The 282125-nt window shown below is 44.9% G+C and overlaps 3 protein-coding genes across 5 annotated transcripts; 1 reads left to right on the top strand and 2 right to left on the bottom strand.

Annotated features, from left to right (window-relative positions):
• Positions 1 to 17478: 17478 nt before the first annotated feature.
• Fyb2 (FYN binding protein 2) lies at positions 17479 to 126249 on the bottom strand. 2 transcript variants are annotated; one of them, XM_075945988.1, is made up of 20 exons: positions 126135 to 126249; positions 89023 to 89770; positions 84352 to 84507; positions 82638 to 82671; positions 55183 to 55283; positions 49763 to 49797; positions 47960 to 47988; positions 47062 to 47161; positions 45830 to 45989; positions 35475 to 35586; positions 35347 to 35387; positions 33381 to 33444; positions 32255 to 32353; positions 30720 to 30751; positions 28975 to 29035; positions 22661 to 22747; positions 21160 to 21253; positions 18666 to 18822; positions 18548 to 18581; positions 17479 to 18189 (listed from the first exon to the last, which is right to left on the bottom strand). In XM_075945988.1, the coding sequence occupies exons 1-20, from the start codon at positions 126141 to 126143 to the stop codon at positions 18177 to 18179; spliced, it is 2166 nt and encodes a 721-aa protein (XP_075802103.1). In that variant the 5' UTR covers positions 126144 to 126249; the 3' UTR covers positions 17479 to 18176. The 2 variants fall into 2 exon arrangements, with proteins under 2 accessions (XP_075802103.1, XP_075802104.1); XM_075945989.1 differs by lacking the exon at positions 33381 to 33444 and having other exon boundaries at positions 32255 to 32348.
• Positions 126250 to 141036: 14787 nt separating this feature from the next.
• Positions 141037 to 215685, top strand: C8a (complement C8 alpha chain). Of its 2 annotated transcripts, XM_075945086.1 has the most exons (12): positions 141037 to 141123; positions 159839 to 159934; positions 171317 to 171410; positions 175040 to 175184; positions 176739 to 176886; positions 182477 to 182666; positions 184019 to 184219; positions 184892 to 185132; positions 203518 to 203643; positions 204780 to 204937; positions 209908 to 210130; positions 214372 to 215685. In XM_075945086.1, exons 2-12 carry the CDS (start codon positions 159858 to 159860, stop codon positions 214521 to 214523), a joined length of 1755 nt encoding a protein of 584 aa, XP_075801201.1. In that variant the 5' UTR covers positions 141037 to 141123; positions 159839 to 159857; the 3' UTR covers positions 214524 to 215685. The 2 variants fall into 2 exon arrangements, with proteins under 2 accessions (XP_075801201.1, XP_075801200.1); XM_075945085.1 differs by lacking the exon at positions 141037 to 141123 and having other exon boundaries at positions 159780 to 159934.
• Positions 215686 to 225503: 9818 nt separating this feature from the next.
• C8b (complement C8 beta chain) lies at positions 225504 to 265072 on the bottom strand. The gene is made up of 12 exons (XM_075945277.1): positions 264897 to 265072; positions 258335 to 258491; positions 252014 to 252155; positions 249835 to 249976; positions 248315 to 248447; positions 245916 to 246113; positions 242031 to 242271; positions 239370 to 239495; positions 237744 to 237907; positions 230152 to 230305; positions 228737 to 228805; positions 225504 to 225856 (listed from the first exon to the last, which is right to left on the bottom strand). Exons 1-12 carry the CDS (start codon positions 264983 to 264985, stop codon positions 225705 to 225707), a joined length of 1767 nt encoding a protein of 588 aa, XP_075801392.1. The 5' UTR covers positions 264986 to 265072; the 3' UTR covers positions 225504 to 225704.
• Between the last annotated feature and the right edge of the window lie 17053 nt (positions 265073 to 282125).

Here is a 282125-nt window from a genome sequence, read left to right as displayed (position 1 = left end):
AACTGAAGGTCATTTTATTTCTTTTCTTTTAACATTTCAAAACAATTATTTTATGAGTCTAGGTGATAGGATAAATTGGTTTGCAGAGAGAATTTGGTGACTCATCTAGCATACAAGAAGCTAGAACTTTGTCTAGCATAGGTTTTTTGTTTGTTTGTTTGTTTTGTTTTGAGGCTGAGTTTCTCTGTGTAATAGAGCTGTGTCCTGGAACTAGCTCTTGTAGACCAGGCTGGCTTCGAATTCACAGAGATCCGCCTGCCTCTGCCTCCTGAGTGCTGGGATTAAAGGCGTGCGCCACCACCACCCGGCTCATAGCACAGTTTTTTTTCTTTGCTCTTGGGAATAGAGAAGGAAAGAATGCTTTGCAAATTTAAAGTTTTCACACTTTAATCAACACTGGACATGGCAAGTACTGAGTTAACATCAGGCTAACCTAGGGATAATTACTGTTAGGTTATAGGTGTGGGCCTTATTTATGTCCTGGAAACGGACTCCATCTTGTTCTAAAATAGTATTTCCTAAAACAAAGAAATATCATGGACTCATTTTGAAAAACATTGAGTTCGTTCAGAAAAAGCAGGCCACATAATTGTGTGTGGCCCTACTTTGCCCGAACTAGTTTACTGTTTTAAAACATCAGCTGAGGATGTTGCTTACCAGTAATCCCACTGGGGAGCATGAGGCAGGAAGATACTTTGAGGCCAAACTAGACTAGATAGATATCAAGACCCTGCTTCAAAATGTAAACAATAAAGAAGCCTGAACATCCCATAAGGAAGTATGGAAAACAGCTGTCCCCGAGTGCCACAGCAGGCGTGGTCATGACACTTCAGACAGCACTCCTTCCCTTTCACTTGCTGTGGACAGCCTGATTGAGGTAGAGCCACAGCCTTTACCATGCGGAAAAGCTTATCCAGAGCCCGCAGCTTGTGTCACGGCTTGGGTTTCTTAATAAGACTGATGTTTTAAGGTAGAACTTCTGTTCTTTTCTTCACTCAGTGGATGACTGGAAAGTCTTAGACAAGGTTACTTATGAAAAACCAGAAGAATAAGAGACCGGTAACTTGCTGGTATGGCTCCATGGAGAGCCAGTTTGAATTCATTCTTCCATGGCCACCGAACATTTTCTAAGTATTTTGATTTGGGAAACTAAAATCGAAGCTGTCTCAAATTAAGTCTATAGGGAGAGAGAAAAGCATACCATTCACAAATTAGAGTTTTGTGTGGATGAAGAAACCATTTTAGAGCCCCTTGCAACCTCTGGTCATGTGCAGAGAGAAGCCAGGGGCCCAAGCTAGGCGGAAATATATGTCCTCATGTGCCAGGGAAGTGGCTTATTTAGCACAGTGAAGTCTCTCTGTCATGCAAGTAAGTCTTCAAAGATACTTATATAGTTCTGGGTGTCCTTTTTTCTTAGCTAGTTTGTACTCAGGGAATACAAATTTAATACTTGAGATAAAAGGAAATATAATTGGAAAATAATCATAAACAACCAAATCAGATTTTTATACTGCTTTATCTGTAGTATCTACTAACATGTAAGCACGCTCAGTTAATGTGGGCCCCGCATTGATTTATACAATTTAATATCCTAAAACATACCTACCACAGACCCTGTGGCTCTGTCTGCTCACTGGTTAGTAAGTTAAACTAGTGTTAAGTCTCCTATCTAAATGTGGAATCTGCTCATAACCCTTTGTGATTTGTGTTGGGTTTAAAGAGCTGAAACTCTTCAGTCTGGCATATCTCTACCTGTTACCTTTCCTTCAGTTAGCCTGATCTACAGAGCTAGTTCCAGGACAGGCTCCAAAGCCACAGAGAAACCCTGTCTCGAAAAACCAAAAATAAAATAAAATAAAAAAGTAGGAATCAGGACTTCAGCAGTTCTCAGCAACTCCGTTGAAAAGTTTGGGTGAAAGCTCTGTGCATCTCTGAGGAAGTTCCGTCTTGGACTTGGCCTCAATTGTGAGATCCTAAAATGCAAGGGATAGAGAGAATAGCTGGTGCCCCCTTTGAGCTCTAAAGTTCTGCCTTGTTTACTTCAGAGAATTCGTGTTAGTGTCCTCTTTTTATGCATCTGTATAAAATCTGTATGCATTTTTATATTAGTATGAAGGTTCTGTCCTAGTTCCAGGCATTTCAAAGGTGTATTCTAAACACAGCTTCGTGGACTGCCGGAGTGCAGACAGCAGAAAAAGTCAGCAAATCAAGAGCCGCACGTGAATTTAGCATTAATCAGAAAATGGCTGCTAATCTTGTGGTGGCAGTGCTAACAATTTGCAGTTCTGTTCATGTCCCCTTTCAGTGACCAGTCCAGTGAGCAGGGACAGCAGTCTCTCCGTAAGTCATGAGTGCCAGACGTGGATTCAGTGGTACCAGTCACTTGACCTTTCTTCTGGGCTGAACAGTTCGAGTTTGTGAGACTTCCGATAGGCAAGTACTAAACTAAACACTGGTGTATTGCTGGTGAATCCTGGAGTGACATACAGTAGTTGTAACTGAATTTATCTAGTTAATTATAAAAGCTAGTTGATTGTACTAGTTCGATGTAACTATGTGAAATAGTTATGATTATATTATATGATTTTTATAAGTATTTATAAGTTATTGAGGGTGCTTGAAATCTAGAAAAATTTATAGAACATAATTTTTTCTTCAATTTTATTTATGTGATTTTGGGTTGTAGGGAGCTTTTTTACTGGGAATTGAACCCAGGGCTTCACACGCGTGAAGCAAGTGCTTGACCACTGACCTAAATTCCCTGCCCTTATTTATGTGATTCTTAAAGTACAATCTGTAAAGGAAAACTAGGCCCAGTCCCTAAGTTGTGACTGTTAGCGAAAATAGGCTTATCTAAATTTCATATTGGTGACTTTTTATTTTGTGCAGAAATGATGTGACCCTATTTTCATAGAGCACTCTCTATGAACAACCTGGTCACTACTGGCTCGACAGAGATTCTGTCAAGCCTTTTAAAACTTGGAAATGCAACTTAAGTTAGTGAGCTTTAAATCATTCATATAGGTATATGTACATAAACATACACACTATTTCAACAAGAAAGTGACTAGCCTTTCCTTGAATATTTGTGATGCAGTTGATAGCACTGGTTATAGCATGAGGAACAGGACCCACAGTCTAGACTGGATTAAGTTTTGATTAAACTTCTTCAGCCATAACCTGATAAGAATCAGGTCCCATCCAGAAGTTCTCAGACTGCAGGCCTGTATTTTGTGAGCCAACATTAATGTTTACTGCCAGCCTTGTACAGCAATGCCGTTTGTAACTGCATGTGACTTTTGGTAACTAGAGTTTGTGTCTATTAGCAGTTCAGATTTTACAGAAGTAATTCGCGGTTATTTGGACAAGCAGGGTGGGTCAATTCAATTATATTTAAAGTGCAATTAAGGAAATTATAGGATATAATATTCTTTCCAGTTTTAAAAAAATAGTTAAGGATTAGAAGAATGTCCTAGAATAAAGAAAAATTTAAAAATAGACTTTTTTTTTAAAAAAAAAATAAGGTTTATACAGTCATTTTTTTTTTAATTCAAGACTTGCTACTTTGTGTTAAAGTTTTAAGGAAAACAGAAGCCTCCTAGGAAAGAAGAATTGCATTTTTATTTTTCTCTTATTAATCTGAGTATGCATTTTCACAGCTAAAAGTCTCTTGTAAATAATATTTGTTACCAAATGAAGCCCATTTTTCTAGATGGAGAACATTTTCCAAAAATGGAAGAGACATAGATCCACAGTCTACACAAAGAAAGAAACAGTTCCTGGTGCCTTCTCAAATAACTGCAGAGAAAAAGCATATTAAAGCAAACACACAATCAAACTCCATTTTCTTTTGAGTGTTCTGTTTCCCTGTGAGCTGCCCCACAAAGGGTCACGTGGTTTGCTTCTGCTTCTTCAGTTCCACTTGACCAAACCTCACACCATCACCACTAGAAGTTCTTCACTGAATAGAGTTTCTGTTTTATTTATAACACTTTTAAAAGCCACCTGGGCAAACATTTGGCTACTTTCTTGTGCTTTTAAAAATGAATGCAATTACTAGCAATCTTTATGTTTTAAAGTATATAAAAGAAAGAAACGCAGAGTTGAAGACCGAGTCTAATTGAAATCGAATTCCCTGTTTGCTCCTATCGCAGCACAGCTATGTGACCCTGTGTAGTTCTCTCTTGTACAAAATGTGGATAATAACCTACCTCACAGATGTGTGTGAGAAGCTGTTTGAAAACCTGGAAGTGGGGTTTATAGTCACACATTCAGCCTCAGTCTTGGCTTTTTTACTAGACAACCTTGATACCGACAGGATGAGTATCTCGTTTTTAGGTGTCATATGTAATAAGAACATAGTGCTAAGAATGTTTAAGACACAGTTCCATAAATCATAGTGTTCTTATTGTAAGATGCTTAAAATTTCCTGGAAACCTCAAATATCTAAATATCAAAACTGTCTTTTGTTTTAGTAAATATTGTTATTCAGAATGTTGACTGAAGCTGCCTTAATGTACCAAAATACAGCTTTCTGTCAAGACTGTTCACAAATACCATGGTTGTACTGTTTTGAGTGTTGATTGTGAAGTTGTTATGAACTATGACCTTGAAGGATAGTATTTTGATATTATTTTGGGGGCAATGGTTGTGTTTTTATCACGTTTCACTTCTATACAGTGTTTTTTGAATGTAAACAATAAAATTACGTTGACAGACACTAGATGATGTGTATGGTTATAACATATTACTGGATAGTAATTACTTGATTTGTTTTTCAGGAACCTGTAAAATAGTCCCACGGTGTGTTAATCCTTAGTGCAGGGCTAGAGTATGTCTCTATTTGAAAACACTGTTAAATCATTGAAATGGGACTACTTTTTACAGTTGGTTTCAGAACAGAAGACAACAGACTCGCAGTGATTTTGCTTAAATAACTATAGATTCTAATTTCAGTTTTATTTATTAATGCATTTTTGTGAGTTAAATGATCGGTGGGAAAGATTTTTCTTCAGTAACCATGTTGAAAAGATTAGTGAATTTGAAAGCATTTCATATTCGCAGGTTCTGTCTAATTATGTCCGCACTGTATGGAACTCATTGGCAATACACACAAGAGAAAGTGGCCTGATTGCGTGTCCACATTTTCCACAAAATCAAATTAAAATCTGGTTAATTTGAAAGCTCGTTTTGTTTCTGTCCAGTCTCTAAGCTAATATTCTGTGCTTCAGCTAATCATTCCTGAGAAAGCTTTCTCAGAAAGAACTTGCTTCTGACTCACTGGAGATTTGAGGCCATTGCTGTACATTTTTGTCTTTGTCACTGTACACTGTATTTTCAACCTGAGCCATATCTAAGTGCTCTGCTTGATAACAAATCGCCCCAGTTGTAAGGGGTACAGATTTGTTGTTTTACTCCTTGGAAGAGCCATGGGTATACTTGGGTTTCCTCAGGTGACTGAACACACGTCTTCCAGCACTGCTACACCGCTGCTATAAATGTACCATTAGTGATTATTACAGGTACTACTGGGAACATTGCTTCCTCCTCCTTTCCCATTTCTGTTCTTTCTCCTTCCCTCTTGAGTTTTTGGACACAAGGTCTCATGTAACCCACTTTTACCTTAAACACCTGAACCTCCTGTGTTTACTTCCCAAGTGTTGGGATTAGAGGCATGTACCATTATTCCCAGTTTATGCCATGGTGGATAGTAAGCCCGAGTCCCATGCATGCAAGACAAGCAGTCTACCACCTAAGTGATGACCTCAGACCCTCTTTTTACTTTTAAAATACAAATACTTTGCTGACATTTATTCATTGTGATTGATTTTGTAGATTTTTTTCATGTAAGTATAACATCTGCTTTGATCACATGTAAATAGGGCAGAATTACACACAATAGTTATGGGGGTGTGGGAGAAAGTCGCTGAATTACGAGTGAGGGCCCAGTTCCTCCTTTTCCCTCCCCCTCCTTCTGGGAAAGAATGTCAACAATCTAAAAGCCCAATCTTGAGGTGAGCAGCCATGGCTGTTCTGATGAAAGTGATGGCCACTGTGCCGTAGGGAGTACAACACAGCTCAAGCAATGGAGGGCGTGAGTGAGAAAGACATCCCAGCCACAGAGGACAGCGTGTCCCATGGGACATGCAGGAAAGAGGGTGCTTCGAGGAGCCCCAGGCTGTGTGTATGATTGTACAGTGTGGGGTGGTGCAGACAAACGGGGCACTTGTTGAGGGCTGTGACCCACCGGAAGTCTGAGTAAGACTCTAGAGTTACAAACATTTGTGAGCTGCCATGTGGGGGCTGGGAATTGAACCTGGGTTCTCTGAAAGAGCAGCCAGTGCTCTTAACCACTGAACAATCTCTAGCCCCAAAGGTGTTATATATTTTTATAAAGATTTTATTTATCATGTATACTTGCCTGTGTGCCTACACGCCAGAAGAGGGCAGCAGATCTCATTACAGATGGTTGTGAGCCACCATGTGGCTGCTGGGAATTGAACTCAGGAAGAGCAGCCTGTGCTCTTAACCTCTGAGCTGTCTCTCCAGTCCCCTGTGCCTATAGTTTCAATCTCTCTCTCTCTTTTAGAGTGAGACAGATGGATTAATTACCATTCTTTTCCTTGTCGCTATCCAGCTTTATCGTAGTGCCATTTGTTGAAGGAGTGGCATTTCTACCAATCACTGTATCTGGCATCCTTTTTAAAATCAGATAGGTGGTAACTGTGAATTCTGGCAATTCCTGAGCGTGGAAGTATTTCCATCTTCTAGTGTCATTTCCAGTGTTTTCCTTAGGTGTTTAAAATTTCATTGAAAAATTCTTTTATTTCCTTTGTTAGGTTTTTGCCAATATGTTTTGCTTTTTATAAAAGACTTTATGAGCATTGGTGTTTTGCCTGCATGTATGTCTGTGTGAGGGTGTTGGTGCCACTGGAACTGGAGTTATAGACAATTGTGAGCTACCATATGGGTGTTGGGAATTGAACCTGGAGCCATCTCTCTAGCCCATATTTTGCTTTTTTTTTTGCATTTCTAGTAAATAAGATTATTTCCTTGATTTTTTTTCTCAGCATGCTTGTTATTGTTATAGAGGAAGTTTACTGGTCCTTTACATGTTGATTTTGTATTCTAATATTTTGATGAGGGTGATTTTCAGTTCTAAGAGGTTTTGATGGACTGTTTAAGTCTTTTTCATATTTTACACTTCTTTCTTTAATATGTGTGGGAGTTGCATACTTGCCATAGTGTTCATGAGTCAGAAGACAACTAGCTGGTGTGGGTTCTCGCCTCCCACCCTGTGGCTTCTGGAGATCGATGTCAGCCTTGGCAACAAGTGTCCTTACCCTCTGAGCCCCCTCACTGTTGAAAGTCTTTTAAGCACAAGGTCATGTTATCTACAAACTGGGGCACTTTAACTCTTCCTTTCCCATTTGTAGGACTTTAATTTCTTTCTCTTGCCTTATTGCTCGCTAAGATTTGAGGACTATATTGAACAAGAGTCATGAAAGTGGTCCCCTTGTCGTGGTCCTGGTTTTAGAGGAAATGCTGTTTTTCTCATCTAGTATAATATTGGCTATAGGTTTGATGTATATGCCCTTTATTGCTGGTATATGCTTCACCTATTCTTAGTTCTTTCAGGGTGTTGTATGTAGGGAATGTTGATCTTTGTCAAATTCTGCATTGATTAATATGTTTATATGGTTTCTGTCCTTGACTCTAATTTATGTAATGATGTATTACACTTACTGATTTGCATACTTAATGAACTGTGGAATTAAATAAATTTCATCATAGTGACTTGTCTTTTTTATGTGTATTGAATTTGGTTTGCTAGTGTCTGGTTTTGTATCAGAGTAGTATTGGCTTCATAAAGTGAATTTGGTAGCATTTTTCTCTTTCTCCTTTCTGGTATGGTTTGAAGAGCACAGGTATTATTTAAAAACCTAGGAGAATTCAGTAAGGAATCCTTTGGAGCCTGTGGTGTGTGGATTCGAGAGACTTTATCACTTTGGCCTCATTGCTTGTCTGTCACGTATCTGTTTAAGTTGTTTTTCTTCTTCTTGGTTTCATGGTGGTAGGCTATGGTTGTATAGGAGTGTATCACTCCTTTAGATTTTCCAGATTGCTGTCAAAGTATGTTCTAATAATCTGAATTTCTTTGGTATCTGTTGTAATGATTTTTCTTATTAGTTGCCATACAAATCTTAGTTATCATCGCAACATTTTCAAACAAAATTTTAGTTGATTCTCCTCCTGCTCCTTTCATCTCCCCTACCCTGTCCTCCCGACCCAGCTCCTGTCAGCTTTCCTTTGTCTACACTCAGCATTTCATTTTACCCTCTCTTAGTTCCTTCCCTGTTTTTGTTTGTTTGTCAGTTCATTTGTTTGTTTTTGTTTAGTTTGGCTTTTTTAAGGCTTCACTCATAGACATTACGAGCTAAGATCTTCGTATGATAGAGAACATGAAGTTTTGTCTTTTTTAGTTTGGGTCACTCCTCTTAATATAGTACTTTTCAGCCCATCTATTTTTTTTCTGTAAATTTCATTTTTATTTCTAGATGACTAAAATTCCCTTGTGTGTATGCACATTTCATTATTCATCAATTGATGAGCAGCTAAGCTGGTTCCTTTTCCTTGCTACTGTGGATTGCGCTGCAATATACATGGATGTACTCCTATCTCTGTGGGTAGGACATGGAGGCCTTTGGGTATATACCCAGGAGTGGGACATCTGGGACCTGCATTTAATTTTTTTTGAGAGACTTCCACACCGATTTCCATAATGACTGTACTAGTTTGCACACCCACCAGCAATGAGTAAGGGTTTCTCTTTTCCACATTTTCAGCAGTGTTTGGTGGTGTCCTGTGGGGGCTTTTTATTTGTTTATTTGTTTTGTTTTGTTTGTATCATAGCCATTCTGACTGATATGAGATGGTATGCCAAAGTTGTTTTCATTTGTATTACCTTGATGGCTAGGGATGTTGAACATTTAAAAAAAAAACCTTATTGGTAAATTTCCAGTGGTTATTCCTGTAATAAATTGAGTGGATGATCTAGGAGTTTTCTTAGAATTAGTTTACTTAGCCATAAAGTGGACCTAGCAAAATATATATTTAAAAGGTACTTACATTTTTCACTTAAGTAACAAATGACACATAAAAATTCTGTCAGGTCTGTGGCCTGTGCATTTATAAACATCATTTCCTTTAAGAAATAAAAATAACACTGGCTATTTGTGTTTCTTTTGAGAACTAACTGTCCGTTAGCTTATGAATTAGTTGGTTTTGATTTTTCAGTCTTTAATTTTTACAGTTCTTTTTCACTTCTGGATATTAGCTCCTTATGTGACGCACAAGTGACAAAAATTGTATTCTGTGGACTGTTTACCCTGTATGATAGCTTGTTTTACTATGCAGAAAAAAATTTAACTTCACACAGTTCCATGTGTTAATTCGGGAGGGTGTGTTCCTTGTGGTCATCGAGCTCTGTTTTGAAAGTTTTCCTATAACCTATATTTCGAAGTGTTTTCCTCTAGCATATTCAGTATTTTAGGTTTTATATTAAAACCTTGATCACTTAAATTGCTTTTTGTACAGGGTGCAATGATGTGGATCTAACTTCATCTGCAGTGAGACAACTGGTTTTCCCCTCACCATTTTTTGAATAGGCTGGTCTTTTTCTCCCATCTCCGTGTTTTTAAAGCCTTTGTCAAAAATTAGGTGGTCACAGTGATTGGGTTTATTTCTGGGGCCACTATTCTGCCCTACCAGCCTATGTCTGTTTTCTGTGGTTAGCAGGCTGCGTGTGCCCTAACAGCTCTGTAGTGTGTTTGGAAACCAAGCAGTGTGATGTCTGTCGCTGTGTTCTCTCTTCAGACTTAGATGGCTATTTGTAATCCATATGAATTCTTGTATTGTTTTTTTTTCTAGCTCTGTGAAGAATGCCATCAGAATTTTGATGGGAATTGCATTGACGCTATAGATTACTTATAGTAATACAAGCACTTGTGCGGTATTCTTCCACCGGAAGGTCTAATATCTAGCATTTTCTATCAGTGTCTTAAAGACCTCTTGTAGAAGTCGTCCACGTCCTTGCTTAGGTTTATTGCTGGGTACAACTCCCTCCCCCCCCACCCCCAGAGCTACTGTAAATAGGGAATTTTTTTCCTAATTCCTTTTCAGCAATCTCATCGCTGCTATGTAAGACAGTGACTGCTTTTGTATGTGGATTTGTATGCTGCAACTTACTGAAAATTCTTACTAACTGAGTTTTTTGATACATTCTAAAAGGGCTTTTAATAGTTAATATTATAGAATGTCAGTTTGAAACAGTTAATTTGATTTCTTCCTTCCTTATTTTTATTCCTGGTATATCTTTCTTTTGTCTAACTGATCTGGCCAAGATTTCAGAAGCTGTTTTGAATATGAGTAGAAAATGTGGATATCTTTTTATTCCACACTTTATAAGAAATGGTCTCAAGTTTCTCTTGTTTAGTATACTATTATTAATAGGTTTGTCATATATAATATTTATTAGTTTGCAGAATGTTCTATCTGTTCCTAAATACGTCAAGACTTTTATTATGAAAACACATTAAATTTCGTCAAATCTTTTCTGCATCTGTTGAAATGATCATGTGATTTCTGTCCTCACGATGATTTATCTTGGTGAACTTCTTCACTGTTTGATGGCCATTTGGAAGCCAAGGAGCTTCAGTTAGTTTTAAACTTTTATAATAAATTACAGTTTCATTCACTTATGATAGTGGCTTGAATGAGACGGTTCTCCATAGGTTCAGATATGTGAACCCTCGTTCCTCAGTTGGTGACACTGTTTGGAGAGGATTAAGAGTGGACTCACTGGGGAAGTATGTCACGGGGTTCCAGGCTCTGATCACTGAGGAAGTATGTCACGGGGTTCCAGGCTCTGATCACTGGGGAAGTATGTCACGGGGTTCCAGGCTTTGATCGCTGAGGAAGTATGTCACGGGGTTCCAGGCTCTGATCACTGAGGAAGTATGTCACGGGGTTCCAGGCTCTGATCACTGAGGAAGTATGTCACGGGGTTCCAGGCTCTGATCACTGAGGAAGTATGTCACGGGGTTCCAGGCTCTGATCACTGGGGAAGTATGTCACGGGGTTCCAGGCTCTGATCACTGAGGAAGTATGTCACGGGGTTCCAGGCTCTGATCACTGAGGAAGTATGTCACGGGGTTCCAGGCTTTGATCGCTGAGGAAGTATGTCACAGGGTTCCAGGCTCTGATCACTGAGGAAGTATGTCACGGGGTTCCAGGCTCTGATCACTGAGGAAGTATGTCACGGGGTTCCAGGCTCTGATCACTGAGGAAGTATGTCACGGGGTTCAAGGCTCTGATCACTGAGGAAGTATGTCACGGGGTTCCAGGCTCTGATCACTGAGGAAGTATGTCACGGGGTTCAAGGCTCTGATCACTGAGGAAGTATGTCACGGGGTTCCAGGCTCTGATCACTGAGGAAGTGTGTCACGGGGTTCCAGGCTCTGATCACTGAGGAAGTATGTCACGGGGTTCAAGGCTCTGATCACTGAGGAAGTATGTCACGGGGTTCCAGGCTTTGATCGCTGAGGAAGTATGTCACGGGGTTCAAGGCTCTGATCACTGAGGAAGTATGTCACGGGGTTCCAGGCTCTGATCACTGAGGAAGTATGTCACGGGGTTCCAGGCTTTGATCGCTGAGGAAGTATGTCACGGGGTTCAAGGCTCTGATCACTGAGGAAGTATGTCACGGGGTTCCAGGCTCTGATCACTGAGGAAGTATGTCACGGGGTTCCAGGCTCTGATCACTGAGGAAGTATGTCACGGGGTTCCAGGCTCTGATCACTGAGGAAGTATGTCGCAGGGTTCCAGGCTCTGATCACTGAGGAAGTATGTCGCGAGATTCCAGGCTCTGGTCGCTGAGGAAGTATGTCACGGGGTTCCAGGCTCTGATCATTGAGGAAGTATGTCACGGGGTTCCAGGCTTTGATCGCTGAGGAAGTATGTCACAGGGTTCCAGGCTCTGATCATTGAGGAAGTATGTCACGGGGTTCCAGGCTCTGATCACTGAGGAAGTATGTCACGGGGTTCCAGGCTCTGATCACTGAGGAAGTATGTCACGGGGTTCCAGGTTTAGGTCGCTGAGGAAGTATGTCACGGGGTTCCAGGCTTTGATCGCTGAGGAAGTATGTCACGGGGTTCCAGGCTCTGATCACTGAGGAAGTATGTCGCAGGGTTCCAGGCTCTGATCACTGAGGAAGTATGTCGCGAGATTCCAGGCTCTGATCACTGAGGAAGTATGTCACGGGGTTCCAGGCTCTGATCACTGAGGAAGTATGTCACGGGGTTCCAGGCTCTGATCATTGAGGAAGTATGTCACGGGGTTCCAGGCTCTGATCACTGAGGAAGTATGTCGCGAGATTCCAGGCTCTGGTCGCTGAGGAAGTATGTCACAGGGTTCCAGGCTCTGATCACTGAGGAAGTATGTCACGGGGTTCCAGGCTCTGATCACTGAGGAAGTATGTCACGGGGTTCCAGGCTTTGATCGCTGAGGAAGTATGTCACAGGGTTCCAGGCTCTGATCACTGAGGAAGTATGTCACGGGGTTCCAGGCTCTGATCACTGAGGAAGTATGTCACGGGGTTCCAGGCTCTGATCACTGAGGAAGTATGTCACGGGGTTCCAGGCTCTGATCACTGAGGAAGTATGTCACGGGGTTCCAGGCTCTGATCACTGAGGAAGTATGTCATGGGGTTCCAGGCTCTGATCACTGAGGAAGTATGTCACGGGGTTCCAGGTTTAGGTCGCTGAGGAAGTATGTCACGGGGTTCCAGGCTCTGATCACTGAGGAAGTATGTCACGGGGTTCCAGGCTCTGATCACTGAGGAAGTGTGTCACGGGGTTCCAGGCTCTGATCACTGAGGAAGTATGTCACGGGGTTCCAGGCTCTGATCACTGAGGAAGTATGTCACGGGGTTCCAGGCTTTGATTGCTGAGGAAGTGTGTCACGGGGTTCCAGGCTCTGATCACTGAGGAAGTGTATGTCACGGAGTTCCAGGCTTTGATTGCTGAGGAAGTATGTCACGGGGTTCCAGGCTTTGATTGCTGAGGAAGTGTGTCACGGGGTTCCAGGCTCTGATCACTGAGGAAGTGTATGTCACGGAGTTCCAGGCTTTGATTGCTGAGGAAGTGTGTCACGGGGTTCCAGGCTTTGATATGTAGTTTGGCCCATCTCAAAGTTTATATTCTCCACTTCATGCTTGCAGTTCAAGGTACAAACTCAGCTTTCTCCTTGTGCAGCCATGCCTACTGCTAGCTGCTATGCCTCTTCATCATGATGGAATGGTCATCTTGTTTTATCAACAACAGAGAAGTAACTGGTACAGAAGTTGGTACCAGGAGCGAGACATTGTTTTAAATGGTCATGTTGGGTTATTTGAAGGTTGACTATAAATTACCTTGGACATGTTTTTGTTTTGTTTTCCTAGCAACAGAAAAGGAACTAATACACTTATCCATGTGTACCCTGGGACTAGAGATACAGATGGTTGTGAGCTTCCATGTGGGTGATGAGAATCAAAGTCGGGGCTTCTGGAAGAACAGCCAGTGTGTGTAACTGCTGAGTCCCGTTCTGGTGACAGAGGTTAAAACACAGTGAGTTAATAATATACAAGATTATGAGTAGGTATATGAAAAAGTAAACTACTAAAATATTAACAAAACCAAAGATGCAGAGAACATGCACTATCCAATAAAGCAGAACAAACAAAAGAGAAATAACTTTTTTTTCTTTTTTTTTATTGAGAAAAGGAGAAAAAAAAAAACAAGTTTCCACCTCCTCCCAGCCTCCCATTTCCCTCCCCTCCTCCACCCTTCTCCCTCTCCTCCCATCCTTCTCCCCCTCCCCCCACTCCTTTCCCCCTCCCTCTCCAGTCCAAAGAGCAGTCAGGGTTTTCTGCCCTGTGGTAAGTCCGAGGTCCTCCCCCCTCCGTCCATATCTAGGAAGGTGAACATCCAAACTGGCTAGGCTCCCACAAAGCCAGCACATTACGTAGGATCAAAACCCCGTGCCATTGTCCTTGGCGTCTCATCAGTCCTCATTGTTCGCCATGTTCAGAGAGTCCAGTTTTATCCCATGCTTTTTCAGTCACAGTCCAGCTGGCCTTGGTGAGCTCCCAACAGATCAGCCCCACTGTCTCAGTGGGTGGGTGCACCCCTCGTGGTCCTGACTTCCTTGCTCATGTTCTCCCTCCTTCTGCTCCTCATTGGGACCTTGGGAGCTCAGTCCAGTGCTCCAGTGTGGGTCTCTGTCTCTATCTCCATCCATCACCAGATGAAGGTTCTATGATGATATGCAAGATATTCGTCAGTATTGCTCTAGGATAGGGTCATTTCAGGTTCCCTATCCTCAGCTGCCCAAGGAACTAACTGGGGACCTCGGCTTGGGCACCTGGGAGCCCCTCTAGGGTCAGGTCTCTTGCCAAACCTAAAGTGGCTCCCTTAACTAAGAATTGTGGTTCCGTGCTCCCCTGTCCAACCTTCCTTTATCCCAATCCTCCTGTTTTCCAAAGGCCCCACCTCCTTCCCTTCTAACTTTTCTCTCCCCATCTCCCCTTACCCCCATCCCACCCCACCCCCAAGATCCTAATTTTCTCCCCGGAAATTTTGTCTACTTCCCTTAGCCAAGAGGATAGTGTTTCGGTTTCTCAGGAAATTCGGGATCAACCTACCCCTGGACCCAGCAATACCACTCTTGGGAATATACCCAAGAGATGCCCTATCATATGACAAAAGCATTTGTTCAACTATGTTCATAGCAGTATTATTTGTAATAGCCAGAACCTGGAAACAACCTAGATGCCCTTCCATGGAAGAATGGATGAAGAAAGTATGGAATTTATACACACTAGAGTACTACGCTGCGGTAAAAAACAATGACTTCTCTAATTTTGCATGCAAATGGATGGAAATAGAAAACACTATCCTGAGTGAGGTATCCCAGACCCAAAAAGATGAACATGGGATGTACTCACTCATAATTGGTTTCTAGCCATAAATAAGGGTCACGGAGTCTACAATAGGTGAATCTAAAGAAGCTAAGTAAGAAGGGGAACCCAAGGAGAAATAACTTTTAACCCATGTTTCTAGTCTACGTTTGGTTCCCAGCAGCGGAGGTGTGTCCTTCATGTCCAATGCTGCACCGACATGAAATCCACCGATGGGACTAGAAATGACAGGCCGAGTGGCTGCAGCGATCTGGCTTTGCTTAGGACTATGGACACAGCTTAAGCCTTGGTAGAGCAATGACTCTGGGTGATGGGAAGTGGAAGGGAAAGCCTTGGCCGCACACGTTGACCTCCAGGGTGCTGGCAAGGGAAAGGCTTGGAATGTGCACCGACTTCTGGAGGGACGATATGGCCCAAACTTTTGGCGCACTCCTGCCGACTCTGAGGTGAGTGGTGGGACTGAGGGCTCAGGCTAAATTTTCAGTTTTAGAACCATACTGTTCCCACTGTAGAAAGATTTCAGAAACTAGCACAGGTGCTCGCATTTGGGTGTAAACATCCTGAAATTTCCCTCTTTTCTTCAATGTCCCACTCTTGCTCAATAGTTGTTGTATTTTCATGAGGTATGCTCTCATTTCTAGTTTTAGTCACTGTGTTCCTGTAGAATCCTAGGAATTCCTTCATACATTTTTAAAACTTATTAGGACTTGCTTTGTGTTAAAAAATGCGGTCCATTTTTAGGCTGCTGAGAATAATGTATACTCTGGACTCTGCAGATGAAACACTATGCAGATGTCTGTTATTTGAAGTTTGCTTGCTGCTATGTCCGGATGACTGCTGGTGAGAGCAGGGTGCTGCAGTCACCATAGGCCTTTCTATCCGGCTGGATCTGTTTGATGAAACTTGGTGCACTGTTTGCTGAGTGCATGCTTAGAATTGCTCCTGTGGTCAAAGTGAAGTGACCTTGGTGACCTCTTGTGACTGACTTCAGTTTTGAGTCTAATGTGTCAGGCACCGGTGGATGTACCTGCTTGTTTCTGGTTCTGTTTCCTTGTGATGACATGCTGAGGCCACATTTGTCTTTGCCTGTGGAGGCTCATTTCCAAAGGCAACAAACATGAGCCATGTATTTTCTTAAGTTTTTTTTTTTTTGAGAATTCTGAATGTGAGTAGTGTAATTGTATCATTTCTGCTACCCCTACCCCAGTTCATGAGCTCTTCTATAATAACTGCTGTTTCTCTCTCTCTCTCTCTCTCTCTCTCTCTCTCTCTCTCTCTCTCTCTCTCTCTCTCTCTCTCTCTCTCACACACACACACACACACACACACACACAATGTGCTGAGCCCAGTTAGTGTTCTTCCTATGTACATGTGTTTAGAGCTGACTCCTTGGGCTCACATACCCTGTCACGGAGCCTGTTCCTGTAGAAGATGGAGTCTGTCTCTCAGAAGCCATTGATTGCCTGTAGCTCATCTAGGCGAGGGGCCTTGTGAACTCCCCCCTGATGAATATTGCAAAGAAGTCTTTTTTTCTCATAATCTATAGCCCTATTAACCATAAATTCCCCTCCACAAACACTGGCATTCCCTCCTAACCTAATCCTTGAATGGGTCCCCAGTCTATAACGGAAGCCGTTTCTGCCATTTCCCACCAGACCTACTGCATACCATTTGCCTGAATTTATTCACAGTCCCCAGGAAGAATATAGATTTTCCTAGTTTGTGTTGTTATTTCAAGATCAAGTTTTACTTGTAGACGGAATTTTCTGTCCTACCAGCCAGCTCCCAAATAACTACATAGAGACTTATTAATTATAAATACTCATAATTTAGGCTTGTTAACTGACTAGCTCTTCCAACTTAAATTTACCCATATTTCCTATCAATGTTTGGCTGATACCTTTCTTCAGCACAGCAAGTTCACTTTGCTTCTCCCCAATCTCCTGGTGACTCCACCTTCTTTATCCTAGAGCTCTCTTCCTTCCTACTGTTGGCCATTTAAGCTCTTCATTACGCCAGCAAGAGCAGCACATTTAGTGCCACCTTCGCAGTAACACCTTCCTCAATCCGTCAGCCACTCATTCTGCGTGTAGTGCTTACTACCTGTTTTATTCTCTAAGCGTTGACCTCTATAAATACCTCTGATTCATGTGTTTTAGAGTGAACGTGGCTTTTATTGGTGAGCGCCATCTGGACCATGGAGGGGAAGATGGAAGAACATAGACACTTAAAAATTAGCTTTGAAGTAGAACGGATGAGGCTGTCTGAAAGAAACTTCTTTCGTCGTGCCTGCTGCTTAAGGAGATGGGAAGACTCTCCATACATGTTTGCAGGAACATGAAGCACATGAGTGCAGGTGCTCTGGAGGCCAGAGGAGGGTGTTTCATTTGGAGTAACAGGTACTGTAAGCTACTGCATGTGGGTGCTGGGAACTGAACTTGGGTCCTCTAGAAAATTAGGAAATGAACTTACAGTTTAACAGTTAAAAGCACACGTAGAATTTATTAACATACAGTGCATGGTAGAATCAGAATGTTATTTACAACTCTGCAGTTTCTATGTACTGTCATGTAAATGAAATACATTTGGACAAGCAGTAGGAAGTTTTAACATGATACAGCATGTATATACATCTTCCCATTTTTGTTAAATATGCTCAAATTCTTCTAAAAAATACTTCTGGTTGAATTTAGAAAAGAATATATTTTTTTTCAGCAAACTGATCCCTTCAGTAGTACTTATCTTCCATTCTTTTACTTTGGTTTAAAAACAAACAAACAAATAATTATGGCTCAGGTGAGTTTTTGTTTGTTTGTTTAAAGTAACATGGTTGCATTGTTTTATTCCTTAGAATTGATATGAAATGTAGATGTACTAACGCTCGCCGGCACCATACGGCAGGATGTCTAACTTGGGCTATGGCTCACTAGGCAAGTGCTCGCGCACTAACGTTCTGTTTCGCATTCTCTCGAACCAGCAGTAAAATTAACATTGAAAGACAAACTTTTTCAAAGTAAAACCAACATTGACATGTTGAGGGTTTTCTTCTGAGTTTCTGACAGAAGTCTCCACACCTCATCTTGTTTTGACACAGGAACTGGAAGTGTGCTGTGGGACTTGGGCACGTCCTGCCTTATGCAGATCTTCCTAATGGGGTCAGCCCTGATGCCTGGGACAGAAAAGAGAACATGCAAGCGTATGAACTAGATGGCCAATGGAACCGTTAGGAGATTAAAAACTGTTTACAAATGGGCTCTGCATAACCGTTTGCCGAGTGCATTGAGGAAGCCAGTGATGCAGCTTCGTCTGATGCGGCTCCCGATAGTGCTGCATGGCTCAGTTTACTGGGGACAGGGTTTCTCTGTGTAGTCCTCAGACTTAGAGATCCGCCTGATTCCCGAGTGCTGGGTTTTAAAGACCTGTGCCACCATGCCCAACTGCATAGCTGGATTTCAAATAAACTCAGAAGTCCCCTTAAGACTAGTATACCTGGAACTCATGACTGAATATAAAATTAAACAACTTACTTGAAGTGTAGGTGTTCAATGAGCACATATCCATCTGTGGAAACAAAGCTCACATTACTAACCTGAGATTTCTAGAGAAAATTCTTTAATATTAGAAAACAGTTCAACATGAACTCACATTTGCCTTTGGAATTGCGACATATCACTAGGTTTTGTTCAGTGGTGTCGATGACTTCCAGCTGTTCTCCAGGAGTTATTGGCAGATCAAATATTCCATTTCGTGAATTACTGGAGCATGCTACTGCTCTGTTAATGACCACAATCTCTTTACCATACTAAAATGAGAAAGTATTATAGTAAGGGCATGCTTGCATGGTTATTATACCAGAATTAATGGAAGATACAATAGAGTAACCTTAAAATTCAGGATGCTAGATACTAACAAAACAAATGGTGGGGTATTATAGTGAAAGTTCTTTAAAATAGTAAAATCCAGACCAAAACATTTGTCTAATGTGATTACATTTTAAAGCTGTTTTCACATCCACCGATACATAATTGAACAAGTCCTGGTGGTCATGAACATACCCTAACTCCATGCTGTATGCTGAAACAGTAACAAAGCTACCTCCAAACTCTGGAGAGGACACATTTAAACAAAGCTGTAGAGTTAGCTTCCTGTTTCAGGATGACACCCCATCCAAACCTTTTCAGAGAACATGTACTTTAAAATGGTGGTAGTCGGGTATGTGGGGAAATGCGTGTGTATGCTGAAGGACAGGCATTTGTGAAGGAGCAGTCCCTGGTGGGAAATAGTTTTGAATCCACAGGATTGCTTCCTGATGAGCTGGCCTATGGATACTTCACCTTCTCCTGCACTGATCAGGAAAACAAAAACCAGGACAGGTAGCTTTGGTCACTGGTGTGATTAGGATAATGTGTAAGGTCTCTTCCGACTACGAGCGCCACTTGTTACCCTCGCAAACCTCTAACTCCTCTTCCTCTCTCCAAGAATCCTCAGTGCTTTCATAAACAAATCTTAAGTAGGTCACCTTCTTAGTTACACAGTTCTGAAGTCTGTTGCCTTCAGGATGAGGTCCACATCTTTTTGGCTTGATATTCAGGGTCCTTTGCCTACTGCCATTCCTTGTCCCTTAGTCTGTGTCCTTACTGAAACCCCAGGAAGCTCCAGGGTGCTTTGTAAACACACCATGCTCCCATCTCTTCAGGCCAGGCCTTTGCTCCTGTGAGTGCTCTTTTTTGTTTTCTACTTGAAATACTCAGCTGCCAACAACCTCTGATATCTTTGTGATGGGCAAGAACAGCTTACTGCTGACTCTATCATTTCCTATTGGAGAATCCAGTAAACACACTGCCTTTTAAAAAGAAACTTAAAACGAGTGTTCCTCACCTTTGCACCCTCAAGTCCTGTCAACACAGTATTTTTAATTTGAGCTGGATTGAATTGGCATTATTTTTCTAAAGCTAATTGGAAGACCACCTCAGATAATTAGGAATAGACTCATAGACATATAGAGGAGACTGGATTTCTGTCAAATTCAGGGCAGTCAAGGCCAAAGGAGAAAGCCTTGGTAGATTATAGGGGTCTTTTCAACCAGAGATTGCTATACTGTTGTTTTTGATCTAATCAGCTTTGGCCAAGCAGGTTGTATCTGCAGTTAATGTATTTATGTATGGTCAGTCTTATTTTTAGTTCACTTTCCAAACAGTTTGGGATGTTCATGAAGTGTGAGGTAGTGGTTGTCAGCTGTGCACATGGATGCGAGCATGAGATGGTTTCTGTCCCCTAGAGGCTCCCAGTTTAGTATGCTCAACTGTACCGGAAGTTGGTATTTAGATTAGCAGAAGAGCAATTTCTTTAAGCAGAAGTTTGAGCAGGTCTTTCTGGAATGAGAAGATGCCTCAACTGGGTCTTGATAAGTAAACACACCAGATGGAGAAAGGAGCAGAGGGATGTCAGATGTGGAGTGGACCAAGTCGGTGCCTGGAGGAAGGAGATGCAAGGTGAGGTAGAGGTGCAAGCTCTTTTAGAAACAGAATCGTGAGCAGTTTGTTGCCAAAACAAAAAGAGCAGAGACAGAATCTGAGGAGAGGAAACAAAGATTACCTGGGGCCATGACTTGAAGAAACTATCTAGAAACATTTCTAGTAGAGCCCTGACTGACAGAATTTGTTCTCTCTCTTAATCCACATCTAGCATTGGGATGGTGTTTGAAATGTTTACTGAGTTCAAAGTTCTCACTTTGGCAGCACATAGGATCAGGAAGGACTGGGCCAACTTGGGAGCACTGAAGGAAGGATGTGAGTTTGACATGCTGATTCACTTGTTCACTCACTAGACTGTCGCTCAAATGCAGCACATCCAGTTGTACACTGGGAGCTGAAGTACGAAAGGGTCTCTTCTCATCTGCATTGCATAAATGTGCTGGGGAGTGAGATCTGACTAGAGCTGTGAACCACATCTCTGAGGCTTTACCGGGTGAAATAGCAGGGTCCAAAGGCATGCCAATATAGGAACGTATCAATCAAAGATCATCTTTATCTTTGCATAGCTGAGACACAGCAAACTAATGGAACCTTTAAGAGTAGAACTTTCTAATTGTCAAGCGTGTTAGTTTTCTGTTAATTTTCACTCTCAGAAGAGAACATACCTGAAATCTTTCTCTGAAAAGTTTTTCTTCTTTTTCCATTCTATTCTTTTCTAAGTTGTGCTTCTTAGTTCTGAAGAAATTTCTGGGCGAAAAACTGGCAAGAAATGACATGGGTAAGGTAAAGTATAGCATACCAAAAGTTCTAAATTTGTGAGTCTCTGAAGTCATTCCTGTCTCAGGATAAACTCAGTATTTTGTGTATGTATAATTTTACATAATATACACGCCCCTCTACTGGAGCAGATTTTCATAACTACTGAAAATGGTAATACAATTATTTTTCCATTTTATACAAACATATGTGTTTGTTCCCCAGTGCTGAAGATCTATACTGAAGGAACATTCTACCACTGAGCTATATCTTTAACAATATTCTTGATAGCAAGCAAACATGAAATGAGATCAGTTTGCTATAGAGAGACTGTTGTGGCAAGGGGAGCAGTGGGAAAAGAGAAATAACGTGTCTCGTGGAGGAGTAGGTGATGTATTAACTAATACAGAAAACACTTAGTACTTATTGGAAGAATAAGCTGTTCTAGAAACCATTATAAAAGAACCCAAGTATTGATCCATTGCCCTTCATAGACAATGATAGCCTCATAATTGCATTTTCAAATTGAGAATAAGTTTATTAAGTCAGATTAAGAAAAAAATACTGGAAAATTGTTTCCCAAAAAGATGGAATTTATGACAGATGAAACTGTTGGAAAAGGGGTCAGAAACTTTCCTTCCTGACATTGCACTTCCTGATTTTTCTTTTGCAATGCTATGTAAACAGTTACGATATTTAATGTCAAAAAGAAAAAAATCAACTTTTCCAGTCTGAATACCTCTTTCCAAACTGGGAAAAAATAAACTTAAGGGAAGGGCTGCCTTTGCCACTCCGAGCTGTTTCCATTCGCTGTGGACAAATATCTGGCTTCTTCTGAGATACCCTAGGAAAACCATTGGTTTCCTGATAAAGATTCCCCCAAGAAGTCTGTCAAAGTCCCCCATCCTACCTCATGCACAGCAAATGGGAAGAGGAAAATATAGCTAAGTAAGCGCAGATGACGTAGTGCACAGACCCTCCCGAAGCTGCCAGTGTAGTCCAGATCACACGAATGGAGGTTAGGTCCCAAGCTGAAAGATTCCGATTCCATTCTAACCCTAACTGTGGTCACAACTAACCCATGTCAGTCAGTCCTAATTGGTGCTCTAGTCAATGTCTGTCCTTCTGGAGGAATGCTGCTGTGGCCACAAAGACAGGAAGACTGGAAGGCCATCTTTGTTTGCTAAGGGCTACCTCTCATGCTCTCTTCTTTCTCATCAGTGGGGAGTAGGAAGGAGGTTGAGATGAATGGAAGGAACCGTGTTTTTATACCTTTGTCTCTCTTAATCCTCTCAGTTTACTGTGAAGCAAGTGTTGCTAGTTCTCGCTGCAGACAAGGAACCAGAAAATCAGACAGCTGGTAAGAGGTGGAAACTGAGCGGTGAAGTTGGGAGTTCACTGTGTCCTTACCTTTTGGATCCATTGCTGCCCTTTTCCCCTTTATTCCCCTTCGATGTCAAAAACTTAGGCTTCCAAGTTTTTAGCTTATCTTCATCTCTGAAGAGAAAAATGTTTTGATCAAGTAAATTAAGATTGAACTAGTAAACATTTACAGAATCACCGCTGCTTTCTAGGTCAGTGACCAAAGTGGTTTAAACATCATCCAGAATCTGTTTCCATACTCACAGCAAGGCTATATAGTGAGCATCTTACGCCTTACAGGCTACCTTCTCTATAGCAACTATCAGCTTCACTGCTGTGACTTCATTTACAAAAACAAATAGCAGGCCACCCTGGCCCACAGGCCTGAATCTGCTGGTCTCTCATTTTAGAGGCCCAAATTTGAAACCAGAAACTAAATTAGCTAGCTTGTAATCATATCTATCTCCTTTCTGAGCCTCAGATTTTGGGGGAGGGAGGGTCCTCTAAAGTGTAAATCCTACCAGTAAAATTGCAATTCACCAATGGCTAAGGATGCACTTTACCCCGGTAGGAATGGCTAACATCACCAAAAATTAATGCTCGTGGGAGTACAAAATAGCATAACTATTATGGAAATAAGAATGGGGTTTTCTAAAAAGTATCACATAACCCAGGTATAGGGGATATACCCAAGGACTTCCTGTCTACCACAGTGATCTCTACACACTCTCTTCACTGTAGCGTTCACAATAAGAAGGAATTGGAACCAGCCTAGGTATCTACCGACAGACGACTGAATAAAGAAAACGTGGCACAGGGGCTGGAGGGACTGGGAAGTGGTTAAAAGCATGTGCTGGTCTTCCACAGAACCCAAGCGCAGTCCCCAGCTCTCAGCTGCCTAGAACTCTGGGTCCAGGGGATGCAGCACCTCTTTAGTTCTGAGGGCACTACCCTCACATGCACACAATTAAAAACAGTTGTTTTTTCTAAAATGGGGTACATATATACAATATAATTTTAGCTGTAAATAAAAATGAAATTTGTGGGGAAATGGATAGGTCTGGAAAGTGTAATATTAAATAAGGTGACAAGACCTTGTTTTCTACCTTGTGGATCCCAGTTTGTGATGTGATATGTGTTTATATATAAATAAATAAACATGCACTGAAAAGCAGATATTATAGAATGGTTGGAAATATTTGAGCATCTATTAAGTCTCCTGCTGCTCATTTTATATAAGATAACTCACTCCATTTTCATATGACTACTTGCTAATCCCCTGGCCACTCTAAGTTCTCCAAAGAAGGGAAAGGGGTGACCAGAGAGCTGGACAACTTGCCGTGGTGGCAGAAGAGGTGGTGCTCCCCAACGTGGGTGCACATTTATGACTCCAGAGTCCATAGTCTTTTACCATGCTACTACTCCCAAATGCCTCTTCTCTAAGTTACTGGGGTGTCCATCATTGATACGAGAAAGAAAGAAAAAAGGAAAAACAAGAGAATCTCCTTCTACCAGCCATCCAGATGTCTATAGTGCTGACATTCCTAAATACTTCAATAGCTGCCCTGGGAAGACTATAAACACAAAGGTACATGTCTGAGAAGCTTCACATTTTCATGGACGTTCTATTATGATTCCCTTCAGAGTATGCAGTCTCGGGAACTGGACTCAGTTCTTGAATGTACAAAGTAAGCACTTTGTGACTTAAGTATATCCCAAACCTCAAACTATGTGGCCTAGGTAGGCCTTGAACTTGCTACTCCCCTGCCTTAGCCTCTGCTACCAAGACCACCTTTCCTTCAGATTCTGGTCATGGGGGCTCATCAGGAGAGGAAGGATTTAGCCCCATTCAGGCAATGAAGCTGCGACTGAGAAGGTGCAAGGCCATCAGGACTTGGTGGAGACCCCCCCTCCTCGGTTTCACCACCTTTGGAGCCTGGAAGAAGGCTCTCGCCATCACTTCTTTTCTAACTGCTGCACGTGTGCTCAGTTGTCTGCCTCTGCTCTAGCCCACAGGCACAGAACAGGGTTTAGTATGCGCTGTGTGTGAAACCATTTAAAAGGAGCTGCAGCGTGAGTACAAAAGGGAACAAGCAGGGCAAGCACCCGTATCCAAGCTTATTCTCTCTACTAAGACAATATATCCCAGTCTTTAAATGTTTTAGAGCAGCAGAAAGGAAGAAGAACTAGAAAATGCAGCTCTGTTCACACTGCAGCTAGGACAGAAGCAACCATGGAAGAGAACAGAGAGCCTGGAAACAGACCTTCAGGTTCTGAGAACCTTGGTGTGACAAAATGACATTGATGGGGAAAACAAGAGACCATTCAATAAATCATGCAAAGGACATTTATCCATATAGAAGAAAACAACTGGTTACCCCTTCATTGTAAACACAAAATTCAAAAGATACTTGATGCTCCCTGGTGGCCTAGTGGTTAGGATTCAGCAGTCTCACTACCAAGGCCTGGGTTCAATTCAGGGTCAGGGAAGCCTCTCTTCTGCAGGGCAGTGGTGGCACATGCCTTTAAAACCAGTACTTGACAGGCAGAAGCAGAGGCAGGGGGATTCAAGTTCAAGGTCTATGAGTTCAAGGCCAGTCTGGTCTATAGAGCTAACTAGTGTCAAGACAGCCAGGGATCCACAAAGAAACCCTGTCTCAAAAGCCAAGAAGAAACAAAATCAGTTTAGGTGCATCTAAGGCCAAAGTTTAAAAGGCAAAGCTATAACTTTTAAAAGAGAGTATAGGAAAATGGAAAATGTCAAATGGGCTAGGAGAAAGTTCTTTAGAAGATATAAAAAGCAATAGTCAAAAAATGATAGTTTAAAATATATTAGGAATTTGAAATCCTATTTGGAAGATTAGAAATGAACTTGAAAAGGCTAATCAACAGTTGGAGAAGATACTGTGGGAACTGACAGGAATGTAGGAAAATAGCTGCGTCCAAAACCAAATTGTTTTAAAACCTAAGATGAAGAAAACTACCAGCAACACAAGAGAAAAGCAATCAAAAGCTACAACAGACTCCATAGGGGGACGTGAGTGTGAGGCCCGACGCTGAAGCTTGTTAGGCATGCCAGTTACTAGAACGGTGTGATACAATTACAGACGCCCACTTGGTAAAAATGTCTTCTCTCTGTTCCATGTGCCAACATGGGAGTCAATGCGAACCCTTATGTGCTAGGCTGGCACTTGTGAGTTTATACTCCACATGTGGGCTGTATCCCCCTTCCAAGTGCAGACAGGATGCATCAGTCTATGTCTGTGGAAGTGCTGATCACAAACATAAAGTCACTCAGGAGCTAAGTACCGACCGACAAGAGAATGGATGAGTTCATGTGACACACACATGTGCACAGTCTTAATCAAAGAGCAGGAAAAATGAATTATGGTAGCAAAACAGTGGATCTGAGAAAAATCAGGCTCAGAATTCTCTATAAAGGATGAAATCATTTTTACAATGAAACAGAATTTTTGTCATCTATAGATTATAATTCGATTAATCTGTTTTTGTCTTGAACAGGAAAAGAACAAAAGCAGGGAAGGCACTCACCTTGGGTGAGGCCAGTGAGCAGGCGAGGGGTATGCACATGGTGACAAGGACAGGGTTGGCCATATTCTGCTGCTTGGCTAATACGGGGACAGGGTTGGCTTTACTGTACTTTATAACTTAATTTTACAAACTATTTTTCAAGGAAATAGTTTCATTCTTTTAACTTGGTATGACAGGGCTATTATCTAAAAATTCCCTGCCTTCTAATCTCACGTCATGCTACATTGGCTTCTTTTCTGATTGTATGCTTTTTGCTCCAACAAACTTTCTTTTGATTTTCAGACAGAGTCTTACTATGTAGTGCTGACTGGCCTGGGACTCACTGTATAGATCAGACTGGCCTCAGACTCATAGAAACCCTCCTGCCTCTGCCTCTAGAGTGCTGGGATTAAAAGCACGCACCAACACACTTATTCCAGAAACTTTGCAAACACAGTGTGTTCCATGCATGTGGTCGTCCACCAACCTGCAGCCTCTGTATCTCACCTCTCCTCTTGCCCCCAGCCTCCGCTTGTCAAACGTTACTATGATGTTTCACTGCTTCAGAAAAGATGCCAACACTCCAGCAGACACTAAAGCTACCATCTTGAGAGTCCAGATTATTCTGAGCAGTTCTATAACAAGCCCAACTTAACACACTACATTTTTGAGTCAGGCCACATGACTGAAAGATCTGAGAGCCACAGCTGTAGGACCAGAGTTCTGAGACGAAGAGAAAACAGTTAAGAAAATGGATTCTCGCAACTCTAAGGATAATGGTCTAATAAAAAGGGGGTACCTACCACAATTAGATAAAACCTGATCTACTGTAAGCTAATATCAAACATGTCTCCACGCTTACTATGACTCAGAAAAAAATCTGACCTTAAAATATAAATTTTGATGTTATGTCTATCATGACTATAATCGAAGTCTTGGGTATGGATAAGGGAACACTTCAAAAAAAAAAAAAGATGTCATCATGCCTGGGGTATCACACCTGTAACCTGAGCAGCTTGGGAGGTGAAGGCAGAAGTCCAAGGCAACCTTGAGCGATTAGTCAAAAGCCCAAGTAAAATAAGGGTTGAGTAGAGTGCTTTCTACATACCTATGTCTCCTTTCAAATATTCTGGCCCGGCACAACCAACTGCAAACACAGAACTATAGGCTTGCTTGTTCATTATTTACTGAACAAAAATCACCACACACACACACACACACACACACACACACACACACACACACACACACACCCCAAAACCTAGATTCTATCTTCTCTGTGAATTGTTCTACGCCCAACCTCTGGCATAGAGTACATAATCAGTAAGTATTTGTTGAATGAATTAATGATGTTTGAAATGTTCAGCGGTTTTGGAGTTCAAGAGCCTCCCAGTGGTGTAGAATGGAGAGAGCACGGGGGAGGCCGAGGGACCGCCTCGGGCAGTGAGAACTTCATTTTGAGAATGATGCATAGCCGCTGAGGGTTCAAAGCTCGTGACTATTATTTGTAGCTTTGAGACTTCAGAAAAACAAAGCTGAAACGGAAGAGAAATGGCGACTTGGGGACTTTTGCAGGAATCCTCGAAGCAAAAGTGGGAATTGTGGCTGTGTGGTGGGGGAAGAAGCGAGAACACTCGAAAAACATTAAAACAAGGACTTGGAAGGGAGGGCAGGAGATTGGAGGAGCTCGGGGATATGGCATAAGAATGACTCTGTTTCTAACAGAGATTAGCAGAAAAGTTTGGACAAAAAAAATGGTATTCTGCATTATTACAGACCTCCTGAGCTTAGATAGTGTTGCCTTGCAGGATTACTGGAACTCAGAAAAATATCTGACCTTAAAATATAAATTTTGATGTTTTGGTTATAACTGAATCTTGGATATAAGCGAGAGAACAGTAAAAGACATACAGAGGTGAAGACTGGGAAATCACACCTGTAATTCAAGCTACTTGGGAATTTAAGGCAGCAAGATCCCAGGTCCTAGGCCAGCTCAGACAACTTAGCAAAACCCTGAAGATGAAATAACAAAGGACGAGGCTGTGCAGGATGCTCGCTTAGCGTACACAAAACCTGGCATCAATCCTTGTCCTGCGAAAAGGAAAAGCAAGAAGTGTACGAAGGGAGAATAAAGCTGTTACAGGACATCCGAAGAACAGACAACACGCTGGGTATGGATGGTTGACCCAGAACTCCCATAAAGCTTAAGGAGCCAAGAGGAGGAACATGAAATCGTTACCTGGAAACACAGGGAGAGCAGGACCCTTTTCCCCTTTAAGGATGGCATAGCCAAAATGTTAAAGCACTGTAGGAAAATCCAAGTATGGAATGTCTCTTGGTTTTAACAAAGAATTATTAGTGAGTTTACCAAGACTGCAGCACAAGTCCAAATAGAGTGAGCAGGGACAGGTAGATGAAAATGAAAGACCGCCATCACCGGCTGCTTGGTGGAGATGGGAAAGAAGAAGCCGCAAGGGGCACTGAGGTAAGAATGGCTTCCTTTCTACAGGTGACAGTGACTTAGACCTTGGAAACGGTTCTGTCAAACAGCCCGGGCTACCCTGTATTTTACAGTGTACACAAAAGATTAGTAGTTAAATGTGTTGACAATTCCAAGTCTCCAGACTCAAGATTAGAAACAAAAACACCCTGAAGCTCCTATACCTTTGGCTCCCTACCACTGTTGGGATGCCTGGGGGGGAGGGGTGTTTATTGTTTTCCCTTAGGAAATGTCTGTCCAGTCTCCCAGGATCTGGCTCTCTGATGTTTTTAACAAACACCAGGCAGTGGCTGGTGCAAGCAGAGATGACCAGTGAAGTGAACTGTCTTACTTTGATTCTTTCTCGCTTGTGTCCACATCGTCGTAGATGATGACGTCCTGAGACCCAATACCTAGGGCACAGACAGGACCAAAAAAATACACATATATTAGGTATGATTTATACACTCCAGCTTTCCACATTATACACAATGACCTGATTATCCAGATGCACCCTCAAGCCTGTTATCTGATTACAGAGACAGGCGGGAATAAACAGAGGGAATAAAAAGCAGGGCACTCTCTGATCGCCCGACCTGCATGTGCATGACATCAGCTTGATTTCGTTAAAATGGTAAGCTGTCCCCATTTTCTGGAACTGAAAAATAATTTACATTGCTAACATATTGAGAGGGCTTTTCTTAATATCCAGTGGGGGCGGGGATGGTAATGTCTTTGCTGATGCCTTCCTAACACATACAAAATTGTATTGGTTGGAAGTGATTGTCCCTTTGCAATATTACTGTATTACACTGAGTCTGAGTTAATACAGAATCATAATGAGACATTTCCAGCTCGTAATGTTCACACTGCCATGCGGTATAGAATTCCATGATTTTCAGATGGTTCGCCATCTGAACAAGTCTGGGACAGTCTGATATACCCACGATCCTTGTTCAAACATCCACAGTCACTCTTAGTTCTACGAATTTATCTCAATACCTTTAAGCTTTGGGGGGTATAGTTCAATATCACTTATTTTGGTACTTTAGGAAAGAAAATTTAAGACATCAAATCTGTTTGGATTTTAGAGTGTTTGCATATATACAATGAGATATGTAGAGACAGTATCTTGGATATAGCAGCCGAATATAATCTTGAAATTAGTATAATGTTCCATATACACTTCATACACATATCCCAATGGTAATTTCATACAGTAGTTTACTGTGCCTGCCATGAGGCATACCTGTCACATGAAGTCAGGTATAGAATTTTTCAATTATGGTAGTAATAAAAAAGTTTCAGACTTTGGAACAATTTGGCTTGTGGATTTGAGGATTAGGGGTAATCTATCTGTAAGATGCATTCATACTTCAATTTGCCTCTAACACTTTTTTATGACACTATCTGGGAGAGCTGCAGTTTTATCATGTCTGTAGTAACCTTTGTTATTTGCTGTGGCAGCTTATATTTCTGAACTAGATGCTTGAATCACTAAGTCACAGTTACAAACAGAAGTAACTTTCCTGCTAGTGCCCGTGAACCTAAAAAATGAACAAAAGGCACACAGCCCTCTGTTGTTGACAGATCCCGTGGACTGGACATGTATCGAGTGCCGTGTCAATACATGACATCTTTTATGTCAGCCATTGTTTTAACATTGTTTAAAACAGCGTTGTTTTAACAGCATAGTAAACAGTGTTCCAGTAACCCTTTCCTTTTCAGTTAGTGTGCAGCCTGCAGCATGTCCATACTCAGTTTACCATGTTTTAATCTGGCTATCAAATCCACCAGAGGTATGCGGACCAATGCAGAATGTCTAAGATTCATAGAGTGTTGGGGACAAATCCCAATCACAACACACAGATGTGGGTCCTAGAGCCTCCTATAAAGACAGCAACATCTGCTTATGGAAGTGCCAGAAAAATGTTTCTCATCTCTCCAAAGCAGGAAGTGCCATTGTTTTAAGATATTCTGACGGCTCCAGTTGTCACTTGGGAAGCAGGAAAGATTACCAATGCTCTTCTGCTGCCCCCTAGCACACCAGTCCTAAAGACAACTATCAGTGGGCAACATCAAATAAACGCTACTTACCTAAGTCAGGCAGTGACATAGAAAATCCATTGCTAATGGAGAAAAGACAAAAAAGGTCAAGGAACAAAGTTATGCACAATTATCAGATATATCCAAAATGCCATCCTGATGGCAGGTGCCCTAGTCCAGATGGTACTGAAGTGAGACCCTTGCAGCTCTGTTCTGATTGGCTCTACTCCATTCCAAATGAGTGCATTCATTCCTGTGGACTGCCCGTAACCCACTTGCTAACGAGAACACTCAGGCTGCCTTGGAATCTTCTGCGATATAGTCAGATCTACTGAACAAGTGTGAGGATTGAAGAGAAAGAACAGTGTACAGGTGAACTAATTCATGGGGACTCCACAGACTGCAGCTCATCTGTATTTTATAAGCAAAAGGAAGCTGGCCCCAGAGAAACCCAGGTCCGGTGGAAACATAAGATGGCAAATTTCTCAGTGGGAGAGGACATGTAGCCCAGCTAGATTTATTTCTCCTCTTCTCTCATTGCTTAAGAGGTCATGTGAAAAGAGATGTGTGATAAGAAAAGGGAAAGGAAAAATATAGAAAAAAAAGAAAAAAACCTATTTATTTGATGTCTTTAATTTAAACTCAGAACTACAGGTATTTTTTTAGGATCCGTGAGCCAGGCCATTATGCTGGGTGAGTAAGATGATTGGATGGAGTTTCTGTCCTGAAGGGAGACAGAAAATCAAATCATCGTCTCTTCTGCTGTCCAGACTGACAAAGATACAGTGCCCACACTCCTGCCCATCGGATCTCTCAGGAGATCTAGTTCTAGCAGTCGACTGGACTTAAAATCACAAGATTCCAAGGCTGTGTGATTGGGAAGAACCTTAGAGGAGAATAGTTTCAGTCCACCTCAGTGCAGGTGATGATCTTGGCAAATTATTTTCTAGTATTCTCTAGTACACCTCTAGACCTGTCTGTGTTGATATCGTGCAGAGAGGCCTGGCCCCAGAGATCATATGGTCCCCTTCCGTTGCACCCATGAGGGAAGTACGGTCCGTGAGCATGAATGGAAGAAAATCCTGTCTCTGTCACTGCTGGTTAATTTGAGCCTAAGACTAATAGTGGAGGTTACATGGGGACCGGATCTCTCTAAGTCCGAGATTTTAAGATGCACCGGCCATTCAGCAGACCAGGTTCCCCCCTCTCACGTGATACCCGGATTGCTGCTTTCAAAAGAGACAAAGTAAACATGGATGTGTACACATGTAAGATCACTGGAGATTGTGGAGCCAAGAGGACATGAAGACCGCTGGAGAGCGTGTGGCCAAGAGGACACGAAAGGATACAGCTACTAACATAATGATTCGTGATTACGACATGAGGGGCTGAGGATGGCTACAGACTTTTTATTCTGGATCTTGCTTGCCTATACAGTAACTTTTTTCTCATGAGTTTTTTAGGGTGTCATGTGCTGGGGACTTTATCGTTGTGGACTCTGATGCACTTGTCACCGGTGCTGAGACTCAGATAGGAAACAGCAACCATCTGTCTGCAAAGTCAGTGTTGCTAAAGGGACTGCTTACCTGACGTTTTCTCTCGACTTGGCTTTCTTCATCCTGAATACACCCTTCTCTTTCCTAAAGAGCTGCTGCAATCTTCTCAGCGCTGTCCTTCCATCTACACTGAGAGGAATGAGGAGATAAAAGAGCATGGCATTTGAGGATTGGGACAGAGTGCTGTAGATTTTCAAGGACCAGAACGCCAGTCTCACGTCCAAAGGAGACTCCCTTGAGGAAGGACAAGGGAAGGCCTCAGCAATAAGGAGTGAGGTCTGCTGAGATCCCGATATGAGGCATATCTGAGGCAACCATGGAGAGAGTAATTATAGTGCGTGCAAACATTCATCTGCCACAAATAGTGTTCATTTTTGTAGAGATTATGAAGTAAAATCTTCCTTTCTGAGGAGAAAATAACTTGGGGAAACACTCCAATTGGGGCTAGAGACACCTCAGAGAAGTGCTGGCTCCCGGAATTGCCATCTCTGGTCCTTAACTGTCTCCAGTAACCGAGTGTACAGCTGCGGTAATGTACCGATGGGCCAGCTGATGCCGAAATTCTCAACATCCTTTTGGCTTAGGAGGATGGAGTCAAAAGGGAGTTCACCCACATAACCAGCCCAGTATCACTGTGCCCTCAATCCCCAGACTCCTCACTGGGACTAAGCTCTTTGCTTTCCCTTGCTCTTTTTAGGTAAGACTGGCCAATGTTGACCATTTGAACAAACATCATTTGCAATACCAGTGAGTAAGTTCCAAATCCTGGAGTCGGTCTGACTAACTCACAAAGACCAAAGCTAAGTTATATTTATTGCTTTGATCCTGGAAAAGCAATTATAAAGTCAAGACAAATTCTATTGTTATTTGCTTCCCCTGTCTCAAATACTTCTTAACAAGCAAAAGCTCTTTACTCTTGAAAATGAACATTTTTCTCAAAGGAGAAAGCAATAAATCTTCAATCTTATGATGTATGAGTGCACACACTGATGAATATGCTGCCAATGACAATGTAGTATTTCAATAGCTTATCACCACTCCACATAATCTTCCCTCAAGGATGGTCGTGGGAGATGGGGCTACGCCTCAAACCCGGCTTACTGGGTAAACAGGAAACACAATTAGCCTACAACTTAAACCTACGAAAGAAACTCACTCTGGCTTTTGGTCATTATTCTTTGTTTTGTAGATGTCTTCATACATTTCTTCACTATTTTCTTCTGAAACCAAAGAGCACACAAACAACAAAGCACTGTGAACTGCCAAGTACTTTCAACTCTCGCTAGTTAAGTCATTTTTGTTGAAAAATATGCCTGTTTTCATAAGCATCTCTAGAGCTCTGTAGACTCGAGAACAGGGCACGTCTTCTGCGTGTGATTCCATGTGGGCTCTGGTTCAACCAAAGGCAGCTGGTTTCTCGACAGACACATTCCTTTCCCTCTCTTCCTTCCCACAGTTAGCGCACAACAGCTGTCATCTTCTGTGTGTGAGACAGCGTGCTACACACTGGGGAAACAAAGGAAAGCCCACGGATACTGAAGAATGTCTCCCTTTGCACCAGCCTAACACGTAAGATTAATAGACACAGGTTGTAAGCTTAACATATGCAGGTTGTAGCCTGAAAATGGAGTCCAGAGGAAACGGTATCGGGTTCAATGTATAACTATTAAAGTTTCAAACTTGACCGGAACACAATGAGTATGCGGAGTTCTGGAACTTCTCTCTATGCTTCTGCACCTCTGTTTTCTCATTAAAAAGTGAGCATTGTACATACAATGTGTATGTAGATATATCTGTTTTTTGAAAGCATAACAAGTCAATAAAAGTTGAAGGTTATTGTCTTAGTGTGTTCATGAAGCTATCAATAAAGTTGAAGGTTAAAAAAAGTATTGAATGTAATGTTCTCTAAAATTATTCCTATGTGTCAAATTGCTGGATTTTAAGGAGCCATCCCAGAATAGTATTTGATTAGTCTCTCTCTCTCTCTCTCTCTCTCTCTCTCTCTGTGTGTGTGTGTGTGTGTGTGTATGATATTACAAAGAGAGAGACTGTCTCACTTTTCAGCCCAGGCTATCCTGGAACTCACTCTGTAGGTCTAAGCAGGAAATGGGAAAGAAGATAGAAGAAAAGGGAAAAAGAAGGAAGGGTAAACAAAATTATGGATATCTTAAAAAAAGAAGATATGAAAACCTGCTATTTTATAAGTTATTAGAAAATACTACCTAAAAACTAAGTATCCTCTGTAGTGGTTTGAGAATAGCCCCAGAGGTCTGTATATCTGAATGCTTAATCACCAGGCACTACTTTAAATAGGGATGGGGACCTGCAAACACCTTTCGGATGGCAACTGCAGAGGCAGAGTTGGCAGGGGAACCTCTTAAGGAGAAAACTGAACAGTGTGAGATGGAGCTACACAGACATAGGAGAGAGGGGAGGCCAGCCAAAGCCTTCAGGCCAGTGGTCCTTAACCTGTGGGTCATTCCTGTTCACCAGTCACTTATCAAATATCCTGCGTATCAGATATTTACATTATAATTCATAATAATAGCAAAATTACTATTATGGAAATAATTTTATGGTTGGGGGTCACCAGAACATGAGGACCTGTAGTAAAGGGTCACAACATTAGGAAGGTTGAGAATCACTATTTTGGGCTATATTGATATTGATATTAAAAGCACTAGGAAGTTGGGGCTACATACTCTGCAGAGGACCCAAGTTCAGTTCCCACACCCACATCAAGTGGATAAAAAAAAGCCTGAAACTCCAGCTCCAAGGAATCTAACACAGCTGGCCCCCACGGACACCTGTGCATTCATGCACACACTCCCTTACCCCCTTTCACGTAATTAAAAATGAATAACTACTAGGAAGCCCGGATAGTACTTTAAATAAAATCATACACCCTTTATCAGTCTTGTGCAGTGAATTCGCCCCAAAGAGAGCGATTTCATGTGGAGAAGCTTCTGCCACAAGAGCGCCATTCCCTCCTCTAAACACGCCTCAGCACCACTGCCCTTCATCTCAACGTTCAGTTCTTAATCTCTGAAAATGTGTGCAAATAAAAGCCCATGGCCGCCTCTCAGCCTCAGAAGCACTCTGCCATGCCGGCCAGCACTTACCGCTGTCGGAGGTGAATGAGCTGGAAAAGTCCCACTTTGGTCTGTGAAGAAAGACACACAGACTGTTAACCAGCGCACCTCCAGAGTCTCACCACATCCCCGCTCCTGGGAGGCCAGGGCCCACTTACAGATCTTCTCTGGAGCACCCCACGTCATCGTACATCTCTGAAGAGGAATTTGATCTAATGGTGCTTGGACTTGGGGTTTCTTTGGTCACCTCCAAAGCCTCCACATACCCACCTGTAAGGAAAACAGGAAAGCTGAGGCAATGCCATGAGCTGTTAGAAATACATCTGTCGTCATCAGCTGTTAGAAATACATCTGTCGTCATCAGCTGTTAGAAATACATCTGTCGTCATCAGCTGTTAGAAATACATCTGTCGTCATCAGCTGTTAGAAATACATCTGTCGTCATCAGCTGTTAGAAATACATCTGTCGTCATCAGCTGTTAGAAACACATCTGTCGTCATCAGCTGTTAGAAATACATCTGTCGTCATCAGCTGTTAGAAATACATCTGTCGTCATCAGCTGTTAGAAATACGTCGGCTCCCATCCCTGGAGGAGCAACAGCGGGAAAAGGCAGACTGAGGGTGATGAAGCGGGACTGCAGTTGGGGTATGCGTTCCCCTGGGCTCATGTGTCCACTGTCCTGTTTTCAAGTTACATTCTGGAAACTTCAGGAGGTGGAGCCTGCTTATAGGAAATAGGTCAGTCAGCAGGGGTAACCCTTTTGTTTTTATTGAGAAAAGGAAAAAAAAAAGTATCCGCTTCCTCCCAGCCTCCCATTTCCCTCCCCCTCCTCCCACCCTTCTCCCCCTCCCTCTCCAGTCCATAGAGCAGTCAGGTTTCCCTGCCCTGTGGAAAGTCCAAGGTCCGCCCCGCTCCGTCCATGTCTAGGAAGGTGAACAACCAAACTGGCTAGGCTCCCACAAAGCCAGAACATGAAGTAGGGTCAAAACCCCGTGCCAATGTCCTTGGCTTCTCATCAGCCCTCATTGTTCGCCATGGGCTATCCCTTACCCCTTCTTTGGTCTCGGCTTCCTGTCCGCCAGGGCCTACCTCTTCCCCACATACTTCACCACCATGATACTCTGCCCCACGGCAGCCCTAAAAGCAGCAGAGCCAAGGACTGTGGAGTCAAACTCCTGGTGCAAAGCAAACTTTCCTCTGCCCTGTCACTTCGTCACTGTGCCAACAAAACCAGCCACATGGTCTGCGTGACCTCGGAGAAGCCGCTTCATCTTGCAGAGTCTGTTACAACTCCCCGAAGTTGGGGGTAACTTGTGGAATATTATTTAAAGATGTGTTACATTTGTTGATGCTGTGGAACATTTGTTTTCATGATGCAAAGGTGTGCTGCATTCTTTTACGTTGCGTTTGTTTAAGTCTGTGAAGCTGTGTTACATGCGTGTTTAAAACACCCGAATGGTCTAAAAAAAAAAAAGCTGAACAGCCAATAGTGAGGCAGGAGAAAAGATAGGTGGGGCTGTCAGACAGAGAAAATACATAGAGGAAGGGGCAAGAAAGACCAAGGAGCAAGAAAGCGAGAGAGATGAAGGAGTGAGAAAAGAAGGGACCTGTCACCCAGCTACACAGCCAGACATGGAATCAGAAGGAAAGGTATAAAGAAATAAAGGTAAAAGCCTAGGGGCAAAAGATAGATGGGATAATTCAAGAAAAGCTCTCTAGAAGCAGGCCAAGCTAAGGTCTGGCATTTATAAGTAAGAAAAGGCCTCTGTGTGTTTATTTGGGAGATGGCAGGCGAGCCCCCTAAAAGAGTAATAAAAGAGTCAAAAGAGTAAAAGCAACCAGCAGCAGTAACTAACAGCCTCTTCTATGTGGCCTAACTATGAAGCTACACCAGCTGATGACGAGGTGGCATTTTATGCTCATGACAAGTTTACAGCTGAGAACTCCCTGCATCTATCAGGCTGGCTACCTGTGCCAACAATCCCTATGGACTGTTCAGATAAGCATGTTATCGCCTAGTAAATTTTATGCTTAATAATACATGTCGACATGTGTTCGATTAGCTTCAGAAAATTTAAGAAAGAAAAAAAAAACTACCAAAGGGGGCTTGAGAGATGGCTCCGTGGTTAAGAGCATTGCCTGCTCTACCATAGGTCCTGAGTTCAATTCCCAGCAACCACATGGTGGCTCACAACCATCTGTAATGAGGTCCGGTGCCCTCTTCTGGCCTGCAAGCATACACACAGAAAGAATATTGTATAAAATAATAAAAAAAATATATAAAAAAATAAAATAAAATAAAAAATAAATAAAAATATGCAACGAGCAAAGTGACTGGTATCTATTAATTAAATGAGCCAAATGAGAAGATTTTGTCCTGTTGCAAGAAGTATGTGACCCTCAAACTATTTCAAAGAGGGGCAGTTCCCAGAGGAAGTTGGCTTACTTTTTCTAGGGAAGTTAGAAGAATAGTTTCAGGAAAAAAAAAAGATGCTAAGCACATAGCTGGGCACTTTCACTTTCTCTTTAAAAATGTATTTATTATACTTCATAGGTTTTGAGCATTTTGCCTACACATACGTGTATATCTCGCATGTGGACCTGGTGCCTGTGGAGGCCAGAAGAGGGTGTTGGGTCCCCTGGTACTGGAGCTGTGGATAACTGTGACATACCGTGTGGGTGCTGGGAACCAAGCCCACATTCTCTGAGAGACCAAGTGCTCTTAACCACTAAGCTGTCTTTCCAGGAGCTTCCTTTTCTTAATCTTTCTTTTTTTATTTTTTTAATTTATTTATTTATTAAAGATTTCTGTCTCTTCCCCGCCACCGCCTCCCATTTCCCTCCCCCTCCCCCAATTACCCCCCCCCCCAGCCCGAAAAGCAATCAGGGTTCCCTGTCCTGTGGGAAGTCCAAGGAACCCCCACCTCCATCCAGGTCTAGTAAGTTGAGCATCCAAACTGCCTAGGCTCCCACAAAGCCAGTGCCTGCAGTAGGATCAGAAACCCATTGCCATTGTTCTTGAGTTCTCAGTAGTCCTCATTGTCCGCTATGTTCAGAGAGTCCGGTTTTATCCCAGGCTTTTCCAGACCCAGGCCAGCTGGCCTTGGTGAGTTCCCAGTAGAACATCCCCATTGTCTCAGTGTGTGGGTGCACCCCTTGTGGTCCTGAGTTCCTTGCTTGTGCTCTCTCTCCTTCTGCTCCTGATTTGGACCTTGAGATTTCTGTCCGGTGCTCCAATGTGGGTCTCTGTCTCTGTCTCCTTTCATCACCTGCTGAAGGTTAGTATTCAGGAGGATGCCTATATGTTTTTCTTTGGGTTCTCCTTATTTAGTTTCTCTAGGATCACTAATTAAAGGCTCAATGTCCTTGGTTTATGGCTAGAAACCAAATATGAGTGAGTACATCCCATGTTCCTCTTTTTGGGTCTGGGTTACCTCACTCAGGATAGTGTTTTCTATTTCCATCCATTTGCATGCAAAATTCAAGAAGCCCTTGTTTTTTACTGCTGAGTAGTACTCTAATATGTATATATTCCATACTTTCTTCATCCATTCTTCCATTGAAGGGCACCTAGGTTGTTTCCAGGTTCTGGCTATTACAAACAATGCTGCTATGAACATCGTAGAGCATATACTTTTGTTGTATGATAAGGCCTCTCTTGGGTATATTCCCAAGAGTGGTATTGCTGGGTCCAGGGGTAAGTTGATCCCGAATTTCCTGAGAAACCGCCATGCTGATTTCCAAAGTGGTTGCACAAGTTTGCATTCCCACCAGCAATGGATGAGTGTACCCCTTTCTCCATAACCTCTCCAACAAAGGCTATCATTGGTGTTTTTTATTTTAGCCATTCTGACAGGTATAAGATGGTATCTTAAAGTTGTCTTGATTTGCATTTCCCTGATCGCTAAGGAAGTTGAGCATGACCTTAAGTGTCTTTTGGCCATTTGAAGTTCTTCTGTTGAGAATTCTCTGTTCAGCTCAATGCCCCATTTTATAATTGGGTTGATTAGCCTTTTACGGTCTAGTTTCTTGAGATCTTTATATATTTTGGAGATCAGACCTTTGTCAGTTGCGGGGTTGGTGAAGATCTTCTCCCAGTCAGTGGGTTGCCTTTGTGTCTTAGCGACAGTGTCCTTTGCTTTACAGAAGCTTCTCAGTCTCAGGAGGTCCCATTTATTCAATGAGGTCCTTAATGTCTGTGCTGCTGGGGTTATACGTAGGAAGTTGTCTCCTGTGCCCATGTGTTGTAGAGTACTTCCCACTTTCTCTTCTATCAGGTTCAGTGTGTTCGGACTGATATTGAGGTCTTTAATCCATTTGGACTTGAGTTTTGTGCATGGTGATAGATATGGATCTATTTTCATTCTTCTACGGGTTGACATCCAGTTTTGCCAGCACAATTTGTTGAAGATGCTCTCTTTTTTCCATTGTTTACTTTTAGCTCCTTTATCGAAAATCAGGTGTTCATAGGTTTGTGGGTTAATGTCAGGGTCTTCTATTCGATTCCATTGGTCGACTTCTCTGTTTTTATGCCAATACCAAGCTGTTTTCAATACTGTAGCTCTGTAGTAGAGTTTGAAGTCAGGGATGGTAATGCCTCCAGACGACTTAATCTTTCTTACTGGCTCATGAGAAGCATTATGGAATCGTCTTAGAAACATAATCCACAAATGTGTATCTTCAACAGACAATTCCAGTTCCACCATAATCCTTCATGCCATTTCCAATTGATTATTCCAGGCATATTGGATTTCAAACCAATCCCATGATTTCTTTTTTTTTTAATTTTTAGTCTTAAAATCTACACTTTCTCTAAAAAGGTCAATAATACCTTTCCTATTGTTCAGGTGCCTCAGGCCCCAGGTTTTGGAGACATCCTTGATTCTTTCCTTCTGTATCTCACATCTAGCCAACACTTGCCTGTCATCTAATAAGGTTTTACGGTCAGTCCAGGTTACCTCCACAGTCCAGACACAGAGCCCTCCACCACTTCTCCCCTAAATCACTACAATAACAACCGATCTCCTGACTCAGCTTATACCCTGTCTGTTCTCAGCCATGCTACTCTTTACAACACAACTCTGGTCATGACTGTTTTATGTGTTGCAAGTTCTCAATGGTTAAAAAAGCAATTGTACTGAGAGCAAAGGTCAAAGCTCTGGCAGGGATTCCTAAAAGCCTGTGCTGGCCCTTCCTCCCTCACCATTCTCTCCTCTGCAGTGTCTCTGTTCTGGTCACAGGGACCTTGCTGTTCCTCCAGGGCCTATGATCAGCTCTGACTCAGAAGTACTAGCTCCCCTGTCCTTTCTCCTCAGAGTCTTCTTATATCAGATACACCTGTGCCTCTGCTATTTTTATTGCTATGACAAAGCACCTGACCAAAGTGGTTTACAGAAGGATGAGCTCATTTGGCTCGCAGTCCACCATGGTAGGGAGGTCATGGCAGCAGGGGCCTGGGGTGGCTGGTCATGCCGCCTGCAGTCAGCTAGCAAAGGGAGCTGACTGCTGTGACTTTGCTTGCTTTCTCTTTCTTCCTGTTTTGTATTCAGTCTAGAACCCTAGAATGGGGGATCGTGAGACCCACAGGCAGGTGGCTCCAGCCTTCCGAGCTCCACCCCTTAGGAAATTCCCTCACAGACACGTCAAGAGGTGTGTCTTCTGTGTGACTTTAAATGCCATGGACGGGTAATCCTTTCTGGATTGACTTGAGGCCTTGGAGGTCATCCACAGACACATCCAATATCCTCTCCTTCCTTTCCTTATATCATTTGCCTCCATTTCATATAAGAATATTTTATTATTTTGTTATTTTTGTCTGCCTCATTGGATCAGAAAGCAACCCCAATGGGGAGTGGGGTTCTTTATTACTATACATTAGTTGTTCAGGGGAATGTACTGCATTGCAGCCTTCTGTACAGGCCATGTGTGCACGTTGATCTTATTGGCATCTGTCATCTTGTCTATCTACCTGCTCCCTCACATGGACCCTTTCATCTTCCTGTGTCTTTTCACATGAGAGAGAAAACATGATTAATTCCTTGAGTCTATCTTTCTCAGTTCCTCTTCCAATTCCATCCATTTTCCTGCAAATAGTAATTCCATTCTTCATGTGCATGTATGTGTACAGGGAAGTCAGCACTCAAACTTGGGGGTTGTTCCTCAGGCTCTATCTGCCTTGTTTTTAAGAGACAGACTTTCTCACTGGGCTGGCCAGTGAGTCCCGGAGATCTTGCTGATCCCTGTCACATGCTGGAGTTATAAAGCATAACGCCATGCCTGTTTTTGTTGTTTCTATTTGTGTAAACACGGGTTATGGCGATCAAATTCGACTTCTCATGCATACCAAGGCATGATACTTACTAATGGAGTCCTTTCCCTATCCTCTGCTTCTTCTTAATAGCATAAAGTTCATGCATGTGCGCGCGCGCGTGCGCGTGCGCGCGTGTGTGTGTGTGTGTGTGTGTGTGTGTGTTTGTGCACGGGCATGCCCATGAGCGTGTGTCCCATTTTCTTTAGCTATTCTCCTGCTGAAGGTGACTCTATAACTTGGCTATTTTGAGTGGTGCTCTGATAGACTCAGGTGGGCTGACTTAGCTCCCCAGCTTCATACACCCACTCTGGGCATAGCTGTGTCATGTGGCTGCTCCATTTTTAGTGTTTTTGAAAGACGGTCACATAGATTTTCATAGCAGCTGCCCTAATTCCCATTCCTACCAGCAGTTTAAGGGTCCCCTCCACATTCTCTCTGGCTCTTGTTTTCTTCTCTTGTGATGGCCACTCTGGTTGGGTGAGATGGACTCTCAGGATAGTGTTGATTTCCATTCTTTGATGGCTGAGGAAGGCAAATGTTTTTCTGTGGAATTGCTTGTACTTCTTTTGAGCAGTGTCTGCTGTATTCATGTGCTCACTCATTGACTTATTCGGTATTTCAGTGTTGAGTTTTGAACTTTATATAGTCTCGATATGAATGGTCAGTAACAGCTGGCAAAGTTCTCCCCTCCTTCCGTAGGCTGTCTGTGTTCTTCTGTTCCCTTTGGGGTCAGAAGCCTCTGCATTCATGGTCTCGTTTGTCAGTGTCTGACACTGTTTTGTGGAAGTTGTTGCTTATACCTACATTTTTTCAGGTTTCCCCCATGTTTTCTTCTCATGACTTCAGGGTTTTAGTCATTACATTCAGGCTTTTGATCCATTTGAGATGACTTTTATGTAGGACGAAGATAGGGTCTTCAGTCCTACGTGCATGAAAAGGAGGATGAACTTTGCTGTTTCTTTCATTGCTAAATCCCCATACCTCAAGGAATACAGGGCAAGCAAAAAGTACTCAAATACTTTGAATTTTGAAAACTTTGAATGCACCCCCTAGCTAGTAAGTTTAACATGCACAGAATTTACTGATATTGAAATGTTTGTATCTATTTCTTTATAACATATTTTAAAATTTCCTCTGCTTTTTAAATATCTTTCCTGATTAAGGTTTCTGCTCTTCATAATTTTAAAATGGTCTCATTTTAGAGGCATATGTGTTATGTTTGAGTTGAACAGTTACCTGCTCCTTTAAAACCTTTTTATATTTTTTACTTTCATGATTACTTTTACTTCTTTGCTTTTTTATTGTTTTTTTTTCTTCTGCAGTGCAGTGAATCAAAAACCTGGAGTCTTGTTCATGCGAGGAGATCACTCACAACTGAATTGCATCCTTAGCTCTGTTTTAAGATTTAATGACAACATAGTACACAGGAGAATACATCACCAAACTACAGGCCAGGGGTTGTCTCACACTGAACATCTTCATACACACAGGTCAGAGCAAGCAGCTCCGCTGTTAAAGAGCGAGCGCCTCTTTGGGGGCTCCCTGCTTTGTTCCCTACCATAGCTAACTGCTCTTCTGACTCCCAAGTTCTTGGTGCATTCCATCTACCTTTGACCTTTGTATAATGCAGCCATGCAGTTTGTACTCCTTAGCGCTGCACACTTATATTCAGCATTATGTTGAGTGGTTCTTTCAGGTTTTTGCAGCTAGTTACTTGCAACTTGTGCTTTACTCTGACTAACTTTTCTCTTCTGTTTTGTGGACAGGATATTATATATTTATCCACCCTATCTTTTTATGGTTGCATCATTTTCCTCCATCAGACAAAGTCCTCACTAGGAAGTCAAGGATGCCTTAAATCCTTCTTCTTTCTACCTCTGTTGGTATGAGAATGTCCCATGTAAGCATATATATTTGAATACATGGTCCCTGGTTGGTGGAACTATTTGGGAAGATTAGGAGGTGTGGCCTTGATGGAGGAGGTGTGTCAGTGGGGTGAGCTTAGAAGTTTTAAAAGCTCATATCATGCTTGACACAGATTGGGAGAGAATAAGGGGGGAGGGACCAGACTGGGAAGTAACGGAGGCCATGATGCCCTTTGGGACTCCCAGAATGAAGTGAGGTGAGCCTCCTGTGGTGTCACAGCCATACATTTCGAGACTAAAACAGACCATTAGGAAAATGAGAATACCACACCAATTCTATCCCATGCCTGGGGGCTCTACTTGGAATGAAATGGAACATGATGTGTGTCCTGACTGATAACAATCTTAAAGCTTTAGAGAGAGTGGCTAGGAGCACAGCTCAGCAGTAAAACACACGCCCAGGACATTCAGGTCCCTGAGGATAATTCCCAGCTTCACCTTAATTCTGAGATAAAATCTCTTGCGCCCATTGCTATGTTTGACTCTTCTTTTGCTTGAGCCTTGGCAGATAGAGTTGACTAAAACACTTCCATTCCAAAACTTCTTAAACAACTGAAACAATGAACTTTTACCAGATTCAAAATATAATTATTCTGTATCTAAATTTAGTGCCAATTAGCATATTAATGTGTATATGTACACTTCATGTTTTCATGCTAGGGCATAATCTGAATCCCCCCCCCAACCAAATTTGTCCTTTCTATGCACATCAACCGCTCCTCTTAGCAAAAGCTTGATGGGTTCTTCTGAGTCCCAGTTTGCTGCATACCTAAGAGTTGTTCTAGAACGATGGTGAGATGATCAGATGATTTAAACAGTGAATTGAATGTATTTTACCAATTCAATGTCTTGCTGGTGTGTGTAGAACTGACAATTTACTAAGGAGACAAGTATCTTGAGAGCACAGTGTTCAGCTCTGTTTCCCAGGCTAAAAAGAGAAAACTAGCAGAAAGCTTCCTGACGTACTGGTTGTGTGTGTGTATGTGTGTGTAGTGTCTGTGTCTTTGTGTGTTTTTTAAATTAGTACATTGAATCCTTTTGATGGTAATCCATGGTTTAGTTAATATAAATATGACCTAGTTCCTACTTGACCTATAACTACTTCTATCGTGTATATTAGTATGAATTCTGAGACTTTGAGGCTCAATAAAATAATCAAATGACCCCAAAATTTAAAAAAAGCTCATGTCTTTCTCAATTAACTCATCCTCACATGCTCCATGCTTATGGATAAGACATGAGCTCTCAGCTGCTCCGGGACCATGCCCACCTGACTGTTGTCATGTTTCCTGCCATGACGGTCATGAATTCTAACCCTTTGGAACTGCAAGCCCTCTATAACTCTTTCTTCTCTAAGTTGTCTTGGTCATGGTATTTTTTACAGCAGCAGCAAAGTAGCTAAGACAAGCAGTGAGTTGTTTGGTAGAAATGACTCTACCCACTTCTAGCTCAGTGGGAATATGACATAGCCAGATCCAATTAGATCGTCATTGGTTTTAATTGGTGATGGCATGTGGCTCAATCAAAGACAATGTAAGACTCATGTCTTTTATCTTTGGAAAGATTTAAATTACTGGTTTTCTTTTGGGGCTTATCAGAGAATAGTTTGTAACCCAATCATTGCTTGCTGCCAGCTTGACTTTACAGGAATCGACTCTGCCTGGAAAAACAGAGGTGCCTCAGAGAGAACTCAGGATATGTTGTCCTTGTGATATTATCTGTGTCCCCAGATCCAGGCATGCCTTGAGTTCCTGCCAAGTGAGCCTGCTTTAAGTAGTGATTTAACCAGGTATGATTTAATCCTTGTTTGTAATCAGGGTTCCTGATTAAGGTGAAGGAAGGAAATGCAGCTGCAACAGTCACTTCGCGATGCTGCGTGACATCCATCTGCTAATGGCGGGAGCAGGGTCAGTAGGTAGACAAGAGAAGAACAAGACTGTCACATGATATGTGTCACATGACATGCTGTCGGAACTGGTCCTCCTGACTCCTGTGAGGCCCATGCTCAGATTCCTTTCTTAATGGAGAAATTGCACTACTGGAAAGCAAACTGACCACCCAATGGTTAAGTTCACAGTTGAGCAGACTTGAACGTGAGCCATTTGACTCTAAATCTATAGCTCTTCCCATTGCTCTGGGGAAGACAGCCCTTAGAGTCCTGTTACTAGGTACATAATGAATGTCTATTATATATCTGTAAATCAATTATGATCTCGGCCATGCTCCCCTTTAAAACAATTTGGTAACGAAGAGATTTCAGGGGAAATGCAACTCACCCTTGTCTTGGGAGTGCCTTATTGGCATCACATCCTCAGGAAAGAGCCTGTTCCGAGGGATGTCAGTCATGGCTTCGTGGTTTCCGGCTGGAACGTTCCTTCTGTCCTCATGGACTCCAGTCATCTGAGCCTTTCCTGGTGTCCCTTCACATGCACCTACCTAAACACATGCAACGAGGAGAGCACTGCTGGGGATGGTTGCCAAGTCACTTCCTGGCTCATGCATTCTGGTCTTCAGAATGTGGTCCTCGGTGAGAACAACTCTTAATTATTACGGGTTGTCAAGCACCATCTTATCAGACCCTACATCTCATCGGAGTATATACCATACCCTTCATTTATTTCTGAAGAGCCAATGAATGCCGGGCACAGAGAGTGCCAACTCCCAGTCAGGCTCTTTCTTCCATCTCAACCATCATGACATTATGTGAGAAGAAATATCACTGGTACCCTTAATAAAGAATCTAGGCAGCTCAAAGAACTGATGATGGGTCTTATTAGTAGTATTCCACTGAGAAAGAGCTTAGCCCTATATCCCTGTTCTCATCATCTCTAAGGGGACTTCTGGGTATCCCTCCTTCCCTCCAGTTTCCCTGACATTTGTCTTTCTATCCACTACCTTGTGGTCCTTCTCAAGTCCGTATTTCCTCATCTATGAGACCAATACTGAATGTAAGACAGTGTGAAAAGCTCTGGAAGCAGGCCAGGCAATAACCAGGTCATGGTGAACAAGGAATTAGGGTGTAATATGACATTACTTATAGAAGTGTTCACAGCCATGGAAACAGAGGATGGAGAGATTTCTCCTTTCCATTGGGAGTTTGAGTGTGGGAAAATTTCCAAAAGCAGAACCCCTCAAGCTCTATCTTAAAAAAATGTAGGTAGGAGACTGATGGAGGGAGACAGGAATATCTGACAGACTAACCGGAATGAGCAAATGAAGGGCTGTTTGGAGACGTGCTAGTGACCTAAGAGTACAGAAGGAGTCGTGTGGAAGATGGGACAAGAGCTGAGCTAAACAAAGACATAGAAGAGGGAAGAGGGAAGAGGGAAGACAAGACACAAAAGACAAATGGGTGGGGCTGGTTCATGAATGGTCTTGTAGACATGGCAAGGAGTTTGGGTTTTATTCCTTAGCTTTGTAAAGAGAAGTAGTGGAACACACTCATCACGTTTGTATTTAAGAAAGATCACATATCTGAACTCCACCATGTGCCCTCTGACACTGATACCTTAGAAGGATGGTTAGGATGCGAATCCTCTGGCTTTGAAGGTTTGAATTCAGATGGCTCCTTTTCCTTCATGCTGTTTTCTTTGTCTTGAGGCCTAGGGCTAAAACAGGATGATACCAGGGAAAAGTAAGGTCTTACCTGTAGATGGTAGATTGGCCCAATCCTATGAGATGACCGAGAAAAGTGAATCTTTCTTTAAGATGAGGATCTGGGACTACATCAACCAAACAGACAGCTTATATGCATGTCTGCTCGTTCCAACCAGAGTAAGTATTAATTCATGATTAAATTCATTTAGTTCTCTAACACATGTAGGATGCAGTCTAAGTCCTTGTGTGATCCGCCATGCTTCTTCCTTTCCAATTCCATCTCTCTTTGTTCCTTCCCTCAATCTGTTTGGGTGTAGAGTCTCACAATCTCCCCCAGCCCACCAGCTTGTTTGATTGCTTCCTTCTTTTTATTACCTGCTAATTTTTCCAAACCTGCCATTTGCATCTTACATTGCTAACAAATCTAAGATCTCTTTTGTCTAAGTCACAGTACTCAAGAGTCCTCCACTGATGAGGCCCTGGGGTAGCCATGTTATCTCCTGATCCCCAACACTTTGCCCATCTGTTTTGGATTGCCACAAGTTGTCTATAGGATGGCTCTTCAGTTACTCCTCTTTGCTTTGTCAACTAGAGTTTGCTGCATGAAGACAGTATGGGCTAAGATGACAAGAGCAAGGAAGGCCAGACAGGGTCACTGAGAACCTGCTTTGCACTGGGTCCCTTACAAGTTGCCGGGCAAACAGAACCAGTTCATGCACTGGGAACATGGCCAGTCCGTAGCAAGAAAATGAGTTTAATCGTGAGTCATAGGTGGCTAGACTATGCTTTCGCTTAGAGAGAAAACTTACTTCGGTTCTGGATGGAGAAAACTCCAAGGCTGAAAACGAAGAGGAAAACAGTCATTTTTGTGAGTTCACCCAACACTGGCTCTGTCGTTGGGTGTAAATCATCAGGGGACTTGATCAGTGGGAGGTGCGTTCTCAGGACACGGCACAAGCAGACAGCGGCCACAGAGAGTTCCATGAACTCTTTCGTGCGGGGCTGAAGCTCAGGCAGAAAAGAAACCAACACTTCTGAGGGGGCAGTGCATGTAAGTTACCACACATGAGAAGGCTTGGGCAGCTTTCTCTGCATCTTGTTCTAGGCATGCCCCGAAGAAGAACTTCGGGATGTACAGCATGGGGTATACGGGCAGTGGCAGTTGCCAAAGGACAGTATGCGAGTCTTGCTTGGATTGCGCCCTAACTACACGCTCTCTGATCAAAATTCTACTCTTACATGGCAGAGATTTAATTCTGTTAAAGATTACACCCCAGTGATCACAACATAGCACGACCCACTTTTCCCTTAGTCACCGGCCCCACATCTGAGGTCATTAATTGTTTGGAATCTAGCCAAGAACCCTGAAGAAAACAGAAAACAAGAATCCGCAAGGCTGCCTTAGGCCAAGCACAGACTGCCAGCCTTTAGAGGAGAGCCTGCAGGTCTTCGTTCAGAACTCTAGCAGATCGGCACCAGTCAACAAGTCAGATGGATCCTTTTCAATATCTTTGAATGTCAATTACTGGCTATTAAATAGCTCAGAGCCCCCGAGCCACCATTTATAGTTGGAAGCAGGGGTACTGACTCACAGGGTATTCTTGGGGAATGAATGTTATGTAATTCCTGATCAAATTAAGGGCTCCATGCTAGACACCAATGCGCCAGCAGGGGGCAGACAAGGTAATTGTCAGAAAGGACAGCAACCACAGAAAACAGCCCTGAGCCAGTCTGATGTGAGGTAACCAGGCCTTCTGCATGGATCCAGCAGTATCTTGTAAGAGCATGAACTGTGTTCACACAGCCCTGTAGCCAAGTCATCAAAAGAGATGAAATCGAACTCTGCTCGCCGAGTGTGGAGTAGATCCTTAATTGACCCCACAAAAGTGCTCAGGAAGCGCCTACTATGTGCCACACACTGCACCAAAAGCTCACACACTAAGTTGTTCTATGTAATTTGAAGAAGTACTGGTCCAGCCCTCTCCCCCATTTACTGAACATCTGCTGGAGCAGAAACAACGATAAACTTTCTGTCCCCATGGGGAGTACTCCATTTACACCGCTTCATCATCGCTTGCTGTATGCTTGCCCTCACAAGGGCTCCAGACGTGGGTTTCTATTCTCCCCATTGAACGAGTGTCCTGCAATGTCCTTGTTGACCAACATTCAAAGACATAGCCAGAAGCCTCCACTGAGGCCAGCAGCAATTCTCCTTGGGACTCCAGCTGAGTTGCTAATTACCTCCAAGGAGGCACCTAATCCCACACACACCCAGGACCAGGCTAGGACTGTGTTCCTGAAAGAATAAGATGTACAAATTCCGATTGTTCTGAAGGACATTTCCCTCTGAAACAGAAGGTTACTACAGGCCATTTGGCACAGACCACATGAGATGAGGGCCCAGGAATCAACTGAGACCATTTCTGCCCACCTCAGTACACGCTTTCTGACTCTGTACTAAAGGCTTGGGATTCAGAATGCTGACCACTGGAGCTTAGAAAAACCCTGCCGCACATAATGAGCGCTCGTCATGCTGGAAAGTACCCTAGATTCATGTCTGCGGGACTGTGCTACACTTAGTCACACACCAGTAAGGACAGGAGAAGTCATACCTTTTGGAGTTCTTCAATTTCAACTTCGTAAGTGGCTAAAATAAACAAAAGATATTTCAAGTCAGTTGGTCCACCCATTTCCCGCAATATTCAGGTTTAACACAGTTCACATGATCGCAGAGTCCAGTTTTCTCATGCTTCAGAGTATCGATCTATGACCTACTGGGCATGGGTAGGAAAGTTCTAAGGTCAAGGGTTGAGTTCTGTGGGGGATTTTCAGGGTGGAATTTATGACCTATTTTGAAAGCATAAGAAACCATATCTTAAGTTTACTGGTTTAGAAAATAGATGTCTACATCCTGCTTAAAAGAAACCATTGAAAATAGTGGCAGGAGACAGCTATGGAAGGTGGGGGAGGGGGGCTGGCAGGATGGACTAACAGGAACCCCAGTCTAACTCATGAGATAAATGCCATCTCCTGCCCCAAGGGCTTTGTTTCTTAAACACAGTCTGAAAGAGGAGCCTTAGAGGACATACAAATCTCCTCACTTTCCTGATCGTTCTGTGAGTGTTACTGAATGAAACCATGACTTCCTCAATTATTAACAAATATAAGTAGTGGCAAGAATTGGCCTCAAATTTGAGTCCTCCCACTGAAGAGTCTGAGAATAAGAATATAGAAATGCAGATTTCAGAAATAAGAACGTAGAAATAAAGACATAAAGCTGTGAGCCTAGGAGAACGAGAACAGACTGCCAGAGCTTTCTCAGCAGTTTGAAGATGAACTGTTGACAGAGGGTTACTCTGCTTTACAACCCAGAGCTCTGTCTGCAAGGCTGAAGTGGCCCTCTGCAAACTGAGAGTCCCTCTGCAAACTGTGGGTCCCTCTGCAAACTGGGAGTCCCTCTGTAAACTGAGAGTCCCTCTGCAAACTGTGGGTCCCTCTGCAAACTGGGAGTCCCTCTGCAAACTGTGGGTCCCTCTGCAAACTGGGAGTCGTCCTTCTGCAAACTGGGAGTCATCCCTCTGCAAACTGGGAGTCGTCCCTCTGCAAACTGGGAGGCCCTCTGCAAACTGGGAGGTCCCTCTGCAAACTGGGAGGCCCTCTGCAAACTGGGAGTCAGCTTTTAGATACCCCCTTGGCCACTCATGACCAGCAATTGATGGGAGCCAAGTTGACTTTTAAATGATGGGATGTACCTGACTTTTTGTGCATTGTCTCATACCCTTCTCTGCTACACAAAACTGGCAGTATCAGGGGAGTGTAGAGCTTTGGCAAACACCATCAGAAAGTGCCAGAAGAAAACAATGACCTAAAATACAAATACTAGTTTAACTAAAAAAACAAAAACAAAACAAAAAATAAAAATAAAAAGCCCTGTTCATGGAAATTGTAAAAAAAAAAAGCAATTTGTATCAGACTTTTACCTCAAGATTGTAAAAATTCTTTTGTTCATGTCTAATGCTTGCTTCTTGCTATAAAAAGGGGAGTTTGGAAACAGCCCATTGCCATAACCTTACAAGTCCATCTCCAGCTGTGGTCTCAGCTAGCAGATAAGCTTTTTCTGCCCCTTGGAGATTTATTTTTTTAATTTTTAATTTTTTTTTCGTGGAATAAAGTTTGCTTCTGCTGTAATAGACTTTGATGGCTGTCCCCATCTCTGCACCACTCCCGTGGACCCAACACCACTTTCTCCTGGATTCAGGTGAATTCCCACGAGCCTTGGGCTGCTCATCTGTGAAGCTAGCCCAGCAGTACCTCCCAGATAGCAACTAAACATGCTGTCTACAGGATACCGGACATTGTATGAAAAGGGTCAAATTTTCCAGAAATTGCTTCTCACATGCTTTTTGCTTAGCAAACATCTATGAAAGTTTTAAACTGTTGGTGGAAGTGTGGAGCAGGCAGGGCTTCTGCTGTATTTCTTCTGTTGTCCTGAAACTGTCCAAAAAATGCCTCCTTGCTCAGCTCTTAATGTAAACATATAATTTACTTATAAAATAAATGTAATCCTAATTCTTCCTTAAAATTAGGGTTTCTTAGATCTAAAAGTCTACATGCATAGTTAATAATGTAGCTCCGTTTAGGTAAATGTAGATGGTCATCTTTAGGGACTTTTGCCCCTTATTTTATTTTTTGTTTAATATAACCCCTCCCTTTTTTTTAAAAAAAAAAGAATCTGTTTATTGGGCTTGAGAGATGATTTAGCAGTTTAGAGCACTTGTTGCTCTTGCAGAGGACCTAGGTTCAAGTCCTAGCACCCACATGATGGCTCGAAACACCAGCAACTCCAGTTCCAAAAAATCTTCTGACCTCCTTGGGCACTAAGCACACACATGGTACATAGACATACATGTAGGCAAAACACAAAGTAAAACAAATAAAAAAAATTTAAATCTGCTTATGATTCAATTTTCCGCTATACCAATTCTGAGTACTGCCTCCTTCCCACTCTTAAAAAAAGACAGTCTTCTCTTTCATGTATCTGTCTGTGCTCTTCATAGAATTAACAGATTATATCCCACTTGCTCCCCCTCAACCAACATGGAGAACATCAGGGCATGTGATACCTGAGAAACTGCAAAACCAGGGCTTGCAGATTCCCTGAGGATGCTTGGCCTGGCAAGTAGGCAAAGATCGCACACATTCACCTAAAGATGCCCTTGCCGTGTCCAGGTTGAGGGTCTCCATTAGGAAGCTTCAGGAACTGAACTTACACCAAGGTAAGAACACAGGCTTATGTTTTGTTGATAGCCATGGGAGACCTGCCCTTTCCTAACAGAAACCGAGGGGGAGTAAGAACAGAGGAAGGGTGGAGGAGGAAGGGCTGGGAGGGGAGAAGAAAGGGGAAACTGCAGCTGGGATGTAAAATAAATAAATACTTTTACTTTTTTAAAGATAATACAAGGTTTGAAAAAGACCAAGAAGGGGCAGATGAGAGGGTTCAGAGGGAGGAAAGGAGAGGGAGAAATAATGTGATTATAATCTCAAAAGAAAGGGAGAATGGGCTGTACTCCAAAAGAATCAGCAGGGACTAGGAACTGGAACAAGATTTGACCCACAGCTTTGGAGTCCTTGTTCACTTTCTACTCAGGAGTCTGTAACTTTCCTCCTCTGACACGGCTTTACCAGGGTGGCAGAAAAAGAGAAAACTCCCACAGAGTTTCCTCAGCCACTTTCCAACTGCAGAGGTTTATGGCCTGGAGACTTCTACGTCTCCGTGTACGACATCCCATGGGATCTTAGACAAGTCTGTCTTTTACATCAGGAGGATAGATGACTGTCACTGATACTAAATAATTAATAATATAAAGCAGTAAACATCTTTAAAGTGTAGGCAATATACTTCCTTTACTTTTATTAATTTACCTTTCCTTTACCAACATTCAAACTGTACCAATGTGGAAACTCGTACTCTGAAGAAGCTTGCCCAAGGCCACTCAAGAGAAACACCTTCCTAGCTTAAAACTTCATGTTCTGAGGGTATCCCCAAGACTCTCCAAAGACTCCTCTAGAATTCCCTGGCACCAGAAAGAGGCACAGTCACAAGAGCCCTGTTCTTGATGACCTCTGTGGACAATTCTGTAATTTCCAGAACAGCCTGAATCCTGCGACGAGACTGAGCCCTGTAATGGCGGACACTGTCTGAGCCAAGCACCCCAGCTGCTGGGTTTGTTTCAAGGGACAGAATTGCCAATGGGACAACAGGTGATCTTTATCAGGGCACAAGGACAAGGACAACTATCTGACTTCTTAGACTTTAGAATTCCACTGTAGCAGGGTAGGCAATGAATATGAAACAAAACAAAAAGCAAATGACAACAGCAAAATTCTATACCTATGGCAGACATTAATAATCAGTAGCAGAACTTCTATCCCATGCTTAAATCAGCCATCACTGATAATAGACTTTGCCCAATGGAACTTTCTAGCAGTTATTCAACTTTCCCCTCCTGGAAAGCAGAGCAAAATGTGTTGTGGATTATTATTTTAACTGTGTAAAGGTGTGTTGCTTTTGTTTGTGATGCATTTGTTTAATTTTATAAAGATGGGTTACATTTGCTTCTCCTTGTCTGCCTAAGGCACATGATTGGTCTAATAAAGAGCTGAACAGCCAGTAGCTAGGCAATGAAAGGATATGTGGGGCCGGCAGGCAGAGAGAATAAAGAGGAGGAGAAATCTAGGCCTGGGGGAAGAATGAGAGAAGAGAGGTGAGAATGAGGGAGACACCCAGGGTCAGCAGGGCAGCCACCAGCCAGGAGACATGAGAGGTTGTGAAAGCAAGATACACAGAAAGTAAAAAGCCCTAAGATAAAAGATATACAAAGAGAAATTAATTTAAAAGAGTCAGAAATGAGCGTAAGCTAGGCTGAGCATTCCTAACTAATAAGTCTTTGTGTTGTGACTTGGGAGCTGGTTGGTGGATCAAAAGAAAAATCCTGCTACAGAAATGTCAATATGTCTTCATGTTTTATATCACAAACTTTCTAAGTATATATTCCAGAATAGTGACTTGTTTCCTAGAACCTAAGTCCTCTTGCATATACAGCGATTATTGAGCCAGAAGACCGTCTGGAGCCTCCTTACAATGGAGATAAGCTCCCCCGAGTGAGATGCAGCCTAGGTTTATGGGAATGGGCATGGAGTATCCAGACAGGCTGAGCCTGTTCTGTGCTACTGTTCTGCCACACAGTACTTGGGTCACCATGTATGGCTCCACCTCTCTAATCTTCAGTCTCCTGTTGCTTGCTGTGGGGGTGGAAGCTTTCAGTTCACAGGTATCAGCACAGAGGATTGGGCAGAGAGATACAATCTATAGTGCTGGCTCTGTTAGCCTGGTAGTTACTGTAGCACTAATGTTTATGGCTTCTGCAGAGAACTGGATGACGCAGAACAAAGACACAACCTTGCAGTAATGCTGCGTCTCTGCTTCTTGTTCCTTTCCGCTGAGAGTCTCCTTTGCACAAAGCATGCTGAGCATCGTCAGAGACTGGAGAATTTAGCTCTGGACTGAGGCGTTACTTTACCAAGCCCCCTTTCTTAATTAGATAGAACACAAAGTCTAATTCTCGTGCCGTGTCATTTCTTTCTCCATACACTAACTTCACAGATGCTATGATTAGCGAGGTGAGACTTCCTTAAGAGAAGTGAGAAAAATTGGATCACAGTGTCTTGGCTTTTCCTTCTTCACACCTACAAAGGGCAAAGCAGTTAAGATGACCCGAGATGAAAAGAAATGGCAGAAAGAAAGAGGTCCAGAGTAGGAGTCATTTATCGGGAGTCTGAACCAGTGCTCATGCCCAGCTGGACTGAAATAGATTGCTAAGAGATGAGATATGGGAGAGAGAAAGAGGAAGTACGGTGGCAGAGCAGAACGGATGTGAACATCTTAACATATCATTAGCTACAGGGAAAAGGCCATCTCGACACATTTTCACTCCTCACAGGGTTATACTATTAATTGGCTTAGCAGACTTACCATCACTAGTTTCTCCTGCCGCACACAGGTTAATGGAGTTGCTAGATTGACTCAGATATGAAATTGTTGTGTCATAATTATGTGGTTCTTCCAACTCGGTCCTGAAAAGGATGGAGGAGGAAAAGGTTACTTGAACTAACACATTTCTTGACTGCGGCCAGGGAAGCAGGCAGGCTAATGGCAGGTCTTCACCTCCTCTCCTCCACTGCTCCAAATCTTGTCCCAAGCTCTGAAGCAGCCACCTGCTGTAGTCTCTCTTCCCCCTCTGCTCCCATTCCCAGGGGACTAAGCAGATTGTGATGGACCATCCTCCTACCCTCTTTCCTGTGGATCACCTCAGCACCCCTTCTTAGTGTCCTCCTCATTCCTAAGAGTCAGCTCCCAATACCTGAGCACATTTTACCTAGAACTCCCCCACCAGAGGGCATATCTACCAGGATGCCAGAAGAATTTCCTACCAGGAACCACAGCCACGATACCCTCCTAAGAACCAGAGATGGTAAAAGAGACCAAGGAACAAAATACTCACCCAACAAACACAAGACCAGATATCAGCACCTAGAATTACAATCTTCCCAAACTCAGATGCCTAGAAGCCAGCATAAAAAAAACAATAACAACCAGGCCAATATATCTCCACTAGAGGCCAGCAACCCCACCACAGCAGTTCCCAAGTATTGTAACAAGACTGAAGGACAAGACAAAGACATTAAAATAGCCTTTATGAATGTGATAGAGGTCCTTAAAGAAGAAAGGCTAAATCTCTTAAGGAAATCTGTGAAAAAGCAAATGGTAGAAAGAAAAGAATAAAATAAAAACAGTTCAAGACCTGCAAATGAAAGTAGAATCAACAAAGAAAACCCAGGGAAATCTGGAGATGAAAAATTTTAAATTTAGAACCTCAAATAGGAACCTCAGAGGCAAACCTCACTGACAGAATACAAGAGATGGAAGAGAAAAGTTTCAGGCATTGAAGACACAATAAAAGAAATGAATACCTCTGTCAAAGAAAATGTTAAATCTAAAAAATTTCTGTCACAAAACATCCAGGGAATCTGGGACTCTGTGAAGAGACCAAACCTAAGAATAATAGGAAGGAGAAGAAGCACAGGTCAAAATCCCAGAAAATATTTTCAATCAAATCATAGAAGAAAATTTCCCTAACCCAAAGAAAGCGATGTCTATGAAGGTACAAGAAGCTTACAGAGCATCCAATAGATTGGACCAAAAAAGAAAATCTCCATGGTACATAATAATCAAAACACTAAATGTACAGAACAAAGAAAGACTATTAAAATATGCAGAGAAAAAAGAGGAAGTAATATATAAATTAAATTTACATATAGCATATACATATTACATATAATATATATACATATTATACCTGACTTCTCAGTGTAGACTCTAAAAGCCAAAAAGGCCTGGACAGATGTCTTGCAGATTCTAAAAGGCCACAGATGCCAGCCCAGACTTCTATATCCCACAAAACTTTAAACACATTTCAAACACATTGATGAAAAAACAAGACATTCCATGATGAAAGTTAAATTTAAGCAATATCTATCTATAAATCCAGTCCTATGGAAGGTGCTAGAAGGAAAACTCCAACCTAAAGAGGTTAGCCACAGCTGAGAACACACAAAGAATAGTCTCAGACCAACAAATCAAAAGAAAGGAAACACACACACACACACACACACACACACACACACACACTGCTCATTGATATCGCTCAATGTCAATGGCCTCAATTCCCCAATAAAAAGATGCAAACTCACAGTATGGTCAGGAAAACAGGATCCATCCTTCTGCTCTATCCGAAAGAAAAAAAAAAAGCAACCACAAAAACCTTAACATCAAGAATAGATATCACCTTAGGGTAAATAAATGGAAAGATATTCTAAGCCTAAAAAGCAAGCTGTTATAGCCTTTTTAATATCTGATAAAATAAACTTCAAACCAAAACTAAACAGAAGAGATAGGGAAGGACACTATATACTCATCAATGGAAAAATCCAAGCGCACATTGCAGTTCTTAACATTGATGCATCAAACACAAGGGCACTCAAGTTCATAAAGAAACACTACTACTTAAATCACAAATTGGCTCTCACACACTGATAGTGGGAGACTTTAATACCCCACTCTCACCAATAGACAGGCCATCTAGACAAACACCACACAGAGAAATGCTAGAGCTAGCTGGCATTATAAACCAAATGGACCGAACAACTATTTACAGAAGATTTCGTCCAACACAAAAGAATACACCTTCTCTGCACCTCATGGAACTTGTTCCAAAACAGACCACATGGCTCGGTCTCAATAGATACAAGACATTGAAATGAAACCCTGCATCCTGTCTGACCACCGTGGACTAAAGCTGGATATCAACGATGAAAATAACAGAAAGCTTGCACACTCATGGAAACTGCACAGCTCACTACTGGATTTAAAAAAATGGGTCAACATCCAAACTGCCTAGGCTCCCACAAAGCCAGTACGTGCAGTAGGATCAAAAAACCCACTGCGATTGTTCTTGAGATCTCAGTATTCCTCATTGTCCACTATGTTCAGCTAGTCCAGGTTTATCCCATGCTTTTTCAGACCTAGGCCAGCTGGCCTTGGTGAGTTCCCGATAGAATATCCCCATTGTCTCAGTGTGTGGGTGCACCCCTCATGGTCCTGAGTTCCTTGCTTGTGCTCCGTCTCATTCTGCTCCTGATTTGGACCTTGAGATTTCTGTCCGGTGCTAGGCAGTTTGGATGCTCACCTTACGAGACCTGGATAGAGGTGGGCAGTCCTTGGGCTTCCCACAGGTCAGGGAACCCTGATTGCTCTTCAAGCAGATGAGGGAGGGGGACTTGATCGGGGGAGGGGGAGGGAAATGGGAAGCGGTTACAGGGAGGAGGCAGAAATCCTTAATAAATAAATTTTAAAAAAATGGGTCAAGATAGAAATTAAGAAAGAAATTAGAGACTTTCTAGAATTGAATGAAATGAATACATAGCATACCCAAATTCATGGGACACAATGAAGGTGCTTCTAAGACGCAAGCTCATAGCACTAAGTAACTACATATAAAAAGAAATGGAGAGATCTCATAATTTCCCCGATCTCTAAGCCAGAAGTTATCTATACACATAGGGGATATATATATATATATATATATATATATATATATATCACTCTTTTTACACTATAGATCCTCTGTGTATAAGTGTATAATTCTCGTGCCCTTTCTTTGACTTTTTTTCTTTGTCCTATTCCGATGGGTTGGTTTATGTTTTATCTTATCATACTATTATCCCTTAGAAGAATGTTTGTTTTCCAATGAGAGACAGAAAGGAGGTGGATCTGGATGGGAACACAGGGGAGAAGAAATGGGAGGAGTAGAGGGAAGAGAAACTATAATCAGGATATGTCACGTGAGAAAAAAGAAATCTGTTTTCCATAAAAGGAAAAAATAAAAATTAACACATCTTCAAACACATTTAAAAGCTCTTTGTATGTTTTTCATCATTAGAGAAATTGCACAGGGCCTGTCTAGTGCCTTATGAACACGTGGAAGGTACGTGCCTGCCCCTAAGTACAGGGATTCACAATGAAATACAGTCACACAAAGTATTACAGAGAGAGCACGGCATTTACACAGTGAGGAAACTCACAATGAGAAACCTGGGTGAGAGCTGTTGAGGCTCCCGGGGAGACTCCTGAGGTCAGATAAAGAGAGTTCTCCTGCCAAGCAGCAGGCTAATGTCAAAGTCTGAAGGTCAAGCTGAGGTACTTCTCACTGGGAAGCCACAAGTGCGCTGCCAGCAGGAGGTCTACAGTGACAGCTACTGCCTGACCTATGATGGGGTCTAGAAAATGTCTGCACACCCTCCCAAGGGAATGAACAACAAAGCGTTCTCTCTGTGGCCGCAAAGCTGGACTACTTGGCCAGAAGAAACCAGAAGCTCAAAACCCAGCACTGAGGACAGGTATGGGATCATTCAACCTCTGTGCAGCAGTGATTTGACCCTGACCCTGGAACTTGAAATGGATCCTGCTTATATGAACCAGAGGTCTCCTACTGTGTCTGTCTCGGAGGACTGCATGTGGATTAGATGGTTAGTGCTGTGGTAGTGGGGAGCTGGGATGGTGCAGCTTGAAATCCAAAGTTCTTGGGTGTCTCTTAATTTTTCCCCTAGTCTGGATTTCTTTGCATAGCCCTGGCTGTCCTGGAACTTGCTCTGTAGAACAGGCTGGCCTCGAAATCAGGAGATCTGCCTGCCTCTGCCTTTGCGGTACTGGAATTAAAGGTGTGAGCCACTACTGCCCAGCTAAATTTCTTTTTAAGTTTAAAAATTATATTTATTTTTGTCTGTGTGTGAGAGAGAACACACAGGTCACACCATACGGGTGGCCATCAAATGACAACTTACAGGAACTAGTTCTCTCCTTCCACCATGAGGGACTCAGGGCTCAAACTCTTGGGGTCAGGCTTCTAGGCAAGGACCTGTTCTGTGGAGTCCCCTTACCAGCCCCATAGCTCTCCCCTAAGTCATGTATAAGCCTCTTCTATATGTGATCTAATGTCACGTCTACTGCCCCCAAACCTAACACTGCCAACATGTAACATCTGATCCCTACGGCAGAGACTTCCTTGCTTTGCTTTAACCCACGGTGACCCCCCTAAACATACATGGCAAATGTATTGATCGTGACTTTTCTTTGTTCTAGGTCTATAAAAGTTTCATGTAACTGATTCCTCGAGGAGAAATACCATTTGGGGCAACTCACACCCACAGCCCTAAGGCCGCACTCATTCATATGTAGCTCATAGTAAACTCTCTCTTGCTCACTTAGGAGGGAGAGGTGAGTTTGCACTGCACTGTTAAGCAAATCTGGTGTACCTGGAGAGAGCTTCCAAAGGAAACAATCCACACTTAGAAGAAGCTTACTGGCAAAACACACAAACTACAGAAGAATATGAGCCATCATAGAACAGTCAGAAGAGGTGGGCAATAGGGCAAGTAAATTTATGAAAGTACGCTTGGAGTATTTGAAGAAATGAAGTGAATAATAGTAACTATTAGGTAAAAACAAGAGATCCCCAAAATGAGGACTCTACATACTTATGGACGAGAGAAAGGAGTTATAGAAATCAGAAAGAAAATTCTTCTGTATGTGCGCATGTGTGTTCATGTGAATGTGGGTACTTGCATGTGCCTGAATATGGAAGCCAGTGGTCAGCCTCAGGCATCACTCCTCAGATGCCATCTATGCTGCTGATTGAGAGACAGAGACTCTCACATGGCCCTGAACGCAATGGCTAGGCTAGGCTGGCAGACAAGAGGTTACTCTGTCTTGAAATTACAAGTGTGTACCATCATGTCTGGGTGTTTTACATGGTTCTGGAGGGTTGAATTGGTCTCCATGCTTACAAGGCAAGCACTTTGCTGACTGAGCCATTTCCCCAGCCCATAAATATAATTCCTGAGATTAATAAAGAAAATTTAATGTGGGGGTACAAGGGTGAGCAAGAAGCTGCCTTTACGTGACTTGGTTAAGGCTAAGAGTGAGCACAAGAAAGAACAGACTCTATTTCAAACAGAGGAAGAGTGTTGGAAATTCCCAAAGACAACGATAAACCAGCTGAAAAGCAGAACTCAAAAGACTAGCTGCTGGCCAAAAAGAAGCCAAGTAGAACATGGCTTCCTGGAGTGGGGGGGGGGGCAGCAGGAACACCATCCAAAGGAAGCCACGTGGTATTTGTGTACAGAGAATGACAGTGTTACCTGCAGGACAAGCCCACAATTGTCAGCTGCCTCAAACCCAGGTGTAGACTTTGGATAGGCAGAAGTTCCTCTGGCAGCTGGGTCAGCAGCAGAGAATTGCACTGTCACCCTGTGTGACTAGGAGGGCAGTGGCTGGGCACCATCATAGAAAAAGACTATTGTTCAAAGCCGAGCTACCCAGCTGGCAAGATACCAGGGGTTAGCAGCACCGTCTCTCCTTCCGAGGACCTGGGTTTGATTCCCAGCACTCACATGCTGACTTACTTTCATGTGTTAACTTCAGTTCTAGGAGATCTGATGCCCTCTTCTGGCTTCCGTGGGCACCAGGCACATATGTAGTACACAGACACACATGCAAGTAAAACACCCATGTATATAAAATTAAATTAAAATAATAAATAAAACTGAGATATCCTGGGTGCCCAAAAACAGGGAGCAGCCACCAGTGAGAGAGCCTGTGTTTAATCTGGTGGAGTTAGACACACACATAGACACGCACACGCACTCGCGCACACACACATACGAGTGTGCACACACACACACAGGGATGGACAAGTATTTTAATGGATGGAGATCGTAGCACTGAGTTCGTCTCCCATATCCCCAGTGTGCTGTGACATACTTTTACAGAGAACACCAGCCACCCCAAAGGACTCAATCTAGGGAGATCCAAAAGGGTAGAAGAACCTGTCCAGTTCACAACCCTGAAGCCAAGTGTGGTCAGCAGGGGGCCCTGTGCACAAAGGAGGGGAGATCCTAAGTGGAGTCAGCTCCAGCAGACATTGGACACATGGCCAGAGCTGGCTCGACATAACAGAGCAAACTCCGTGTCTGTGCGGCAGGTGCATTAACCACTCAGCCCCTATTAACTTGGTTAAGAGAAAATTTAAGAAAATAGAAACAAGGCTAAATTACTACTTTTAAGAGACTAGTATAATTTTCACATAAAACAATATAATCAAATAATCAAAGAAAATTGGAAGAGTTCAAATCTCACTTAAAAAGATTCAACCCAGCCCTGCTTATGAACTCCTAGAAAAGTGAATTAATAAGTATTAAAAGCATCTCAAGAACAAATGAATTTATTTCAAGATCACAAGAATGTCTCAGCCTTAGAGACTGTACCACTCCCATTAATCACAATTTTAATGGAAGAAAATCAGGTTTTAATGAATGCAAAAGAGCATTTCCCGAAGTTAAACTTAACCAGATCAATCTCCAAACAAATACTATATTTAATGACAAAGTACAACAAAGAGTTAACATCTGCATAAAATCTATCAGGAACTTCAGCAATAGGGAAAAAAAAGAGAGCCCATGGAAAACTGGACAAAATCATTACAGTCACCAGAGAAAAGTCAGTTTGAAGAGCACACAGAACTAAAGCCTTAAACCCACAGAAAACAGGGAAACTTAGTTCACACACGCAGATCAGCAGGACCACGCTTGAGAACGCCACTGCATTTGGTGGGCAAATTGAAAACTGAGAAATCATATCTTATATTGTTTGGGAAAGACTTGGCACAACCATTACGGAAGACAATACATCAAAATGTGCCTCAAGTTGTTTAGTTGCTATTATTTAGCTATTCGGTTCCTTGGTAAACAAATGGCTTTGGAGAGCTCGCTTGGATCCATCTTGATGCTGCTCTGTTTCATATGTGAAGTTTGAAGCCAGATACGCCATTCCCCAGGGAACAATCCATGACCAATGCGAGATGTTCCTTGGATGGAATACGACAGCAATCACAAGTCACAGGCCTAGGATGCTGGCACCTACTTAGAAGACTGCTTTTGCTACACAAGCCCTGGAAGGCAGAGCAACCTACTGTTTATACAAAAATTCCAAATTCTATTTGAATGAATATGTGAATTTGTAGTTTCAATATAAGAAAATTCTCTATGGACCCACTCCTAAATTCGTGAGAGGCGTTGGCTCTATAGGAGAGAAGTGCAGCCATGGAGTGAGCCAAAGGGGCCTCAGTCACATCAAGTGCGAAGAGACGAGAGGAGAAACAACCACGCGATCCTTCTACCTCCACACAACGGAGGCCGTCACAGTTCGGTATTCTGGCTTATTTTTCCCATCCATGTATGGATTCACAGAGCCATAGGAAATGAAAGGGGGCATTTCTTTCCCGCTGTTTCCTCTATGTAATATCATAAGCACATTCCATCCACAGATTTTTCCCTCATTCGACAATTTTATTATTTTGTATTATGTTTTTAGAAATTTAACTTATTTTTACTTTTATTTGTGTGTATGTAAATGCACCTGCATACGGCTGCCCGTGGAGGCCCAGAGATGATGTTGGATCCCCTGGAGCTGAAGTTACAGGTAGTTGTTAGCTGGCTGACTAGTGTGCCGGGAACAGAACTAGAGGCCTCTGGAAGAGTAGCAAGTGCTCTTAACCCCTGAGCCATCTTTTTTTTCCCCTTCTGGTCTTTATTTACATATTCTCTATAATGTTTTTAAAGATACAGGACCAGTTCCATCTTGCTGAAAAAGAAAAATGAAAAATTCTGATGCTTTGGTGACTTTTCTTTCAGATTCTTATTTATCCCTCCTGCTGGAGATAATTGAGAAAAACTCTGCTAAATTAGAGGTTCTGGTAGGTATCTCACACTCTAATGCCTTAATGATCTCCTCAGATAAATTGGGAATTAACCTTATTAATAAGAAACAGTTTGTGGAGGAATTGAAAGAGGATATCTAATCAATTCCAGGCACCGATTTTTTTTTTTGTCAGAAATGAGTAAGTATCTAGCTTTAGATGGTGATAAAGGATTTTAACCTCTTCTAAGAAGATCGGGGGAGGAGAAAGGAAGAAGAGGAGGAAGAAGAAAAGGACTAGGAGGAGGAGCAGCAGCAGCGGCGGCGGCAACATCCTTCAGATCAGTGTTTACAATCTTTACAGGTCAAAATCAGGAAAGAGATCCTGTGGGCAACACTTAAATTCCCTCCCTCGTTAAGAATGTCTTTGCTGACTTTTTCTAGGACATTGGAGCTAGGTCTAAGATCCACATCAATTTTATACAGTGTGGATCAATAATCAAGAACTTGAACAAGTAATAACTCACTATGATTTGATTTATTTATCTCCACATTTATGGAAAATGCTCCCAGAATGGTAGGAGCATGGAGAGGCTGCACAGCAGTCCGGTCAGGGGTGTGGCTGCAGACGGAGAGAAACTGAGACTTAGCTCTTCATGAAAGGCAGTTCGAAAGCCCTGGTCAAACAGCTTAAACTTCTATTGTCCACGCTGCAAAATACTAATAATAGTATATACTTTACAGCTATAGTGTGATCATTGAATGAAATGTTTCCCCTGTGCAGAAGGCTGCCACAAAGGTATTTAGTGACATTGCATTGGTAACGTTGTATTTTAAGTGCTGTTCTGGGGTGTCTTATAAAGTTCCTTTATTACAGGTATGATGTTAAATTTCACACCTTCTTATGGTGAAGCTCTCATAATTTAAATTCAGCATCATAAAGTTTTAGTATTTCTTTTGTTATTTTCTGTGCATTGGTGTTTTGCCATGGGTGCCAGGTCTGCTGGAACTGGAGTTACAGACAATTGTGAGCTGCCTTGTGGGTACAGGGAATTGAACCCATGTCCTCTGGAAGAACAGCCAGTGCTCTAAACTGCTGTGCCATCTCTCCAGCCCAGCTTTAATGTGTCTTAATGATGCCTTCATTATGGTTATCTTTTCTCCAAGAAGCAGCAATAGCCTTTTCCCTGCAATGTGAATGTTAAGGATGGCCGAAGAAAACTAGAATTTTCTGGATTTTGTTTAGACCCCTGGAATCTTATCTTCAAAATGGGCTATGAATCTGAACAGGGATCTCAAAAGACAAAATAGACCTGATAAAGAACTATCTTGGCCGACCACTCTGGCCAGCGAAGCAGGCAGGCTACCTCCAGAGCATCGCCTGTTCCCTCTCTCCTCCAATCTAATCCTGAATCACAGTCAGCTCTGTAGCAGAGCATCTGCTGTGCCCTTCCCTCCCTCACTTCCCTGCCCCAAGTCTCCAGTGGATCACACAGATCTTTTTCTCCAACCTTCCTGTCCACTGCTCTTGTTATCCCAGCCCCCAACTCCAGGTGGTGTTCCTCAGGAATCCACCCGCCAAGCCTGATAAAGAAGCAAGCAGGTCAGTGGAGCAGGTAGGTGAGCTTCAGATCTTCTCTCTGCCTCTACTCCTCCAAAGCCCATCCCCAAGCGTCATCCCAAATTCTGCAGCAGACTACCTATGTGGCCTCTCCTCATTCTCTGCTCCGTTTACCAGGGACTAGGCAGATCCGTCCTATGGACCATAGCAGCCGACCCCTTCTTAATCCCTCCCCATTCCTAAGTGTCCGCTCCTAATACCTAGAAACACATTTTGCCTGGAACCCTTAATGGCCACACCTAGACCAATCTCAAAAGAATTCCCTACCAAGCAACACACAGCCACCATTCTCTCCTAACAGGAAGAGGAAAACAACACAGGTCAAGGGGGAAAAAACCCAACCAACCAACAAAGACAAGATCAAAGATTAGCACCTAAAACTACAATCATCTAGATAGATGTCTAGATGCCAGCATAAAATGAAACAAACAAACAAAAAACCAGTAATAACCAGGACAACATGTTTCCACTAGAGCTTAGCAGCCCTACCATGACAGGCCCTGAGAATTTCAACATTGCTGAAGCACAAGAGAAAGACAGCCTTTATGCATATGACAAAGGGGCTTAAAGAGGAAGCTGATCCCTTAAAGAAATCTATGAAAACACAGTGGAAGGAAGTGAAGAACACAGTTCAAGACCTGAAAGTGGGAACAGAATCAACAAAGAAAACCGAGGGAAATCTGGAAAAGAAAAATTTAGGAACTTGAATAGGAACCTGAGAGGCAAACCTCACCAAACAGAATATAAGGCATGGAAGAGAAAAAGTTCAGGCACTGAAGGCATAATAGAAGAAATAGATTATTCCATCAAAGAAAATGTTAAATGCAAAAAAAAAATCCTGGCACAAAACTTCCAAAAAATCTGAGACACTATGAAGAGACCAAACCTAAAATCATAGAAGAAAAATTTCCTAATCCAAAGAAAAAAGATGCCTATCAAAGTACAAAAGCATTCAGAACACCAAATAGATTGGATCAGAAAAGAAAGTCCTCTTGCCACATAATAATCAAAACATTAAACATATAGAACAAAGACAGAATATTAAAATCTGCAAGGGGAACATAACATATAAAGTAACATATAAAGGCAGACCTAATTATAGACCTAGTAAAGGCCTATTCGACTCCTCAGTGTAGACTTTAAAAGCCTGAAGGGCCTGGACAGATGTTCTACAAACTTTAAGACACCACAGATGCCAGCCCAGACTTCTATACCTAGGAAAACTCAGTCAGAACAGATGGAGAAAATGAGACATTCCATAATAAAAACCAAATTTAAGCAACATCTATCTATAAATCCAGGGCTATTGTAGGAAAACTCCAACCTAAAGAGATTAACCACAGTCAATAGCATAACAAGGAATAAATAATCCCAGATCAGCAAATCAAGAGAGGAAACACACACACACACACACACACACACACACACACATCACCACCACCACCACCACCAAATAACAACAACAAAAAACAAACAAACCAAAAATAACATTGCTCATTGCTATGTCTCAACATCAGTGGTCTCAATTTCCCAATAAAAAGAACACAGACTAACAGTATGGATTGGAAAACAGGATCCATCCTTCTGTTGCATCCAAGAAATACACCTTAACATCAAGAATAAACATCACCTAGGAATAAAAGGATGGAAAAAGATATTCCAAGCAAATGGACCTAAGAAGCAAGTTGTTGTAGCCATTTTAATATTTGAGAAACTATTATTTCTCATTTTAATATATGAGAAACTATTGAGGAGAGAAAGGGAAGGACACTACATGCTCGTCAAAGGAAAATACCCCAAGAGGACATTGCAATTCTCAACATCTGTGCACCAAACACAGGATATTCAAGCTTATAAAGAAACACTATGACATCTTAGATCACAAATTGACTCTCAGGCACTGATGATGGGAAATTTGAAAACCCCATTCTCATCAACAGACAGGCCATCCAAACGAAAACTGCTCAGAGAATTCCTGGAGCTGATGCTACAACCAACAGACATCTACAGTGCATTTCCCCCAGACACAAGAGTACACCTCGGCACCTCACTTTCTCCTAAATTGGCCACATACAGGGACACAATGTCTTAACTGATAGTCAATAAAATGAAAAAAAAAATCAATTAAGAATCAATGAAACAAAGAGTTGGTTCTTTGAGAAAAATCAATACAATTGACGAATCCTTGGCAAATTAACTAAAAGGCTGAGAGAGAAGATCCAAATGAACAAAATTACAAATGAAAAGGGGGCAGAACAAAAGACACCGAGGAATTCCAGAGAATCAGAAGGACATACTTTAAGAACCTATCCTCCAAAAAATTAGAAATCTAAAAGAAATGGACAATTTTCTACATATAAACCACTTACAAAAGTTAAATCGAGACCAGACAGACAATTTAAACAGACTTATAATCCCTAGTGAAATAGAAGCAGTCATTAAAAGTCTCCTAACCAAAAACAAAAATAGGCCAGATGGTTTTAGTGCAGAATTCTACCAGACTTTCAAAGAAGAGTTGATACCAATACTCCTCAAATCATTCCATAAAATAAACACAGAACGAACATTGCCCAATTCATTATATGAGGTCAGTTACCCTGACACCCAAACCTTATAAAGACAACAAAGAGAAAGAATTACAGGGCAATTTCCCTTATAAACATAGTTGCAAAAATTCTCAATAAAATACTGGCAAACAGAATCCAAGAACTCATCAGAAAGATCATCCACCATGATCAAGTTGGCTTCATCCCAGAGATGCTTCAACATATGTAAAATGATGAATATAATCCATCATACAAACCAACTGAAAGACAAAAACACCACATGACCACCTGATTTAGATGCAGAAAATGCCTTTGGCAACATCTAATATCCCTTCCTGATAAAGGGATACAAGGGACATACCTAAACATAATTAAAACAGTTTTCCATAAGCCAATAGGCAACATCAACTTAAATGGTGGGAAATTCAAAGAAATTCCACTAAAATCAGAAACAAGACAAGGTTTCCCACTTTCTTCATACCTACTCGGTATAGTACTTGAAGCTTTAGCTAGAGCAATAAGACAAGTAAAAGAGACCAAGGGGATACAAATCAGAAAGGAAGAAGTCAAAGTACTTTTATTTTTATTTGAATTTTTATATTTATTTGTATGATGGTATACAAAAGTGACCCTAAAATTATATCAGTGAACTCCTACAGCTGATAAATACTTTCAGCAAAGTAGCTGAATACAAAATTAATAGCCCTCCAAATACAAATGACAGACTAAGAAAGAAATCAGGAAAACAATGCCTTTCACAATAGCCCTAAATCTTATAAAATGTCTTGGGGTAACTCAAATCAAGCAAGGGAAAGTCTTGTATGGTAAACACAGTAAAAATGGCCATCCTACCAAAAGCAATCTACAGATTTAATGCAATCCCCATCAAAATTCCAACACAATTCTTCATAGTTCTTGAAAGGACAATTATCAGCTTCATGCAGACACAGAAAATCCAGGATGGCTAAAACAATCCTGAATAATGAAAGGCCTGCTGGAGGTATCACCATCCCTGACCTCAAAATGTACTCAACACTATAGTAATAAAAACAGCATGGTACAAGAACAAAAACAGACAAGTTGATGAATGGAATCTAATTGAAGACCCAGATACAAATCCACACGCCTATGGATATAATTTTTAAAAAGAAGTCAGAAATATACACTGGAAAAAAACCAGCATCTTCAATAAATAGTGCTGGTCAAACTGTATGACTACATGTAGAAGAAAGCAAACTGATCCACACTTATCATCCTATATACAACAACTCCAAATGGATCAAAGACCTCAATATAAATCCAGATACACTGAACCAAAGAAGAGAAAGTGGGGAATATTCTTGAACTCACTGGTACAGGCAAAGAACAGAACACCGTTAGCACAGGCACTAAGATCAACAATTAACAAATACAACCTCATGAAACCAAAAAGCTTCTGCACAGAGAAGGACACCATCCTTCACACGAAGTGACATCTTAAAAATGGAAAAAGACTTTTATCAACTATACATTTTATGGAGGGCTATTATCCAAAATATATAAGGATCTCAAAAAACTAGATATAAAACAAACAACCTAACTTTGAGATTCCTTTTACGCTAGTCAGAATTGAAAAAAAAAATCAACAAAACAACCAACAGGGAATGTGGGGGAAGCAGAAACCTCATTTAGTGTTGCTGGGATTGAAAACCAGTATAGTCGCTCTGGAATTATGTGTGGAGCATTCTTTAAAAGCTATAAATAAATCTACCAAATGACCCCCCTCTGCCACTCCTTGGCATATGTCCCAAGGGCTTGACATCCTCCTCCACAGATACTTGCTCAGTCACGTTCAATGGTTGCTGTGCTCTATTCACCATAGCTGGGAAGTGGAAACAACCTAAGCGTCTGTCAACTGACAAATGGATGACATTACAGCACATATACACAATGGAGTACTATTCGGCTGTCCATATAAATGAAGTCATGAAGCACGTAGGTTATTAGGCAGAAGGAGAAAAGATCACACTGAGTAAGGTAACCCAGACCCAGACAAAGAAACACTGTGTGTTCTCTCTCATCTGGGCTTGCTAGCTCGAAATTACCAGGTGTAGATATAACACTCGCCCCTCATCAAAGGAGCTTTTCTTCGCAATGGAGGTCATTACAGAAAATCAAAAACATGACTTGTCAAAACATAGAGAATACCGATGGGGTGCTCAGCCCCAGGAGCTGCATCTACAACACAGATCCGGCACCTCTCAGGCTCAGGGAACTTCATGGAAGGCGGAGCAGGAAGATTTTATGAGCCAGAGGCCCAGTGTATCTGCTGTGAGATTGTATCCCCCAGAAATTACAGTGAAGTTATACCCCTGATACCTGGAGAACATGGCTGCCTAGCCCAGACCTGAGCAGGACAATGCCTATAGACTTGCTAACCTGGGATGGGGATACCTTACAGAGCCTGTCTCTAGACTAAAGGCTGCTGAGAGAGGGAGTACTAGTCTCTCCCAGGGATGAGCTCCCAAAGATTATCCAATAGGAATGGTCAGCCCTGAAATCTCAAACATACAAACAAAACTAAATGGACTCAGAGGTTCTATTTCTATATTCATACATATGCAACAATAACACTGAAAGAAAAAAAGACACCAAGAATTTGGGAAGGAGTACAGGAGGAGGACTTGGAGTGGTTGGAGGGTTATAATTAAGAGGGGGGAAAAGGATGCTATTAAGATCTAAAGCAAAGAGGACCCCCAGGGACTGACCAGACAGTTATCTAAGCTGTAAGGAGAGAATGGTTTATCTGCTGCAGATACAAAAGCTGGGGACCCCTGCAGTTCTCATCCAGTCAAGTCATACAAATTATTCACAAATTCTCAGACTCAAATGATCTGCCTGCTTCAGTGTGCAGAGTAGCTGAGATCACAGCACCTGGCTCTTTCTTTTGGCATAAACTGTATTCGTGTAAGTTTTGTGCTGTTGCCTAATTTAACTCTCCCAGGAGCACCATGGGGCATTTTGCAGATAAGGATACCTAGGCCTAGACTGCTGTGACATAGGGACCTGAGTCTCAAAGCCAGACTGCCTGATTGGCTCATCTGATTTTCCTCTTTACTACAAGTCTTTCTAGAAGCAAGGAGAATGAAAACAAAGCAGCACTGGCTGATGACGACAAGCTTTCGGAGGGAACTTAGCTTATGAGGGGCTTTTGAACAATAGTTTTCAAAAAGTTTGAGGCCAAGCCAATTGCCAGGCAAGCTGAGTCTTCGGTAAGCCATTTGCATGGGAGATTCATGACAGGCAAGCCATCCTCATGTTTGACGTTAACACCCAGGAAACACGGCTGGACCGGTCATTACAGAGGCGCAGTACATTCAGTGATGGTCTGTAAGTGACCTTCCGAATGCGCTCCTTTTGTCCTTGTGCGGTGCCCAAGCAGACCCTCAGTCAAGCAACGGCAGCTTCAGCAGAGTGAACAGAACACAGGGCTGCGCGTCCTAGCCGATCAATCAGCAGAGTAAACAGAACACGGCTGCAAGACCTAGGCGATCAATCACTCAGACAAACTGTATCTGCGGTCCATATTTCAGGGTGTCTGCCCTGTGCGGCGCCATATATCTAACCCCACATGTCTTAGAGAAATCGAGGCCACCCTCTGAGTGAGCTGCAGGCTGTAATCAGGAGTCAGATTCTGGACCTCCCATTGCCTGCAATATGGGGCCTTAGTGGCGACAACCCTGCTGTGTCAAGCTAGTCACAGACTGCTCTCTGTTTATATACACTGTACCTCCACTGGTCAGAAAGATAGCCTTTTATCCCACTGTTACAACAACCCTACAAGGTAGGATGAGATTTCACTAAACCCTGTGTGAGGAATAAAATGGAAGTTTCAGGGATAGGAAAATTTTCTGACATTCCATAGCTAGTACATGGAGTTCAAGAATTCTAAAACCCATGCTTTTATTCCCTTTACGGTCTCTTGTTGGGCACTGTGCCTCCCAGACGACCTAGCCCACAAGCTTCTGGGGGTTCTCCCATCTCCATGTCCCACCTTGCTGAAGGAACGGCAGGACAGTGGACACACACTATTGCAGCTGGCTTTTGTGTGGGTTCTGGAAAGCCATACTCAAGTGGCAAGTGCTGTATTGATAAAGTCACATCTCCAGCCTAGGGAAGAACTTTTTAACCTAGATATGGAGGTCCAGGCCAGCAATCTCAGCACTCAGGAAGTGGATGGGAGGGTCTTAAGTGCAAACCAGTTGATATTACAATGACTCTTTTTCCTTATTTATAGTGATCTTATAAGGTGAGGCAAACACAGGAAAAAGAAAAAAAAACAACCCAGAGAATGGTAAATATAGTCTGGGTGCAATCGGATCTCAGCTGAAGAAAATGCGAGTTTACTATCAAGCCAACCTTCATTGCACAGCTATTCCATTCAACAGCCCAGCCCATGCACACCCTACTGCTGCCCATTGTAATCATTGCCAGGCACCTACCATTCCCGCAGCCTACTGACTGCCTCGGTACTCTTTAAACACGGGGCTGCTCTGCCTGCAGTATCACCAACGCCTCTTCTCAAACACCATTCTCTGTTGAACCCTACTAATGCCATAATCTTTTACCCTCCCATAATCCCCTCTCCACATAGCACCTAGAATAATGTAGAAATATAATCTAGGTGCATTCCTATGATTCTTTAAAGGCCTCCTAGTTTCTATAAAAGAAAATAAAACAATGATGAAAGAATCCTAGTGGACTAGGAGAGTGGTTCATCTCGTAAAGTGCTTGGAGCACAAAAAGGAGGACCCGAGTTCACAACACCAGCACTCATAAACAAGCCAGGCGTGGCAGAAAATGCTTGCAATCCCAGCACTATGGAAGCAGACACAGGATCCCTGGGGCTTGTGGGCCAGCCAAGCTAGCGGAATAGTAAGCTGCAGCTTCAGTGAGATACCCTTGTAGTGATATTTTGTTTGTGATCTAGCTTGAAGATCAGAGTACAGAGCTAGGTCACTAGATAGCCATAAAAGCCAGGCAGTGGTAGCACACACCTTTAATCCCAGCACTCGGGAGACAGAGGCAGATGGATCTCTGTGAGTTCAAGGCCACCCTGGGCTACACTAGATTGAATCTGTCTAAAAGAGAAACAGAGCTCACACAAAAGTGATCCCAACATTTGGGATCCCACACCCTTAATCCCAGCACTAGGGAGGAGAGAGGAATATAAGGTGGAAGGAGACAGGAGCTCAATGCAGTCAGTCTTAGCATTCTCTCTGTGCATTCAGTCTGCCGACTTGTAGAGACAGGATACCCCATCCAGTCTGAGGATTTGTAGAGACAGGATACCCCATTCAGTCTGAGGATTTCGTAGAGGTGAGAACTAGTGACCAGCTGCTCTGCTTCTCTGAACTCTCAGCTTTCACCCCAAAATATCTGACTCTGGATTTTTATTGTTAAGACCAATTAGAACTCATGCAACACACCCTGGCTCAAAAAGTAAGGTGGAGAGCAACTGAGGAACACATGTGTCATTGACATCTGGTCCCCACACACGTGTGCATACACACATGTACACATACAATGTTAAACTCCCCATCTCATCTCATCCTTGGGCACATCTCCAGGAAGCTGTCCTCCCCTTGGTTGCCAAGCTTTAACCATGTGGATCTCCTTTTTACTTTGCAAGGACAGCATCTTTGCTGCTAGCTTCAAGATTCTGAAGGGCAGCGCCTGAGCCTCGGATGGCTTCTGTATGGCCAGCTCCTCTCTACACCAGATCCCACCAGTGTGCTGCTTTAACACCCTTTTCCTAGCAGCCCTCCTCCCCACCTATGCCTACATACCATTAAATGTCACTTTCTGCCTATAAATCATGGACATAATCTAGAAATTCTGTTCTGACCTTTAAACCTAGTTTAATTAGATCTCTGCTGCTATGGGATCGCGTGGCACCTTGTGTCATACTGGGTTCCCAGTACCTCATATAGTATTTGGCACGCTGATGACAGCCAGTTGACAAGTGTGTCACCTTCTGGTCTCCACAGCAACAAGGACTCAGTACAGCCTATCAGAAATCATGGGGACAGAACTATTTTGATTTTCAGTGGTTCTCAGATGTCTTGAATATTTGTATACATTGACAGTTGGGTATCCTTAATCTGATCATTCAAAATCCGAAATGCTCTAAAACCTGAAAGCTCGGGGGCACCGTGTCAATGCTCAGTAGCACATTGCATCGTTTCAGACATCCCCAGGTAAGGGAAGATAATGTTGCATCATCGCATTTTCCCACTTAGCACCTCCTGTTCCGGAACACGAAGGTGAGTATTGCAAGGTGCCTATACTCGGGAACCTCACCATCTGAACAGTAAAGGAGTTAAATACACAGCGATAATAACTTGTTAGGGACAGAAGCCTCCTTTCTCTACATCTATGAGCTTAGTATCTTGGGTGAGGAACCTGAGCTAGAGGCAAGAAAGCTGATGTTGATACATTTGACACTGCTTTGTAGTATGACATTATGGGCTCATTTGTCTTTCCCCAACTGAAAAAATTATTCTGCATGAGGGCAGAGGCTAAATAATGGCTGGCACATACTTGGTTCTGATAATTACTGAATTACCTAATTAATAAAATGGATCGTGTCTGATAAGCAGGAGCCAGGAGGACATGATGTGAAGGAGGAGGAGGCTAGGATTTCTGCAGAACTGCGGCAAGCCTGCTTGGGTAGTTGCCCACGGGTTACTCCACAGATTGAAAGGAATCAGTCACGGGAGACAAGAACTAGAAGAAAAGCCTGTAGAATCAATGGCCAGAACATACGAAGAAGAACCTCCTGGACTCCGGCAAAAGTTTGCTGTTTTAGGCTTCTATTATAAATTCAGAATGGATAGCAAATGCTTGATGACTAATTTCATGGTGCGGTCAGTCATAGAGCAATGAGTCCACAAAAACAGAGACAGGAGAAGAACATGTCTTCAGGGAAAGCTAAAGTAATCAGGACAATGTTTTGGCAGCCTACTTGGAGCTGGGCTCTAGACAGAGAGGAGAATAAAAGGCTCCATGTGAATCCCATTTTCACACAGCTCCCAAGCAAAAACAAAGAGCTCAACTCAGCCATTCACTAAGCTCAAACAATAAAAGGGCTATAACACTGGACATGGAAATCAGTGCAAGACACAAAAATGAAGCCTACCATCATTTGCCTAAAAGTTAGCGGAAAGTGTATCATATAATCCGTTCAACCATCTTTCTTTCATTGAGTTATCTGATGTTCCCCGGTCCATCGCTTAGCCATTCATTATTATTCTTCATAAATCTCTGCATGATAGGAACTGAGAAATAGAGATGAAAACCACAGACGACCTTTTCCTACAAAGTTTGTAGTATAATAGATTCCTACAAAACCCTTCCTGTTGGAAAGTCTGAGAGAATACAGTGTAGTTGAAAATCCTTAATAAAGTCCTGAGTTCATATCCTAAGGAACCTCCACATATATCACACTTTGAATCAAGATAAGAACTATCACCATCCCTGATTTCTCATCTGTGAAACAAGATTTTTAATAATACTTTCCTTGCATGAGTCTAACAGCTATAACAAGTCTAAGCAATGCCAGGCATGGGGCCATATTTAAAGATTAGCATCCAGTCAACCTTACTAAATAGACCTATATACAAAGCAGGCTGCACACAATAGAGCCATCCTTAGTGGTGGAGGTGTGGATGAGCCAGCCCGACGTTGTGAGCATGGCAGAGCTGTCCCAATTTCTCATCTGTCATGTGGTGGCAGGGGTGGGGAAGAGATGCCTCCCCATCAATGCTTGAGGTTTGTGAAAAAGCTGCCCCAGTCCCCCACTAGTTGCAATACTTAGGAGAGCAGGCCCTGCATCTTGCATGAGCAGCAAAATAGAGCCAACCCCTTCAGTAGATATACAGTTGAGCCAGCCCCCAAGTTGTGAGCATAGGAGAGCTGTTCCCATCACTCATCTGCCATGTGCCTTACCTCCCCTTCTGCCCATCAACACCTGAGGTGGGGGAGAGAGCTGGCCCTGGCCCTCATCAGCTGTAGCATTCAGGAGAGTGGCTCCTACGCCATGTCTGGGCAACACAGGAGAGCTGGCCCTGAAGGTGTAGGTGTGGGAGAAGGGACCTTGAGGGCGTGAAAGCAGAACTGGCCATGTCTGGGCAACACAGGAGAACTGGCCCTGAAGGTGTAGGTGTGGGAGAAGGGACCTTGAGGGCGGGAAAGCAGAACTGGCCCCGTCTCTTGCTCATTGCTATGAGGCATGAACTAGCCAGGGCAATGCTGGAGAGCACACCCTGGTGGTGAGGACAAGGGAGAGCTGGCGGGCCGACCAACGCTGCAAATACCCAGGCCCAGACGAGGGTTATGAGTTGGCCCAGTCCAACATCCACTGTAATATGGAGTGTGGGGGGCCTGTTACCTAGGTTTGGCCTAGGAGCCACTAGAAGTCATTTCTCTGCAGTGTGACTGTGGCTGGGAGCTTTGGAATGAGGGAGGGACACAGTGTGAGGTATAGGGCTTTGTGACCGGCGAGTGTTTCAAAGGCAGGATTCTGAAAACGTGAAATAAGAGAGGTATTCTAGTGCATTCGTTTCTCCTGACACGACTGCCCTTGTGAAAAGGAGGACACGCGGTGGCTGTCGTATGGCCCCTGAAGTCTAATTTAAAAGGACAGGAAGACGTTTTGAAGTGATTTAAACTGAAGTCATCAGATTGTTTTAGATCTAAAATTCTATAGGATATAGATTTCAAAAATTTCCTTCTCCACAGTTGCTCCTCCCTCCCACCAAGCACTCCAACCAAGTGGACTGGAGTTTCCGGGGGTCCCCGCACCCCCAGATATCAGGGCAGAACCAGAGGAGCTTCCTTTGCTGCTGGTCACTCAGATGGGGTGCCTCATCTTGATTTCCTGCCCTGCAAAACTTCTCAGGGAAGAAACAAAGTAGTTTAAAAACTGGCCTTGAGAGGTCTGCCACAAAGACAAAGACACATTGACATGCTCTGTATCGTTCTTGCTACAAAGTAGGAACAGTCCGAGCAGCTTCCAGAAAACTCATTCTTGTCTTGTGTTAAGCATGAGTGATGTGCCGCCCCTCATCTTTGTTAACAACAATCAAGAAGGAAACAGAATAACTAGAAGTCATCATAGAATCCCATCAGCCCTCACCCCACCCCCAACACTCGAGCCAACAGTTGCTGGGTTTCTCCAGATTAGATTTCTTTAATCTCATTTCTATCCCCTCGTCCAGGACTGGTTACTTAACCTCTCTGTGACTCGATTTTCTCCCCTATGAAAAGGGGTATGGTCTCCCAATAGAGGAATCGACACGGAAGTGAAGACTTGAAGCAGACTCTATGAATGTTGCTACTTTTGTTGTTTTAATGACTTTCCAAGCTGCGTTCATATTTCCTCTCAAATTTATTATTTATATAACACTAATAGTGATCTTTATCACTAATAATCTGTCACCTTACTCCATACTTCTAAATTCTCCCTGGACTTGTTAGGACGTTTAGGAAAAATGCCAAAATTTATCCCCTGACCCATGACATTCTCCTGCACCGTTCCCTTGCTCATTGGGCTCACTGGGCTATAGCCACGATCACCTCCTGTCTGGTGGGTCTCCTTTGAGACTCTGAGTCCTCTCCGAGAGTGTTTCTGTGAGTGGACAGGGTTCTTACTCAGGGGTTAAGCCAAATGTCATCACCTACAAGAGGCCTTTGTTGGTCCTTCTAAACTTCCTTTGGTCCCCTCAATTCCCAGTTTTATGCTAGTACTCTCTAACAGCTTTCTCTATGACTGTTTCTGATAAGGGCTGGGAAAGCATTTGACTGTTCTCAGTGCTACTATCACGGTTTTGATCTCCTCACCCCAAGTGAGGTACCTGTTTTCACTTCCATAGGAAGTGCCCCTCCCTGCCCTGTCTGAGTGCAGAGTGCCCTGGACACTGTCAAATGGCTTCCAGCCCTCGAAAGCTTTGTGTTTTATTCTGCATGGGCTAGGCATAGGCCAGAGCCTTGATACTGAAGCCTGTTCCAAAATACTAGGTATGGAAGAGACCAGTCAAGTGACTGGAAATAAATTGATACCAGTATTTTAAACTTTGGTGAGACAGAGCATAAAAAAGCTCCCTTCATATACCGCCCTTCCAGAAGACCAAGTCTGGTTCCCAGCACCTGGCTCCAACTCCAGGGTGATCTGACCCCCCTAGCTTCAGATGGTACCTGCACACAGTGGCTCATACCCACATACCAAAGCACACATATGCATAATTAGAAATAATCAAAATAAATCTTAAAATCATTTTTAAAAAGTTCTCTTGTGTGGTAGAGGTAGAGTGGCCTCTACATTCAAGCATTCAAGGCTAGCTTGCACTGGATAGTGGGACTCTTGTCTCAAACACAAACACACACACACGGTACTAAAGATTTAAGTGAGACAGTGGTAGACTCCTATGAATACACTTACAGGCTCTTCAGAGGCCCCATATGTGGGCATTTTCTCTACTCCTCATCAGGATTACCTTCTGCTACTTTTTAATGGGAGAAAGCCATATTTATAGCTCATGAATAAAACCTTGGCCAGCCCTGCTAAGTACTGACAGTGACCTAAAGCTAACCGTTGCCCAGGGACCAACCTGCCTTGTTCACACAGACTCTGACTGCTGATTCAAGAGGGATGCCAGCCAGCATGGTTTGCATGAAAGAACGATGAGAAGGAACATTCGCTAAAGAGCTCGATCCCTGTGGCGAGCTAACGAGACATTAATAGTTCACCTACAAACAAGGATGGTGACCTTGTGATGAAGAAGCAGCTAAGACTCCCTGGGTGCTATCCATGCACGGTTTGGTCCCCACAGCACAGCCAAGGAAATAGCACCGTATGTCCATTTGCAGATGTGAACATCAAAGCGGACATGTTGCTCCTCCTCCTCTCCAGTGTGGAAGAGGGGCTTGGTCTTCTTAGTGTTCTGACTCCGGAAGTGTACGTGTTCTGTTGCACAGCATAGCTTCTCATATTTTTACACAGGGTAGGAAGAGGCACAGAAATGAGCGATGGCCACTTTTGATGACACTGAGCTCTTATCAAGATAATTATGTGGCTGAGAGATGGCTCAGAGGTTAAGAGCACTGCCTGCTCTTCCAAAGGTCCTGAGTTCAATTCCCAGCAACCACATGGTGGCTCACAACCATCTGTAATGAGGTCTGGTGCCCTCTTCTGGCCTACAGGAATACACGCAGACAAATATTGTATACTTAATAAATAAATAAATATCAAAAAAAGATAATTATGTGTGACACTCCCCCATCAATACAGCAAAAATATCAACACTTCATCTTCAAAGATCAAGGGCAAGTGTTCTGATTTAGAGAGAGGTGATATTCTATGGTTAAAGTCCTGTTCTAAGAAAGGTTAAAAATCCTGTCTGTTGTACATAAGCATCATGTTCAGCTGAGACAAATGGCTGAAACTTTGGGATACGGAGGTCAATTTTTCTCCCAATTTATTTTGAAAGACTGATCAGTATATAGAATGGACTGGAGAAATACTTGTTAAATGAATTAAAATCCGATCCAACAAAGAAAGAAAGGTACTGAGTATTCCAGCCACTGAGTTCCGCACCAGTAGAGGTTCGGGAAGCAGGGGCCTCACATTATTCTATCCTTTGGGATGCTGTCTGATAGCTCAGTGAGCTGCTCTCCGGATGCCAGATTCTGTAATGAACACTTGGCGGTCCTTGTCTTATTTCGCTGTCGCACAAGACCAGAAACAGGATTGCAGCGGTTAAGGCAGGCTCACTATTATAAATGTTTAGTGGTAGAGCTGGAATTCAAAACCCACGCTTTTATTATCTTCATCATGCTCATGGCCTGGCTATATTAGAAAACTGCCAGGATCTTTCCCAGTTATGATAAATCTGTGCCGAAATTTAATATCTGTATTGAAGGTCAGTACATGAACAAGGAAGATTTTCTTTCCCAGCAAGCGCCAGTTTCCATGGAAATTGTATCTAAGGCTGCTGGGCATGATGACAATTATATGTTCAAGCTAACACCTGTCCTGTCGTTGACAAGGCAAAGTCCAAACTCCTTAGCAAGATTTTAATATACAGTCGCCTGCCCCTCAGTCTCTCTGGGAATTACTTCAGAATCCCTTGCAAACACCACTGCTACAAATGCCCATAACACTTTATAAAATGATTAGTATGTATGTAGAACCTACACACCTACTCCCACACACTTACCTCACCTCTAGCTTATTAACATGCCAGGGTGGTACCTACCCATGTAAATAGCTGTGACACCATGTGCTAAGAGAATAAGGACAAGAAAGTGGTTTTTTTTTACATGCTTAGCACATAGAATTTATTCCAAATTTTTATCTAAGGTTTATTTGGATCTATAGATCGGAGCCCACAGGTACAATGGATATAGTTTATAATCTGAATGTATCGATTATTTTTCCACAACAGGATACTTTGTTCTATTTATCCCTCTTTATTACCATCTATATTAAACATATTTTCCCCGTCTTGGTTTTATTTATTTTTAGTTTTTGTTCCTTTACGTTTTGAGACAGGATCTCACTATGAGCCTAGACTGTCCCCGAACTTGTGTCAATTCTCCTGCCTCAGCCCTCTTAGTGTTTGGATTACAGCCATGTGCTATTGTACCTAATTTTATTTCTATCTCAACTGTTCATCATGTCATCCGTCCGTCCGCCCGTCCGTCCGTCCGTCCATCCATCCATCCATCCATCCATCCATCCATCCATCCATCCATCTGTCCATCCATCCATCCGTCCATCATCCATCCATCCATCATCCAGCCACCTGTCAGAGGTGTGGGTTACTTACAACGGCACGAAAGAGGCTAAGTGGACCTACCTACCCCTATTGTGTAGGACAGAGCTCAAATTACTTCGTCTTCCATGAATGCACTTGAGTACTGTGGTTCTTCTTTATCTCCTTTGCCTTTCATTCTTATGTGCCTATATCATAATTCATATAGAACAAAAAGTTCAGATGGGAGTTGTGTTCTGAAGCCAGTGTGATGGGGAAGAATCGTCACAATTGCCTTCATAAATCCTGTAGGAAGATAGGGCCGCACAGGAAACTGTCTCCCGAAGGCCCCTTACAGCTCTTGGGGTAAAATGACTTGCTGTTGCTGTGGTTAAAATGCCAGAGAAATCTTCATTTAGTGCCAGTATGCCCAGCATAGTCACACTCATTCTGAGATATTTCCAGAACGACGGCCGTGAGACCAGGCTGGCTCCGAGCACTACAGAGGGCACCGCCACTTCAGCTGCCCCTCTGGGCCTATGATCACTGAGTGGCCAGTGTGAACCACTGCGAGAACCTTCCACATTATCATCTCTTTCACAGAACTGCAGCTTCACTGACCCACCTTGCCCTCAGCGCTCTCAAATGGACTTCTACTAGGAGTTTCTAGAGTGCATGAATTATGTCTAGCACAGCACAACCAGACTCTGGCAGCACAGGGCCCTGCAACAATCCCTGGGTGTACAAGGTACATCACAAGGCTCCTGTCTGCTCTTCAGCCCATGTCTATACTGTCCACATTCTGATTCCACTCAGCTTTCTTGGTCCACAAAGACAGGTTATGTCACACACCTCCTGTCCCCTCCTATAGCATCTCTTCACTAGAAGTACACCGAGCAAACATTCCTCCTCTACGCTGGACTCAAGTGTTCCCTCTTCACTGATGGGTTGAGTGGATTAACAGCCCTACTTACCGCCCTACCTTCAATCCTTATCCTTTTGCACACAAGTCCTCAGTGTCTCTCAGTCTGACTCTGGACTCGGCCAGTGTGGTACTTTGAGCACTGGATGGTGAGTGAGAGTCACCCAGGGAAGGCTGGGAATGTGCGAGTGTTAATGCTACTGTCTGGCTTGTCTGCTGTCCCTGAGAGGAGAACGTTTCTGTCTCGTGATGACGGTCAGTGCCAAGTCTACATATCCAGTCCTAGGGCTATTCCCAGTCAGTCAGCTTCCAGCTGAGCTGCAGACATGTGAGCAACTCCTGCCAGCACTACTACCAGTCCGATAACACATGCGCTGTCCCCAAGGACTCGTGGTATTAGGGATCTGCATAGAGAAATGCTTCCCTAAAGCCTTCCCGGTCCCTCCTGAGGAAATATGGCCACACTCTCACTGGGGCCACTCTGAATCATGTGGTTCCTCTATTATAGATACCATGCTTGACGACTATGAACATCTGAAGGCAGAGTTGGAACAGGCTGGTGTGTCAGCTCGCTTCTCCTCCTGATACTGCCCTTGCCAAGAACATCCCCATGAGGGGGTGGCTTAGTCAAAACAGTCTGGGCACCAGGGAATTGATCGTGCCTCAGCAAGTGGGGCATTTCTGAAGCTAGGCAACTAGGGCCATAAAGTGAGGGCTGCAGCAGCAACTTTGCAGCCCCCAAGAGGCATGCAAAAGAGCAAGCCTACAAAAACCAGGCGGCTCAAAGGCGGGCACTTCAAAGGCTCAAGAGATATTATTTGGCTAAGTGAATTAATGACTCTATTCTTTCATAATAACATTCTCAGGAGGGGGCATGAGAAAATTAGCATCTTTTACCCGTTTCCAACTCCCAACACCATAGCTGCCCAGAGCATTCCTTACCCTCTTATTTGATTTATAACCAAGAAGGGCCAATGTTATAATATACTAAACCCACCTGGACAATTAAGAAATCTCAAGCACCTCAGAGGATGATACTTGCAACTTAGCATCGGTGCCGCCGTTAGATGCATCTTATTTAATCTTTTATTTAAAACCAAGATTTGCGGTTTGCTTTCTAAGTCTGTTCTTCCTGCAGCTTTTCTGGGGGATACACATGCTGGCTTTGGGCTTTTTGCCTGTGCTTGAGAAGGCTCATGAGTGTCCTCCAGTGGAGGAGAGGAACAGGTACTCACCTATCTGGAAGCAGGGGGCCCTCCTTCGCAGTCACTGCAAGAGCAAGAGGAAAAGGGGGTGTTGGTGGCAGGCTGGTTAAAGGAAATGATGCTCCCACGCTGGTACCCAGAGGACTGTCTGTCTCTGCACAGCCACACATACCTACACTCTGTGGTGCCCTTTAAGGACATGTTGGCTTCCTTAAGGACAGGACCCCCTGTGTAGGCTTAACCTCTGCATTGCTTGTTCTGACTACGTGGCCTGGGAGAGAGACTACCCCACATGTGATCTAAATGACACTGAGATTTACTGGGCATGTGCTGTGTGCCAGGCATGAGCAAAATACTTTCTTGTAACAATCCCCCAAGATTAGAGGCACCACAGTCCCCCACTTCACATGACAGACAAAGGAGGCTCAGTGAGTACCGGGCTCAAACTGAAATGGCTATCGGTAAGGAGCTGAGGTCCACAAAGCCTGTTTTTATTATCATAGATTTAAGTGTTTTGTTCTAGACAGCTATCTTCTCTTTTGAGGCAATAGTTCTTTAATGTTTATAAAAGACACTGTGGGAGGCAGAAGCAGGCAGGTCTCTGGGTTTGAGGCCAGCCTGGTCCGCGTGTTGAGTTCCAGGATAGCCAGGGCTACACAGAAAAACCATGTCTCAAAAAATAAACAAAATAATGTTGTTTTTTTTTTTAAATCACACTTAAGTCTTCCTTGATGTGGAGCTGGCCACATTACCATCACACACCTAGGAAAGCTCTGTTCCTGAGTGGGGACTTTCCTTTAAAGGGTAAGGCTGCAGGTGACCTGTAGTGAATGTGTGGTTCTCCATGTATGGGTCCCCAGACCAGCATGCCACTACACACTTAAAAGGCAAATGCCCAGGCTCCCACCAGATGAGAAACTCTGGGGATGAGGTTTTTAAAGTCTCTGGGGTGATTCTGATGCTGGCTTCAGAGCCAGTGAGTTAGGGAGATTCAACTGTGAAGTTGCTCAGAGCAGACAAATGAACAACCAACGTTGTATTAGCTCTGCTACCCCACCAGTGATCTGCTGTACTGATGGCCACAGCAAAAACAAACATCACCCAGCGGCACCCACTGCACAGCGCCTGAAGCGTGCATTCCCCTCGTGTTCAGTGGGGGAGCAAGAAAAGGTGTTTCAGACATTAGGAGGAGGATGTCGAGGGAGGAACAGAAAGGACCAGAGGTATTCCCCTAAATGGCAGAGGGAGAGACAAAAAGAACACAGGAACATGGCTTCTGAGGATGTGTCACATTCTATAGAGGATGCGGGGCACAGGGCACAAGGAGACCTTAGTAAATATGTGGGGTCAGACTTAAACTGACTTTAACCCATCCTTTCTTCTTCTTCCTCCTTCACTGACTGTTTGTTTACAGCGCAGGTTGTGCAGCACATATAAAGGTTCATTACTTCCTTACTTGGGAACTTTTCATTTTCTTCCTCTTGGGCAGGTTCCCAGTGATGCAATGCAGTACTCCCAGGGGGAAGTGGGCTGGCTCGGGAGTGATAAGGGACCAATTCCTACCCCCATGTGTCATTTCACGGGCAAACTGCCACAGCTGCACACACAGACAGCAGTAAAAATGTTCAGCCCCTTGGAAGACCAGCTTGCTATACGGAAGTGGGGTGGAGAGGGAAGAGGCATGTGGTCCAGGCGCTGGGCTAAGACTCTGGCTGGTGTGGGTAGGAACTGTGTATCTTCTTACCTTCTTTCAGGGTCTTGGAGACAGCAGTCGTCCTGTGGAAGGCCTGCAGGTTCACAAATGGGGGTTTTGCAGGCTTCAGGGGAGGCGGGCCGAGGGTCTCAATGGAAGGCAGTGGCTTTGTTTTGGGAAGCTGGTGAAGCCTGCTCTCTGTCTTTTCTGAGTATGGACAGGAAAACACGCAGGGTGTTATTTACATTGTTAGGTAAAACTGACCTGTTTGCTGGCCCCCTGACTGGTCTCCGTCCGGCAGTGAGAACACGCAGACCCGGACATGCCCCTGCTCACATTGCTGCCTTGCTGACCCTGAGGGCGGCCCACTTAATGCCCCTCTGCTATTCCAGCACACCCGGGATTCCTAGTTCCAGATTCTCTTCCCAGCACACGGCCCGGTCCTACTTCCCAATCTTCCACTCACACCACTGGCTTCTCGGGACCCCAGCCCTGGCTTTAAAAGCCGTCAGCGACTCACTCATATCCGAGACTTTATGTCTGCCCCTCCTGACTTTGAGACGCTGACTCCTTTCTTACCAACGTCTGCTCATTCTTTTAAGGCTGAACTCCAGCGATGGATTCCTAAAAATGTCCTCTTGAGTTTCCCGAACTAACGTTCTCTAATCTCCACGCTCTGGTGTATTGCTAATGGTACTGCATCTGTGCCATGGCCGGGAGCCTCTGCGGGGACTCTTTCCTAGCTTATGGGAGGGACCGTGACTGTTCACTGAAAAGACTCGTCAAGCACAGGCTGAGCAAATAGCACGGGACTGGAAAGCAGACTAGGAATTGATCCCTGAGTTTCCAGGGCCCTGGCTTCAAGGTTCTTAGGATCTATGAACTCAGTGTCTTCGGATTTTCAACACTGCCCCCATAGTGTATATCTCTGCTTTCTGTATTCATAAATACGACACCAACAGGAATCCCATGATTATACATGAAAAATCATAGGTCACGTTTCTCTTGACAGAAAGGACACGACGTTTTTAATAATCAGGGGATCTTCATTCTTGGTTCACACAACGCGGTAGTTGTCTACACAGGCCCAAGCTAAACAAGCAGACTGTGTTCCACATGTGCCTCTGGGAAGTCCGTGTCCTCCACAAGCTAAGATGAGGGGGGGCAAGTTTCCTTCTTGCCCTTCCTTTAGAGGCCACGTCTCCAGAAGCTCAGGGCCAAATTACTCCCTTCTTAGGCTATAACGGTAAGTTTGTTGAAATGTTGGAAATTTTAGTTTTAATAAAATCAAGAAGACATATCAATTATTAGCTGGATATGCACCCCCCCAAGCATTGGGCTAAGCTGACCTGCATGGCTATCATTAACCGCTCCCGACTAGCTGCGTCTGAGAGACGACCCTCCCCTCCTTTGCTTTTCCCTATACAGCTTTCTTTCCAGCCACCTAGCTTCCCATCGTCATCAGCACCTATTTATTTACTGTGTTCCAGGCGTTATTGTAGGAGCTGGAGAGAGAACTGAGGGCAGAAACAAACAGAGTCCTGGCTTCAGGGATGCTCATCATAATAACAGAGGTTAATGATACAGAAGGAATGAACAAAGAAAGGAGTCCTGGAGGGCTACCTGGGGTGGAGACCGTAGGCTGATGAGCTAGGGGAAGAGAAGTCAGAGATACAAAAACTAACATGCCAGGTCATTAAGGGTATAGTACTTTAGTTTCTATCCTAAGGACAAGGGGAAGCCTTAGGATGTGTGGGGGTGATCCGCTCATACATCAAGCCATCTGTCAGTTCATCCGTCCATCCAATCAATCAATCAATCAATCAATCAATCAATCACAAAATAAATATGTTTTGAAGACTTAACTTGATCTTGTTCTTGGGTGACAAGGCGGTGGGTGAGATAAATTTTATGCTCTGAAAACACCACCTTACAGAGGCAAACAAGTGTGTGACACCTTACTGGGGAGAGGCAAGGGCCATGAGAAAACCACAGAACTGCAAGAAACCCAAGGGCAACAGGAACCACGAAGATGATTTAAAGAGTCCACTCGGAGCAGGGGTCACTGCAACAGAGACTACGAAAGAGGATGGGGTCATGGGCAGGGACCATGCAGAAGAAATTTCAGGGCAGATCTGTGCCAAGTCCTGGGACAGAACAGGCGTCTTATGTCTAAAGACTGCATGGTAAATGAATCAGGAGACAAGGAGGATGGAGGAGCAGGCCAGCACCAAGCTGTGTGAGGCACTGTTAGAAGGTCGGGCAGATTTTGAGCAGCAGGGTGATGTGACCTCATGCTAACTTAGAGGCTCACCATGTCTGTGGTGGTTGAGGTGGCGGTGGGGGTGGGTGGACACGGCTCACCATGTCTGTGGTGGTTGAGGTGGCGGTGGGGGTGGGGTGGACACGGCTCACCATGTCTGTGGTGGTTGAGGTGGCGGTGGGGGTGGGGTGGACACGGCTCACCATGTCTGTGGTGGTTGAGGTGGCGGTGGGGGTGGGGTGGACACGGCTCACCATGTCTGTGGTGGTTGAGGTGGCGGTGGTTGGGGGGTGGACACGGCTCACCATGTCTGTGGTGGTTGAGGTGGCGGTGGGGGGGGGGGTGGACACGGCTCACCATGTCTGTGGTGGTTGAGGTGGCGGTGGGGGTGGGGTGGACACGGCTCACCATGTCTGTGGTGGTTGAGGTGGCGGTGGGGGTGGGGTGGACACGGCTCACCATGTCTGTGGTGGTTGAGGTGGCGGTGGGGGTGGGGTGGACACGGCTCACCATGTCTGTGGTGGTTGAGGTGGCGGTGGGGGTGGGGTGGACACGGCTAACCATGTCTGTGGTGGTTGAGGTGGCGGTGGGGGTGGGGTGGACACGGCTCACCATGTCTGTGGTGGTTGAGGTGGCGGTGGGGGTGGGGTGGACACGGCTCACCATGTCTGTGGTGGTTGAGGTGGCGGTGGTTGGGGGGTGGACACGGCTCACCATGTCTGTGGTGGTTGAGGTGGCGGTGGGGGGGGGTGGACACGGCTCACCATGTCTGTGGTGGTTGAGGTGGCGGTGGGGGTGGGGTGGACACGGCTCACCATGTCTGTGGTGGTTGAGGTGGCGGTGGGGGTGGGGTGGACACGGCTCACCATGTCTGTGGTGGTTGAGGTGGCGGTGGGGGTGGGGTGGACACGGCTCACCATGTCTGTGGTGGTTGAGGTGGCGGTGGGGGTGGGGTGGACACGGCTCACCATGTCTGTTTTGGTTGAGGTGGCGGTGGTTGGGGGGTGGACACGGCTCACCATGTCTGTGGTGGTTGAGGTGGCGGTGGGGGGGTGTGGACACGGCTCACCATGTCTGTGGTGGTTGAGGTGGCGGTGGGGGTGGGGTGGACACGGCTCACCATGTCTGTGGTGGTTGAGGTGGCGGTGGGGGTGGGGTGGACACGGCTCACCATGTCTGTGGTGGTTGAGGTGGCGGTGGGGGTGGGGTGGACACGGCTCACCATGTCTGTGGTGGTTGAGGTGGCGGTGGGGGGGGGTGGACACGGCTCACCATGTCTGTGGTGGTTGAGGTGGTGGTGGGGGTGGGGTGGACACGGCTCACCATGTCTGTGGTGGTTGAGGTGGCGGTGGGGGGGGTGGACACGGCTCACCATGTCTGTGGTGGTTGAGGTGGTGGTGGGGGTGGGGTGGACACGGCTCACCATGTCTGTGGTGGTTGAGGTGGCGGTGGGGGGGGTGGACACGGCTCACCATGTCTGTGGTGGTTGAGGTGGTGGTGGGGGTGGGGTGGACACGGCTCACCATGTCTGTGGTGGTTGAGGTGGCGGTGGGGGGGGTGGACACGGCTCACCATGTCTGTGGTGGTTGAGGTGGCGGGGGGGGGGGGCGGACACAGGAACACAGGAGACAGGGAACAGGTGACTGGCCTGGAACAGAACACTAGGGGGCAGGAGTGGGAGAGCAGGGAAAGCAGCAGATAGTGGTCCAGTGAGAGAAAAGCATGGCAGAGACTAGACCCTGGGCAGAGATGGAAGTTGAGGGATGCTGAACATACTTTTAGGGTAGAGCCAGAGGTAGTTGATGAATTCAAAGCAAAGAATGGAAAGATCAGGAGATAGGAGTTTCCCCCTTAGGTTTTAACCCTGAAATGATGAGTTTTGTGCCGTTTTCTACACAGAGAAGGCTGGTGATGAATTTGACTCATGCTAGAACATACGAAGCTTTAAGAAGTTTATAAACCACCCTTGTTGGGCTGGAGAGATGGCTCAGCAGTTAAGAGCATTGCCCGCTCTTCCAAAGGTCCTGAGTTCAATTCCCAGCAACCACGTGGTGGCTCACAACCATCTGTAATGAGGTCTGGTGCCCTCTTCTGGCCTGCAGGGATACAGGCAGGCAGAGTACTATGTACATAATAAAGAAAGAAAGAAAATAAAAAAAAAATAAACCACCTGTGTTCACACAGCTTGTAGTAGGTAGAGCTGGGTTTCAAGCCCAAATTCAAGTCAAACTGTGCCACCATGCAATTATGGATTAAACACCTGTTCAAAGCCTGAGACTACAATTTAACAGGTATGCCAACTAAAAAACCCAAGACTACAGTTTAACCGATATGCCTAACATAGCCATGCTCTATTTCCATTGCAAAGGCTGTATCTACCTCAAGTCTGCAGGCTCGGGGTGGGAAAGGCACAATGGTCTTGTCTTGGGTCCCACGGGGACTTGGACTTGATTTCTTACCTGGAACCGGGCTGGTAAGCTCGCATTCATAAACAGGCTGGCACGGGGTGCTCCTGGGGCTCCCCTCAGCTCCAGAGCTTTCTGTGCTTTTCCTGTTGTGCTGAGGAAGTGGCAAAGGGGAGGGTTCAGAGGCCCCGGGTGATTTTCTCTGGACCATCATACGGCTCTGGGGAGGAAGGGTCTGGACTCCTGTTGCCTCTGGGCCCTTTTCGGGTTTTCTATGAGCAAGTGCCGTGGTTTTCTGTCCTTCAAGATGTAAGTTCTTATTCCCACAGTTGGTAAGGGGAGGAGCTTGGGACAACTCACTCTTCTGAGATGAAAATTGCTCCCAGTTCCAAAGCTTATATCTGAAGCTGCTGATGCCCATTCCTTTGCCCTCGCTGGATGTCTCTGCTCTTGATTTACTCACATCCAATGGCACGGCAGCGTTCTGGGAATTTCTTGCAGGACACACAGCAGATTTTTCTGGAGGTCCCGAGGAACTTGAATTCTTCTGAATATCACCTCTCTGGGTCGACTTTGTTTTCTGGCTTTTAAGAGGCCAGGACACTTCGGCAGAAGAATAAGATAGGGGCTGATGATGGGGGGATGAGAGACGCTTCCTGCTAGCCAGACTCTGAGTTGGCTGTGTGTGTCCCCTGTCCTCCTTTCGAGAAACACCAGCTGGTAACTTAATAGGTCCTGGAAGAGTTGGGGCATCAAACTTTTGAAATTTGGCTCGAAGTTCCTTGAAGTTGCTTAGTCCTTCCTAAAGAACAAAGAGGAACAGAAGTGTCTGGTTACCCTGGGGAAATGCGCAGCACGATCAGCTGACTTCATTGTACTTGTTAAAGGTCTCCCATGGCCAACGTGACAGAACTGTTCCCCAGGTGAGCGATACTAGCCAGTGCTGCTGCTGTCAATGTGGATAGGTGGAACCATTTTCTCCCTCTTAAATCTGGCCATGTTGGATGTTCTCATGGCATAGAAGGACCAATCAGAGACAGCACTAGCAATTGATACATAAACCTTTTTGGTGTTTTAGTAAGACAGGGTCTCACTATATGCAACCCTGCCTGACCTGCACAGAAATCCGCCTGCCTCTGCCTCCTGAGTGCTGGGATTAAAGGCGTGTGCCACCACATCTGGCTGATAAGCCTTTTGATGGCTTCTCTCTTGAGAAAAATAGTTAAAATCTGCTTTGGCCTAGAACCTTATATTGTCTCTGTTTGCTCAGAAGATAATGGAATTTTATCTCTGCACGGAACAATTGAAACATGACTAGTCTTCTACAAAGAGGTGGTTTTACAGTTGATCTGGAGTCTTGCCCCACCTTCTACCCTGACCTACTTGAGTCACAAAGTGCACTCCCATCCATTTGTCAAATATTTCTTTGCACTTCCCTGTTGATTTTCAGCTCACTCTCCGTCAAGACTGCCTCTAGGAGGCCCAGGAGAGCCAGCAGCTTCCCTGCTCCCTTGATGCTTTTGCATCTCCTTGTGACTTGGCTGTTGTAAGAGCAAACTTCAGAAGGCTCGCGTCTAAATCTGACTCTGTCCTTTCTCATCCAGGCAAATTCTACGCACAGTCCTGTCTTAACTTCTCTTGCAGTTGTATAAGATTAGACAATATTATATGCTAGAAGGATTGCGTTGCTACACAGAAAGTGTCCAATGGAGGGGATACATAGTAGGACCGTGATTAAACCAAAGTTCACAATATTTTTTTTGTTTGTGGTTCCCTTTGGAGCACAACTCAAATCCAGCACATGAAAAGGGGTTTTGGTAATGGCAGCCCAGGCTTAGGGCAGAAGGTAGGTGTGGGGGACAATGCGGGAGTGTCCAGGACTATATAGGGAACTGGCTGTTAGTCCAGCCTGATAGGCTTGGTACTTTTCCTACTGTTCCACCTTCTCCTATTAGTGCTCATTTATTTTGGTAAATGCATTCTGGCATCTTTTGTCTGCATGGGAGGCAAGAGGGCATTTAACGGAGCCACTCCAAACACCAAGAGCCATTATTCTCTCCTGATCACGTTTCAAGTTTTTTTTTTCTTTCCTCCTTTCTTACTTCACGTACACAGGCCATTGTCATGGCAGTGACTTTAGATTTTGCCAGCGGAGGGAACGCTGGGTGACCTTTCTTCGCCATGTTTACAGTTGACTCACACCTGCTCCTGGGAAGGGAGGGAAGCTGACAGGCATTGGAAGGCAGGTGGCTGCAGGCTGGTTGGTGAGCTCTCCTCATCCTACTCCCATACATACCTGCATCCCAGCGCATGCTTTAGTTCTCTCTGCAAATTGCCAGTGACTTAATACTTGAGTCAACAGATCAGCTAAAGCATCTCCATGTCCTCTTTCCTGATGTGGCAGAAGCCTGTACTGGGAGTAGCATCAGGGAGCCTCAGGGTGAAGTCCTGGCTTAGTCCTTCTCCAGTCAGGTGCCTTATGAAAACCTTTTGATGATTCTAAATCTATTTTCTTTACTATAAACGAGGACTTATTCAAGCGGCTGAAATATGAAGGTTAGGAGTTCAAGGCTAGCCTAGTAAACTCGAGGAGCCCTGTTCTTATAAATAGTACAGGCTGGCTGAGGCCGAAAAAGACATGTACTTTCTCACAACAGTTCAGGATCAAATAAGGTAACAGACATACATACTTCTGAGTGAGTAGTTATAACATACAGTACATGGTCTTACCTATTGAAAAGATTTCAGTTTAGTACCACGAAAAAGATTTGTTGTACACACAGTCTCCAGGACCCTGCAGCTTACAAAATGGAGACTCTCCATCCCGTAAACAAGAGCTCCACAGTCCCCTCTCACTTCACTTCCTGATGCGTTGAGTTCGACTCTTGCGGGTAAATAAACAAATGAAAAAATATAGCATTTGTCTCATTGTGTCTGGTGACTTAACTTAGTGCAATACCTTCAAGGTTCAGCTGTGTTATAGTGTTAGAATTTCCCCTAGCCAGGCAAGCTAGCGCACACATGAAGTCCCACTATTTGGTGGGTGGAAGCAGGAAGCTCTTCTGTCAAGGCCAGCCTGGGTTATCCACTTAGGTTCTTTGCCTATTTTAGTTGCTGGGAATTAGACCGCTCTAAAACACTGTTTTGATGTCCTGCTTTCAGGGTCTCTTGGGTCTGTCCCCAGATGTTGAGTTGCTGGATCATCTGGCAATTCTATTTTTAAGTTGTTTCGCTAAAACCTCCCTGCATACTGCTTTCCATGGCAACCACATCATTTTACGTTCCCACACAATGGCACACGGGCGTCTTATTTATCAGCATACTCACCAACTTTTCTTTTTCTGGATCCCAGCAGGCGTGAACTGGCCCGTGGTTAAAGTAACGCCACCATGATTTTTTTCTTTATTATCTGAAGCCATGTGAACTAGAAAGCTATTACTTGGTAAGATTTAATCTTTGTTGGAGTGATTGTGCAAAGTAGAAAATAGAATGGTGCATTTGGTAACCTTCAAACCAAGGACCTCTGCAAAGAGCACTGGTTCAGGATGGGGGCAAACCTGGCTATGCTTGGGTCATTTCCCCTTTCTATAGATGTTCATTAAGTACCTACTATGTAGACAAGACTCTGTTTTCAGCATCAAAAGCCTCTGCTCTCAGATGTCACAGTATACTATCAGGGAGATTGTAAGTAAACACACAAGCAAACCTTAGAGGCAGGAGCCAGGTGGGGAATTAGGAAGGTGTGGCAATGGTCTTCACTGTTTTGCTCCATCACATGCCAGAGTGGGTGTTGGTCTCAGTTCGGTGATCATCACACCTCTTCAGCACGACACTGTTTCCTTCTCCTTGGTGGGCATGGGGAACAGATGTAATTTGGACTTTTCTGTTTAACACTCTCTGAGATTTCAAAGTTGAGATCATGAGGTAGGTGGCATGGGGGTGGGGGCTGGGAGCTAACAGTGGGTTAAAGATTTCTGGCTAAAACCATAGCTCCCTTTTAAGGCCCCCACATCTTTGTGAGCTTCCCCTGTCTTCTTGCTACTGCCACTTTGAAATGGCTTCTTGATGGTCTTTTTGCTTCGACTCTGAGCTCTTCTAATCCTTCATTTACCCAGCTGTTAGACAAATCTGTTTAACAACACGAATTTGATCACGTAAGCGCTTACATGCTGAAAATCCTTCAAACGGACTTACTCGAGCTCTCAAGTCAGCTCCAATACATTTCCTGAGTGCTGAGACCCATCCTAATTCCTCTCCCGAACTTTCTGATACCCCTGGGGCCCCTCCCCAGCAGATGGCCCGTTTCTTGCCTCATTGTGTCATGTACATTGCCCTCTCTCATCTCCGTACCTTCAAATATATTATTTCTTCTGCCTGGAATATCCATTTTTTTCCCTAATCCTTCGGGTTAGCCAATCTGATTCATATCAGTTCACAATATGTACTGCTTGCCTTCTAGGAGTGAGATACTTAAGTTATGATACCTAGACTCATGAAACAGACAGACACCTTAGATCACTGCAGTATACTGTAGGAAATCATTGCATACACAGCCCAATAGAGGCTTGGAGATGCAAAGAAACCTTCCTGGAGATGACAAGGGACAACAGTGGGCCAACAGTGGGAGGGTGTCCAGAAAACAAGAGCCACAGGCCTGAGGGTGTGGAGCACCTTGCTGGAGATGGAAGAGTTAGAGGCGAGGCTGCAAAGTCAGTCTTAAAGCATTTGAGGCAATCGTTAGAACAGGGGGCATGACTGATGATTCTACTGAAGAAGGCGACCTACAGCAGATACACCTTCTATGTCTCCATCTCCCTCAGTCAGGGTAGAGATTCCCCAGGGGCAGGCCCCTGGCTGCAGTTCAGTTTTTGGTCACTGCTGTAACATCAGAACCGAGAAGAATAGAAGTCTTACAACAGCTGCTCAATAAAATCTTGATGAACGGATGAAGATGTACAAGTCTTTCAGAATCTAGATTGACACACACACACACACACACACACACACACACACACACACACACACAATACCTTGCTTTCCTCTAGTCCTGAGGCTCACAGAGTCAAAAAAAAAAAAAAAACAGAACCAGTGAAAGCATGCTGGGGAAAGTCAGCAAGTCCGTGGGAGACAGGAACAGTAACTGCAGCGTTTTTAACTTTCCTGGCACATCGTTGTGAGGCCAGCTTTGAGTTTCCACAGAAACACACAATCCCCTCAAATGTCAGAAGATAGCGCTGAAAATAGCTTTGGAAAACATCCTGGGCACTTCGGATCTGGATGGACCAGGTGAGCAGCAAATGGTCCACTTTGGAAGCACGTGGCAGAGCCCTGCCCGAGATATTGTGGGAACAATCAAAGATAAAAGGCACAGTGTCCTCTAAACAGAAGAGGCTTATCTCTGATATGGAAAGGAGGGGGCATCCAGCCACCATAAACAAAGAAAGTACTACTTCAGAAGGAAGCAGCCAGGATCAAACGCTTCTGAGTCCAGTTCCCTGGGACTTGATGTTAGGACATCTCAATTTAGCCAAACGTGGAGAACGACACTCAGGTGTCTCCCGTACCTGCACATGCCGCATGCTGACGTGAGTGGTTCACACACATTCACCTGCCCACACCTGTTGGGTTCCCAGGTGCAGACAGACACCAAGCACAGAAAGCCTACGTGACTCCCTCAAGGTCACAGAAGGTCAAGACTGAGATTGGACTCCTGCAGCCTGGTTTTGGAGCTCATGGTCACCCCTGACTCTATGAGCTCATGTGCTCCCGGTGCCCCTTTGTGTGTTTCAGACACATTTGATAGCTGTCTTCTGTCCTCTTCAGCTTCCCTCATGCATAGAGTCTCTAGTAATCTCTTCAACAGTCCTGCAATGCAAGCATGCGTATGCCCCATTTTATAGATAAGGGAATGTGTAAAGCAAGGTTAGACAGCTCCTCAAGCTTATATAGAACCATAAAGTCATTTTATTGCTACTTCGCAACTGTACTTTTGCTACTGTTATGAATCGTAATGTAAATATCTATGTTTTATTAAGGGCTGAGGAAGCCCCTGTGAAAGGGTCATGATCGTGTGACCAAAGGAGCCTTGACCCACTGGTCTAGAACCACTGACAGAGAAAAGAACATCACATAGGAATTTCAACCCAACTCCATGTAACCCCAGGACTGCTTTCAGCCATCCTGAGAGTGTCTTTATAAATTCAGAACCAGCTTATAATCCTTTGCTGCCTCACAGAAGTTCTAGAACTAAGTGTGTATATGTCACAAGTCCATTAGAAACTGTACAGTAACCACAGCCAACCAGGTGGTTCAGTGAGTAAAAAGGCTTCCTGAGTAAACCTGAAGACCTGGGTTTGGTTCCCAGACACAATGCAGAAGGGGAAACCATTGCCTGACCACATGTACACTGTAGCACACATGGGCCTGCACTCACACACATCATACAACGACAATGAATAAAACAAACTAAAACAGAAATTACCTACTGATTATTTTATAAAAGCAAATTAAAATTCCAGAAAAGCCTATCTCTTAAAAAAGTCTTTTAAAATTTATATTTTAAGTGTTTGAATGTTTTGCCTGCATAACCGTACGTGCACTGTGTGCATGCCTGGGCCCGGATCCTCTGGAACTGGAGCTTGGGTTATGAGCTGCCTTATGGCTGCTGGGAACTGAACTCATGTCCTTTGCAAACACGGCCAGTGCTCTTAACCACTGAGCCATGTCTCCAGTCCCCAGGAACCCTCACCTTCATTTGCTTTTTGTTGTTTATATTGACAGGGACACAACATTTTCCTAATAAAATTGAAATTAAAAAATTATAGTAAATGACATAGCAAATATGCTCATGTAGTCTTGGATTCTGAGGGTGAGGGTGGTTCTGATGTGATGTAATCTAAAAAAATACATAAATATGCAAAACTAAGTAACAAAATGTAGTTTGCTGATGTCATTTTTATAAAGTAAATTTGCAGATGAGAAAAAGTATGGTGTTAAATCACATGTCCCTTTCTGATGTTTATAAAACATGAGATGGAAGCTACTTGGCCACATTTCTTTGCTGGGCAGAGTATCATGGTTCTCTAGTTGTCCTTCCATGGTGCCTATATCACAACACACCACAGTCCCCTCAAGAGCAAGAACAACAGGTTTCCAGTGAATTAGCCGTGACCCCATGTGTGAAAACTGATCGACTCCCCCCCATGCCAGCTGTACCCCTCAAATGCCACTAATTTCTGAGTTTCCGTAGACTGCTGAGTAGGGCTCTCCACCACGGGAAAACACAAGGGCAACGTGGATGGGAAAATCTTACAAGTCTGAAACCGTCCCTGCTGGACAGCAAATGCAAGGACCCTGAGGGATAGGCAAGCTAAAAATCCAAGGCACAGGGAAGCCGCAGACACCAAGAAATCATGCTCTAGCCAAAGAGGGAGCCATAGCGGCCAGGTATTAGCTAACACAGAAAGAGGGAAAAGTCTTACAAATAGTGTGGGGTCACTTTTCAGGAATACAAGCCTCGCCACTCTGAGAGCTGGATAGTGGGGAGACTGCCTGTGTTCCTGGTACCAGGGATTAATACCTACAACCCCCAGGAAAGGGTAAAAATGGCACAGAACAGCCTGAAGTCTTCTCACCTGCCCTGGGAACAATTCAGAGTAAAACCTGAAGCCCCCATGATATCAGGATAAGGATTGATAATTGCTCCCTGTCCTCCTCAGTTAGGTATCAGGGCCCTTAAAGAGGGCTCTCCATGTGATCCAAGGAAGGAAGCTAGAACTGGGGCCTACAGGTCAACTTCTTCCTTTGTCATGTCTTCACCCATGCAGACAAGAAGCCAGTTCCCAGTGTGGTCACGCGTCTCTGGGCACTCCTTTGGGTCCGCTCTGCTTGCTTATCACCTTCTAACTTATCTCGGCTGCCCCGTGGCCTCTCCCAGCCCTCCACTCTTTACAATGCAGCAGCTCTATTCATCTCTGTTATCTTCAGCTGATAGCTGGGCCAGCTAAGCGGAGCAACCCCAAACATTCAATGCCCGCTCAGTGAAGGCAGTTATGGAAAACAGCCGCCTAACCACAGGACCGAATGTTTTGTCAATAAATACACCGAGGCATCATGAATCAGTTTGGGGCCCTCGAGATGGCTCGGTGGGTAAAAATACTTGGCTCTTAAGTCTGATGGCCTGGGTTCAAGCTGCTGACCTCATAATCATCACAAAGATGTGGTGGCTTGAATCTGTAATGACAACGCTCCCACAGAGACAGGAGACACCTCCCCAAACCTCCCAGACTAGCTAGCCTAGAGTTTGCTGAGTGGCAGAAATCACGGAGTAGGGAGAACCGATTTCTGTGAGTTATCTTCTGATACAGACATGCATGCGCCGTGTGTGCGTGCACACACACAATAAATAAGTCTGGTGAAGCCTGCCTGAAGTGAGATGAACGGTTTTCACTGGAGGGGAGGCTCTGAAGCCATTCTGGGCTGAAGAGTCAGCATAAACAAGAGAATGAAGGCCTGCAGATCCTCTGCATTTCAAGGGGCAGCCCGAACATGGCAGAGGTGATGGGAGAAGAAAGATGCACTGACGGAGGCTCTTCAGAGCCTTTACTCAAGGAAGAAATAATCTTGGTTGCTCTACAAAAGAGCAACAAGAAAGAGAAGGTATTTTGGTGCTGCAAGCCTTTCAGAGAACATAGACAAGGTTTAGTCTTTACTGGCAGATACCTTTTCTTTAAGAAGGCCTTTCTGTTCATCAGCAGCCAGAGAAACTCTGGAACTGGAACTCAAGGTCCCAACAGTACTTGGTAGCAATATAAATAATCCATTACATCTCCAGTGTTGGAAATGAATACTTATGCGCCAACTTTCCCCCGTCAAACCCTGCACCCAGGTCTTTCACAGAACCCAGGCTTCATTGCTCTCTCTGTCTTTGGGAAGTTGCTTGGAATCTTGTCTTGTTAGGGTTTCTATGGCTGAGATGAAACACCATGGCTGAATCAACTTGGAGAGGAAAGGGTTTATTTTTCCATATCACTATTCATTATCAAAGGTCAGACAGGAACTCAAACAGGGCAGGAATCTGAAGGCAGGAGATGATGTAGAGACCATGGAGGGATGTTGCTTACTGGCTTGCTCCTCATGGTTTGCCTAGCCTGCTTTCTTATAGAACTCAGGACCATCTGCTCAGGGATAGCACCATCCACAATGGGCTGGACCCTCCCCATCAATCACTAAGGGAATGCCCTGCAGGCCTGCCTACAACCTGATCTGATGGAGGTATTTTCTTAGTTAAGATTCCTCCTCTCGAATGACTTTAGCTTGTGACAAGGTGACATAAAACTATCTAATAGGACAATTACCGAGATTCAGATTTTGGTATATGGATGTGTGTTGTATGAGTGTGCCTGTGGATGTAGATGCCAATGCACACATGTGGAGGTCAGAGGTCAATCCTGGGTATCAGGCCTTGTTTTCCATGGTTTGAGAGCTGGTTTCTTTGTGGCTTGCAGCTTTATACACCAGGCTAGCAGACCCACTAGCTTTCCGGCTGTGGTTTCCACCTCGAATCTCACATGGGAGTGCTTAGATTACAGATGTGTGCTACCACATCTGGCTTTACGTGGGTTCCAGGGAATCAAACTCACGTTCTCATGCTTACACGGCAAGCCCTCGGAGAACGTCTCCCTAGCCTAAGGTTTAGATTTTATCTCAGTTTAAAAAAATGTCTATAATCTTTATGCAAAAAAGATTATAGTCCAGATTATGGTCCAGATATACTTTGGGATGCGGAAGTTCTCCAATTTTCGAAAGGCGGCATAGTACAGACTCTGCATACGTAAGCCCTGGCATGGTTTGCAGCAACATGCTATGCTCAGACCGACTACTGTTTCCACAGGAAAACCTGAGTGTTCATCTAAGGACCAGCAAGTACTGACCTGAAACTGTCTTGGGTTGATTCAGGTAGGGTTCTGATACCAAGACAGTTACAACAAATCAGTCATCTTCGAGGCATGCTGCACTTGGGAAATGTGGGTGGGGCATTATGGACTCTTACAGGATTTCCCAGGAAATCCTACAAGACTGGAAGAGGAAGAATAAGACCATCATCAGTCTGTACCAGGAACAACAAGTGAATCTGTGGCTGCAGGACGCCCCTAGCAGAGAGTCCAGCAGGCCATCTGCTTCTGCTTATATTTTCACAGTTTTTCCTCCCTGGCCATCAGCTGCAGGAAACAACTCTTCAAAGACTCAGTGGCTCTAAAATACAATTCAATTTGAATTTTTCACTCTTTTTGAAAACCAGTGCTATCCATAACTCTTTAGTAAGTAATATGCCATCTTAGCCAGGGTTTCTAGCACTGTGATGAAACACCATGACCAAAAGCAATCTGGAGAGGAAAGGGCTTATTTCATGTCTACTTTACCATCCATTATTAAAGGAAGTCAGGCGGGGGCTTAAACTGGGCAGGGACTTGGAGGCAGGAACTGAGGCAGAACCCAGGGAGGTTCTGCAAGCTTACTGGCTTGCTTCTCATGGCTTGATCCATCTGCTTTCTTATAGCACCCAGACTCACCAGCTCAGGGGTGGCACCACCCACAATAGGCTGGGCCCTTCATATCAATTACTAACTAAGAAAGGCCCTATGGGTTTGCCTACAGCCAGATCTGATAGAGACACTTTGTTCAATATGGGCTTCCTCCTCACAGATGATTCTAGCTTGTGTCAAGTTGACATAAAGCAGGCTAGCACAAACACTAACCAACTCCTTCAGCTCCTTGATCTGGTCTCAAGCCACTGTGGCATGTCCTTCCTCTTTCCACACTCTCTCTTGTGCTGTGGAAGCCGGGACTTTACATAATGCTAGGCAAGTGCTCTACCATGGAGTCCCTGCCATTCATTCACCTTTACTCCGTGATCACACGGACCTGCTATGCTTCCTGGATGAGGACCACATTTTCCTGCATCCTCAAGGCCTGTGCGTCACCTGTTCGGGGTGTCTTTGCCAGATACCCATCCTTCAAATCATACTCGTTTCTTTTACAACTTGCTCAGAAACTCCCATGAGGCTGTTACCATTGCCCCTCAAAACCTCTCCTCAGACCTCTTCTGGCAACCGCTCTTAGTCTTGAATGTGTCCTGGAATGCCCTGGGGACCCCTGAGCATGTCCCCACTGACCAGAATCTAGGTGTGTCCACAGTGCTTTTGGTATGGCCATTTCAGCCTCTCATGCAACAACACACCTGGACGCAGTTGCCATTCTCTTCCCGTCTTTATCACTTTATCACATCGCTCAAGTGGATACTTTGCTCATTTATAGTGGGCAGAGGAGGCCACTCATCCCGGAGCCCACAGGTTCTATGATGAGTGACTCCAAGTGTTCAATAAATATTTACCAGAGCAACTCTGAATGTAATGAATGAGCAGATTTCAGATAGTGGCCCGGAGGGGAATCTCATTTCAAAGAGGGCTTTCTCAGAGAACTGCCAATTAATTTCTTGCCAACAATGCACCTAAATTGCTCTTCTAATCATGGTACTCCCCTTATTAAAAATCCTTCAGTAGTCCCCCATGGCCTGATGCTAACTTACACATGTCTTAGCTACACACACAAGGCCCTGTCTGCTGATTTTTGCCATCATCCCCATCTTCTTTCCTGGTACTTCCTACTCCATTAGACTCAGCCCTGCCCCCCTCGGGAAAACCGAGTAGCCTCTGTGCGTTTGTTCACACCACTCCCTCCACCTGAAGTGCCCGCTCCTATTGATACCCTGTGCTCATATCCATCGTCTGAGACAAAGGACAAGGTGTCAGTCCCCAGAAGCAGAGTCAGCTCTGATCCCCTCAGCCTCTGCTTGCCCCTATGTTTTCAGGTTCCTGATTGTATCTGTCACCTATACATACCTGTGTCTGCTCTAACCGCCCCCCCCCAGCTGACCTGATTGTATCTCTGTCACCTATACATATCTGTGTCTGCTCTAACTACCCCCCCCCAGCTGAGGTCTGTAGAGGCGAGGATCTCACTGTGTCTCCATCTCACGCTCTTGCCACGGTGCTTAGGCAGACAGAGAATACACAGACAATGCAGGTCCTTTTAACTATGTGTTTCTCTGAATGTGGGGGCTCAGAACAATCAGGCTTCACTCTAGACAGAAGCCAAGGGTGCTCGGGACTCCTGTTATGTGACATCTGTTTATGTGACCACCTTTCCAGGCGTGCATGACAACAGGCCTCTGCTGCTTGTTTGTGGAGCTCCACCAACAGACTGCTGAGCTTACCTCTGAAGAGGATCAGCGCTTTCTGAAGTTCCTTCAGGTCACCAATGAACCCTGGTCTGAACTCAGCAACGACCTGAAGCCTGTGGTGTTTGGAAAGAACCCTGCTGTGCCCACCTCCTTTTTTCTCAATGACATGGTAGCCCATTTTCCCTGAGCATACAACACTCATGAAACTGAGCCGCCTCCCCACCCCCATTTTCTTGTGGGAGAGGCCACATAGTGGGACAACTGCAGCACCCCAAGGACACTGCTAGGACAGAGTAGTGGGGGGTCAGGCAGGACGGGACAAACCTTACTGGGTTTGAGTAACAAGCGACTTCCCAGAGAAAAGGAAGCATGAAGAACAAATAGGAGGGTGACTGCCCTTAGGAGAAGGAAAGTATGAGCCTGTTTAGTGCAGAGCAAGGAGATACAGCTTTAAAAGGCCTGAGGCCTAGAGAGACTAGCAGGCAGCGATTCTTGGTCTGGAAGAATTACTGTACTTGAGGAGAGAAAAGGGGCTGGGCATATCCCCAGCCATAAAACAAACCTGTGGCACATTTTCATTTTCATAGTTCAAAACGCCTTCAGAGAGGATACTGGGAAATGTAACAGAGTGATATTATCTCTGTGTGTAGGCCCCAAGTCCACAATGATTGTCTTCCTCAATCACTCTACTTTATTACTCAGGGTCTCTTCGGACCCAGAGCTTACCCCAGGCTTGTCTTTAATGCTGGTTTTGCAACAGGCAGGCGCCAAGCCTGCCTGCTTTTCTGTGGGTTCTGGGTAATCTAAATTCCAGACTTTACAGCCACGTGGCAAGCATTTTACCCACAGAGCTATCTCCCAAGACCGAGAAACTGGTATTTTAGAGCCAATAGATTCCCCCTCTCAAGGCTCAGGCCTGTAGAGCGAGCAAAGCAAACCACTACTCACCGGAGGTACAAGATTTACAGAGCCCTTTAGGAAACAGCTGAGCAGTGCTGATTGGCAGTGCTTCCAGGTATCAAAATGTTGCTGAGCAGGGGCTCTGTGTTGGTGCTGAGGGTCTCTAAGGAAAAAGATGCACCATATGCCTCTGAGGTCAGTTTCAAATTGAAGCCTCAAGCAAAGCAACCTAGGTTTTAATTATGTCAGCAGACGCGAGGATCAGGGCCTCAAGGCAGAATCTGCAATCCGCGTACATGTGCCGACCTGTCCCACTACCGCCCATTCTCCATTACCTGTCTGCCCCACACTTGTTGGGTACTGGAGCTTGGGGCAAGAATGGAGCTTCTGGGCCGACAGGATGCCTTGGGTAAAAGTTCTTGCTAGATCCTCAACATCTACAGTGGGAGGAATCAAATCCCTCCTGAGAGTTGCCCTCTGCCATGTGGGTACCTCCTTACCCAGACACACGATGTAGGAGGAGGGAGAGGAGGAGCAAGAGGGGGACGGGGAGGAGATTGAGGTTTCAGCAGAAGTGGTTGGCTGAGAAGCTGGGAAGTGGACTACAGTCTTTTTATTTAAGAGGGCTCCCTGGGTCCCCAGCTGTCCTCCCCTACTCTTCTCCACACAGAACAGCCAGTCACTGTCCATCTGGGTTGTGACAGTTTTATGTGACGTGTAATTCACCAACCACCTAAAGGAGAAGGATGAAACGGCTTCCCAGAGTCACCTTACTGCTTTAACCCTCTACTATGTGATGCAAATGCCTCAGCTGGTGGGGCCCTTTAAATTTCTTAGATTTGTTTTGTATATCGGAATCCCAGCCAAATTAAGAAACTTGGAAAGAAGTCAAATCCCATTCACTTAGGGATGTTAGGTATGTTTTAGGGAAGGAACAAATCAGGTCCTCCCAGGTTTTCTGTCTCTATTACATCTCCATTCTGCAATAATTTCAGAAAATTTGCTTTTAAGATATGAAATACCAATTGCTTGTGTCCTTCTGATCATCATATCTCTCCTTCTTCCTCCTCTCCCCCTTTCTCCCCATCCCCCTCTTCCCTCCCCCATCCTCCTCTTCCACCTCCACTGTTGATATTGGTGTGTAAACTGCTGTTTTTTGGACACCACCTTTGAACCCCTTAGAAAGCTGGCAAGGTGTGTGTCATTATCTTATTTTATAGCTTTAGGAGCTGGTTTAGAGAGAAAACAATTCAGTCGCGGGTTAAAAATCTTTGCTGTGGACTCAGGAGGTAGAAGGGCTGTGTTTGGCAGCTTTCAGTTGACTCTTTGTCACCCCAGTTCCCACCAGTAAAGTGCTATCAGTAATAGAGTTCGATAGCCAATTAACTGAGATAATCCATGGTCACTGTTCATCATGGTGCCTGGCACTGACTGTGACGCCGGGGAAGACTAACTGACCCTCACTGGTCTTGTCAGTGTGTACTGCTTTTAAGGGAAGTTTCTATTTCACAATAAAGTCTTCTAGAGTTTGCATGTGTGCCCCCACACTTCATGTGTCAAAAACTTAATTACTAAATTTATATAGTAATGAAATTTGAAAGTGGTCCTTGAGGAAGTCACCTCAAGATAGATTGGGTTGGATGAAGTCATGAGGGTGTGGCCTCCTGGACCATATCAGCAGCTTTGTAAAATGAGGATGAGAGACCCAAGCACTCATGCTCTAACTTGCTGTCATGATACAATAAAAAGGCCTTCATCCATGCTGGCATGAGACCAGTGCCGTGTTCTTAAATTCCCTGCTTCCAGAACTTGAGGAATCATTTTCTCTTCTTAATAAATTACTCAGTTTCAGGTAGCTTGCTATGGCCATATCACAGTGGTCAACAGAGATCTGAGTCCAAAATGCCAGATTTTTTCCTACCTCACGGGCCCTTTCTCAGCATTATTGTTTACTCTGAATCCAAGTTGTCATGGAGAAGCAATCAACTCCATTTTACAAAAGGGGAAACTAGAGCAGGAACTCATGACACTTTGCCCAAGACGGAAGAGCTAATTAACGGTAGACCTCCTCAACACCATCTCCCAGTTTCTCACTCCTCACTAGAACAGCCTCAGATTTGGCTGTCAATAGACAAGAAATGCAACCGTTAGATATTTGAAAGCCCTTCATCTGGAGCAAGATTTTTCAGCCAACAGGAACTAGTGCTTGACAGTCCGTGCTGTGTCCATGGACATTCTTCCTAGTCACCCAGTCGGCCTCAGGACCTTCTTCACTTGACAAGCAGCCGAGTCAGAGTCGCATGAGAGAGGCTCACAACAGCATCAGTGTGGTGGTTTGAATGGGAATGGCCGCCTTAGGCTCACAGATTTGAATGCTTGGTCATCAGGGGGAGGCACTATTAAGAGGTGTGGCCTTGTTAGAAGTGTGTCACTAAGGGTGGGCTTTGACACAGCCAGGCCTAGTGCCACTCTCTCTTCCTGCTGCCTGCTGATCCAGAACTCTTGGCTCCTCTTCCAGCATCACGTCTGCCTATGCATCAGCATGCTTCCTGCCATGACAATCATGGACTAAACCTCTGAACCTATCATCCGCCCCCAATTAACTGTTTTCCCTTATTCCAGCTGCTGTGGTCACAGCGTCTCTTCACAGCTATAGAAACCCTAACTGAAAGAATCAGTGACATACCAGACCCCGGTGAACACTCCTAGCACCAACTCACAAGGTCCCTCACCTTTGGAGGTAGACAACTATGTGGGACCAACACCATCTTTCATCTAGATGTTTCCCAGGAAAGACACATCCCTGGCCCTTTGGAGGCCAGTGTGCAGTGATGGATTTAAAGAGAAACCCTACACGGTGGCAGCGCACCGGCCTCCACCAAATGTGTGGGTTCCAATAGTTACTATACACCTCACTTACCTGGCAAGCCCCACAAAGCGAGAGGTGGTGAATGCCCTGTGCTCTTGAGAGCCCACACCTCCTTCAGCCTATGTGTTTACTGTCCAGTTTTCTCTTTCCTGCCTAAACTGAGTGTCACGTTTGATAACAAGACTAAGGAGCATGGGTTTGAGGGTTGAAATGCCTTAGGTTGGCATATTGACCTGTGTCACCTGAACATAGCTGTTTCAGTTCTTTTTTTTTCCTTCTGTTTCCTGACTCATGGAATGGGGAACCAACCACTCCCATCAAGGGCAATAATGTTGGCCTGGTGCCTGGCACAAAGGAGGCCCCTAGGCAATGTTGTTGTGGCAAAGGAGGGCTGCTGGTGGTGATGGTGACAATGATGATGTTGATAACCCATGATTATGATGGCAATGCTGGCAGGGTGACCATCTGTGGCCAATAGCACATGCCAAAGTCAATCACCCTGGTACGTTAAAGTGGGAAGATCATTTATCCAATAGGTGGCATTTTACTTCCCAGTTACAATGATGCTTCAGTCTTGGCCCCTCCTGTACCACACCCACCATGGCCACTCCTCCTCCTCAGTTTTAAATGTTCTAGTTATTGACTTATTGTATTCACATTGAACAATATAAAATAAACTTTACTTTGTCTCTAAAGCAACTGTTACCCGAGGAAGAACTCGTAGGACCACTGAAGTAACAAGAGAGAAAATGAGGACAACTTGTTAAGACAAGTCAACAATCATTGTAGAACAAAACATAAATGCCCACATGTTTCCTCTCAGTCTCCCTGGCGTGAGGCACTCATGTTCAACTGGGTTCTTAACACTTTGCTAACAAAATGCTGTACAGTATTAACATACCATGATATAGGAATCAAGAAACAATTTTGAAGTCAAATTTCAGTACAACAGTCCTCAAGGCACTGCAACAATCCATACAATCTAGATTTTTAAAGGTAATAACACTTAGCTTCTTATGAGATGTGCTTAAAAATTAATGTACTAACAATTAAAAATGAATTAGGACCTGTAGGGAAAAGGAGAATGAAGTTTATTGATGGCTGCTTGAAAATATATAGGAATTATGTTGTAATAGTTTTCAAAAGTATTTTTAATTTCATTTTTATGAGTGGTGTGTGTATTTGTATGTGTACGTGTGTGCTTACACATATGCATGAAGATGTCTGTGGAGACTAGAAAAGAGTTGCAGATCTCTTGGGGCTAAAGTTATAGGTGGTGGTGAGTCACCATGTAGGTGCTGGGAATTGAACTTCAGTCCTCTGCAAGAGCAACAAATGGTCTTAGCTGCTGAGTCACCTCTTCAGCCCTTCTGACCTATTCTAGATCCGAAGTTTTTCTTTTATTATTTCTTTCATTTTTTGAGATTATATCAGTTTCCCTGTCTCTTTCATCCCTCCAAACTCCCATAAGTCATTCCTTGGTCTCTTTCAAATTCATAGCCACAGTCAGTTGTCAGTTGTTAAGTATATAATATACATAATATATACATACACAAATACATATATACATATATATTTATTTATTCCTAAATACATAAAAATAATCTGTTCAGCCTATATAATGTTGCTTGTATGTATGATTTAAAGTTGACCATCTGGTGTTGGATAACCCATGTGCTCTTCCATGGGGAAGACTAATTCTCCTCTTTCTGGCATTCCCTAGTTGCCTATAGTTTTTTACGTAGGGTTGAGGGCCCATGGGCTTCCCCCTCCTAGTCCATGTTAGCATGTTCACTGTCCTTGTTCAGCTCATGTTTAGGCAGCCATGTTGCTGATCCACATACCTTAACACTTTACTTCCAATCTGTGAAATTACCCTATAACTTCATTCTCTTCTGCTGTTCCTCTCCCTACCTTATTCCCTAGCCTACCAATGGTGCTCACTTAGAACAACGCACTGGAACCTGGCTGAAAACCTCTGTAATGCCCATTTCTACTTCATCCTGGGAGTCCCTCATCAAGGATAGCCAAGGAAAGGAGGAGAAGAACAAAGGGAGCCCAGATAGAAGAGATTCTGACCAAGCCACCAGTTGGAGGTGGCCTTAAATTTTCTCACAGGGCTCTGGGACGGACCTGGGACTTGGCTCAGAGACCAGCTTGAAGTAAGTGATCCGAATAATGAGAGGGCAGATGACACAGGCAATCCGTGTAGCCTGCATGGCTTCAAGAGCGATGGCAGGGGAGGAGGGGCTCTGGGTGTTAAGAGACAGGAAAAATGAATTAAGACCTTTAAAGTCACAGGATCCTATACAAATAAAAATCACAGGCAATCGTTCAGCTTCGAGAGAATAAAAAATGTGAAGTGGCAACTCTATGATTCTGTGGCACACACAGGCTTTACTTCTGATTCTCTGGCATACACAAGCTTTGGCTCTGATTGTGTGATACACCCAGGCTCCGGTTCCGATTCTGTGGCATACATGGGCTTTGGTTCCAATTCTGTGGCATATACACGCTCCGGTTCCTCAAGAGGATCTGACTTCCAGGAGGCCAGACAGGAAGGAGGAATAACACTGGAGCAGTATCTCAGAGCCTCAGGGGTTCATCTACATGAGATCACTTCTAGTTTAGGAAGTTAGAGTTAAGGATTAGAAACCCCAAGGTCTACCATGACACGTGAGTAAAAGTTAATAGGTTCGTGTTAATTAGTTCTCATAGACTAGGTCACAACTTGAGGAAGTTGGCTAATTGAACTTCTATAATCTATCTTTATTTTGGTAAAATGGAAAAAACTTTGTTTATTCTCTTTCCTTACTAAAGTTCTTATAAATATCAAATCAAGTGCCATAGGGAGATACCTTGGATATAAGGCCACACAGGTTCAAGGCATTCTCTTTAAAGATGTACAATGATGTGACTCACACAAGAGCATGGTCTGGGTAGGAAGAGCAGAGTGTGTGCACCTAGCTTAGTGGAGACAGGGGGACAGCCAGCTAAGGACATCGGTGTCCAGAGCAGCATACCCTACCTTGGATGCTCAGACATAACTGTGAACTGATAAGCAGATGAATAACGAAGCCGGGTGGCGGGACACAGCCCTGCCGCTCCTACTTCTACAGAGTGGCGCCCAGACGTGATGGGCTAAATCCACTTAAAAACCCGAGAAGGCTTAAAAATAAGGGAGAGAGAGTTTAACACAGATTTTTGCTGTTTGTTGGTGGTGTGCTGTAGAGAGATTTCCTGATTCGGCAACAGCAGCAGAAAAAACACTGCATCATTTTAAAGCACGGCTTCCTGGGCTGTGCCGCCAGTGCAAACTCTGGCTTTAAAGCATTTCAATGGCTTTTATGGGACTGGATGTTTGTGTTCCCACTTGGGATCGGAAGGAGAGTGCTCTGAGACCGTGCTGATGGCTCAGCACTCCCTGCCTGAACCTGGGCAGATGGCAGAATCAGGCTTAGGCAGGCGGAAGAGCATGGCGGATTCCTGCAGTCATACAGAGAAGTGTTTTCAGACTGCGCAGTGCTCTGCATGTCAGATTTGGCTGTAACTTGAATGCAAAGATTTTCTGTGCCGCACACTCAGTCTCAGAGTTAAACTGCTGAGTGCAGCTCCAATGTGGACTTGCTGTGTGCCTGGAACTGTGTGCAGCTCAGGGGCACCAAATGGATATGAGGCAGGAGCAGCTGCTCCATGCTGAACTGTGCTGACCTCAGGCAGGAACTACTGTAATAATAGCACAGTTAAGGTTTAGACTGGGCAGGAAACAGGCTGTATCTATTACCGTATTACCCCTACATGGTACAACTTAAGTTTTTAAGACATGCTTAACATTTTAAGAAGTGCTCCTGGATAGTAAAGAAATTACAGATTCACAATAAAACAGATTCAGACAGACCACTAAATGGATCACAGTGTTGGATGAGTGTACGTAGGCTTGAGAGAGAGAGAGAAAAAAATAGAGAATAAAGTTAATGCCTTAAAAAAAAGGGTAAAGTCTTTGAAGAGACAGAATAAAGTAAAGTGATAGAGTAAAAATAAGCCATGTAAAAATGGAAAATTCACAGAGAGTCTGGATTATGTACATTGTGTTTTCTTTAAAATTTTTGACTGTGAAGGAGCTAAGTACAGAGAGACATTTCATTATATGGGCTGTCCAGTGGAACCAGAATGGATATCATAAGGGTATTATGACTTCAAAATTTGGGTCTAAGGATTTGATGCTTTGGAGAGGGTCTTCTTTTGTTTTCACAGAGGATGAGACCCTGTGGATTGCGTCTATTCCAATATGGTATGATAGACCACGCCCTCCTGAAAGGTTGCTGTGAACACCCTCAAAAAATTACTTTACCCAACTGCCAACTGAGATGACCCTGGCACACAGGTTATACCATGAAAGATCTAATAAACGACGCCCCCATTCAGCAGGAAGCAGTTTGGAGAGAAATAACTGTGCCCATGTTCCCAAATATTGTTTATAAACGTTCTTTTACATTCAAAGGGGTAAATGATATAGGTATGAATAATTTGCATTGGTATGGACTTTAAGGTCAATTTTGTTATATGTATATGTATTTCTGATCTTGATTAAGGTATTGTGATTATGTAGTTCATTTTTAAAAAAGTAATGTATATAGGTTTTTAATGGATAATCATAAATAATAGTTAAGCTTGTAGTCATGTTAGTTAGATTTTCTAGATATATAGAGATATATTTCAATTAGATAGGCATTCTTCATATCTTTCAAAGACTGCAGAATATGGCATTTAAAATATTTTAATAACTTAGGATAACTTAGGTTTTTTTCATGACAATGAGACACATCTGCTCCTGGCAGCACCAATCTACTTCAAGAGGAAGATGGGCATCGAAGAGGCTCCTTATGGAGTTGGTTAGCCATTTGGGCAAGAAACTACTCTTGCATGGACTGATGCATAAACTGGACACAAAGAACCCACAGAAAAAGGACTGCTGAACTTGCCTAAAGGTGAGATGGTCTTTCGGGGTTCCTGACTCATGAAAGAGTCTATGAGACATTCTGCAGGACACAGCAGAAAGTGACTGAACTGTCTTTGGAATTTCTTGCTTCATGGAAATGTCTGCTGGAAACTATGGGCCTGTAGGCCGAAGATGGATGCCCCAATGGTACAGAGGAACTTTGGGTGACTGTCCAGGCAGCGAGATGTCTCTGTCATTTCTAGAGTTTTGGATTTCTTGTTTGCTTAGGTAGTATTATATACTTCTGGAGTCTTTGATGGAGTTGAAGAATGGATAGTTATAGTTTTCCTTAGTTATGATAAAAGATAAAGTAGATATAAATAAGATATAATTCTTACTTGATAATTATTTTGTTATATGTAATTTTACTATGTTAAAGTTAAAGCCTTTCTTTTTTGTTTAAACAGAAAAAGGGGAAATGATGGAGGTGGGTCTTGTATCTTATCTGTTGCTTTCATTGGTTAACTAATAAAGAAAACTGCTTGGCCTGATAGGACAGAAAATTAGGTAGGCGGAGTAAACAGAACAGAATGCTGGGAGAAAGAAGCCGAGTCAGGAGCCGCCATGATTCTCCCACTCCAGACAGACGCAGGTTAAGATCTTCCCTGGTAAGCCACCTCATGGGCTACACAGATTATTAGAAATGCGTTAGATCAATATGTAAGAGCTAGCCAATAAGAGGCTGGAACTAATGGACCAAGCAGTGTTTAAAAGAATACAGTTTCTGTGTAATTATTTCAGATAAAGCTAGCCATGCAGGCAGCCGGGTGGTGGGACACAGCCCCGCCTCTCCTACTTCTACAATGTGAACTCAGCATATTCTTAGGGTCCTTATAGGACAAAGGTGAGGAATTAATTATCTTAAAAGATATAAGGCTGGAAGCTATCAGAGAGAAGAGAAGATCATATGCTACTGGCCTTGATATGCAAGGCGGCACCGGCAATGACAGCAAAGGACTTCTGAGGTGAAAAGGGCAGGCACAGGAGGCATGCAGCCCTGTGGGACTACTTGTCACGCCACCAATAGGATACTAATACTCATGCTCTGACTAAAATGGGGTGATCAGTGGTTAGCATAGAAGAGCTTTTATTGTACTCAAGCAGACCCCAAATCTACCGGCTTAACCCAAGTTCTTCCCCCCTCCAGTCTGTTCCTCTCTTCCACATGGCCAAGCTGATTTAGAGGAGGACTGCTGTTCACAATCTTAGAGATCCACCATGTGGCATGTCACATCTTAACACCTAGGGCAGGTACGGAAAGGGAGAGAGACTCACACCCATGTGTAGGTGTCTAGAACGTCACTTCCATTCACAGTATATTGGCCAGCACTTGTCATATGATTTTAATATAATTTGAAAAGGGGCTGGGAACTGTTAAGAGAGCAAAGTAATGTCTGGCCACCCCTAAGAGTTGTTGGCCCCAACTGTTCACCCCTAAGCATTGTTGGCCACAGCTTGTTGGCCATAGCTGGTCAGCATAAGCATTGTTGGCCACAGCTTGTCACTCCTAAGCATTGTTGGTCATAGCTGGTCAGAATAAGCATTGTTTGCCACAACTGGTGAGCACTAAGCATTGTTTGCCGCAGCTGGTCACCCCTAAGCATTGTTGGTCACAGCTGGTCACCCCTACTCATTGTTGGCCATAGCTGGTCACTCCTATGCATTGTTGGCCATAGCAGGCCAGCCCTAAGCATTGTGGGCCACAGCTGGTCAGCACTAAGCGTTGTTAGCCATAGTTGGACACCCCTAAACATTGTTGGCCATAGCACTAAAAGGCTGACTTACTTAACAAGAGGTTCCCGAGAGGGGCTTTTAAAGTGGTAGCTACAGAACAAGCCATGTGTGCTAGGTAAAGAGAAAATGAACACAGGCCACCTTTGCACAAATTTGTGGAGTGAGATGAGGAGAGGGAAGAAGAAAGTGTGTCTAATTGCTCTGAGGTCAGAAAGACACGAACATTCACACTGCATTTAGCATGTGCTTGCCCAAACAAGACAAGCCACGAAGGCACAAAAACTGTATTTTTCATTAGTTTTCTATTTTGCATAAAATTTAATCTAGTTGTTTTGTGGAAAGACTATTGATATATTTTCCCATTTTTTTCCAAAAGGATTTCTGTGGGGTCTTGAGATTGATGGCCACTTATATTTACCTTTTTCCTTGAAAAGTCTTCCTAGCTGGAGGCCAGATTGGATGACATTTCCTACATGGGCATTTCCCCAGTGGAAGTCTATGATCCATAATGCCTCTACCTAGCTTCTACTTGGGTTTATTAACTTAAAATTATACCGTTAAGAGCCTAGATGCTACACCACAAATGAGGGCTAATCTTGCCTGTCAATTTGCTAGGAATCAGAGTTGCCAGGGAAACAGAACTCTGGTCAGGTTGGCGAGGGATTATCTAGATTAGGAGGGTAAAGGTAGGAAGGCACGCCCCACTCTAGTGCTCTCTCAGTTGCTGTGCTAAACACTCTGAACAAGAGCTATATACACAGGCGAGGAAAGGGTTTATTTCCGCTTACAGGTCACAGATCATTGAGAGAAGTCAGGGCAGGAATTCAAGCAGGGACATGAAGCAGAAAACATGGCAGAATACTGTTCTCTAGCTCACTAGCAAATTTATGCTTAGTTTTTTGTTTGTTTGCTTGTTTGTGTTTTGCTTGCTTGTTTGTTTTGCATAGCCCAAGACTTCCCTGTCCTGAGCATGCACTGTGGCATCCACAACGGGCTGGGCCCTCCTGCATTGATTAACAATCCAGACAACTCCCCACAGACTTGTCCAGAGGACAATCTAATCGAGGCGATTCCTCAGTGGACTTCCTTCTCAGAAGACTCTAGGCTGTGCTGATAGTCAAAGCTAACCAGGACACACCCTAAATGTGAGGCGTAGCATTCCATGAACACTGGTCCCCAACTAAATAAAAGGGGGAAAGAAAGCTGAATCCAAGTACTGGTTACTGTGTTTGGAGGCTGTTTGGACATAATGTGACCAGCAGCCTCTTGTCCCTGCTGTCATATATCCCCACCACCATAAACTGCATTCCCTGGGACTGTAAATCCAAAGAAACTCGTTCTTCTATAACTTACTTTTGCCAGGCATTTTGTCAAATCAATGAGATAAGTAACTAATACATCAGATAACAATTTGATTCAAAGATGTATCTGAGTAGGAGAGAGCCGAGGCCATGTCCTGCCCTCATCCTACCCCAGGTAGTTATCTAGTCTACACTTCTGTCATCATTATTTCCTTCTGTTTGTATCTTGTATCATTGTTGCAAGGAGGGCCCGCTTGTTGGTTCCCAGCCGCCTGACTAGCTTAGAGCTGAAATAATCACACAGAAACTGTATTCATTAAATCACTGCTTGGTCCATTAGCTCTAGCTTTTTATTGGCTAACTCTTACATCTTAATTTAACCCATCTCTATTAATCTGTGTATGGTCACTTGGCTGTGGCTTACTGGCTAAAATTCAGGCATCCGTCTCCAGCTGGGCTTCATGGCATCTCCTTGACTCCACCTTCCTCCTCCCATGCTATAGACCAAGCCAGTTCTTTATTCATTAATCAATAAGAGCAACACATAGATAGAAGGACCTTTCACACCATATCATAATTCACAAAACCCTTTCCTCACTGATGTCCTTTCATCTCCATAACCATCTTAATGATGAGTTATCAATCCCATTCAACATAAGAAAAACAACCTCAAATGCCTTAAGCACCTTGGCCATGTGACTATGCTATGTTCTCTCCTATAATATATTTCCTTTGTAGTCTTTCCCTAGTCAACCACAGTCAAGTGCTCCATCGCCATGTTGTCTCCTGTGATGGTTCACGCCTACAGGAATTTTATTACTAGTAGTCAGTATTGAACAAATATCATGTGATAGGCAATATGCTAAAAGCTTTATATCTAAAACTTAGTTTTCTTCCATAAAAATACCTATGAGACAAGCGCCATTATTATGACATATCACGTTGTAGATGAAGCAACTAAAGCACAAAGCAGTGGAGCAGGGTTTCCAGGGCGTGCAGCCAGGCTGGGGTTTGTGCTCAATGAGTCCAGCCCCAGAGTCTGTACTTCTAAAAAATCATTTCCTCATTTCTTTCCTTTTCCTCTCCCAACTCAGGGCCTTGCAGATGTTAGAGAACTGTTTTGTCTCTGAGGTCCTCACCCACCCCATTTTTTACTATTCTCAGTCGCATATCTACTCCAGCCACAACACTGTGAGACTTCCTGGCCCTGTCTCATTCATTTGCTCTTTAGACTTCAGCTTTATTCATTCCTTTTCATCTCTTGTTCTGGTTTGACCATGTTGTTAATGCCATGAACATTTATTGCTCTATTTACCATGTCTGCTTTTCTGCCTCTCTCTAGACTGGGAGCTCTTTCACAGTGAGCCATCAGTAGCATCAGCAAACACTGCCTGGGCATTCACGGCATCAGGCACAGTTCTAAGTGTTCTGTAGAAACCTATGAGCTCAGGAAAGTCTAGGCTCTGCCAATGAGTGGACAGGGCCCTCCACTGAGGGGCTCAGAGAAGCTGAATAACAGGCTTAAGATCACACAGCCAATGCGAGGTAGTACTAGGGATTCAGATTCAGGTACTTAAAGTTGTTTGCTTTGTGGGGTTGGTATTGGACTACAGGATCTACATGCTTCACAAATGCTCTGTCACTGGGCTGCAGCCCCATCCTGGGGGAAAGGTATTCGGGAAACATTCTACAGAGTTCCTCTCTCCTATAGGCCCTGGAACAATGCAGAAAGGACAGTCAGGGCTGGAAGAGAAAATTCAACACACCCCACCATGAAACACAAGGGCACAACTTGCCTATGAGTCCCTGTGGAAAAACAAAGGCAGTTTTGACTATACATCAGCAGGGAAATGACATGGCCAAAATAGTTTCACTGTTCCTCAAATTTCTTTCAGAAAAAAAATGTTTCTTCATATTATCAAGACAATAATAAATCTCACTGAAGGATGGCCCATTTACAGTTTCCTCCTGAAAGAGTCGAAGTAAAGTATAGCTGTGGCTGTTTGAGCACTTTCCAACTAAGTCCCTGAGACATCAATGGATGCAAAGGTTTGTCATTGCGTGGTTGTGTATGAACCCCCTTATTCCCAGCTGAAGAAATACCACTGTTGATGCAGTTCCACCAGACCCTGCTCAGGAAAGGATACTTAAATCTCAGAAGCCACCACTGGGGACATTGCCAGGAATCTTTACGTTTTATCACAACCCAGGAATCCTGTGAATAGTGAGACATAAGAAGGAACGCTATTTATTGGGCCTTCTTGTTGCCAGCATGGGGCAAGATCCAGAGCCACCTAGAGGATGCTACAGTGGAGGTTGGGGGCATGGGCAAGAGCCCCAGAGCTTCAGGGTGAAGCTTCATGCCTCAGCATGTCTCTTAATCCTCAGAGCCTCTCTTCCTGTGAAAAGTTTGAGGTGGTGCTACCTGGACATATAGTGCATATTCAAGATGTCTAGGCCTTTGGTCTTTGGTCCAGCACTCCCATCCGGAAAGGTACAGAAAACTTTAAAAAATAAGCGTGGTCCTGGCAGTTTTCAGAATATTCTCTCTGAAAAGATGGTAGAGCCAGCATCTCTATTTCCATCGTGATCACTGATTGATACTCACAGATTATACACTGACTGCAAGGAAGAATTTCTGGCTCACAGAGAAGTTAAGACAATTGGTGATGGCTATTTTATTTCTTGGTACATATACTAGCCAGCGTTTTCTAGAGGAACAGGACTCATAGATGAACATTTATTTAAAGGATGACTCACAGGAGTACCCAGTCAGTTGGTTCCAGATCCAGTCAACTTGCCGACCAAACCAGCACAGGAAACACACTATTCTACTCCAGATGGAAATTTAAAGTCATAGCTCACAAGCTAATGTTTCTATGTTTATGCTTTTCCAGATAATAAAGTAAAAAAAAAAATGGTACCCTAGTCAATGCTTAGCAGCTAAGGATTCTAAGTAAAGCATCTAGGTCAAAGACTGGCTCCCTGGCTCTTGGTCCATGAAACTTTGAACAAAACCAGGCGACCCAGAAAACCATTTCCTTGTCTGTAAAATGGAACTAGAATCATTCTCATGGGATTGGTGAGGCTTGAACGAAATCGTGCGTGAAAAGACTTGACGGTGTTCTTTAAATATCTTCCATCCTTCCCAAGATATTAAGTTCATTGAAATAGTCACTAAGCAAGGAACTGTGGTGAGTGCCAAGGAGCGGCAAAAACACAGAACACACGTCTACTGGTATAATTTGTTTATGGGAGATATAGGTCAGACTTTGGGGGTCCTTGATCTATGACCTGAAGACCAAACAAGGCAGAAGACACATATAGTTAAGCACCCTTAATTCAGAATGTGTGGGTCAAGTAGTGTATTGGATCTTAGGTTACTTGGGAGTTTGGAATACTATAAATACGTAATATGCTATCAAATCTAAATATGCAATTCATGTATGTTTCACATATACCTTATACACATGGTCTGAAGGTAACCTAATAACTGTGCATGAATGAAAATTGGATGGTATGAAAATCTCTCCTTGTGACATCATGTCAGTGCTCAGGCCGGTTCAGATGTGAGAACACTTCTGATTTGGAGCTTTTAGATCAGGGCCGCTCTGCCTGTACCACATTCTTCCTCAGCACCTGGCATCACTCAGACTACCCAGACAGTTCTGCTGCTAGGTGCTCTTAGCTGTCTCCTCTCCGAATTAAAATCCACCTTTACAAGCAATGAAGCCAAAGGCCACAGGGATGAAATAATTTACCTCCAGGCACGCAGGCCTGAGAGGTGGACATCACGTTGGGCAGAGTCCCGAGACTCCCAGTCTTGAGCTCTTTGTTCACATCGCAGAATCACAGAAGACAGCAAACATCCAGCACACACATTCCACACACTCAAAATAGCAGCTCTGAAGATCAATGTTGGCATCGGCCTAGGATACCAGCTGCTCAGGAGCCTGAGGCAGGAGGATCGAAAGCTCAAGGATTTCCAGGGCAGCAGAGTGAGTTCAAGGCAGCCCAGGCAACTAAATGTTAATGAGACCCTGCCTGTAAGAAGAGAAGAGAAAAGAAAATGAAGGTTTGGTAGAGTAGCATTCATGAAGTGCTTCCTATGTTCACTCTCTATCACTCAAAACAAAACAAACAAAAACGGTTTAAAAAAAAGCAGCAACAGCAACAACAACAACAAACCATTACAAACAGTAACAGCAATAACCAAAGAAAGCCCCCAGTACTACTGAGAAAGAACTCAACAGTCTGGGGTACTGTATTTTTTTAAAGGGCACTTGAAGTTGGCATGTCCCCATTCATCCTTTAAAACTTTAAATAACGCTGCCTTGAAAAAAAAATTTAACCCTCAAAATCATTAGAAACAAGCTTGGCTCCAACCATGACTAATCTTCCAGACAAGGTATGGGCTAGTTCACCAAAGAGGTGGATGGGGGTGGAGGTTGCAGGGCTTGGAGAATGGTTTGCATACCAATGGTGTAATTACATGGATGGGGGAGCTTGACAAGATCAGCAACTTTTAAGTACAGTATTTTAGTTTTTCAGTTTATTCAAATACACTACTCAAAATGTAATCCTTACTGACAAAATTGACACATACACATACAGATAAGAAAAATTAAAGTCAGAGAAAGTAACTGACTTGTCTGGGGACAAAGGGCAAGTACAAGGCAGATGGTGGCTCACATTCAGGTTTCCTGGCTTCACGTTTTAGCCCTCTGTCCCATACAATGTCCAATATTGTCATGATGGATGGGGAAAAGCCAACCATCAAGAATGGAAGCTAGAAGGCCAGCAAGATGGCTTAGCAGGTAAAGGAGCTAGCTCTCTGCCAAGCCTGATCCCAGGATCCACATGGTGGAAGAGACTCAATGCTTTCTCTTTAGTTGTCCTCTGACCTCCACACTTGGGCATCATGAGCGCACACACACACACACACACACACACACACACACACACACACACACACACAGTCAGTCAATAAGATGTAAAAACCACAAGGACTGACACTTTGAGTTAGACAGTCTTAGCACCAGGGTCCTGCCCTATCTGTAAAATGGGAAGATATCAGGAAAAAGAGTCAAGAGACAAGAGAAATGAAAACTTGGAACTCCTTCCACGGTCAAGCAGCAAAGTCCGATATTCTGAAACACAGTCTATACAATTTACCTGTAGTTAATGAGCACCTACAAATGGGGCATTATTTGGATTAATTTTTGCAAATCTTTCCAGGGATTTGCTTACTGGGGAGGGACCCCAACTTCCATGTCACATGTCTGTCCAGTCCCTGTGTAGCACTTTCCCAAGTGCCTTCTCTGAAGATCCAAAGCATAGTTGCTTTGGGGTAGTTCCAAACAGTGGCACAAAGTGTCACCCTGAACATTAGGAAATACCACTCTGGATACTAACGTCAGCTTCCTTTGTTCATTTGTGGAGATGGGTTCTTGCAGAGGTTTGCTGGGGCCGCCATGATTAAGTGCCACCTATAGTGGTTTGAACAAGAGAAATTTGTTGTCTGATGGTTCTGGAAGGTAAATGTTCAATTTCAAGCTTCAGACAGAGTTGGTTCCCTCCTTCTGCTCGGTTCGGAGTTTGGTGGCCGTCTTGATGTTCCACAGGGTGTTAGCTCAGCATGGTCACACTAACACCTTCTGCCTATTTCCCTGTTTGCATCCCTCTTTCCTGAGGTTATCACTCATGCTGGATGAAAACTCACTCTTACGGCCTCACTTCAACTCGACTCTTCTGTAAAGACCCTCGAAATAAGATGTGTGTTCTTCAAGCGCTGGCCGGGGCTTTGAAGTAAGACTTTGGGAGAAGAACGACACAGTCCAATTGTAACAGCCATCCCGTTCATCCTGTAAGCTACTGCTGTGTCAGGCATGACATTATCTGCCCTTTGAGCCCAGGGGGCTGGGCCAAGTTCTTTGTGCCTATGAATGTATTTAAGCCTCTGTGGAATGTTAAGAGGCAGATATTAGTTTCTCTCCTTTACAAATGGAACACTGAGAAATTAAATACCTTGCTCAAAACCACACAGGTGGTATTTGTAAGAGCTAGGGACAAACCAGTCAGGCACCCCAGAGCCTGTGCCTTTAAGAGTCAAGCTTTCCTGTCTCTTACAGTGGGACAATGCCTTCTTTCCTGGGACCTCACACTTGGCTCTACTCAAAGGGCCTGGTGTCTTGCAAGGAAAGGAGAAGCCAACTGTGGCCAAGAAGGTGTGGAGGGATTCTGGAGAAAGTGAGGCCTGATTTTAGTCATACCAGCAAGAGTTCATGCCTCTGGGTGAGGATGCTTACAGAAACACCAGATTAGAACAGATATAGCCCAGGGACAGGGCACCATGGCTAAAGTGGGAGCCTTGTCGGGGGAGGGACTGGCTTGCATGGGCTCCACCTCCCAGCATGGAGAACAGCTGGCAAGATGCAGCAGCAGAACGGCATGGCCAGCAGTGCCCACTTTGGAACATTTCTCTCAGGAGAAATGATGGCAAATGATTTGTAGAAGGGGGATTTGACTCTTCCCTTGGAAGAAATGGTGGGATAAGGGCAGGGCTTGCTATGAGGAATGAATTGTCAAGGACACAGGTAATTTCCTTTCTCACCAGCAAGGACCAAACAAGACAGTCCAGGAGGATGCTGCTCCCAGCCTCCCAGCCAAGACAGACGCGAGCTGTCTAGTCTTTTATGTGGTGACTTACAGGGTGTCTTCTTTTCCCTCAGAATATAAATGAGAATTTTTTTTTAAAGATGGGGTCTTACCCCATAACCCAGTCTAGCCTGGAACTCACAGCAGTCCTCCTGCCTCAGCCTTCTGCGTTCTGGGATTGCAGGTGTGTGCCGTCACACTCTGCTCTGATGGAAACCTCTTAATCGCAGCTGTTTCTACTCTCCACAGACAGACTCACCAGCAGGACACTGTCACTGCAGGTGGATCCCTAGGGACCGATCCTTGTGCACTGCAGATGCAACGCAAGAAGAAACAGCTGGCACCTTCATTATTTAGGTGCTCCCTAAAGACCTTTTCCTTAAACATCAGATTAGGTAAAAAGCCCAAACGTTCCTCTTGAATCATTGCTAAATGATGTCTCATAGGCATTCAGACCTAGATTCCAACCAAATTATAGTCAAATGTGATCTTGGTAATGTCTTACTGCCTCAGGACCATCTCAGAGTATGCAACTCAACCTTGAATTTTAAAGGAAAAGCTCCTCTATCCCCCCAGTGGCTCCTTCAGCTCTCACAATAAAACATATATAGCACCAAGGGCCTTTCAGCTCCTCTCCTTTCTAAATCTTAGTGTAGTAATAGGAGCGGCGGGGCTGCATCCCCAGCACCCCAGCCGCCTGCTAGCTTATGCCCGAAATAACAACACACAAAAATGTATTCATTTAAACACTGCTTGGCCCATTTCTATCTAGCCTCTTCTAGGCTAATTCTCACATATTAATTTAGCCCATTTCTAATCATCTGTGTTGCACCCCAAGGTGCGCTTACCGGAAAGATTCTAGCCTATGTCCATCCTGGGTCGGAGCTGAATTGCGTCTGCCTGGGAGAGAGGAGCATGGCGTCTCTGTCTGAGGTATCTTACCTCACTTCCTCTTCCTCCCAGCATTCTGTTCTGTTTACTCCACCCACCTATGTTCTAAGTATGAGCCCAAGCAGTTTATTACTTAACCAATGAAATCAACAGATTGATATATGACACTCCCACATCATCTTAGGATTCCATTCTGGCAACTTACTTTCATTAAAAAAATTTCTACTCGCCCGGCGGTGGTGGCGCACGCCTTTAATCCCAGCACTCGGGAGGCAGAGGCAGGCGGATCTCTGTGAGTTGGAGACCAGCCTGGTCTACAAGAGCTAGTTCCAGGACAGGCTCCAAAACCACAGAGAAACCCTGTCTCGAAAAAAAAAAATTTCTACTCAGCAACACTTTGCCTCAAGAGTGTCCCCTGTGGTAGGGAACCTACCACATTCTGGATCTCTGATTCTTTGTCTACTGCCCTCAGCCCCATGTCCACTCTTCTTCTCCTACATCGCTATCCACTCCTCTACACTCAGCTCAGACAGCATCTCCTCAAATGAGTTACCACGCTGGGCTAGGCACCCAGCCGCACTGCTGCCATTCAGGCTGGGCCTCCTCCTCCTTTACATCTTCTGAAAAGATGAGCAACTAGCTGGCATGTAAGACAGGTCCCTCTCAGATGCTCATGTCGGGCCTGGCATGTGGAAGATGCTTGCTTAATGTCCATGAGATAATGTAAGCCGGGCCTAGTGTGATCTTCCAACCCAACATGAACAAGAACACTTTCTGGGCACCCAAGGTACAGGCACTGTATGGGTAGTTACAAAACTGCCGCCCGCTTTCTGCCTTCGGGGCTCAGATTTCCTTGTAAAATGGGAGTTGTTAAACAGGTTGGACTTTGAGAAATTTCCCGACTCCAGCACTAGCTCAGATCACTCGGCTGCCGCTGAACAGAGGCAAACTTAAATGCGGTTTGATTCTTAATGTGGCCCAAGCTCATCCATCAAACATTCAAGCTCCATTTGGTGACACCGTGGCCGGTAAGCCCTAACTAAAAAAAATGCTGCATTTCTCTCTTGACAAGACTGGCCCCAACCGAAACCACACCTGACTGAGGACACAGGTGGGCTACCACTTAACTCTTGAGTTTCACAAAGAGTTTACCAACCCCTCAGTATGAGGGTCTGTGTGGATACGTACATATATTCATACGCATGTGGAGAGCAGCAGACAACCTTAGGTTTGAGGCGGTTTTGAGGCGGGCGCTCACTGAACCTGGAGCTCACAGATTGTCCCAGCCTGCTGTCCATCAAGCCCCAGGGATCCTGCAGTCTCTGTCTCGTCTCTCCTGTTAGGGGATTATAAATGTATCCCACGTAACACCTGACATTCTTGACATGGGTACTGTGGACTGAACTTGGATTCTCATGCTGGGATGATAAGTGTTTTACAATTGAGCCAGATCAAACCAGATCTCATAGACTTCTTCTGAACCATATATCTATAAGAAAGACTAGTTGTTTCTTCTTTTGTTTTTGTCTTTTTTGTTTGTTTTTGCTGTTGTTTGTTTAGGACAGGGTCTCAGCGTTGTGACCTTGAATGGTCTGGAACGGTGTGTAGATGTGGCTGGTCTTGAGTTCTGAGATATATACGCTCTGTCTTCAGAGCACTGGGATTAAAGGTGTGTGGCACCTTTAATGTTAGATCAGCCCTAACTTGGTTTTTTTTTTTTTTGTTTTTTGTTTTATTTTGTTTTGTTTTAGACAGAATCTCACTAAGTAGCACAGGCTGGGCTTGAATTTACAGTCCTCCTGCCTCAGTTTTCCAAATGCCAGGATCAGAGGTATGTACCACCATGCCCAGATAAATATAATTTTTCTTTCAATAACTGAAATGAACAAAAGGTATCCATTTGTTCTAATACCTGCTAATGCAGAACCAGACAGCTGAAAACTGAGTGGCCTAAAACAAACACAATCCCCACCTTCCTCTGTATCTCCCAGTTGTATAGGAAGGAAATACTGACATGGCCCAGCCCGGTTGATAAAAGTCATTCTGTGGCGTCTGCCTCATGCTGGTATGGTCTGCGGGGCTCTGAGAGTAACCTTGGGGGAAGGCTGGCAAGCTAAGCTCAGCCAGAGCTGTCGGGTCAGGGTCTACAGAGGCTGCAGACCTAGCTGGGGGCTACAAGAATTAGTTCTCAGAACAAGGTGGAAACAGCATGGCCTCTTAGGAGTCTGTGAAATCCCACAGTGCCAAATGTGGAAGCCCACAGTGTCTGAGGCAGCCTGCAATTTTGCCCAGCTACAGCCCAGGTAGCATGGTTCCCCCTCTGGAGAGGAATGTTGGAGAATGTGAGGGCAGCTTTAACCCCATGCAATCGTTGACAACCCTCGTTGTCAGCACTGTTCTGATGTAGACCTTGTCTGATAATTTCCCCACCTCAGCCTCTCCCCTTGAACTCTGAAGCTGAGTATTCCTCCGTATAATCAGCCCTTCAATCATGCCATGTCTAAAACTGACGCCTGGTGTCTTTCTAAACTGCTCAGTACTATGTCAGCTTAGAAAATTCCAGCTCCATTTTTCTGAAAGCTCAGTCTTCATGCCTTTGGGTCCTCAGCATCCTCTCCCTTCCTCCCTCACTCCCTCCTCTAATCAGTGTATCGTGCTGATCCTACCTTTAATATACAGATGCACCTTGACTTATCACAGGATATTGGCATGATAATCCCATGCTAAGTTGAGAATACCATAAGTTAAAAATGTAGTTGATACATCCAGTCTACCGAATCTCAGTGCTTAGCAACAGAGAGCACACAGAATATTCACCTATACAGCACCACACATGGCTAGGCCAGGAAGAACTCAAACTTCACAGCTCAAAGTAGTTCTTACCAGATGTGTGTCTCTTTTGTGCATTGTAAAGCCAAAACATTACTTCGCTCATCCACAGTCAGGGACCCAGAATCTGACACTTGTATAACCATCATCCCTGCTAAGTCTGGCCTGAGCCACTTCTCCTCCTGCTTAGATCCCTGTACCTTCTCTCTAGTGGGCCACGCAGCTACCTTCTTACCCTTCAGACCCTCTAATTTCCAAACTCCAGCCACATGACTCTTAGGAAATGTAAGCCAGACGGTGCTGCCCAGCTACCTGCAATCCTTGGGGAATGCTGGTTTATACTCAGGGCTCCACGCTTCCATGATGTGAATATTTGCCCCTACTTCCTCTGTTCCATTTGGTCTGCATTTGGCTGCTGCTCACCCAGGCAGTTTTTGTCTTAGCATCGGCTAGTACCTCTTGGTAGACTCACTCCCTGGAAAACAGGCACATGACCAACTGTCTAATCTCCTTAAATTTCTGTTCAGTTTCCTCCTTGCAGTGACTTTGGACACTGTGCCACTCAGAATGGCAGTCTCTCCTGCTGCCTCACGACCTTAGACCCTTCTCTGCTTTGAGCGTCCACATTGTACAGCTGTCATTTAGCCCTTACATCCCGTCTCTTTCTCCTTTCTTCTTAGCATACAAACTTTATGAATGTGTTTTGTATAGCTATGCAGCCTAGTCTGACCTTACACTTTGGATCCTGCCTCAACCTTCCAGGTGCTGTACCACCATGCCTGGCTAAAGCAGATAGTGTTGACTGTTTGGTTCCTCGCTGTATCCATGCACCCAAGACAGAATTTGCCCATATAAGGGAAGCACTCCAAATGTACATATTATATAAGGAATGTTTTGTTGCTTTCAAGGTGAGGAACTGTCCATATATCTTTTTGTTTGTTTTGTTTTTGGAGATAGTGTTTCTCTGTGTATACATGGTTATCCGTGGCTCTGTAGACCAGGCTGGCATCAAAGTCACAGAGATCCACCTGCCTCTGCCTCCAGAGGGCTACAATTAAAGGCGTGTACCACCACCACTTGGTTCCCATATTTCTTCCCCTAGTCTTTCTGATCAGAGGAGCATGTGTACTCACTTCTCTTGTCCTATAAAATGTTACTAGGTAACAAATATGCCCTTTTGTACTTTTTTTCTCTAAACTGCCAAACATCCTATTTGTTCCGCTGGAGTAACTAACCCTTGCTAGTGCCGCCTGGTTTAGAGCGGGCACCCAGTTGCTGTGATTAAAGAACCAGAGACTAGATCCCAGCCCTGCTTCTGGCTGGTGCTATCACAACTGCGTAGTTGTAATATTCTGTCCTTCAGATTCCTCACCTAAAAAAAAAAAAAAAAAAACAGGGCCAATGACCTTCCGGCCCCATCAGACTGATTGTCAGCAGAAATGGTCGACAGAGAGGACTCTGGCTAGGCAGGGAGGGCAGAATGTCAGTAGCTTTCCCTTTTCCTGAATCCACGTGGATCAGTTCATCTTGGCAAGTTGCCATCACGGAGGAGGAGGGTCCCAAAATTTGAAGAATAGGGTCCTGCACAGTGACATAGGCTTGTAGGTCAAGCATTTGAGAGGCGGAGCCAACCTACGCTGTAAAGTAAGACTTTTTCTAAAATAAAAGCAAACAACCCTTTCCACCCTTCCCCGCCAAAAGAGTAAGTGTCTAAACATCCCTGCGTGACAGATGGGACAGTCGAGGGAATTTGCAAGGAGACGGAACTGGCATCCTTGATTCATTCTTTTCTAAAACCCCATTGACTGGGCAGAGTGAGAAGCCAGAGACACAGGTGTTCCTTTTAAAACCCAGGAGCTGTCCCTGATCAGCCACAGAGGAAAGGATCCCCCATCCTGATTGTAAACCAAACATCTGGGTGAGAAGTATCACACTTTCAGGAATAAATGATTTGCTTCCAAATATTTAATCTATACACGGTACCGCATGGGCACTTGTGAAAAGACAGCTACGAACAGAACAGCGGAGCAAGAACTCGAGAAGAAAACAGAAAGATGGGATTAGCCAGGCAAAATCTCTGCATATGCCAACAGCATTCATTCAGCCAGTCCAAACTTTTTTGTCGCGTTTGTCAAAACCAAAACCAAAACCCAGGAGGGTCTCCCTGTGTGAATCAGACTGGCTTTAGCCTCTCCAGGCTCTTGTCTGTTTCTAGGGTACTACCACTACAAGCCTGGGCTCTATTTCTTCAGGTACCTCGGGTCTCACAAAGCATCCACTCTGGTACAGTTCTGTTTTAGGAGCGCTCTAGGGCTCAAGATCACAAGGACTTTTGTCCCTGGCCACAGAGTTAATAGGGAGCAGCGACGTGAAGTCATAATCCACTGGGCACATTGCAAGGCCACCTTTTCCCAGAGTCCTTGGACCTAGACACCCGCCTGCCGCAGCAAAGGTGGGAGAGAGTGGGAAAGTCAACACCAAAGTGAGAAGCACTTGAACGGGGACTCTCGGAGCCGCTAAATGCCTGGGTCCTGGGTTAAGGAGAGCTTTGGAGAAACAGGACACAGGCTGACCGAGCATATCAAGTATGACATGTTCCTAGCTGGAGACCTGACGAACTTGGTCAGGTCCAGGAGCCAGGACACACTTTTCCTGGCTTTTTTTCCCCCAGAGATCCCACCTTTGGAAGGAACTAAAGTTCGCAAGGTGGCACGCAGACGGCCCATACCCAAGCGGGTGTCTTACCTCTTCCATTGTAGTCCTCCGAGGCAGCGTCTGGTGAACAATCTCAGCTTCCCAGAGCTGGATCCTGGCGCCAACAGTGCTCTGCCTCCGCCAGCCAGCTTGCAGTCACTTCCCCTCTTCTGGGACACGTTGGAGCCCGGGCTGTTCACCAGCTCCACCTGGGCTGTGGCTCCACCCTCTCTCGGGGCTGGGCGCGGGCGGCTCTCCATCCTCCCAGCTGGACCTGCCGGAGTGGGGGAAGGAGGCAGAAAGTGGGCAGACACTCTTAACTGCTCCCCAGGCTTCCTGCCATCACTCCTCTGCAAGGGTTTCACTTTGTGTCTGCCTTCGGTCCTCTCCCACCACATCCCACCGGGGGGAGTTGCTGAGAGTCAAACGCATCTGGTCCCTGAAGTTAGAATGTGAGGCTCGGGACACTGGTCTCCACTAGTGACACACTCGCCCAACTCCGCCCCCTTTGATGGGAGCTTAATGCCACATAAGCTGCTCAGGGTCGGAGAAAAGAAAGCCTAAAGTGTGGTGGAGCAGGCAGGTGCGTTTAATGGGGGGTGAGAAAGGAAGCTAAAATAACTCCACCTGTTGTAAGACTCGTGCGATGGGTATTTGAATGCATGGCTCCCTTAAAGTCTTACAGGTAGCCCCGGAAGTGCCGCTGTGTTCATTTTAGCAGGGCAGGAACAGGGACTCAGAAAAATGGCTGTAACTAGTCCCTAGTGATGCTGGTGGAAACTGAAGCAAAGAGGCTCTGGCTGACTCGGAGAGGGCGTTGTGTTCTGATTTATTTGCTCAGAGCTGGTCCTGGTGGGAAAGCCAAACTTCAGTTCCTGGATTTGGGGGGCAGGGAGGTCATACAGCCGTCATGGGGATTGGAGGTGGCAGGGTGGACAACTTGTACCCTGAATTATATGCAACCTGCCTGGTTTTCATACTTTTCATGGACTGAAAATCTGTTTATGTGTTTGTTTATTGTTTGATGCAGGGTCTCACACTCAAACAGGCTTCAAACTGGCTATATGACTTGAAATGGCCTCCAGCCTATTTTTATTACTTCTACTACTATTGTTATTATTGGGTTGTTGTTGTTGTTGTTGTTGTTTTGAGTCAGGGTCTGTCTACACAGCCCTGGATGTCCTGGAACTCACTTTGTAGATCAGGCTGGTCTCGAACTCACAGAGATCCACCCACTTCTGCCTCCTTAGGACTAGGACTAAAGGCAGGCTACCACGCCCAGCTTCCAAGTTCTTAAAAATAAGATTCCCCTATGCTAACAGGGGCAACAGAGGAGGGTAGGTGAGGAGGGCGGCACTGCGCACAGTCATTTTTGCTCCCATTCCTCAAGACCGTAGGTCTTCAGTTACCTTCACTCAGCACTCTAGTCCCCTCTACCCAGGTACATAAATCCTGGAGACAGTCCGCCCCAGGGACCTTTGGGCCTCCCTCTTCTCCATGCTCCCAACACGAGGGCTCCCCCTAGTGGCCTCTGGACAGTCCACAATGGCAGAGGGGTAAGCAGGGTCTCCCAACAGCCCATTAGATCTAGAGGGGCTTTGAGGTTTGCTTTGGTTTTGGTAAACCCTAGTGTATACTAGGCACTGTTCATTGGTAGCTGTCGGAGGGTGGGGACTATTTTGCCAGTAGGCGTAAGAATTAGGCTTGGCCTTCTCCATCCCTTGCGCCCCTTTCTAGTTTCTCCTGCCTTCCCCTATGCTCACTCCTAACCGTAGTTAGCATATAGAAGCTAGGACCTGCGAACGAGCAAGGAGGTGATATTTTCCCTTCTATGCCTGGGTTACCAATATGATGATTTCTAGTTCTATCCATTTTCCTATGAATTTCATAACTTAGTTTTGCTTTACAACTGAATAGAATTACACCATGTGTACGTGTCCCCCATTGATTATGAGTTCATCTGTTGATGGCCATCTAGGCTGACTTTTTGTTTTAAGAGACAGAGAGGGAATACGTAGTTGGGTGAATAGGGAAGGCAGGATCTGAGAGGAGTGGGGGAGGGGAAAGGATATATCGGTAGCAATCCAGGCCAAGCACTATTTGGCCAGTAGGCATAAGAATTAAATTGGGCTCTTTCTCCATCCCTTGGACCCCTTTCTTTCTTTCTTTTTTTAAAAGATTTATTTATTATGTATACAGTGTTCCGCCTGCATGACAGAAGAGGACACCAGATCTCATTACAAATGGTTGTGAACCACCATGTGGTTGCTAGGAATTGAACTCAGGACCTCTGGAAGAGCAATCAATGCTCTTAACCTCTGAGCCATCTCTCCACCCACCTTGGACCACTTTCTAGTCTGGTTTAAATAAACTAAAATGTATACTTAAAAATTTTTTTTTATTAAAAACACATAAACATTTTTATTTGTGAGTATTTTATATCCATGTATTTATGTGCAGTACATGTATGAAGTACCAGCTGAGCAAGGTATTTCTAGGACTGGAGTTACAGACCATTGTGAGCCACCACTATGGTGCTGGGAACCAAACCCAGGTCCTTTGCAGAAGTAAGTGCTTTTAGCCATCAAGTCATCTCTCTAGCTCCCCTCATTTTCTTCGTGGTGATACATATTCTAACTGCAGCGAGGTCAACAGAGCACGGGCGAGATGATAGGAAAAGGGGAAAGTGTAGTGGCAGAGGGGTACCATGAAAAAGGGGTCAGGGAAGTGGAGTGGAGCAGGGTGACGTCTAGACTAAATGTGTATGGACACTTTTCTTGGCATCGTTTCAACTCTGCATTTACCTGTCATTTACATGACATTAGATATTCTAAATAATAAAAACATCGCAAAGTAAACAGACAAAAATAGAATTACGCTTGGAACCGTATCTCATCCTGTTAACTATCATACTATGGTGCAGATGCTACACCCGGTTTGCCTACTCACACTTGGCCTTGGGAGGGTCCACAAGTCCCTCTGAGGTGCTCCTTGTTTAAAATGAAGGCTGAGCAGGTGTCAGGACTAATGACTATTTGAAACCCTGGTGTGGTGTTTAACACTTGGCAAGAACCTGCGTACCATTGCTGTCTTCCCGTTCCCTTTCCCCTTAAAGCACTGCATCAGCTCGGTGCGCCAGTGAGATGGGACTGTTTCATCCCCACGCCCACCTGCCGTGATCTCAAACTGCTCATGAGCCTCCTTCCTGTGAGCGGGCAGATCCTTGCACCCCCTTTGATGGAAAGGGAAATTGCACATGCCGACACGGGAGGGTGACGGTAGCAAGGACAGGCGTTAGAAGGACTGGGGAATGTAAAATTTGAGTTTTGGCCTGAGTCAAACTAGATCGGACTTTACCTGAGGAACGGACACAACGTAGTCAAAGATGAGATCTGCCCAAGTACCTGGTATGTGGAAGAGCTGCTCTAGCCCCAGGCTAGCTCCAGTTAACCAGGGACAAGGAAATAGCCTGCCGCTTGTCTCTGTCTATGGCTGCCAAGAGCAGGACCGTAGACCTTGTGGGCCTTTCCTCACTTATCTGTCTGATGAGCCCTGAAAATGGAAGCACAGAAACTCCCATTCAGGCAGCCTGGCTCCAGACCCCACCCTCGCAGCCAGTCTGTTTGCTTCTCTTCCAATTGTCAAGAAATGCCAAACCATAAACTCGTTAGGATTTGAGAGCTGGAAGGTTTAAAGTATTTCCCCTATCCCAGTTAGGTTCTGAAAGTGGGCTTATGAGATCTTACCAGATAGGCTGGGGTTTGTCTCAAAATCTAGATATGTCGTTTAAGCTCCTTGCTTTGGTTTGCTTTTCCTTTGGGGAGATAATATGCACCCCCACTAAGGTCACATACTTTCGTTGGGCCATTGCCCTTCAAACTTACCAGTCATTACTATTTTTTTCTTTTCCTTTGTTTTGTTTTTCGAGACAGGGGTTCCCTGTAGCTTTGGAGCCTGTCCTGGAACTAGCTCTTGTAGACCAGGCTGGCCTCGAACTCACAGAGATCTGCCTGCCTCTGCCTCATAAGTGCTAGGATTAAAGGCGTGCGCCACCACGGCCCGGCAATTACCATCTTCTTCAGAGAGCCTATGACTACCTACAGAAGACAAGATCAGGCTTGTTGACCTTCCAAAAGAAGGAAGGTTTGGGGAGGGTCATTAGACCCTCACCTAAGATTCTAGCTATTCCCTCCCTACCTTCTACCTATAATTCTGCCCCAACTGTCTATGGTCTAAGGAAGTCTGGAAGAGGTGGGAAGTTCATTGAAGCAGGGGCTCCACCTTTGCAGTTTGCGGGGGAAGTCATCACTCATGCTGCGGTGGGACTTTCTGGTGGTGAAACTGTTTGGGGGCCACCCACAAGGCTTCAGACAACCTCTTACTTATGAGTCTGTGAACATGCTCAGCAAACTCATTGATTCCTCCAGATAAGACTTGGACCCAATCATTACTTCGGTTCCTGCTTGTGGCCTATCTGGATTGAACAAACATTCATGTGTGAATTCCCAGGGAAAGGCACTGCAACAGGCAGTGAGTAGCAGCCATCTGTATTCCAGCACATTCTTGATTGTTCTAAACCTCCCAGCCTCCGCTATTACTTGAACTTCTCAGTGTGTTCCTATCACGTCACCGGTTTTCATTTCTTGGGGAATATATTACTTACACTTGGTGCCGCAAGTAATGGCTTCTCCACCATTCTCACATTTCCCAACATGAAAAAGGAATACTTTTGAAAATGGGGAAAGGGAAAAGACTGTGCATTCCCCAGTTCCCTGGGTAAACCTTGAGTGCTATCTGTCATGTGGCGACAAGGCTGGCGTGTGCAGATTGATTGTCGGAGTCAGGATGCTGCCGCTGGAGGAACCCGCTATTAATATTAACGCTATTATTGGTTACATTAATCATGTCTGAGGACTTTCAGTGGAACATGTAATTTGTTTATGTATAATTTATATCCTGAGTACTTTCCAAAGGGAGAAAAGGAAAGAGGAGAGGAAGTTAAATTTATTGGAAGTCTATTGTGTAACAAGTGACACAATGTCTACTTTATTCTTTCTCACAACAGTGTTTTCAGTATTATTTCCATTCTCCCCGCTGAAGACAGGGAGGCTCAGGAAGATGATGGCGGATGCCCTGGTTGTGCAAACACACAGGTTTGATTCCCCCTTTTCATTTTCTTTATCTCCTCCCCTGTGTCACACTGTCGTGTGTGTGCGTGTGTGTGTGTAGGTCCATGTGGAGGCCAGAGGTTGACATCAGGTGTCTTTATCATTCTCCACATTATCGTTTTTAAGATTTATTTATTATGTATATGAGTGCTTTATTGTCACATATACCTTTATGTCAGAAAAAGGCATCAGATCCAACTAGACATGGTTGTGAACCACCATGTGGTTTCTGGGTATTGAACTCAGGACCTCTAGAAGAACAGTGCTCTTAACCACTGAGCCATCTCTCCAGCCCCTCTCCACCTTATTTTTGAGGTGGGGGCTCACATTGAACTTGGAGCATAGGAACTGCTTAGACTGTCTGGCCAGCCAGACCCTGGGCATGCTCCTGTCTCTGCCTCTCAGAACTTGATTACAGATATGACTTGACCATTTGGCTTTTTCCATGAGCATGAAGGATCCGAATTCAAGTCCTCATGCTTCCCCGAGCCAGCTCCTCCCAGACATCAGTTCTCTCTTTGTATTGCTTCCTCCTTCCCTCTGTAATGGCCTCAAAAGACTCGAGTGATAAGATATCAAATAAAATAAGATGGTTAAAAGTAAAGATTAGGGTTCTGTAGCGGACAGGCAGGTGGGCAGGTAGGAAGGGATGGGCAACCCATCAGAAACATGAATGGATTTCTTTATGGTGTATACTATTTATAGATTGTATAAAGGGATGAAATGCCTAGAACTGTCCTGGAGGTCTGTGGACTTTCAAAGATCTTGCTTTGCTTTTTTTTTTTTCTGTTTGAGAACGGTGTATAATCCAGTATTTGGTTTCTCTTTTATCCGGAAGGAAGACCATCTTTCCATTTTCTGCTTATGTTAGTCAATATCTTACTAACAAGTGCTTCAACAAGATGAATTTTTCCTTTAGTTTTGGAAGTTCATACTGTGTACCATGAAATACGATCATATCTAGCCCCCCATTAAAATGATTCCTAATGACTTATTGATATACTCATAGATTGTCGCATCTCTCATTCCTGCGAGAAGTTTCTTCTTGCAGTCGATGGCAATTAGCAGAACATAACCGATCAAGAGCAGAGAATAAGAAGAAACTATGGAAGTGCCCAGCCCTAAATGGGACATCTGTATCAGGGAACGTTGAGGAAGAAGAAGCAGAGAGACCGTAAGCACCAGAGATGGTGAATGACTGTTTTCTGGACACAACAGGACAGTTGCGCGTAGGAACTCACGGTGACCATTACAGGGTGCACAAGACATGTGTAAGCTCATGCCAGAAAAAAAATTCTGGCTTGCGTGAGGACCACTAAGTCCCATTCATACACGAAGAGCTATTGGCATTTGGTTGCTATGGGGAAAAGAAGTCTGCTTTCTTTAAGGATGTGACCCCTGGTGAGCTGGCCACATTCCAGGGCAGGCCCTTTACCCAGGAGTATATGAGCAACGCAATTAGACCTGTACTGGTTAGTTTTATGTCAGCTTGACACAGGCCAGAGTCGTCTGAAAGAAGGAACTTAATTGAGAAAATGATCTGGCTATAGGGCGTTTTCATAATTAGTGATTACTGGGAGAGGTCTCAGCCCATTTTGGGTGCTGCCAACCCTATGCTGGCAGTCCTGGGTTCTATATGAAAGCAGACTGAAGCCAGGTGGTGGTGGTGCACACCTTTAATCCCAGCACTCAGGAATCAGAAGTAGGTGGATCTCTGTGTGTTTAAGGCCAGCCTGGTCTACAAGAGCTAGTTCCAGGACAGGAACCAAAAGCTACGGAGAAACCCTGTCATGAAAAACCAAAAATAAGTAAATAAAATAAAAAAGAAAGCAGACTGAGCAAGGCATGAGCAAGCCAGTAAGCAGAATCCCTCCATAGCCTCTGCATCAACTCCTGCCTCCCGGGTTCTGCTCCATCTCAGTTTCGGTCCTGTGTGAGTTCCTGTCCTGTTTTCCTTCACTGATGAACTATGATTTGGAAGTGTAAGCCAAATAAAACCTTTCCTCTCCAAGTTGCTTTTGGCAATGGTGTTTCATTACCACAATAGTAACCCTAACTAAGAGAAGATTGAACATTTTTTGTTTTTTTTTCCCGGAGGACATAGGTTGGGTGGGTTAGGGTGGTGGGGGTAGATCTTGGAGAAATTGTGAGAGGCACAATAAATATGATTAAAGAGATGAAAGTGCATTGTATGGGATTCACAAAGAATTAATAAAAATATTTTTTCTTTATTTTTGAGAATTTCAAACTGTCTTAGTTAAGGTTTCTATTGTTGTGAAGAGATACCATGACCACAGCAACTTTTATAAAGGAAACATTTAATTGGGGCTAGCTCACAGTCATGTGGGAAGCATCGCAGTGCTCAGGCAGATAGGGTGCTGGAGAGGTAGCTAAGAGTTCTATACTTGGATTGAGAGGCCATAGAAAGTGAGAGTGACAATGGGCTTGGCTTGAACATTTGAAATCTTAAAGCCCCTGCCCTCCCCAGGTGACACATTTCCTCTGACAAGGCCGCACCTCCTAATAGTGCCACTCCCTATGGGTCTGTGGGGTCATTTTCATTTAAACCACAACACATACTATACACAATAAAACATGATTGTATTTACCGCCCTGTTTCTCTCTCCAGCTCCTCTCATGGTCCTCCCAGCATCTCCCTCCCTACTATAGGCCTCTTAAATTTTTATTTTGAAGAATGTTAAGCAAACATGACCAAGTTGAGTTGCTTTCCTTTTAATAATCGTTTTTAAAAAAAGATTTATTTATTTGTACGTTATGTGTTTGAGTATTTTGCGTGCATGTATGAGCATGCGCCACTTGTCAGCACGGTACCTTTAGAAACATGGTCATGGGTGCTCGAGAAACAGGGCTACAGATGATGGGAACAGACATGTGGGTACTGGGAACCAAACCTAGGTCTTCTGCAAGAGCAGCGAGTGCCGTCAATTGCTACTATACCACTCCAGCCCCTGCTTTCCTTTTAATGATCATTTAAGGAGACTTTGAGCAGCTGTCTCACACCAGGTGTACCGCTTAGAGCTAGGGACGTAGTAGCCCTTTGGGTTCTTGAACTGCCTTCCTCCACCAATGCCAGTTACATTACGTATGCACACTCAGATGAATTATTAAGATGTTTTCCGCTATGCTTGTCTTGCTGAGATCAAAGAAGGGTATTCCCCTGTGGCAAGGAGATGGGGAATTCTCGACTTCTAGGCAACTAGGAAATCATTACCGATATCAATCACTCCCATGTTCCATCACCCAGAAAAGTGGGTCCTTAGTTAGAAACCTCAAGCAGGGAACTCCCAGATCTCTTTGGGTCTCGTTTACTTGGATTGGGACTTCAAGGCATAGCCACGTGACGGCAATGCATAAAGGTTAGGGGTTAGTAGGATGTTGACATGGTGGGGCTTGCCACAGACTCTGGAGGTCAATTGATATCTCCATCCATTGTGCCGTGAAAACAAAATCCTCAGACCAACTGATCTATTAATAGAGTAACTTTAATGATCATAGCCATGGAGACGGGGAGCTCCGAAATCAAGACACTAACAAGTGTCAGAGCCAAGCCTTCGCTCTCAAGAGGATGCTTTTAGCACAGCATGCTCTGCCTAGGATGAATGCCACTGCATCCTCACGGAAGACAAAGGGCCAAAAGGCCCAGCCACACTCCCTCCAGACCATTTATAAGGCCCTCTGAAAACCTGCACATGGGATATTAAGCTTCGGTGTGAATTTTGGGAAGAACGCAAACATTCACACGATAACAACTGGCATGTTTTTTATGCATCATAGTTTTAAAAGCAGACTTCGTATCCACTAGAAAGTTCTATTGAAGTCTGTAAGGTCAAATCACTTTTCCCTCTGAGGATGTGGTGGACATGGCTTTTACCAGCACCCACATGCATACCTCCCTCCCTTTGGTATGGCCCCTTGAATGCCATACTTATATTTGATGGGTAGAAGGTATGTGCAGGCATTGCCAGATAGCAGGAGCAAGACGGCCTCCAAACTGTGGCTTCAGAGAAGGGGTTAAGAAGACCCAAGTTAAAGAGCTATAAAATGTGTTTGGAAACAAAGGAGCAGTCTTTATTTCTTCTTCATGCATCGCCTGCAACTATGCTATAAAACCGATTAGGGTTAGATATTTTATTTTAGGGTTAGATATTTTATTTTAACTTCAACTCTGCCTCAAACGCTTTTGGTCCAGGTTTGGGGTGGAGTGTTAAATCAAGGCAGGGTCGTGTCCTTTGAGGTTGGCAGGGCTTGTGATACTGATTAGTGAGCCATTCCCAGGGCTGAGGAGTCTGCATGGGGGGGGGGGGTACTCGGATGCAGCCAGCCTTTCTCACATATCAGAGCTATGTGCGCCATCCTATAAATATAAGTAAGGAGGGGAGACCAAATACTTTGTTCTCACCGTATCTTACTTTTATCTCCTGGTCTTAGGCACACGAGAAGAATATGACTTGTGGGTACTAAACTGTCCACCTTCCTTTCTCTTTGCAGCAATCCCATAACACATCTTTTAAAGGTGGAAGTGTCACAAAATCAGGGGTGGGGACCATATCCTTGAGCAGCACATCAGCTTCCTGAGCCTCAAAGCAAAGCGGTGATGGAGAAACACCAGCCTGAACTATAAGTCACATTTTGTTGGTGTAAGTTTCTAAGAATTTGGGGAAGTTTGTTGCTGTGGCATGGCCTCTCTTATCTTGACTGGTATAGTCATCTTATATTCATTATTGAATCACCGTGACTTTGAAATGGGTTGGTAGGAAAAACAAAGACGATGGGAAGAATTGGGACAGGAGATATGGAAAACTGCCCTGACATGGGTGGAGTTAGCCAACTCTGTGGAGCATGAACCAACTGAAGATCGGATTGTACTGCTAACTGACATGATCTGGGTTACTGGGAATAACGATGGTTATTACACGTATCATGTTAATACGGGTTAATACGTGTATCATGCTATTCAGTTCCTCAACAGGCTTACGGTGTCAGTTTACTAATCTTATATAGATAGATAAGTTGGAACACAAAGAAAGCTTTAGGTCACACAGCCCATATGATGCGAAGCCAGGTTTCCAACTCAGACCTGGTTGCTGAGGTAACATCAAATGCTCATAGCCATAGCATAGCTACTGACCCTGCAGAAGCTCACGGCCCCAGAACTGCTGTGATTTAAGGGCAAAATGGTGTCAAACACTTAGAGAATCACTGGCATCTAGAGATGGATTTCAGCATCCAGGGAGAGAGCCTGCTGTGCCCAGGAAAGGTACCAGGGCATCAGACAAGTGTTAAGACCCCTCAGAGAAGACTTGTGAGCCTCAAGACAGAAGAGATGCCCAGCTGGAGGGACCAGGAACACACGATGGAGGCTGGAAACCAGGAAAGACATAAAGACCCTCTAGTGACAAAAGACTGTAAATTTAGCCTGCACCATACTAAAGGAATGGTGACACCAGTTCTCCCTGCCAGTGGGATGCCCGCCCCCCACTGTCCCATCTACTTGGTTAATAAAAAAAAAAAATCTGGCCCTGTGGCCAAGATCTCTCTAGACCTGCCCAGGGCGTGGCTAAGAAAGGCACCAAGATAGAATAGGAGAGACCCTTGCCCTCGACAAGACAGAATAAGAGCTATATGATCTGTGCTCTGTGGATAACAGGGAAAAAGCATAGATAGTGTGGATTTGATTTTTTTTTTTTTTTTTTTTTTTTTGCCAATCCCGATTCAACTGTTTAGCAGCTCTGACTTTGACTGAGAGATCTTATCTGCTCCTCAGCTTTGTGGTCTATAAAATGGAGTCCAATTCTACTCCCACGTGACTGTTAACTGAAATTTTAGAAGGCACAGAAAGAACCATGCATAGCAGACAATGCCTAACAGGAACCTGGTATTTTTCCCTCCTCTCTCTTCAGAGAGGAGGCCGTATAGCTCTCTCAAGAGAGACAAGACAGGCTTCACAGAGACAACAGGGCTTGACTCTCAGACCTAACATGACTGAGGACGGGGCAGTCTAGAAAGAGAAGAGCTTGGACAAAGACCTGAGTTTGAGGAGTGACTCTCCTGAACAGACCTTAAGAGGGCAAAGAGGATAGAAGGCACAGCATCTGTTTTAAAGAGCGTGGTCTGTCACCTGTTGCCCTGGCAGCAACGTTCCTGTGATGTCCACATCCTCTGCTCACTAGCCGTGTTAGCAGCATGGTCATCAGCTCAGACCCTAGCTGCCAAGAGTCAGTGCAACAGCTTGTCGGGAGGTGGGGTGCAGCTAGGCCCCTGTGAGAGATCTCATTCTGAATGGAAAGACTGGAGGAGGAGACAGATTGGCTGGCCCCTAGTCAGGTTGCAGGATGGAAGTCTTCTATCACTGAAATGAAGGGCTTCCCCGGGAAGGGAGAGATGGCTTCTGTCAATGAGATGTGTTTCCCACTGTCTCTGGAGCAGAGGATGCACTTCAAACCACAGAGGCACAGTCCGTGTGGACATTAGCCAGGTGGACCTGAATATGAAAGTCAGTGATTTATTCCAAGGCATTTTATCACTGTGGCATTTAATCACCTATATAAACATATGTTGAACCAAATTACATCATTGATGCTATAAACACCGAGGCAGGAAGTGCACTAAATCCCCAGGTTTCAGGTGAAAGAGCAGCAGGATTTGATTAAAGCCTGGTTCAGAGGTATGGCATGCAGGGGAGGACGAGGAAGTGGGGCGGGCCACAGAAGTGTGGCAGACTTTGAACTTGAAAGTTCCATGATGAACCTGGTCACCCAGCCTTGCAGAGGACTTCCCTCCCTGCTTTTGGCTCCTGCTTGCATCCTGTCCACGCCCACATCCACGTCCCTAGGCCCTCTTTCATTCAAATATTTACCTAATTTTCTCTGTGGGCTAGAGTAGGCCAAGACACACAGAAGGGAGCAAAACCACAGTGTCTTCACTCCAGGGAGTCAGAGTTAGGTCCTAGGTGAATCTTTACATAGATGTGCACATCCTTAAGTACTATGGAAGAGAATAATTGGGGACAGAATATAGTCAAGAAGTCCAAGACATTCCTGATTTCCAGACCCATTCATTTTTTTCAACACATCTTTTTGAGTAGCTTCTCATGGTATTGAGTTAGGTAGGCACTGCTGTTTGTATTGAGGACATAGTGTTGTGTATCCAGCTGCCTGTTGCCGGAGCTCCTTCTGCTCCTTCAGCCTATAGCCACTGAGAGACCACGCCCCAGTGGGCTGGTATCTCTCACCCGCTATTGGCTGAAGGAGTGGAAGGAGCTACTGCAACACGACACAGTGCACTGAACAGTCCATCTGACCCTACATACAAGGGGCGAAGTCCAAAGTTTTCCCACGTACGAAAGGCTCTTCAGAATTGGACTCTGGAGCTGCTCCAGCCTTGGCTACAGAAGTCCCCACAGCTGATGCCTTCATTCTTGGGCTGACATGATTCATCATATCTCCAGAGATTTGCCTGACTTTCTTTTCTCTACCTAGAATGCCATTCCTGACGTGTGTGCCACCCACCTGCGCCTTTCTTAGTACCCTAAGAGCCAGTGAAACGCTGTCTCTCTGTTGACTGAACACTGCATGAGGCCTTTGCTCCCACAGGCCCCTCCACATCGTCTCATAATGCAGCTGTCCCGTGGAACTGGGTCTGTTTATAGCCTCGAGTCAGGCATCCACCCATGCTAGCAGTACTCCTGAGGTCTTCAAAGGCTGCTTCCCAACCGTCCCTAATCTAGACATCACAACATCTGCCGCAGTCTTCCTTCTATGAGACAGTTCCTCTTCATAATGACCAGAGCCCACAGGGTCATGGGATGAGTTTCATTGCTGCTGCTGCAGAGGGGGCCATGGTGATCACACCCATGTTCTCGCATGAAGTACAACTTTTCACACATGAATTTGCTGTGTTCCTGAACAAGTGGGAGGCAGGCACTGACTCCCCCTAGGATGAGAAGGAGTGTGAAAGTCTCACTGAGGGGTTGCCTGCCTGGAATCATCCCAGCTGTCCTCACACAGAGCGCCTGTTTTCCACTGTTGTGGTGGGATACATAGGACTGTCTGGATGCCGCTCTGTCCACCAACCTGCCTTTGTTCCTTTACCCCTGTCTGTCTACCCTATCCCCACACACATATGGAGTTTTCAAGACCAGGACCTGCTTCTTATTTTGGCAGGGAGTAATTTTGAGATAGGGTTTCTTTGTGTACCCTTGACTGTCCAGTACAGGGCCAGTTCTGTAGACCAGGCTAGCCTTGAACTCACAGAGATCCGCTTGCCTCTGCCTCCCAAGTGCTGGGATTAAAGGCATGCACCACCTGACAGGACCAGTTCTTCATTCACTCCCTTCCCCTGTGCCCAGCTCACAAGTGTGTTCCTCTCAGGTGAGACCTCATTCCGATGAATTAGTCATCTCTTCTTTCTCCGGGGCTATGTGTCTTCTCAGTCAGCATCCTTGACAGCCAAGCCCAGGAGAGACAGGATGGGTTGAGGGCCGCAGAAAGGTGGGCTGTGTGATCCTTTTCAAGTAGCTGGAATGCAAACTGCCAGCCATTTCCAGATCTCTTCCAAATGCTTGGCTTCTACCCAGCCCAGACCATGGAAATATAATAATGTTTCGGGCAGCTTCAAGGCAACCACCCGGCTATGTGCCTGCCTCCAGCACAGGGGGGACATTTTAGCATCCGGTCCAATGTCCAAATCTGTCTATTTGGCCACAACTGGGCATCTTTCCTTCATGTGCAAATTGCACTGGGCTCTGGGAATAACAGTAAATTGGCCTCCTTCTGGCTAAAGTCACATATCAGACCTGGAGAGCGGAAGGGTACCCAGTCCTTCACCACTGTGCTGCAGGCCCCGCCAGCAGCCTTGGCTCCGTGGAGCTGAAGCATTTCTGATCTGATGATCTCGCTCTGTACTCGGTGTCTTGACCATCTGTCAGCGATGCAGATGCCACACTGTGCTGGTTAACTTGAACAAGGGGTTGGGGAACAGGGCACTGGCTAGGAAAAGTGGAACTTTTTAAAAAAGTGAGTTAGAAAAGCCTATTTTTGGTGTACCCATAAAGGTCGTAGAGAGTGGAAATAGAAAATTCATCCATTATAGGTAAGCATGGTGGGGATTTTTATCCATTCATCGGTTTTATGATTGAGCCAGCCTTCCCCAGATACTACTAGATAGAGTAGGGAGCTGCTCTATCTGTATATCTGTCAGCATGCAATTATAAGAACTGAGATTTCCCTTGATGTTGGACAGAGGGAATTTCATACAGAGAACTGGCCCAACTCTGAAAGCCACAAGAAAACCAGAGGCTAAGTAAAAGCTAGAAGTCAGGAGCCTGGAGGTGTCAACACAGAATGGTGTTCATCAGTCTGAGATCTGGAAACATCCAGGGGAGACCAGAACCACGTGGCTGTTAGCCTGCATCCCTCCCCAGGGTTCCTAGAGAAGAGGGAGCCCGGCTTCTCCCTTTCTCCTCCTCCAGTCTCCTGGCAGTGCCTCCTACTCACCAAGCCAAGGCAGGCTCACCTGACAAAGGGACCTGGGATTAGCAGCCTCGAGTGACCAGTGAGGTATCTGTTGGACCAAAGGGCTCAGGGCGGGGTGAAGAACTGCTCCGAGGGTGACAGAGTAGAATGCAGCCCCACGTGATGACAGCATTGCCAGAGCAAAGAGCCCTGCATGAGAGCCAATCAAACAAACAGGACTAAACAGTCAAAACAGGGCAGCAAGGTCTTTCTGTGAATGAGGAGGAGTTAGGACAGAAGGTTGGAGAGGAACTCGCGTGAATCGGAGGGAAACCATATCATTTGAATGAAGCTAGGGAAAGCAGAGAAAACGGAGGGAGACTGCGTCAAAGCTTTCTGGTAAGAGCTTGGTCTCCCCAGGGAGAGAGAACTTCAGTCTGGTAAGAGGGTGCGTGTGTGTGCGCGCACACACGGGTACACATGTGGCGTGTATATGTGAGAATGCACGTATGTGTAGGGTTTTGAATGGTACTCAAGAGTTCAGACAAAGCCTGAAGTTTGGGGGAATTCTGCTGCAAAGGGTAGAAAGGGGTGATACAAGATACCCTATTCTCAACCCACCTCCTTCTATTCTATTAAACAAAGAAAATCTACACTTCATCCTAAATATCCACATTTTAATATTTACCCTGGATACCCAGGATTTGAGATATGCTTGCACCTCTCCACAGACAATTGCCTATGTTACTCTATCTAAGGGGGCAAACCTTTGTTTAGAGTTAGATTGTCTCTGGAAACCTTCACAGGAGACAGGAATCCCCAATCAGAATCAGAGTGTATCAGAGGACTGTACTTTGGGGTTGAAACTATGGTAATAACATCTGAGCTGTGGTGTAAAGACTCTGGGTGGGGGGGCATATGAAGATCCCTCTCTAGGTGACTGCTCCAAAAGGCAACTCTTAGAGTATCTACATAAACTGCTTAAAAATGGTCTGGTGACGTCATGATTGAGCACCCTATGATTTCCCCTAGCTGGGAAGAACACACCACCCTTCATGTCTACACAGTGCCTTGTACTTAAAACACAAAAATCAAAAGACACACAAATTGAGGGGGGAAGGAAAGCAGAATAAAAGATTTACTTATTTTTTAGGAGGGTTTCTTTCAAAAGCCTTGTGCTATCAGGAGAGACAGGGAGTCAATATCTGAGCATACTTCAAGAAGTTAACATGTGAGGGTATTTTAGGAAACTCACCATCGGCTGTGAGGAGGTTGCAAACCATACCACCCAGTTAACTAAAAGGTTCCCGAAAGATGATTCGGAGTGATTGAAAAATACCATCCACCATCCACCCCTACAGCCTGTCTCCTGATGTAAGAAAATGCATCATTCCATATTCCAACTGTAGCTGGTATCCTCTTCCTCCTACTTACCTGTAGTGGTTTGAATACGAATGTCCCAAGATAAGCTCATTAGTCACCAGGGAGTGTTGATATCAGTGAAAGGATTAGAAGGACCAGGAGGCGTGGCCTTGTCGGAGGAAGTGTTTCACTGGGGATGGGTTTTGAGGTTTCAAAAGTCCACATCAAGTCCAACTTTCTCTCTTCTTCCCTCCCTCCCTCCCTCCCTCCCTCCCTCCTCCCTCCCTCCCTCCCTCCCTCCCTCCCTCCCTCCCTCCTTCCTTCTTCCCTTCTTCCCTCCCTCCCTCCCTCCCTCCCTCCCTCCCTCCCTCCCTCCCTCCCTTCCTCCCCCCTGTCTCTCTTTGTCTGTCTCTCTCTCTCTACCTATGGATCAGGATGGAGAACTCTCAGCTCCTTCTCCAGCACCATGTCTGTCTGTATGCTACCATGATGCCCACCATGATGATAATGCACTAACGTCCAAGACTGTAAGCAAGCCACCAATTAAATGCTTTCTTTTATAAGAGTTGCCTTGGTCAATGATAGAACAGTGACTAAGACATTACAATTTTTTTTCTGTCAAAAATGTATCTTAAAAAAAATTCCTTCTTTCTAAAATGTATGATCTCATTCTTGGTCTGTGTGATTTAAGTGAATCTGACTTCACCCCTGGCTTCAGATTTGAGTCTTGATCGTTTCAGGAGTGAGCATGTCGTGTAAGTCAGTCTACTTGGAGGAATCGCAGCATTCAAGGTACCCGGGAGGGGTTTCTCCTGCTTTCAAAACAGGTTAGGACTCTGTAACAGCATATGGATTCAATAAGATGGAAATCATGTCTAATACTGGAGACATAGCCAACCACCCAGGGCTAGTGAAGTCATGGATCTCCGAGGAAAACCTGCCATTGTGACTTTTCTAAGCCAGCATAATTCTTAACTCCATTATAAACACTGGTCCTTATATACACAGATAAGTATAGTTTTCATTTCTCACCAAGGAAACTTTTTGTTGCAACAAATGGAGAACGTTACAGAACATCACAAGTGATCAGAATGCACAGGTATGGCACTTAGCCCCGGCAGATCACTTAGGAAGAGGGGACCAAAAAGGTGCAAGAGCCACAGGACCAGGGAGTTGGCTGTGAGATCGCATCTCCTAGGGAGGTCAGCAGCTACAACCATGAAGTCTCACCAGCATGACTGCCTCAACAGGAGCTGAACAAGAACAGCACCAATAGACATGCCAAAGTGGACAAAAGAAAGACCAGGAAGCCTCAACCTTAGAGAAAGAACCATAGGTAACTCAGGAATGCCGAGAGCAGGAGAAACACTCTTCCCCATGGAGGAGCACACCCGTTGGTTATCCAATGCCGAAACGGCCAGCCCTGAAAACATACACACAAGTAACATTATACAGACTGAGCAGGTTGTAGTGATGTATTTAGGAATATGCGTGTGTGAGAGAGATACACTCTTTTACTTACTTACATGTGTGTATTTGCTAAATGACAATTTAGAAAAAGGCCATGAGCTGAACAGAGCAAGGAGGGTATATGAGAGGGTTTGGAGGGACGGAGGCAGAGGAAGGGAGGGGGGTGATGTAGTTCTACCATAATCTCAAAAAAGAAAATAAATGCTTTAGAAGAAGAGTAGAGCTCACTTTTCCTCCTGTGATCCTGATATCCTGAAATGCTCCATTGCCATTGGTGTGGATACAGACAGAGTGGGAGCCATCAGCGGGTGCTCAAGTGTTAGGCCAAGAAGGGCTACAGTTCTGGAACTGTCGCTTAGGTCCCCAGCTACCTATGAAGAAGTAGTCTCTTTATTGAGAGGAAGAGTGCCTGTCTGCTGTACCCAGGGAGGGCCTTGCCAGGATCCTGCCGCCTACAGGTTGTCAATGGATCCAGGGGTCTAAGCCGAGCACCACAGCCTTCCCTGTCTCCCCACTTTCCTGCACCACTCCTACGTACACCTTCACACTGAGTCACCCCCTCAATACCTTGTCACCCTGCTCCTATGACAGCCAATTTGCATTTCCTTCCTCTGTGTCTTCTGAAGAAACTCCCAGCTTCCCTGACATTTGATAGAACCGGGGAAGCTGTTCCTACCTCAGCCTGGTAATGTATATGAGGAATAGATCATTTACTTACTCTCAGAGCAGATGGACTTTATAAGAAGAAGTAGTCTGTAACGCAGACATGGCTGGGAAGAATAAATCAAATATTTCTGTGTACTTAGGGGAAAAGGAATTATTTAAATGTAGCCTCCAGCTCCAGGTCCATTTACGGAACATGCAATTCTAGATCTTGACCACCAGGGGGCGAGCTAGGCCTATCTCTACAGTGGTTCTATTTTTAGAGGCTGATCCTTGCCTCAAGGAAAAAAAACCAAAGATCTAAGATTATAATACTTTTTTTTTTTTTAAAAATCGGACCAACTTATAAATTATTTGTGAGTCCAATAAAAGGCAATTATCAACATTTCCTACTATTTCAAGAGTAATATATTCTATGTTAGAAAAAGATTCAATTTATTCCTTGGCTATGATTCAGGTGACAGGAACTGCAACCAAAAGACACTGTTCTCCTGGCGGAAAGCTGGATGCTTGGGAGAGTGCTTGCAATAATAGAAGAAACCATTGTCTTCAAAGCTCCCCTCCTGTCTTCCCAGCCACTTGGGCAAACCATGCTCTTGCTAAGCACAGAGGTACGGCGTAATAGGTCTTGTGCGAACACAACCCTGTCTGTGGCATTCTGGGACCACGGAAATCCAAACAGACCAAACAACTGGAATCTGAAGAACTTGGAGGTGAGAGGCATTAGGTACGATTTGCAGACATGTTGCACACTTCTGGAACTCTAGGGGGTCAAGGTAGAGGCCCAGAATCGAGGAAAAGTGGATGGTTCTGCAAGGAAGGAGCCGGACACAAGGTTTGCCGTGAAGTCGCGAGGTGGGGGCAGCTCGGGCCCCATAGAAAGGGGTTTGGCCATTCAGTTCAGCTCGCCCTTACTTCTCTGTGTGTGAGCATGCGTGTTGATCTGACCATGTTCAACCCTCAGGCCTCACGTTCATCTCTGAAGCCCATTCTCCACTTCCTCCTTCCCTCTCCACCCACCTTCCTCAGCCTTTCTCTACGCCCAGGAAAGTTGAGACAGAAGAACCGTGGCCTGGACGGTGGGGTCAGGTTCCAGCTGGGAAGCGCCAGTGTGAGCTCCCAAGGTAAAGGAAGATGGCCGCGCATCTCTCCCGCCCTCCTCTCAATGTGCTGTGGATCATACATAGTCCCTGTATCTCCTTGCACTTCCCAGTGCCTTGACTTTGGACTGTGCCCAAAACACCTCTGGTGGTGATGGTTCCTTCTCTCCCTGGTCATGATCTCACCTTACAGATCGTCTCAACCCTGTCCACACCTCCCCAAAAGGTCCTGTTCCTAATCATTCCCCATTTGAATCTTGTGTGTGAACTATTTTCCACCAAGGCCCGACTTTTATATTATCTTGTTGTAAATACTTATTTTTTGTCTTATTTCAAAAAGGAACTTACAAATGTTTAACAATATACTAAGTGGAAATCTTGTGAGTTTTAATAATGAGAAAACACGCAGAAAGGTATAACCTGGAAGTAATGGGAAAACAAAGACAGTTGCCTGGTGTCGCAGCCTCTCCTCGAGCGTCGCAAGACACAAACAGAGCCCCTTGTTTTCCCAGCGCCCAGATAAAGCATAGCATCAATTCAGTTCAGAGTCTATAAAACACAACTAACCCAATTACCATGCACACATCCACCCGCGTGGAGCCAGGAGCCTTGGCAGAGTCTCTTTGTTATAATGAAGGGCCTTGTGTAGATAGCACCAGGAGGAAGAGGCACGCTGGAGGGGATGGCTGTGCAGTCTCTCTTGGCAAAAGGGACAGAAGGTGCCCTGGGAATCCTAGAATAGTATCCCATGCCTCCCACCAAGGCAGCTGCAGGCAGCAAGTCTCGCGGTATCAGCTGCGATGCTTGCTGGACCTACACCCAGTACCCACGATTGGCAAAGCCAACCAGCAGCTTATTGGCATCTCTCTGCCTCTCTTTCTGCCAACCCTCAGCCTCCTTCAACGCCTCTAGTCCTCCTCAGTGCTCTAGTTACTCGGGTTTTCACTCCGTCGTGATTTTTGTCTGCAGACAATCCCAGGTTGCTGAGGGTGCCCATTCTACCTAAGGGCCACTTTCTGAATAGCCGACCTCCCTTCTGCATCTAATAACTGGATTGTCCTGTGTCCTCAGAGGGCGCCATGGCTAGCCACTTGTCATTGGGTAGAACTGACCGTGTGTGGCTACAATGACAACAGCCTTGGGTAAGGTTGCCTACCCTCATGTGACTGATGGAACCAAAGTGCTAACTGCTCGTCATGGTGGCACAGAGGCTGTGGTATGGGCAGTGGGTTTCCTCTGGCAAAGGAACACTGACCTTTTGCACTGAACATTTGGACTTGAGAAACAGGGCGTTATCCTTTTCATAAAGACGGCTGCATGGCTGAGAAGGCCTGCTGATTTTGCTTGATTAAGGTTCCCTAGACATCTCTCCATGGCTCAGCTCTCTGTAAAGGCTGGTCTACTCCAGTCTAGACAGCAGGACCCAGATGGGGGAGGGGGTGGGGGGTGTCTGCAGAGCAAATGTTGGAGAAGAGAAAAGTAACCAGCGAGCTGAACCACCGGCTCAGGACCTGGGTGGGGAGAGCCCTGGGTGGAGTCCTCAGAGGATGCTAGCCGAATACAGTTGGCAGTCTGGAGAGTGAATGTCTCTGGGAAGGACTTCCCCAGAGAGTTCAGCAGAGATTCATGATGGCTGAACTAAGGTCCTAATTCTGCCGCATAGCCATGGATGCCCTAGGACAAACCTGATGACTGCGCTTGCTTCTGAGGCTATGAAATGTGGACAGGGAGCTCTGCCTTAAGGAGCTGTGGTGTGAAATAATGTCCCCACGCTGAGGAATTCGGAGTTTTATGATGACAATTGTTGTGGAGTGGGGGAGGGGCTGGGAAGGGGAGGGGGAAGTGGGATGGAGTCTGAGGCTGCTGACCTGTTTTCTAACATTTGCACCATGACTTGGGCTCCCAACAACTTGAGAGAAAAGCGACCCTTCAGAGCAATCCCGGGAAGCCAAGTTACCCATGATGAGGCAGCCAGAGCGGCTCAGGAAGCTGGGGTATTAGACAAGCAGAGGCCAGGGCTGTGTTTGTGCCTGCGCTTCCTGCAACCTCACTTGGCTGTGGGTTGAATAATCTATTGTGAGGCCCAGATTTGAAAATAAATTTTTTAAAAAGGCAGCCATACAAGAACAGATAACAGTTCTCCCCAGGGGCACAGCAGGCTGGAAAGGGTTTTCTTGCGTGAAGGCAGGAGGATGGCTCAGTCCGTCATAGCGTAACCCTGCCTCTGAAAATCCTGGCGGGGTGAGGGGAAACCCAGGCAACCTTGACCTCCTAGTCCAGTGCACTGGCTCTTACAAACCCCCACTCCCTCCCCATGGTTCTCTGAGAGCTTTTGTTCAGGTGAGGATGGAGTTCCACCTGTACTATCCAGTCGAGGAAGGCCACAGAAGGCAGATTAAGCCTGGTCTTTTTTCTTTTTCCTTTCTTTCTTTTTTTTTCTGGCTGGGGGAAGATGCTGTTCCCCTTCAGCCTAAGGGGCCATCTCTCTGGCAGGAAGGAGGGAGCCCCTACTCAGCTTTGCTGCCAGGGCAGGCAGAGGCTGAATTATCTCGCAAGAGCAATTGAAGCCTACCTCGGCTGGAGTCAGTGAGGTTGTAAAATCACTTCCCTGAGGCGCTCCGGCACCCAATTTGGAGATGAGTGGGGATTTACATGATTCAAGGGAATGTTTCTTCCCTGTGTTGGGGCTCAGTCGGTCGTGAAGGGGGATATGTAAGCAAAGCTCAGGCGGCTGTGTGGGAGCCTCGTTCTCATTTGGAGGGGCTGGCTGAGTGGAGGCCAAAAGGGCTGCAACTTTTGGGGGGAGGGTGCTTCAAGGTGGGGTGCAGCCGCTCCACTGTGACCTTCGGAGCTCTCTCCCCATTGGGGTTCAGGCAGATATATAATGAAACGTCTCAGTCTCAAGCCACCATGAAAAAGATACCCAATTTACTGAAAAGTATTATGGGCTGTGCCCTATCTTGTCTCTTTTCTTAGTAATTCCTCCCTAGATCTCTACAAGACTTCTAAGAAGGAAGTCCTGTCACCCTCATGTACACAGGGGGAAACTGAGGCTCAGAGGAGTGATGAGTCTAAGGAGGTGTTACTCCATCTGCTTTGCTCTTAAATCACCAGATTTCATCCACAGGAGAGCACACTCCAAGGTGGTGGTAAACCTTTTGGTGTGTGTGTGTGTGTGAAGCAGGCTTACATGCACCACACCATGCGTGGGGGGGGGGGGGGGTCAGAGAACAACCTTAGGTCTCTCCATATTCTTTGAGACAGGGTCTCTTGCCATTTTTTTTTCTGCTGAATATGGCAAGTTAGCTCTCCCTCAGGATTCTGGGAGTCTCCTGTCTCCTCGTTCCATCTTCCTGCAGGAGAACTGGGGTCGCAGATGTCGCTGCTCACATGTCCAGCTCTCGTGTCAGTTCTGGGGATTCCAACTCATGACCTCATGCTTGCAAGACAAGCATCTTTACCTACTGTGCCTTTTCCTGCCTAGGCAAGACTTCTGACAAGACTGGCCAGGTAGACGAAAGACCAGAGAAGCAGGGTGGCGTGTTCTCTCCTGCTGAAAATGGATGGAGCCGAATGAACAGGCTCAGCAGTGGGTAGACCAGAGTTCAAATCCTGATTCTGGCCCTTCTTGGCTCTGTGTTGTGTGAACCTCTTCTCACCTGAGAAACAGGGTAAATAGCCACCCAGCGGCTGCTCTTTTCAATGAGCACAGAGAGACAGGGACAGACAGATGTTGCCTTGCTGTCACTGGGAGCATGGAAGCACAATGTTCTTATCAACCTGCTGTTGAGACTTGGATGAGCTGCATGCAGAACACCTCTACAGAGGCAGGCATGGAGAAAGCATTCAGAAAATCCCAGTTACTGCTGCTGTAATCAACAGTTTTAATTCTGGCAGTAATACTGCTGATTCCACTTGACTAACAATCTTTGAGGGTTTTTGTAAGCTCCGAGACTCGTAGGCTTAAATTATGTATACTGATATCATTGGGAGTTTGTCTGCTGCAAGAACCAGGTACACACACACAATACATTGGCGCAAAGCATGGAGGAAGAACCTCAACGGAAAGGGAGCCATCTGGAGACCTGTGCTGTGCTTGCGGTTGTCAGTGGCCGGGTGTGAATGCACGGTGAAGTGACAGCAATGAGGACAGCAGTGGCATTTGCAGGGAGAGAGAACTACAAACTGCTGCAGGGTTATTGCACACCTCAAACTAGGGCCACAAACCAGACGTGGCTTTCATTCTTCCCTGGACAGTGCTTCCAGCTAGGCTCTACCATTAAATCAACTTTCCTGTGTCTGACTAGTAATGCCACGGCTCTTTGGTCACGTTGAGTAGTGAGGGTAGATTCAGTCTTGTATTTTAGCTATTTGTCTTAGCCAGATGACTCCATGGTCCCCACTAATATTGGTTGGTTGGCTACTTCAGCAAGACTCCTGCCTTTAGGAACCAGGAGATGAGCTGGGTGGTGGTGGTGCACACCTTTAATCCCAGCACTCGGGAGGCAGAGGTGGGTGGATCTCTGTGAGTTCGAGGCCAGCCTGGTCTATAGAGTGAGTTCCAGGACAGGCTCCAAAGCTACACAGAGAAACCCTGTCTCGAACACCCTGCCGCCAACCAACCAACCAACCAACCAACCAACCAAACAAACAAACAAACAAACAAACAAACAAAAAAGAGTAATCCAACAAACAGAAATGAGTAGGGGGAGAGAGGAAAAAGGATCCATCTTTGTCTTTTCTGCCCAACTCAGCTCTGCAAATACAAGTGCACATTTTCCATCCTATAGATGTGTGTGCAGGGCTCGAGGGCTGTCGCAGAACTGTAGTCAGTAAATTAAAAGCATTTGCAGTAAGAAATTTCACAATGTTGATAACAGCATGCTATAATTACCGCCGGTAATTACCTATTACTAACACTTAGGCAGTGCCCACTAAGTGCCAGGCACCTTTCTAAGTGCCTTCCACACATTAAATCAGCATCATCTGCTCCTCCAGAAAGAGAATGTAGACAGCTTTTTGATAGCCATGCCTTTGTGAGGATTTATTTACTTTTTATTTTATGGGTGTGATTATTGTGTCTGCATGTATGTCTCTGTACCACAATTCCCTCGGAAGCCGGAATCCCTTGAGAGTCATGAGCCCTCACATGGGTGCTGGTACTCGAACCCTAGTCCTTCGGAAGAGCAGCCAGCACTTTCGATTGCTGCCCCAGGCCTTCTTTGCAGTACCATTATATTCATGCCTTTCTATTGTGCCTTCCCACATTGATCCTGGGATTAGTCTATGTAGGAAAGAAGCCCTGGCTAAATGCCCGACTGAAGAGCATCTGTATATATAAGGAAAGGCTGTATATATAAGGCTGTATATATAAGGAGAGACCAGGGAAGGCAGGGAGTGGGGTTTTAGTCTCAGCTGAGCTTTCTGCTAAGTGAAGCCCCGAAGCCCATTAGCATCCTTTGTTGGCTCTTGATATAAAGTCAGCACCCCAACCACTGGACACAGCAGCGAAACAGAAATAGTTATTTCGGCAAAAGTGTGCAAATCCCTTGGACCGTTTTGGTGAGAGACTTTTTGTGATCAGTGAGAAAAGCTCAAGCGGTGATGGCGAATCTGTGAGCTTCATTCACTCATTTATCAGCCAGCATATTGACTGCCAGGCTGGGTTCATGGTGCTGGGACACAGCAAGGAAGGGAGATGATGCTTTGTCATTTATTGCAAAGTATCATCTTCCCTAATGCTGCACTGACGAGATCAGCAGTAACCTCTAAATGTGCCATTTCTTGTTTTATAGCTTACTATGTATTTTCCTCATCTAAATCTGGTATGACTGTTTTTGCTATGCCTCAAACAGGAACCATAGGTAGACTTTGAAGTCAGTCTAACTTGATCTCAAATTCTCTCTTCCTTCTTCAATTCTTCTTTGAACCTTGGTTTCTCTGTATGTGGAAAGGGTTTCCCACCTAAAGCTACCACTTGGGTTATGGGAAGACTGTGCTCGATAATGTCTGTGCCTTTCTTTCTGCCTTCAGAGATTGGGTATCTGCAGCCAGTTCACGACAACCTTCATCACAGAGCATGCCATAGGTGGTCTAGACTTTTTCTCTTGCTGGGAGAAAACACTCTGACCAAAAACAGCTCTGGGAAGGGCGGGGTTTGTTTGGTTTACTCCTGCACATCACAGTCTGTCACTGTGGGAAACCAGAGCAGGAACTTGAAGTAGAAGCAATGAAGAAATACTGTTTACTGGTTCCCTCGGGGGGTCATGTCCAGTGAGCTTTCTTATACAACCCTAGACTCTTTGCCCAGGGAATGGTGCTGCCCACTGGTCTGGGACTTCCTCCATCAATTAACCATCAAGACAATCCCCCCCAAACATGCCCACAGGCCAGCAGGATCCGGGCAATATTCCTGTTCCCTTCTCAGGCTGCAGCAAGCTAACAGTTAAAGCTAACTAGGGCAATGGGCATCTGCTCCAAACCCTTCCCTACTTTCTAGGACTCAGAGGTGGGTCTGACGATACCGAGTCCTCTGCGCGTGTGTCCTGATTTCCAGACCCTTTGCTTTGGAAGACTGAGTCATGACCCTCACCCACAGAGCTCCGCCTAAGGTTGTCATGAATATTGATGGCCTCGGTTACACTTCCCAGCTGGCCTGGGAGGCAGGTGGCCTTAGTCTCATTTTTACAGTCAAGATACTCAAGATACCCAAGACTCAAAGAGGGACTTATGCAAGGTTACAAAAAAACAAAACAAAACAAAACAAACACAAACACTGAGTAGCCTAGCATGCTTTGCTTTGCAAACTTGGTATTACACCTGCTGTCTTTAGCTACATGAAGGTTCTGCGTACTGCCTTCCTGCTCTATTGCCCCTCACCCCACCCTGGGCATTGTACTGTCTTACAAAGAAGCTGCTGACACGAAGCCTAGAGCATTACCAAAACACGGAGCCGGCACATTACTGTTTTTTTTTTCCTTGCAATCGTGTTCGTAGATGGCATTAACACTCGTCCAGGAGCTGTTGAAATCCACTCAGCTAGAACCCTGATGGGTGAGAAGTGGACTAACCAAATTTGTTTACATTGGGCTAATCCGGTGCTGTCTCTCACTCCACACAGCCTGGCTTATGAGTGAGGAGCAAGTCTAATTATAGATAGACAGCCCAGAGTGCCTCACGGGAAGACAAATGTTAAATAAAAGTATTCAGAGAGACGTGAATGGCTTAAAATGTGTGTGTGTGTGTGTGTACTATGTGTATGATGTGATTATATATATTATATATATATATATATATATATATATATATATATATATATTTATTTTTTTTCCCTCTGCCGGCTTTACAGTTCTAAAAGGGATTTCCTAGCTCAGGATATACACAATCCTGAACACTTAGACAAAGAAAGAGTAGCGGTGAGCTAGCTCTCAGGTGTGAACACTGAAGCTCAGAGAAGTGAATGAAAACATTTAATGTGCTCCAGGCTCAGGCTGGCGTGAGGATGAGGCCCCTGACTCCAGAGTGTCTGGATCCTTCCGGTCCTTCTCCCCAGAAAGACTTCTCATTGTGTGGCAGGGGCACAGCCTTTGGGCCTGCTAGTCAGTCTCAAAGCTGGTCTCTCTGTCCCCAGCCTCAGTCCCCCCTACCCCAGTGCATCCTCTGTGGCTCTTGGAGGGCAAAGTGCCATCTTTGATGGCAGAGTTTCTGTTTTTCAAGGCTGTCCTCATATCCTCAGGGGCAGCGTTCACCTCAGTCGTCATACAAAGGCACATGCACCAAACCACAGTCCCTTTAATAAGAATCTCGTCTGTGCTGCCGTCTCTGCTCATGTATGGTCTGCTTCTACCCATGTAGCAGGGATAATCCCTCCTTGGCTGGACTCCTGGCTTTACCAATGTGACTTCCTTTGTCTAGAATGTCGAGAATGTTCTACTTTTTTCTTTGTCTAAAAAACAAAACTGGCCGGGCGGTGGAGGCGCATGCCTTTAATCCCAGCACTCGGGAGGCAGAGGCAGGTGGATCTCTGTGAGTTCGAGACCAGCCTGGTCTACAGGGCTAGTTCCAGGACAGGCTCCAAAACCACAGAGAAACCTTGTCTCAAAAAACCAAAAAATAAATAAATAAATAAATAAATAAATAAAAAATAAAAAACAAAACTGCATCAAACAATTTCCTAGTCCTCTTCCCATGTCTCCCCTAAAGTCCAGTCACACATATTCCCCGGATCACAGATACCCCGAGCTCGGTGCTTGCTGTGGATCCCAGCCACAGGACCCTGTGACAGGCAGGGGCGGTGCCTCTCATCTCTAGTGCCCACCAGCATTTAACTCCAGCCCTGGATGGGGTCAGTGTAATAGCTGACCCATGGCCACGTGCAGTCCATCCCTGAGTGTGTTAGGGTGGGGAAGGGAACTGGCTTGGTCAGGCCCCTCAGGACTCATCTTCTGAGTGATCAGTCCATTCGGTCATTATTGGCCATGCCTTAAAGCTTATGATACATAGCTTTGCACATGCAGAATACGTGTGCTGCACATGGGTATACATACGCATATTTGCCTATGTGTGGGGTCCACATGTATGTGAGGGTTAGTGCACATGTCAATGTACATACAAAGGTCAGAACTTGACATGCAGTGTCTTCTTCAACTGTTCTCTACCTTATTGGGGCCAAGTCTCTCACATAAGCCCTGAGCTCACTGGTTTGACTAGTCCACTGAGCTAGTTTGCTTCGGGCATCCCTAGCCTTGGTCTCCTGAGCACTAAGATTCCAGTCAGACCACCACGCAGCCCAACATTTACATGGGTGCTGGGGATCTGAACTCTGGTCCTCATGCTTGCGTAGGCGTAGTCAGTGCTTGGGGAGCCATCTCTAGAGCCCCAAGCCTGTGGTGTTTTCGAGAGCACGGTCAGCTCATGCTGACAACACACAGATGCTGAACAGAAATGCAGAAATGGCGCATACAGTTTGGGTCACTCGGTCAGATCCTCGGCAACCCTCACATTGTCTCCTATCGCTCTGGGATCTGACTGAGAGCACAGCCCCACCTGAATGAATGGTCCCCAGCGGGGGCTTCTGAAGCAGCACAACTTAACAGAAGAAGTGAAAGGAATACCAAGAGGATGTTCCAAAGGACCACCAGCTTTGGCCAGGGCCACTTAGAATGCTGAATCCCTTCCTGGAGAATTTAATTCTACTGTAATGAGCCAGACACTGACTCCTTACCCCACATCCTTAAATGCAAATACAAAGCTCTCCTGGAAGTAGGTAGCAGTAGGCACAGATTAGCCTCTCCAGTGCACAGCTTTTGATCGAGACCAATTACTTAACCCAGCCCCATTTCGTTTCCAGTGGAAAACCTATTGCTAAGGTCTTTTGGCTACAGCCAGGAACTGGTGAGACAATCAGGAAGAAAACTGATATAATAGACAGGGGATCTACAGGAGGAGAGAGGAAGTAGGAAGGCAGTGGGCGGGACATGTTCATTTACTGCCTGCAGACTGTGCCAGGAACTGGGTTGCGTATTCTGGAGGCTTGTGCATCGAGAAATTAGTATATTTTGGTATACGTTCACCCACAAACCTCACCAGTAGCACCAGTGAACCCCCACATAAAGCTGTGTGCTTGATGATCCACACTGATTCCAGGTAGTATGGTCCTGGGAAAAAGCATACTTGCTGCAGCCATTGTGAGGCTGAGGTTATCATTCTAAGTCCTTCCCCCCATAAACCCCCGAGGTACTTTCGGAACCTAGGCAGAGATTGGGGTGGGACCCGCTCTCCCTGGCCTTGGAATTATTATTCCAGGTCTTTCTGGAAGCATCTGGCTTCTGGGGGACTCAGTCTCGGTCCAAGGTGCCTAGGTGTGAACTTCCCATATTCTACCCTCCTCTGACGGTTTCTTTGGCAGCCCCATGCTCTCTGCCCTCCCCCCGAGCCTCTGTGCTCGAAGGAAATCTCCCATGCATATAAATGAAGAAAAATAGATACAGAGACTGGGAGTCACTGTTTCAACAAGGCAGAAACAGCTGTTCAAAGTGCCCGGCTGTGAGCAGATTCCCTCATTTGGTGTTTAATCTTGTCCTATTAGGAAAACATTATTCTTTTATCTGTTTTACGGGTGATGAAGCCAAGGCGAAGAGATAGTACCTGGTGAGCAGCGCTTTCTGGCCTAATGCTGTGGTCTTCCTACCCCAGGGAATCACTTCCTTTCATATTAGGTATGCAGATTCAGATCTCCTATGTGATTGCACAACTGCGGGCCCAGTTTGGAGAACTTTTAAAGGCTTACCAGCGAGAGCATGAGCCCAGATATCATGACTGCGGCTGCATGAGGCAACCCGGGCCATGCTCTGTTCTGTGGCTATAACTCACAGGCTGATTTCAATAGTGAAGAGTGTTTTCATGAGACAGGCGATGCATTTTCAAAATGAATTACCGTCTTACTGTTGATTCTGCATAACCGTTTACAACTGTCACTGACAGCCGGATGCTACAATTAAGGTGAAATTCGAATATGCAAACCTAACATAATTTTTTGGCATTCTCCATTCATCTTAGAAAATTTTGGCTGAAGCAGATGGGGGCCCCCACCCCAGTTCTCTACACACATTCTCTCCTAGAGGTGTAGCACAATTCCATTGGCCTCCCCACATCTCCTCTTTGACATATGGTCTCTTAATGTGTTCAAGGTTTGCTTTGGAATTTTTGTCACCCCTGCCTCAGCTTCCTGGATGCTGAGATTATGGGAGTGTGCAATTCTATATAGTCCCAAATCTCTTTTTTAATTTCATCCGTGATCCATTTTATTTTGACTCCTTTGCTTCTAGAAATAATACTCATTTCTGCTAATGCATAATAAATGGAGAAGGGGTTCAGACTTGGTGCTGGAAGATCTAGCCTTAGCCTGGCATGGCACCTGATAGTTGAACAACTAGACCTAAACAATTCCAGGTTCAGTGATTGAAAGAGTCTATACATTCATGATTCAGACTCATTCTGTGAGGGATTGTAGCTGATCTGTTTTATTGAAACCTTGGTGTCTTCATCTCCAAAACTACATTAGGGTTCCTGGCATTGCAAGGCTGCTGTGAGGATTGGGGTTCTGGGAGGTGGCAGGTACAGGGCCTGGTACTTCATAGTTCTCAATTATTCTGACTTCCAGAGAATTCTGGAATTGGGGGTTAGCAAGATAGCTCAGTAAGTAAAGGAGCTTGTTGTAAAAGGCCCGAATTGAACTTTCAGGACCCGTGGTAGGAGGAGAGAACTTCTTAAATTTGTTCTCTGACTTCTGTCTTGTGCTGTGGCATGTGCTTGTGCACACACACACACACACACACACACACACACACACAGAGAGAGAGAGAGAGAGAGAGAGAGAGAGAGAGAGAGAGAGAGAGAGAGAAGATTATTTTGAAGGTAAAATGATAAAATGTGAGTATCATGAATACCATCTATTTTAATGAATCACTTGATAACCATGCACCAATAGTTCTTGTTGAAGAGCCAGTACTGAGTGACATGGGAGATTATAAGGAAAAATCAGGTATAGACCTTACCCTAGGTAAGGTTTACTTTCCAGAGAGCCTCCACACCCTAACCCTAACTCTAACACAATAGAGAAAAATTGAAGTGCTCTTGTGTGGTTCTGCTTCTTCCCCAGGATCATCGGTGCATTGATCCATGACAGTGAGGGGGACAGAAGTGGTAAACAGGGTTCAGACAGCTGTGGATACCATGGAGACAGTCCTCTGGGATCAACTCAGCTTTATTCCAGAGGACAGAAAACATATGGGACTGGGGAGCCTGAGGATAACCCTAATTTACGTTCAGTGGCACACTCCTGTCCTAAGACTGGGTTAGGGGCAGCAAGGTCCTACAGCAAAGCTCCTAGCGTAAATCTTAGTTACCATATATGCAGCAGGGGAAAAGCTTCTAGCAGGAAACTGTGTGGAGAGTCACCCTAGAGATAACTCAGGTACCCAGGTTTAGAGACAGCTTTCAGATGAGGTCAGTCCTCCAGGCCTAGAGATATTCTGTAGACAGGGGCAGGGAGAGAGCGGGAAGTCTTGCTGAGGGCGTGGGAGTCGTCATGTTGTCGATAGACTGCAACCTCTGACCAGCAAGGCCCTTCCAACACTCTTGCCATGTTTATGAGGCTTAGACAACAAGGCAACAACTTCTAATTGAAGCCACCTGACAGAATCCATGCTGGTCTTGACTTGGAGAAGCCTCTTGACAGAAAGATGGGGGATGGCTGAAGATGGTTCTGGCAGAAGAGGCAAGAAGAACAATGTCACTACAGTGGAAAGTGAGAGGCCGGCAGGAGAGACCTAGATTATACCAGAGGGACACTAAAATGCTTGAGGTGGGTTAAGGATACAAAGTTGGGTGGGATCCTGTTTAGGGAGGAGTTTATACTTTTGATTCATAGACAGCTGGGAGCCACAGAAGACCCTGGAGCAGTAGAGCAGTATCAGATTCCATTTTCTTGAAGATGAGGTCAGCCCTGATGTGGACAGAGGAGAAATGCGGCCCCACCAGGAGTCAGTTTAGATTTCGTTGGGGTGGGGGGAACAGTTTGTGATAGTGTGGGTAAAGCAAGAAGGGGGAAACATTACAGAGAAAGGCAACATAATTTAAATGCCAACATTGGAGGATGTGGGGGACAGGTGACTAAGGCCTGTCAGGAATCCTGAATGTCACTGAGGTTTGGGGTAAGGAGAATGAATAGTCACCTAGTAAACCTCAAGAGGGAGTTGTTCTGAAAAGAACATGTCATCATCACATACACATAAAAAGAAGAGAGACCCAGGACTCCAAGGAAGAAAAAGGCAGGTCAGACTCTTGTAGACAGTGTTTCCCACATAAGTTTTATTGACACTTAGGGTCAGATGTCTTTGTTTATAGTGTTATAGTGGGGATCCCTGTGCATTGTGGGATGTTTAGCTACATCCCTTGACTCTATCTACTGGATACCTGTAGCATGGGGGCAATCACAAGCATCCTTGGGCATTGCCAAGTGACCAATGACATACCTACTTAGAAGACAGTGTTTGGGGAGGTCTGTTCCCCCATAAAGAAATCTATGAAAGTGGTTGGGGACCCTGAGTTCCAGTCCCAGGGAAATCTGCATGTCTGAGACAGGAACTTTTCATAAAATGGATTTGGGGGGTTAGGAGAAAGGTGGGGTCCAGATACAGTACTCCAAGTGTTCAGATGTAACACCCCATCTCCACATATGTAGACACAGTACAGAAAATACCAACTTGGCTTCTGGTGCAAAAAAGAAGAAAGGAAAGTTTTCAAATGATGTATACACTCGGAAGAACTGTGGCTAAGAAGACCTCGGCCTCAGAACCGAAGAGAAGTGGGAGACAGACAGACAGACAGACAGACGCAATCTTAGGGTCCTTCCAGCATCCAGAGCTGGGGCTCACATCTGCCAAGTTTTGCCTAAACCCCTGAGAAGTGGAAAGGAGGAACTACTGGCAGCCTTGCTGGAGTTTCCATATATGAGTCAGATGTACATTTCTCAGGCATTCAAGCTGGTCATTGTGTCTCCCTATGAGGTCAGTAAAGACACAACTGGCTAATCCTAAGACCAATTTACACCTCTCCAAACATAGCAAGACAACGGCACATCCTTGAGCCAGCTAGTTAACTGACCTGAGCTCCCTCTTCAATGGCAGTATGGACTTAGTACTTTTCATGTGGCAGAATTCTTGATCGGAGACTAAATATAAGACTTGAAGTACCTATCACTTAGTCGTATTTAATAGCTTTTGACTAGCTGCTCGTTTATCTTCTGTCCATCTCTATTTACTTGATTTAATTTATGTCTGGAAGAGTGGGAGATTATATCCAGGTCTGGCACCGGCAGTGCAGATGTGTTGGCCATGATTGGCATTATCATTCCAGAGAGAGTTTCTCAAGATGTATATTTAAGACATCTGGTCCCCTTGAGACAATAAATAGGCTGGATCTTGAGGACACTCAGTTGTTGAATTGAGAGCGGAAAGTCCAGTGAATCTCATGCATTCTCAGATGTTTGGTAATGTGTAGCAGAACCTCCATGAAACTGTTAATATTCTTGTACTTTCCCAGATGCCTGCATCTGAGCTGATGTTCTAGGTGAGCCTTGAGCCTTGCTGCTGCCTTGAACAACAGACTATTCTGACCTCAGGAGCTCCAAGAGCCAGTGGGAAACACTGGGTCTCTGGCAACTGCATCTTGCTTTTGCATTTTGTCTGTCTCTGGAAAGAAAACTCTTTACTGAACTGATTTTGGTTAAATATCACCTTTTCTTAGCCACGTGGGGATTTCCCAAAACAGGGCTAAAGGGCTTGGGGCCATTTTGAAGGTGTTTAGCTAATCGATACCTTGGTTACTGGTTAATCACATTGAATGGGAACTGAGGAACTTCTGATCATTTTAAACCTCTGATAGGTGTTGGGGGTTCCAGCCTGGAGATTTCTGCAACTTCTAAAGTAGGCTATTTTCTGCTTTTGTATCAATGCTAGATGGTGACTTCTGGATAAGATGCTTGTCGTCATTCTCTTTGGCTTGTCTTTGATGTCATGGCATCCCTGGGTAACTGCACAAGAGAAGGTGAACAAGTAAGTGGGCTCTTCTGCTGGGGGACAAAGATACTGTGATGTTGGCAGTAGGCTGTGTTGTCGTGGAACCTCTTTTCAATACTATTGCAATCCAGTAAAGGAGTTGGAACAGGGGAAAAGCCAGTTAGTACTAGTCTGGTGTGTCTAGCTGGGAATGACCACTCTAGTCCTCGGCAGCAATCCAGACCGAATCATTCAGTCTCTCTGATTCTTGGTTTTCCTCTGTAGACTGAGACTTAAAATACCTCGTCTCTAATAGTTAATGTAGGTGTAATCAAATCCTGGACTTAAAATTTACTCTGCATACAGTAGGCATTTAATAAGTAGTATTTTTCTCAAGCAATGTGAGGCATTTAGCCTCCACTTCATTATATATAAAAAGAAAATGGTAAAAATCTATCTCACCTTACACAGGTTGGCAGGATATATATAGATAATATTTGCAAATATTTTTCTGGGGGAAAACAAGAAACCATAGAAGAGACTCAGCCATGTCATTCTAAACCTTTGCTCTGGGCTGATAACAGAGGGAATATTTTCCCATGTCGGTTGCATTTTGCCTATTCGTTTCCTGAGATTTCCAATCTGGCTTCATTTGGATATATATCACCATTGAATGTTTTGTGGTTCTTAAGAAGCATTTTAACTTCACTTTTGAGATAGATATCTTTTAAGCACGCTCTGTCTCTCAAACATCGGAGGTTTTAAATAGAATTATTTTCAAGTTATTAGTTAACTCAATTTTGAATCATTATTGTTTAAATGCTAGAGTCAGAGAGAAATTCCCTTTAAGTAACAGTTCAGAGGGGGAGACGTTTTACAAGCAGATAATCTGTAACTTATATTTAAAACAAATACACTCTTGAAACATCATAAAATTCATCGCTAATCATTAGAAGGCTCAGGCAAGAGGTCGCTGGTGAAGGAAATCTCAGCTGAGCTACTCTCAATTATAAAAGCTTATCACTATAATCCTTTCTGAAAACGAACAGAGTCTTGATGTTTGATGAACTTATCAAACAAGACAGATCAGTGAAGAGGGAAAATTCAAGTCAAGGCAGAAGAGATCCGATTCAGCAGCGTACAAAATGCTGCGGGAGAAACCATGGGGCTCTTGCGTTCACTGCTGGTGCTTCTGACATTGGTTTTGAAAAATAGAAAGTTACATGACATCATCATCCCCCTGGGTTCAAATCCTGGTGCTGGCACTTGCTATTAATAGTTGTTTGATCTTGAACAAATTACATAAGCGCTCAGGGCTTCATTTTACTCACTTGTAAAATAGGAGGAAAATAAGAGCAGGAATTAAAGGCCTAAAAGTACCTAGAACAACGGAACAAGGCCTCCCACTTAGTGAGTATTCACTCAGAGCTGCTCCCTGTGACAGCAAGCGGAGGGTTGTTATTGTTGATTTTTCCATTTGTTTGGATGGCTGACAGCAATAGAAAGAAGAAATTTATAATGTGCCAATTGGCATGGGTCTTCCAGATTTATCCATTTCAATTAGAGACTTCAACCTTTTGTTGGATTTTTAGAAACAGCACTTGTTTTTATCCCCAAATAAATTCCACGAGATACCTAACATGGAAGATACATATGTGCTTGTGCACACGTGTGTATGTATGTGCGTGTGCATGTGTGTTTCATGGCTCACGTTTACTTTGTAAGCTCATGGTTAACATTTGCTCATTATACTCTCTTGAAAGAAATAGGGGTTGTGTAAGCATAAAATCTTAAAGCCATGGAAGGAAGTTACAATTAGCAGCAAGATCAGTGATTCTCTAGAACACATTTTAAACAAGTAAGATATTTTGGTATGTGTTAGTTATAAAACTTATTAAAATTCTTTCAATTTATTGAGATTCCTTCCTTCTTTCCTTTTTTTTCCTTCTGAGACAGGGTTTCCCTGTAGCTTTGGAGCTCCTGGAACTTGCTCTGTTTGAGATCAAAGACCAGCCTCGCCTCGAACTCACAGAGATCCACCTGCCTCTGCCTCCCGAGTGCTGGGATTAAAGGCGTGCACCACCACTGCCCAGCTTGTTGTTGTTGTTTGGTTGTTTGGTTATTTTTTTTTTTTGAGACAGGGTTTCTCTGTGAAACAGAACTGATTGTCCTGGAACTCACTCTGTAGACCAGGCTGGACTTGAACTCTCAGAGATCTGCCTGCCTCTGCCTTCTGAGTGTTGGGATTAAAGGCGTGTGCCACCACGGCCCACTGAGATTTCTTTAATGACTAAGAATGTAGGATTAGTGGATATTCTACGCTGTTCAGTAAAAATACTTACAAATAAGTTGAGAAACCTGTTACTTAACCACTGAGCCACCTCTCCAGCCCCTGTTGCTTAAATTTTCATCTCTGCTCTATCACTTACTAAGAGAGGTGACAGGCAGTATTATTCAACTATTCTTGTGAGTTTCCCTATTTCTGTTTTGGTTCTATTAGTATGTTCCATGTATCTGTTGAAGCTGTGTTATTAAACACACATACACACACACACACACACACACACAGAGGGTGGGGGGTTGAATTAGATGGATTAGTTACTTTTAAGCAACACTATGACTAAATGACTGAGGGGACAATGACAACTCAAGGGAAGAATATTGCATTTTCCTCAACAATTTCAGAGACTTCAGCACATCACAGAAGGAACAGTACAATGGAGGAGAGTAGAATGGTCCGTTCCACAGCGGAGAGGATGCAGAGAGAAGGGGACGTCTGCTCACGGCTGATTTCTTTCTTTTATACCATTGATTCTCTCAGCCCATAGGATGGTACCACACACAGTCAGGGTAGGCCTCTTCTCTTCAGTTATGTTTTCCTGGACGGGTCTTCATAGGTGCACTCAGAGGGTGAGCTTTAGCAGTCTCACCAGTGATCCTGACCCCAGTAAAACAGACCATGGCGATGAGCCATCACACAGGATGTTCTTCTTGACAGACAGTCCTTTCATCATTGAGAAATGCTTTCATTATCTTAGATGATTATTTTCAATTCACAGTGTATTTGTTTAATAGTAATGTAGTCATTCTTGTTTGCTTATTGCTTGTGTTTTCATGGCAAATGGCTATCTAGTGTTTTGTTTTACTATATATGACCATATTTTTAAAATGATTATCATGTAGATATAGTCTAAATATGATCTCTGTCTTTTTTAAAGGCTTAGTTGATTATCCATTATTAGTATCATCATTATCATCACATCGTCATCATTACCTTCTTATTATGGTTGTGCTTGGTATTGGATTTGGGACATTTTATATACAAGGCAGGCATTTTTCAACTGAGCTACCACTCCAGACCCAGTCTCTGTCTTTTAGTGATAGTAATTAGAACATTTATATTGAATGTAATTATTGGTGTAGGGTTTCTTTGAATTCATCATCTTACTATTTCCTATTTGTCCTATATCTTGTTTCCATATCTCTCTTTCTCAGATCATCTTTTAAATTTAGTATCTTATAATTTTAAGTGGATAGAGTAACTATTCTACTTTTTTTGTTATTCTATAAAATTTATAATGTATAACATTAACTTATTACAGTCAATGTTCAAATGATATTATACCAGTTCTAATATTGTAATTTCATTTGTATAACTTCCTTTGGCATTTATTATAGTGTATTTTTGTCAATGAATTCTTTTATCTTATTCTGAAAATGGTTACATTACACAAGAATTAACAAATAGTATATTTGACTCATATTACAGAGAAAACCTGAGTGCCAGCAAGAGAGAGGGAGAGATTTTTGGTAACAAGATTTCTCATTTGGCATTTTACAAACATTATACTTAATTGTCACTGCATGCTTCTTAAGTTGCTTTTTAATGATTCTTCAAACTGAAGACCAGGGGAAGATGGAGCAGTTTGGTATGTCCCACTGAGGTGTGTGGTGGCACACAGTCTTCCAGTCTTTGGACCAGCATTATCACCAGAACCATCACCAGGCCCTCCCGCCAGGAAAACAAAACAAATTACCTCTGTGAAAATGGAAAATGGGCTCCTGCTTTGCTAAACAAGTCATGGTCTTCATTTGGAGTTAAGATAGCTTAAAGATCTTCACCCTATCATTTCTACTGACAAAAACCAGAATCCTCTAGGGAGACTGAAAAAAATGTAAATGAAGACTTCAATTCTAGAGGAAACATTAAACCACCTAGCATCCTGTGGAACCATCACTTCTGTAGTAGCCCCTATACATAGTAGATGCCAAGGAAGTGTCAATCATGTTTCTTCTTTTTATTTTACTCCCTTTATGGGCATCAAAGTGTGTTTGCCCAAGTGTCTGGGCCAGAGCCATGTGAGTGTTCTTAGCAGTCAACAAGATGACTGGAATTAATATGCATACAGGCAACACGGTCTTCTAATTAACACACGCAATTGGGTGGCTGGGACTCAAAAGTGAGTCATAGTAATATAAAGATTGATATTCAGAGTAACTAATCATAAGCTATGCATCAAACAGCACTGAGTATGAATTATGCAGGAAATTCTGGTACACTCTTGGAACTAAAAGTGTGTGTGGAATGCCATGTGGCTTGTAGATGCTTTTTTTGGTATTATTAATTTGTTGTTTATTTAATAAGTAAATAATCTAGATATAGTAGTTACTAGGTCGTAAAATAAGCAAACGACATCCTGATCCTCCCGTAGTTTACAGGCCATGGTGGTTTGAATGAGAATGGTTCCCATAGGCTCATGTATTTGAACACCTGATCCCCCATTGGTAGAACAGTTTGGGAAATACTAGCAGGTGTGGCCTTGTTGGAGGAGGTGTGTCACTGGGGGCAGGTTTTGAGATTTTGAAAACCCACACCAATCTCATTTAGCTTTCTTTATCTCTGCTCCATGCCTGTGGATCAGGATGTACACATTAGGCTATGGCTCCAGCGCTGTGTCTGCCTGTCTCTTTCTATGCTTCATGTCTGTGCCATTTATGGTCATGGCTCACCCACTGAGACTGCAAGTTCAATAAACTGTTTCTTCAATAGGCTGTCTTGATCATGGTGTCTTAGCACAGCAGTAGAAAAGTAACTAAGACAAAGGCTTAGACAGTTGTTTGTTTCCCGGCTGCCTAGCAGCTCAGACCTGAAATAACCACACAGAAACTGTATTAATTAAATCACTGATTGGTTATTAGCTCTAGCATCTTATTGGCTAGCTCTTACATCTTAATTTAACCCATCTCCATTAATCGCCACAAGGCTGTGGCTTACTGGGTAAAGTTCCAGCATCTGTCTTTGGTGGGCCTACATGGCTTCTCTAAATTCCACCTTCCTTCTCCCAGCATTCGGTTTAGTTTTCCCTGCCTACATCTATTCAGCCCTGGGCAGGCCCAAGATAGTCCTTTATTAACTGATGGTATTTCCAGCATACAGAGGGGAATCCCACATCAGACAGTAAACATGTAAACACAAATTTTTCATTTAAAATTGTGAAGAATAGCATGAAAGAATCACACAGAATGGGTTGAATGGGTTAGGAGAAAGAGAGAGAGCAAAGAGACCTAAAGATAAATTGGTTGAGTGACATTCTCTGCAGGGGAAGCATCAATGCTGAGACATGAAGGATGGGGAAGGCTGTGTGAAGAGGACAATGTTGAGAGATGAGGAGGTGCAGTGCGCCTGTCATAGGAAGTGGCTTGTGATGTTTGGCAGCTGAAGGAGGTTGGCAGGAATGCAAAATGTCATGCAGGAATGCATGTCAAAATGGTGGGAAGGGGCTGTATCTCAGAGAGTCATGGACACCATGGTAAGAGAAATTGGATTTTAGTTTATGGCTAGTAAAAAACAAAACTGAAGAGGGACTTAAGAAAGAAAAATATTGCATGACTTCCCATTAAAAAAATCATTGTTTGTTATACAGAAATAAGAAAAAAAAGAGAAAGAAAGAAAGAAAGGAGGGAAGAAAGGAGGGAAGGAGGGAAAGAAAAAATAAAAAAATAGAGAAAGACAAAGAAAGAAGGAAGGAAGGAGGGAAGGAAAGGAGAAAAAGGAGAGAGAAAATAAAGAAAGAAAGAAAGAAAGAAAGAAAGAAAGAAAGAAAGAAAGAAAAAGGAAGGAAGGAAGGAAGGAAAGAAAGAAAGAAAGAAAGAAAACCTTTCCTACAAGAGGCTATCAAAGGATGCAGTGATGTAATAGGGTCTTACACTATGGCAGGTACTAAGGTGAGAGGAAGAGAAGAAACCTGAGATATGTTTTCTTGGGAACTTGACAGAACTTTCCAAGAGATAGGCCAGGAGGGTGAGAGAAAGAAGGAGATTAAGGACCACTGCCAGGAATCCAGTCTGGGAACTTGTCTGTGTGGTGATCCCACAAATGATGGGGTTCACTTGAGAAAGGAGTTGGTTGAAAGTCAAACCTAAGAGGTTCAACTTAGGACCCTAATGTTTTCTGTGCTGCAGTGAGGAGTGGGGATGCGAAGCAGGGGAGCCTGGTGGGGAGCAGCGGGGCAGAGAGGCAGTCCAGGGGGGCGAGCTGAACTTGGACAGCCCTGGCACGGATGGGACGTGATGCTGGTGGAGCCAATCTCGGCTCCTTGAGAGTAAGAAAAGCAAGAAGAGAGAAGAAAATCAAAGAGGCGTCCTGAAGAATTCCAGTTCTTAGAGAAGCCCAAGGTACTGACCACCGAGTAAGAGAGAGAGTGGAGGTTGTATTAAGGAGGTCAGGGGGAGCAAGCTTCCAGAGGAAGCTGCGGCCAACACAGAGCAAGTCTGATGAAGTCGTAAAACTCTCCAGTGGGCTTAGCAGTGAGTAGGGTGCTGAAGAGGGATCGCGTTCAAAGCCAAATTTAAAATACCTTCATCTCATGATATAATTCCTATGTAATTGAGTGGATTAGCTCAAGATTATATCATTAGTGACAATCGGCTTTGGCTATAAGCCGAGGCTGTGTATTAGGGTGTCCCCTTGTCATAATCAGATAGGCTTTCTGACCTACTGGCTTAGGATCAGTAAGGAGCTCATTAATTACTGTGTTTTCTAAGTTGCTGAGGTGGTCACATTGTGGGGTCAAACATTTGACTCCTGGGTTGCATATTCAACTAGATTTTAAACCCTTTGTCTAACATGCCAACCTGAGCTAAAGAGTAGGTGAGGGCTGGGGAGATGTTTCGGTTGGTAAAGTACTTGCCACACAGCAGGAGTTTGAATACTCAACACTCAGGTGAAAAACCAGCGCAGCAGAGTGTGGCAGTGATTCCAGTGCAGGAAGGTAGCAACAAGGGGATCCCCGGGCTTGCTGGGCAGCCAGTCTAGCCAATCAGAGAGCTCCAGGCTCAGTGAGAGACCTTGAATTAATAAAAGAGGTGTAGAGCAATTCAGGAAGACATCTAATATTGACCTCTGGCCTACATGCTTGTTCATACATATAAAACATGCGTGTGTGTGCGCATGCGCGCGCGTACACACACACACACACACACACACACGGGGGGGGGGGAAGGACAGAAAGTATCTCAGTGGTCCAGGGCCTGGCCCTGGACGGGGTATATTTCTGTATGTTTCGGATGCAAATGGAGAGGTCTGCACGTAACTAAATAGAAAGTATTAGGAGAAGAAACTGGCATGTGTCCTAGGCTGCGGCTCAGGGTCTCATACACGATCTCACTCCACATTTAAAAGAGTTTTCCAAGCTGTTATCTCTGGGTTTGGTTGTGAGTGGTAGGACCTGGGGGCAGCCGTGCAGCTGATAGACTCGAAAGTCCCGTTATCTCAGCACTGCTTCAGCTGTGTTCAATAGTCCTCCAGACAATGTGTGAAAAAATGGGTTGAGTTTAAAATAAGTGAGGAAATAATGGAGTGAGCAAGGCGAGATGCAGAGCCCCTAAAGCTGTCAGGCATTTTCAATGTCCCCGCATGGCACACTGTAGGCAATTTAGTCAAATGAATAGACTGCGGAACTTGTCTTTGGTCTGCCCCCCTCCCCCCCACCCCCCGCCATGGATATATATAGTTTACAAAACTGGCACACTAGAGATCAAGCTTTGAAGAAGGTGCAGCAACATCATGGGACTTGCACTGTTTCGATAGATGAAGGACATGAAGGCACATATACAGAGGAACTCACTAGTAATATCAAACAGGTTAGAAGCAAATGTCTGACTAATCGCACATGCTCCCGGGGTCTGGTACCCCAGATTAAGTTTCTTAACTGATTGAGCAGGTTCTTGCTAGCTGAGAGATACTCTGAAATTATTTGCCAAGATTTCATAGGTCACAGAATTATCAGTACCTCTTTAAGGGTCACTGATGCATTTTGCCCTGCTGTAGCCAAATGCTTGTGGCTGGACACGTAATGAAGAGGTTTATTCCACTCGTAGTTCTGGAGGCCTACTTGGCATCTTGGCTCTGGTGATGGCCTTTGGCTCAGTCACAACCGGGCAGATGGCGTCATGGTAGAAACATATTGTAGAAGAGAACGCATAGGGAGGCAGAAAGCAAGAGGCTGAAAATGAATGGCGAGGCGGCTCCTGGTCCAGCAGCCCACCTTCACAGGACCAGCCACTGAGAGACCAGCATCGGTCCCTTCCTGTGGATGGTGCTCCATGATGTGATGCTCTACAGTGGATCCCACTGCGTATAGAGTCCATCTTCCCAACACTGCCTTTGCCTCCAGCACAGAAGTGTAAACCACATCAAGCCACAAGCATCATTTAAGAAAGGCTACAGCTCTCTGGGAAAGCTCTTTGGCAGTATGTGTCACAAGCTTTAAAATCAACCACTCCTGGCTTAGCCATTCTTAAATGATGATTGTAACCCAGACACAGAAAGACAATTATCACATGTACTCACTCGTAGGTGGTTTGTATACATAAAGCAAATAAAACCAGCCTACAGACCACAATCCCAGAGAATTTAGACAACAATGAGGACACTAAGAGAGACTTACATAGATCTAATCTATATGGGAAGTAGAAAGTAGAAAAACACAAGATTTCCTGAGTAAATTGGGAGCATGGGGACCTTGAAAGAGGGTTGAAGCGGGAGGGGAGAGGCAGGCAGGGGAGCAGAGAAAAACATAGAGCTCAATAAAAATCAATAAAAAAGGAAGCTGGGCGGTGGTGGCTCATGCCTTTAATCCCAGCACTTGGGAGGCAGAGGCAGGCAGAGCTCTGTGAGTTCGAGGCCAGCCTGGTATACAGGAGCTAGTTCCAGGACAGGAACCAAAAGCTACGGAGAAACCCTGTCTCAAAAATCCAATAAATAAATAAATAAGAAAAAAAAACACCAACCAACCAAAAAATAAAAATAAAATCAACAGTTCCATTCTACAGATCCCATTGCCACAAAATAGCCTAGAATTCAGAAAAACTTGGGCTCAAATATCTATTTATTATGGAATAGTCATCATAAATAGTTTATATCTCTTCTGAATTAAGTGGGAAAGATCAGGACACACAACATGATACTCTGTATGCCCTCCACTATATTATGAAAATAGAATGGAATGAAATATAATAAAATATTAATGGTGGTAAGATTTGAGATAATTTTTTCATAATTGTTGCCATACTTTCTTTAATGTGAATGCATTACGTGTATAATCATCAAAAATGAACTACATTTAAAAATTCATTAAAATGCTGGGAGAATATTGGTCACGTTGGCCGGAGGTGATTTAGTGGCAGCCCTGGTGTTCCTTCTGTGTCTGGCCCCTGTGACAGCATCACTGTGTGCCTCTGTCTAGACATCATGTCATGAGCTTGGGAAGCTGCAGCGGTGTAGCGCTGCTGTCTGGGCCTCTGCTTTCAGCTGCCTGGTTTTACTGTTTGTTTCCCTCCATTGTGACATCATAGCACAGGCTGTGGACTTACCTTGACAGTTCTTCAGTGAGGTGCAAGGCGAATGCAAGCCCTTTGCAATCCCTAAATCTTTGGCTTGTAAATTCTCTCCATGTTTCTCTAAAGTGTTCTTTAATTTTAGGATAGTATATCAGAAAAAAAAAGACCTGTGGCTTTGATCTCTCAGCATTTCTAGATGTCAAGATTATTTTAGTTCTAACTAGGAATCAGGTTCAAGCAAATCTAAAAACGTCACTATCATTTCCCAGAAATAGGCCTTACTTTTTCCTTTCTTCTTCTCCCTGCCCTCACTTTCCCCTCCTTCCTTCTCCCCTCTTCTTTCTTCTTTTTCTCTTCTCTGAATAGCTCCCACAAGTTTACTCATGACAGATGGTGGGATTCAGTAGCAATAGAGACAAGGGCCTGAATTCCAAGGGTTTGGACTCTGGTGGAATTTTACCAATATTGCAAGCATGCTAATTCTACATTGAGGAGAAGGAGCTTTGAGAATGCTAGACACCCGAGGGCAGAGAAAGGGGCTCAGCAATACCTACAGACCTTCTGCCTTGTTCCCTAGTTCAGAATAGAATACTCTGATAGGAGGAGGGATCGACAACCAGCAGAGCCTAAAGTTTCCAGGGAGGGATTATGCATATACATTGTAGTCTTATATTTTTGATTGTGAGTCTAGCCTTGGTGATTGAATAATCTTTCCAGCCCAAGCCATCTCTCCCAGTGGTGGGACTGGGACACCAACCCATTCAAAAATTTATGACCCACAAACTGCCCTGCCAGGAAGATGCATTGGTGTCTCAGAGCTTGTGGGAGAGCCCAGTCAATGATTGGTCTAACCTGAGTAGGGGCCCATGTCTGACACTGCCTGATGGCCAGGAGCTGGATGGCTCAGAGGCCTTGGGTGGAACCAATCATGACTAATCCCCCTTCCCCCCAAAAAAGTCAATGAAATGATTCCTAATGATATTCTGCTACATTCATAGATTGATGCTTAGTTCAATTGTCGTCAGAGAGGCTTCCTCCAGTAGCGGATGAGAGCAGATACAGAGACCCACAGCCAAACCTTAGGTGGAGCTCAGGGACTCTGCAGAGTGTTGTAGGATGGTAGGAGCCAGAGGGGTCCGGACAGCAGGAGAACATGGTCCTCAGCATCAACTAAGCAGGGCTCAATGGAGCTCACAGAGACTGAAGCAACAACCATGGACCCTGCCTTGGTCTGCACCAGATCCTCTGCATACATCCTGTGGTTCTTTAGCTTGGGGCTTTTTATTGGATTCCCAACAGTGGGGGCAGGTATGACTCTGGCTCTTTTGCCTGCCCTTGGGACCTGTTTCCTCCTACTGGATTGCCCAGTCCACCCTTGAATATGAAGGTTTATGTTTAGCCTTATAGCATCTTGTTATGGTAGGGGAAGTGAAAGCTGGCTGGGAGGAAGGGAGGGAGGAAGGCAGGGTATTGTTAGGATGTATTGTATGAGATATAAATGAATGAATGAGTAAGTAGATAGATAGATAGCTTGGGACTTTCACACAGTTCTCTTACGTTGTCATTTTAATCTTTAAAATGATTCTTTTCTCACTTTAGGCGAGTTAGCCGAGCTGTGACCCCTGAGCCAGTTGCCTGTCAGCTGAGCAACTGGTCAGAATGGACAGATTGTTTTCCATGTCAGGACACAAAGGTAAGTCATCTAGGAACATCTCAGGGTATTGCAATCTGATCTCTGCATTAGGTACCAATGGCAACAAGCAGCTGGGGCTATGAATCTAGGGCTCTAGAGAGAGCATTGGAAACCCCGGGTACCTGGATGGTGAGGCTTGTGCCTGTCTCTCTGTAAGACATCATGGGGTGAGGCTGCTGAAAGTGTCTGCATTATGACACAGGAAAATAGCCACCAGGACACAGGCACATTGAAACTCCATGGATTCTCTGGGTCCTGGCCAGTGCTTTGCCCTCTAGTGAAGGTAATCTGCCAGGGCCGCTAAATGGGATAGCAACAAAGAGCCAAGATGCCCACAGGCAGCTGAGCATCACAACTCTGAGCGGCTCCCTGGGCCTGACAGAAGTTTGCAAATGCCACCAAGCTATCCTCAAGGTTGAAAAGCCCAGCACACCCAACACATAGTCATGTCCATGGAGGTGCCCATTTAGATCGTTTTGAATGATTCAAGGTAGCCCCTAAATCCAGTCTTATATGAAAGGATGAGCAGAAAAATCTCATTTACTCAGATGCACTGGCTCAGGTTGACAAAAAGCAGTCTACACAGGTATTACACAGGTACTGTGTTTATATTGTTTATGAATCCCTTCAGGCGATACCTGCCTTTGTATAGGATGTAGTCTGGTAGGTTCCATCATCCCCAGCCTTTTTGCTTCAAACACCACTGGCTGGATCGAGTGTGTCAGGGCAATACTGTCAAGTTCAAGTGTTTACCCTGCAGTCCCACAGTTTCGGTCGAATGCAGCTCCTTACTTGCTGTTACTTCGGGCTTATTTTTCTTTATCCTTTCTGCACCTCACTGTGGTAGCAGAACAGTGCCTACAATGTGGGGGTCCTGAATGCTAATGAGTGACATGGACAAGGGCACCTGGCACGTAGCAGGTGTCTGACAAACATCCTGGATTTTTATAACTATGGTTCGTACCCCCTCTCCGGCTCCTCCATGACCTTGAACCGAGCAGAGCTTCCGTGGGCCTATTGGTGCTCACCCTGCCTCTCCACTCGTCTGACAAGCTGAGATGCACTGTGACTGTTGTTGAGTTGTTAAAAAAAATCATAGAGCTAAGAGGCAGTGGAAACACGTGAACCTGAATTATTGAACTCGGAGCTCTAAGATTAAGCGCCCTGCCTTTCCTAGTGCAAAGAAATGACAAAGTACCCTCACACCTCACCTGTTTAAAGTCGGCTCCTGCATTCAAACTTCGTCCTGATATATAGTAACCCCCCAAGCAACAATAATACATTTCTACAAACATGGCAGCTTTACACAAGGGACATCTGTCCCCTTGGGGTCCCGGAGGCCAGAGGAAAGCAACGGATGTGTGAGTGGTGTCTGCCTCCTTTTGGAGACCCCAGGGGAGGATGTGAGCTTTGCCTCATTCTCTGCTGGGGCTTGCCTATGGCTACATCTCTCCCCTCTATCTCTCTAAACAGATTGCTTCCTTTTCTTTTGTGTCTTCTCCCTGTGTGTCCTCCTTCAATCTCTATCTCCTTCTTCTCAGAAAGTATGGTAATACTTTGGGCAGCTCAGAAAACCCCAAATAACCACATCTCAAAACTGCTAATATTTTCAGCAGATTGAAACCTTTTTACAAATTTGGAGTTATACTTTTGGTTGGCCATTACTCAACCTATTGAACATCTTAAGCCTGCCTTTTTCTCATGTTTTTGTTTAGGAACCAGATTGCACAGGGAATCTCTTACAATTTCTGTCGGAATTGAATTACTTCCCTAAATACTGGGGAAGATGTATGTGTCCATGAAGAAATCCTTAAGATATTAAATCCTCTTAATTATTTAAGTAAAGGAGCACCTTTGTTTTATTTATTACTATGTTCCTTCTTCTCAAAGTCACCCAAACAAAGATGTGCATTTCCGGGAAGAAGCATTACCTACTACATAGACAAGAAAATTATGCTTTAATGACACAAGCCGCAGGCAACAGCACAGAGAGGTCCCTCAGGGAGTATTGACACTCGCCTCCTACAGCACACTGTCTCCATTATTTGATAGCAACCTAGTAAACAGGGAACAGATAGAAATGAACCCGAAGGCTCGCAGCACTGTCCCAAGTACAGACACCACAGGAAGGACAGTGATGGCACTATAGTCACCCTTTATCAAGGCTTCCCATGTCCCAGGCACTGCAGCAATGTTTTAAGTAAATACATCGTCTAGTTTGGCTTTCCCAAAGAAATAGAGGGAACGGGCACCATTGCCCACTGTCGGGAGGTTGCCCATTGAGAAAGACAGAACCAGGACTTAAATTTGGGCACAAGTACCAGGGACTCACAGATGAAAGAAGCAACTCATAAACGCTCAAATCACTGCTTCTTGGTTTGTTAACATTCTTGGGGGAAGGACTTGTGGCTGAGCCACGGTCAAAGGCTAAATGTTTCATTGTCGATGGCTCCATGGATGTTTGCCAGGCTTGTCATTTGTGTTCTTATATATTGCATCTCAGCTGGACTGTAAACTTCTAGAAGGCAGCAACGAGACCTCACATTTCTCTTGATATCCTGTTTCTATACCAGTAACTGACTCTTGTACATTTTTCAGGTCAGGAAGTCTTTATCACGAAACTCTAGAACCCCAAGATTGTCATGTGTTTTAATTCTTCCTGTCCTTAAATCAACAAGTATTCACTCGTATGTAGCCAAGACTGGACTTGGGGATTGAGATGACGTCTCCTCTTAAGTCCATTCATTTCTCCATAGTGGGTATATAGCTATTTGAGTGCCGTAATTTCCAGAAACATCACTTTCCCCCAAAACAGAATTGTGAGAGATAACCATTGTTGGTTCATGTTGAGTTGAGAGCAGTCCATGAAGAAGTTATTGCAAACAGGCAGATAGGATGCTCTGGCCATCAAGGCCTGGCTTGTGTTCACCTTTCTCTGTGACGGGGGAAGGGGAGTGAGGGAGGCCATCCTTATCAGGACCACATGAGATATATGCCAAGTAAAGAGGAGACGGCAAGACCAGAAACAAACAAACAGACAGACAGACAGAAACCCTGCAAAAGCAAAATGGCAATGGCCTCTAAAGCTATACCTGACCAGAGACCAAGTCTGAATATACGACACCCCTTAAGGCTGTCCTTCCCTCATTTCTTTTCACTACTCCATCTCGGCCTGTGACTTTCTCACTGAGACGGTGGACAAGAGAGACAGAGAGCCAGATGCTTTGTCACCGCCTTGCTTGACAAGTGCTAAGGGAGAAGGAGGATTTGCCTAGTACATGGTCGAGTCAGGGAAGGCTGCCCAGGGGAGGGAAGCCATGGGCTTTGAAAGATAAATCCTTGTAGCTGGTTGAATATGGGAACAGAGGTCTTCCCTAAGAGATAAGAAGACCTTCAGTGCTCATCTGTCCCGGCCTTTCATTTGATACTTCACATCTGCATTCCAAATTCTGTAATGACTGTGCCACCTGCCTGAACACTACGGTGCATGCTCATGTGTCCCCTTCTAAGACAGCCCTGAAGGCAGCTTTCAATCACGAACGTTATTCCTTATGCTGAGCTGAGACCTGCCTGCATAGATCTTGGATGATTGATTGATAAGACAATGTCTGTTTCGCAATCTGACTTAGTACCGACATCGGAGCCTCTTGCAGCCGAGCAAGTTTGGGGGAGCCATCTGCAGTGGTGACATCTGGGATGAGGCCAGCTGTAACAGCCCCACACCTTGTCTGAGGCAAGCACAGTGTGGACAGGATTTCCAGTGTAGAGAGACAGGTGAGTAGCATGCCAACGCAACAACAGCTGCACTTGTCAAACACAGCGCACCGAGTCAGACTTGGAAGCTGCTTACAGTGCAGACTCCTAACTGTTGGGTAAGGACCCAGAAATGTGCATTTTAAGTCAAACTAGTAACTTGTGTAACTTTTCTTTTAAAAAAATACTTATTTTAAAATTCTGTATATTTATTGATTGAAAGATTGTATGTGCACATGTGAGTGCAGGCGCCCATATAGGCCAGAAGAGGGCACCAGATCCTCTGGAGTGGAGTTATAGCCTATGTGATAGGAACCACCACTTGGTATGGGTGCTCAGAACTGCATGCAGGTCCGATGCAAGAGCTACACACGTTCTTAATTGCTGAGCCAGTCCATATAATTTTGATTCATATATGTATATATAATTTTATATATGTCATATATATATATATATATTTAATTTAGAGAAAGTACAACTCACAGTTAATAGATGACATTTATTAAACAAACACTTACTAGGTACATATTAAGTTCCAGGCAATATACCACCTGCTGTTAATATGCAAATTAAAAACAAAGTATCTGACCGTGAGGAAGTCCTGATCTGTTAGGAAGAGAGACCTACAAGAGGTCAATTACAGTTTCACAAGATAGCTTCCGGCTGCGTGTAATTCTCTGGTGGTGGTGGGGTATACCAGAATAATCTTTGAGGACTGAGGACAGTCCTTAATATGGCATTTGATTTTTGGTTTGGAAAATGCAGTTGAAGCTTCCAGAAAAAGGCATGTGAAAGAACATGAGAAGCCAGGAACTTACAATCTTTCCAGAATCTTTTTATCAGGAGGGCTTTAGAAAGAGACAGGTTGGGTGATAGACCGCTAAGGTAAGCCAGAATGAGGTGGGCAACCAGGGTTCAGATTGTGACATTTGGAGGGATGGGGACTTTCTCAGGGTTTCTATCACTATGAAGAGACACTGTGACCATGGCAACTCTTCTAAAAGGAAAACATTTAATTGGGGACTGGCTTACAGTTCAGAGGTTTAATTCATTATCATCATGGCAGGAAGCATGGTGACACACAGGCAGACATAGTGCTGGAGAAGCTAAGAGTTTTATATCTGGGTCCACAGAAAGAGACAGTGAGCCACACTAGGCCTGGCTTGAGCTTCTGGGACCTCTAAGCCCACCCCCAGTGACACACTTCCTCCAACAAAGCCACACCTGCTCCAGCAAGGCCACACCTCTTAATAGTGCCACTCCCTGTGAGCCTATGAAGTCCATTTTCTTTCAAACCACCACAGGAGCCCTTGGCAGATACAGAGCAAGAGAGTGGCATGGGCAGGCTGGAATTTTAGAGGGTGATTGGTGGGTTTGATGTGGAGGCTGGATTTGAGAGGGAGACATGGGTAGGCCTAAGCTAAGGGACACAGCACAGCTAGAAGGCTAGCAAGGATGGGAGAGGCGGTGCAAGCAGAGAGATTAGGACAGACTGGAGGGCAAAGGTGGGAAGTCTGCGACAGCAGATGAGGGAGAATGTGGTCTAGGGAGCAGCCTCAGTCTCGTCTCGCTTAGGTCGCTGCCTGAAACGCCACCTGGTGTGTAACGGAGACAATGACTGCCTCGATGGCTCTGATGAGGACAATTGTGAGGATGCCATGATCACTGAGGACGACTGCCATCAGTATGAACCAATCCCAGGATCAGAAAGGGCAGCCTTGGGGTAAGTGGCCACCTTGGCTGTTTAAGAGTGGCAAATGACTCCTCTCACATTAGGGACATCAGTTTTGAGGCAGAACAAATCTGTTTTTGGAAGTTCCTCTGAAGGGTGTACCATAGGCTGAGTTTCTCTGTCCTTTTAACTGCTCCCAAATAACCACACAGAGACTTAGCATTTTAACTGCTCCCAAATAACCACACAGAGACTTAGCATTAATTATAAATGCTCAGCCAATAGCTTAGGCTTGTCTTCATCCAGCTCTTACAACTTAAATCAACCCATTTCTACTAATCTATATGCTGCCCCGAGGCTCATTTACCTCATCTATGAACTCCCCATGTTGATTCTTCTGTGTCTGGCTCGTGACTCCTCAGACTCTGCCCTTTTGCTTTCCAGCATTCTCTCTGTCCCCCAAAGCCTGCCTAGTTATCAGCCAATTATTTTTTTATTAACAATGAGAGCAACACATTTCCACAGTGTACAGAAGAGTGCCTGTAGCTACAAGTAGCTTTTGTCTCCTAGGGTGGCTTGCATGGTCCTGGTAAGGTGACATCATCCATACTGCCCCTCTGGTCCTTCTCCCCTCTCTACTATCCCTCACGTCTCAGCCCAATTTCTTTCATTTCCAAGGCTACTATGTTCTACGATAGCTCCGTAGATGTCCCCAAAGGCAGCTTTCCCCAGATGGACCTGACATTTCCAGCAGCCTTGCCCGCTGCACTCTGGATAAGCTAACAGTGTGATTCTGTGCAAAGAAAATGGGCTTCATGGCGAGACAGAAGCATGAACCTCCACCTTTCCGTTGTTTGATTCACCTCTCAGATGACAGCTTTTTTTGCTGAGCTGAACTCAGGCTCAGTTCTAATTTCTCTTCACTGTATACCTTATGTCTAGGCTCAACTCCCCAAATGCCTCACACTCAGTCCTTCTGCGTGTTAATCAATTGTGTTTCTTCTTTCTGCAGTATCTTTGTCTATAGCTCAGCAGACCTGACTGACTTCTTGTCTAGAGTTATGGACCAAACAATGGCCCTCTCCAATTATGTCAGAATTTCAAGCACCTAAAGTGACATTTATAGACAGGGATTCGAGGTTGAATGAGGTCATAGGGGTGGAAGCCTAATTCAAAACAACTGGCATCCATAGAAAACGATGAAGAGGTACAGCAATCTATTTTCACCACTTTCCAGGCAAGAATCTACCTGAGGATGTGAAAAGGGCATCTGTCTATATGCCATAAAAAAAGTCTCACTGGAAACCAACCTCAAGGAAAACCTTGATTTTGCATATAGAACTAGAGAAAAGATTGAGTTCTGATGTTTAAGGTACCAATCTGATATTTTTAAGGTACCCAAGTATCCTATGGGTATGACTTCTAGGAAATCTAGGCAGCATCCCTCACCTGCTCTTGGCTGTACCGGCTTGCCTTAGCCCCTCCTGCAGTTCACAGAACATCCTATCCTGCTACACCAGCATGCAGCTATCAGGGATGAAGACAACTATCAGGGTGTCCACCAGGTGAGACCCAGAACTCCTAACCATCTCAGCGCCCCAGGCCCCAGGACAAGGGCTAGCTCATGGCAATTGTCTGGTGTTAGATTTTTCTTCTATTCTGTCATTGCTTTTGGCCTTGTTCTTTTCCTGGGGTGTCAGCTCCTTGAGAGTGGAAATTGCTTATGACTCAAGCTCTCCACATCCTCCGTTCTGTCCGAGCATGTCCCGCTCTCCCTTCTCACCGACGCTAGGCTCCACTGAAGTACAAAGATGTGAGTGGCTTAACTGTACTACCTCTACTTTAACATAATTACTCCCTTTTCAAGGTTTTTTTTTAAACTTTGTATATTTTTATTTTATGTGCATTGATCTTTTGCCTGCATGAATGTCTGTGTAAGGATGTCAGATCCCCTGGAACTGGAGTTCACAGCCCACTCACCAGACTGTTTGGATCCTGTAGTTACTTGCATGTAGACTCACACACACGGCACCAAACAATGTGCTTTTCTTGAAACCAGTTGCACCTTTTCATTAGGACAGCCATAACAAAATACCCTGACCTGGGTAGCTGAAACAACCAATGTATTTTATCATTGCACTGGAGTTACAGACAATAGTGAGCTGCCAGGTGGGTGCTGGGAATTGAACTTGGGTCCTCTGGAAGAGAAGCCAGTGTTCTTAACTGCTGAGCCATCTCTCCAACTCTACTTAAATTACTTCTTTACCAGGTCTGTTTCTAATTGGGGTCTCATTTGAGATCCTGGTACTTAGAACACCAACCTATGAGCATTTGGAGGCAAATTTAGAGGCCACCGCACACCCAAGGGGGATTCTTGTTGGTTTAGAAAGTGTCTGTGGTGAACAGAGTAATGGAATGTTGAGGTATTGAGCTGAAAAAGACTCCAACAGAGAAAAACATTGCAGACTACCGCTCTGTTCTGTGATCGGATCAGGAGAAGTTCTGATACACTTTCTGAATAGCGTCTTTCTCTTACACTACAGAAACCATGGAACGGTGCTATCTACAACAAGCCATTGATATTCTGACATAATTCTGCACTTTTTTTTTCCCAAGGTCTTGGAAACCTTTCTTGATATTTTAATCCTAATCTTAGCATTTCCCGGCTTCAAATTTTTATTTATTATTAAATATACGATACACACTTGAGGCAAAAACTGTGTCCACTGTGTCTTTCTGTTCCCTGCTTACATGCTGGCACCTTACCCAGTGGCCCCTGTCCTTCCCCCCAGAGCTGACCTTGTTGAGATACATTTCAGGCGCTTTCAGATTAACACCACATACTATCTGGAAAACAAACCCCTATGCAGGTAGTATGTGTGTAAACATGATCGTGTATATCTGCTATACACCTTTTGGTTTTAGTTAAAAATATTCTCCACACAACAATTTTGATCTTGTTTCCATCCCCTCCCCCCACTCACCCAAGATGCCCTCACTTTGTTCCCTATCCATCTTTATGTTCCCTCTCTTTAAAAAAAACAAGAAACACATTTCTATTCTTAGTTTTTGTTATTATACACGTTTAAAGCTGAATGCCACTTGATGAATTTCCTCTTCATACACATATTCTCTATCTCACTTTCAAAAAGAAACATGGTGTCCTGTAACAAGGGTTAACGACAGTCTAAAGGCAAAATCCCGTTGTCCTTACAAAGTTTTTTTTAGAACACAGCTGTCACCTTAAAGTGGCAGATTTAAAGTAGCGGTTAAAGCCTATACCCTGCAAAGCCCAACAAATGTACTATCTGAACCTTTATGAAATATGTTTGCTGACTCTTTCGCAATGTAACTGTAGAATGCTTTGGCTATCTCTCACCGGAAGACAACTAGATCCCTTCTCACCGTGTTAGCTACTTTTCTTATATTTGCAACCGAATTACCTTCAAGAAGCAACATAGGAAAGGAACCATTAATTTTGGCTCTTGGTTTGAGGGTACAGTCCAGCATGGGGGAGGCACGGCAATGGGAATGTTAAGACAGATGTGATGGTTACACCATGAGGCTGCTTGCTCACTTCTTGATGGATTAGGAAAAAGAAGGGGAGCTATAAACCCTAAGATACACTTCCCCTAGTGAGGCCCCCACATAAAACAGCACCTTTAGCTGGGGACTAAATGTTCAAACATGAGTCTGCAGAGCCCATTTCCCGTCCAAATTGTAACTTCCATCCTAGCTCTTACAAACAGAGCTGCAATGAATAAATGTCCTTGCCAGTGTGTCCTTTGTGCTCATGTGTAGATTTCCAATAGAGTACAATTCTATGTCTTTTTACTTCCGCTGGGACTTTCCCAAATGTAGTATACTTAATGGTCATTTTTGAGAAACCCTGTTGCTCTGGGGTTTTGTTTGGTGCGTTTCGGAGGCTGTCCTTTTAAATTTCAGACAGACACATGTTCAGTGCGTAGGCAGATAGAAGCTGGAGGGAGGCGATAAAGGCTTGGGACCTGGACTTCAGTGTCAAAATCAACTGGGAGAAGAGAAAATCCACTGTGCCAGACTTAGCAAATTATTTCATTTTTTGAGCTTCAGTTTCTGTATTTGCAATGTTGTCATGAGGTCTAAAATTAATGTGTGTTAAATGACTAGTTTAATATGTATTCAATTCATCATAGCTGTTATTACATCACTTCTACTAATAAGGAAGAGGGGGGAAAAAGGAAGTAGAGACAGACAGGCACATATAGAGGACTTCTAAGCCACGGCAGCCGCTCTGAAATACCCATTTATTCTTTGAGATAGGATATAGTCATGGCCTATCTTTTGTTCCTTTTCTGCCTTTGTACCTGTCCCAGAGTGCATAAACAGCCATAGGAGTGCCATGTCAAAGGTTAAGTGCTGGCTGCCAGGAACCTAGGGATGGGGGGAGGAGGGGGAATCTGGATATTTAGAGCCTTCAAAGAAGGCCATATGGAGGAAGCAACTCTTGCTACATAAGAGTTTGGGAGGCAGAACGAAGCAATACTTTCATTATTTGTTGCGTTAGAGACTTTTTACATCCAGTCTTAGAACATTCAATCCTCTCTAAAGTCTAGGCTACGGTGACAAAGTCACAGCTACAGGAAGCAGCAGAGCTGGAAATTACTCAGGGCTCTTTTGGATGCTCACACTGTGCCCATTTGCCATCCCAGGCTGCCCCAAAGACAATGGATTTTCTGAGGATCAGAACCTTCCACATACATGATTATGCAAATTCTCCTTTTAGTAGCAGAGCCCTTTTCTGAAATAATGCTGCCAGCAGCGGTAGAAGTGTCTGTCTGTCACAGTCGCTTTTCTGTGTCTGGGATTAAAATACCATGGCCAAGGCAACTTAGAGAACCACGTATCCAGGGTTAGAGTCACTATCACTCATGGTAGGGGGCATGGTATCAGGCAGACAGGCATGGTGCTGGAGTGGTAGCCCAAGGCTTACATCTCACCCACAAGCAAGATGAAGAGACAGCCAGCTGGGAATGGCATGGGGTTCTCAACCCTCAAATCCCACCCCCAGGGATACACCTCCTCCAGCACAAGGTCACACCTCTTAATAGTTCCCAAAACAGTTCAACACACTGAGGACCAAGCATTCAAACACAGGAGCCTATGGAGGGGGCATTCTCATTCACACCATGACAGTGTCTATTCAGCACAATCTATGCCAAGCCCGTTTATGACACCTTTACCATGTATTAATGCCCATCTAACTCTAGAAGGGTGGTACTATTTTAACAAGTGGCTAAAGTGGGGACGATTAGCCTGAGCTCACACAGCTATCTGTGGCACTAACTTCACTGGCTTCTGTGCTCGAAATCTTAATACCCGTGCATGTTCTCCTCTAACCGACCAGCTAATTAGAACTGCCTCCTGAGGACGCTGGTCCAGAAGCTCTGATTAGGGGCGACCTGGGGGTCCTGGCCCAGTCCACCCAGTCTTTCCGTATTGCCTACTTTTCCTCTGTGCCCTCAAGATACTTGAAGGAACCCCAGAGCGCCATCAAACCCACTCGGCGAAATCAGTTCTTCACCTACCAGCTACCACACATTCTAGAGGACGAGAGGTGACCAAGATTTTCCCAAAATGTTGGGTTTTTTTTTCAACTTAGGTACAATATCCTGACTCAGGAAGAAGCCCTGAGTGTGTACGATGCCAGGTATTATGGAGGCCATTGTGAGACTGTGTATAACGGCGAGTGGAGGAAGCTCCAGTATGACCCCGTCTGTGAACGCCTCTACTATGGGGATGATGAGAAATACTTTCGGAAACCCTACAACTTCCTTAAGTACCATTTTGAAGTGAGTCTGGTGGAGATGGTGTAGGGTGGGACTACATGTTTAAAGGCCCATGGCTTCCCGGTCACTTCAAGCATCACAAGATCACAGTTAAGATTCAGAGGCAGTTCAAGGCAATCCGTTTCCTTACCTTCAACCTGGGGAGGGGCCATCCCTACTGCCAACCACACCAAAAGTTTGCTGTGTGTGGCCAGAGCTTCCGTGTAAGTTCTACCACTTAGTCTTCATAGCAGTGACGTAAGATTCACATGTCAGTGTCCCTTTTAGATAATAGAAGGGGAACACAAAGGAATATAGGGTCAGTCCCAAAGCTGTTCTGCGAAAGTTGACAGAGACAAGATTCTCACTAGATACGTCCAAACTAAGACCAGGTTACGAATCACTTAGGAGAGTGAACATATACCCTGTATATGTAGACTAATGTACATTAGGTCTGTAAACATCCACAGAGGCAGATGGAATGAGCAATTATCTAAAAACATCCTCCCCACTCCCAAGCCACTTAAGAAAAAAAGTATTGATAGGAAAGGCTGGCAACCATGTGGGGCCTGTTTTTTAGACATTCGCTTTCCCAGCTCTGTGGTCATTTCTTTTGGGTATCAGTCAAGCTGAACGACACCGATAATGCCATTGTCCTAATTTCAAGGAAGATCTAGGGTGTGTGTGCCAGGTAAAATAAGATAGTCTAGATATAGTCACAAGGTTCTGAAGTCTTTACAGCTATGTATCTATCTGAACATCACAGACTCACTCTGAAGATGGCACCATTAGAGAACATGCCTTCAGGGTCACAGACTCTGAAAGGTGTACCTCTATTGTTCTACTATAGGATAAGACACTGGCCTTGCTTAAATCAGCTGGTAAATGCAACTTTGTTGAGCTCAGGGAAAGAAATAGCTGAACATTAGTGGGCAGCAGTAAATCTCACTAACAGGGATTATTATCCTCCCCCCGGCCTTCTTAACCCCTTTCTACCCAGGTCAGTGACCAGACATGCATTCAACAACCCTCCATAGTACGAACAAGCAGCCCCCCTTTATAGATGATAAACAACCCCTCATCCTCAAGAAAATCTATGCTTTGAATATAATTAACATTTTAACATAATTATCTGCACGCAGGAACAAGCAAGTGTATAAGCCGTGTGTACATAAATATCTTAGAAATTCCACTTGACACTAAGAGACTTTGCTGGGTTTTCTCTGTTTGAGTGGGCGTCAATCTGATGCATGGATCAGCTTCTGAAAGGCCTCCCACCAACCTGGTACTCCAGATAGCTTGCAAAGCGAAGATCCTGAGGGCACATAGAAGCTGAAAATCACACACGAAACTAACATCCCGTTTTCTCCTTTCAGGGCCTGGCAGATACTTTAATCTCCTCCGAGTTTTATGATGATTCCAATGAGCTCTTTTCTAAAATAAAAAATAGTGAGACACTGTCAGGTGGCATAACTTTCGGCATAGGCCCCCCAAAAGTTCCTGTGATGCTGGCGCTGAATGTATCCGGGTCCCATATATCTTCACTCATGAACCAGTTAAGCAAGTATAATGAAAAGGTATTGGAACATAAAGTCGGTGTCTCTCGGTATTCTATAATCCACACTGAACACGTATTATGTTAATTGCATTAAAAAGTACAGTAGTAATTGAACCTTAATTTGCCTGTGTAATTGGAAATGTCTGATCAGTGGTGATCATGTCTGTTTTTTTTTTTATTATGCCTTTGCACACAGACCCATCCTCACAAATGGAACAGAACTGCACCATAAGACCGGAATGCCTATCATCCTGCCCCCCCTCATCCCCCCCATCCCCCCCGCCAGTCTTAGCATGGTTTCCTAGAACATACAAGAAACCACATAGAGTGGCTGGATTAAAGAACACCAGCCCAGTCCTCTGAATTTGACACTCAAGGTTTCTAAAACAAGACTGATTTTTTTTCCCAAATAGATAAGAAGGCTTGTGTGCTCATCTGTCTACCAGGCATTTGCCACTCATACCTGAGCTATGTTAGAGTTACTGTGAACATACCCTGGGTGGGGTGAAGAACAGAGGGGAATGCATGGGCGAAGTCTTTCATACATTGGTATCCAATACGTGCTTGTGAACTCAAACAAAACTGTATTACGTGTGTTGCTGACTGCGCTTTCTCCAGCCCTAAATGCTGACCTTTTGGACTCCTCTCTCACATGTCTTGTCCTTTTGTCTCATTCGGATGTTGCTGGAAGAGATTCAGCTTCATGAGAGTGTCTACGAAGGTACAGACGGCACATTTTAAGATGAGGAGACACAATATTGTACTGGATGAAGGGATGCTGCAGTCGCTAAGGGAGCTCCCAGAGCAGTTCAACTACGGAATGTACGCCAAGTTCATCAATGACTACGGCACCCACTACATCACCTCTGGAACCATGGGTGGCATTTACGAATACATTCTGGTGCTTAACAAAGAGAAAATGGCAGCTGCTCGTAAGTAGATCCAGAACTCCATGCCCGGTGGGCAACACACACCATGAGACATGCGTCTTGGTTTCATTTGTTGTTGCTGGGATACAATACCCCACCAAGAACAACTCAGGAGAGAAGGGATTTATCTCATAGTTCCAAGTTACAGTTGATTATTGTAGAGAATGACTGTGGCTGGAACTTGAGACAACCGGTCAAATTGCATCCATAGTCAAGAAGCAGAGAAAAATGAATGCAGCAGGCTTATACACATTCAGATTCACTCCCAGGTCTTGCCCAGGGAATAGTCCACCTACAGTGGGTTGGTCCTTCCTCCTCAATTAAAATATAGTCATAATTCTTTAGAGATATAACCACAGGCTAACTTGAGCTAGACAAACTTTTTTTTAAAATCATTTTCAGATTTTCTAGACAGGGTTTCTCCATTTAACAGTCCTAGCCCAATTTGTAGACCAGGTTGGCCTTGAACTCACAGAGATTTGACTGCCTCTGCCTCCCAAGTGCTGGAATTAAAGGCGGCATCACCATGCCTGGCTTAGACAAACTTTTCTTGAGACCTCACCAGCAATTCTAGACTGTGTCAAGTTGGCAGTTAATACCAACCAGTACAGCATCACTGACAGGGCCTCTACTGATTCTGACCCTAAAACTCTCATTTCTGGGGAGGTGAGATTCATTAGATTGACCAGCTAATAAACACCGCAGGGAGGGTTGGAACTCAGGATTGGCCTGGTTCCTTAAACTATGTTCTTCCTATAACCTCACAGTTACCCTTTCATAAATAAAGAATTTTGAGAGTTTTGTTATTTAAAATGTAAAAACATGTTTGACTAAGAGTTTTTCGTAAGAAATCTTTCTGTAATTAGTCAGTGAAACCTAAATTCACCCAATTCCTCTTTCTCAGTCTCTCTCTTCCACCTTCTCACTCCATCCCCACCTTTCTGTGGTAGGCTGGATTTTTATCTTTTACTCATGATGCCAGTTTCTAGATAGTCTCCAGGGTCAGGCTCAGCCCATCTAAACCCTTCTCAGCCATTGCTATTCAATAGACAATACTTCACATACCCAGTAACTTTAGTTCCTTATTTAACGTCCTGAAAGATGAAGGATGACGTTTAAATCTCTTTGTATGACATCGACAATCTTCAGGATCTCATTTAAGCCGTACAGACAGCGGTTCTCTATTTGGGCTCAAAACCTGCTACATCACACCATCCAATAACTCATCAGAAAGGTGCATTCTTGAACCCCTACCCCAAACCTAACTGAAGGAAACTCAACTGGAATGTAGACTCAGAAGTCTGTTTTCGCATGCTTCCTGCATTGATTCTGGTACCTTCTAGAGAGAACCACTGACTTAACCCATGAGTGATCACAGATGGAAAGATCCATCCCTATTTAAAATCCAAGTTCAAAGGCCCAGTTTTAATATGTCAGGCTGTCCACTCCTCTTCCTCCAACTGGTTCATATAAATGACACACACTATAGTATTGGAATAACTTTTCGACCATTAGTATTTCATTCCCACTAGATAGTATTTCATTCCCACTAGATAGTTGAAAACAAATACCACACTGCATGCTTTTCCCTCTCTTTTCTGCCTCGGCACAGGCCCAAGACAAAGTGGATATGCAAAGCAAGACAGGAAGTGTTAACTCGGACTCTTGGCTAGCTCATTTTAAAGTCTGCTCATTGATGTAGGTGCTCTATTGTTCTTGGTGATAGTGCAAGCTATGCTTCTGAACATTTACTATGCTTGTGCATGAGCTATAATGGTGCCCCTACCCATTTTTCTAGACGTGGGTTGCAAGGCAGTTAACAGATCTACATTTTTGAAAAACACCAGTAACCAAGGATAGAATATAAAACAGCCTAGCAGATTTTAAGTACCAGAGGTAGGTAGGTCATTGCTTTGGGAGACCTTTTCCAGTGAGCTAAAGACGTATATATGTGCACTGTTATAATAAAACACAAAATAAACAGCATAAGACCACTGTAAAAAGAGCTTCGACGTCTACTCAAGTAAGTCCCTTTTCAAGTCATTCCCCAACAAGCGAGGAAGGAAAGGCTCAACATTATTGAGCACCTAATAAATTCCTAGCATAACTGCTTAGATTCTCATTTAACTTTGTGACAAGGCTTAAGAGGATGGTGTTGTGCAAATGTTAGACACAAGAACACTGAGGCTCCTCTGGGAGGTGTATTGCTTTGCCCAAGGCTATAGGGAATCTGACCTCAGAGCCTTGGGCCTGCGGTGTTTCTCTCGTGGTTTGGGCTCCTATCTATACTGTTGGATTACTAATGAGTTGCCTGGGGTAGCTGGTGCCCCCTCCTCTTTAAAATAATGTAGGGGAGAGATGGGCTTCCAAAGTGGTTAATATTCAAAAGGAGCCCACCGACAAATTGTCCCGGGATAATTACCTCAGCTCTGTTCATAGAAAACCATATGTCGATAATAGCACAATTTGCTATTTGTGAAGGGCTGATTTTCTATAAATCCAAAAAGTTAGTGTTGCTTTTCTATAAATATGGAAATGTGCTAATCATCACCTCATCTGCTGGAGACCGCTAATAAATCAGAATGTCATTTACATATTAACCTACAAAGAACAAAAACATCTCTACCTTCTTTCCTTTTGACAAACAGCAGCGCGCACGCCCTTTGTCCTATCTGATATCTGGCTGGTTTGCTGTGGCATCCCTCCGCCGACTCCCTTTCTTTCTGGGTATATGTCCTTTTTCTCCATGTCTGCTTTTCTTTGTCCCTGCCCCTTTCACCTTCTTGGTCTCTGTGACTTTAATTTATATTCTCTTAAGTGCAGTTTCTATTAGATGTCCTAGGTGGTCCACACACGTCTCACATGGCTGACCTCGGTGTGGGAAGATTTCAGAAAATTTACTGGTTTGCACTGGGGACGCTTTTGTCCTTGAGTTTGCTTCAGATCCTCTCTGGGTTTGCCGCAGAGGATGCGCAGGGGTGTTTTTCTTCTAATATATCCTTTAGATCAAATGTTTTCTTCCTAAGACAGCATGGCACCATGCATTTAAAAAAATCAAGAGGAGACCATACTTTGGGGGAGGCAATGTGAGACTCCGGCGTGATCCTAAACCTTCCTTAAGCACTGCACCTGACGACGCTCTACCCTCTACAGGGATCATTATGGCTGTGGCCTAGGATTTGTGTATCTGGATTTTTTTTTATTCCTTCTTTGGCACCGTTCGTCCCCAGGCTGGGATTTAACAGGGAGTGAGGAGCATGTTCTCCATTCAGGCCTGTCTGAGGTGTCATCAACTTGCAGTTTCCCCGGGGTGCATGTCATTCTGCAGCGATCCTGTTCCGATGGTTTCTGTACGCGTTCTCTCTCCTCTACTCAATTAGTTCTCTCTTGTTCTGTGAAGCTAATCCCTCTACTGCTTCCTTACTAGACAAACATCAGCTCAGCTCTGTAGGCCTTGGAAGGGCTCCCTCCCACTCGGAGGCCTGCCTCTGCCATTTCCTCGCAGTTTTTGTTGGTTTATACCCTCTCTCGCATAGCTGGATTTGCTGTGCTTGTGCTGCGTACCAGGTAAGAGAGACCAATGTGAAGGATTTGTGTAAATTCTAAATCTTTCTCCTTCCTAGTGAGGCCTGTTGGCTTTCTCCCAAAGTCCGTGTGGCCATCTCACCTCCCAACTCAGTTGCCATCCATCTTGTGCAAACCGCTAGAGCCCTTAGCTGCCTCCTGCAGGAGTGCGATGGGTTATTGTCACTGTGCTATTGAATTCTATGGAGCAGGCCGACTTTAACCCAAGCTCTTCTTATTGGCTGTCCCTCTGTCTCAGCTGTCTCTCCCTCTGAGGTTTTTCACAGCAGTGTGCCTATCATTCAGACCTACATTTTAAAGTGAAGCAGAGACAATACTGCTTACTGGCTTTCTCCTCTTGGGTTTCTCAGATACCCCTCTTATGTAGCCCAGGGATGGCACTGCCCACAGTGGGCTGGGCTGTCCATCCTAATAGTGATTAAGAAAATATCCCATAGACACACTAATCTTACGTAGGTAAGTCCTACACACTACCATATGGATATATTTATTTGTTTATAATCTTTCCCCTCTTTCTGAAATATGAGCATAGTTATGTACTTCTGCTTTGTCCTTTTCTGCAGATGTATTTCTCAGCTCAGTGCCTCAACCACCAATAAGTAGCATTGAATCCACCCATCAATGATCGATCGATCTATCTATCTTCTATCTATCTATCTATCTATCTATCTATCTATCTATCTATCTATCTATCTATCTATCCATCCATCCATCCATCCATCCATCCATCCATCCATCCATCTATCTATCTATCTATCTATCTATCTATCGATCTATCTATCTATCTACCTAACCTTTCCCAGTACAGACTGGTTTGTCTGCTGAGATCTTCCCATATGAAGGTCATTCATGTCCAACATGGATGTCTAATAGAAACTGCACTTAATAGAACATATGTTCAATTCACAGAACTCAAAGATAGGATACTGACAAAATTGTGAATCGTGATAAGGGCCGTGTGCAAGATAACATTGACAGGTATTAGAACCAGAGAATGATGGCACATATTGGAGGACGCTCACTTAGCTTTGGGGGTCCTGAGATGTCTCTCTGAGGAGGTAGAATCCAAGTCATGCTAAGAAGTAAAGGCTGCTGAAGATTATCTGGGTATCTTGGGCAGAGTGGGCAGCTTTGAGAAAAACCCTGCAAGGAGTAGTACACAGGGCTTGGGAAGGAAAGGAAGAACTTGTGCTCGAAGCCTTTGGGCAAAGGGAAGGCTATCAGAAAAGGACTGAGGTTTTCAGGGGTATGGGCTGGAAAGGTAGCTAAGGCGCAGCATGTATACTGCATACTGCTCTTGTCAAAGACCTGAGTTCATTTCCCAGCATCCGTGTTGGGCACTTCAAAAGTTCCTATAACTTCTGCCCAAGGGGAATCTGACACCAGTGGCTTCTGCTTGTTTCTGTACTCATGCATTCATACATAGACAAACACACACACATACACATAATGAAAAACCTATAAAAAGCCTTAAAAAGCAGTATAGAAAGGCCCCCAAAGTCCCAGCTGACCATAGTAAGAAGGATGAAGCGTATGTGCAATGCCATGGGCGGTCATCTGGGTGCAGTACGGTCTAGCCCATGTAGCTATAGATTGTTTGGCTGCAATGTAACCACAGATTAAAGAAAAGGAGTGAGGGTGGACTCAGGGCTCTTGCTGGGGTCCTGATAAGAGATCAAGAACTGGGGTGGAAGAACGTGACAGATTCGGGGCCTGTGTTGGCACATCTTGATTGCATGAAGACACGCTTAGGGCATTAGTCTTTGACGGTGTTGCCAGAAGCAGCCACAACTTGTCCACTCACCTTGTGTGATTCTCATCTGAATTCAGACATCAACTCCCAGACTTCCCAGGACAGGTTGGAAGCAACGGGTATTTAAATGTCACCAGCTCAGGCAACTTCATATGAGTTTGGTCATTCACCAATGGTCCTGAGGAAAGGGAGGTATTTCCTTAGTTCTAGCTAGTGAAAAAGACTCAAGGTATTCTGAGTTAAAATACATTTACCCTTTCATGCCAGTAGTCTTTATTAGGACTCCCAGCTTGGGAGGACCTCTGGCCTCCTTTCTCTGTCTTCCCGTACATCACTGGTTACCTGTCCTGAATTCACAATCTATCTCTACCTACCCTGGCTGTTCACTTCTTCCATTGATGAGGCCACTTTCTGTTCTCTCTGTCAATCTCTCCAGTGAAGCAGACACCTAGACAGGGAAAGGATCAAGGGTGGACGGAGATCCCATAAATGACTCGGGAAATGAGGTGGCTGTGGTCTGCTTTAGACCTTTCTTTTTAGCTAATGTAGACAGGACTTTGGGACATTTGTTTCAGTCTTGGTGACCTTGGTCCTCCAAATGCAGCTTAAAGGAGAGTGTTTCTCATCAAAGAGTTTAACGTTTGTAAGCGAAACTCTACATGTAGTAGGAAGTTTAACTAATATACCAAAGACCTCCTATACTGATGGTTCTGTGGGTTTGGGGTGTATTAAGAAGGTTTTACAGGGGCTGGAGAGATAGATGGCTCAGAGTTTAAGAGCACTGGCTGCTTTTCCAGAAGTCCTAAGGTCCCAGCAACCACACAGTGGCTCACAACTGTTTATAATAAAATCTGGTGTGCTCTTTTGGCATGCAGGCATATACACAATAAATAAATCTTAAAAAAATATAAATAGAATGCTTTGCAAGAATCCTAAAAAAATGATTGCTCTTGCTGCTTTGTTGAGAAGGAAGCAGGCAGAGGCTTTTGTCTCCTGTGGCCCCATCAAAGCCAGCATGCTGCCTGGTAACATAAAATCTTGTCCTGGGGCTCCGTTGCTTCTCACCCACAGCCTGCTGCTTACAAGCACAATGTCACTGCTCTGAACTTCTGAAATATTATCTGAATGTTATCCTGACTTTAAAAGGCTATTGTGTAGCTGAGTGCGGTGGTGCACGCACTTGGGAGGCTGAGACAAGAGGTTTGCATGGTTTGGGCTCCATGGAAAGATTCTGTCCCAGAAACATGGGAGAGAGGGTGGCCAGTGTGAGAATTAGCCAATGCAACGGTTACAAAAACCCCACGAGAAGTAAAGGGCCATCCAAGCGGTAGTTACTATTGTGGACGGTGGTTTCAAGTGGGCTCAGTCAGGTAATAAAGGCATCTGGATTTAGAAATAGGCCTGTCATAGGCAAAGAATCTAAACGTTAAAGCCGAAAACCCAGGTGGGGAGTCTCGGTATTAGATCACTGACCAGCCTACTGAATTTCTCTGCACTTCAGCTTCAGAGCCTACATGATGATAGTAAAGGTTTATTCAAGAATTATTTCATGTACTTGGTAACATAGTAAACATTCAACAGACATTTTCCCCTTTACTGCATGACATTAATATGATTATTTAATCGAGCAGTTAAAATCATGGGATCAGTTACTTATTAATTGCACAATTCTGGGTAGATTACTTAATCATTTGAAATCCAAATTCACCTGAAAACTGGACGTATCATCCAGTCCCTCATGGCTAAGAGAGGTAAGTGAACTTATTTGCAGAGAGCCTTGAGTGTAGTGCCTAGACTACTGGTAAACCCTCAGGAAGCTTCCATTGTTGAAGTCAGTTCTGGAAGGTAGCTCTGCCAACCAGCACATAGCAATTTCCCAACTGAAGTCAGTTCTGGATCAGACTGCAGGGTTATGGTTGTCTCCAATGTTTATTAGCCATGGACCCCACAGACAAATCAGTTCATGTCTTTGTACCTTAGTTTCCCTTTCTTCCGAAGGAGACGGTGGCAGAACACACTTCATAGATTTGTTTTAAATAGAAAACAAAATGATCTATGTGACTGTCTGGCCCCGAGCCTGACATATGGAAATTCAGCAGGTTACCTATTTTTGTTCTATGGAATCCTTTTATCTGGGTCTAGTTTCTGGTTCTTTGACAGAACGCTGGATGAGGTCACATATAGGAGATGGAGTTAGGACCCATGGCTCTGAAGGTCAGGCAGTCTACACACCTGGTATAGGTTAGGCCTCACTCTGCACCACCACTTGGCAGAACAATGGAAAGGCAAACAGCCACTCCGAAGAGACAGAACCCAACTTTAGCAAGAATGAACTCATTCACAGGGGTATGGTATTAATCCATGCTGATGGCACAGTCACTTAGGGAAGCCCCTCCCCTTCCCTCTCCCAACACGGTGACACTGAGAAGAGAATTACAATATGCTACTACTCAGGGGATGAGCTATATTCAGAGCATGGCAGTGCCCTTATTACTATGTGCTATTATCGCCAGCCTTCCCATTTCTGAAGGTAATCTTAACTGTCCTCTCATCTGTAAAGTGGGGAGAATAAGAAGACCTGTATCACCGGGTCGTGCGACTGGCTGGTACTGAAACATTGCTCAAACAGAAGGGAAATCATTATCATTAATTTCTGCCCGCAGTGGCTGGTGTTTCTGCTGTAGACCTGGAGCCTCAGCCATCATGCCCCCTCCCCCACCTGCCTGCTTTTTTGATCAAGGTCATTCATTTCTGTCTCCAGAGCTTCATCCAGTTTTGGAGGGTCTGCTCTTCCCATTCGTCAAGGTCACTTTGGATTCTCATCACTATCTTTCACAGCGCTAACAACTCTGCCCAAATCAGTGTGTGCTTTCCATCATCCCTGGCCCTGATGGATGCCAGATCACAGTGGCCCTGGAAAGGCCCTTCCAGCAACAGTGTAGTTCATCTAGCCCTTCATTGATCAGTCTCCTCCATCACGGTCCTTGGGCCAGCTGACCACCGCTCACGCACAACTTAGAACAAGCCACGAGAGCAGAATTAATTATAGCTTCCCTTGCTCGTCCTCCCGCCTTCCTGCTTTCTTTTATTCATTCATTCCTTTAGCTCTCCATTAAATAAACATTTGTTAAACACGCTTAACATGGGAGGCACTGTCCAGATACCAACATGATTAATAAGTACTCCTACTCATCGGGGGGCTCATAGAAGAGAGTGGGTTTTTCTTTGTTATAATCACCTGATTACAGTCACGGATGATTTACTTTGTGGGCAGCCAAATGAGTTGCCACCCAAAGTGACTAATGATCTAGATTTCTCATTCGCGGTACTTAGAATCAGCCCAAGTATTTGATTTTAATAAAATATATTTACACGCAGCAACACCTAATATTTGTAAAGCAAACACACAATCATATCTGGTATTCAAATTAATCTTTGTAATAGTTTCATGAGGAATTGTGTTATTATTTCCTTTCATTTTTAGAGAGAAGGCCGAGGCTCAAAGAGCTTAAGTAAACCCTGTAACGTGACTCAGTGTTGATCTGAGGTCTTCTGAGTTAGAGTCTGTATCTTTGCCGAATATGGACCCCTTTCCCATACATAAGTACATTCTGCCATTCATTCATTCTGATCTATTTATCACCATAGATGTGATGGTGAGACCAACCAACAGTTACTGGCATTTGCTAGGAGGTTGACACTGGGCTCATAACTTCAAATTCACTATTTTGACTGGCCGGAGGTGGCTCATAACTTTAAGCCCAACACTTGGGAAGCAGAGGCAGATGAATCTCTGAGTTTGAGGCCAGCCTGGTCTACAGTGAGTTCCAAGATAACTAGGCCTACAGAGAAACCCTGTCTCAAAAAATTAAAAATAAATTCCCTATTTCACTTAATGAAGACATGTTTGTGAAGAGGATAATAAAATATATAATTTACAAAGGACTAAGGTTTAGCAATGCCAAATATTTTTCTCAGTATCAAGCATCTATCTCGAAGATGTGTGTGTGTGTGTCAGTCACTGGAATTAGGTGTCAATCTTGGAAATCGCAATTTTTAAAAAATTTATTCTTCTCTGATACTCTCTGATACAATATATCTCAACCACAGAATTCTCTCCCTCCTCATTTCCCTTCTCCCCAAGACCTACCGCTCCTGTGTTTCCTTTCAGAACAGGGATATCAACTGAAACATGGTAAACAAGATGTGATAAGACTAAGCATAAATCCTGATTAACGCTGGACAAGGCCACCCAGTAGGAGGAAAAGGATTCCCTGGCAGGCCAAAGAGCCAGGGTCGTCCTCACTCCATTCAACAGTACTATAAAGTCTCAGGATGTTGTAGCCTCAGTTTTTCCAGACCACAGAATATAGTTTATTAGTAGATTGTCAAAGAAATTCGGTGGATCATGACCAGCCTTAAATCACGCACAACACACTAAAATAAGGTAAGATGCAGAATATGAATGCATCGCTCAAAATGTAATTAATACTGAAACTTTATTTAGCTGAATGTGTAGATGCGGGATCACAATTTAAAATGTCTTTCTTACTTGTGAGGTCTTAATGTAAAATATATTTCTTACTTTAGAGACAGTGAAAAGAGTATTAAAAAATATGTATGTATATGTGTCGTCCATTGATTATGAATGTGTACCAAAGCACTCTAAATAATGGGGGAAATCATCAACAGCCACAAGAGAGGCAGCAGAAAGTATCTTGGGGTTCTCCACAGAAGCAATATATGTATATATATATATATATATATATATATATATATATATATATGTATGTATTATCTAGATATTAATAGTATATATATTATCTAGATCTTTGCAATACACACACACACACACACACACACACACACACACACATATATATATATATATATATATATATATATATATATATATATATATAGAGAGAGAGAGAGAGAGAGAGAGAGAGAAATAAATTCACAATTATGGAATATGAGCCATCCCTAAATCCTTTGTGAGCAATCTGGAGGCCCCGGGACAGCCACATACGCTGTAAATCTGCACTGAGCAGCCATGATTTCTGGTACGCAGAGGTGCGGCGTGCAGATCCCTGCCCTAGAGAAATGTGCTGTTAGTTGGAGGTATCTAAGAACACCGTTCTTGAATAGAAAGAGACCCAGGCCAAGCTCACAGGGGAGACCAAGCCACTTTTCCTATGCCTTTTAGTTTTCAGCCTCTGAAGACATCAAACCTTCAGGGAGTTGCAGGGGAGTGGCCGGAGTAAGGAGGAGGGTGGATGTTAGAAGGCCAGTGTCCAGGCTCACTCCATCGCTAGGCCCTGTGGAGGAGGCCTTGTGCTTGCTTCTGTGTGGTGTCAGGTAGAGTTCTGATAACAGTACCTAGGCAATGACGTCAGTGTTGGCCTCAAAAACTAGAGGGGATACAGCTGCAAGAGTCATGAAAAAATAAACACTAACCTGGAAGGTCCCCAGTGCTGGGAGTAATGGCTATGTCCATATTTCACTAAACCTCCATCCAGGTTGCTATTCTGTACTGAGACGCGTACTCAACCTTGAGCATGCTTACATTCTCCTTGGGATTCTGTGCTCCCTCTCACCCTTTTCCCACCCGTCTGATGTTGGCTCATCTTTAGGTCTCTGCCTGGCTTATATTGGAACTTCTAAGCAATCACTCAATGTCTCCGTTTCTGGGCCAGGCCACATGCCTGTCTTTAAGAGCTTTGGTAGCCTTTGGACTTAGGTATATGTGTTTCTCTATTGTAGTACCTTTTTCTATTGGCATCCCATTATTGGTAAATTTACAGAGTCCTGTCCGAGGATGCAGGCTGAACCCCAGCGGAGGGTGGGTCCAAATCCTTTACTTGGCATACATTCTCTGTAGCTTTCCTTATGCTCTGCAGAGTCGAGTGTTTTCCTAAAAGGTCTCAGGACCATTGGATAGTGGGAAGGGTGAGCTAGACCAAGACTTTATTGTGAAGAGTTCTATATTCATAGCTAAGCAGTATGGAAGGGCCCAGCAGGTCTTTTGCTGTGCCCGCTAACCAACCAGTCACCCTGAACAGACAGTCGCTGGATTCTAACAAGCTCCAGGCTTTATCCCCAGTTACCATGACAACCAGATTTCACGGTGATGGATGGTATTGATTGACTGACAGACTCCTGGTGTCTTGGCTCTGTCCCCATTCCCCTTAAGTCATTTGCATACCCATGGAACTGAGAGACACCCAGTACTATCCTTCCGACTTTGTCTTGATTTTGAATTTCCACTTCTAATATCGTTGAAAATATCTTAAAGGAGAAAAATCTGAGGTGTATCATAATTCTTCCCAGCCTTAGCTTTGCAGGCAATATAGCGTGGCATAGAGAGCATAGGCTTTGGTACCTTGGGCTAGCCTCCTTGGATATGTACTTACCTATAATCCGGGTTTGCTTCTCCTGCTTGCCCTCACCCATGTCTCAGCAGATTAGACTATTTAAGCACTGATAAAGAGAACCTGTTATTATCACAGATTCCCCGGCCTCTTCCGGTTTCACATCTTCCATGTTGAGAATCGGGAACCCAGAGGCTCCGTGCAACCTGCAGTTTTTCCCCCAAGAGCAGTAAGTGGCAGTGTTTGGCCCTTAATGAAACTTCTGTGAGCAGCTAATATGGCATGGATCAAGACATTGAATTGTCATCAAAGTCCCATGAGGGGGCCGTACTAAAGCCACCTTCTAGGTAGACAAACTGAAGCAGAGTGGTGTCAAACAGCTGTCCAGACAGGCACCGGTCAGAGATGGATTCTAGTTCACGTAGACGCCATTTCAGAGCCTGGCCTCCCACATGCTGCTCCTTGCATTGGCCGATGCCATTGTGCAAAATCAGAGAACTGGAAGCAGTTCTCATCGGGGAGCAGAAGGCTGGGCTGCGGTCCTAATATGGCCACGGTCAGGGCACTATATGGCTGCCATTCTCTGAGTGTCCTTGTGTTAAGGGGACATTGCTGGAAGGCAATCCTTGCACAGCTCTTTGTGGGAGGACATCACTGATCCTGGTGACATGTGATGAGTGCTTCTCTGCATAACCACTGGCAACAACGACATTGACACTTGTGGATTTGGGTCAACTTGTCTAGCTTTTGGACACCTGATTCATGAGTTTGCTAGTTATGGAGCCTGGGGAGAGTGAGCCAGCCATATTAGCCAAGGTATATTGAGCACATCATTGCACTGCTGGATGCTGCTTTCTGGCATTCACTAACAGAAACCACTGCTCCCATTTTAAAGATAGGGGAACCGAGGGTAAAATCTTAGCAGCTCATGAAGCTAATGGCTTCAGATTTACACTCTCAGCCAGCAGACTAACCCTTTTCTAGTAAGCTCATATAGGACCAAACCCTCCCTGCTGATGACATAAACAGATGACAACCCTTCATCAACTACCGAGACTTAACCATGATTCATACGAAGCTCTGGTTTTTATCTTCCTTTAAAAGAAAACAAATGACTTCTCCAAAGCGCACATGACTCCCTACATGTTTTAGTGCTACCATCTAGGGATGGTAGGACAAGCTGGTACCTGAACATTCCTGGGGGCTTGGAACATGCCAGAATCTGTGCTGAACTTTTCTTAACCTCATGATGACTTCCAGTCTAATAGAAAAAAAAAAAGGACAAAAAAGAAAAAATTCCTAGGGTATGCTAAATACAAGTCCCGGGGGGGGGGGCACAGAAGTATTGTAGAGATCCCTAGGGAGTGGGGGGAAAGGCTAGCTGGAGAAGAGCCCAAAAGGCTCAACAAAAGAGACAAAAGGGCTTTCTGGCCACAAGGAGTAACTCATGCAAGGCATACAGCACTCATGTCCGTCAGCTGGTTGGCGAGACACATGAGTTTAAACAGACTAATGGAAGCTTGGAGAAGGCAGGTGAGTTAGCCAACCTGTCTCAACCAGTCCAGCCACAAACTAACCAATGATCTTTCCCACTGCAACAGCCGGAATCGTGGCTAAGATTCCCTTTTCCCTTGGGAGAGGCTGTTTTTGCAGGCAACCCGTGTCGCGAAGCAACACAGTGGAGAGATCACAGTCACCTGAGTGGTAGTTGCTTGCTGCAAAAGAGATAAATAATGCATCACACCCATCTGTTTTCCACTTGATGCCTTTAATCTGAGCAGTGACAGAGACTCTCTGTGTTCTGGCACCCCAGAAGTCAAGCGGCCTGCTTCTCCCTCAGAGCCCTGCTGATCTTGCACTTCTCACAGAGCCGCGAGAGGACTGCCCTCACTCCTGTACCACAGCCATGCCAAACAGGAAAGCAGACAGCAGATGTGGTGGCCAGAGACATATTGTTTGAGCCCCTGGGCTGCCAAGCAGACATTAAAGCAGCCCTTTTTGGCACCAGACTAGAGTGAGTTGGAACCCTTGGGGTCATTCCCACCTTTTCACTCCAGAGTTTAGGTCGGCCTTTCCGAGTACGGTCCTGTTGCTGGGAACACGAGCCTTCCGTGCTCCCCCTCTGTCTCTGTAGCCTACATTTTCTCGCCGAGTGCTGCTTGTCCCACCTGCATCTAGCACCCTCCTTTGATCCCCAAGGAAGCCTGTTCAGGCCTTCAGCACTGCATCAGAGCCCTCCTTTATGTCTCTTTACCTGTCTCCCCATACTCACCGTCCTTGGTCCCCTCTATTCCAAAGATGCCTTGTGTGTGGCCAAACAGCGTTATGTGCTTATCAAAGTTGCCCCCAATGCTTTTTTGAAGCATTTTTGTGTGATCTTAACATTTCAGAATTTCAGTGCAAAAAGACCTCAGGAGACCTCTGGTCTTCCACTCTTCTCTCCTCCCTACTGACCCCGCACCTCCATTGGCAGGCAGGCAGGCATCCCCTAATTGGTCCTTTTCATGGTGGGCTCTCTCTGCCCTCTGAGTCAGTTCATCTCTGCTTGGCTTTTGATCAACAGGATGAATCTCTCTGGTGGAGCCTAAAGCCACCTTTAGGAAGTCTCCGTTCATCTGATGCTAGTTCTTATCCCAGTACCCTCCCCTTTTCATACACACAATCCTTTCCCAATCCCCTGGGGTCCCTCTCACTCAGCATGTGCCCCCTGAGAGAGTTGTCTGATAGAGATATTACCCACACAAGGAGAGATCTTTACTCCCTCAGATAAACATTCCCTGTTCCAAAGGTTAGGGCTTTGAAAGTGGCTCAGCCACTAAAGTGCTTGCTGCAGAAGCAAGAGAACCGGAGCACAGATTCCCCAGGATCCCCAGAACCCAAGTAAATGCTAGTGACCATGATAGCCTGCCTGATGAAGGCCTTGTCATATCTATCTATCTGTCTGTCTGTCTGTCTGTCTGTCTGTCTGTCTATCTATCTATCTATCTATCTATCTATCTATCTATCTATCTATCTATCTATCTATCTATTCTTAGTTTGCTTTCTATTACATAAAATGATTGCATCTGTAATAAAGACCATAATCAAAATCATCCTGGCTTACAATTCCACATTAGTCGATAGGAAAGGAAGTCAGGGCAGGAATCTGGAGGCAGGAACTGAAGCAGAGTCTATGGAAGGATACTACTTACTGGCTTGCTTGTCATTGCTTATTCAGAGAGCTTTCTTATACTGCCCAGGAACACCTTCCCTGGGTGGTACACCCAAAGTAGGCTGGGCCCTCCCCCATCCACCATTCATCAAGAAAACACCCTACAGACCTGCCTACAGGCTAATCTGATGGAGGCATCCTCCCAGTTGAGGTCTCTCTTCCTGGGCCAGGCATAGTGACACACACCTTTAGTCTCAGCACTTGGGGGCAGAGTCTGGTGGTTCTCTGAGTCTGAGGACAGTCTAGTCTACATAGGGACTTGCAGGACAGCCAGGGCTACATAGTGAGCCCTGTGTCAAAAGTTACTTATTTAGTTATTCACTTAATAAATTTTAAAAATAAAAAAGAAGTTCCCTCTTCCTAGGTGACCCCGGCTTATGTCAAGTTGACAACAAAACAAAAACTAATACTAATTAGCCCACCATATCAGTGAGCTCTGGGTTTGATTGAGAGACCCAGCCTCAAAGATAGACCCGTGAAGACTCCCTAAATTTCTTGGCATCAATTTTGGGCCTTTATACACATAAACATACACACACACACACACACACGACAAAAGCATTTATCGCCATAAGAACACTGAGGACATGCACCCTCTTGGTGTTGTAAGCTCATAATATTGTGTTATTAATTAGAGGAGGAGTGTTGGATAAGAGGCCTCATAACAGAGATTTCATGTTTATTGATTAGCAACTCTCCCTTTCCCCATCTTTCCACATCTGGCATCTGTTAGGATCCCCTTTAATTCAATGGGTTGCACTACTTTAGATACCTCACGTAAGGAAAAGCACGAAGCCCTTGTCCTTCTGAGACTCATTTCCTACGTGTGGTATAATGTCCTCAGGGGCCATCCACTGTCATAAGTTGCAGGATCTCTGTCCTCTTTCAGGAATTTTAATGGTTAAGTAAGGTTTACGGAAGGAAAATGTTTTTATTGGATTCTGATTTTTTTTCTAGCCTGGAAGGGGAATCTGAGATTATATCTTTATTTTTCTGGTTATCATTTTCATCTGGCTTCATCACCCTGATAAACTGGGAGTAGTCTGGAAGTTTAGACCTTATCTGTTCAGATCCCCATATTCCTCGGGGGTACCTGTGTGGTTGGTATTTTGCCCCCAGGGTAGAATGTTACAACTTCCCCCAAATGAGTCACAGTTCTCTCAGACTATAAATCCAGTCTCCAGAGGGATTTCTGAATCCTGATTAGTAACTGGAATTAACTCTTGGCTTTCCTAGTTCTTACTCTGAATAAATGAGATACGGGTGACAGCTGTGTCCATATCCAAGGCCATGGTAGGGGCACTGACTGAACCAGTATGTGCCACGGTTCTCCAGTAAGCTACCAGACATCTTTTGTGGAACCACAGTGTTCCACTTGTCCTGGACTCACCACTTGAGAATCATCCAAGACCCTTGCTTAAAGCACAGATTTCTGATTTCACAAAAATCCAGACTCAGAATGAAAGGAAATGAGGCCTAGGAGTCTACACGTAATCCACACAGTCAGGTGTGGGGCCATGAACCCCAGAGTTCAGAATTCAAGAGCTACAAGCAAGTCTAGTTTGACTTGACCAAAGTCAAAGACATCCTGTGGAACCTGGGTGGGCGGAACAGGTCTAGAACATTGGCAGGGTGTTCTACAGATCAGGACACCTGTCTAGCCACACTGGTCCTCCACACCAACTCCAAACCTACTGTGTTCTTCCCACTGTGCCTCTGTACCCTTTACATCCATCTCCCGGGATCTGTGTCCTTGCTTCCAATATTGGTTTCTGTTCCTGCATTCGGATGCAGGTTTAAGCTCCTCAACCTGACCCAGCTTGTTGTCCTTGGTATCCCAGCAGGCTCTATGTGACTACCTGTTTGTAGCATCTCTCACGACTTCTGTTAAGGTCCGTTTCATCAGCTCTGTCGCATTGCAGAGCTGATATGGATCTGTCGTCTGCTGGCCCTTGCCTCACCCCTGCTAGCCTTATAAGGACAGGACTTCAGCTAATCAGATTCACATCCAGCTCACAGGAGTTTGAACTCAAGATGGCTACATTGCCAGCACGCGATGTGCCGGGATGGTACACAGCAGGTGCCTACTCAATTTCTCTCTCAGAGAACAGGATACTTAAGTCTGACTCAGTGACTGGGGATAGTGACAATGCTGTTGGCTTCAGGGCCAGACAGCGATCCCGGTGAATTCTGGGCCTGTAGTCGCATGGCCTTAGGTGAGCTAATTAACCTTTATGAGCCATAAGTATCTCAACTATAAATAGAACTGTAGGCTGGGTGTCTGAAGGCTCGTTAGCTCTCGACTCTATGAGTCTGAGTCACGTCCCTCCTCTTACTGTCTGGTAAGGGGTCCTCAGAAGCCAAAGCCACTGCAATCAAGTCTCACAACTCAAACCAAGCTCGAATTCCCTTCTCCCGCGCTTCATGGCACTGTGTCTGCAGATCCTTCAAGAGCACTATCACTCCCCAGCTTTTTCCAGGCCGACTCATCAGGCATTGACATCGTTAATCCCATGGCACTCTGTCATTCATGGAAGCAATCACTCTGGCTTCTGGCTGTGAATTCTTTTCATCCACTTTTGTTTATCACTGTTGAAGCATTTTTTAATCAAAACAATTAAATATGCTAAATCTTCCTCAATTAGTTGTGCATTAAAAATGAGAAGTGCTTCGGTGGAAATGGCAGAAGAAGCCCTCTACTTGGTGCTAAGTGGGCTGCTCAGAGCGTCTCTTGCTCCAGGCACTCCATCCAGCTCCAGAGGTGTACAGAAACCGACAGCCAGAGTGTCACAGAGCACTTCAGCTCTTACAGACTTAAGGGGGAGCAATCCCTGCCTTCCATACACGAGAAGCTGAGGTCAGTGGGATGGGGTCCTTGGCAGAGTTCCCAGAGGGTGACCTGGGATTGAAGTTGTAAGCCTTTTCTTCCATCCCCTCCCCACACGGTCATGACGTTCACTCTTTTCTTTCAATTACCAACCATTTGTTCTGGAAAAAAAAAAAAAGACTGAGCTCCTGCATAAAAAGAACAGTGACAAATGAGAGAGAGGGGCATTGTGCTCCTAAAACACTTCCTGAAGTAAAGTGTTTGAACAGGAGCTTGGGTGGGGTTCAGACAGGGTGAAGTGGGAGGGAAGAGGGCCCTTATATTGAGGGATATCCTGTGTGAAGCGGGGTGAAGACCAGGCTTGGAGGGAGGTGCATGCCCTGGAACCAATGCTCCAAGGAGACTCAGAAGAGAATGGCAAAGAGGAAAAAAAAAGATTGAGAGTCTAGAGCAACTCGTATGGGCAGCACCGGGGCTGCCTCGTTTCTACAGGTGTTTGGATGGCCGTCCAGGAGAGAAAAGTGAAGATGCCTCTAAAGCCAGAGGAAGCTCTCCCTAGCCTGAGCCGGCTGTGCCCTGCAGTTGTCATTTCGATCACTCCAAGGCTGAGGACTTACTTGGTTTCTGTCTTCCTACTGTAGGTGTGACCGCGAAAGACATCGGATATTGCATCGGAGGTTCCTTGGGCCTGGAGTTTGGGGACCATTTCACCGTTGATGGAGGGTTATCAGGACAAACCTGTGAGAAATCTGGAGCTGCTAATACTGGCAAGTATTTATCAGTGGGTCTCCCCTAAAGAGAAGCCAGCCTTTCCTTGGGACACTCAATCCATGTAAACGATTGTCTTTCCCAGCTGATTCCATTTCTCTCACACTGCAGATGCTAAGTAGCCCCAAACCGTGGCCAGTGTATAATGTCTGCTTTGGGTCCACCTCCTTGCACTAAAGCTATCTCAAAAATACTCAATAGTCTAAGAATCCTTCCCAGATTTCAAGGGTTCGGCAAAGACCCCAACAAGGAATGGGGTGAAAAGGGATACTTAGGTAGGACCTGTTAGCATTTCATCAAGGAATGGTGCAGAGGGAGTAGGCAAAGTCCTCATGAGAAGAGATTATGACTCCCGAGTCCAGGCTCAAGGAACGATGTGTAGTGAGAGGATGTGAATGGATCGTCAACATCTCTTGAACGCATCAGTGTGGGTGGTTTTTACATTCACTAAGTCATTCAACTGTCAAATACAAATCTAAATCTTTTCTGGTGCGGGACAGAGAACCTAAGAAGCATGAAATGAGCGCATGATGAGGCACGCAAAGTGCATACCAAATGGGCTTAAGTTATAACCCCCCGCTTAGGTTATTTACGCCTTGGGTATTAAACCAAATAGCTCCATTTCTGATGACCTCTCGACCTCTCTCCTTGACCTAGCAAATGCTTTGTCACCAACTCCTTTTCCTTCCTGACTAGCCTGTCCGGCTGCTTGCTTCTCAGTGTCTTCACTGAGTGCGACAGTGACATCTGCCATAGCCTCTGCAATGTTTGGTAGGGAGAAAGAGCAAGAACAAAGCAGAGGAGAGAGTGAGGAAGGGGGGAAAGAGGAGAGTTGGAGAGATGGTGGGGAGAGAATTCAAGAACAAACAGGCACTGGATAAACCCCTGACCCACCGAGCTTTCCAGTCTGATAAGTCCACATTGGGTTGGGTTGACTTGGCTTCTCCAGGTCTGCTCCACTCAGAGGATGCACAGTTTCTGTCTACCCCATCCTGCTGGCTATTGGATCCCGTAGAAGAATGGGTCTAGTTCTAAGGAGAGCTGATGAACACTACTAAAAAATCTCATCAGCAGAACTTAACCGCCAGTCCTCTGGTTTGGGAGAGAAAAGCTAACTCTGCCTTCCTCTTGACAGATAAAAAGAATAAGAACTCGGCAGTAGAGGACATCATTTCTCGGGTGCGAGGTGGCAGTTCTGACTCGGGCAGTGTCTTGACAGAAAATAGGAGTATCATTACATACCGGTCCTGGGGGAGATCATTAAAGTATAACCCTGTTGTTATCGATTTTGAGGTAAGTCTTTTCGCAGCTGAAGAAACCCTACGTCTATAAGGAATGAAAGTGAAGCCGACCAGATCATTTCATATTTCTTATTATGAGCCTATCAAAGAACAAGATTAAATGTAACGGCACACTGAACTGGTGCCCTTGCCCAAACCTGCCTGGAGGGAAGATGTGGCATTAGATCAGACCCTCAGGACAGTTGGGGTCAGGAACTTACTGTCTGTTTGGGGTCCAGGTGACCAAGGCAATCTCAGAAGCTCTGCAGGGCTGGACATGAGACCCCAACTTGCATTATTGCACAAACTAATTTAAAAATTACATCTGGTACATTAGGAGGTTATAAAGGTTACTAAAAAACTCTCCTTTATATGAATAGCAAGACAGTTTACATGTTAAGTAGCACTATAATGACTTTTTATAAGTAGGTCAGTATGACAAAAGTATTTGGTAGCTAGTCATGTTTAATTCCTATTGTGCTCATGGTCAACCGAATGCAAACGAACAACCAACTGTCCCAGTTGCTCCCTCAAAGGAAGAGCACGTGGTGGCTTCTATCACAGATTCTATGGCGATGCAAGACTGGTTCTTGTTACTTCAGTATATGGAGTGTTGAATCCACACATCCACCATGAAAACTCGATGAAGCTTAGCTTTATATTCCTTTAACTACCCATGAGTCCTTTCTCATCACTGAGTATTATCTTCTCTTGGTCGCCTGAGGGTTTGACCCACAACCACAGCTGTTTACGTGTACATGGATCTACATCAATGGCCAGGATCTGTATATGAGGGGAACAGGCTTTGGGGAGGCGTCACCTCTCTTGCTACTGTGATTCCACATGCGTTCATCTCCCTGTAAATTTTTAGCAGCCGAATGATAGTCCATTCTTCAGAATGCCATGTTTTCATTAAAGGGGCAGTCAACAAATATTGAACAGATTAGGAATCAGGTCCAGAAAAAAACTAAATGACTTGCTTAAGCCACTAAATGAGTTGCCAGATAGTGCCTATGTGGCAGGCTCATGGACTGTGTGTTCAGTTCTCATTCGCCTCTGCCTTAGCACCTTCTTTAAAACACTGATTCTTAGTTGGACATTGGGGGGGGCACACCCTGAATGTGAGTGCTCAGGAGGCAGAGGCAGGTGGATCTCTGTGAGTTCAAAGCTAGCCTGATCTACAGAGCTAGTTCCAGGACAGTCAAGGCTAGACAAAGAAACCTTGTCTAGAAGAAAAAAAAAAGATTACAAAGCACTGATTCTTAACCATGGTGTAGGGTGCTTTTGTTGCCCAGGGGAAAAATGGCCATGTGCCAGGTCAGTGCTAGGCAATGTGACAAGGACTTAAAGAAAGAAACCAGGAATCCTGCTAAACAACCCACAGAGGACACACAAGCCCCTCAGCTAAGAGTCCTCCGGCCTGACATGCCAACAAAGTTTAAAAAAACAACTGGCTTTGTTCTTCTCCTTACAAACTGGCTTCCACTAGCTGTCAAGACGGCCCTTCCAAAACAGTTCTGAGTTCAAACTTCTAAGAAAAGTATTATTGTTGTCCCAATTCTTATCTCCCTATCTGTGCCCATTTTCTGCATGTATTTAAACACAGAGATATTATGTCTACAGACACTTCTAAGACACCACGACAGTTAACCCTAAAACCATTTTAACACCCATTCTCTGGGAAGAAGGAAGGTCAGATGGATTAACCTTGATTTCGTTTCTTCTCCAATAAGTAAGGGACCACTTTCATGTGCCTGTCATTCACAGAGGGGCTGAAAATTGCTATCATCAAGGTATTAGTGGATTTGGGCAAAAACTGTAAAATTGATGTCAGGAGAATGTGGTGTGTGTGTGGTGTGTGTGGTGTAAGCTTTCACAGTCAAGATGTGGACTTGGTTTTACCTTGAGCAGAAGTTCCAAGGGGAGGGCAGGGCCCAATTTGAGGATTGAGACTCTCTTTGGAGAGAAGCACTCAGGGTTTGGGGTGGGGAGAAGACTGGTTCGGATCATGGCTCATCCCTGCTTCCAGGTGTCACCTTGGTCTATTCCTTCTCTTTTAGCCCACTGTGAATTACATAACAAAGAATGCTAGATTATAAAGTTGAAGAAGGGGCTACTCAGGAAATCTTAGATGAGAAAACAAATCCCCAGAACTAATGGACTAGCATAAAAGCTTGTAGCAAGCAGATGACAGCCATGTCCTATTAACTCTTTAATATCCATCATGGCTTCACAACTTTCACTACTCCCTGAGACATGTATGTCAGCACACTAAATCACAGACAGGTTTTAGAGTAGTGAAATAAAGCCAGTTTTATGCTTTAAAAAGAGGGTGGAGAGGGAGACAGAGAGGAGATAGATTGATAGACAGACAGGTAGATTAGATAGATAGATAGATAGATGATAGATAGATTAGATAGATAGATAGAGATATATAGATAGATAGATGATAGATAGATAGATAGATGATAGATAGATTAGATAGATAGAAGATAGAGATAGATAGATAGATGATAGATAGATAGATGATAGATAGATTAGATAGATAGAAGATAGAGATAGATAGATAGATGATAGATAGATAGATAGATAGATGATAGATTAGATAGATAGATAGAAGATAGATAGAGATAGATAGATAGATAGATAGATAGATAGATAGATAGATAATGATGCATGGAATGGATGGATAGATGACATGGATGACAGATAAATGGATGGATAGATCGATGATGGATGGATAGATAGATCACAGATTAAGCAAACCAGTTAGGAATTATTAGAAACCCAAAGTAGAAATGGTATCAGCAGTAACTATTTATTCATAGCTGGTACTTAGACTGAGTGAATTCTTGGGTCATATTGTATTATTCTGTATTATATACATTGTGTTAAGTATGTATTAGCTTATGTTATGTTGCTTCATTGCTTGTCTCTCTGACTCTGCTTATCTATAAATTGGATATGATCATTGCTAGTACATTTTAAGCTCTGAAATTCTAGTATCCTTTCTTCTTTATCCCTCTCTCTTCCTAAAAAAAAAACCCACCAACTTTCCCCAAGAACATTTCCTGAGGGTCATGATAAGAGGGGAGGGACTTGAGTCTGCTTCAAGGTTAAGGGGAAGTTGTCCGGTGGGGCTTTCCAGGTAACTGGAGCCCAAAGTTTTCTTTAATCAGGACCCTGGGCAGCCCTTTTCATACTTACATCCTCACAATGGGCCCAGTTCCCTGATCTCCCAGTTAGTGATTATCTTTTGGCTGGGGCTCCAGCCAACCTTTGCTTCCCGTCTGTAGGTCCCTGCAATGGCCTCTGACCACTCACTGAGGTCTGTTTGCCATGAGTCATTCTGCCAACATTTCCAGGAACCCATCAAAGTTCTGTGAAGTGCCTGTCCTTGACTTCTGACTGACCAGGGCAGCTCTATCTGACCTGGGCAAATTGCTTCTCCTGTTGGGGCCTCAGGTTGCTCCCTGGTAAAACTAGAGCCCTGGAGAAAACTTTCGTTGTAGACCTTCTTCAAATACATAGCATTGCAAGGGCAGTGCTAAAGACAACCAGAGGCAATGCAGTTGGAAGAACAGAATACACTCCCTGCCCGCTGTTGGGGGGGGGGGCTGCATTCATCCTTGAAAATGTATTAGAGGTCAAAGGTCAATGGCAAGTGTCTACCTCGGTTGCTCTTATTTTACTTTTTGAGAAAGGATCACAAGACTTGGCTCTTGGTGATGACTGGCAGTGAGTCTCCAGGCTAATCTTGTCTCTGCCTCCCAGTGCTGAAGTTACATACAGGAGTTGACTGCTGTGCCTAGATCTTTAAGGTGTTAAGGATTCTAACTCAGGTCTGCAAGCTCACACAGCAAACACCTCACTCACTTGCCCCCAGCATGGTCTGCTTTTTTGCTAATGCCATTTCTAATAAGACTGGTATGTTGCTGTATGTTAGTCTCTCTCTTACACTGTTTTCTTACACTTGCTCCTACATTGTATCATGAGGATTCTGGAGAGCAGGCAATGTCCCTAGGCTTAGAAGGAAAACTGAACCTTTCAGCCATACAGCTAGGCAGCAAGCAGCATTCACCTCACTTTTCTAGGTGACAAAACCGTGTCACATGTCATCTCCCTGGGTCCTCACAGGAAAACCAGAAGGCAAGGTGATAATTCCCATTTTTTTCAGATGCAGAAGGGAGGTACAGTGGGTCACATGACAAAGACCCCATAGCAGGAAGCAGGAGAATGATGTCCTCTTCCTACTGGTCCTATCGTTTCTCAGCCCAAGACAGTTTTGCACTTAGGGCATTTAGTAATGGCATAAGATGGGTTTGGTTTTCAGGACAAGGGTGTTGCTGGTTGCTGGCATCTAGCGTGCAGAGTCCAGTGATGCTGTTTAACAGCCTGTCGCTAACAGTCCAACATGCTCCTATCAGCACATTCTTCATTCTAGTCAACAGAATGGAGACAGGGAAACGCTGGTGACCGCACTTGGAAATGATACTCATCCACCCACAAACCATTGGGCTTGCATCACTAAGGGATCTGCTTCCAAAGGCAACAAAAGTCCCTGTATCAATGCCTGTGTTAAAGGGGGACAGACAGAACCATTAGAAAACACACGACTACGTAAAAACCAACCCATTACATGGTTCTGTCTTCCTAAAGTTCTGGAAGCAAGAAGTGATTTGGCTAAGGTGGCTGCTAGATGCTCTTCTTACTCTGACGTATAGAGAGTATCAGTTTTGGCGCTATTTGGATCCATGTTCAGAATGGTTCTTGCACTTACTGCTCATGTGATAGTGAGCTGGTCACACGCACAGAGTCCCCAGTTCCTCATCTTTGAGATGACATGCTTAGTGCCATTCCAGAGAATGGTGGTGAGGATCTGCCTCTGCAGCAGGCTTTCTAGAAGCCTCGCAGCCAGTCCCTGAGCTCTGAGAAGGTGGGCAGAGCCAAAGGAGAATCCCTGAGTTCTTCTTGTACCTCCAGATGCAGCCCATCCACGAGCTCCTGCGGCACACAAACCTGGGGCCTCTGGAGACCAAATGGCAGAACCTGCGCCGGGCCTTGGACCAGTATCTGATGGAATTCAATGCCTGCCGCTGTGGGCCCTGCTTCAACAACGGGGAGGCCATACTCCAGGGCACGAGCTGCAAGTGTCAGTGCAGCCGGGGTCGGCAAGGCGCTGCCTGTGAGAAGATGGGGCTGGAGGGTAAGACTCATGCACTCCACCCTGCCTCAGCCTGGCCTGGATCTGAGGGGCCAGTGCAGAAGGAACCTTTGGTATTTTAGCCTCTTTTCCTAGGTCCTCTCTTTGATTACCCTAAGAGTCCACAGCCAAGAGTTTTATAGCTCACGTCCTATATTTAATCCTTCTTCCATTTTCTCCCTGCTATCAAGGTTTGCTGTCCAGGTTTGCTGGTAGAGACATGAGGCATAGGGCCTCTGGAGCCTCTGGGCAGGATATTTCCCATGGTTCTTATTGATTCTAGTGGTTGGCAGCAAATCTTGGAGTTGCCTGGTTCGTAGACACCTCACTCCAATCTCTGCCTCCATAGTCATATGATTGTTCTCCCTTGCCCCCTTTCTCAACTTTTCTCTCTGTAAGAATACAGGTCATTGGATTAGGCCCCAGCCTGATCCAGGTGGCTTTTTCTTAATGGGATTTTTCACAGCAAAGACCAAATTTTCAAATAAGGTTTTGTTCACAGGTATTGAGAGCTGGGAGTCAAATGTGTCTTTTGGAGAGATAACTTACGTAAGGAGTTACTACTAGATACAAAATTACAATACTAGATACAATGGGGTCCAGGAGTGTATAACTTTGGCATAAATCAACTCATTAACCCGCATTATGGAAGAAATTCATCAACAGGAGTAAAACTCTCTCCTTTTAGGATGAAGTTGGGGGGACCCTGGACATGAATCCCTTATATTTCATAAACCACTGGTTAAACACTTCTTTCTTGGGGTCTCAACTGGTTCTATCTAAATATCTATTGAAGTCTAATCTCTCTCTGTCTCTGTCTCTGTCTCTGGCTGAGGAGAGGAGCCCAGGCACAGGGCAACTGTTCTATGGTGGTTTATGCTCCAGCTTTTTTTTATCCTGAGACAGGACTTCACTAAGTTGTCCAGGTAGACCTTGAACTTGTGACCTCCCACCTCAGTTTCTTAATAATCAGGGATTCCAGACCTATGGAGGCCTGGCAAGCTCCAATAGTATCAATGCATGTATTAGTACCTAAGTTTTCAGCTTAACAGCCATACAAGGCTGCTTTCACATGGTGCCTAGAATGAAGGCAGAGTGTACGGGTGGCAAAAGCAATGCATACATCAGTTTCGTTTGGCTATCATAGAAGAACACGTACATAGGACAGAGGCAGTCTGGATGGAGAAATCACAAGGTAGTGTGTCAGTAACGACACGCGGAAGCACGGAGTGGGAGGGTAGGAGCCATTGGCTGAACAGCCATATGTAGACAATAAACAAAGCATGCAGGCCTCTGACTCAGCATGACAGATCTGTCCCAGAGTAAAGGGTTCTGTTCACAGAAGTAATGAGCTAGAACCGCGAGTCTTCTGATGTGCCAGGAGCTCCGCTCATTTCCACGTACTTCATCAGATGTTGCTGAAGCCGAGTGGGGACACTATGGTATAAGAGGAAATGTGGGGAAGACTGGAGATTATTGGCACGGAGAAGACTCAGAAAGGACAGGGCTCCTAGGAACTATCATGCAGGAAGGGATGAGGTGTGTTCTGCATGGCCGTTGAAATCAAAGCTCAGGACTAATGCAGCAGAGGGATGCTGGCAATGCGGGAGGACTTCCTTCCAGATCCACCGTGGCACGTATGGAGGGAAGGCTGTGACCGTGCAGGAAGTCACGGATGAGATGGTAAGGTTGCCTCTTGGAGGCCTCCACCTAAGAGTCTCTGAGCTTCTGACTTAGGCGAGGGAAGGACAACATGAGGAAGAGATGCTAGTCAGAAGCTGGAAATAATCCAAAACCCCTTGGCTGGGAAGAACCCCAAACAGCAATTTCCTTACTAGTCAGAGGTAACAGCCTAGATGATCTTGTCTTGAGATGAGATAAATGGCAGGCTATCATTCCTGCGTTTGGAGAGAATCTCCAGGAGGGAGCACAGCTCCAAGGTCAAACATACCTTTGAATTAAGTGTTAGTGATATTCATGTAAGCACATGCTATAAAATGAAATTATATCGGTATAGTCCTCACATGCCATGCTGAAGATTAAACCATCTAAAACACATAGCTGATCCCATGTCAGCAAGCAGAAGGAAGAGGCTGTTGCATTCCAGATGCTATGGACAGAGCATACTTGGGGTAGCCCCTTCTCTGTTTAAGAACAGTTTAGATCTCAAACTGCTGCCTCTTCTCCACAGGAGGAACTCTGAGAGGAGAGACCCAGGAGAGTGAGGGAAAGCCCAAATTTGAGAAATGTGGGTACAGAGAATAAAAACTACCACCATTAACTACCAGCTTCAAGGCTCTTGCACTGTTTCCTTCTGGGAGTCAGAGAAAGCCACTGCCTAACTATTTGGGAATTAGTGAATTAGTGGCGGGGGAGGGGAAAGATACTCCAACCTGAGACAACCCAGCTCCAGAGTGCAGGGATCCTTCTGATTTCACCAGCAGGGTATGCACTAGGTTGCAGCCCCTTCAGTCAGGCAACATTCTCAAAGGGACCAAGGGCCACTTGACAGACATAATGACCCTTCATTCCAAGCCAGCATCATAGTGGCACATCCTGTGTGTGAGCCTAATTGTCCCCACAAGAGCCTTCGGAGATAAATGCTCTTGTTAGTATCATTTACTGAAGGAGCCTGGGCCAGGAGGAAGGTTGGATAACTTGTTGAAGGTCGTGCGACTGGAGAAGGTAGAAACAGAGAGCTGGACCATGGGAGACTAATGCCAGGACCCACGGTCTTGACTTAATGTTTACTATAGAGTCCGTCTCATGTCATAGTGTTCCCAAAGTTTTGAATGAGAATAGAGACATCTCAGTCACAATCACTTAAGGGAGTGGGGAGCAAGCATGGGCTAGCCAGTTGTGGATTTCAGTCAGGCCTGACTTCAAGACATGCTTGTGATTCTGTCTTGGCCATTCTAATTATTCCCTTTCTAGGGCCTGGTCCACACAGCAGAGAGATAAAGGGAAGAGGGGTCACTTAGACACATCTCTCGTAGGGCAAAGGTCAGACAGTTCTGCTGAACCACACTGTGGGCTGTGGGGGAGGTGTAAGATGTCAGTGATCTGTGTGAGGGTAGAGGACAGGGGGCGGGGGGTTATAGCCATGGTCTCAATCTTTCTGCATTCATTCCTCTTCCATTCAGCTAGCTGTCAGCATTGCCGCGAGCTTCAGTACTCCTCCAAGCAGGGTGTGGACATCTGGTGGCCTCATGGCCATCTCACTCAACTTTCAGACTGACAGAGATTAAGCTGGCAAGGAAAACTAAGGCAAGAGAAATCTGTCAGCATTCACAGAAACCCATTAGAGTCCCTGGGAGTATTCCCAGCAAACCTTTGCCATCAGGGTCAGCATCACAGAGGTGGGAGAAACAAGACCACGAATCCCGCTGTGGCTGCCCCATCAGGGAGTATAATTACAGTGCTGCAAGGGACTTGGAGATAATCTAATCCAATGATGATCCCAGTGAGATCTGAGGAGCCATGGGAGGCTAGGGCTTGCCCCAGGGGAGGAGGGTGAGCCCAATAGTCACCCTCGCTTCAACAGAATTGCTCTGCTTTCATCTGAATTAGATGTGAGGTTCATGGAAGATTTAATTTAGGAAAAAGAAGTACTGATAGAAAACGATGAGCAACTCTCATTAGTTCAGTCTGTACTTGTAGAGTAAAAACCTCAGCCTTCCTGGGGGAGAGGGACTTGCAGAGACGTAGCCAGTGGAGCCAGCAACCCTGGGCGCTTGGTTTCTAGATTCCACACTCACTGCAAGCATTTGGAAGTTTCATACAGGTAATCTGTCATATCCCAGGGCCCATTGCCAGACTCCAATGGGTTTGCTTCGAAACTCACATACAGAGCCTCAACAATCTGCTCCAGAGACCTCTAGCTATCTCTCTGCCTTGGAGCTGCAGAGTGGCCATAGTTCTAGTTCCTTACACCCCCCAGTGACTTGGCCTCATGTCCCCAGAGAAGCATGCTTCCCGCCTTGCCCTGCCATCCGTCTTTCATGCAACCGTGGATTCCAATTTCATGAGATGGGCTCCCAAGTGGCCTCTCCTCACTCTGTCCAGAGTTTCAAATGAACCGCGAGGCAGCAAGCACAGAGGTCTTGCTTGGCTACCCTGGGCATTTTCCCCAAGGAGGGACTGCAGAGCATTCTGGAGCTACCAGGTGACCTCCTGCCCAACACCCGCAGCCAGCTGCTCCTCCTGCCCTAACCTCTTCCTCCTCTGGCACATTTTCCCTGCAGGAGTCAAAGCAGATGGCCGCTGGAGCTGCTGGAGCTCCTGGTCAGAATGCAGAGCGGGTACCCAGGAAAGGAGGAGACAGTGCAACAACCCTGCACCCCAGAATGGAGGCGCCCCATGCCCAGGGAAGAGCACACAGACCCGGGCCTGCTGAGTACCTCTGGATGTAGCCTGGGAAAACAGCGAATTGCTGTTCCAAGGGAATGCAAGCCAACAAAGACCATCTTCTTCATACACTCATACATCTTTTTCTCGTATGAACCTCATGATTCTCAGCCTCTACCAATGAACTGGTTTCAAAGCTGCCTCCCTGTTTCAGGGGGGTTGTTACCCCCATACTTCTCAGAGCCACCTTTCTATCTTACTAGATAAGCCAGCTGTGGTTTAGACACATCAAAAATTGTTCCTCGTGTTTCTGGGGCGGGGGGCCTAAGCTGCAAGATCAAGGTCCCATCAGGTCTAGGGTCTCAGGAGGCTGTGCTCCACTTTATATATGCCCCTTTGTTGTGTGCTCACCTGGTGGAGGGCTAAGGAGTCTCTGGGACCTCCCTAAAGGGCTTTACTAGTCCTGGTCATGAGAACTTTGCCTTCATGACTCAGTCACCCTCAAAGTTCAGCCTCCTCATGCCACACCAGGTAGAGGATCTCCAGGAGGGATTTAGAGAGACTCCAACATCATTCAGACCCCACCACCTCTCCCCTGACCCTCTAATCTGTCTTCTCCCCAGAAGCAATCCTATCCAGAGGCAGAAACTGGGCTGGTTTCATTTGGCACAGTATCTTCCGATGCTAAGGCTGTGCACTGCAGATCACAGGGGTCCAGTCAGCAGCAGTCACTGGGACGAGTAAGCAGACCAGTTTACAGTGAGGTCTGCATTGGGCAACCTCCCAGAGCTGCAGGGGGACTTGGAAGGGTCATTCCGTGAAGTCCCTGCCCTTCCCGAGAAGAACCCATCCCACTAGCCAGCTCGCAGTTCCCATGCACCTGAAACCCTTTGCCAGCTGCATTAGTTCAGGTTTCTACTGCTGTGATAAAACACCGTGGGCAATAGCAACTTGGGGAAAAAGGGATGATTTCATCTTACATGTCTCACTCACAATCCATCATGTCCCAAGGCAAGTTAGGGCAGGAAGGCTGAAGCAGAGACCCATGGAGGTATGCTGCTTACTGACTTTCTCCTCATGCCTTGCTCAGCCTGTCTTCTTAAACCACCCAGGACCACGTGCCCAGGGATGGCAATACCTGCAATGAGCCGCCCCTCCCCCATCAATCACTAATTTAATAAATACGCTACAGACTTTGCTCACAAGGCCAAGCTGGTGGGGGCATTTTCTTCCAAATGGAAGCTCCCTCTTCCAAAATGTGTTAAGATGAAAGACTAGCCAAGCCAACATCCCATACCTAACCTTGTCTTCTCTTCAAAGTTGGTAGATTTCATAGCTATGAAGCCTTCAGAAACAGAGGACCGACCGTACCCATGAAAAAAGAGGAGCCCCTTGGGCTGCTGGAGATGAATGGGTAGCATCAACATATGTAGCTCACACATGAAGGCAGAAGGAGAACAAGTGGGAGACGGCATCTTCCCACAGTGTGTAGCCGAGGCAGCGTGGGTTCTATTGGACCTGGAAGGACGTGACCATGGACTATCGGCGAAAAGAATTGTGAAAAAGAAATCCGGCCTGAGACAAAGCTTGAAGGGGAGAAAGACCATGGCAGCGGGGGGGGGGGGGGGGGGGGGGAGGGGCACTTGCAGGTGTGTATGTGCTGGGGGTGGAGAGTGGAAGACAGCAAAAATAAAATCAGGTGTAGGAGGCCATCACAGAGTTATTAGCATCATGATTGTTATTCCCATGTTGATAAAACATGTGGTTCAGAGGCTTACCTAAATAAACGTGGTTCTTTCCCCCGAAAGAATGGAAAAAGGCTCCGTTCCTGTTTTCCGTCATGTTGTTGTGTGCTTTTCCCCCTTTAGAATCAGCTTACATCCATAATTAGCTCACATTCACGATTTGGTGATTAGCAGCAGCTACACACTAGCGAGGGACTGGGGGCCAAGTGGAAGAGGCCGAGTGGGCAATTGACGAGGACTTTCAATCTTGCTCTAAACAGTCGTTCTGAAGCTCCCAACCTTGGCTGCGCATAAGAATCACCTGGGGAATTTCATAAACCCTGATGTCCACAAGCTGCATCCCAGACCAATTAAGTCTGAACCACCGGGGGCAGGAGCCAGCCATCAGCAGTTTTCAATGTTCCCTTGGCAATTCCATAAGCAGGCAAGGCTGACCACCATGGAGAGGGAAGGGTCATTATATGCCCACAAGGAATGGGGTGTATGGCACGCAGAGGGTCAGGGGCCGGAAAGCTTGATCTCTGCTATTTTATGTAGGCTTAAAAAGGCCCTCTCGAGGTTTGTTTGTGAGGTCTAGGTCCCAGGTAAGGAAAAGACCAATGTCTCATGGGTCAGAGCTGTGGGCCACATATTTCACGCACTTGCTTCAAGCACTTGCTCCCCCTGCTCCCCGGCTCTACACTGTCTGCCATTGGAGGGCTCGACAGGACAGCTTGTGGTGCTCAGGGAAGGGGAGGAATGAAGCAGGGAGGAGCCTTGTCAGGGCTCACTGTAGTAAGCCTGGGAGCAGGAGGGAAGATTCCCAGGAAGAGATTAAAGGATTACAGGTGAGGCCAGATCACCAGCTAAACACAGAACTCTTTCCCCAGCAGTTTTAGGAATTAAAATAAGCCAGGCAGTGGTGGCCCACGCCTTTAATCCTGGCACACTACACAGAGAAACCTTGTCTCGAAAAACCGACCAACCAACCAACCAAACAAAAACCAAAACCAGATAAGCAAGGGAGCTGTGACTGACCTTTTACTACATCAGCCTCTCCTTCCACTGTGGTAATTTTCGCCCTCAAAACACCTGCCTCTCCCAGTACATTTTCCCTAGGTCCTTTCAGGAGATTGATCACTCCATGTTTTATAGGGCATGGGGTGTAAACACACAGTTTAAGGTTATACTCTTCAGCTTGACAATGTGTCTTTTGAAAAACAAATTAACGACATAGAGGAAGGTGTTAAGAGAGAGGTGGTCTTTTCTTCTCTGTGAGGAAGATCTAGAGTCTGCACTCTGTGACGCTCAGCTGAGCTACTAAGCCTTTAAGGGGGAGAAAAAGGACTAGGAGGGACGCAGAAACGAGGGCGGCCTTGGAGAAGCTGCTTGCTTCCCAAGGAAGAGATGGGGATACCAGCTAAGAGAAAGGCATTCCACTGCCCCGAAGGCAGGCTCCACTGTTACCCTTCCACTTCAGAAACAGGCAGGCTAGGGCTGGGAATGGGGCTCAGTTAATAGAGTGCTTGCCTTAGCACTCCATGTCTTCATTGGTGTTCTACTGCTGGGAAGAGACACCGTGTCCAGGGCGACTCAGAAAAGGAAAGCGATTAATTGGGGCCTGGCTTACCGTTTCAGAGATTTAGCTCATTGTTGTCACGGCAGGCAACATAGTGGCATGCAGGCAGACGGCAGCTGAGAATTCTGCATCTGGATCTACAGGGGAATGAGCGGGAAGAGAGAGAGAGAGAGAGAGAGAGAGAGAGAGAGAGAGAGAGAGAGAGAGAGAGAGAGAGAGAAAGAAAGAGGGGGGGAGAGGGAGAGAGAGACAGGGTGGGGGGAGTGAGTGAGTCACTGGCTCTGGCCTGGGCTTCTGAAACCACAAAGCCCACCCTCAGTGATACACTTCCTCCAAAAAGGCCACACCTACACCACTAGGTCACACCTACTTCAATAAGGCCACACCCACTAGATCAATCCTTTCAAAAAGTCTTTTGCACTAAGTGTTCAAATATGTGAGCCTATGTGTGCCATTGTTATTCAAATCACCAGACTATATAAACTGAGCATGCAGGCATAGGAGAAGTAGGGGCAAGCTCAAGACCAGCTAAGGGTAGGAGCAGTTACTATCTCAAAGAAAATCTATTTTTTTATAATAATACAAGTTTATTGTCTTAACATTGTGAGGGCCTGAAGTTTGAAAGAGGTCACTAATATAAATAAACTTAATTGGTTACAATAGTTATAATTACAATAGCAACATTGTAGAACCCACCAAAGTGTTGAAAAACAGAGGCATGCATAAAGAAAATGATCTTTCCAGCCCTAAAGAATGAAATGATGTTATTGGAAGAAAATGGATGCAACAGCAAAAAATCATAATAATTAAATTCAGTCAGTCTCAAAAGCCAGATTTCTGCTATTGACAGTTCCTGGGTTGTACGTAGATACATCAGGTCATGTTTGTATGTATGACTTTAAGGTAGAAGTGAGGGGCTGGAGTTGTTAGGAGTACTTATTGCTCTTCCAGAGGACCCAAATTTGGTTCCCAGCATCCACTTTAGGAGACTCACAACCGCTCACAACTCCAGCTACAGGGGATCTGATGCCCTCTTCTGGCTTCTGTGGGCACTGTGTGCATGTGGTGAACACACACAAATAAGAAAACAAATCCAAGTGTAGACATAAAATTATCTAGGGGAACAAAGAGAACTAATGAGAGAGGAGGGGGGGAAGGGGGGGCATATGTGGGAGGAATATGCTTAATATCCTGTGAATTTTTTTTTTTGGTTTTTCGAGACAGGGTTTCTCTGTGGCTTTGGAACCTGTCCTGGAACTAGCTCTGTAGACCAGGCTGGTCTCGAACTCACAGAGATCTGCCTGCCTCTGCCTCCCGAGTGATGGGATTAAAGGCGTGCGCCACCATCGCCCGGCTCCTGTGAAAATTTGAAAGAAATTTATACCCTGGCAATGCTGAAGCATGCTTGGGTAGTCCGTATATGGTGGTTCTCATGAACTTGTCCGTATTGGGTTTTGATATCCTATACCTGCATGAAAATGTTCTTCTATAACACAGTACCACATAATCTAACACTTTAAGAAGAAAATAGATTAAACAATACAATCATACACACACATACAAATGAAGCTGTGAGGGTTATGTTCCTCTGTAAGACTTGGGACAGTTTATTCTAGGCATTCTCCCGCTTCTGGAGTGATCACACTCCTTGGCTAGTGGTTCTTGCCTCCAGAAAACCTAATCTAACAACAAAAATAATACTACTAATAAAAATAAATTTTAAAGGGAAAGAGAAATAGAAAAAAAAGAAAATAAAGTGTTAGCCTAACTTCCAGAGGTATCTGCTGCAGAGACCACTCCTGGGTGCACAGACCCACCAGTACAAGTACTTAGAGTCTAACCGAGGAGGCCTACTGGAAATGGCAATGGTCCCTGACCAGGAGGAAGCCCAGGGATCCATAAATAGTCTAGTCTAGGAATCAGGGACGGCAGCTGAAAGACGGTCAGGCATCTGAGCCCTGAAAGACTGAACGTCAGAAAAGTGGTGTGTGTCCCAGGAAGAGGCGCACTGAGCCCCGGCGACAGTGCAGTCATACAACTAGCAGCCCACGGGTGTTCTGCCAGCTCTGGGGTGGCGCATGTCCTTCACAAGCGGGGGATAGTGAATGTGAGCCTCATGTGTGGTCCTGGCCTTTCTGGGAATGGCAAGGGCTGCATCTCCGAGCCTTTCCTCTCCACCTTTCCAGGATTTCTCTGCTCTATGATCATAAAGGCTGCTTTCACGGTAGGTTCTCTGATCTAAGGCCTGTAGACCACTGTATCCTCATTGTCTTCTTCAGATACCCTTAAACCCATTGCTCCAGAACCTAGCATCTCTGCTATGATGTGCCGAGTCCTCTGTGGTTAGTCTTCCTGTCTACCTACCTCTGACCACAACTCCTCTTTCCTCCCATCATTTTCTGGGGCATGACTTAGGTTCCTTTCCAAGAAAGTCAACCCAGCTATTCCTATGGTTACACAGTCCATCAGGTGTAGGTCCCTGCATGACTGTCCTCCTACATGGTCCATGTCCTATCCCCATAGCCTGTCTGTCTGCCCCATCCAGCTACTTCCATGACAGACAGGGATTTCTTATGTCTTCTTGGCTCTTAGAACCCCAACGACTAAGATACACCCCTTCAGTCTCCTCTTAACCTTTGGGGCCAAAGGCCAAGACTAGCAAGGCCTTCATGTGTGACTGTAGCAACTTGTAAGAAAGTGACTCAAAGCAAGACTGTGAGCAGGATTCCTGGATCCCGTGACCTTCATGAAACAACAGAGGACAGCCAAGTCCATAGCATCCCGGAGGCACACATTGAAGAGCAAGCTTACCCCTTTCCACCTTAGTGAAAGTCTATCAAATCAAATTAAAAGTCCCTTATTCGTGGCCTTGCGATTTCCCCCTTCCCCTGGAGAGATAAAGAAAAATATGTCTCCTTCCTGTATTAACAGCTTAAAATGTGAGCTAAATCCTCCCATCCTAGCCGGTTTTTAACAAATAGACTTGGCTGTCAGGTGGTATGATACATGTCCGACAGATCTATTTATCCATTCTATTTCTTTAGAGATAACACTGAGAAGTTTTATCTGGTATTTGGCCCCCTCCCCCACTCTCATTTTCCTAACCAAGCCGTGTGGAGCCAGCAGTTGATGGATGGATGGTGTTTGATGAAAGAGGCCAGGATCAGATCGTTTCCAGGATGTGAACAAACTGGATTATTAACAAGGGGCCATTGGGCAGGAGGTGGGGAGGAAAGCGGAGTGGATCCCAGACAATGGCCAGTGATGGATGGAGGGACACCTGGGGCTGCAAGGTGTGGACTTGAGATAACTGGTGACCGCCGCTGGGGCAATAACGGGAGTGCCCGGGCTCTGTGCCGACTCCTGCTTCAAGGCCAATGTCAGGCCAGACACTTGACTCCTGCTGAAAATCCTCCAAGAATTCCCCTCTTTTCTCTCTATAAAATGCATCTCTATGTTCAAGGAAGCAACTGGCAGGAAAGTAAAAAGAGGCAGAAAACGGGCAGGGTGCTTTGTAGCACCGAAGCATAGGAAGTCAGTTTGGTAGCCGCCTTGTGCCAAACCCTCATGGGTGATGCTTGTCCTTTGTTTCTGCCATGTTGAAAACTGTCACGCTGTGCCACCTGCATGAAGGACATTAAGGAAGAGAGGATACATAATGTGGGTAAAGAAAATGATCTTCTGTCTGCCACAAAGACCTCCCAAATCCATTTGGTTTGTATTCCTGAGGAATGGCAGCCCAGGGTCCTCACTCTGTGCAGGTGGGTATATCGGTGATGGCCCTGTGTCAATTCTGGGCCTGCTTCACTTGTAATGGAAGGCTATGCAGGACAGCCACATCAGCCTTGGATGGCACGGGCTGGTGTGGAGCTGTGTGGTCTCAGGGAAGTCACTCAGTCTCTCTGAGACTGTCCTGTCACCTGTCACAGGCAGACAATAAATCTGCCTCTTGCAGGCACTGAGAGGATTAAGCCTGGATTAGGTATGTGGCATTCTTTGTCACTGATAATGATGTCTGCAAATATTCGTTATTGTGCTGTTACATTTCCCTTAATGACCCAGGGCTTGGGAGAGAAAAGCCCTCCATGTCCTGTGTTAAGATGTACCCAGGAGTTGAGCAATTTTACGTCCTTTTATTCTCACATATTGAAGAGGGTTTTATCCTGAAACGTCTTTAAAGCAGTTGTACATGAAAACCAACAACCTGGGTTCTTGGTGATAGTTTGAGAATCCCTGACAATGACCACGACAGTGACATATTTAAGAAAAGAGTGCTTACCAGGCCCAGGGCCTCTTCTGGATCCAGGGGTCCACATGATACCTATGTTGTCCCAGCAGGAGATGTGTGCCCTGTCCTTCTTCACATGAGGGGATAAAGTCACTTGCTCAAGGCCACAGAGCCATCTGTCACTGAGCTCAGCCTAAGGTATCAGCACTGGCTTCAGAACATGTTTGTGGCATGTTCTGCTATGCAGCCTCTCCTCACAATATCGCTAGCTCTGCTAAGGGATGCGATGTCATGCCTCTGTCTCCATGAACAGACACTTGGGCATCTGAATGCCTCAGGGTATGAATCTGCCTGGCTCTGAAGGCAGGGCATTCAGAGAGGAAAGGCTTGCACTCACCAAACAGGGTGTATCCAAGAGCTAACAAACAGCATCCCCCCCCCCTTAAGTTGCATGTGGGCTTAGTTCAGCTTGGAGACAAACTGAGAGCTGGCAATGGCTCAGGAGGTAATGAGAGTTACCAGAACACACATGAAATCTGGGTATAGTGAAATACATCTGTAACCCTGGTGCTGACTGCGGTCAGAGGTAGACAGAGACAGGAGGGTTCGGGGGGGTGGGGGACTTGCTGGTCAGCCTGATCAGCCAGTCTAGCCAAAACTTGAGTTCTAGATCAAATGACAGAGCCTATCTTAAAAAAAAAAGTGACAGACATTTGAAAACACCTTACAATTACATGCCATGCACAGGTACAAACACACATGCACACCTGCACACCATCACCAAAAATTAAAGGAGTAATCTGGAGTGGAGTCTGACAGGTGAGTTGAACAGGATAGGTTCGTGCTGCTGTGTGTACGGTCCTATGGATATTTCTCCATTGATGAGGGTACTTGGGGTGGAGTGCTGCTAAAGGTTTTCTATACCAGGTATACTCTTTCCCAACAGACTTACTATACATGCATGAGAACCGAGGTGTCTTGTTCTTGTTCATTTTGTTTCTCAAGACAGAGTCTCTCTGTTTAGCTCTGGCTGTCCTGGAGCTCGGAACTTGCTCCATAGATCAGGCTGGCCTTGAACTCACAGAGATCCACCTGTCTCTGCCTCTCAAGCGCTGGGATTAAAGGCCTGCGCCACTGCCACCACCTGGCTTCAGTGTCTTCTTTTTAAGACAGAGATGGCCCTTCTCTGCCTGTGGTCCAGCCTGTGGGAGCTCCCTCCTGGCCCCGCACCACCTCTTGCTTGCTGCAGTCTTGGTAAGAATCCGGATTCCACCTGAAACTCCCTCCGTCATCTGCTGCTTGCAGAAATTCTACCCCATTAAACTCAAATAAAAATTAAACGGATGATTCAGGTTAAAGACTTCATAAACTGGAAAACACTGTAATTGGCAGCTATTATTATTATTCCTATTGTTAAAGTAATTATAACAGTGATTATCCCCACAGAAGTTATGCTATTAGCCCAAGGTCACTTGGGAAAGCCTCCTACCCTGGCATTCAGAGTGCAGTGGAGCTCACGGCCTTTTAAAGACCCTCCTCTTGGATGTGAACATCTCTCACACACAGGCTCCTTGGGCTGTACTTGTACGCGCAGTTCAGGGCTACTGCTGAACCACACTGCTTGGGCTCTGCCCATATAATATTTCCGCTCGGCACAGGCATACCTGGGTGAGCCACAGTTGCCAAGACGCCAAGAGCACAGTTTGCATTTATTTTGTTTAATTCTTACATTATGTTTCAACCTCCTCCTAAGTGCATTTGTTTGCAGAAAGAGCCACGTGGGGAAGTTCAGCCCACAAATAAGAGTATAATTATTACACAGTTTAGCAGTTCCTGGGCATCACCCGGGTATTCAGCGGTGCTTCACAATTCAATTGTCTCTCCTTCAAGACCACATTTAATAGGATAAACAATTTCTGCTAAATGGAATAAACGTGAACCTGGGCTGTCATCTCCATAATCAACTCAAATTTCCCATTAGAAGTGGTGGCTGTGATTGAGATCCAGAATTTAATTTGGCGGTGCCTGCTTCGATGTGCGACTGTCAGCTTCCTGGGAGCCTCCCGTCAACCAAAGACAGAGTGGTTCTTCCCTGTCTCGGGGGAATCCTAAAAGAAGATAGATTATAACTCAAGAAAATTATACGGCCTCCGTATAATGAAAGAGATAAAACATTATTGCATTATCCTGTTGAAATAACAGCAGACAGCAAAGCAATAATATTAAGCTAAACAAGGGCCCAGACCCGTCAGTTCAATTGCAGGGGACGAGGGATGTAGGGAGGCAGACAGAACTGCCATGCTGTCTGCCACCGCCTCAGGCAGTGAGTCCTCAGCCCCTTCCCAGTTTCCTATTGACTACTGGATCTAGCTGGCCAGGCCAGACTGGAGAAATGGATGGGCTCAGCTCTCGGGACCCAGTACCAAATCCAGCTGTGGCAGATGAGAAACAAGAGCCTTGGCTGAAGATAGTTGATTGCAAATGAATCCGAGGAATCAATTTACCTTTAGCAAACTGCTTTTTTCCCCTAACCCATTTTATTTTAAGAAACTCACCTGAAGTTCCTCAGTCAGGGAGATATGTCCATGGGCAAGCAGAGTGATGAAAAACGGGAATGTATCAGAAACATGAAGCTTAATCAGTTACTATTTAAAAGGAGATATTGGTAACCTGAACATCAGTCACCACCCTATTGAGATCATCAAGCTTCTATTCCCCAAATAGTATTTGCACAAAAGCCCAATGAGCAAAGTGAATGTACAGGCAATCTCTCAAAGGAGGGAGGGTGGGGCTTCAGTGCACCCTACCCCACAGCCAGCAGCCCCTCGACACACTTCCCAGCCACTGTGACCTTCTCTTTCCATTGTAAACCCTTTCTCCTGCAGTGGAGATTCTTCTCCCTTGGCTCCCAGCCATGTTCTGTTAGTGATCAGCATTCAGATCTACTCCATGGTCTCTGCTGCCACAAGCTTTGTTTCCTCTACTGAACATCAAAGCAGCCAAGAAACCCAAAGCCACTCTCCTGACAAGGCAGCAGGCGGAGGCTGGGAAGGAACATGAAATATAGGAGAACACACACACATGCACGTGTGTGCATGCGTGCACGCACACACACAGAAAGTTTTATGCTGCATTTTATTCAAGAATTTAAAATTAGAAGCCTCATTTGCAGCACAATTCTGTCATTTAATGATATGACCTGGGAGAAGTTGCTATATTTTCCCAAGTCTGTTTCCCATATATTTATCTTGCAAGGTTGTCATGGGAATGGATCGGGGGGCACATAGAAGTCATTCCACAGAGACGAGCTATCTTTATTACTGAACAAGACTGTGTGCTTAGCAAGGGATGAACAACTTCTTACCAATTTACTATTTCATTATTAGACACCTACTATGTACCTTTGCCACTACACGGTGACCAAGATAGTTTCTGGCTCTTAGACCATATGAGGGTAAAAAGCGTGCAGAGCAGGCAGAGGGAGGTTTACGATGATGCTTTGCCTTGCAAAAACTTAGGGTTTGGCTCAACCCACTTTTTATTGAAATTAGCATGCATCAAACAAACTAGAATCTTTGGAGGACAGAGGCATTGCCTTTCGTTGTGGCAGCCCTGGGTGGGAGCCGATGTGTGGGAAGCTGGCTGAATCTGTGAGGCCCAGAGCTCAGGATGGCTCACCAGCAGGGGCTGCTCCCTCCTCTAACAGCTGAGCGTTTCTGAAGCAGGGCCTGAACAGGGCCTGCCTCCTTTCTGAGGGAGTGGATTGTTACACTGCCTTTGTCTTGTTTTCTGTCCTCCAGAGCACGCAGACCAGTTGGACCAGCAACTCCACTTCCCGTCGATGGGGACATCTATAAGAAAGAAGGACAAAGAGTGCAAGTTGGTCCTTAATAACTTCTCTTGTTCTAGGAGGTGGGGTAGGGTTGGGTGAATAGGCCAACAGGCTTTTGAAAGCTGACTTTCTGCTATCTTCCTTTCAAACAAGGGAGATACCACAGGGTATTTGCACATTCTACAGTTATTCCTTTCCCAGGGTACCCTTGCCTTTCCCATTGACATTATCAATCCTATTAGCCCTCAGATCTCAGCAAACATGTATTTCTTTCCAGAAGCCCAGGATCCTTAATTTCCATCACTTTCCTATATTTTAAGCTCTCAGAGCACCTGTAGCAGTTATTCCATAGAAACTTCAGGTGTGTTGTGGAATAATTCAAGTAGCATTGCTCTTCCTTGTTACATCACAATCTTTGTGATGACAGGGACTGTACCTGCTTTGGTGAATCACAACACCTAGGCTGGCCTACGAAAGGCCTTCTGAAAATAAATATTGGGGAGTAGCAGGATGAATAGGTGGGCAGCTAGATGGATGGGTTGATGAGGAGGTGCAGAGATGCATGTATCAGTAGTGGGAGGATGGATGGGCGAATGAATGCATGAATATGGAAATAGATGGGTGGGTGGGCAGGTGGGTGGATGGATGGCTAAACATGTTGATGGATAGATAGATGGGTTGGCAGATAGTGAACAGGTGGGTGGGTGGACAGAGACATGCACGGATGGATGGATGGGTAGACGTGAGAATGGGAGGGGAATAGGTGGATGGATGGTTTCCAGAGAAAGCACTTCACAGTTGTAAGATACTGGGCAGGTTTTCATGTGTGGAGCTATGACATATATATGTTACCTACTGTGAACGTGGCATGTAAATGGGGTGAATATCACTGTGCTTGTTGTCCACTGAAGGACTGACTTTGGTCACAAATGAGGCTGCTGAATAAGCAGTCACTTCCCCAAGATAGATCTGTGCAAAATGCAAGGGCCACCGTGGATGGTTTTCAAGGTCTCCTCCAAACAGAAACACTGTGGCCATGTGACCCTACGCTCGGAGCAGGTCACTCTTTGGGACCTGGTTGAGGTGCAGGAGGAGAGAGCAAAGCCAGCATTGAGGTAGAGGGACACGCTCAAAGGCTGTGCAGTCAGTCACACCTGCTAACCTGGATCTCTGGGTTCCTGCTCTCACTGCGAGCGGTGACCCGCTGATCTTCACCATCTTTATGTACGTAATGGGGATATCACCAGTGTAGACTTCATGGGGTCATTGTAAAGAACAAATTATTTTCTATCTCTAAAATACAAACAATAAATCCCAAAAAAAGCAATTGGTGCTTAGTTTTGCTCTTCCAGTGTATCAGTCAGCATTCTAAATGACTCGTATGCCTCATCTACGCTTAAGTCAGCTCTGTGAGGTAGTAAATAGGATCATGTCCACTTCACAGATGCAGAGAGAGCACATGTCCAAGTCAGAGTTATTAATGGTGGTGATGAAGTCAGAACTCAAGCCAAGATCAAGAACCAAGCCAAGGTGCCCAGTCCGCAAAAAAGCGCACAGAGTATGTCTACTACTTTACTAGATGGGATATGCCCATTTTAAGGCTGTTGCCAAAAAGTTATGGGAAAGAATAAAAAAGAGAGAAATGTGAGCTTGATAGTTCTTAGATGACAAAGTGGGCAAAGAATTTGAGAGCTATCTATCTATCTATCTATCTATCTATCTATCTATCTATCATCTATATCTATCTATCTATCTATCTATCTATCTATCTATCTATCTATCTATCTATCTATCTATCTATCTATCTATCTCCATCATCTATCTATCTATCTATCTATCTATCTATCTATCTATCTATCTATCTATCTATATCTCTATCCATCATCTATCTATCTATCTATCTATCTATCTATCTATCTATCTATCTATCTATCTATCTCTATCCATCATCTATCTATCTATCTATCTATCTATCTATCTATCTATCTATCTATCTATCTATCTACCTATCTATCTACTATCTATCATCTATCTATCTATCTATCATCTATCTATCTATCTATCTATCTATCTATCTATCTATCTCCATCATCTATCTACCTATCTATCTATCTACTATCTATCATCTATCTATCTATCTATCTATCTATCTATCTATCTATCATCTATCTATCTATCTATCTATCTATCTATCTATCTATCTACCTATCTATCTACTATCTATCTATCTATCTATCTATCTATCTATCTATCTATCTATCATCTATCATCTATCTATCATCTATCAATCATCTATCTATCTATTTATCTATCTATCTATCTATCTATCTATCTATCTATCTATCTATCTATCTCTATCACTGAGAGACAACTGTTCCTGAATCATGGAATCATGGAGGTGCAGTAATCAATGGGATATGGCATTACTTATAGAAGGAGGTGAGGAGATACAATGAGAAAGGGGATATGTGTGCATAACTTCAAAATTATGTGGGCATCTACAGCAGGAATTGACTAATTCCACTGAGGGATAGGGTATGTTACAGTATGTTACAGGAATTTCTACAGATGAAACACACACACACACACACACACACACACACACACACACACACACACACCTCACACATTGGATTTTGAATGTTGAATAATATGAAAAGAACTTAGGCTTTCTACAACAACCCAAGAGGCTTGGAAATGTCACACATTAGCAGCCCCCTACACCATGGTGCATTCTCAGCAGGAGAAGTTATAAAATCCTGAAGGAGCCAGGCAGGATTCTGAACACCACAATGGCCGTCTCCTGGTCTACACCCCCACCTTGTTTTGAATCTTTTTTCGTCATTCCCTACATTCTCCCAGGGTTTATTTACCCAAGCAACTTTGGAAGACTCATTACCTTTCCGTTTGGTAACCTCACAGGCTACGCCTTGGAAACCAGCTGGGCAAATGCAATCACAGCGTGAGCCTGAGGAAAACAGGGAGAGAAAGAGTGAAACCAGGACTCAGGAGCTCAGTGCCAAGCAACTGCATTTCCATCAGGTAGATATGTGGACCAGATAGTAGATGGGGTGTACGTAGCATGCAGATGCAATACCAAGACCCACTCCTTTTCTGGGGGTCCTCATGGGGGGTGTTCATTGCCATCATGAGAATTATATGGTGCTGTTGAGAAAATTGCTCCTTGGCTGACCTTTGACTCACATTTATAAGCTCTCAGCATCGGATGATGCATTAGCAGTCGCTGAAGCCAGTCATCACTCACAAGTAATTGTCTAGTTTCTGCGTGACTGCCTCTAGGGAGCTTCACGCCCTTTAAGCCTCACCCTACCTACCGTTGGCAAGTTCTGAACCTTTGGAAGCGCTTCTCTATGCTGATCTGGAATCTGTCCCCTCGGAGTGTCTCTCATCTCATCATGAAAATTATCTCCTCAGAATAGACCCTGGAAATGTCTGACTCCATACTGTCCCTCGCCTCTGCTCTACAAGCCAGTGGCCACCAGCTTCTAGTTCTAACTTTCTCGAACGGCAAGAAAGACTACAGGAATGCTAGGCTCCAACTCCGAGCTGCTGAGATAATCTCACTTCCTGTGAAGTGACTATTATGGAGGGAGCCATACCTGATGGAAGAAGCTGTGGGCCACACCCTGTCTCTTAGCCTCTGTCTGGAAAACTCCATACACATGCCTCAGTGCCACTACTGGCCTGGAATTTCCTTCCCCTCAAACATGTTTCTTTTGTGAACCTTCTGGGCATGCTCTATTGATATGGGCCCTGCCTGACTCCAGATGGCTCCCTGAGCTGGAGAGTAAGCAAACAGCTCTCCTGTCTAGGGTGCTGGAACAGACTCTTCTTCCATCTTGTCATCTCTTCATAACAAGCCTGATATGACAACCTCACTCTTCTCACTCCATCCCACCCACTGTAAGGATTCTGGACATGATCCTAGAAGTCAGTCATCGAGTTCTACTGGTCTGTCCATGATGCCACCTTCAAATCCTCTCACCTCATACCGGCAAGGACAGTCACAAAGGATTTCTCTGGGTCTGCCTGGGCCCTCTTCTTTGTCCAGGGTTTGGCTAAATCAATATTTGACCTAAAGGTAGACCACATGCTCACAGCTAAATTTGAGCTTCACCCATGATGCCCCTGGGGCTAGAGTACCGATGCCCTGACAGCCAAAGCAGAATCTCCTTCCTGCCACCATTCCAACTCCTCGGGAAGTGAAAAGCAGGCAACAGTTGACCCAGAATCTGGCTCCTTGCAGGCGATACCTTCCACAGAGGACCCCAGTGTTCTAGGAGGTGGTGGTACCTTTCAGGACAGGGACTCCATTGCCTTGGCAAGGAGCACAGCTGCAGGAGCTGACTTCCTCCTGGAATTCCTCTAGTGCCTTCTTTATGTTCTGTTTCACCGTGCTGGAGTAGGCAAAGTCGGTGGCTGTCACAAGCTCATACAGGGGCTCGGCCTGGGGCAGAAGAGGCAAGACATACATCGACTAGAGATCAAAGCAAAGCTACAGGGGAAGGACAGGGAGGGCTGGGCATGGAAAATGCAGGAGGGTTCCTATAGGACAGGAGAGGCGCTACAGGGTGTAGTCAGATGTCTGTCTTCTCTGCTTCCCCCACTTGGGAGAAGCAAGGTCATTTGTTCAAGTTCAAATCAATTAGCAAGAAATACTAAGGCCTAGGCATGAACCTAAAATAACTTTAATCTTTATTCCCATGAAGCTAGAGACAGAGGCAGACACTGGTGTACACTGGAGGCTTATAGACAGTCTCTGACTTAAATGGGTTCGATGTAAGATCTCTCAACCTTAGAAGGCAAGAAAGTGATTCCTATTTAGTTGGAGTGTACTGTGACCTTCCCCGGCTAGTGCCAGGCTCTACTGGGAGTGTTACATAGCCACCAGTGTCAGGGGATCTGGCCCCGTCAGCCCCTGGGTCATGAGACTCCCAAGGCTCCCAGGCCACAGTGCTGCCAAGCTGTGTTCCGCAGGTCAGCTGTGTCGAATGCATTTCTGCCTTGATATTTTCAATTCATGATAGGTTTATCTGGACACGATCCCACAGTGCATCAAGGCGCATCTGTCCCATGTGGTTTCACAGAGTAAGAACCAAACCAGCAGAGATGAGCGGGCAAGAGGAGGGGACTGGAGAGGCTCGCTCATCTGTCTTGGTGGTGTGCCCGGAAGGTGATCTTCGACAGCTCTTTGGTATACTTTAGGGCTGTGGTCCTGGCATCGTTTCCTTCCAGCCTCATGGGAATCATTCATATAATCCAAGCATTCATTCCAGGAAGCCTGACTCCAAGACCCTTCCGTCAGAGGTCTCTATACTATTCATTTGATAACATTCTGTTTTCCAAATGCTCCTTTATAATTGTCAAACCTTTTCATGAGAAGCCTCCATTTTCTTCTCTGATTTGACAGGAAGCTGGCTGGGAGAGAGACTTGGAGTCGCTCTCTATGGCTTTAGGCACAGCCTCAGATTAAGGGTAAAGAAGATGGCTAGTGGTCTAGATTCAGTGGGTCTGGGTGAGGCAGTGGCAGCGGGCATGGGAAGAGGGCAGAGGTTAGAAAAGTACAAGCAGCCCCTGCAGGGGCTGGTCACTGGCGTCAGTGGGTGTGGCTTCTGTGGCTTCGGCCCATGAGAAGAACCAGGGCCACGCTGCTGTTTTTGCGGTATTCTGTTCCTCTGTTAGGGATGCAGCTCCAGGGCCTGGTTCCTCTCCAGATTTTGTTGGTGATCCTGTCCTAATTCAGCCCTGGAGAGTTTAGGGTCTGTCTAAACGCAGGCAATCATGCCTAATAGAAGCCTCCAGTGGGAAGAAAATTGCTTCCATTTCTTAATGCATCTGATGCTGACCTTCGCCCCAGTGGGCAAAGCAAGGCTCCTTGGAAGTCCCATTGTCTCAACGGTCTGTGGTCAATGAATTGATCCAGAGACTGTTTTCAGAGAGATCAGCCTGCTGGTCACACGCAGGGGAGGGTGAAGGGAGAGGCGCTTGCTTGCTTTACACCACTGATAAGGTTCTCCGCAGTCAGCTTTTGGCTTTTGCTCCAAGATCCTTGAAAGGCCTACTTTAACCACTATGGTGTTTTCCTACCAAGACACACAGCCCTAGCCAGCAGCCAAGCCTGAATAAACTTCCCACATACCTTGCACCTTGGGAGCCGGAGATATTCAGAGAAGGGCCTGTTTCTTGAGAGATGTTGATGATTAGCGCAGTTGTTGGATGAGGGGAAGCCCCAGGTAGATACATGACTCATTACCATCAGAATTGAAGTCCAAAGCCTGCATTTTCTCTACTAGTTTAGGATGATTCCTGATAGGAGTGCCTCAGGGGTTCCCATCACTAGCCTCACCCATGTGTTCCCCAAACTTCGCAGGCTATGGCAGCTTGCATTGGTGAAGCAGGAACCCCCGTGGGGCTTCGGGGCAGCCCTTTACAGTTAGGTCAGTACGGCTGTGCCCATTATTTGCCCACTGCCCGTTTTCCTGTCTCCCTTCTCCTTCCACCCGTCCTCCCCTTCCCCTCATTCCCTCTAACTCTTTCTTCCGCACTTCGCCCTTAGATACTCCATCTTGACTGCAATGGTCACTTAGGCCTCTACCTCGCTTGCCCTTCAGGACATTCTACTCCTCACGCCCTTTACAGGTGACGCTGGAGAAGTTCTGTCGAGGTCCACACAAATCTCTGCAGTGTGCCCTGTTATTTTCAAATACTCATCACCACAGCCAGTCATCACGAGGAGCGGGACCATGCACACATCCCATAAGTCTTCACAGTGGTCTGAGGATTGGGTAATCCTGTGCTCTGCCTGTGACAGTTGGCAAAGCTGGAGCACAGACAAGCTAAGAAGCTAACACCTTGACAAAGGTGTTACTCCACTGAGGGTGGCCTTGGACTCTGAACATTGTGGATTGTTGACTGTTGGTCAGTATATACTTTTATAGCTATGGACAGTTAGAAAATCATACCAATTTAGCGCATAAATGCAATTTTATACCCCATCTCTTCACTTATAATTACTGAGGCCCTCCCTGTGTGACTCAGTTTGTGTTGACAAAGTGACTTCAGCAGCTTCAGGACACACAGATGGGTTGGTTATTTAGCTCCTCTGCTTTTTAGCTCCCAATTGATTCCTTTGCCCTTTTAGCTTATGCTACTACAACTATCCTAAGCTGATTTGTCTCTATACATATTTGTTAAAAAAATTAACATTAGATCAAAAACCGTCAACATTTTTAATAGTATGGAGATACGGGTTTAAAATGCCTTCCTAGACTCTAGCCAAATCATATTGCCATCGTAGCTCACGAAAGGCCCCCTCGGTGCTCACAATGCTTTGAGTATCACAGACTTTATTATTTATTTATTTATTAAAGATTTCTGTCTCTTCCCCGCCACCGCCTCCCATTCCCCCCCCCCAATCAAGTCCCCCTCCCTCATCAGCCCAAAGAGCAATCAGGGTTCCCTGCCCTGTGGGAAGTTCAAGGACCACCCACTGCATGCAAATGGATGGAAATAGAAAACACTATCCTGAGTGAGGTAAGCCAGACCCAAAAAGAGGAACATGGGATGTACTCACTCATATTTGGTTTCTAGCCATAAACCAAGGACATTGAGCCTATAATTAGTGATCCTAGAGAAGCTAAATAAGGAGAACCCAAAGAAAAACATATAGGCATCCTCCTGAATATTAACGTTCATCAGGCGATGAAAGGAGACAGAGACAGAGACCCACATTGGAGCACCGGACAGAAATCTCAAAGTCCATATCACAGACTTTAAATCGTTGTCAACTTGATAGGTGAAAATAATACCGCTATGATGTTATTTTTATTGGGAGAGGTTAAAAGTTTGGATATTTATTAGCCAACTTATGACTGTCCATTTCCCTAGAGATCAAACCCTCCTTATGAACTGTGCCATTTTTCACCTAATTGAGGGTCTTATTTGTGGTAAGTCATCAGCATTACTGGTGAATTATCTGCCTATTTACTAACTAGAACTTGTTTGTAGTATGCGTGTGTGTTTGTGGTGGGGCACATGGGGCCCAGAGGCCAGACTTGGGTGATGTTCAGGAACCATGTGCCTTGTGTTCTTTTGAGGCGATGTCTCGCTGGCCTGGAGCCAGGGAGTAGGCTAGGCTGCCTGGCCAATGAGCCCAGCAGTCTGCCTGTCTTTGCCTTCTCCACATTGGTGTTACAATGGCAGCCCACCACACCTGGCTTTGTTTATAAGGGTTCTGGGGGTGAGGGGCTCGACTTAGGTCTCCATGATTGTACAGTGTGACATTTACTGCTGGGTTATCTTCTGAGAGCCTAGCCGACGTGGTTTTAGAGGAAGAGTGTCAACACATCGCATTTTATATCTCCTTTTGCTTTATGAAAATCCTTGGAGTGAATTTGCCTCTTGAAAGCATTACTACTGCGTATTCAAGATTTCAGCTCTCCTTCGGGACATAACCTCTCACAAGCAGGCTGCACATAGTCGGGCTGCGTCTTAGCAGAAGCACACAGAGCTGTAGCTTTTCAAAATCAGGCTGACAAAGGGTAGGGAAGCATCTCTTCAGAGGCAATTTTGTACACAGTAGGGCTGTAGGTTCTCAGAGGCAGGTTTCCATATGGTAGAGCTACAGTCTTCAGAGGAAGGTCTGTGCACAGTAGGGCTGCAGGTCCTCAGAAGCGGGCCTTCAGTGTGACTTTTTCTGACCACCGACAGGTGAGCAGGAGCACCGAGTGAAGTAACTTAAGACTTCCGGCACTCTTCAGAGCCTTTATCAGCTGTATCTGGGTGTTTGGATGACCTTATTGGATGGGGCGTTCTTCCCAATACTTCTTGGGCGTGTGTAATGGGGAAGTGGACTCAGACTGAACTACGACACTGGGGTATGGTTGTTCCTTTGCAGTATAACCTAGGCTATTCTGACCTCGGTGTGGGCACCACTCATATTTTCTCCTTCTACCCTAGGCAAGGCAATGTCATCAACAGCTGTAGTCCAACCCTAACGTCTTCCAACCTTGACCTGTGCAGAAACCTATGCCGACGATGGACCAGGAATAAGGCTTACTGGTTAAATACAAGACAACTAGTTCCATTCAAAAGTCAGATAAGGAGTAATTCAAGAATAAGAGACAGGCGGTGGCAACACATGCCTTTAATCATAGCACTCGGGAGGTACAGGCAAGCAGATCTCTGTGAATTTGAGCCAGCCTGGTCTACAAGAGCTAGTTCCGGTTCCAGGACAGGCACCAACGCTACACAAAGAAAGCCTGTCTTGAAAAATCAAAAAGAAAGAAAGAAAAAATAAAGAAGAGTAGTATGTTCTGTTTTGTGCAATACACAAGAGATGCATATACCCAGAGGTCCATTCCTTCTTTATCTGAAGGTCAGTGCTGGCTATTCTGTATTTTCATCAGCTAAATCTGGCCATGGGTTTTGCATTTTTGTTTTGTCTCAAAATGCCTCTGGAGTTCACCCACTGAGAAGCATTTCACCAGGTGGCAAGCTCTTTCCTTTCAAGACCAGGGTCGCCGGTACGCTGCCTGTTGGAATGGCTCTGGCGTTTGATTTTTACTCCTGGGGGATACAATTGTTCCTACAAGGAAAACATGTCAGCAGGGTCTGTGGCAGTAGGATTCTTTTGTTTTGTTTTCAGTACTTCTGTTTAAGTTTTAGCACCGTGTTCGTCCTGTATTGCCAGTGCAGGGCAGATTCTCTACTATGCCTGATGGATATACGCACACATTTAATCTCGTGGCTGGCTCAGGAAGGACTCTGTGTCTTAGATTCCTACTTCTCTCCTCTATCCATCATCTTTCTTTCCCATCACTGTTTTAATCTCGTTGTCTTTTGTTTCCACATTATAAGAGCATTTTTATAGTGCCTTCCACATCACCGACTCAATTTTCTGCAGTGTCAATTCTGTTCTTTATAGTTTCCAATGTGGGTTTTAATTCTGCCATTGCGTTCCTGGTTCCCCACATCCAGCTACTTTCTTTTCATCTGATTAGTGTCTAAACAGCTCAGCTTCTATTTTTATTTCATAAATTCCTCATTTTCTTGAATTTTATTGTTGTCACAAAGCAAATGCATTCTCAAATTTACTTCCATTTTTCTATTTTACAGGCGTGCTCATTTTTTGCAGCTTGAACATAATTTCCATCTTTCTTGTTCTAAAAAAAAATCTTTATTTAGCCACTGCCATCCCTAACTCTTCTTTTAACAAGGTGCCACCTCTCCCTGTCTGTATTTACCAGGAAACAGCATGAGCTAGTTCTTGCTCGCATACCTTGCAGCTGCAGAAATCTCATCTCAGGTCTTCTCAAAGGACAATTTATGACACCCAGGCAGTGGCACGGGAATTGTTTATCCAGTGGGCTCTGCTGTCCTGAAAAAATCAGTCATCACTCCTCCTGGAAAGCTGCCTCTGTCGAGATGCCTTATTCTGAGATAATGTGAAAGCAGGGTGCAGCTTCTGAGACCAGAGAGAGCGCATGGAGCAGGGATGGAAGAGCATGTTTGCAGAGCAGGTGACAGATGCACAGAGGTGTGTCAAAGTCCTTCTGCACCTCTCTCCTGCTGTGCTCCTTAAATCGCTCTCCTCCAGCGTGCTCTGCTTGATAGAACCAGTTTGACCTCGACAGTCCCTAGCCCAGACAGGCACATTCGGCCTCACGGGGTCACCAAGCCATCCCCACCTTAGGTCTCAGTTTTAACAAATATCAGATAAGATATCCCAATACAGGACAGAAATTCAGAAGCCTATTTTCCTCCGAATTCCCTGTTCTCTCTCACACCTGGCTGTGATGTCATCCAGTGTCACCCCGGCATCAGTCAAGCTCGAATTTCTCTCCAGCTGCCTGCAGCCCATGGCTGGCCATATCGCTTATGATTATCATCGACTGTGCTGTGAGTGTCACTAGTGACTAAATACACAGGCAAGAATTGAATGACAACCTTCTTGTTCTATGGAGCTGTGCATTTGACACACAAATCCAGGCCCTGTTGGAAAAATCATCAGGGTCAGGACTGCAGAGTCTCTCATCAAGGTCCAGTCCCCCATTTTCCCTCCTTGATTGCCGAGAGAACTCTCAGGGGGTGGACAATGGCCCATCAATGACAGTACAGGCACCAGCAAGAAGAGAGTGATGTAAGGTACGGCAGGGATACTGTGCAAATGTCCCCACAGGCAAGGACCTACCGTTGCGGATGTGTGTGACAGGCCTGTTTTAACAAGCATCTCTTTAGTTTATTCTCAGGCGCAAGCCTCTCCTGGTGCGGGAATTGGGTGGTGAGAGTCATTATTTTCCTATCCCCCAAGCCCATAATGGGGGCAAAGAAGACAGACTCTCTTGACTAGACCTAACAAATTCTTGAGCAGCCACGGATGGACATGGCCTTCCTGACCCTTGCCATGTCACAGAAGAAGGCAGGCATATCTGACATGCAGACCGCCGGAAGCATTACTCCAGATAACATCCCTAACTCCCCCTCAGAGTGTTGCAAACTCAGTAGGTACTTCAAATACGTTAGCTATCACCACCACATCTTGCACGATCCCAAGAGGTGGGTATGCACACTGCTGACTTACTGTCCTTCCTAGGCATCTCTTCCATCTTGTCACGGCTTTGTGTGCCTCTAGTACCTTCTTAGAGCATGGCAGAGGCTAATTTCCTTAAAAACTTGTGGACCCAGTGGGGAGCTTGGGAACTTTAGGTGGCATGGTGTGCTGTGTTCTTGTCAGTTATTCCCACATCTATTTGCTAGTATAATGCAAGTAACTCAAGATTGTTGCCTGTGCCTTGACAATCTCCACATTCCATGCATAGTTCACGGCAGACTCTCAGAACCCGTGTTCTACACAGAGGTGGAGTGGGCACAGTGGCTGCTGGTACCTTGAGTCTGATGATTGCTGGGTTGTACTGCACAGCATCTCCCCATTCCCGCATCAGTTCAGTTGTTGGCAGCTCCTTGTGCGCCAAGGTGGTAATGTACTCGCTTGCCCCTCCTCGCACGAGAACCACCAAATCTTCCACCATGGTGGTCCTCTTGTTTCTGTCTGGAGTGGACAAGAAGAGTAGCATGGAATCAAAAGATCTACTTTCCTGCCTTGGAATTTAGTTCAGCTAAACAACATGTGAGATGCCATGATTCTTTGTAAGTTTATATGGGTGACATGGAAGAAGAAGATATGTTCCTGACCATAGGCAAGTGATAGTGCCCAGGGCAACTGGAAACTTACCCGATCGTGCAGAGGACAAATGAGGAGAACAAGGATAGAAGATTCACCATGAACATATACAAATGCCAATTATTGCAGTAGTATACAAGAGATAGAGAGAAGAAAGTGATTGATGATAGATAGATCTTATATCTGTCATCTCTTTATCACCAATATGTCTATTTACCTATCATCTTTCTATGTATTCATCATCTACATACAATTGCTTTGCCTATCTCTATCTATCTACTATCTGTCTGTCTGTCTATCTATCTGTCTACTATCTCTCTGTCTATCTATCTCTGTCTATCTATCATCTATCTATCTATCTATCTATCTATCTATCTATCTATCTATCTATCTATCTATCTATCTATCTATGACAGATAATAGATTGGTAAGTAGGTGGGCAGACAGGAAGAGAGACATTGTAATTAGTGAAGCTTTGTGGGTGCTGGCAATGTTCTGTTCAGGGACCTGTATAGGCACTAAGCTACAAGCCTCCTTAAAAGAGTTTAATGTGTCCTGCCCCACCACAAGGAACAGGTAATCAGCAATATCAGCAACTCATTCTCAAATGTAAATGGCTGCTCTAGGCTGGCAGCTGATTCCCATGTTTGTGCTTCCTACAGAATGCTTCCACTGTGGGGTTCTTCACATGGCAGGCAGCGCAGTACAGAGACGACTGGGAGGAAGAGGGAGAGCTAGGATTAGAACACTGCCATCCAGTCTCATTCCTACTCTACATGTGCTGACTTCCCAGCTCCCCATACTGCATCCAGGTATCTTGCTCCTAGACCCTGGGTCTACACTCAGGCTGGCTTTACCCCAACTCTAGACTGGCTTTTTCTGTCATGTGGCCTCTGCCATATGGCTGGTGCTATACCAGATTTGCTAATCTCTTTGGCATGCATTATCTGAGGTAAGGCCCAGCCTCTGCCATGTTGCCTTGGCCCCCAGCATTCTGTGGCTAGCCAGGACGACTCTCAGCCTCTAGAGCAGTGTGATGATATCCTCACTATGATGCGGTGGCCCTCATACTCAGGTTATAATTCACAGTGATGGAAACTTGGCCTTAAGGTTTCAGCCTGGATATTGGCCTTTTTGCCTTTTACCTACCTCACATACTCACTGTGAATATGGGAATTCAACCACATTCATTTTTTTTGGATTTCATTATACTAGTGGAAACAGGTAGATTTTATTACATTGATTGTTATTTTCATTGAAATGCTTTGGAGTATCGCATGTTTAAAGAAAGCAAAAGGCCGCAAGTGCAGAAGACATGAGTCTGACTCACCGTTGATTTCATTCAGAATATCAGTGCATTTCTTTGCCGACACTCCCAATTTGAGGTGGACTTTCAAGGTACCACCAATGTGGACACCTCCTCCCGCACAGGCAGAAACATGGTCAAGAGTGTAATCTGAAGAAATAAGAAAAGATGTCCATGATCTACTAGGTCATTTGCTCTGTCCCTTTTCCTGTGATTGACTCTATCCCTAACCCTTCTTGGTGTCATAGGGTCCTGGGTTCAAATAAACATGTCCTTGATCCGGAGACAAGTAGTATAGGGGCCATGGAAGAGACCCCACAGAGATCAGTCCCAAGTTCATGTTCCAGCCTCCTCCTCAGTCTCGAAGGATAGCTGCAACCTTCAAAGAGGTCACGTGTTCAAAGTTAGCCTCTAAACACCAGACTCCTTATCAGGTACTTTCTTAGTTAGGGTTACTCTTGCTGTGAAGGAACACCATGACCAAAAGCGAGTTGGGGAGGAAAGGGTTTATTTAGCTCACACTTCCACACCACAGATCGCCATCAAAGGAAGTCAGGCTAGGACATGGAGCTGATGCAGAGGCCATGGAAGAGTGCTGCTTACTGGCTTTCCCTCCATGGCCTGCTCAGTCTGCTTTCTTATAGAACCCAGGACCACCAGCCCTGAGCTGACTCCACCTATAATGGGCTGGACCCTCCCCCATCAATCACTAATTAAGAAAATGCCCTACAGCTGGATCTGATGGAGGCATTTTCTTAAATGACAGTCTCTCCTCTTAGATAACTCTAGCTTGAGTCAAGTTGACATAAGACTAGCCAGGACAGGTAGCTAGTGATTGCTGATCCAGAGGTTACAGGGAAGCTCTACCCGTTGCCTTCCCCGGTCTCCATTTTTCTGATCTTTGATAAAGGAGGACAAGGTCTGCATTAATTGGTTGAAGCAATGCATATACAAGTCTGAAAGTGCCTGGAGGTGGGTGCACAAATGTCCTTATTTCTTTGAGGATTCCTTCCTACCTCATCCCCTCCCCCAACATTCTCCCCAAGGTATCTTCCTTCCTGGGGCTTGCTGAAATTGTATATTAGACCTTTCTAAATTGCTTTAACTCTGACTGAGGAAGACAGGCTTGTTGACTACTAGGCTTTCCAGCATTACTAATGTGGAACAGAATTTCCCTCAGACTATTTCAAACCCTTAAAATACAAATCTCATTGAGATAATCGGTGTTACAAGAAAAAGAGCCAACATGGCCATGCAAATTTGCTGATTGTGCATGAAATGTGGCAGGGTTCTCTCTCTATCTCCCTCTCCCCACCTCCCTCTCTCTGGAAGTCCTCTGGAGAAACTCTGAGGGTGGCATCAATATAATATCACCCTGAGTCGTAAGTTTCTTTAGACCATTTATGATCGTGGTAGACCCAAGTCCCAAAGACATCCATTTACATTCTTACTCTTGCAAGTACATTGGAATTCTAAGTCCTGGCCCTGCTGATGGAACCCATGTGACTTAGAGCAGTTCCCATAATGAGACAAGAAGCAGAGTACTGGATTGGAAAGCAGGATCCATAGCCTAGGCTGGTAGTTGGAGACAGTTGGAAAGATCTGGAATATCTATAGGCAAGATGGGAGGAGAGAGAGAGGAGTGTTGGGACTGACCATTCACCTGAGGAACCACAGTGACCCCTCACTAGCAAGAGTATCCTGGTAGACTTTGGATCTTGCCTCGACCCTGCTGGATCAGATCAATCACAGCAAAGATTTACCCAAAATTAATTCATATTCACATTAAAATTCAAGTGTGAATGAAGCATTGGTCACAGGATGAGCCTATGATATTAACTGTAAAACCCAATATAAGGACTGAGGCTTCTAATATAAGGAGAGGCAGAGTGTTTGTCTTACAAACTGAGTAACAGAGTTTGATCTCCAGAAAGCCATGTGAAGGCCAAGTGGGCATGGAAGCCTGCCTGTAATTGCAGCCCCTAAATGTGGAGACAGGAGATCCCCACAGCAGGCTGGCTATGGAGACTAGCTGTATCGACGAGCTCTGGGATTGACTGAGAGGCTCTGCTCCAATTACTGTTGAGGAAGAACGTAGAGGATGCTTCCTGGCATCAACCTCAGGCCTGTGTATGCATGTGCATTTGTGTACACATGAACCCACACATGCCTGAGTTCACACACATGAAAAAAACCATGATGTGTGTACATATACGCACATACACAAACACAGGAAAAAATGAGAAAAAGAAATCTGGAGGTCGATCTGAAGAAACTTGTTGGACAATAGAAAAGAAATTGAGCTTGATGCTTAAACTCTTGGCTTGTGCCTCTGGCTGGCTGGTGGAACCATTTCTGAGATTTGGAAACTACAGAAGAAAGCAGGTGCAGTGGCCCAGTGATTCAGGATGAATATGCAACTTGATAAATCAAAAGCTTGGATCCCACTGGATGCAGCAGCTGTGGAAAGGAGGGTCACCCCAAAGAGAGAGCTGGGCTGCAAGGATAGACATGGCCAAACCGAAGAGAGAAGGATGGAGACCAAGTCCTCTGTGGAGGTACAGCTAGGTCAGGGGGAGGGAAATGGGGACACAGTTCAAGACTCTTCCCCCGAGCATTAGTGTAAGGCTCTATCACTATCCCTTCTGGGCTGGCCAGGACAGGGGTGTCCCTTGGACAGCGTACCTCCTCGCTCCATGAGGTCCTTGTTCATGATGAGCGTATACTCATAAATGCCCCCAAGCACGGCCTCGGTGATGTAGTGGGTCCCAAAGTCCCGAAGGAGATCTCGGTACTCCCCATAGCTGTACTCGAGGGGTAGGCTCCTCACCCTCTGGAGGAATTCGTAATGGAGCATGAGGCTTCTGGACTTCAGCTTGTAATGAGTCACTTCAAGGACAGAGCGCGCATGCAGAAACTTGCTTTTCTGGATGAAATACCAACATGAGAAAAACAGGTCTTTACAGTTAGGAATCGTAAACAGGAAGATGTCCACTACCATCCAGTGTTCTTGCCCGGGGTCATTGTCTTATGATTCCTTTGGGATATCTAAGGGAAGACAGTCTCTTTGAGAAGATTTTAATTCTTGTAAATATTCCAGCGTCTTTTTTGGCTTGGATGAGTGCTGATCTCATTACAGGAGCAGATGAAGATAATGAAGGAGAATCAGAAACCCGCACTACAGGGTGAATGTGGCCACTGGAGGCCACTCAGATGGGAGCAGAATTTGCTAACTTGCAAGCCTCCACTATTTGCCTGTGTCTTTTGAAAACAAAACCCCAAACCACTCATGTCTAACAACAGTGCTTTGCTAAGGTGACCGTGGCAAGTGTCTGCAAACCATGACGTGTAGAATGGGTCGACTGCCTGTTTTGCGAACACTACTGTTCCCATTCATTTACCTATTGTCTACAGCACCTAGTTGCAACATTTACATATGGTCACACTGCAGTGGCTGAGTGGTGTAGTTGCGACAGAGACCCTTCCCTCAGTATTGTGTAAAACCTCAATTATTTGCTCTGGTCCTTCCCTGGAGTCCTCTGTACCTTATAGTATAGACTGAATGCTAGTGTTGCCAGATGAGTGCTAGGTATCACCACAATGTAAGGTGACGGGTCCTTGTATGGGGTATCTAGGTCCTTGCTGGAGATGGGGAGCGCTCTATTTCAATCAAGCCCTTCAGCTCTAATGAGCTACTCAGCCTTCCATGCACTGTCATTGAAACCCCCAACTTCAGTCCAACCTGGCTTGTGGTCGCCCCATTCTAGTCCTGTCCAGTGGTTCAGAACCCTGTTTCTCGTACCACAAGTACTTGGTTCATGCCTTTCCCAAGTCTGCTAGGCTTCGTCTCCTCTCTGCAGCTTTATGAAAGTTGTCAGAATCAAAATGGAGCTGACTGTGCCACCTCTCACAAAAGTCAAGTAAAAATCCATCAGGCCTGGAAGTTACGAAGGAAGGGCACTCATTCGTGATTGTGTAATAATAGGAACTGCCATGGAAGACAGTCACAGCAATCACACACAAAAGTACGCAACTTCAAGGACCTTTAACCAGTTCCTGCCCAGCGTCAGAATGGTGGCACCCATGGTGTTAGTACCCTGTGGCCTAAGATTTTTGTTTGTAATCCTTCTCATTTTTGCCTTTAAAAACTTCTTTTGCCTTAATCCCCTTGGGAACATATATAATTTAGGATAGCATGCTCACTCCCATTGCGATACTCTGCTGTTCCCAAATACACAAAGGAGTCTCCGACAGTCTTCTGCTTGCTATTTCAGGGGACATATTATTATAAAACTTCCTCTCTGCTCTCCATTCTCTCGCTAATCTGCTTTCACTTCCATAGTCAGAGTAAGATCCTAAACCTCTGTGAGCATTATGATAAACCTTCTTCAGGCAAAAGCAAGCAAGCAAACAAGCAAACATGGGTGTATCAGCTTACTATTGCCTTCTGATGTAATCGACTCTCTTTCTTTGGATAGATAACCTTCACATTCGGTTCACCACTTCTCTGCTGCCCTGACTTGAGTGGTCCTTTTCATGCCTGTCCATTTTCCAAAGCCACATTGTAGATCAGCCTTAAACCAACTCTGTACTGATGCCTAAACCTGCAGGAGGTAATTGTGTCACGACTGTTCCCTCAGCTTCTAAGTTCTTCCCTCTCTTCTGGACACATGTTTACGTGTCTTACTGGCTCTTGGCTATTTACTACCATCCCTGGAAGCCCCAGATACTCTCTCCTCTTCTAAGCTTGCAGAACACATCACCCACATTTCCTTTGTTACTTCCACTGCGCTATATTGCAGCTGATATAAATGATAAAGTGATTTATTGCTTACAAGCTTATATCTCCCACTAGACTGAGACTATAAAGGCAAGAACAATTCATTATATATTTTATAAAGAGCTTCAAGAGATAAGTTTGAAGGTGCCCAACAAAACAGTTGCATATTAAGGAGACAGAAATGCTAATTCCTTTGATTTGGTCATTAGACCGTGCATACCATGGACCAAATTATCACACTGTAACCCATAAAGATACCTGCTTTTTGAGATAGTACATTTAATTGAACAAAAGGAACCTTGTAGAATTTGTCTTAGGTCATGTCAGGGTAGATACATGCTAGCACTGCAGACTGATTATTTGAATCAGGGAGATGAGGTAAGGATGGGGGAGGAGAAGGAGAAGGCGGGGCATGATGGTATCCCACCATTTTCCATCATAATAAAGCCCATTTCTATGATTAGTCCTGTCCTTCATTCCTACTAATCTGTGGTGAGTGCCTGCTATGTGCCATCCTGTCTAGATATGAAGGAACCAGATCTGTACCCCAGAGGCCCCCAGCCCATAAGACAAGCCAACAGATGGAAGCTAGTTCCATACTAATGAGTGCTGGCCGCCTGCTTCTTGCCTCGGCTGCATCTCTAGCAGAGGCCTTTTGGAATCCCTTATGGTTTCTTTTGCTTTCATATAAAGTGCTGTAGGCTTTGGGTCTTGGTCTCTTTTCTTTTCTATCTCCCTGGATTAATTGCCTAGCACATGACTCCTAGGTGAAAATTCTCAGTGAGTCGCTGAAAATGTGTACCCTCTTTACCTCAATCACCTGTTTCTTTAACATTTTACCCCAGTCACTTCCCTTGCCCATTTTGGTTTTCCTCGCCAAGTCATTGGCTTTGTGCTTACCTCGTGGTCAGCAAGGGACAGACAATGATTAGATTGGTATTGTGGAACAGCTCTGGGGCAAAGTGGGAGCCAAGAGACTGTGTATCAGGGCAGCACAAGGCAAAGCAGCCCGGACTAGTAACCTGAGGTGGGGGAACTGATAAGAGGTAGGAAAAAAGCAGGACAAGGACAGGGTGACGGTAAAGACAACCCCACCAGACATCTAGGAAGTCACAGAAGAGTGGGGTCACTTTCCAGACATTTATCTCAAACAAAAGTCAAATTACAGTGGGTTGAAAAAAATGTCCAGACAGGTTTCACTGGGGGGCAAATCTGCACATTAAGCTTATTGAAAACCAAAGCAAAGGGCTTTTACAAAATAAAAAATACATTACTAGGCTTGACGTCTCCAAAACGTAAGTCATTGTGAGACTAAGATGCTATCTATGGTTTTTTTTTTTTTTTTCGAGACAGGGTTTCTCTGTGGTTTTGGAGCCTGTCCTGGAACTAGCTCTTGTAGACCAGGCTGGTCTCCAACTCACAGAGATCCGCCTGCCTCTGCCTCCCGAGTGCTGGGATTAAAGGCGTGCGCCACCACCGCCCGGCAAGATGCTATCTATGAGAGGAATTTCAGGACAACAGAAACTGTCTTATTTACTTGGACCAGGAATCATTTGAAATTCAGACACATCTGTGAGCATAAAAGAACACACATACATTTAAAAGCAATAAACTGATGTTTGTCAAGAGCAAGAGTGAACTTTAAGTTGCGTGGGAAGTGGCGTGAGGGAGGACCTGGAAGGAGTTGGGATGGGAATGAATATGATCAAAATATGTTTATGAAATTCTCATAGAATAAATGAAAACACTATTTAAAAATAAGCAAATAAAAGCCTCAGACAGGTACTTACAGTGTAGGAGAATCGTTTGATTCTGCTCACGTAATGTTGGTTTTTGCTGCGTTCTGCTTTAACTCCGAACTCAAACATGTCAGGTATTTTAAAACCGAACTTGAAATCAAACTTGTTATCTTCTTTCTCTGTCACATTGCCTTCAAAATCTGAATATGATTCATATTCTGTAAATGTGAATTCATACTGGCCTTTGGTCTATAAGAAGAAAAGAAAGCATGTTTTTAATATGCTTTGGTTGAAATCGTCATCAGGTGTTTACTGTGTTCTTGCTGCACAGCAGAGCTGAGCTGTGTAGCGACTCTGGACAGACAAAACTATTGGGGACAGCTCACATCCCTACCTCAAGACTCCCACTCCAACCAGAGAGACATATTCAGTACCACAGATCATGCTCAGGTTGGGAGGAATGCAGGGTGTGGGGGTGTCCAGGGCTGTGGATGGTCTTCTACAGAGCCTTGAAGCAAAGCAGGAAGGTCTCAGCAAGCGCCTGCATGCCGGTGTAGCTGAATCAGAAGGCGCCAGTGAGGGAATCAAGGTGGATGTTGTAAAGGAACATTCTGGATTATGGAGGCTTTTGGCTCTCTATTCTGAACTGTGGCTTACTGAAAACATGACTAAAAAAGGAAGGAGTGGGGTGGCCATTCTGGGACAGCATGCCCATTAGGCTGGAAGGAGCGGATCTAAAGGTGGAGTCACAAGCCAAGAAGAAGGAGGCATGAGAAGCGCGGTGCACTAACGATGTGGGACTGGGGCAGCAGCCGGGGAGTGAAGACCGATTTATCCACTTGTCTTAGAGAGCTCGGCAGAGCTGTACACTAAATCATTAGTGCTCATTGTTTTGCATAGGGGAACTGGCAGGGGCAGTATCTCGATAGACCTGGAGTGAGCAGCATCTTCACCTCCACTTCCACGGGCATCTGGAAACTTGAAATGCCTATAAAATCCGCAGCCCAGGAAGGGAACAGTGATGACATAGATGTGGCCTAAAGGGGGTGCTCCTGGAACCCTGGCACAGCTTCCCTCTAAGTGGATGACTTGGGACAACTGATTTCTCCAGGCCCCGGTTTCTCCACGTAGAAAATGGAGAGGACAATTGTCCTTCTCCTCAGACCTGTCCTGAGGACCAGGCTCACACAGGAGCCTGTCAGAGCCTTCACTCAATGCTGGCTAAGGAGAGTAGCAGCTGGAAGCTCTACATGGCATCTGGGCTGGGATCTGGCTCCTGCACCGTGTCCTTGGAAAGCGGAAGTTCAGAGATGGACTAGAGCACTTGATGGGAGGTCTGCTTAGTCCTAGGCCAGTCAGTGTTGCAGAAAGGTCCAGAAAAGGAGGATGAGGAGAAGGGAAGTTGCCCATGCTTCAGACCTATGCATCTTTGGTCATGGAAACCACCAGCTAGACGAGTTTCTCAGTCAGCCATCTTTAGTTCACAGACAAGGAACCCAAGGGCAGAATGGAAAAGGAACTTGACCTAAAGTAAAATGTTAAAATGTCTTCCCATTAATGGCAAGGTTCTGGTAGTATATGTACATGGTGTATTCCATACTCTACTCTGTGGCTGGTGTGTCTGGGAGTACATACGAATCATAGTACAGATTTATATGGGTGCCACATTATCTTTAATTATTTAAAAGTTTGTGTGTGTATGTACGTACGTGTGTGTGTGTGTGTATATGTGCACGCGCACACACGCATAAGTGTGTATGTGTATCTGTAAATGAAGGTGCCCACAGAGGCCAGAAGTGCCAGTCAGATCCCCTGGAACAAAGTTACAGAAAGTTGTGAACCACCTGATGTGGGTGCTGGGAACTGAACCCGGGTCAGCTGCCAGAGCAGCAACCGCTCTTAATCCCTGAGCCATTGCTCCAGTCCTGGCAGTAGAGCATTTTCTAACTTTCAGTACTGATCTCAAGGGCTGGCTTGAGAGGCAAGGGCATGGAGTGATGGGAACAAGTGTTAGAATGAGCGAAGAGCTCTCTTTGACAGCAGGTGTGTGATGCTGTCCACTCAGCCACATCATCTCACTGACCATGTCATTTCACGGTTGAAGCTTGTAACTTCCATGTAAAGACAGGACAATAGAGGTGCTGAGCATTTAGGACTGTGTAGGTGACAAGCAGACAAGCCGGTTCAACTGTGTGACGCCAGATCCCATGCTCCGTCTTCAGTGGAGCTATTGATACACTGTATTGATATTATCGCTATCACAACTCTTGTTGCTGTGACAGGTGACATTGTCAGCACAAGGTCTTGTGCTAGGGTATGCCCACTTGCTACCAGAAGACACTGGGGCTCCAAGAGAAAGGGGCACAGACAAGCTACAGAGCTAGCACGCTTCAGAGTGCTTGTTCAGTGATTCCCTCATTGCTAGCAGCAGCTGCCTGGCTGTCCCTTACCTGTGGGGTGTAGCCTTCCACATTGTACGGCTTCCTAAACTTGGTGTTCAGGATGTAGTGAGGGGAGCATCCACCACCATAGTACCGGTGATCCAGAACTGGACCCTCAAAAGTATTTGTGAACAGGTTTATCCTGGAAGGGAGGCACAGACAGGGAGGAAAGCTGAGGATTCGGGGTTGTGTCACCTCTGTTGGAGCTTAGCAGATCCCACTGAATGAAACTCAGAACTGGTTCCACAAGCAAGGTCCTGGGAATCTGGTTCATGCCAACTCAACCGTCTCTTTTTAGAACTTTGTGTTGCTATTTCATGTGTATGAGTGTTTTGCCCATCTATGTGTCTGTGGACCATGTGCACACCTGGTGTGTAGGGTCGGAAGAAGGCATCAAATCCTAAGACAGCTGTGAGCCACCTTGTAGGTGCTGGGAATTGATCCCAGATCCTTTGGAAGAGCAGCCGGAGTTCTTGACTACCGAGACATTTCCCTAGTTTTGTCAGCTTAGCATTTTCATCTCAGACCTTCCCCAACACAGCTAACGACACAGCCCTGGCTTCAGGACTTTGTTCTTCTGCCCGTGTGCTCTGCTTCTTCCAGGGGAAGTAGCTCTCCTATCGGCTTAGTTGGGACTCCACTACTGACTTTGAATGCTTTCTCTGCTTAGTCCTTGCTTTGACCCCTGGAACTCACTTATCTTTGGAGGGTCTCAGCCCTGAGAAGAGCTCCTATTCAAGTGAAGAGTCTCTCTCTCTCTCTCTCTCTCTCTCTCTCTCTCTCTCTCTCTCTCTCTCTCTCTCACACACACACACACACACACACACACACCTTTAAGGGCCAATATAGGCAGTTGTCTAGGGAGGAGATAAATTCTAGTCGTATTCCTTGCCTTTCTTTCCAATATCATTCTTTCTGGTGATTCCTATCGTGCAGAAAGAGCTGGTCTCACCCATCCATCTGCTTAGATGCTACAGGGCATGGCAAGAAAGTAGGATGAATACGGGGCCTGTTTGGCCCTTTCTGACCTTGCTCCTTTGACCTTACAGAAGATTGGACTAATACTTATATCCCTAGGAGCTGAGACACACACGGACTACAGATCTAGCCTGGAAAATCATTGCTTCACAAAGTGCTCAGAAGTCCCATCTTTTCAGCATGGAGGATGCTGGGAACTAGGAAGAAAACCAGATCAAACCTATGATGTATGTTGTCTACTGTAGGATTCTAGAGCCATGCTTAGAATTCCTCCGACACAACAAATTGTAAGAGTTAAGAATAAGGTTCACCCCAGCCCTTCAACTGTCTTAGTGTCCCTGGGTCAACCCTCCTGTGACCCATGTATATTCATGGCATGTGCTTCTGGAACAACGGGGAGCAGGCCTCAGAAAATGCATAGAATACATTACAGGCTTTCTATTCTAGAAAGGAGAGCAAGTAAGTATCCCTTTCCAGCCCCTTGTCCATCCTTCAGAATTCCATTTAACACTGTGCCTTTCCATCCGCCCAGCGTGACTGCAGCAACTCACCCGCTGGCCAGATTGCCAATCGCCCAGTACTGCTCCATTTCCTGTTGACATTTTTTATAAATCCTCTTACAGTTCGCTTCATCTGATTGGTCTCCACAATCATTGTCCCCATTGCAGAGGAGTCTGCGATTGACACACCTCCCTGGGATGGAGAGAGGGGACCACATTCACGTGGCTGTGATGAGAGGCAAAGCCACAGCTGGTGCCAGGCATGTGGCTAGGACTGTTCTCATCAGTCTTCGTGTATCAGCCCTGACTGAAAATGATGCTAACAGTACATCCCTTTCTTGTCTCCCAACAAGTTCAGTCAGTGTCACAGTTTTGAAAGCACCGAGGAGAGATTATCTGGAACCACCTATGAAGGGGACGTCAATGTCCCTAAGAAGTAGGTTGGTATCTGAAACTACCCCTCCTCCTGTCACGGAGGCTAGGAAGAAGTGGTGGATGGCATCTCGGAATGGCACCCGCTAAGACATCATGTATCCGGGAACCAACCTCCTGGCCTCCATTTCCTCATCTGTAAGGTGGAAGTCATCACAATCATCCTGCCATGACACAGTTGTTGTGAGTGAAGGAATAAACCGGAACCCGCTCACCGAAACCATGGAAAGCCAATTGTGGCTGGAGTAAGTGCTTTGGAAAGGCAAGCACACATTGGAAGAAAGTCATTGCAGCACAAATGGGACCTTTACCTGCCTAATCTTTTCCCTAACACACATTGCTTTCAGCGCCATCATACCCCCCCCCCCCCAACTTTCTCTCAATGACTTCACTTTCTCTCGTATTTGTGCATTCTCAGGGAGATAAAGCCCACATGACAGGTGGCTCTGCTTCCTTAGACATATTGGGTCATTTAAACCAATGTCCTTCAGTTATAGAAGGCAGAAAAAAATAACCATCTGGTCTTCAAATGTTTCTTACAAGGCATTTAAAGTAAAGCCCGCATGAACAACCTTTATGGCTCTAGGCAAAACCATGGAACAATGGCCATAACGAGCCCTTGGGTACACTGTTAAAAAAAAAAACTCTCAGATTTATTGGATGAAATTTTACATTTGCAGTAAGACCCAGGGATGGTTCTGAGAATCGCTGTCTGTCTTTCAGAAGCTCTAGACCACAATCCACATGGCCACAGTGAATGGAACTCCCTCTGGAGACTTTAGGGCGCTGTATCTCTGTGTGAGAGAATAAATGGAGACAGATTTCCTGGGCTCAGACGAGCAAGCGGATCAGTTGGGGAAACAGTCTTTCCTAGGTCCTGCAGTAGATAAAATCATTCGCTGTGTGCTGCTTCCTTCCTTCCTTCTTCCGTTTCCCCACTTCTTGTCTATATCCACTGTCCTTCCTTGTAAAAGGCCAACATCTTTATTCAGTTTATCACACATTTGGACTCATGGTAGATTCACTGAAGCAGAAGTGCTAACCACAAGGCCCAAGTCTCCAAAGCCTTTGGTGGTAAGTAATGGGGATCACAGCTCTCACCTGTTTTGGTTTGGGCATCTTTTACCCGCCCCCCCCCAGGGCTCTGAGAGCAGTAGCAGAGCTAATATGTGACAGGGAGCTTTTCCCTCCATTTGTCACCTGATGCTCATGACCATATTGTAAGGTATGAATATCACCCCTGTGGTGGTTTGCTAGGGAATGTCTCATATGCTTGAATAATTGGTCTTTAGTTGGTGGAACTATCTGGGAAAGATTAAGAGGTGTTGCCTTGGTCATGGTATCTTAGCAATAGAAAAGTAACTAAATATAACACTCAATTGACATTAATGTATTAAAATCCAAAGAGATTAAAGATCTTCTATATCTCACAGTCAGATTAAGACTAACCCAGGACAATTTGTGATTCCAGCATGTCTAAGTTCTAGAGTCAGGGAATACAGCTGAGCTTCCAGATTCTCACCTGCAGCTCCTCCACTGACCTGCTGGATGCTATGTGGCAAGGAACCTCTCTGAGCCTCAATTTCATAGGATGCAAAATGGGAATAACAGTGATACCACCTTACCGTAGGCATGCTTTCATGGGATGATACACAGAAAAGGAGGCTTAAGGCTTACAGTAAGGGGTCTCCCTGACCTGCCCCACAACCCTGATCATGAACCCTATGTCTGTCCCTCCATCATCACATGCTACATTTTGCTTTTCAAGTTCTCTCCCCATGCCCACACTCATTCATACCTGTCTGTGCACACACAAAGCCTTCACATCGCACTTGACTTCTGCATGGTCGAGTGGTAACACAGGCTTCAACTTCTTTGTCAGAGAAGTCACACAAGTCCCCAAGGAACTGGGAGGGCCGGAGCAAGTAAGCATGTCTGTACTGTAGTGGACAGAAACAAGGTGAGCCAATGATGGGGCCTCAGAGACCTCAGGAGCGAGGATACTGTGTGGTGGGAATGGTCACCCGCTGAGCTGGGGGTGCACGGAAAGCACACGATTGGCTGATTGCTATTTGTGCAATTCCTATGCTTCCTTCACCACATACATCGTGTGTCTATGCAAGACCGGCAATTTTCTGACTGTTTCCCCAATTGCACTGCCAGCTCCCTGAGTTTGGGGCACTTGTCTTGAATCTCTGTCTCTGCAGTGGTCTGCCAAGATTTGCTCAGTGTGAAAAAGGCCTGGGCGTTGGAATAAAAAATCAATGCAGGGTTTAATATAGTCAGTTCAGTTCAACAATAAACCAACTCTTAGCTTAATTATTCCAATGGGTGATTTGTATATTGTCGTGTATTGGTTAAGGCATCGGTGTGATTTAAGTGAAAAAGTATGTGCTCTGAAACGCCAGCTTATGCTTGTACTCCCTAGTTGTATGATGTTGGGCAAATAGCTTTGTCTTTGGAGTCCAAATTTACTCATCGGTAAACTGGGGGCAATGAATTACCTAAATGTACAGTTTAGAATTTAAATTCTATAATTCTATATTTGTTGACATTATTTATATATTATGAATTATGTATTAATTTCTATCATATATAATTATATATCATCTCAAGCTTATATTTTTCCGGCACAAAATAGGTACCCAATTTTCTGTCATTATTCTTCTTTTTATTATCCACTATTTTAGGGATCAACATTGCTATCTCTCTCTTCTTATTCATTTATTCTGAGAATATTGATACATCTATGCCATATTTAAAAGGTTGGATTTTTGTTTGCTTGCTTGTTGGCTCGTTTTTAATCATTGTTAAGTCTCCTGACCTGCCTTCAAAAGGAGAGGGTCACTGCTGATGGCAAGAGACAACTACAGAGACAACGCAGCGCAGTGGATGCAAGACTAGGCAAGTGCAGTGTGCTTGTAATTTCATAGTGAAATCCCAATGCAAAGAGACAGTGACTGGCTTCTAGTAAGGATATGGGGGCTGAGATCTAGAAGTTGAGGAGGTAGTTCAGGTAGATGCAGAGGTCAGGAAAAGAATGGCCAAGAACAACCTGGGGAGAGAAAGGTTTCTGGTCAAACGAATAGCCTAAAAGATGTGTCTTCTTACTCCAGAAACCATAAATGGATGGAGAGGAGTACAGAGGGAGAGGGAGGGGAGTTGGAGAGAGGCAGAGTAGGGCCGGCAACCAGGGATCCCAGGCTGGGAGAGGGAGCACAGAAGGAAGTGATCACATTTGAGTGGTTTTCTAATGCTAGCAGTCACAACATGTGGGAAATAAGTAGAGTACCCGCCTCCTTCAGTGTGGCATAAGGCACTCCTTATGTGACATCTGTACCGTGGATCTGGAAACTCAAAAGGTAATAGACAGCCATTCTCCTTGGAGACGCATCCTTGCTAGATGGTAGACTTAGACCTTAAATACAACTTTGAGGAACAAACATAAACAAACACACTAGAAAAACATCAACAAATGAAGTACATAAGGAACATACAATATATACATATACTATACATACAGTATACATAGAATGTCCGTATACTATATGACAAACCCACAGCAAATTATCATACTAAATGGGGAAAAGTTAAAGGTATATTTTCAAAAATCTAGGACTAAATAACATGCTTATTCAATACAGAACTGGAAATGTAAGGTTGAGCAGTTCGGCAAAAGAAAGAAATAAAAGGCAGATAAATTGAAAAGGGGAGTAAAAGGATTCTGTTTGTCAGTAGCACAATCTTGTATGTAAAATCTCTGAAGATTTCACCAAAACACTGCCGCAACTGATAAGTACAATAAAGTTGCAGGATATAAAATTAACATACAAAATCCAAAGGCATTCTTTATGCTTCAAACAAATAGGCTGAAAAGGAGCTTTGAAATAACTCCACTTATAACATCCTCAAAAATGGTAAGACATGAAGAAAGAAATTTAACGTAGGAAGTAAAAGACTGTCATAATGAAAATGAAGAACACTAGAGACAATTTGTTTTCATGGGTTAGAAGAAATAATGTTAAAATGTCCACACTAACTGAGGCAATCTAAGATTCAATGCAATCCCTGTCAAACATGAATTGCCATATTTACACAGCTCGTGTGGGGGAGGAGAATCACGAAATTTATATAGCAGCATAAACCATCTAGAAAATATAGTAAAAACAATTTTGGGCAAAAAGAACAAGCAAGGGGCATCACAACCCAAGACTTAAGACATACTACAAAGAAAAGGTGATCAAAAAATATGGGACAGATATATGAGTATGCACACGGGTGATAGCACAGAGAGAAAACCCAGAGGTAACTTCACATACATAGAGCCAGCATAGCTTTTCAAGGTAACAAGAACACATACTCTAGAAAGGGGTATGTTTTAAAAAAATAAGTGATGTTGAAAACTGGGCATACAAGGGAGATCACTCATATGTTTACCCTGCAACCTTGAGGACCTGAGCTCAATTGCTAAAGCCCAGTTATAAAAAGCCAGGTGTGGTAGTATATACTTGTAGTGCCAGGAATGTGTGTGGCATACATAACCTTGAAACTCCCCAGCCAGGCAGTTTACCCTACTTGGTGATTTCAGGCAAGTAAGAGACCTTAAGTCTCATAAGCCCCACATTGGGCCCCATTTCTTGTAAGGCCCATGCTGGGCACCATTTCTTATAAGACCCATGTTGGGCGCCATTTGCTGTATCCCGTGTCAGGGCGGGAACATCATCTGGGTCCCACCTAGATTATTCATCCATGCTTGGAGAGAAGTATGTTGACTAAGAAATGGCAGGTTGGAAAATTAAAGATAAAAGACAGAGACACAGGATAGAGTCAAGAGAATGCACCAGTAAAAACTGAAATTGGCTGCATATACTCCATAGACTTTATATACCCCAATCCAAAAAGGGGGGGGAAGACAAAAGACTTCTTTACCACAATACAAGGAACAAGAAAAGTAATCACCTTCTCAATATGCAAAACATCAAGTAACCACACTCTAGGTGAATACATCCTGCTAGTAGCCACAACTTGGGTCAAACCTCCTGTCAATAACCTTGAAGGAGCAAGAATAGGCCTGAACTCTCTGACTTTTAGTCAAGGTGAGAAAAAGCTACATCCTTGCGCTCCCAAACTCTGTCAAAAAATGTAGATGGAGCCTTATGAATGACCTCCTTGTATGTGTAGGCACACTCAAGTACATATAAGCAGAGAGAGAGAGAGAAACAGAGAGAGAGAACAAAGGAATGGACACTGAACACATATCTGTAGAAGACTGAAACTAGAAAGGCCCTTATATATTAAAAAAAAAACAATTTGCCAGGTGTGGTGGATAATACCTTTAATCTCAGCATTTTGGAGGCAGATGTAAGATCTCTGAGTTGGAGGCCACTATGGAACTACAGAGTGAGTTCCAGGACAGCCAGGGCTACACAGTCACCCTGTTTTGAAACAAACAAACAAACTAAAAAGAAAACTTAAAATGTGTCAAAGATCTAATGTAAGATCTCAAACTATGCAACTACTGAAAGAAACCAGGGGAAACACTTCAATACCTAAGTATTGAGCAAACAAGATTTTAGATAGTATAGACAATAAACGCAAAGCTAGACAAATGGGATTAGGTCATACTAGGAAGTGTCTATACAGACAAGGAAATGATCAACAGTGTTAAGAGACAAACTGAATGAGGAAAGTATCTGCAAACTTCATCTGTTAAGAAACTAATATATAAGGAATTCAACGAACAGAAAAATTTCTAATAATCTGAGTTTTTAAAGGGACAAATGATCTATGATCTCTACAAATATGTATAAATGATATTATATAAATGGTAGAAAGATTTAGAATGGAAGGCCTTACATACTTTTGATAGAAAAGTAAGTTAATATAGCCATCATGGATTACAGAAAATAATACCAGAGGCCTAGAAAGGAGGGAGGAAGGGAAGAGAGTGGGGAGAAGGATGAAGATAAGAACAAAGAAGAAGAAAGAATTCTTTTTTAATTTTGAAAATAGATTTACCATATGAACCAACAGTCTAAATCCTAAGTATACATCCGAAGGTGATGATGGCATTTTATCAAAAATAGATCATAACTCCCATATTTATTACAACAAGATTCACCATACCAAGAATAAGAAATCAACAAAGACATTCATCAAGAGATGAATGGATTAAAATGGTATAATTGACAATGAAATTAAAATGGTATAATTGACAATGGAATGCTAGTCATCTATAAAAGGATGATCCAGTCATTTGTGGCAACATGAATGGAATCTGAGGACATCATGTTAGAGGAAATAAGCTAGACAGAGAAAGTCAATCACAGGTTCCCACTCATTTGTAGAAGCAACAATAGTTCATCACAGACGTAGAGGATAGACTAGAGGTTTCAAGAAGCTAGAAAGAAAGGAGGGACAGAGAAGGGGTGCTATTGATTATCAAAACACTTTGTGTGTGGGGTTCTAATGCTCTATAATACAGAAGGTAAGTCAACAATAATTGTATAGTTCAAAGTAACTAGGAGTGTTGATGTTCAAGTTTTTCTACATGTTAGCAGAAGAAAACAATTAGGTTTGAGTGAAGGAAAGGCTAATTACCCTGGCTTGATCATTGCCCAGTGCATATAGGTATCAAATTATAAAACTATACTTCACAAATAAGCACAAATACTGGAAGTCAATTAAAGGATACAAATAAAGCCACACATATGTAGGAGGTTCTCAGAAGACTATCCCCAGGCTCTTAAGGCAAAGTAGGTATGGGAAGGATGGAAAGAACGGGAAGGATGGAAATACACCTCTAAGTCTGGATTGAGAGGTTTTCCTGAGTCCTAGCCATAGAGCCTGCAGACAGGGCTGGTGCCAACTGAAGAAGTCCACAGTGAGTTCCAGGGACCAGCTCTGACTGGCTGGCTCACGCTCAGTCCTTCTGGTGTATGGTGCAGATGGAGCAATTATCCAGATAATTGGATCAATGTTGATAACTTCATCAAGAAAACTCACTCTGGGAATAGAACAATAGTGCTGGGCTCTCCCCATTGGTCCGGTTAACTACACAATTGCCCTGGGCTGGCTTCCTCAGCCTTTTCTGAGTCTTTGCCATGATAGGTCTGGTTTCCCAAGGAGCCAAGGGATGGGCAATCATTCTTTCTCTTTTTTTTTCTGGCATATCTGCTTTGTTCAGAGCTGGGGTCCTAGGTCAGCTGTCCCATTGCAAGGGAGCCAAAGGATAGGCACCATGGAGACAAACTCTACTAGCAGAAAAATCAGGACGGACCCCATGGCCTGAGCTAAGGCTTATCTGCTACTAGAGGGCTCCGAGAAGTCACTTATACCTGCTCTAAGACTCCATTAATCTGTCTAGCAGAATAGGTGGCAGCCACCTTCTTTTCCTTGCGAAGATGTCAGAAAGCAGAATGAGTTCAAATATGAGTGTTGTGAAACACCTGTTACATGCATGCACACTTACAAGTTTTCTGTTTATGGCAGCAAATGATAAAAGCCACATTATGATATATGCTAGGATATAGAGTGGGGGGGGGGACCTGTAAAAGTTGATTTATCTAAGTAGAGCTAGGGTTGATGATCAGTCAGGGAAGGCTTCATGGAAGAGGTTGCCTAGAGCAGAGAATCAAGTTCTGAGTCATGTCAGAAAGTAAAGGTAGTGGGAGAGGTCACTGCTGGCTGAGAAAAAATCATGAATGGAAGCCCAGAGCAAACGACACAGCTGGAAGCTTTCAAGAGCTGATGTATCACAGAGACGAGGCCAGGGTAGGTGACACACAAGTCTGGCTTTGATTCTTAGGGCTCATTTGGGGAAAGACTTGGTTCGATATAGCTTTGTGATAGCTTCCCTGGCTATACCGTGAATGGTGGATAGAAAGAACAGGTCAGAGGCAGGACGTGTGGAAAACATGGTAATACCCAAGGAAGCACCCACTTGCTGTTTGAGAAAGCATAGAGAAAGGAGAGTCACTCTGATGGCTTGCATCTTAAAGGCCAGACTATGGCTGGTCACCACTATTAGTGCCTCTGCCAGATGTTGAAGACAAGTCTCCTTCTTTACCTTCCACCCCTGACCAGAAGTTTAGTGCTCACCCAAGGCCTGAGATCTTACCCTTTTCTTTTGGCAGGGGTCACACGCCGTCCAGGAGGACCAGCTGGATAGCTCACAGTCAATGGGCGCTGGAGGGACATCCACACTCCGTGCTTGTCTGCTCTTAACGAGGCTCTGGTTGGCTGCATCTGTGTCGAAGAAATCTGGCTTCTCTCCTCTACAAATCATCGTAAGGAAATAGTCGCGTATCCCAAAGGAATTAGAGTCATTCCCTGCCACCCGTCAATCACCCATTCCATAAATGCAGGTCAGATCATGAGGGCAGGGTGGGTCATTTATCGTTCCAGTGCTTGCTAATTCATCTAACAAATATGTACTGAGCCCCCAGGAAGTGCCTGACATTAGGAGTACTGGACGCTGGTAAGAAGACAGCATCTTCGTCACTTGTGCCATCCGGTTTCCGATCTGTATGAGCTTCACGCTTCTCCTCCATACAGTGGCTGAAATGTGTTCCCTTACAGGGCTGTTTCTGGTTTACAAATTATAGTCACTAAGTGAGAGCTTAAACTCTTAGGAATTAAGGGTACACAGGAAATTCATCATAGCACCACACTCCCAATTTCTGGGTCTCCCTTTTTATCTTCTGAAGATTGAGGGGTTTGCACTAGTTGATGTCTTTTCAGATTAAATATCCATGAAACATGTGCCAAGAACAATTGGTACTGAAGATATCAGGCTTCTGGGGATATGGTACAGGGTCTTCTTTTTTTTTCATCTGGACATGGGAAATTCTTTTTTTTTAAATTTATTTATTTATTAAGGATTTCTGCCTCTTCCCCGCCACCGCCTCCCATTTCCCTCCCCCTCCCCCGATCAAGTCACCCTCCCTCATCTGCTCGAAGAACAATCAGGGTTCCCTGACCTGTGGGAAGCCCAAGGACCGCCCACCTCTATCCAGGTCTCATAAGGTCTTCTTAAGAGAGAAACATACCTTGCATCTTAGCAATTTTTAACGCATGCAGGCCCCATGCCCAGAGCTGGGTTTGAAGATGTGTAGAGGTTAGGCATGAGTTCATTGAGTCTGGAAGCTGGGGAGAAGGTGGGAAGCTGGTGCAGGAGTGTCCCCTCCCAACCACCCTGTGCATGAAGTGAACTCGAACCATTGCAGGGCCAGGGTAGAGGAATAGGGGAGTAAGCTCTCAAGCGCAAGTGATGGGAGGGGATCAGCAAAAGGATGGGCTGGGAGGGGATGAGAGGGAGGAGAGAGTTTAGGTTGATGCTGGTATCCTACTTGAATGCCTAGTGGTGGGGACATAGGAGGACAGAAATGTTGGGGAAGATGGTAGAGGCAGGCTAGGCTCTAGGTGCTCATAGGAAAGCCACAGAAACTCACTCAAGGCACAGTTCCTACCTGGCTCTGAAATCACTAAGAGTTCTGTGTTGAAGAAACAGATCTGATCATGAGAAGGTGAGGAGGGGCAGTGACTGGTCTCTTTTACAGTGGGTAAAATGTATGAGCTACTACTCCATCGTTGTGATAAAACACTATGGCTGAAGCAACTTACAGATTGACTTACATTTCCAGAGGACCAAGAGTCCGTTATGGTGGGGAAGCATAGCAGCTAACAGTAGACAGAACATCTGGAGGGAAAGCTGAAGGCTTGAACTAGAAGCAGGAAACAGAGAGAGCTAACTGAAAATGGCACGAAGCTGTGCAACCTCAAACCTAGGCCACAGGGATGTACTCCTTCAATACTGCACTCCCCAAGACCACCCAAGCCTAACCACCAACTGGGGGCCAAGTATTCCAACAGCTGTGCCTATGGGAGACATTATCATTCAAACTACCAACTACCACAACATGAAATGTGTGTGTGTGGGGGGGAGGGCATCGGGGACACAGAAGAGGAGGGAACCGGTGTCAGACTGAGCCATGCAGGTAATGAAACATCTGTGGAAATGAGCAAAGCACAGAGATGGGGCAGAGGGCAGAGGAGTCACCCGTCAGAGCCAACAAGCAACCTCTGGAAAATGAAATATGCCCGAAATGTAAGGCAGGCTATTTGTTGAGTCCCTGGCACACAGCGGGGCCAAATGAATGAATGAGCTCATTATATCATCTGTGTGAGCCTCAGTTTCCCTACCTAGAACATGGTAGATGTACTACGATTCTCTTGTTATCTCTTTCCGTGAGTGTATATATCAGTGTAAGAGCCCTTGTTATCTCTTCCCATGAGAGTGTATATCAGTGTAAGAGCCCTTGGAAGTTGTACTTTGCAAGCTAAAAAGGAGGTACGAGGAAGAAAGGTATGGAGATTTATTGAGGGCCTAGGATGCCAGACCTAAGCATTGTACTAGATGTTTTCTGATGCTTTCATTCCATCCCACAGATACACTAGAAGGCAGCTATGAAATGAGGTCACCTGGACAGATGCTGAACTGGCTCACAACAACACAGCAAGCCTGCTGCAGTGAACCCGGGATATAGTTGCCCTGAGATCTAAGCCTAGGTCTGTCTGAGCCTGAGTATACACTCTCCCCCTTGCCCCATGATATCTGGGAGCGGATCCAAGCGGCATCCATTCCTGTCACCTCCCATCACTCTCTCTATAAGTGTCTGCAAGGCCTGTTTCATCCCTGTCTCTAAGATTAAGTCATTAGGGGGAACATCACAAAGCCTCCACTGTCAAACACACAGGACATCACTCCAAACAAGGTCATTAACGACACATTCTCACTTGGCAGAAGTCCTAAAAGGAGGATAATATTAACTACTGTGAGCTCCATTTCCATGGCGGGCCCCAGAGACTGGCAAAAATCAATTGCCTAGTAAAGTTGGATCTTTAACAAAAGGTCAAAGACTCTACTAGAAACCACAGGTGGGTACTTGAAAGTGGTTACTGAGGCAGGATGCTGCACCCCAGTGGGAGCCCTCCGATGGGCTCCTATCTACTAATTTGCTCGGGTTTGACAAAACAATACTGTCTGTGATTTGGCTTCTCCTAAGTATGTATTTGACAGCTCTGTGGGGTACCTTCTTCCTATTTCAACTACAAAGCAGTTACGCTGTTTTTTTTCTAAGTATCACCCCAATTCGGGACTACAGTGGAGACCAAGTGGATAAGTAACATGCACAGTCGCTATTAAGAGTCACAATTATTTTCCTCACCAAGATCTGAGAGCCCGTTAATGGGCAAGATGATGACTTACAGAGGGAACGCGCAAGACGTAGCTATAACCACCAGCTCTCTCATTTTAACACCCAATTTCCATTACGGAGGTGGTAATATAATGAAATAATCAGCAGAATAAATAGTATGTTTGTAAATTACATCGGGTAAGTGTGGTTCATTAGTGCCGCAAAATGCAAATCTAAAAGAGAGGCTACTGTCAAGCCCCATCTTGAATTTGAGATTGGCATGGAGTGGCACAAACGACAGGTTCAACTGAGGCCTCTGCGTGTGGCTATGGGCACCTTCCACCCTGAGGAATTTCTATGGAAACAAGCCCACCGCCTTGGCTTCTGCTGAGATGCCTCCATATGGGGAAAGTAGATAAGAAAGACTAATAGAGGGGATGCATGTGGTCAAAGTATATTAGGAGCATGGATGGGAGGGCCGTAATGAAAGCCTGACATGCAGTTTGCAGACACGAATGCAAAGCCCAACTCGTCTGTAGCATAAAACTGCCTCGAGAAGTACCAACATTAATAATCACCCAGGGCCCCACATCCACATTGAGCCTGTCAATCTTTTGCCACACTTGTGTAGTCTTTAACTGAGAGGCATCTCCAGGAATTGGGCATCTGGGTACCACGCTGGCCCCAGTCCTCTTTGTTCACCATCCTCTTCAGAGGCCAGCGACTGTCGCAGACACGCTGTGTGTCATGCCAGCATCTTGCAAATGCTCTTGTTCATCTGTGCACTGTGCAGCGTCACCTTCCTGTGCTTTGCTTTGATCTTGTGTATCGTCCTCTACTATTGCTCGGACGTGTGGGTGTCTGCCCACCCATGCCAACCAGATCCACATTGATTCCTAAAGGGACCTAGTGTTGCCTCTTTCATCCAGATGCTATCCCCTATAACATCTATTGCATGCCATTGATTCCTCTGAGGGACATTTATATCCTAACAACATTTTGCAATTTCAAAAACAAAGTTAGCATTAGCAGCATTTTATACATCACTGGAAATATGTCCCTTCTAGGAGGTGCCAACAAGGACATGTCTTTTTTTGGGGTGCACAGAATGCTGTTGCCAGCCTTAGGGCATATCGGTCTGGATCCAGGTTTCCTCCCCTCTTTCTCTGATCAAAATAAAGATGGATCCCCCAAGCAAGGCAGGATTAGGTCAGCAGTAAATTCCCAGCCCTCAGCTTATACAGATGGGGCACATCAATACATTTTGGCTTGCTGTGGAAATGCCCTGACACAACAACTTTCTTGTCACACCCAATTTGTTCGGCAGCTGCATCCCCGTACCAATAGCATCTTCCACTTTGCTGGAATGGGGGAGTGGTTTCTGGGGGAAAGGTTTCCCATTTCTCTCTGTCGTTTGCTGTTGCAGACACGGAATTTAAAGCAACATCTCAAAGAAGCAAATCCGTGTCCAAGAGAAACATCCTGGGTGTCCAGCAAGTTGGGTGGATTTGGGAAGTGTGTTGATGAGAGGCAGGAAGAAGAAAGAATGTTTGCGTTCTGCACACACGTCCCCAATGGACTGAATAGCTCTGAGAGCCACACAGTCTTTAAGCTCCGTTTTCCTTCTCTCTACAACTGTGACAGAATGGCTGTGGGGACAAGAGTAAAGGCCTGGAACAGAGCAATGATCAATACGGATCAATAGGCCACGTGACAGTGTGGCCTGAGCAACGAAATGACAAAGTTTATGATATGAAAGAGGTTGCAACACTTTCTGCTCCTACAGAGAATACTTTCGTTTTGCTTTCTGTGTCTGATACTCAAAGGCATGTTGTGTTCAGGACGGGCGAGTAGGAAGCCTGGGTGGAGAGCAGAATATTCAACCAGGGTTCAGGGAAGGGCTGGAGGCTCAATGAATGCGAGCCATTCTCTTCTCCCCTCTGGGGATCAGTTTGTCCTTCTCCAGAGTGGGAAGAAGAAGGGGCCACCCCTGCTCCTCTTGGGACAGAGCTGGAGTTTTATAGCCTGTATTTAGTACCTGGTGGAACCACAGCCCCTACCTAAAAGAGAACTTGCCAATAAGCACACCCCAGTGTGCTACCCCTTCATTTCAAACCATCTACACCTGAAGGAATGGTTCCGTGCCCTAGCTACCTCCTCCTCCTCCTCCTCCTCCTCCTCCTCCTCCTCCTCCTCCTCCTCCTCCTCCTCCTCCCAGTTCTCACCTGCTGTCTACCCAATGAGACTGAAATGTACCTGGAGCCTTGGGGCAAGCCAGGCTCTCTCACACCTCCATGCCTTTATGTATTCTGTTACCCGGTGGATGCGCCCTGTATCCCTTGCCAGAACTAGTCACTCTTGCTCTCTCTTGACTGCTGTTTGTGCCTGTATCATCTCTCATGTCTCTGTGTTTGCTCACACACTGCTTGCTCCCTGAGAACACGAGTGAGGGTCTTGTTCAGCCCTACACATTCCATCATAAACAAGGGGCCGCCTGCAAGTACATGCTGCCTCTGGGAGGATTATATGAGCCCTCCCCTCCTGGCACAACTCCCTGGGCACTGCAGGCTTCTCTGTGCCCACAAGTAAATGCTTGGAAAGCCCTGGCGGCACAGTTCGTCTGTCCACCACGTTGAGGGTCATGCTGACTCTAAGGGTGAGTGCTGGGGTGTCTGGTGGGTGAAGATTCATAATCTTGATCCCTGGGAAGGTGCTCCCGGCTCAGGACAGTAGGCACAGTGTGGCGCTGCTCACACCATTGAGAGGTTACTATCGGGGAGCACTCAGAGAGTAAAGAAAAACCTTTACCTCTCTCCTTCCAGAGTAGTGCTCATGATCACTCTGGTACCTGAGCACTTCCACATCTCGTGATGGGAACTGCTCAGGCACAAGGAGGGTCTCCAGATTGCCGACACTCTGGCACCTCTTTCTCTAGAATCCCAGTTTGAGGCCCGACTAAGATTATTTTCTTTAGCTCTTTTTACATCCTATGAATAGAAACTTGGATGCAATAAATCAGTTGTTTAGCTCCTGGGAACAAACATTTGTGAGAGAAAGGGAGGGTAAAGAGAGGAAGAAAGAGTTTGAAAGACCCACTCACCCTAGATATATGGGGCTGCTGGGTGGGTAGAGCAAGACACTGCCATGCATTCAGATCATTCATGTGAACTGGCTCGTTTTTCATATATAATAATCCTCCTTTTGCATGAGGAGCCAGACCAAAGCTTCACTCAGAATATAGAACATGTCTCCTATTCTTCTCAGCATGACAAAGTTCATTTAAATATGTCAGTCCCTTAACAGGTGCTTTTGTTGAAGCCAGCTACTTGGGCTCACAATAATTCAGAGGGAGTTGTTGTTGATTTTATTTTATCAGACACATGCAAGTTGCTCCAGGCATGTGGCAGGGATGGTCAGCACGGTGTGGTTTTCATGCTCTCTGCCGTGTAACTGATCAGGGAACCATGTGTACCCGTCACTTACCTGGAACCAGAGAGATGGAGACATCCCAGGGCAGCGCAGAGAAGACATGACTTTGCCAGTGCCCTCCAAGCCTGGGTCCCTGTCTTCATGTCTGTGTGACAGGCGCTCCAGGGAGCTTCCCAGATGCCTGAGAAGCCTACTCACAATTGCTACTTTCAGCTCTGTTCTCATAGAGCAAACAGCTGGGCAAAGGCAAAGCAAACAGAAGCCGGTGCCTGGGACAGCAGTTGACTTTGCACAGCAGGAATGCACTCATTCATGTGACTCTGCAAAGGAAAGACAGCGAGGAACACGATAACTCCATGCAGGCTACGTCAGCTGAGAAACTCAGGTAGCCACACACCACAGCCTCCCCCAGACGGGGCATGCTAGATCAGTTCATATAGTAGTGTGTGCAGTCACATGTTGAGTACTCAGAGACGCATTCTGTTCTCAACAAATCGAGTTGCAGGGTCTGAAGTCAGACGGGACTGGGGCTGAGTCCCAGGTTAACTCTGAGTTGGGCTCTAGAGCTCAGCTTGAATTCTTTCTATATGATTTCCACCCAAGTGCAAGTTCTTTCTATATGATTCTCAGCTGTGTGCCAGAACACATACTACCCTCTGCATAAAACAAATAACAACAGTGCCTGTCACCCAGTGCTATACTGAAGGGGTCAGTCAGTGGGAGGGTGACAGGAGATACATTATAAACAGGCATGAAAATGTCACAATGGGACCCATTATTATGACGATTATTACATGCAAATAAAACATGAGGCAATCTAGATACCCAGAATGCATTGAGAATTGCCAGGCGGGTACCATGGACTTTCCATATGCACCCGATATTCTCCATTTCCTCTTGATAAAATGCCTCAGAACTGGATGAATCAGATGAGATGCCAAATGTGCTAATGTCATGCAAAGTGGTATTGTAAAAATTATAATTTTACGAAAATATACTAAAATGCATTGCTGTGTTGACACAGGTTTTATAGGGTCTTATTTATGGGGTGATCAGCTCTGACCTTGCTGAGAAGTAGAGTTTATCAGATGACCGATGCAGGAAAATTCAACATTTGTTTTTGATACTTGCTGGAAACTGTTGAGAGCCACAGTTGATACAACTGAGTGGCCACCAGACTCTTCACCTACCATGATTCCCTCATCTGCTAGGTTATAGAAACCATGATTCCTTCTCTGGGGTGGAACACAGCCAAGACAGGATCACTCACAACCACCAGTATACTACCTGAGCCTAGGAGGACAGGCAACCCCACCTATAAACTTTTGTTGCCCAGGATAGCTCCCAGGTTCATCTGGCACCCCTCCCTGTTCAGTCACCTTAAAGGAAAAGACCAGAGAGAAGCAGTCTAGAAATCATACAATCAACCTAGCCACTAGAAATGCTTCTCAGGGGTGAGGGAGATGACTTAGTGTGTAAGAGTGCTTGTGCAAACAGAAAGACTAAGCTCAGATCATCAGTTTGAAGCAAAAAACAACAGCAAAAACCTACTAGGTAAGGCCACAAGCACCTGTACAGGATCAGGAGCCCTTGTCTTGAAGGAATAAGACAGATAGAGGAGAACACCCAATATTTTCCTATAATCTCTGTACACATGTGTCTGTTCACGCACAACACATGGAAAAAGGAAGGAAGGAGGGTGGGAGAGAGAGAAGGAGGGAGGGAGGGAGGAAGGAAGGAAGCACCTGTTAGGTTGCCCATGACCAGATGTGAGGTGGGTATTTACACATTCCAATTCCACCTAAACTGTGGTCCTGATTCCAACCTGGAGACAGTGGCAAAGAGCACAGCACTGGTGTGTGTGAGAGAGAGAGACAGACAGAGACGGGGGGGGGGGCACTGTGCATTGCTTAGGCAAGATTCAAATACTGAGGCTTAGAGCTTAGAGAAGCACCTTCCAGATTCCCAAGAATCAACAAACTAAAATCAAATCACAAATTATCCTTATCAGGTGGCATCAATGAACTCCTTAAAGAGTAGATGTTGGATAGGTTGGGAACGTGGTGAGGAACCTCAGAGGGAAGAGGTGGCAAGTATCATGGGGATGGGATAGAAAAGGCATTTGCTGTTCTTTGCTCTTACCCATTTCTCCAAAACTGTCTTATTTATGAAATAGAGACCATTCATTGACATCCACTCCATAGGTGGTCTCCAGATTTAAATGTTTTAAATGGGAAACCTTTAACCTACTTCCAGATGTAGATTGTGGTGCTCTCCCAGCCTACTGCCTCTCCGTGTCTGCTGGAGTAGCTGGGCTGAGGTCGGGCATGCAGAAAAGGGGTGGAGGGACATCTAGGGAAGATAATGGTCCCTCACATTCTCTATAGCAGATCAACCTGTTCATATGACAGTCACCATTAACTCAAGCAGGAGGCATGGTCTCACCAACGTCACCAAGGATTCAGCTGACCTGAACTTTGACACAATTGATTGCTGCTGTTAATCATTGGTAAGGAGGCAGAAAATCGAGTTCTGAGAACTATCCCTATTCCCGTCCCTGTGTGTATTAGTTTGCTTTCTATTGCCATGGTAAAGAAATCATGGCCAAAAGCAACTTGGGGAGCAATGGGCTTATTTGGCTAACACTACCTGATCACAGTCCATCATGAAGAAAAGTCAGAGCAGGGGCTCAACACAGGAACCTGGAGGCATGCTATTGACTGGCTTGACTCCATGGCTTGCCCAGCTTGCTCTTCCACACAGCCCAGCCCAGGCCTACCTGCCCAGTAGCGGTACTGTACACAGCAAGCTGGGCCTCTAACATCTATCGTTAACTAAAAAGTACCGCATGGGCCAATCTGAGGGAGGCATTTTGTCAAAACACAAAACAAAACAAAACTCAAAGAGCAAAAACTAATGACCACAGAATATGTAAGAGAAATCAAATCCTTATACAGCAAGGGTCTCCTTTTGACCTGCTCACTGCCAAACATCCATGCAGGAACCTAAAGTCAAAGTTACATGAGTGAATCATGGGTTTTCACCTCTGTGCTTGCCCAGAATAGATGCCACAGGGATTAAATAATCCTCATTGTTTTATAATAATATCAGGTCCTTTGGTCCCTAAAATATCTCTTCCCAGGATTCCCCATGCTGCTCACCTGAGGTCGTGTGGGAGGATGGGAGCCTGCACTTGCAGAATAATAACACACACTTCCACGGCCAGGATTGTAGCAATGTCATAGTCTTCCCATTTGTCATCCTGTTTGAGATCAACAGTAAACCAACAAACCAAAGATTGCCCCCATGCCTGTAGGTTGGGGCTTTACAGCTGCTTCCACAGCTGGTTGACAACAAATCCACTGCTAGATACAAGAATTTTTTTCTGACCTCTAGACTCTGTCTTTTCACAGTGACTCTTAGAGAATGCCAGCATTGCTTCAGGTCTGGTGAAAAGATGAAAAGTTAATACCTCATGAGCCCTCTAGCCTAGCTGCTGTCCTAAGGGCTGGACCTCTTATTGCTGATCACAGGGGACCTTCAAATTGGCTCATGTGTTTCTAAGCCTTAAACTCTATGTTAATTCACCATTCTATGAACCCATCTGCCAACTTCTGCTGATGGAATGTTGCAGCCTATACTCAGGTCCATTGCCAAGTTTCAGGGTTTTACCACAACAGCACTGTGCTCCTGGAACAGACTTATCTTTTAGTGCACAACAAACGGCTGCTGAATGTAGCTTACGAGAGGTTTGGGCAAAGCTGATAACTCTGTCTGTTCAATCACCTGCCGGGTATGTGTTTTAGTTTGTTTTTTATTGCTCTGATAAAGACCACGATCAAAAGCAACTTGGAGGAAAGAGTTTATTTATTTGTCCATGTTACCAAAACACTTGGCAGAAACTATTAATAGGAGGAAGTTAGTTTGTCTTGTGGTTTCAATATGTTTCACATGCTTGGGCGGAACATCATGGTGGCAGAAGCGTGTGGCAAAGATTCTCTATTTCTTGAAAGGCAAGAATAGATCATACAGTGTACAGGAAAAGGCTGGAACAAGATACAAGGCCCTAGAGACCTACTTTATCCAACTGGACTCCAATCCCTACCTTTCACTACCTGCCACTAATGCCATCCTGGATTGAACCCCACAAATCAGCTATGTTCATTCCTTCCATGGGTGCCCTCACTTTCCAGCCATCTCTAGAGACGCCTTTCCTCACACACTCAGGGGCCTGCCTTACTCCCAGGAAGTCCTTAATCCAATCAAGGTTAATCTTGATTTATCATTTATATCCTGAACAAATCCTTTAAAGCCTCTGAGCAATACTTACCTGACTTGCAAATGCAGGCTTCTTAAAATCATGCTGCAATGGTCATTTATTGAACACCTACTAGACAATGGGGACAGTGCTAAGATGCATAGCCCTTCCCCATGAGAGCCAGCAGCCTCCTAGGAAGCTGCACTGTGACAGAGGTCTTCCTCGTGCTGTCTGGGCACATGACAAGTACATTCATGTGTGTGTGGTTAGGAGCAACGTATTTTCTGAAGGTAGCTGGTCTTAGGAGTCAAGCAGCAGTCAGAAAACCAAAGGGAGGGCATATAGTATTGCAGGGACAGAGGGTATCAGCGTGGAGACACAAAGGTGTCACCACCTAGGGGATCAGCATGACCAGCAGTAGAAACGAATGAAAATGGGGAGGTTGGCTGAGATCGTACAACCAGGGCCTCAAGGGTAGTGCTGCTGACAAGGGCTTTATTCTGAGTGCAGGGAGAGAGAGCATCTGAACATCAGGGGCTGAGGGAAGGGGCAGCTTGCTTTGTGATATAGAGTCTCTCAGCTGCAGTGTAGAGAATGGATTATGGAAAAGCACTGGAGCAGAGAGCCCCGAGGCACCGCCGAGATAGGAACAGAGCAAAGCACCGAGTCAGTCTCCGGGAGAGGCCAATGTCATGCTGTCTGCGAGCGGCTTTAGATACTGCACAGCTCTGCACAAAGGGGATTGCTGTGAGAGAGCAGCTCTGCTAAGGAAGGCACATTAACTTCCTCTGGCCGAGAGTGGCAGCTCCCCCGAGCAGCATTGTTCTGGACAGAACACAATCGCTCCTTCGCCTCACACACACCTGTGGGCGGCAGCATGGTGCCCCTGCCAGAGAGCTCCTTGTCTTCCAAGGCCACTGCGGTTGGTCCTTCTGGTGTCTGCAAACTCCTGATTTCTGTAGGATTGCCTGAAGGCTTTTCCTTGAGGCCCAGGGCACCTGCTTTAAAAGAGCCCTTAGTAGATGCCTGGCTGTGCTGGCTCCATCCCTCAGGGTGGCTGCGCATACGGCAACCCCTTACGTATGCCATACATAGTATCATCACCATGGCTTAGAACTGCTCCTGGAAGAAGCATGGTGGGCTGAGTGGGCAGAAGAAGGTAAGATTCAAATGAAAAAGAAGGAAAAAAAACAAAAAGAAAACCAAATCATGGCCCTGGCATTATGGGAGAGTGTCATCCCTTTGTGGCCAAGAGAATAGCTGTTGATGGAGGCCGGATCCCCTTCCTGTCAGGCTTTGCTACATTTCTCAGCTCCCATGACTGTTCATTATGTGTGGCTTTGGACCTAAAATCTCTTCGGTGAAATAGAAGTGATATATGTAACTCCATATATTTTCTTCATTATCATTTAAATTTTGTTGAGAATGCTGTAGTTGTATACAATACATTCTGATCAAATTCACCTTTTCCAACCCTCAGACACTCTTAACATGTCCCTCTTTCTATCTCATCTATCTGTCTATCTACCTATCTATCTATATCTATCTATCTATCTATCTATCTATCTATCTATCATCATCATCATCTATCTGTCTATCTACCTATCTATATCTATCTATCTATCTATCTATCTATCTATCTATCTATCTATCTATCTATCTATCTATCATCTATCTATCATCTATCTATCATCATCCATCTGTCTATCTTCTAATTCTAGCTATCTTCTACCTATTCTCTCTCTCTCTCTCTCTCTCTCTCTCTCTCTCTCTCTCTCTCTCTCTCGTCTGTCTGTCTGTCTTGTCTGTCTCTCCACTGTGTCCAATTAGTGCTGCCTGTATTGCATGGGTGTGGGATCACTCATGGAAGCATGGACAACATGTTAGTGGCTATATCCCCAAATAACAACTATCCCCTCCCCTACCTGCTATCAACTACCAATTGCTCCTTGGCTATGGGTAGGTTTCCCATGCTCTTCCCCATATAGAAATCAATCTCACTAACAGGGAGAGTTGAGAAAGATATCCCATGTTGACTAGCATTTATAGAGCCAGAAGGAACTATGAAGATACTGGGGAGGAAAGGCTGCCATGGTCTTGCCCTGCACTGGACCCTGCGCCTACAATCCTGACGTAACAGGCAAAGCAAGGTGTGCAATAGTGATACTACCACTTTAGCAGATGCATATAGGACATGCATGATCCCACAGACTGTCTCCTTCCCATTGCTGTGAACGGTTGGCTTGAACCTAGAAGCTGATGCAGAAGAGGGCAGCTGAGAAGTCTAGGGCTCAGTGTGACTGAGTGGAGCAGAGTCCTTCCCACTCTCCGCCGACAGGTAGTTCTTGATAAGTGTCTGAGCCACGAAGATGCTAGGGATTTTCTGTTATGTTGGCTAGAATTACCCTCCCATAATTCTCATTCCTCAAATTCTCGTTCTCAAAGCATGGCGCACGTTCATTGGAAGAGTCATGGTTGAGAAAGCCATCTCAGAGTCGTGACTGCTCTGGAGGGGCACAAAGGTGGGATCTATTAAGTGAGAGAGAGTCACTGCCACTAGGGTTTTTTTTTCCTGTGTGGACAGAGAGGGGGCTTGTGCGTCCTCTCTTTGTATTATCTCCTCACGTGGAGAATGGGCAAGTGGTTCTGTGTGGATGTACACAGGCTTCTTTCAGTGTGTGTTAGGTGCACTAAGTACAAATGGGCCAATCTCCCTGACAAACATAGAGAGCAAGTACTATGGCTTCAGAGTGTCCCCCCAATTGTGTGTATGCTGCAATCCTGGTCATTAGCAGTCAGTGGTGGTGGCGGCGGCATAGAACCTTTGTGAGATAGGGCTAGTAGGAACCATGGGGGAATTGAACTGTTCTTGAAAGACTCTAATGTGGCTCTCAAAGGCTTGATCACATATTTATTTATTTATTTTAGAGAATGGGTTGGTTATGGAGTCAGGCAACTTCATGTTCTTGGTCTCTTTTCTATGCCATGCTTCTTTGAACTTTTAGTCACCAGAACTGTAAGCCATTGACGTCATCAGCATAAACATTGAAATATCTTGAGTTCAACCAAGGGAAACACATATTTTTGTGTGTTTAAAGATATATACAAGATATATAGCAAGATGACTCAGATAGCAAGAGCCTTTGCCGTGCAAGCCTGGTAACCCGAGTTTAACTTTTGGAAATCATGTATGTGCAAAGAGAACTGATTCCATATTGTTTTCTGGGCTCTGACATGTGTGTCCATGAGCACGTGGGCATGCGCACATGCGCACACACACACTAATAATAATACTAAATCAAAATATGTAAGTATAGGCAACTGAATTTGAAAACAATAAAAATATCCAGAGTACTCATTTTCTACTTCAAATATTTCCAGGAATGCTCAAATGTGTGAGGAGGGAAAACGGGATAGTGGCTGGCATTGTGCCACAGAACTAATTGCCTGGGGGACTTTAAACAACTAGATGGATTATGTATTTGCATTGATTTTGCGGATTAGCTGCAGCAAATGGTGAAATTTAATCCACTTTGTTCGTCTGCTCATTCGCTCATTACAGGGCCAAGTTCAAACTCCTTAGCCCAGCAAATGAACAATTTTTCAGTCTGCACGCTTGCAATGCTCTCAACTTCACACAAACCTAAACTTTCCATCGATTCACTTATACATTTAAAAATAATTACTTTTCAGCGTTCACTGTGCACCGGACCAAGGCTCTGTGCTAAGGTGGAAGGAGCATCAGTAACTCTCGCGCTCACTGCACTCATAGAGCCTTCGTTTGTGGAGAGAAAATAAAGTCAAATCATTGCCGATATCTACAATGATGAATTAGAAACTGTAAATCGATTGCTGGGTTGGGGGATAGGGTAGCTGTAACAGGGCCAGAGAGAGAGAGAGAGAGAGAGAGAGAGAGAGAGAGAGAGAGAGAGAGAGACGCAGTGAGGGTGAAACTTAATTTGAAATGAAAACCCTGGAATACCAAAGGTGTCCAGGACCCTGGAAGGCCTGCTGAGGAAAGTCACAGACAGTGAGCAGGGTTGGTAGACAAAAGGGAGGCCATGTGGCCACAAACAGTAAAGCCACGGGGCAGGGCTCCCCAAGATTGTTAAGAGACCCTGTGCCTCAGATTGTGCAGGGAGAGTTATAGGGATGATTGCTTTCCTTGTAGGGCTTTGGATCCATCTCTTTTCTGTGTCCTTATGCCTTTTGGAAGAATTTATCTTGTGTCTTAAAGGACATTGAACTTAAACTCTTGAACAATTTTGGAACTACTAGGACTTCACTATCGGAGATTGAAGAAATACATATCACATTGTGATACGATCACCATCATTCAGGACCGGAGGTGAAAAGTTATGGCTTCAATATAAACTGTACTTTCCAGGGTCTTAATTTGAATGCTTGGTTTTTAGTTGGTGGTGCTGTTTGGGAGAAGATCTGTTTCCTGTAGGTAGTAGGAACCAGTTGGGGGAACATTGGTCACTGGGTGAATGAATGCCTTTGGTGACTGACTATACTCGGTCTGTGATTCTTTCTTTATTCCATTCCAGTTGGTCCAGAAGACAAAAAGTCCCCATCTCCACATTCCCCTGCCACAGTGTTCCTCTCAAGTGTGTGGCAGAACTACCCGTGTGCAGAATTGCGGAGGCCATGATCTAAAATAAAGCCTTCTCCCTTTAGAATGTTTCTGTCGGCCGGGCGGTGGTGGCACACGCCTTTAATCCCAGCACTCGGGAGGCAGAGGCAGGCGGATCTCTGTGAGTTTGAGACCAGCCTGGTCTACAAGAGCTAGTTCCAGGACAGGCTCCAAAGCCACAGAGAAACCCTGTCTTGAAAAACCAAAAAAAAAAAAAAAATAAAAAAAAATAGAATGTTTCTGTCAGATGAGTTAATAAATCAGTCAAAAGTGCTGCTTTCTCCCCCAGACAGAGCCTGAAAATGCCTTTGTTTAGCCACTGCTGACACCACCACATGTGGTGATATTTTGTTTGTGCTTTAACAGCTAAAGCTTGCCTGAAGATCAGAGTGCAGAGCTAGCAACACTAGCCATAGGGGCCAGGCAGTGGTGGCACACACCTTCAATCCTAGCACAGAGACAGACAGATCTCTGTGAGTTCAAGGCCACCTTGGGCTACAAGAGATTGAATCAGTCTAAAAAAAGAAACAGAACCAAGCAGTGGTGGCTCACACTTTAATCCCAGCACGAGGGAGGCAGAGATGGGAAGTGATATGGCTGAGAGGAGAGAGGACTATATAACAGGAGGAGCCAGGGGCTCAGGATTCGGTCTTAGGACTTGTATGGACAGGATAAGCCATTCGGTCGGAGGATTTCGTAGAGGTGAGAACTAGTGGCTGACTGCTCTGCTCCTCTGATCTTTCAGCTTCCACCCCCTAATATCTGACTCCGCGTTTTTATTATTAAAAACCAATTAGGAGTTGCGCTACAACCACACACACTCCTTCATATATAGACTCACAGAAATTGGCAAACCTCCTGACCAGAGTGAGAATTATGTCACTGCCTGTCAGTTCACAAAAGTTATCCCTGAACTTAGGATTCAAGTCTTAAGGATTTTTTGTGAATCAGTGTCACAGAGGCTACGGTCTTGTCTTCAAACTGTTGTGTAGCCCTAGTGTAAGGAAGCCATATAATACAGAGGATACTCAAGGTAAGCGGTGAGAATATCTTACAAACAAATTCAAGCCAGGAGAAGCTGGTCTTGTCAATATGTATGTGCGTGTGTGTGTGGGGGGGGGCTATCTCCGTATCTAAAGATAGCAAACCTGACATCAGAACCTTAGCCAGGACTTTTCAGTTTACTCTGTATGTTTCTTCTTAACTTTGCAAATAAATCACAGGGAATTAGGCTAGCATAACACGTATGTATGTAGAGGTGGGTTTCCACTGCCATAACAAAATAGCCATCCTAGGGGACTCCCTGGGCATTTTAGAGTCAGGCAGGCTCACTGAGGCAGTATGGGCTGCTCATGCTCAGTAGCACAGCTAATGAAAGTCCAGAGACAGATAATGAGGTTCAACCTGAAGGTCAGAAAAGCAAATCAGCCAGCCACTGCCTGTTACTTCTACTTCAGTCCAAAATGGAGATCCTGCCTCCAGGAATCTCAGAATGAAACTGTGTCTGAGAGCTGTCTCCTCCCGTTTTATAATCCTCTCTCAGGCTGGGATTAAAGGCGTGCACCACCACTGCCTGATTTCTAAGGCAAACTAGTATGGCTACTGGGGATTAAAGGTGTGTGTCACCACTGCCTGGTCTGTAAGGCTGACCAGGGCAGCTGTTTTACTCTCTGCTTTTCAGGCAAGATTTATTTATTAAAATATCACTACTGTGCTTAGGTGTGGAAGTCAGGGTAACCTAGGTAGGTCTTTTCGGCTACTAAAAAGAAGACAGTGATTGAAGCCCATCATTGTCATGGCTTAACGTAGGGTAAAAATGCATTTGGATCTGGAAGCTGTTCTAGCATATGTTAATCTGCTACAGAAAGATCGCCTGGGGCGGCTAGACCCTCAAATCTCATTCTCCAGGCCCTCCAGTGTGGGAGGACAGCCAGTGAATATGCCCAGGTCTCTGACCAGCTCCAGGGTCTGTTCATCTTCTCTGTTTCTTTTAGGGCCCTAGCTGCTGCTGGAACACTCAGCATTTGAGAGACCCACTATTTGGCCCTGTTCGGAAGGCGCCGCACAGTTCTGCCCTATACTTCTGACCCAGTCTCTGTTTTGGGGTTTTCATATTTATTGAATTGACAGTTCATTGCTACGCAGATTAGCCTGGTCTCAGATTCACTGTGTGGTCCAGGCTGTCCTTGAATCTGAGATCCTTCTGACTCAGCTCCCAGAGAACTGGGATCACAGGCATGCATTACGCCCAGTGGGGCTGGTGCTTTTGAGAAGCAGTGCTGAAGAGCGGCACACTGTGGACGTTTGAGGCACAGCACCCGAGTAGGCCTTCATCCTGTCACTCATCAGTGTGTGACTCTAGGCAAGGCGCTATGCTTCTTGGATGCCCAAATCTTTCTTTGCAAAGGGAGGAGAGTTGTACGGGGCTGTAAGGCTCCAGGACGCTGTATGTAAATTTGTGAGCCTTGCTTGACACTGGACACATTTTCCCACATGTGAAGCTGCTTTTTGTCCTCCGACTGTAGGAAGAGGGTCATGCAGATAAAGAACCATGGACCTGTTCAAGCTGATCTAAGACTGTTCTCTCTCTGGGAGCCCGAGGGCCGGACTTGAGTCTGAGACTGCATCCAATTTTAGATTGTTGGCATAAAAGCCTCTTTGGAATACTCATGGCATTCTTCGGTCCTCGGCTGTCCCCAAGCATCCTTTTCCAGCCTTAGTCTCTGATCCCACAGGTAGCTGGAAATAACTAGCATTCTCTCAATGCTAAATAATTTTCAGTTGCAGTGATAATGACCATCATTGCATAAGGACACTAATAGCAGGTTTTAAGAAGGCCCCATAGTGACCACAAATAGGTGTCATCACACGTTCCCCATGGTGCTTCTGGGATGCTCACTCTCCCCCCCCCCGCCCCCCGCAGCTCTGACCCAATTGCAGAAACAGACAGAGCAGACACAGAACTTTGGGGGAATGCAGAGTGCCTGTTTGCAGGGCTCCCTCATCCTTCTGAAGTTCTCTGAACATTATTAGTTCTCTGTTGGCCAGGAGGTGAGGGAGTCAGTGGCCAAGCCCGGGCCGCCATCTCCTTGCCAGACTTCTTGTCAATACCTGTTGACATTTTCCTGAGTAATTGTTCCAGGCACCTCAGTATATTTCTTCATATCACCGGATAGATTAAGGGGCTCTATTGATTTTGTGGTTTCATGTGTGAAAGATCTAATCTTAATCCTCTACTGTTCATTTTCCTTAACCTTTTAATAACATGCTAGGGAGGCAACCTGTCACAGTAGAAATTGTTTCAGAGGCATGTTGGCATAAATACGTACCACAGTTGGTTTTGTTTCCTGGGAACAGCCATCTTTTTGGAATAATAGTAATAACTATGATACCATTTGTAGGGGGCTGGGCCATTTACAAAGCACTCTCCCGTATCAACTTCTTCAGTCCTGACAGGAGTCCCGATGGGCTGGAGTTATTTTTATTCATTTTGATTTATTTATTCCCAGAGTTCTTCTACAACATGAATTATGATCATTATCTGCCACGTCACAGATGAGGGGTCTGCACTGCCCAAGGTCACATAGCTCTCAGAGACAGGGCATGGAGTCAGGGAGCTCAGTCCTCAGGTGCTGCCAAGGGCCCCTGTGTCACCATGGATGTGAAGCCCAGACTCTCTGAGATGCATTTCTTCATCCATGCAACAGGAAGTCTTCCTCTCTGGGATTTTTGTCAGGATGAAGGATGATGTGTGAGAGCCACCCCCACAGTACCTGACACCCAGGACGGGATCAGTGCATGTATGGTGTTAACATAGTAATTATATTAATTATTTGATAATGGCAAGATAGGAACATTATGACAAACCTCAGATTTCCATTCTCTTTGCTGGAAGCAAATTAGAATCTCCCCATCCCCATCCTCAGTGCCATTCACCCGAGAGCTCTTTAAGTGAACACGAATGTCTCAGTTGCTCCTGGTGATAAAGTCCAAGGGTCAGGTGAGGAAGCAATGTTTGGGAGTCCTTTGGCTGGTGTCCTTCTAGCACGACACAGTCTTGCTTAACAGGAGGCTAGCAACCCTGTTGACACCAATTTCATATTCATCAATGCATTTATTCCCAGGTCTGAACGATTCTATAACATTGCACTTACCACCCAGTCTCTCCACTGTGCTCAGAAGCCCAGGCTCAAAGGAGGAAGATACTTTTCCTGAGCAGATATGCAAAGGCAGAGCTGCAAGACTCTCTCATTCATCCCAGGCTTCCTCTCAGCTTTACCTGTTCAGTTCACTGCATCCCATATACATATGATGCTAGGCATGAGGCCCTGTACAGTGATAGCCATCTTGCTGCTCCAAAGCTTTGTAGTAGTCATCCACGCAACTGGTCTTTATTCAAGGACGAATGTCCACCATTGGCCTGAGCATCCTGTAAGAGTGGGTCATGGAGATGCTTGTGTTCTTTGGAGAGCTCTGTTCTCTTTCTCCTTACCCTGGTGCTGAGCCATTTGCTCTGTATTCTTGATAACCACTTCTGTTCACCTTCTGCCTTTGCTTTGTGCTGGTGCAGGGCTTTATCTGAATTTCTTGGCATTTTGTAACCCAGGCTCATCCATGGTCCCGAGACTCTTTTCAAGCTCTCTCTCTCTCTCTGTCTGTCTTGATGAAGGTACCAATTCTCATTGCCACTGTCTTTCCTCTTACTCTGGTGAATCCAATACAGAAGGATGAACTTGATCTGACACAATTCAGAGACCCATTCATGGGCCGGCTTTCTTTGCAGCTCTGTTATGTTTTCTAATTTTTTTTGTTGGAGAATCTGGTAAAGATATTTGTTTTTGAAATGATGACTTAGGGTGTAGCAACTTTATACCACCATTTGCAAGACCACACCCATGCCATGTTCTACCTGGGGTACCCTTAGAATACATGTTTTTTTTTTTTTTACTTTTTTTTTCTTTTCTTTTTGAGACAGGGTTTCTTTGTGCAGCCCTGGCTGTCCTGGAACTCACTCTGTAGACCAGGCTGGCCTCCAACTCACAGAGATCTGCCTGCCTCTGCCTACCAAGGGCTGAGATTAAAGGTATGAGCCACCACCACCTAGCAGTATACAGGGTTTTCATGCTACTATCTTTTTTTTAAAGGATGGCCATTTGGGGTTTGATAAAGCCTCCTCCTCGTGTCCTGCAAACCCAATGTTGGCACAGAGCTGACGTGGCACGGCTAGCAGTGAATCCCACCCATCCCCATAACAAGTCAGACCAGCAGTCTCCTCCTCTACTCAGGCAGACTTAGACTCAAGGACCATACGGGCCAGAGCCCCGAGCTTTCTGAAAGTTGTGGAGGTCTCCCACTTTTTCCTGGAAGCTTGAGTCATAAAGGAGTCGGGGCTTTGGAATTTGTGAGTCAGAGGCCAAGTACTGGTTGTGACATTTATGTGAGCATCGTTTGTTTCTCCTGAGCTTCAATTTCTACCTTCATTAAAGTGGGGAGACAATCTATGGATTTCTTGAGAGAAAAGCAAAACAAGAATGTAGATACGTAGACATGTTAATTCTAATACACACACACACACACACACACACACAAAAAAAAAAAAAACAAACCTGAAAAGAGATGGGAAGGAGGGACCCCGTGGAAAGAGGGTAACTTGAATAACGATGACTTATGAATTGACTAAAGTGAAGATTCTTCTAACAGCCATTTGGAGATGAGGAGATAAGAAGACCTGGTCAAATGCCAAATAACGGCAGGAAGAGAGAATAGGCGAAAGAGTTTGGTATCTCTCATCAAGCAGCCAAGGGGACTTATGAGGCAGTGGTGACAACTGTCTGAGGCAGAGTGTCCCAGCGCATTAAGACAGGGAGGGTCTTCCAGGGACAAAAGGCTTTGCTGCAGAAGCCCCACTGGAGCCCCAGGCAGAGCTGTGGGGGACACTGGTCTCCCGAACATCACACACTGGAATTAAACTTGACTGGGGATGGGCATTTAAACCAGAGCTGAAAAGAAGACCCTGGCTCTTTGGAGACCCATTCTGGCTTGGGATGACACAACATCTCCAAGTCTACCTGCTGGTGGGGTAAGATGGCTAAAGCAGACCTCTGTGGTTGGAACCCATTCAGTAATAAGCAGAGTGCAGCTGGCAATGAACACGGGGCAGAGGGAGGAGGGACCTCAACAATGCTCCCCTGCCCCACTCAGTTTCCCATATGGACAAGAAGATATTCCAGCAAGTCTCCGGGGATGTCTGCAAGAATCAGCAATTGCTCAGGTCCTAAGTTTGTTCTGAAGCTTCAGGAGCTCTGCCACTAGTAATGGGAATCCCTCCCACTCTGCTTTGTATGCCGGGTAGATTACCGGAGTCCCTCAGACTCAGTTCTATAGGTAAAACGGGGACAGAAAGCCTTAGAAAATCAGGGTAAGTCAATAGAACTGTGGGAAGCTTTTACCAAGCATTGTTCAAGATGGGTTTCAAAGGACAAGGGAAGGCTAGTTCTCCAGTGGTGGGGTATGTGGGAAGAAGGACTAGAGAGGGACATGCACAGGCAAGGTGCGGTGATCAGAATGTACTTGGGAAGACTGGGGAGGAAGCTGGAATAGCAGAGAGACCCAGCACATGTCAGTGCCCACGCCATCCCTTGTCACTGAGCCTGCCCATCTCCAGGAGCAGGAAGGCAGAGCTACTTCACCTAACTTCACCCCCCACTCCTCCCCCGACACATACCAAAGGGAGTTGAGGATAATGACAAAGGCCGAGGCTGAGAATCCAGCCATGTGGGCTTGCCCAAACAGAGCCTCGGAAAGGAGAGTCTTTACCACTTAGTCCCTAGTGATGTCCCTACCTGCCTGGTTGTCTCCAGCTTGTTCCAAAGAGGGTGGATGAGTGATGACTCCTGCCCATGCTTCACTATGCTTCAGTGAAGAAAGTTACACTGCACAGAGTGCACAAAAGCAGTTATTTTAAAAGTAAACACCTCTGAGACAAAGCTAAGCACTTCTGTAGTAAACAGTCACAACTGTAGATTCAGAAGAATGCAGGAGGGGCTCTGTGGGTCAGTGGGTTTCCTGGGAGGGAACCAGGAGCAGATTTATGAATATTTCGTATGCATGTATCTTACAGTTTAAAAAATTGAGAGGGAGTTTATGTTTATAAAGACAAAAGCTGCACACTAAACAAAGATTAGTTGGTTGTCCCTTTCTAGCCAGGCTTCTTAAACTATGGGTTTTAACTGTATTTGGAAGTGGTGAAACCTTTAATTGTTGTTAAATTTTTCACCATCTTCAAATTGGAAAAAAAAAAAAACTTTTGGTGAACTCAGATCTGTACCAGACCCTGAGTGCTTCCAGCAGTGCCCGCTCTCTGGTGCACTCCTCTGATGTATCACAGGCTCTCACCCCAGCCTTCGCTCTGCACAGTCTGTTCGCTCTTAACCATGCTGGTTCCCATACCACTCAGCTCCGAGCAATGCTGCTTGAGCACTGTGGTTCAGGACTACCGTGCTCCGACCTGCAGATCTGTTCAGTCCTGGACTGCTACTAATCTTGGAACACCCCCATCACTTACCTTCGTGGTCAAGGATGACTGTCTCTATATTCACCTCCTCAGTGTTCTTCCCTTTAGACGTTCACCCCCTTTGCATGCATTGGTTTCTATGATTGTACATTCTGCTGGGCTATGCAGCCTGCTTCTTCCCTAGATAAGATGAGCATTCTGCAGTGAGACTCTTTCGGCTATTCTCTCCCGACAATTTGCCTAAGTTGATGCTATTTATGCACTCCTTCAAATTGGGGAATAACATCAATTTAACATATAATAGCTAAGCTGACAGCAATGGCCTCCAATTTGTTTGTTTGTTTGTTTATTTATTTATTTGAGACAGGATCTCCAGTGTGGCCCAGAAACTCATAGAGATCTACCTTTTTCTGCAACCCAAGTGCTTGGATTAAAGGTCGGTGCTACCATACCCATCTTTGACCTCTGATTTCAATAGGGGAACCTTCAAGGTCCACTGAAGAGGTTTTTCATGCTAATTATTTGTTTGAAGTAAATATTATTTTAGGTGTGCCGGTTAGTTTTATGTCAGTGTGACACAAGCTAATGTCATCTGATAAGAGGGAACCTCAATTAAGAAAACAATTTTATAAGATGAGGCTGTGGGCAAGCTTATAGGACATTTTCTTAGTGATTCATGAGGGAGGGTCCAGCTCATTGTGGGTTTGTATACCCTGGACTGGAGGTCCTGGGGTCTATAAAACAAACACACGCAGAATGAGGCAGTAAACAGTTCCCCTCCATGGCTTCTGCATCACCTCCGGCCTCAAGGTTCCTACCTAACTTTCTTCAATGATGGACCATAATGTAAAAGCAAAAAGAAAAAATAAAACT

Source organism: Microtus pennsylvanicus, chromosome 13, assembly GCF_037038515.1.
Source record: "Microtus pennsylvanicus isolate mMicPen1 chromosome 13, mMicPen1.hap1, whole genome shotgun sequence".
Lineage (NCBI taxonomy): Eukaryota > Metazoa > Chordata > Mammalia > Rodentia > Cricetidae > Microtus > Microtus pennsylvanicus.
Note: the sequence above shows the minus strand (reverse complement) of the source record. Positions and strands in the feature narration are given on the sequence as shown.

Bases quoted from the DNA above. Each gene is read 5' to 3' on its own strand.
- C8b (XM_075945277.1), bottom strand. From the start codon at position 264,985: ATGAAGACAGGGACCCAGGCTTGGAGGGCACTGGCAAAGTCATGTCTT. The intron at 249,977-252,013 runs GTATGAATGAGT...TCTCCATCCCAG, and splicing joins CTTTGTGTGTGCACAGACAG to GGAGGTGTGTCAATCGCAGA. The intron at 239,496-242,030 runs GTACGCTGTCCA...TTATTTCTTCAG, and splicing joins GGACCTCATGGAGCGAGGAG to ATTACACTCTTGACCATGTT.
- Fyb2 (XM_075945988.1), bottom strand. The intron at 55,284-82,637 runs GTGAGTACCTGT...CATCCTTTTCAG, and splicing joins GGCCCCCTGCTTCCAGATAG to GACCGAGTTGGAAGAACCAC. The intron at 18,582-18,665 runs GTGAGTTCATGT...TTGTTTCCACAG, and splicing joins TCGCAATTCCAAAGGCAAAT to ATGGATATGTGCTCATTGAA.
- C8a (XM_075945086.1), top strand. From the start codon at position 159,858: ATGCTTGTCGTCATTCTCTTTGGCTTGTCTTTGATGTCATGGCATCCC. The intron at 171,411-175,039 runs GTAAGTCATCTA...AATCTGACTTAG, and splicing joins TTCCATGTCAGGACACAAAG to TACCGACATCGGAGCCTCTT. The intron at 203,644-204,779 runs GCAAGTATTTAT...TCCTCTTGACAG, and splicing joins ATCTGGAGCTGCTAATACTG to ATAAAAAGAATAAGAACTCG.